This window comes from Hemicordylus capensis, chromosome 12, assembly GCF_027244095.1.
Source record: "Hemicordylus capensis ecotype Gifberg chromosome 12, rHemCap1.1.pri, whole genome shotgun sequence".
Lineage (NCBI taxonomy): Eukaryota > Metazoa > Chordata > Lepidosauria > Squamata > Cordylidae > Hemicordylus > Hemicordylus capensis.
In genome coordinates this window covers 3,222,454-3,466,246 of record NC_069668.1, presented here as the reverse complement: position 1 = coordinate 3,466,246, position 243,793 = coordinate 3,222,454, and the positions used below count along the sequence as shown (strand labels likewise).

Here is a 243,793-nt window from a genome sequence, read left to right as displayed (position 1 = left end):
CTGGGATTTGCAGACTGAGCGCCACCCACTCTGCACGCGCCCAGAGGCAGTCCTCCTTTCCCTTCTAGAAGGAGGTGTCTTGACGGAGTCCGGCCACCGGTCTTCGTGGAGCCATGCACAGTGGCACTATTTCCTTCTCTCTGCGTGTGTCTGGACGGAGCCGGCTCACTCTGCACATGCCCAGAAGCACTCCCCCCGCGGCCGGTCCCTGAAGGGCAGCAGGGCGGCTTCGAGGCGCCCTTCCGCGCTCTGCACATGCCCAGAGTCTCCCCATCGCAGCTCGGGCGGCCTCCTCAGTCCCAGGCTGCGGTGCTGCTCCCCCGCCCGCCGCCGGTCACATGGCCGCCGCCCTGCAGCCGCGCTCGGATGCCCTAATCCGGCGCCAGCCTGGGAGTGAGCCGCGACGGAGCCGGCCGAGGAGGAGCCTCATCACCTGGCGGCCGCGGGGGCTGAGCCGAACCTCCTGCAGCCCCGCCGCCGCCTGCCATGGTAAGCGGCGTGGGTCTTGCTTGCTTGCAAGAAGCGGAGTCACTCCGGAGCCGGGCCGGGCCGGCGTCGCCCCCGCCGCGCCGAGGCGGCCAGCCGGGAGGGAGGCTCTCCTTCTTGCTGGCGTCACGTCCCGGGCCCTTTGCTTTGCGATGCCAGCTCCCTCCGCCTATTCCTGAATCCGAATCCGAATCCGGATTGCTGGCATCGCTTGCCTTCTTGAATGCGGCTACTACGACTTGGTGCTTCTCAGCACCCCGGGGTGGATGTCTCCTCACGGGGCAGGCGCCAGCGCGCGTTGTGCTCCGACCCAGGGGTCAGACAGGCCCCTGCCCCGCTGGCCTGCAGAGCTGAGCTCGGAAATGGGGCCGGGGGTTTCTAGCTCACCTCATCGACGCCTGGTAAACGCTGCAAGGGGCAGATGTAGCTTCGTATCACCCCCGAGATGCCGGGGAAGATGCGGGCCTTATATTATGAGCCCCAAGCAAGCAGGAGGGGACTCTGAGCACACGCAGAGTGCCTTCCTTGCATGCAGAAGGTCCCATGTTCAGTCCCTGGCGGCAGCTCCAGGTAAGGCTGGGAAAGACCCCTGCCTGAAACCTTGGAAAGCTGCTGCCAGTCCATGTAGATGATGCTGAGCGAGAGCTGCTGCCAGTCAGAGTAGACAAAACTGAGCTTGGTGGGCCAAGGGTTTGAGTCAGTGTAAGGTCAGGGCCTATGATCCCACCCAAAAGATGGGTCTGCTATCTCCAGCAGGGTTGTGATGGGTGAGCCCCAAGATCATCCTGCCGAGTGCTGTGCAAGTTCAGTATAAATGCCAGGCCCGCCATGAATAACATGTAACCTTATTTAACAGAAGCAAATCACTTAGAATAAGGATTGCTATTCTTTGTTCATGTACCTGGTTCCCTTTGGGCTCTGTGCCAAAGGCAGGACTTGGTTTTCGAAGCCTAAAACAACCTCTGCTTGATTCTTGGGCCTGGTGAAGGCAAAGTGTGCCGTCGAGTTGGAGTCAACTCGTGGCGCCCACAGAGCCCTGGGGTTGTCTTTGGTAGCATACAGGAGTGGTTGACCATGGCCTCCTCCCGCACAGTACGAGATGATGCCTTTCAGCACCTTCCTAGATCGCTGCTGCCCGATAGAGGTGTTTCCCCTAGTCTGGGAAACATGCCAGTGGGGATACGAACCGGCAACCTCTGGCTTGCTGGTTGTCATTTCCCTAGCCATGCCCTAAAGGAGAAGGTCCCTTGAGAAGAAGCAATTTCAGGATGCAATTAATTAGGAAGGAACAACATCCAGCGAAAGGGAGACCTTTCAAACTTTGTTCACTGCCTGGCTTGGGGGACTTATAGCTGGAGTGAAATTGACCAGCTCACTTTCGGTTTTGCTTTGGGAATTTTGTAGGCAAGGTGAAATTGACCGGATATTTTTTCCCTTTTCAATGCTCGTGTTCTAGCATTATTTTCCTCTCTAAGGCAACAATTATTTTCCTCTATAAGGCTGATTGAGACCAGCGGGGGCTGGTGACTGGGTGGGCAACAAGCTGGGCAGGTGACGGGTGGTGCCAATGACGGTGGGCGGAGCTGCTAGTGGGGCAGTGATGGATTAACCCTAAAGGTAAAGGCTGCCATCAAGTTGATTTCGACTCCTGGTGCCCACAGAGCCCGGTGGTTTCCTTCTGGTAGAATACAGGAGGGGCTGACCATGGCCTCCTCCCGCACAGTCTGAGATGATGCCTTTCAGCATCTTCCTATATTGCTGCTGCCTGATAGAGGTGTTTCCCATAGTCTGGGGGACATACCAGCAGGGATTCGAACCAGCAACCTGGTTCACCTTCCTCCCCCACCCCCAATTCAATTTTTATTAATTTTAACAACCGTAATATTATCATTCATTACAAATACACACAAAAAGGTGGACTTCCCGCTCACATTTCTTCGTGAATCATCAACTATAAAATTTACCCTTGCTATAATAATAATTCAAAACATAAATTCAAACCCTTACAAACATAATTAATCTAACCAACCTGCGCTTTTTACTAAATTTCAAACCCTGCTGTCAAGTCCATAGTAGGAAAGTAATTCTTTAGATACAACAAGAATGGTTTCCAATCTTCTTTAAAACATTCCAAGTTTTGATCTCTTAATAGTGCTGTAAGTTTTGCCATCTCCGCATATTCCAAAATTTTTATCAGCCAGTCTTCTTTTGAAGGCAGTTCACTAGACTTCCATTTCTGTGCATATATAATTCTAGCCGCCGTGGAGGCATACATAAAAAATGTTAAGTTTCCTGGTTCACCTTCCTGATGAGGCTTGGCTGCGGCATCTGGGGCTCTTTAGCTTGGAAAAGAGGTGACTAAGGGAGACATGATCGAGGTGTATAAGATTATGCATGGACTGGAGAGGGTGGACAGAGAGAAATTTCCCTCCCTCTCTCGCAAGATGAGAACCAGAGGCCACCCCATGAAACTGAAGGTTGGGAAATTTAGGACTGACTAGAGGAAATCCTTTTTTGCACAGCGCACAATTAATCTGTGGGATTCTTTGCCATGGGATGTGATCGCCACCAGCTTGGATGGCTTTCAAAGGAGCTTAGATTCATGGTGGACAGGTCTTATGTCAATGGCTACTAGTTTGGTGGCTACAGGCCACCTCCAGCCTCAGAGGCAAGATGCCTCTGAGTCCCAGTTGCAGGGGAGTCACAGCAGGAGAGAGGGCATGCACAGATCTCCTGCCTGTGGGCTCTCCAGAGGCATCTGGTGGGCCACAGTGTGAAACAGGTTGCTGGATTAGATGGGCCCCCTTGGGCCTGATCCAGCTGGTCCGTTCTGATGTTCTTAACCTCTTGCTCCCTAGGCAAGTTACTTCCCTGCTGTGCCATTAGGTGGCTATTCTTGGACCTGGGGTATCCCCAAATTCTAGTCTTGTGGAAAAGAAAAAAAAAAAGGGGGGGGAGAACAACTTTCTGGAGAGGAGAGCTGGTCTTGTGGTAGCCAGCATGACTTGTTCCCTTAGCTAAGCAGGGTCTGCCCTAGTTTGCATCTGAATGGGAGACTTGATGTGTGAGCCCTGGAAGAGATTCCCCTCAGGGGATGAAGCTGCTCTGGGAAGAGCAGAAGGTTCCAAGTTCTCTCCCTGGCAGCATCTCCAAGAGAGGGCTGAGAGAGAAGCTGCTGCCAGTCTGTGAAGACAATACTGAGCCAGAAAGACCAATGGTCTGACTCAGTATATGGCAGCTTCCTAGGTTCCTACTCTCTGCTTTCTCCACACAATGCATAATTTAATATCAGAATTCCCTGGTTGTTTCCCTCTACAAACTAAAAATACCCACCACTCCCCATTTTCCATACTCACAACAACCCTGCGAGGTAGGTGAGAGTGCCTGGCCATGGTCACCCTGTGTGCTTTGTGGGGATTTGAACTTGAGTCTCCCTGGTCCTCCTTGTCCAACACTGTAACCCCGGGTTGCACAGCTTTGGCCCTCCTGCCGATGTTGAACTACAGCCCCCATACTATTGGCCGCTGTGTCTGGGGATGATGGGGGCTGTAGTCTCCAAACAGCGAAAGGGCCACAGTTCTGCAGCCCTGCTCTAACCACTATACCACACTGTGTGGGAGGAGACCCTGTACTCCCAAAGGGCCAGAGATGCTGCCTGGTCACGTTGCTCTTTGACAAACTCGCTTTCCGGTAGCAGGAAACCCTTCAGTCAAGCCAGCTGCTTCCTGTGTTGGGTAGGCCATCTGGACGCCAAATGTGTTTAGCAGGTGGCCAGCAGCTCCCGAAACTCGGGACAACATGCCCACCTGTCCTGGCAGTGCATTTCAACACTCTCCTCCCGACACTCCCAAATTCTGTGCACTGGGCCAAACGGGGTACATGTTGAGTATCCCTGATCCAAACTGCTTGGGACCAGAAGTGTTCCGGATTTGGGACTTTTCCGGGTTTGGGAATATTTGCATACTGTAATGAGATTATCTTGGGCATGGGATCCAAGTCTAAACACGAAAGGTTGCTGTACACTCTGTGTGTGTGTGTGTGTGTGTGTGTGTGTGTGTGTGTGTGTGTGTATATATAAAATTTAGGTTTTATTTAAAGTATAAAAACAAATCAGCATTGAATTTCCGATAACGGCAGGTAGCTGTAAATGTCAAGAAAACTAATTGTGAGAAAGTTTTCAACGCAATAATGTTTCCGGATTTTGGAGCATTCCGGATTTTGGATGTCTGGATTAGGGATACTCAACCTGTACCTTTTGCTCTGTGCAATTCCTCCATCTTCCAGGTTCTTTTGTTTGCCAGACGCTCACTCTGAGCTGTCTAGCAAGGAGGGCTTCGCACTTTAATCAGTAGAGCATCTGCTTTGCGTGCAGAAGGTCCCAGGTTCGCTCCCTGCTATCTCCAGGTAGATCTGAGAAAGACGCCTGCCTGAAACCTTGGAGTGCTGCTGCCAGCCTGTGTCGACAGTACTGAGCTGGAAGGATTGTGGGTCTGACTCAGTATACGGCAGCTTCCATTTAGGGGACGAGGCCATAAACTCAGTGCTGGACCATCTGCTTGGCATGCAAAAGGTCCCAGGTTCCATCCCTGGCAGCATCTCCAGGTAGGGCTGGGAGAGATGCCTGCCTGAAACCTTGGACTGCCGCTGCCAGTCCGTGTAGGCAATATCTAGCTGGATGGACCAAGGGTCTGACTCAGTATAAAGGAGTTCAGTGTAGACGATCCAGAGCTAAAAGACTCCTGCGTGAAACCTCCGAGCTCAGCTGGGGCTTTGCTTACATTCTTAATTAATTATTATTAATGATCAAATGTGTATATCCGAGCCCCTCCTGTGCAACACTGCTTGGGGTGGGGCTCGATACGAGAAAATGAAATCAATACGAGAAAAGGAATACGATACAAGAAAATGAAATCAACCCCGAAAGCAGCCTAACAAAAGCTTGAACAGCGCGCTGATTTATTTAAATGCAACCCGTCAGTGAAATGGCACACCATCCGTGAAAAATGCCAGGACGTTTGCTCCCCGTTGAACGCATTCTGTAATTCTAGAAGCTTCTTGATTACTTGACTTCCTACTGAATAAACGGGCCGGATACCTCTATTAGAGTTGCCTGAGAATAATAATATTTGCATCTGGCGTTCATGGGAGGCAATGAACAGGAAAGCAAATCCGCAACTTTGCTTTTTCAGGCGGAAGTTGGCAGTGTCCAGGGTGGTTGTCAGTAGCTAGTTTTCACCCCCTTTTGCGTTTGTGGCACCGTTCAGCAGCCGGGCTGTTTAGCTTTTGTGCTCTTGACAAGACCTCATTGGAGCATGTGCAAAGTGTGCTCCCCTTTTAATTCCTGGGCCCGCAATGTAGCATTTCGGGAGTGGGTTTGCAGAGGTGAGGGATGTGCCAAACCCCGGCTGGAGTTCTAGTGTTTTAGAAATGTAGTACTATCTTCTGTGAAATATGAGAAGAGACGCATACCTTGCGTCCTGTTTTCTCTGCTGTGAATTGCATGAGTGTTATCTGGTCGATGACCGTGAAAAAGGCACCTCTCTTATCTATCTAGCACTGTCTGGCTGTGGTTAGTCAGCGTTAAGTGCAGTGCACTCTACATCCTCAGAGACACTGTTTTTGCTTTTTTGCAACTGTGAGAGCCTTGCATTCCAAATGGTGTAGGGGAGAGCTCTGACTTGGATGAAGGTTTGCTGAGGAAGCTGCTATATACTGAGTTAGACCCTTGGTCTATCTAGCTCAGTATTGTCTTCACAGGCTGGCAGCAGCTTCTCCAAGGTTGCAGGCAAGAATCTCTCTCAGCCCTCTCTTGGAGATGCTGCCAGGGAGGGAAGTTGAAATCTTCTGCTCTTCCCAAATTGGCCTGATTATCCACTTTGGGGAATATCTTCAAGTGCTCACACTTCTAGTCTCCCATTCATATTACAACCAGGGTAGACCCTGCTTAGCAAAGGGGACAAGTCATGCTGGCTACCACCAGACCAGCTCTCCTCTCTTTCATATGAGGCAGGTCCAATCCCAGGCAGCCTCTCCAAGTTGGGCAGGGAAAGACGCCTGCTTGGAACCTTGGAGAGACGCTGCCAGTCAGGGAAGACAATACTGAGCTGGATGGACTAGTGCTCAGACTCAATAGGAGGCAGCACCCTCCTGTGTCCCTCTGCCTGCTTCCCCCTTGACAGAAACCCTTTGCTGCATGTTCTCTTCCAAAGTGGCTGCCTTAAGGCCGGGTCTGAGCAAGTGCGTGCAGTGCTGGGGTGTGGCCATGCAAATAAAAACCACTGGTTCCCCCCCTCCGCTTACCCCCTCCCTTTAATTCACAAGCCCTGTAGCAAAATATTCCATTTGCAGTCCAAGTCCCACACCAGAGTGGGAAATGGCTTCGTCCGTCTCCGAGCCAGAGGACGAGCAAAAGGTACCGTACAGAACCAGTGGGCGAGGTGGGGAAGAAAGGCTGGATTTCTGGCTCAGAATGGACACCCGTTCCTTTAAGGGCTTTGGGACAGGGAGATGTTCTGCTGGGCCAGGGTGGGGGTGCAGAATTTTCTGTCCAGTTCAGTGACGGCCTCCGAGTTGGATGGTAGCCCCATTATTGTCAGGGGAGACAGCTAGGAGCGGGGTCCCCTAGCAGAGCACTGATTTTATTTATTTTATTTTTGATTGTTAGATATATATACCACCTTTCATTAAAAACAACTCCAAGGCGGTTTATAAAAGTTTAAAAAAATGTACTAAAAATGACAGTTAAAAGTATCAAGCTAAAAATATGACAACAAATTGGATTTAAAATATATAAAATGCAAACATGAAAACTCTTCATTTCTTGGGTTCCTGACAGAGAGAGGAACTTGGTTTCTGAGCCCGTTCTAAGAGCAGTGACTCCTAGTGTGACCAGGTGGAATAAAAGGGACGTTAGCAGGGGCAGAGCTCACCTTCAATGGCGCAGCGGGGACATGCTTGACGAACAAGCAGAAGGATGCCGGTTCAAATCCCCGCTGGTACTATAATGGGGCAGCAGCGATAGAGGAAGATGCTGAAAGGCATCCTCTCATACTGCGCAGGAGATGGCAATGGTCAGCCCCTCCTGTATTCTACCAAAGACAGCCACAGGGCTCCTCTGGGTGCCACGAGTCAACACTGACTTGACCTTTAGCAGGTGCAGACTTTCACATCTGCGCCTGAGATGCGTCCATTTGCAAAATTGCCACTACTGCCTTCTTTCCCCCCATTTGCTTTAAAAAAAACCCTCCCGCCCCCCATCCCGCCAATTTGGGAAATATATCTATGGATGAGTAACAGATTCAGAGACACCTTGGCTCAAATCCATAAAAGCTTCTGCTGTGCAAAAAGTGTTAACCTGGAAAGTGCTCTTTGTTGTTTCTGTGGACGTATGTGCGTACATGACCCCTCTGGAACTGTCTTCTAACACTGCACCTTCAGAAGCCACACCATTGCCTGGGCGAAAGGCCTCCTATGGCCTCAAACCTCTTGGGCTTCTGTTGAATGAATCAATTTGTGCACCATTTCGGAGCCTGCTTTGTGCTGCGCCCAGAGTCAATGTACTCCTTTGCTTGAGGGCACAAAAGCATCTGCATCAGGGAATCACACACACACACACACACACACACACACACACACACACACACACCACCTCTCCCTGATTACACCCCGAGGGACTATCTGCCTTTGGTAATAGCATCCGTAGCACCGCGAATTGCTAAACTGCAGCAAATCCTGTCGATCCCTGACGGATTTCAGGAATGTCTCTGTTCCGGAAACTGGCAGGCCCACAGATTTTAGCCACGGGGACCATCTCGGGGGACGAAGGCTCATCGTGATTTTTGGCAAGGTCTACTCTATTAGAGACAGGAAGGAGAACATCAGAACAGCCTTGCTGGATCAGGTCCAAGGGCTTTTTAGTCCAGCATCCTGTTTCACCCAGTGGCCCACCGGATGCCTTTGAGAAGCCCACGGGCAAGAGGGGAGGGCAGGCCCTCTCTCCTGCTGTGGCTCCCCTGCAACTGGGCTAGACAGCTGAACTAGATGGGCCTCCTTGGGCCTGATCCAGCAGGGCTGCTCTTATGGACTTTGCAGATAGACTGCGTCTGAACCTGGAGGACCTATTCAAAGGGTGAAACTCAGGAGGGCCAAGGAGTGGACCTGTGCGAAGGGAAAGGAGCAGGGCAGGGCCCAAGGGGCACTGAAGGAGAGATTCTCATCAGCGGAGGCTTGGAAGTGAGGACTAGAAACTTCAGAAGCCTTGCAGAGAGGGGGAGCTGTGGAAACTGGGACTGCGACGGGGTTGGTCCAAAGCAGGAAAGACTCAGTGATCTCTTCAAGGGCAGAGCGGCCCAGCCTGGAGGAATGCATGGAGCCGGGGATGTAGCAATTATGCAGACATAATGAGCCATATTGATTAGGACTGACGAGCAAAGCCCTGTTCCAGATGGTGCAGGGCTGCTGGCAGGGCGGTGGGGGGGAGCCACCCTGACCCGATTCTGGCCTTGCTCCACCCTGCAGTTGCTTGGCGGGCAGAGGAAGGTCCCCGGTTCCCTCCCTGGCCACATCTCCAGGTGGGGCTGGGAAAGATCCTTGTCTCAGATCTTGGAGAGATCTTGCCTGCGAGAGGGAATCCCTGATGTTGTGGACTACAGCTCCCAGAATCCCTCGCTGCAGTGGGTTTTGGCTGAGGATGCTGGGAGTTGTAGTCAAAAGCATCTGGGGTTTTCTGTTAGAGGGAACTTGAGTGGGGTCTATTCCATTTTCATTCTGTTGGGAGCAAAAAAACCAAAACAAAGCCCCAAAATGAATATGATGAATATTTATATACCACCATTCAACAAAAGTTGTATTGATTGATTGATGGATTGATTGATTAAGTGCCGTCAAGTCAGTGTCGACTCTTAGCGACCAAACAGACAGATTCTCTCCAGGCTGATCTGTCTTCCACTTGGCCTTTTAGGCTTCTCTCAGTGGTGCCTTCATGGCTGTCGTCATCGAGTCCGTCCACCTTGATGCTGGTCGTCCTCTTCTCTTCCCTTCAACGTTTCCCAGCATTATGGACTTTTTGAGGGAGCTGGGTCTTCATAGGAACATAGGAAGCTGCCATATACTGAGTCAGACTCTTGGTCTATCTAGCTCAGTATTGCCTTCACAGACTGGCAGCGGCTTCTCCAAGGTTGCAGGCCAAAATCTTCTTTGCATAATGTTTCCAAAGTAGGATAGTTTGGGCCTGGTCATTTGTGCCTCGAGTGAGAATTCTGGACTGATTTGTTCTGTGATCCATTGGTTTGTTTTCCTGGCTGTCCACGGTCTCCTCAAAAGTCTTCTCCAGCACCAAAGTTCAAAAGCGTCAATGCTCTTTCTACCTTGTTCTTTACATTTGCAGTTTACATACATAGCTATAAACAAACAAACAAATAAAATAAAAATAATTAAAGTAAAGTAAAGTAAAGTAAAGTAAAGTAAAGTAAAATGGTTGCCTGTCCCCAAAGGGCTCTCAGTCTTAAAAAGAAACATAAGACAGACACCAGCAACAGCCACTGGAGGGATGCTGTGCTGGGGATCGAGAGGGCCAGGTGCTCTCCCCCTGCTAAATGTAAGAGAACTACCACTTTAAAAAGGTGCCTCTTTGCTCAGTTACCAGAGGACAGCAACAGCAACAACAATAATAGAATAAATTGTATTATGCCTCACACTTGTGCATAAGTGAGCGGGGGGATATAGGCGTGCCTAAAAGTATGTAACTCAGCTCCTGCCCCTATATGGCTGTCTCTAGAGTCCTTGCCTGGTGTCAAGACAGTGGTTCGTGGGTCTGTTCATGATGGGCAGACCTCTCCTCTGGACCCAAATGTGTGCGTTTGGGCCCCCGCCAACATTTTCACCCCTGTCACTTGAGGTCTCTTCTCTTTTGTCATTTGCTGTCTCAGGGGCTACTAGTCCGGTGGCTACTACGGGCCGCCTCCAGCCTCCGAGGCAAGATGCCTCTGAATCCCCGTTGCAGGGGAGCCACAGCAGGAGAGAGGACCTGCCTTCACCTCTTGCCTGTGGGCTTCTCAGGGGCATCTGGTGGGCCACTTCAAGAAACAGGATGCTGGACTAGATGGGCCGCCTTGGGCCAGATCCGGCAGGGCTCTTCTCCTCTTCTTTATCTTCTGGTTTCTCTCCCTCTGCTCCCTCTGGCCTCATCCTTCCCACCCCTCTCCTTGCCTCTCATCACACGCCCTGCCCTGCAGGCAGCAGAGGCGGAAGGGACCTTGGCAGCCCACGTGGAGGATGGCAGGCAGACCCAGCCCTGTGCAGCCGAGACGCCCGTGGCTGGTGCCCCGAGAGACGGGGCCGATCCGTGCCTCCTGGGCCGGCCCCCGGAAGAGCCTGCTCGGATTCCCAGGGAGCAGGCCGTAAGGACGTGGTGCATGGCCTTTCCTCTGTGGACGCCACCCCGAGCTCCCCAGGGGTCAGATCTGGGTTCTTCCTCCTGGGGTGTGTCACTCCCTATCAGCTGTCCTTTATCTGGGTTTTGAACAGTCGGCACCCAACGAAGGTTGGTGCAATTGATGTGAATTCAGTTCGTCCCTGGGTCCGCCTTAAGCCAATCAAACAGACACAGTGGGAATCAATTAGAGGCTTGGTTTAATGCTCTGCAGAAGCAGGTAGACAATGGGGCTCACGCTCCACATTGAATACAAATTGGTTATAGGTGCATCTTACATTTATACAGACAATCTGAATGATGCTGACATAGTATACGTGCCAGTAAAATGGTGGACTAAGTATCTAGTACGCATGCGAATGATTCATTGTTCATCTGGTGATCACTCCTTATTTGGTTACATCCTGTTTTATTAACTTGTCAGCAAAGAACGGTGAGAACCAAGTTTCTTTAGATACAATTTAGTGGAGAGAGATAATCATGTGAGGCCGTGTCCTTGAGCTGGCCTGAGCTGGGCTGGGGTTGCTTTAAGTTAGAATTAGGTTTTCTAAGCAAACTTGGAGATGCTTTGGTATTCTAAGTAAAATGTAGTTACTTTGGTTTTAAAACACATCACAAGGATCGACTGTGGTTTGGGTGGACGAGGCGACCCCAAGGTGGCATGACCAGGCCAAGCAAGCTGTTCTTCTATTGTTGAGATAGGTCTTGTGGTCACGAGCAGGGGTGGGTCTCCTTTGCTAAGCAGGGCTGGTCTTGGTTCTCATTTGGATGGGCGGCTCCATGTGGGCGGTGTAAGATATTCCCCTTAGAGGATGGGGCTGTTAGCTAGGGTTGCCAGATTCGAACTTCCCGTATCCGGGCGGCCTAATTTGCATGTTCTACCAATTCTGCGGCAACGGATTTGCATTTTGTTTATTTATTTATTTGGCCGGTGTGTATACTTTCCCCCTCCTTCTCTGCCCTCATAGGAACATACAGACATCGGAAGCTGCCATATACTGAGTCAGAACCTTGGTCTATCTAGCTCAGTATTGTCTTCCCAGGCTGTCAGTGGTTTCTCCAAGGTTGCAGGCAGGAGTCTCTCTCAGCCCTATCTTGGAGATGCTGCCAGGGAGGGAACTGGGAACCTTCAGCTCTTCCCAGAGCGGCTCCATCCCTTAAAGGGAATCTCTTCCAGTGCTCACACTTCTAGTCTCCCATTCATATGCAACCAGGATGGACCCTGCTTAGCTAAGAGGACAAGTAAAATTGTAAAATCTGGGCAATCCGAGCAGTGCATTTGAAATCCGTGTAAATCCGGGTGGAATCTAGCAGCCAAGTGGAGGAGCCAAAATCCAGGAGTTACCCTAAATTCCGAGGGACATGGCAACCCTACCCGTAGCTTAGTGCTAGAGCATCTGTGTTGCATGCTGGCCTCAGGTTCACTCACTGACAGCATCTCCAGGATAAGGCTGGGAGAGACTCCTGCCTGAAACCTTGGAGAGATGCTGCCAGTCAGTGTAGGCAGTGCTGAGCTAGACGGACCAAGGGTCTGACTCAGTATATGGCAGCTTCCTATACATCCCTAAATTGCTGCACAGACTGGACCGAGAGGAGCTGGACCTTGCTCCCGACAACCCCACGCCTTCCACCCGTCTCTCTGCTGATCCGTGTTTACTTCTCTTTGCCGGTTCTCTTCCCCGCAGATCAAGTACTTGCTGAAGGAGGACTCAGAGGAGGCTGAGCTCGTTCAGTTCCTCAAGGAGTGTCCTTCCGAGGAGGGCTTCAGTCTCGTGCGGCCAGTGGAGGCTCAGAAGGTCGAAAGCCTGGGCTGCCAAGAGCCCGAGATGTTCTCCAGCGTGGCCAGGCCTCCTGCTCACAAGGGGTTGGAGGAGAAGGAGCAGAAGACCTTCCACTGTCCCCAACCCCTCCACTTCCAGCCGCAGCACATGGCTGCCCCCACGCCCCCCAGCCCTTCCCGTCCCAGAAGCCCTTGGGGCAGGCTTGATCCGTACGAGTCTGATGAGGTAAGGCCTCCTCGCCCACCTCTCTTTTCTCCCTACTCTGTCTCGATCTCCGTCTCCCACCCCTCTCAGGCTTCTGGACGGTGGGATGGCATGGACCCAATCCCTGAGGTGGGCCTTTCCCAACGTTTGAGCCCCTGTCCAAGGGGGCGGCCGGTGTAGGGTTGTTGGCATCCCACTGCCTGAATAAGGGTCACGAAACAGAGGGAGGATGCAGGAGTGATGGGGAACCTGAGTGCTCTGTGTGTGTCTTAACCACGTTCAGCTTACACTGGTTACATCTCAGATGGCTTCTCCTCTGCTTATTGAGATAACCAGGGTTAGCTCAACTGCGGCGGGGGGTGACGCCATTTTGTTTTCTAGAAAGAGAAGCTTCGTTAGCCAGTCAAAACAGGTTTCACACACGCGCACTATCTAGTCGTCATTCCTTGCCTGATTTTCAGGAGAGCTGGTCTTGTGGTCGCAAGCATGACTTGTCCCCTTAGCTAAGCAAGTTCTGCCCTGGTTGCATCTGAATGGGAGTCTAGAAGTGTGAGCACTATAAGATATTCATCTCAGGGGATGGAGCCACTTTGGGAAGAGCATACAAGTTCCCTGCCTGGCAGCATCTCCACGAGAGGGCTGAGAGAGATTCCTGCCTGCAACCTGGGAGAAGCGGCTGCCAGTCTGTGAAGACAATACTGAGCTAGATAGACCAATGGTCTGACTCAGTATATGGCAGCTTCCTATGTTCCTATGTTCCGTGATCCAGATACCTGGAGAATGCAATTCTGGCCAGATAGATAATATTTAAAATAACCTTCTCCCCATGTAAGAAATGCTTGACTAACAAGCAGAAGGTTGCCGGTTTGAATCCTCGCTGGTACTATATTGGGCAGCAGCAATTTAGGAAGGTGCTGAAAGGCATCATCTCATACTGCGTGGGAGGAAGCAATGGTCAACCCCTCCTGTATTCTACCCAAAGAAAACCACAAGGCTCTGTTGGTGCCAGGAGTCGAAATGGACTTGACGGCACACTTTACTTTTCTCCCCAAGGAAAAGCCTGCTCTTGAGAGATCCTTTCCCCAAGCCCTGTGATTCCCCCCCGCAAACAAGCCCACTTTCTCTCACCTCCTCTTTCTCTCTCCCCCCTGCCCCAAAAACCTCTCTCTCTCTCTCTCTCTCTCTCTCTCTCTCTCTCTCTCTCTCTCTCAGGACGATAAAGAGTACGTGGGTTTTGCTACACTCCCCAATCAAATCCATCGGAAGTCAGTGAAGAAAGGGTTTGACTTTACCCTCATGGTTGCAGGTATCAGGATCAGTGGACCTGGTGGTGTGTGTGTGTGGTGTCTTGTGGTAGCAAGCATGACTTGTCCCCTTTGCTAAGCAGGGTCCATCCTGGTTGCATATGAAAGGGAGACTAGAAGTGTGAGCACTGGAAGAGATTCCCCTCAGAGGATAATGGAGCCACTCTGGGAAGAGCAGAAGGATCCAAGTTCCCTCCCTGGCAGCAGCATCTCCAAGATAGGGCTGGGAGAGAGACTCCTGCCTGCAACCTTGGAGAAGCCGCTGCCAGTCTGTGTAGGCAATCCTGAGCTAGGTGGACCAAGGTTCTGACTCAGTATATGGCAGCTTCCTATGTTGTGTGTGTATGTGTGTGTGTGTGGTATTAGAGGAAGCTTCTCATTCCTTTTCCCTTCATACACATGGACAGGAACATTTCGGCCAGGGAACTGAACCATTACATATTTGCATTCCGTTCTGGTCCAGTTTCATCAATATTTTTTTAACTCTCCAGTTCAGATGCTTTTGAACAGCTTGGAACCAGACACTCTGAACCAGTGGAGATTCATTTCATACAGAATAATAATATCAAACTCTTTGGCTTGCAGTGTAACTTTTTAATGTCACTCCATCAGACAAATACTATAACTATTTAACTTGAGGGCAGGGGCGGTGGGAATCATTTTAAAACAGTTGTTGAACTTTGTGTTCTTCGTAATCTTCCCATATGGACCTATAGCCTAAGCTGGGGTTGGCCGAGAACTAGAAACTTGGAGGCTGCTTTTTAACTACACTTCCATGAATCTTAGTGCCTGTTTAAACTAGAAGATGATTACATTATTTTTGAACCGCAGATATGTGAATATTGGACCCGCGGATAACAAGGTCCACCTGTATACTTTGTCCAAAAATATTATTGGACATGTGTATGCCCTCCATTGCTTCTCTTTTCCATTTTTCCTCCACAAAGTCTGTTTCTTAAGGATCCAGCTTTCCACTGAATTACATTTACCATTTTCCTCTTTATTTTTACAGGAGAGTCTGGACTGGGGAAATCCACTCTGGTGAAGAGCCTCTTTCTCACAGATTTGTACAAGGATCGCAATCTCTTAAATTCAGAAGGTAAGGCTGTTCTTCTGTACCATCAAACAGGACAGACCAAAGGAAGTCCTTTCTTCCTATAAGGTATATTTAACCTGTGGAATTCACTGCCACAAGAATATAAAAACAGCCCTGTTCGATCAGGCCCAAGGCCTATCTAGTCCAGCGTCCTGTTGTTTGTGGTCCATCAAGTGGTCCATCAGGTGCCTCTGGGCAGCCCACAAGCAGGAGGTGTAGGCATGCCCCTTTTCTTGCTACGCTCCCGTGCAACTGGTATCTGGAGGCATCCTGCCTCTGAACCCAGAGGTAGCCCATTGCCATCAAGACTAGTAGCCATTGACAGACCTGTCATCTATGAATTCATTTAATCCCCTTTTAATGCCATCCAAGCCAGTGGCCAGCACGACACCCTGTGGCAGAGAATTCCACAGATTTAATTCTGCGCTGTGTGAAAAAAATACTTCCTTTTGTTGGTTCTACGTTTCCTGGCCGTCAGTTTCATGGGATCACCTCTGGTCCTATAGTAGTGTGCGCAAAAAAGAAATCTCTCTCTCTCTCTCTCTCTCTCTCTCTCTCTCTCTCTCTGTGTCTCTCCACCACGCATAATTTTATTAACCTCCGTCATGTCACTGTTTCCCCCTGAAACTAAAAAGCCCCCGATGTGGTAGCCTTGCCGAGGGAATTGCTCTAGACCCCTGTCCATCTTGGTGGCCCTCTTTTGCACCTTTCCCAAGATGTGGGGTGTGTGGCTGACCCCTGTCAGAAACAGGATACTGGGCTAGATGGACCCCCCCTGGGTCCGATTCAGCAAGGTAGTTCTCAAGCCCAGCTAAGAGGCAGTCTGCGGTGCTTGGCCTCCGATAATGCATACCTTCTTCTCTCCCCTAAATCCCTGTCTCCTTCCCCTCCTGTCTAGAGAGGATCATCCAGACGGTGGAGATCACCAAGCATGTGGTGGACATTGAGGAGAAAGGCGTGAAGCTGCACCTGACCATTGTGGACACGCCGGGCTTTGGGGACGCCGTCAACAATACCGAGTGGTATGCCTCCTTGGAGAGAGCGGAGGGAATTGTGCTCTGGTAGCTTTAAAGGCAGAGCTGCGGGGAAGGAGATCCGTGGGGAGGGAATCCCATTAGGGCCGTGTCTGCTGGGCCGATTTGACCTCTGGATGGAGGCCAAGTGGGGGATAAAAATAATCTGCTGGAGACACAGGCCAGCTGGAGGGAGAGGCAGGTAAATCCTGCTCTGCGAGCAGAGAAGTGAAATGGCCATCTTCTTTTTCTGGGAGGCTCGGACAGGCCCTCTGCTCTTTGGTGGGCAGTCTGCAGGCCACCCAAAGTGCCCCCTCTGCCGAATTCTGCCCATGCAGAGGTTACTTCTCTAAATAGTGCCATATATGTTCCTTGTGCTTTACAAGGCATGAGAGGATAGCGCTCTGCCCTGAGGAACTTACATTCGGGAACTCAGCAAATTAAAGCTTTTATGCTTATTATTATAATAAGATAATAATAAAAAATAATAAGAGAGCTGGTCTGATGGTAGCAAGCATGACTTGTCCCCTTAGCTAAGCAGGGTCTGCTCTGGTTGCATATGAATGGGACGTCACATGTGAGCACTGTAAGATATTCCCCTCAGGGGATAATGGGGCCGCTCTGGGAAGAGCAGAAGGTTCCCAGTCCCCTCCCTGGCAGCATCTCCAAGAGAGGGCTGAGAGAGATTCCTGCCTGCAACCTTGGAGAAGCCTCTGCCAGTCTGTGAAGACAATACTGAGCTAGATAGACCAATGGTCTGACTCAGTATATGGCATGCTCTTCCCAGAGCGGCTCCATCCCCTGAAGGGAATATCTAACAGTGCTCACACTTCTAGTCTCCCATTCAAATTCAAACCAGGGTGGAACCTGCTTAGCTCTGCTCTCTAACCCCTGTTCCATTTCCTCCCCAGCTGGAGGCCTGTGGCCGACTACGTAGACGAGCAGTTTGAACAGTATTTCCGGGATGAAAGCGGACTGAACCGGAAGAACATTCTGGACAACTGGGTCCATTGCTGTCTCTACTTCATCTCGCCCTTTGGACATGGGTACGAGGAGGAGACCCGGCCGCGTCCAGGCCTGTCTTTGCTCCCAGATAGTCAGCTGGGGGGGGATGAATGCTCGTGCTGATTTTTGACAAGGACTACACCCCTAGAGAAGGGAAAGAAGTGATAGCTTTGCAAGACTTTCCGCTTTTGGTGTGTTCACCGTGTTTTGTTGCCCTGTCCATCAGGCCTGCAATAGCCCAAATTTGCCAGTTTTCAAAGCTTTTAGAAATTTTTAAACGGCCAAAACGACTATACAATTTTATTGAGGTCAGAGTAATGGCTGTGAAAATGGGCAGGCAAGTTCTCTAAAGATGATTCCATGGAGAAAATAGAACAGTTGATTCATGGTTACTCCCTTTCTTCTGTGTAAAAAGGACTGCAGTGAACTACAATTCCCAGGCAGAACTACAATTCCCAGGCAGAACTACAATTCCCTGAGTTCTTGTGTTGAGGTGGATCAGAAGTCCAATGAAGGAATGTCATCATAAGTCATTGCAGACCAGTTCAATCCATCCCCCACACGGTGGCCCGAGAGATATTACCATAATTTTGTGAGAATAAAATGTGAGAGAGCCAATGTGGTGTAGGGGTTACAGTGTCGGACTAGCTTAGGGAGTCCTATCTTCAAATCCTGACTCAGCTATAATATTTAATGGGTGATCTTGGACCAGACAGTTGCTCTCCGCATAGCCTGCCTTGCTGGGTTGTTGTGAGGATGTAAAGGGCGGGCTCTTTGGAGCTCTTTGGAGGATGGACATTATAGCTGTGCATATTATATTGCTACTACTGCCATTGTGAACCACTTAATGGCTCAGCGGGGAAATGGCTTGACTAGCAAGCCATAGGTTGCCAGTTTGAATCCCCACTGGTATGTTTCCTAGACTATGTGAGGGCACTATGGGAAACACCTCTATCGGGCAGCAGCAATCTAGAAAGATGCTGGAAGGCATCATTTCATACTGCGCAGGAGGAGGCAATGGTCAACCCTTCCTGTATTCTACCAAAGACAACCACAGGGCTCTGTGGGCGCCAGGAGTCGACACCGACGCGACGGCACAACTTTCCCTTTTACTGCCATTGTATGTACCTGAATCCAAGACTAGTTTCCCCCCCAAGTTCTGTGATATTAGAAATCGAGGGGTTACCTTAAATCCAGATTCCGATTGATTGATTGATTGATTAAGTGCTGTCAAGTCAGTGTCGACTCTTCCTTATAGGTAAATAAAGGTATAACCTCTGTTTAACCTCTGATTTTTTAAGGGGGTCATCTTAAATCCAGAGTCTCCTCTTTGGGTGAATACAGTCCTACTGGTTAAGATAACATAAGAACAGCCGTGCTGGATCAGGCCCAAAGCCTGTATAGTCCTGTTTCGCACAGTGGCCCACCGGATGATGATCATCATCATCATCATCACCATCACATTTTATATCCCGCTCTTCCTCCAAGGAGCCCAGAGTGGTGTACGACATACTTGAGTTCCTCTTTCACAACCACCCTGCAAAGTAGGCTAGGCTGAGAGAGAAGTGACTGGCCCAGAGTCACCCAGCTAGTCTCATGGCTGAATGGGGATTTGAACTCGGGTCTCCCCGGTCCTAGTCCCGCACTCTAACCACTACACCAAGCTGGCTCCACCACGGATGACTCTGGGAAGCCCACAGGCAGGAGATGAAGGCCTGCCCTCTCTCTTGCTGTTGCTCCCCTGCAACGGGGATTCAGAGGCATCTTGCCTCGGAGGCTGGGGGTGGATGAAAGGTAGTAATAAGAAGACACCATTGGGTCTTTTAAATGAAATTGCAATATGTTTGCCTAGCAGTCCAGCACCTCCTACTCACAGGATCTTTACTACTCAGATCCTCACGGCCATGTGGGGAAACAGTCTTGAGATTTGCAGATGTGCCTCTGTTGTGTCTCCGGGCAGGCTGCGACCTCTGGACGTCGAATTCATGAAAGCACTCCATCAGCATGTGAATATCGTCCCTGTCCTGGCCAAAGCTGACACCCTGATGCGCTCTGAGGTGGACCAGATGAAAAACAAGGTGAAGGGCCCGGGGAGAGAGGTGGTTCAGTGCTTCCTGCTTCACCGAGTGATGAGCAGATCAAAAAGCAGCAGTCCTCGAGGGTTGCCTCTCCCGTCCCACCATGGCTAGGTGCAACCCGAGATCTGTTTTCGTCGAATAACCCGATCTGCAAAGTGCCTTCTCTGTTGCACCTTGCAAATGGGATGGACAAGGAAGTGTATTGATTATTTATTATTATTTATTTATTCAATTTCTATTCAATATTACCGATTTATATCCATCCCCCCCCCCACAAATGCTAGGGTCACCACATTCTGGCTCTCCAAATTAGGGCACCCTAATTTGCACATTATGTAAATTGGCTTGCAAATAATTTACATACTCTGCAAATTAACAGCTGAACTTTCCAGTTATTATTATTACATTTATATTTATGTATTTATTTATTTATATTCAATTTCTATACCGCCCTTCCAAAAATGGCTCAGGGCAGTTTACACAGAGAAATAATACATAAATAAGATGGATCTCTGCCCCAAAGGGCTCACAGTCTAAAATGAAACACAAGATAGACACCAGCAACAGCCACTAGAAAGGTACTGTGCTGGGGGTGGACAGGGCCAGTTGCTCTCCCCCTGCTAAATAAAAGATAATCACCACGTTAAAAGGTGCCTCTTTGCCAAGTTAGCACGGGCTAGTCATCTGGCCATATAAAAACCATTTCTAAAAACCCCTGAAAACAAAGTGGTGTGATGTATGTACAAGAAAAAAATCCCAAGCAGAAAACAAAATTCGAACCGTACCATTTTAAACGGCAGAAACACAGCAGTATTTAAACATGCCCATTTAATAGCCTCCTCAGATTTCAGAATCTCCACGACAATTAACTCCAATGGACTCCAAATAGCTTCCTCTTAAACTGAAGGCCTTAACAGCAAAAACGACTAGCCTCTCTGTGAGATGTTGATTTGTTTCTTGCACTAGGAAAGCCAGCTTTTCTTTTACATTTGAATTCCTGCAGACGGGTACTTCCATCATACCTAGCGACATCTCTTTTCTCCCCGCACGGCCCTTTCATTTTATTTTATTTCATTTCATTTTTTGACTTCATGTCCACCTTGAAGAAGAGTTCTGGTGAACACTAAAGCTTGCACATTAAAGGTGCAATTTTTCATCCTCCCAGTTACATTATTTCTTCACTATTCTCATATGGAACGACAGGGTTGAGTTTAGTTTTAAGCACTGTTCTCATTTTGTATGACGCTGCCGAGTGGGTCAGAGGCAGCATGAGAGAATTCTCCATCTGCACGCCCGGCCTCTTCCAGGTTCAGCATTCATTCATTCATTCTTTTTCTGTGTGAACTTCTGTTGTTGTTGAAAAGCAGTATATAAATATTGGTGATAATTATAGTACTTGGCAAACATACTAACATCCAGCAGATGTTAGGTGGCCTTCAGCGTGTAGGAAATGTAGGATGAAGTCATGGCCGAGTTCTGTCAATTACAGGTCGGTATGTTTCTCCCTTTGCCCCAGATCCGTCATGAAATTGAACAATTTGGGATCCGGATCTACCAGTTTCCTGACTGTGATTCAGATGAAGATGAGGATTTTAAGCTGCAAGATCAGGCACTTAAGGTGAGGAGGGACGGAAGGGGGTACTGGTGATGGGATACCCCACGTTGTTCATTACACACTGTCCATGTTCCTACAATCAAAGAAGTTAGTCCCAGGAATGGCCAGATAAGACCCAGAGCCATGCATGCACTGAAAACCACGTGTGTGTCAGTCGGAGAGGAGAGCTGGTCTGGTGGTAGCAAGCACGACGTGTCCCCTTAGCTAGGCAGGGTCCGTCCTGGTTGCATCTGAATGGGAGACTTGATGTGTGAGCACTGTAAGATATTCCCCTTAGGGGATGGATGGGGCCGCTCTGGGAAGAGCAGAAGGTTCCAAGTTCCCTCCCTGGCAGCATCTCCAAGATCGGGCTGAGAGAGATTCCTGCCTGCAACCTCGGAGAAGCCGCTGCCAGTCTGTGAAGACAATACTGAGCTAGATAGACCAAGGGTCTGACTCAGTATATGGCAGCTTCCGATGTTCCTATGAAATTCCATTCAGAGGACTGGGAGTAGTTGGATGTGCTGCACCAAGCCACCGTACATAGATGATGAGCTCTGTAAGAGAAGATGTTCCCAGGGGTAGAGCATCGGCTTGGCACACAGAAAGTCCCAGGTTCAGTCCCTGGCAGCATCTTCAGGTAGGGCTGGGAGAGACTCCTGGCTGAAACTCTGGAGAGCCGCTGCCAGTCCGTGTAGACACAGCTGAGCTAGATGGACCAAGGGTCTGACTCGGTGGAAGGCAGGAGGTTCCTAAGTTGACTTGACACTGCCCAATGCCATTCCCACCCTAGTATTCCATACAGCACCTTGTGCTCTGTCGATACCCAGCCCATGCCAAGCACGGCGGAAGTAGCTGCCCTGTTGCTGATAGCGCCGTTCTCTTGCAGGAGAGCATCCCTTTCGCTGTGATCGGTAGCAACACGGTGGTGGAGGCCAAAGGCAGACGGGTCCGTGGGAGGCTTTATCCTTGGGGCATTGTGGAAGGTAACCTTGGCCTCCATCTGGGGGTCGGTTTGCGTCACTCTGTGTCAATGCCTGCAGAGGGAACGTGGGTAGGGCCCATGGGTCGCCACTAGCTGGTCTGTGCAGCAGACTGCCTAGAGGAATATTCCCCCCTCCCCACACCTCAGTCTATATTCCTGGATTGGATTATATCCTTCAGGGCTTTAAGAAAAGGGGAGAAAAACGCTCGTCTTTTCAGAGCATCTCTTCACTGTTTATCTGTTGTTGATATCTGGAGGGTTTGGACCGTTGACCTTTCTGACGTGTGTGACTATGGGACTTGGAGTTCCTCAGGATCTTGTTTTAGCGAGCGTATATTAAGTCATCACGATTACACTGGATTTATATTTTATAAATATAAACTAACCCTGCTAACTTGGCAAAGAGGCACCTTTTAACGTGGTGATTCTCTTGATTGAGCAGGGGGAGAGTAACTGGCCCTATCCACCCCCAGCACAGAACCTCCAGTGACTGCTGCTGGTGTCTGTCTGATGTTGCTTTTTAGCTTGTGAGCCCTTTGGGGACAGGGAGCCATCTTATTTGTTTGTTATTTCTCTTTGTAAACCGCCCTGAGCCATTTTTGGAAGGGCGGTATAGAAATCGAATTGATGATGATGATGATGATCATAACAGCAACAACATTGACAATAAAATTCTGGCATCCCAGGTCCTTGGGATGGACTCGATGTCTGGATAAAACAAACCAGTCAATAACACCTGTCTGACTGTGTAAACAAGAAATAATAATAATAATCTGTTTTAATTTTGTGAGCCGCCCTCAAGCAGTAGAGTCCTAGAGAGACAGGGCAAAGATATTGTAAGTAAGTAAATAAATAAATAGATACAGGGTGTGAAATACTAGCGGGGTTCGCATGACCACAAACTGGGTAAGACACTGGTCCTAGCCAATTTCGGGAGCTGGGCGTGCTCTTTCTGTGCTTTTCCTGACTACTTTATTTGGAAGCGGGAGACGGAATCTGGGCAGGGTACACTTGTCCTATCCAGCGGGTGCCTGACAGTTTATTTATGTATTTATGTATTTATTTATTTATGTTTACACTTATACCCCGCTCTTCCTCCGAGGAGCTCAGAGTGGTGTACATGGTTATTTTTATCCTCACAACAACCCTGTGAGGTAGGTTAGGTTCAGAAAGACATGACTGACCCAGAGTCACCCAGTGAGTTTTGTGGCTGAATGGGGATTCGAACTCGGGTATTCCCAGTCCTAGCCCACTTCTCTCTCAGCCGAACCTACTTCACAGGGTTGTTGTGAGGAGAAACTTAAGTATGCAGTACACCGCTCTGGGCTCCTTGGAGGAAGAGCGGGATGTAAAATAATAATAATAATAATAATAATAATAATAATAATAATAATAATAATAATAATGATAATAATAATAATAGACCGATAACCTGCCTGCCAACCATGTTCAAATTATTAACTGGAATAATAGCAGATGAAGTGATGCAACACTTATTAACTAACAAACAGCTTCCAGTTGAACAGAAAAGAAATTGCCCGAACACCAGAGGCACAAAAGACCAGCTGCTGATTGACAAAATGATTTTAGAAAATTGCAAGAGAAGAAAAACCAATCTAAGTGTTGCATGGATTGACTACAAGAAAGCCTTCGATTCATTGCCTCACACATGGATACTAAAATGTATAGAAACAACTGGTGTCAGCAAAAACATTCAGATATTTATAAAAAAAAGCAATGAGCATGTGGAGTACACAGTTAACAATCAATGGCAAGACACTTGGACAGGTTAGCATTAGAAGAGGCATTTTCCAAGGGGACTCACTATCCCCTCTGTTGTTTGTAATTGCCATGACCCCACTTTCACAAATACTAAACAAAACAGGCCTGGGATACCAAACATCTAAAACATCCAGTAAAATCAACCATCTGCTGTACATGGACGATCTGAAGTTGTATGGAAAGTCCCAGTCAGAAATCGAATCACTGCTAAACACTGTCCGTATATTCAGTAGCGATGTAGCAATGGAGTTTGGACTAGACAAGTGTGCTGCATTAATAATGAACAGAGGGAAAATAACAAAAACAGAAGGAATAGAACTGCCCAATGGAAGCAAGATCAAGAACCTGGAAGAGAAAGAACATTACAAATACTTGGGCATTCTCCAGGCTGATAACATCGCACACACTGAAGTTAAAAGAAAAATTGGAAGTGAATACATCAGGAGAGTTAGAAAAATCCTCAAGTCCAAACTCAATGGCGGGAACACCATACAAGCCATAAACACCTGGGCTATACCTGTTATCAGCTACACTGCAGGAATAATAGACTGGACCCAGGCAGAGCTAGAGACGCTGGATCGTAAGACCAGGAAAATCATGACCATCAATCATGCTCTGCACCCCCACAGTGATGTAGATAGGCTCTACCTCCCTCGCAGCTCAGGTGGAAGAGGAATGCTGCAAGTCCATCAGTAGAGGAGGAGAAAAGAGGCCTTGAAGAATATATAAAGGACAGTGAAGAAGATGCACTTAAAATGGTCAAGAACGAGAAACTATTCAACACCAATGAAAGAAAGCAGGCCTACAAGAAAGAACCGAGCAGAAAAATGGAGAAATAAGCCCCTGCATGGTCAATATATTTGCACAATATTTGCAACTAGTAATTTTTAGCCCGTTGTAATAACGGGCGCTAGCCTTAAGGGGAGCTACTGCCACCTCTTGCTGAGGCCGCGGCCGCCATCGGGGCTAGTCGCCCCGCCACCGCCTCACCCGCACTCTCGGTGGCGTCGCAGCCGCCGCCAACGGGGCCAGTCGCCCCACCGCGGCCACAACTACCTTTGGCCGAGGCCGCGGCTCCGCCGCCGCCTCGGCCACACTCTCCTCCTGCCGTTGGCGGCGGCCGCTTCTCCTTGGCCCGCCGCTTCTGCTCCTCCCGGCCCTCTCGCCGTAACGGCGGCGGCCGCCATCGGAGCCAGTCGCTCCGCCGCGGCCACCGCCTGGTCCAACATGGCCGCCCGTCTCTGGGCGGCCGTATCTTTTTCGCCCGATCTGGGCATGCGCGGAGCGCATGCCCAGATCGGGCGAAAAAGACACGGGCGGCACGGACGCACGCCCAAGGCTTTTATGGGTAAGGATATTTGCACAATATAAGTGGAAAATCAGACATCACCAAGACCTGGCAATGGCTTAAGAATGGCAACTTGAAGAAAGAAACAGAGGGTTTAATACTGGCTGCACAAGAACAGGCACTAAGAACAAATGCAATAAGAGCAAAAATAGAAAAATCCACAACAAACAGCAAGTGCTGCCTTTGTAAAGAAGCAGATGAAACAGTGGACCACCTGATCAGCTGTTGTAAGAAGATAGCACAGACTGACAACAAACAAAGGCATGACAAGGTAGCAGGAATGATACACTGGAACATCTGCAAAAAATACAAGCTACCTGTAGCCAAGAATTGGTGGGACCATAAAATTGAAAAAGTTGAAGAAAATGAAGATGTAAAAATATTATGGGACTTCCGACTACATACAGACAAACATCTGCCACACAATACACCAGATATAACTGTAGTCGAGAAGAAAGAAAAACAAGTCAAAATAATCGACATAGCAATACCAGGGGATAGCAGAATAGAAGAAAAAGAAATAGAAAAAATCACCAAATACAAAGATCTACAAATTGAAATTGAAAGGCTGTGGCAGAAAAAGACCAAAATCATCCCAGTGGTCATTGGCGCCCTGGGTTCAGTTCCAAAAGACCTTGAAGAGCACCTCAACACCATCGGGGCCACAGAAATCACCATCAGCCAATTTCAAAAAGCAGCTTTACTGGGAACAGCCTATTTTCTGCGACGATATCTATAACAATTGACAATAAAATTCTGGCATCCCAGGTCCTTGGGAAGGACTCGATGTCTGGATAAAACAAACCAGTCAATAACACCTGTCTGACTGTGTAAACAAGAAATAATAATAATGTGTACAGTGGGGAAGCACCATCCTCCTAGTCAGGAGGAGAGTGGGTCTCCTGGTACCAAGCATGAATTGTCCCCTTTCCTAAGCAGGGTCCACCTTGGTTTGCATTTGGATGGAAACTATATGTGAGCACTATAAGAAATTCTCTTGAGGGGAGGGGGCTATAGCTCAATGATAAATCACGTGCTTGCATGTGGAAGGTCCCAGGTTCACTTTTGGCATCTCCAGGTAGGGTTGGGAGAGACTCCTGCCTCCAACCTTGGAGAGCTGCTTCCGGTCAGTGTAGACAGTGCTGAGCTAGATGGACCAGGGGTCTGACTCGGTATGTGGCAGCTTCCTAGGTTCCATTGCGTGGGTGCTTGTATGAGCCGGCTGGGCTGGTCTGATCTCCTTTTTCCTCCCACCAGTGGAGAACCCCTCGCACTGCGACTTTGTCAAGCTGCGCACCATGTTGGTGAGGACCCACATGCAGGACCTGAAGGATGTGACACGGGAGACGCACTACGAGAACTACCGGGCGCAGTGCATCCAGAGCATGACCCGCATGGTCGTGAAGGAGCGGAATTGCAAGTGAGTCAGGTGCAGTGGGGCACGGCGGTGGGACTGGGGTGGGGGCGTGGAGGGAGGGTCCGCTCTCGCGATTGTGGCTGGTGAGGGGTGGAAGATGTAGGGATGGATGAATGGCAAAAGGCAGAATGGCCGCTAGTATACATCGGTTCCTTCCAAACAGCCATAGGAATACATGAGTCATCCCGTGGAACCATGGTTTATTTCAGTGACCCATGGTTTATTTCATCACATAGAACCACAGTATATTTCAATGAACCATGGTTTATTTCACCACACAGAACCATGGTTTATTTCAGTGAACCATGGCTTACTTTACCACACAGAACCATGGTTTATTTCAGTTAATCACGGTGTATTTCATCACCTCAGCCATTTTTTAGAAGGGCGATTTAGAAATCGAATACATAAATCAATTAAATAGAACCATAGCGCATTTCCGTGAACCAGGGTTTATTTCATCGCACAGAACCATGGCTTATTTCAGTGAACCATGGTTTACTTTACCACACAGAACCATGGTTTATTTCACTTAATCACGGTGTATTTCATCGCCTCAGCCATTTTTTAGAAGGGCGATTTAGAAATCGAATACATAAATTAAATAGAACCATAGCTCATTTCCGTGAACCAGGGTTTATTTCATCGCACAGAACCATGGCTTATTTCAGTGAACCATGTTTATTTCAGTGATCTTGGCTGGTTTTCAAGTGGGAGCCATTCTGGCCAATAAACTTCAGGGTGAGAGCCGTTTCCCACCATGCTGACATCCGCACAGGACTGTGCGGTTCTCAGTGCTGGGAGGGCCCTTCAAGAGAGACAGGGCCCTAAAAAAAAGAACCCCTCTCAGAAGCTCACACAGGCCAAATAGACAATGTGTCAGGGGCTGTGGGTGAGGGTTGATGGAGGCCGTCACTGGCCCCAGAGCCTTACAGTGAAGCACACGGGTTTCTTTCCCCTAACTGTGGTTTGTCTGCCTGAACCTGTGCCGGCCAACAAACTGTGGTTTGTTTCGGACACAGCAGCCAAGACGTGTTAATTCCAGGGTGCACAACAACTTTGTCCCACCCCCCCACCAGCTGTTGGACTACAATGCCCATCATCCCCGGCCCCTGTGGCTGGGGACGGTGGGAGCTGGAATCCAACCACAGCTGGCGGGCTGAACGCAGGCACCCCGGGTTAGTTCAAGCCGGGAGTTTCTGGCAGGCTGAGAGGTCAGCAGTGGGAGGAGAACAGTTTGGGGCAGGAAACTGACAGCAGAAAAGGACCACGCTCGAGCTACCAGGGAGAGTTGTGAGGGCTCTGGGAGGAAAGCACATGTCCCTTTGGAAGGAACTTGTGTGCTCTTGATAGCCATTTTCCAGTCCCTTGGGGTCTGCACCAAGGACACCCAGCAAGCTGAAATGCAAGCAGAAAGGTATGCAATCTGGGACTGAATGCCCCCTGCTGCCCGCTGCTGCCCCCCCAATAACAGTGTTATCACCTCCCCTCAAACACAGGCATAAGGACAAGAGGCGGTCACTTAACTATCCCCAGCTGGGGTGAAGGGGCCAAGGTGTGTGTGCGCGTCTGAGAATCGGAGAACGTTCTGCTGGAAGGTTAGCCCTGGCCGGAACGCCCAGATTCTTTTTTTTTTTTTAAAGAAAGAAAGAAAAAAGACTCAACCATTTTAGAGCTGGACCCCGCTGCTGGCTACAGGTGAATGAAGAGAAGTGTTTTATAACAAAGACGGGGCGCCATTTTGCAACCGGAATAAATTATGCGGCTTTGAAACCTACCGGCATGCATTTTTTCCGTGCGCCTTAGGAACGGACCGGGGTCATTGCCTTGCTGGCTTAGTGGAAAGGTGACTCACTGATTTATTTCGGAACAGAAATATCTGCTGGCCAGGGCCATTGCTGGCTACTTAACTGATCTGGAGCCCGGGCCCACAACCTCCACACTTTGATAATTAAACTCAACCATAGCCCCCCCACAGGAATAATCATGTAGGTCACCCCCTAATGATTCCCTTGCGGGAGGCTTTTTGTCCATTATTTAAGACCCCTTGTACTCCAGAGAGGGCTGGCGTTGGTTCATTCAGGGCCATGCCTCCCTCTCCTGCTCGGGGACTCCCACAATCCCTGGCTATTGGCCACTGTGGCTGGGGGTGATGGGATTTGTAGTCCCAAACCAGGGCCACTGTGGGAAACAGGATGCGGGATCAGAGAGACCTTGCTTCAGCAAGGATCTTCGTAGGTTCTTCGGGATATCTAAGCTCATAGGAACATAGGAAGCTGCCATATACTGAGTCAGACCCTTGGTCCATCTAGCTCAGTATTGTCTGCACAGACTGGCAGCAGCTTCTCCAAGGTTGCAGGCAGGAATCTCTCTCAGCCCTATCTTGGAGATGCTGCCAGGGAGGGAACTGGGAACCTAGATGCTCTTCCCAAAGTGGCTCCATCCCCTGAGGAGAATATAATCTTGCAGTGCTCACACATCAAGTCTCCCATTCATATGCAACAAGGGCAGACCCTGCTTAGCTAAGGGGACAAGCCATGCTTGCTACCACCAGACCAGCTCTCCTCTCCCACTTCTAGTCTTCTCACACTTCTAGTCTTTGCTTGTGCCGCAAGCAAAGCAGTGCCCGTTCCTCTCCCTGTCCCAGGCCCCTTTTCATTTTCAGTGGGCTCCTGTGCTCCAGAAAGGGCATTTTTTGAGCAAGGCTTAACAGGAACTTCAGATTTCAGCGCCCAGGAGGGGTGTGGATGCGTAGAGAGGTGTGCACCACATTCTGCAAAGCGTCTTCCGGCCTGGGCCTCCCCTTGGTTTCCCTTCCAACGTCCTCCTGCTTTCCCCAAGCTTCTAGTCCTCTCTGAGCCGAGGGGGGAACCATGCCGTCCCACTTCGCAAAGCCCTTGGCAGCCCTTAATTGCTTCCTAACATCGAGCCCAGGGCTTCAGCGGGGATTTCGGTCCAGCCCCCTGGCTGCTGGTTCTCCTTTGGAGAGGCAGAGATCTGGTCCAAAGTCTGACCCAATCAGTACAGCTGGTCTGAAGACCCTCTAGGATAAGGGAGGGGTGGCAATGAGTGACCTAAGCCGTTTATTTATTTATGTAAAATATTTTTACCTCACCCCTCCAGTGCAATACAGCTCGGAGCAGCTTCCAACACAGACACAGATACAGGTGATAAAATACTTCTTCTTCTTATTTTTTTAAAATCAGATTAAAAACAATGATTAGGTTCAAATTAAAACGGAAAATTATAAAAAGCTAAAGAAGCTAAAGAACCCTACCGGATATAACAGAATAATAATATTAAAAAGCCTCCTTTAAAAGGTGTGTTTTAAGATGTTTTTTAAAAACCCTGAGGATGGGGGGGTGCATGGCGGAGCTCTTCAGGGAGGGCATTCCAAAGCTGAGGGGCCACGACTGAAAAGGCCCCGTCTCTCATCCCCGCCAACCAGATCTCTGTTAGTGGCGGGGCCAGAGGCGATGAACGGAGGACCCTGGCAGGTTCATATGGGCGGATGTGGTCTGACAGGTACCCCAGGCCGAAGCCGTGTAGGAGGGGCATCGCTTCTCCTGCTCCCCCCCCCACAGTGTGAATCTAAGCTTGGTGTCTCCATTCCCTTCTTCTGCTGCACTCTTTCCTGGGGGGAAAGGAGAGACTCCTTGTCCTTGAGACTCTGCTGCAGCGACTGTTCAATGGAGTGAGCCGCCGAGGCCGGCCTCTCGCATCGGCGGAGGATTCGCAGATTTCCCCCCGGGGCACTGCCGAGCTCCTGGCTGCCACAGCTGTTTCCTGTCTGGCTTCCGTGCATCCCCCATAAAGTCTTGGTTTCCAAACTGTCGTCTTGCTCCCTTGTGTCTCGCCTTCGGGGAAAGCGGGATGGGCGGCGGTGGGCTCCCCTTCAGCGCCAGGTTAGGGGGATAGCCCAGGAAGGTGCCGGAAATTGCTGAGCAGACTCTGAAATTGTACCAAAGACCAGAATGTGTGTGCCCGGCTCATAGCCTACTATGAAAAGTCTGGAGGAGGTGGAGGATTCTGGGGTAAAGGCAGATGCAGCAGAGAAAACCCACAAGAGGGCCTCTGCTGTGGGTCAAATCCAGTCTCCTCCCAGCGTCACAACAAAAATGGCAGGTATGTCTACTAACAAATTCAGTGGGTGCACAGCCCTTTCTCCCATCTTTCAGATTGGCAATCTGCCTTTTTAGAAGCCCTAAATGGCCTATCCATTTATTTGTCCCTGTATTGTTATTTTGTAAAGTAACTTTTTTAAAAGGGCAACGTTATTCCGATGATTTGGAAGGACGTTCCTGGGGTGACATTACGGGCGCTAGTCAATCAGCACTGGGCACAGCCAGCTTCTGTTCTGCATTAGGAACATAGGAACATAGGAAGCTGCCATAAATCTCTCTCAGCCCTATCTTGGGAGATGCTGCCAGGGAGGGAACTTGCAACCTAGATGCTCTTCCCAGAGCAGCCCCATTATCCCCTGAGGGGGAATCTCTTCCAGGGCTCACACTTCTAGTCTCCCTTTCATATGCAACCAGGGCGGACCCTGCTCAGCTAAGAGGACCAGTCATGCCTGCTAACACAAGACCTGCTCTCCTCTTCGAGAACGGAAAAGAGAGACACAGTTCTGCAAGTTCCCAGCATTGTCCAAGTGTATGTGTCTGTGTATATTTGTGTGTGTGGAATATCTGGCTATTGGCTAGTACCTGGAGAGTCACCATCAATTCCCAGAACAGCTTTGCAACCATTTTCAAAATATTATGCATATATTCTTAAATGTATATATCATTTTCCAACAACCCTAACCACCTCCCAAAGTGGTTTACACAGCAAAGGCATGAGAAGATGGTTCACTGTCTTGAAAGTGCTCCCAGCCTAAAAAGAAACTATGAAAGAGAAGAACCACCAATTTTTAAAATCTGTCCACACACATATGCCACATGACTTATAGAATTACATGCAATCCTTTTGCCATGTGAAAGACAAGTGGATTTTTGCAGCTTGCCCAGAGCGGTGTACATAGTTATTTTTAGGAATGTGCATGGCTCCGAACCGGTCCGGTTTGGCACGGGGTGGGTGGGTTGTACCTTTAAGGGCGGCGGCGGGGGGGGGGGTAGTACGTGTGACGTATGCGGAGCGTGCGCGCGGTGGGTGTGCACGCGCGCCGGAACGGGCGCATGCGTGTTACTTACTTAGGCTCTGGCAGGCTAATGACGGGGGCAGGGGCAGCAGGAAGGAATGCTGCCGCCCCAGAATCTTTACCGAAAACCACAGCGCCGGAGGGGGAAGAGCGGCGGTGGGGGGAAGTACTACCCACCGCCCTTAAAGGTACAACCCCCCTCCGTGCCGAGCCGCTGGAACGGCTCGGATCCGAACTGGTTCGGAGGCCTCCAGCATGGTCTCCGAACCGGTTCGGGCACATCCCTAGTTATTTTTATCCTTGCAACAATCCTGTGAGGTAGGCTAAGCTGAGAGCTACGTGACTGGCCTGGAGTCACCCAGTGTGTTTCATGGCTGAATGGGGATTCGAACTCGGGTCTTTCCGATCGTAGTCCAGTGCTCTAGCCATTATGCTATACTGGCTCTCTTGGTTGTGGCCACACAGCTCCTAGGATTGGAAGGCCCCAAAGGACATCAAATCTAGACCCCACAACAGAGTGGGCCAACCAGACCATTGTCGGGGCTGGATCAAAGTTTCCCCGGGGATCCAATAACCTCCCTGGATTGGACAAGAGGCTTCCTGCAGTGAGTGTCTCTTACTCTGAGGCTCGTAATGCACCCTCCTCACCAGTGCCCAGAGTACTGAAAGAGCATTGAAAGGGACTCATCCTGGCCCCTCTGCAGATTGGCCCACAGAATCCAGAGGAACTGGCTCCTGGAAGGCTGGGGGAGTCTCCTCTCTACCTGGCTCCCAGGAGGTTGGAGGCGTCTCCTTGTTGCCTGGCTCCCAGGAGGCTGAAGGAGTCTTCCCACTACCCGGCTCCTGGGAGGCTGGAGGTGTCTCCTCCCTTCCTGGCTCCTGGGAGGCTGGGGGAGTCTCCTCCTGGCCTGGCTCCTGGGAGGTGTGGGGAATCTCCTCGTGACCTGGCTCCCAGGAGGTTGGAGGCGTCTCCTTGTTGCCTGGCTCCTAGGAGGCTGGGGAAGTCTTCTCGCTACCTGGCTCCTGGGAGTCTGGAAGCATCTCCTCGTTGCCTGGCTCCTGGGAGGCTGGAGGAGTCTTCTATCTACCTGGCTGCACTGGCCTGCATCTACTTATTTTTCTGGGGCAGAGCAGGGAGTCATTGAGGCTTCTTGAAACAACCAACAGAGGCCTCAGTTTGAGCTATAGGACCATGACTGCATTGCCTGACTGACATTTTGCTGTCAAGTTCCAGTCTGCTGGGTGTGGGGTAATGGGAAGTATATTTGCTGGAGTGTCCACTACCCCTTGCAGTCATCCCTATTACTATCTCCAGGAAAATCTGTCTGCTCTGACAGACTACAGCCTCAACACATCCTGAGGCGTCCTAGTAATAGAATGAATCAATCACCATGGCTTCCGCCCTCCAACTTCCCGGTTTTGTCAGTCAGCTGATCTCCGGCCTTTTAACCGAGCGATTGGCCGAAATTAAAAATGCACGCGCTTGCTGCCACCTTTTTGAGCCACATTTCTGAGATCCGGAAGGGAGTTTGAGGAAACTTCCACTGTAAGAATCCAGCCATCAGCTGAGGTTGGAAGGAAAGTCCACCTTTCAACAGGGGCCACGCTAGGTACTTAAAAGGCCCATGCCCAAAAACCCCCACCCCCTTTGGGGAATTAAACTCAGCCTTGCCCCCCTCAAGAATAATTGCACATATTTTTGAAAGTCTATAGTTCCGCTCCTATGAAGCTGGAAGCAGGTGGAAGGTAGATGTTCTTAGATTTCGGGCTCTGAGCCATTCGTTGGGACCTAATGACACCCCTGTCTTTCTGTATTTCCTTTTTCACTCCCAAGTTGACAGTATCACATCAGAACCAAAATGGATAAAAATACACCGCCTAATAAAGGTGATTCAGATCACACTACCAGCTAAAATTGTATCCCTTTCCCCAAATTTCCCTTGATATTTTCCTAATATCCAATGATGAAATATCCGGGGTTGGTTTCAAGAGTCATCAGGAAATTGACGCTCAGGCCTGGAGATGGTGCTCAGCCTTAGCTGTCAGTCATTATGTTACATACATTTGCCCGAGACTGTTCGGCTTGCGGCAATGACACTGTGACACGGCCGTCTCCAACATGGAGTTGTGGTGATAGCTGTAGACGTCCAGCTTGACCTAGGGATGCTGAGCACCCTGGCTGTGTTTCAAGAGCAGTGTCAGGATGCTCCTTAGCAAGAACACAAGAATGACCTTCATGGATCGGACCGATGCGAGGAGCAAGGCCTTCTGCTTTGCAAGAGCCCCCAGGAAAGTACAGGATGCACTTCGCCACTCCGATCCTCTGTTGAGACACAGGAATCTCTAGAAGCCCTACTTACTTAGGTAAGCTTTGAGGGGAGGGGGTTACACTCTTTAGAAGAGGTGCTTTTCATAGAAGTAGCTGCTGGACATCTTCCGATACGTTATTCATTTGAATGGCCGATTCGTAGTGAATCGTCTCGATGATGGCCTCCAAAGCTGTTGATAGTCTCGGTGACGTAGTGGATCATCTTGATTCGTAGTGGATCGGTCCCTAGATGCTTTTCATAGAAGTAGCAGCTGGTCTTGTCTTCGCATACGTTATTCATTTTCACGTAACGATTCGCGGGGGATCGTCTCGATGACAGCCTTCTAAAAGCTATTTTGAGCAATGTGAAGAACCGGATGAAAAGATTTGAAATAGATACATTTATGGGTTTGGGGTTTTTTTTGGTTGTTTTTAAAATGAAAACCAAAATGCAGTAGTCCAGGTGGGCAGATGGGTATACTTTGTGAGGTGTGGGACATAAGGCATTTTCTGCAAATCTACCTTCTGGTTATGCCTTGATGCTTTTTCTTCCTCTTTCTGTTTTAACTTTGTAAAAAAAAAAAAAAAACATTAGCAAGCTAACGAGGGAAAGTGGAACAGATTTTCCCATCCCTGCCATTCCTCCAGTGCAAGATTCGGAGACGGAGAAGTTGATACGGGAGAAAGATGAGGAGGTGAGTGCTGGGAAACCAAAGTAGGAGAAATTCGGTGGGACCAGCAAGTAGTAAGGCAGTTTCATACATTCAAAGAGTTTCTGGCCCCACCAAATCTCTCCCACCCAAATCTCTCCCACCCAAATCTCTCTTATATTGACCCTTAATGTCAATATATATGCCCCCCTCTCTCTTGCATGTAGTTAAAATAGAATTTTAGAGTTGGAAGGGACCTTGGAGGCCATCTAGTCTATCCCTTGCTAAGTCCAGGAAGCTGCTACTCCAACTCGGGAAGATGGCCATCCAGCCTTAGTCGAAAACGTCCAGCGAAGGAGAGCATGAGGCAGGCTGTTCCACTGTCTCATTGGGGAGGATCATATCAAGATGCACCACAGGGCCCAGATTTCAAAAACCCATTCCAGGTTCCAAGAGCACAATACTCTTGCTTGTATAAACAGAGGCCTGGAACAAGGGAACTCTCACTTCCGGTGTTTTTTTAAATTTTACATTTCTATCCTGCTCTTCCTCTGAGGAGCTCAGAGACATGCTTATTTTTTATCCTCACAACAATCCTGTGAGGTAGGTTAGGCTGAGAGAGACATGACTGGCCCAGAGTCACCCAGTGGGTTTCAGGGTTGAATGGAGATTCAAACTCGGGTCTTCCTGGTCCTAGTCCAACTCTCTAACCACTATGCTATGCTGGCTCTTTTTCCTCTTGTTCCAGTTGCGACGGATGCAGGACATGCTGCAGAAGCTCCAGAAGCAGATGAAGGACTCCCAATAGCCACCCCGCCACGTTCCCCGAGTCCCTCGGAGACACGGAATGTTTACATCTCACCCGGTCCATCTGCCCATGCTCTGACACCAACTCCTCCTTCCACACCCTTCACCTTAAGCCAAGAAGACATCCTTGCAACAATCGCCTTATAACGAAACCTCACCGTGCTTGTTGGCCAGCGTCTCCAAAGACACTAGAAATCCCCAGAGAGTCTGCCTTGCACCCGGCCACAGGTGAGAATCCCACCCTGCCGTAGCCCTGAGCTTCCCGCGGTCATCCCTGTGATGGATTTCCACCACATACAGCTCTTGAGGTGATCGATGCCATGGGGCTGGACTGAGAGGAGGTCTTCAGTTGGCCTCGTCTTAACGTTTGTCCCAGAGATCGTGGCAGATCTCACCATGCCTGCCTGCCCGCCCGCCCAACAAGGTCATAAGAACAGCCGTGCAGAAGGTGCAGAAGAGGGCCACCAAGATGATAAGAACATAACATAAGCACAGCCCTGCCAGATCAGGCCCAGGAAGGTCTATCTAGTCCTGCATCCTGTTTCACACAGTGGCCCACCAGATGCCGCTGGGAGCCTACAGGCAGGAGCTGAAAGGGGCCTGCCCTCTCTCCTGCTGTTACTCCCCTGCAACTGGGACTCAGAGGCATCCTGCCTCTGCGACTGGAGGTGGCCTGTAGTCCTCCGACTCGTAGCCGTTGATAGACCTCTCCTCCATGAAGTGATCCACACCCCTCTTCAAGCCATCCAGGTTGTTGGCTGTCACCACATCTTGTGGCAGAGAGTTCCACAAGTTGATGTGGGACGCTGTGTGAAACAGTACCTCCGTTTGCTGGCTCTAAATTTCCTGGCCATCAATTTCACGGGATGACCCCTGGTTCTCATGTGACGTGAGAGGTCATATACATATATTTTAAGAAGGACTCCGGTGGGAGACGGCACATGGCCAAATTGGGACGCATTGGCGGGCGGGCCAGATCTGGGGCCTGCGACATCTCCCAGAGGTCCAGAAACCTGTGCTATACCCAGTTCTCTTTGGAGGTTGCTTCTGCTACTGCATGGCGCTGCTGCCCTCTCTCAGGGTCATGCTTCTGGGCCCACCGAGGCCTCCATTGCCTGCTTTTCCAGATTTGCATGCTGCAATAAGCCGATTCGCAGAACGATACACATTGTGCAGAAAGGGTAGCTGAGATCTATTCAGGGGAGGCAGAGAAGAGCTGTCACTATCCCATGAACCAGACCCACAAATGTTGGCCCATCTCAGGGGGCAAATGCTCAACCTGATTTCTGGCAACGTCTAACCCTCTAGAGACAGAAAAGAGGTGATAACACTGTTGCTTTCTGGGTGTTACTGCCCCTTCTTTATCCCAGCCGCCAAACCATTAGGGTCAATTTTTTAGTCATTTTTTGCATGGAGGAATGGGTTTAATTCCTGGGCAGTTCACAACAACAGTAAAAAACATTCAATTTAAAAAACACATAACAGGACAAATTACAACACACACACAATACGATACGATACAAAACATTTTAAAAACTTTTTTTTAACATCAATTTTAAAAAGTCTGCTTGAGAGTCAGGGTTCATGTAACAATGGACAAATTGTACTTTCTCCGTAGAGGAATCTTTGGGGACATTCATGCCCTATTATCCCCTTCCTCGGACAACATTGATGATATTTTCTTGTCGTTTTTGTGTGTTTTTAAAAGCTTTTAAAACCCCATCGCAAATGTGGCGGCCGTAGACCCGACGGTCAGGGCAGGCCAAGTGTGGGAACCCACAGAAAGAGGATCTTGTCCAAAATCACCGTGAGTATTTGACCCCCAGATGGTACCCACCACCTGAGCTGGCTTCATGGGCTTGTGGGGAAAGACCAGAGTGGCGGGCTCCAAGCCTTCACGGAATGTGCCTCTTCTCTCAGTGTGGAAGATCCTGGAGAACTTATGGGCACATCCTCATGACCGTTGCCTTTTCTACTGGTTTGGTGATGGTACATACAGCCCAAGTCAGAGCAGACAATACTGAGCTAGATGAACCGATGTTCCAACTCGATGTTCCGACTCGATGTCCCGACTCGTTATAAGGCAGCTCCCTGTGTTTTGGAGTATGCTATATTTTCTCACATGTGTGTCTGGCACAGAAAAGTGGGCGGTTTGTCCTCTGGTCTTCCCTGTCAGCCACGGAGGCAGCGAGAGTGGGTGAAAGCCCCAATCAGGTTTAGATGGCACAGATTTGCCTCCAGAGAGACAGGCAGTCTTTGGTCTAACCACAGAAGAGATATGTTGACATGGATGAGATCAAAGCTCTCTGTTGACAGCGGCCCATTGGAAGCCTCAGGGGAGCTCCCAGGCAGAGCATGTGTTGCTAGTATTGCGTTAGCAGTGTGGTAGCCTGCATCTGCACATGGAGGTTCTATTTCTAGTTATTGTAGCTAATGGTCATGGGTGGATTTTATCGTGTCTAATCCTTTTTTTAAAAGGCTGCTAATGCTGGCGGCTGTTCCTTCTGGTACCAAATTCAGATTCAAGCAAAATTTAGTCTGGGAAGCAGGGCATGATTCAGATCCTTCTCCGAAAGCATCCAGAACCAGAAAAATATGTCCAGCTCCTGAACTAGCATTGTGCTGTTACATGCTGAGACCTTTGCAGACTGAGCATCTACCACCCCCTGAATGCATTAGCCCTTTCGGCATCCCAGTACCTTATGTGCAAAGTAGGGCAGGGTTGCCAACTGACCCCAAGCCCCACTCTGGCCTACTCTTGTGCCTTTTAGTCTTTGGAGATGCAGAAATCTTTAGGTGGAGCTTTTCACAACACAGAGATAACTGTTCCCACCTGCTGATATCTGCAAGTCAAGCGGCTGTTGAAGGCACAGGTGCAGGGACTGGTGGAAAAGTTGGCAACCCCAGCAGAGTTTTGGCTTTTTAAAAAACAACCCCTCCCTCTCTATTCTTGCTTTCTAGGTTGGCTATTGCCTTCATATTCCTTTATTTATCATTTGATATATTTATTATTAATTATTTAGATTATTTTTATTATTACCTTTGGGCACACAGCGGGACATTTGCAGACAACACACCTACTTTCCCCCCCAGATTTGTTCCCACTCTGGTATACAAGCAAAAATGACTGTCTTCGTAATTAATATGTGTATGATCCCTTTGAGTATATTTGAGATCATCTGGATTTCAGATAATCACCATTCTTACCCGTGAACAGGGCTGTATTTGAGAGCCAAGCATGCACAGAATGTGGCATTTGGCCTAGAATCCAGTCACCTGAGAATCTCAACTTGCATTTTTAAAAAATCAGAGTTTCTAGCCCTCATGGTTATAAGATTTCAGGTGCTGTGGGGGTGTGTGGCTTCAGTGCCCTCTCCCTCTTGATGAGAATAATTGATGCAAGATAGCAGAATAATAATAATAATAATAATAATAATAATAATAATAATAATAATAATAATTCAATTTCTATATCGCCCTTCCAAAAATGGCTCAGGGCGGTTTACAAAGAGAAATAACAAATAACATGGCTCCCTGTCCCCAAAGGGCTCACATTCTAAAAAGAAACATAAGACACACACCAGCAACAGTCACTGGAAGTACTGTGCTAGGGGTGGATAGGGCCAGTTACTCTCCCCCTGCTAAATAAAGAGAATGACCACGGTAAAAGGTGCCTCTTTGCCCAGTTAGCAGGGGAAATACATTGTGCCCCAAGGATTCGTTCCACTTTGCTTGATTTTATGGCCCAGAATATTGATTTTTGCTGCAGTATACAGTCCTGCCTCCGTGGGTGGGCTTTATTTTTACCCACACATGACTGAAATCTGTGGGAAGTGATCTTCAGTCTCTCTCTCTCAAAAGCGGAGGCTTTAGCAGGCCTGAGCAGAAACATGGCTTCTCGAAGCACAGACTGAAATCGTATCGGCCTTTCCTGCTGCAGCATCACGCCGCTGCCTCGTTTTCCATTCGCCCCAGCCTGCAGCCAACGAGGGACGTCTTTGTCTAGCCTGGATACTTTTGCCCCCTGCTTTTGACAAATTCTGGGTTCATCATCATTTTGGAAAGGGTTCTCACCTCACGGCAAGCAGCCTGTTTGCCACAAGTGGAAGGAAAGCGTGGCAGAAAGGAGGTGTGCAGAGTGGTTATGGGGACCAGTTCATAGCCTGCTGAAGCATGTAGGCAGGGCTTCCTGCAGAAGCTTGTAGGCAGGGCTTCCTGCAGAAGTGAAATCTGAGACTTTTGAGATGAATGATTGTACATACATGATATTGTAAGGTTTTTTTGGGGGGTGTCTTAGCTCGGGACAATCAGGGCAGAGAAGGGTGACCAGGGTATTAATTGAAAAGTGTGTGTGTAGACAGCAGCTCAGTACCAGCACTGGATAGGGACCACATGGAGAAACTAATGGGTTGGAGTTCTCCACAGATCTGAGCACCTTAGCGAAACTGGCCCCAGAGATACAGGCCGTGCTGGGTATTCTGGGATGCATTTCCAAGAAGGCCCCCCAAGTAGGTGTGTTCCCTCAAACCAGTTTCAAAGATTGGGGGTGGGGAGGGGGGGAGATGGGAGAGGGATCCCAAAGAAGGTTGCCATCTTTATTTTCCTTTCCCCAAAGCTTGCTATTTTTCTTACCAGAAACAAATCCTATCTTTGCACGGTTGTCAAAATAATAATAATAATAATGTATTTATTTAAAGGCTGTACAGATTATAGGTTTCTACATTCAGCTAGTTCCAGTGGGAATATTTTTTTTACCCTGCCAATAAACTTAGCTGATTTCAGTGAGTGTGGCTGGACTCCCGTTTTTTGTCTGTCCGGAACCCAGAAGCGGCAATGCAAAATGCCGGTTTATTTTCATGCCTGTCTGCAGGTCAAGGGTGCAAGAGGATTTGAGCTGTCCCTGTGGGATTAGATCTCGGTGGGTCTATCTAGCCCAGAGTCCTGCTTCCCACAGTGGTCAAGTAGATGCATTCAGAAGCCCACAAGGCAGAAGACAGCAAGAGCCCTCCCCCTGCTGTTGCTCTGCAGTAAAGTGTACTCACAGGTAGACTGCCCTTGAACATGAAGGTTCCATAGAGCCATCATGGCGAATAGCTATTAGCAGACAGGACTGCCGCTCAGCGGCAGAGCTGAGCATCCCAGCCTCACTCCTTGGCAGCATCTCCAGGTGGGGCTGGGAGAGATTCCTGTCTGAAACTTTGGAGAGCCGCTGCCAGTCAGTGTAGGCAGTACTGAACTAGATGGACCAATGGTTTGGCTTGGTATAATGCAGCTTCCTATGTTCCTAGAACACTGCTCCCTACATTGGACTTCTCTTTTAAAGCCATCAAAGCCAGTAAACACCCTCACATCTTGTGGCACTGAGTTCCACGGGTTAATAGTGCTTTACGGTAGGGTGGCTCTTCCACAGTTCACAGCCCTGGCCTGCTTTTACCCTCTGAGCTGGTCATCACCACCGAAGGATGCAAAGCCAGAGGAAAAGGGAGAAAGCCAATAGCTTAACTGTTTTTGCCATTTGTACACTCGGAGATCGGGTCTGAGCCTCTCTCCCCTCAGTCATGTGGCCATCTGTCTCACCCCAATGCAGCCACCTGACCTCTGTGGGGCTGAAGTGCAGACCCCACCGGGCACCCGCCCAGATGAGTAAGAATCCCTTGCCTAAAGGCCCTCTGCACGTGTACAGGGTTATATCATTCTTAGGTCTTTAAAAAAAAACACCTTTGTTCTCCTAGGATAAAGGGACTCCACATATGCTCAGAGACAATCAGCCCAAGGTGCAAGAACTTACGGAAAGGGAAGCTAGCAATCCTAGACCAGGCTCAGAACTTTGGTTCGCAGTTCCAGAGGTGCAGAGAAGGCAGGTCAGAAGCTGATGTAAGTAGAACACAAACCAGACCCATCAGGTCAGGGGGGGGGGATGCTGTTTACGGTCCAAAATCAGATTGAGAGCCAGATTAGGTTACTCAGTAGTACTAAGGAGTTACTCTCAAGCAGATCTGCTCAACTTTGCCCCCACCCCAGCTGTTTTTGGACTACAACTCCCATCATCCTCAGCCACAATGGCCGATAGCCAGGGATTATGGGAGTTGTAGGCCAACATCTGCAGGAGGGCCAAAATTGAGAAGCCCTGCTCTAAAGGATTGTTTAATTTCTATAGGAATACTCTGGAGTAATTTTGTTTATATGGAGTCTAATTTGGCTTAGATTATTTATTTGCTATGTTTTTGCCCTCCTTTCCCTTCAAGGATCCCAGAGCAGAGTACATGGTTATATTTATCCTCACAACAACCCCGGGAGGTCGGTTAGAGAAGCAACTGGCCCAGAACCACCCAGTGAGTTTCATGGCTGAATCGGGATTTGAATCCAGGTCTCCCTGGGAGTTATTCATGCTGTGGGGTAAAAGTTGAGCGAAGCTGCTTTGAATTACACTCGTGGCATTGAGGGAAGCAGCCCCTCCCCTCTGCTCTTGGGGTTTTTTGGGGGTGCAGGTTCACATTGCATGCTTCCATGTTTTCCTTCCAGTCAATGGGAGGAGAGAGAGAGAGCGATTTCTAAAGCCTATATCTGCGTTTCTCAAGAGAGTACCCCTCTTATGTTAATGATTCTACATCAGAGAATCCAGGGCGTTTCCAGAAAAATTCGCTTAAAACCTGCATTTAAAAAACCCAGAAATACCTCGAGATAAGCTAGAATCTGGAAGACCAAGCCCGATTTGTGTGTGGTGTGCTTCCAAGGATCTTGATGGGATCTTCGGGGTACGTTTGGCTGGTGTGTGAACGCACACACTCTCTTCCGGAGCAGATTCGGGGGTAGCAGCCCGGTCTGTGAAGCCTGCTGGCCGTAGTCCAATACTCTAGCTCAGAGTTTCTTCACCTTGGGCCCCCAGATGTTGTTGGACTAAAAGTCCCATCATCCTCAGCCACAAAGGCCATGCCCAGGGATGATGGGAGTTGTAGTCCAACAACATCTGGGGGCCCAAGGTTAAGAAACCCTGCTCTAGCTACTAAGCCATACTGTTCCCATCAGATTTCCCTCCACGTGTGTGAGAAGTTCCGTCTTGAAGAAGACTTCTCTCCAGATCTATGGTAAGGTGACCTGAATAAATATAATGTCTCAAATAAAAAACGCAAGCTAAAAGTGGTCCCATCCCTCACCACAAAGCAGCCGTGGAGTTTTCCAGCTTGGATGTATCTTGGTCGGAGTCAAGCAGTGCTTCGCACAGAGCATGCATGAGATGCTAGAAAGGAAGAACAATGCATTTCCTGCTTGGAGAAGAGGCTCCACGCAAGATGCATTTCAAAGCCATCACGCAGTATCTGCTGAAGAGCAGGGAGGCCAAGTTCAATTCCCCTCCACTGATTGCGTGGCGTTGGGCCAACCTCAAAGGGTTGTCATGACAAGAAAGTGGAAGGGAAGGCAATAGAACTCAAGCCAGAGGAAGGAGGGGACAGGAATAATGGGGTTTTATTCTTCAAGCTGAGAAATTGCCCACTCTTTCTGCTCAAGCCCTCCTTGCCTCTGCATTCCATTTGCTCCGCCCACCTTGTTGTCTGTTAATTGCCCTCTGAGTCCACAAACATTCCGCCCCATTGCCCCTACAAGCACCTTTTAAAGCTGTGCTTGTCTCTTATCCAGCAGCAAGAAAGCAACTGTCCCAATCCAGCCCCAGCACAGCTTCCAGCCTCCCCCTTCCATTTCTTTTTAGATTGTGAGCCCTTTGAGGACAAGTGGCCATTCAAATTAGTTGCCACATAATATGCAAATTAGGCCACCCGGATTTGGGAAGCTTGAATAGTGCAATCGTCCTACAGAGGCCCTTTCCCAAGGAGACCGCCAGCAACCAGAGTGTAGGGTGGAAGGACATTATTTTATTCATGTGGCGTGATTTTGGTTTACATCACCCGTCTCGCAACATCTCCTTCCCACCTCCAGAGACGGCATCGCGTTTCCCGTCTTCCCGGTCAAAGTGCATCGGAGATGCTTCACAGTCATGCCCGCCCCACCCCCAATCGTAATACTTCCCTGTAAGCAGAACTGAGGCCGAGTGAGAACGTGGTAACGCTCGAAAGTGCGGAGGCTGCCTGTATGAAAAAATAATACAAACTCTTCTCTTCAAGTATGTTACGGGGGGGGGGATCAACCGGGACGCGTGGGAGGGCGGCGGGAGGCTCCGCCCGCAGCCGAGGATGTGTGCGGAAGATCCCCGGGCCGTGCCGAGGAATTGCCCAGCTCGGGGAAACTCCTTGAATGCTGGGTATCACCTACAGTGCCCAAGGAGGGACAAAGCACCAAAAGGGACGGAATGGATGGGGGAAAGAAATGTGAGACGGAGGCACGGACCCCCGTTTGGGCCTACCTTCCAAGAAGAGGCTCCCGGAGGAAGGCCCAGAATCCTCAGCACACAACAACAGCAACGACAACAACAGGATGCTACAAATGGCCCAGAGAGGTGACTGCAGGCACAAACTCAGAAGCCAGAACAGCCCAGGACATTGACAGGGTGGGGGGGTGGGGTTGGAAGATACAAGCGACTTTAGGACACACGGAGGAAGGGGATGCTGTGGCGGCATGTGCCTTCTGCAGGAGCCCCGCGGAGGGAAAGGGGAGCTGTGCGTGTCAGTGCTGTGCGGACTGGCCCCTCTGCTAAGCAGGGTTGGCCTTGGTTTGCATTTGGATGGGTGACCACATGTGAGCACTGTAAGAGAGCCCCATTAGGGGATGGGGCCGTAGCTCAGTGGAAAAGCATCTGCTTGGCATGCAAAAGGTCCCAGGATCAGGCCCATCAACAGGACTCCCGCCTCAAACTGTGGAGTGCTGCTGCCAGCCAGTGTCGACAGCCCCGAGCTCGATGCCCCATTGGCGTGACTCAGCGGAAGGCAGCGTCTAATATTCCGACGGGCACTTCAGAGCTGGGGGGCTCACGCCTGTGCTTTGGCGGTGGGCCAGATCAGCCTCCCTCCTGCCTTCCACAGCACTCGGGCATCCACGATCTCTCCACTGGTCCGAAGCACTGCATGCGGAGAGGGGCTTCGTGGAGGGTCCGACTCGCAGATGACGCCGTTCGCATCAGCCACAGAACAGAAGCAACACGGATGCTACACAAACACACACACACACACTTTTTGCCACGTGCCTCAAAAGTGTGATAAAAGACATAGATGCTGTGATGGACTGGTGCTTGCTTATACCGCCCTCTGCAGGCCATCTATGCAATATGCCATCTTTGCTAGACGTGGAACAAGCATTCACGTGTCTGTTCAGGCTTGACAAAGATTCACCTGTTTCTCCATTTCCTTTTCACTTCCCAACATTTTCCTCTTAAAAAAAAAAAAAAGACAGCACGGAATCCGACCCTCATTTATTTCAAGGGGCCCTAATTCTGAGAGGAACAGGAGCAGCATACCCATCAGTACGCAAGCATGATCACATGGACAGAAGATCTATTTAGACTTCCCCAGTCAAGCGTGCCTGGAGGAACGGCAATGAAAAATTGAATAGCCAGTCACTGTCATTCTTCCTCAGCATCTGGTAATTAGAGGTAGGCTGCCTTGGAACATGGAGGCTCATTTCCTAGCTGTCATGGCTAATATCCATGGAGCGTGCTATGGTAGGACGAACCCTGCTGGATCAGACCAAAGTCCAACAATGGGGCTGTAGCTCATCTGCTTGGGATGCAGAAGGTCCCAGGTTCACTCCCTGGCAGCATCTCCAAATATGGCTGGGGAAGTCTCCTGCCTGAAATCTTGGAGAGCTGCTGCCAGTCAGTGTTGACAAGACTGAACTGGACTGACCAGGGATCTGACACAGTATAAGGCAGCTTCCTATGTTCCTAATGTCTTGTCTCCCAGCGTGGCCAATCAGACGCCTTCAGGAAGCCCACAAAGGTTATCTTTCCTTCCAAGTATTTTTAAAAGCTACATGCGACCCAAGTTTCTAGACCTCATGGTTACAGAGCTTCCCAGACCATTCCCCTCCAATCTACGCCCTGCCCCACCAACCTTTTATGAATCCCAACTTTATAATTTCTCAGCTGCTGCTGTTTTGGTGCTACTTATAAACCCATGGTGGGGTTTGCAATCTCCCAAAATTATTCTGCGGTTCAGATTTCTAGAACTCCTGTTCTAACAACTTGGGATTTCCCCTCCACTAAAAACTGATGGTAGCCCAAAGATCTATGCAGATAAATAACTAAGGACAGAGTTCCTGGAATGTACCATTTCAGGCAGCAGGGGACAAATCACATCCTTGAATTCCTTCCAAGTCTCCCTGCCTACAGAAAGCAAACGGGTCGGTCTCTCTAACATACAGGTGTTCATTATGAAGCTGAACAAAAAAAGCTGAGCTTATCAACTGCTCTAAAAGTTTCGAGTTACAAAAGCAAGTCATCCCAGAACACACACCCCCCCCCCCGATCTGAATAGGACAGTCCATAGAACCCTGTACCACACAGTTTATATGCCGAATCAGCTGTGATTCCGCTGTTCTACTGCTAACCTGGGGTCTAAAAAGGGTCTCAAACTCCCTTGGTGGGAAAGGGGAACGGTCCGACCTTTCCTTTGCTCCGCACGGAAAACCATGCCTTGAAACTCTGGCTGGGAAACAAGGAAAGAGGAGATCATGTGCATACGCACGCACAGACAGACAAAGACAAAGGCAGACACGGGCGTGGGGAGGGGGAAACGCAGGCCATGCACGTGTGCACGGACGCCTCTCGCGGTTTCACAAACGTGACCTACATGGAGAACGGACCACAAAAATGGGGACCAGAGAACCTGGGTAAGCAGCATTGCAAGTTCATGGAAACCCAAGGCACCACTTGGAAGGAGGAGGAGGGTCTGGACAGAGCAGGGGACAAAGTGTCTGTGGTGGTGGGGGGACACCCCTGCCATGAACGCCAGTTTGAGAGCTGCGGCTGGCCAGGAACAGAAGCGGATGTGTTCAGCGGAGCGTGCGCAGGCATCAGCAACCGTGGGGTGCCGAACCGGTGCTTTGCAGGCGCCGAATCGGTGCTTCGCAGGCATCGAAGCAGCGTATCGCATTCATTTCCCCAGAGGGGTGCCCCTTTCCGTCTGCCACCGCTGCCGCGGAAGGGCTTGCATGGAGAAGGGTGCCTATTCACATGGAGTATTTACAAGGCCCCCCCAGAGGGCCACGTCCGGATGGCTGTGCATGCCAGGCACAGAACACCGCTCTCCGAACCCAACCACCCCTCCCGAAGGAGGCCGGGAGAACTGGCTCCCAGCCAAGTGGGCCTTCGTGGGGCCTCTTTGGAGCTGACCCAGAGACCAGCTCTCACAGGTGAGCTTCGTGCAGCAAGGCAGGCTTGGGGGCGGCCCGCCAGTCTCATTTGGACACTTCGGGGTGCACGGGGAGCCCACCCTCGGCCTGCCGGTGCGTCTCCCAGAAGGCCCGGTCCAGCTGCTCCAGTTGTGAGCTCAGGGGAAGCTTCAGGACGATGTGCATGTGCAAAACTTCCAGCCAATGTTCCAACCGGCTGAAGGAGGGCCTGGAAAAGAGAGGAGAACATCAGCCTTCCTGGCTCAGTCAAAATATTCATAAGAAGCTAAGAACAGCCCTGCTGGGTCAGGCCCAAGGAGGCCCATCTAGTCCAGCATCCTGTTTCACACCGTGGCCCACCAGATGCCTCCTGGGAAGCCCACAGGCAAGAGGTGTGTGCATGCCCTCTCTGCTGCTGATGCTCCCCTGCAACTGGTATTCAGAGGCATCTTGGCTCTGAGGCTGGAGGTGGCCTATAGCCCTCGGACCAGTAGCCATCGATAGCCCTGTCCTCCATGTTTGTCTAAGCACCTTTTCAAGCCATCCAAACTAGTGGCCATCACCACATCCATGGCAGAGCGTTCCATAGAGTATGCCTGGTGTGAAAAAGTCCTTCCTCTTCTCAGTCCTAAATTTCCCGGCCTTCAGTTTCATGGGGTGACTCCTGGTTCTTGTGTTGTGAGAGAGCGGGAGAAGGGTTTCTCTCTGCCCATTCTCTAGTCTCTACTCCATGCAAAGAGAGAGCGGACAGAGAGAAACCTTTCTCAATTCATTTCCCCAGTACCCAGTTTCCAACAGTGGCCAGTCAGGGGAAAGCGCCACTCCCCAGGGACGGATGGGAAATCCAAGTGGTGGCTGGCGGCTACTCATAAACGCACCACTTTCATCGGTAAAGCCCCACTTTGGGGCCTCTTCAGATTTTCCCAAGTCCGGCCCTCCAAGTTTTGCTTCTGGCAAACGGGGTGGTGCAATCAGGCCTTTTGGGATCATCCCTACATAGCAAGTCAGCTTCTTCGCCGGACTCAAAACAGGGTCTGAGGAACGCCCAGCCAGGGTGCATTCCCAACCGGCAGCCATGTGAATTCAAAATTCTGTCATTCGGTGAACATAGGAAGCTGCCATATACTGAGTCAGACTCTTGGTCCACATCTAGCTCAGTACCGTCTACACAGACTGGCAGCACCTTCTCCTAGGTTGCAGATGCCAGGGAGGGAACTTGGAACCTTCTGCATGAAAGTCTGCAGGTGCCCATTCCAGAGCGGCCCCATCCCCTCAGGGGAATCTCTTCCAGTGCTCACACATCTAGTCTCCCATCCAAATGCAAACCAGGGCAGACCCAGCTTAGCTACAGGTTGGGAAAATTCCATTCCCCAGTGCGCCTGGTGCCATGTTTGCCGCTATAGCAGGGCCTAGGAACTTTGGTGTGGCCCCGACCTCTGCGTACATCTTTCACCCATCCACTCCAGCTAGGCAGACGCCTAGGCAGACCTTTTCCCCTCCTCTTATGGGGATCTGCCCCTCCTTTGTGGGATTCCCCACCCCACCCCCAGGACTCACCGCTTCTCATGGTCCAGGTCGCAACAGCGGACGGCGGTGGGGAAGAAACTCGGGGGGCAGTTGGGAGGGCAGTAACGGTCCAGGAAGCCCCGAATGTTGAGGCCAAAGTCTAGGTTGCGAGGCAAGTAGTCGGGGTCGGCGCTGACCCTCCCGATAATCTGCGAGGAAGAGAGAAGGGAGATGTTAGGGGCCCTTGAGGATTCATCTGCAAACCTGGGACGTAAAAGACAACCGGCATGGCGTTGTGGTTAAGAGGGTTGGACTTGGACTGGAGAGCCTTGAGTTCAAATCCCCATTCAGCCATGAATCTCCTGCCCCCGCTGGGTTACTCTGGGCCAGTCATTTCTCTCTCCGCCTAATCTACTTCACAGGGTGGTTGTGAGGCTAAACTTAACTAGGTACACTGCTCTGGGCTCGCTGCAGGAAGAGCAGTATATAAATGAGAAAATAAGTAAATAAATAAAGCAACATGCCGTATTTACCTGTATCCAACCCTAGGTTTTCCTCAAGTTCTAAATAGATAGTCCTCTTGCTATCCAGTAAATACAGATATAATGTGTGCCATCGAGTTGGTGTCAACTCGTGGCGACCACAGAGCCCTGTGGTTGTCTCTGGTAGAATACAGGAGGGGTTGACCATTGCAGCCTCCCGCGCAGTATGAGACGATGCCTTCCAGCATCTTCCTATATCGCTACTGCCTGATATAGTACCAGCGGGGATTCTAACTGGCAACTTCCTTCCCCGCTGAGCCATAAGGTGGCTACAAATACAGATATAACTGCATAATAATTTTATAATCTTTAAGGGGTGTGTGTGTCATCTTACATTCTGAATCATCTTCTATTTGGGTAAATACGGTAAAAGCCACCCTTTGGATCTGCCCCATGAGCCTACCTGTCCACCTCCCTAACTGGCTAGTTCCAGATGCATCACATTCATGGCGGTCACCACACTTCTCTAGTTGAGCAACATGCTCAAAGCGCTTCTCCTATATTTTCTTGGGAATGTTCACATCAGCCCTGCGAGGTAGGCCCTCCTGTGCTGCAGGGCTGATGCAGCAGAACATGCTGGTACTTGCCTCACACAGGATGATGCCGAAGGAGAAGACGTCCACCTTCTCGTCGTAGCTCCTGCCTGCAAGAAGAGTGAGAGACCATCACCTAAACATCAGGTCTGCAAGAATACACCCAGCAAAACGTCCCCTGTCATTCTTCCCTCTGGTAGGTTCTCGCCAAAGAGGTCTATTAACATTTATTTTTAAACTTGTTGATTTAAAATATTTATACCCCATCCCTTCAGGTCATTATTGCTCGGGTCAAAATCATTAATAGAGATACACTATAAAACAACATCTAGTAACATGAATAGAAATGGACTAAAAACAAGCTTCCATTGAAACCAAATTAAAAATCACAAGTTAACAAGTTCAAACGCACCAGATATATATGCTACAGATAAGATATTAGTATTTCTCGAATAGATATGACCGGAAAAAATAATTGATCTGAATTGACGAGTCTATTCAGCTGTGAGCCATTTTTGGAAGGGCGGTATATCCATCCAATCAATCAGTCAATCAATCAATCAAATAAATATTTAGAGACGCTCTAAAGAGAAAAGTCTTCAACAGTTTCATAAAAGTGCTTACCTTGCTGCTGCTCTGGACATAGAGAGGAAGTGAGGAACCCTTCCTGGGTGGCAGCCCGGGAGCAGTAGGAAATATAAGTTTCCCCAGGGCTCCAGATGTTCTTTGGGAGCCCTGCGAAAATTCCATTTTCCAGGGCTCCTGGTGCCTAGTTGGCTGCTATAGCACTGCCTGGCACCGAGGGAAAGGGGGAAAGAGAACAGGGGAACTGAAAGAAGAACTGGAGTCTTTTGGCTAGATGCCCAAGAAGAACCCAGGGTGGCCACGCTCACCTCACATTGGAGGTGAGCATTACAGGTTGACGGGTTTCGTTCTCTGGGGCAAGGAAGAGGAGAGCTGATTTTGTGGTAGCAAGCATGACTTGTCCCCTTAGCTAAGCAGGGTCTGCCCTGGTTGCAGATGAATGGGAGACTAGAAGTGGGCCACTGTGTGAAACAGGATGCTGGACTAGATGGGCCTGATCCAGCAGGGCTGTTCTTATGTTCTAAGCGTGAGCACTGGAAGATATTCTCTTCAGGGGATGGATGGAGCCGCTCTGGGAAGAGCAGAAGGTTCCAAGTTCCCTCCCTGGCAGCATCTCCAAGAAAGGGCTGAGAGAGACTCCTGCCTGCAACCTTGGAGAATCCGCTGCCAGTCTGGGTAGACAATACTGAGCTAGATGGACCAAGGGTCTGACTCAGTATATGGCAGCTCCCTAGGTTCTAATGAAGATGAACGTCAGTGACTCTAAGAACCCTGGCCTCACCCTAGATGCTGACCCCAACTGATCAATGACCGAATAAACTTATAACTAACTGATAAAATAACCCCAAGTGAGGCAATCCTGGTGGGATCCTGACGTCCCTCCTGCCCGACTCACCATTGATCATCTCGGGAGCCATCCAGTAGGGGTTCCCCACGACGGTGTACCGCTTCCTGCGGTCCGGCTTCTTGAGGCTTGCTAGCTGGTTCTTCTCGTCCACCATCAGTCGGGACAAGCCGAAATCGGCCACTACCACGCTCTTATTCTGCGGAAGGGGTGCAGCATTATAGGGAGGAGAGCTGGGTCCTGTGGTTGCAAGCATGAATTGTCCCCTTTGCTAAGCAGGGTCCTCCTGAGTCGTGCATTTGGATGGGGGACTTGATGTGTGAGCACTGTCAGGTATTCCCTTTAAGGGATGGAGCCACTCTGGGAAGAGCAGAAGGTTCCAAGTTCCCTCCCTGACAGCATCTACATGAGAGGCTGAGAGAGACTCCTGCCTGCAACCTTGGAGAAACCGCTGCCAGTCTGTGAAGACAATGCTGAGCTAGATGGGCCAAGGGTCTGACTCAGTAAACAGCAGCTTCCGATGTAACAACCTACCTCGCGCACGAGACAATTGTGTGTGTTGAGGTCCCTGTGGATGATGTTCATGGAGTGCAGATATGCCTGGTGGGGTGGAGACAAGGTGGTTAGAAATATCCATGTTGGCGCTTTACTTACAAAAAAATAAAGAAAAAAGGGACCCCAATTTGTGTAGTGCTATTGATGGTGTGCTCCAGAAAGTGACCTTTCCCAACTTCATGGGATTAGGGCACAAATGGGATAAAGGATAAGAACTGGATGTCAACCGCCCTGAGATTTTAATGTAAACCGCCTTGAGCCATTTTTGGAAGGGTGGTATAGAAATCAATCAATCAATCAATCAATCAAATCAAATAAAAAAAGATAAGATAAGATAAGATAATAAAATAAGAAGTCCAGCATATCCTGTAAGAATCCCACCGCCTATAGCAGTAATCCTGTGCGGCTTCGTATTGGCCCACGCTTGCTACCTGGTGTACTCACCATCCCCGATGCGATGTCTTTTGCAAAGCTGACCCGCTGACTCCAAGGATACTGACTGTCCTGGAGAAAGAGAGAGAGTCCTTTTGATCCTTTTCCGAGTGGCTGGGTCTGAGGCAGGGATTCGCACTGCCAAGACCTCGGACCCTGGAACCCCCGAGACCTCCTCAGAAGAACCGGATGGTCTCGGGCGGTTCACTCCTAGCTATGCTGATGCCGCTCTGGCTTCCCATTTCCCACTGGATATCTCTGCCGATGGGTCGGGAGAGCTGGTCAGCCTGAGTTGCGCCCTTTGCTAAGCAAGGTTTGCACTGGGCTACGTGTGAGTGCTGTCTGCTTGTTAGATATACCCCTTTGGCGATGGGGCTGTAGCTCAGTGGAAGAGCCTCTGCTTAGCATGCAGCAAGTCCCAGGTTCAATCCCTGGCAGCATCTCCAAGTAGAGATGGGAATGTCTCCTGCCTGAAACCTTGGAGAGCTGCTGCCAGTCAGTGTTGACAGTACTGGGATAGATGGACCAAGCGTCTGACTTGGTCCAGTATTAGAGAGGAGAGCTGGTCTGGTGGTAGCAAGCAGGACTGGTCCCCTTAGCTAAGCAAGGTCCGCCTTGGTTGCATTTGAATGCGAGACTGGATGTGTGAGCACTGGAAGAGATTCCCCTTAGGGGATGGAGCCGCTCTAGGAAAAGCATCTAGGTTCCCAGTTCCCTCCCTGGCAGCAGCTCCAAGAAAGGTCTGAGAGGGACTCCTGCCAGCAACCTTGGAGAAGCCCCTGCCAGTCTGTGAAGACAACAATGAGCTAGATAGACCAATGGTCTGACTCAGTATGTGGCAGCTGTCTATGTTCCCCTGGCTCTATTTTAGCTTACCCTGTGTATGACCTCGGCATCTCTTAGGACTTCCAGAAATAGACAGTCACGCTATTTCCGGATTGAGTAATTGCTTGTCTTGTCTCCGAGCCAATCCCATTCAAGCTGGAGAAGCTTGCCCGGTCCTAGTCCCAACATCTAATCACAATGCCAGCAAGAGTGAGAGGGCAGAATTCCTGCAGCCCTGGAGTAAATTCTGGACTCCAGCTCCACACTCACCATGCTTTTGATAATCCCCCGGAGCGTCCCTCCCTTGATGTACTCTGTGATGAAGTTCAGCCGCTTGTCCTTGTACAGAACCCCGATGAACCGCAGCACGTTGGGGTGCTCCAGGCACCGCATCACTTTCACCTGTCGGGCAAGAGCATCAGGGAGTCAGCTGACCGTGGGGCAGCTCCACCAGCATGACCAAGTTTACTCAAGAGCTATCCATGACCAGTGTTGGTGAGGGTGAGTCAAGTTAATAGACTTTATTGGGTCTATTGGATCTCTTAGAGAGCACCTTTTTCTCCGCAATCCCTTATTGGGTCTCTTAGAGAGCGCCTTCTTCTGCACGATCCCTTATTGGGTCTATTGGGTCTCTTAAAGAGTGCCTTCTTCTCCACGATCCCTTATTGGGTCTCTTAGAGAGTGCCTTCTTCTCCACGATCCCTTAGCACTTAGCACTTACATTTATATACCACTTTATAGCCAGAGCTCTCTAAGCGGTTTACAATGATTTAGCATATTGCCCCCAACATTCTGGGTACTCATTTTACCGACCTCGGAAGGATGGAAGGCTGAGTCAACCTTGAGCCCCTGGTCAGGATCGAACTTGTAACCTTCTGGTTACAGGGCGGCAGTTTTACCACTGCGCCACCAGGGGCTCTTATTGGGTCTATTGGGTCTCTTGGAGAGTGCCTTCTTCTGCACGATCCCTTATTGGGTCTATTGGGTCTCTTATTGGGTCTTATTGGGTCTATTTACCACTGCGCCACCAGGGGCCCTTATCGGGTCTATTGGGTCTCTTAGAGAGTGCCTTCTTCTCCACGATCCCTTACTGGGTCTCTTAGAGAGTGCCTTCTTCTCCACGATCCCTTATTGGGTCTATTGGGTCTCTTGGAGAGTGCTTCTTCTGCACGATCCCTTATTGGGTCTATTGGGTCTCTTAGAGAGTGCCTTCTTCTCCACGATCCCTTATTGGGTCTATTGGGTCTCTTAGAGAGTGCCTTCTTCTCCACAATCCCTTATTGGGTCTATTGGGTCTCTTAGAGAGCGCCTTCTTCTGCACGATCCCTTATTGGGTCTCTTAGAGAGTGCTTCTTCTCCACGATCCCTTATTGGGTCTCTTAGAGAGTGCCTTCTTCTCCACAATCCCTTATTGGGTCTATTGGGTCTCTTGGAGAGTGCCTTCTTCTGCACGATCCCTTATTGGGTCTATTGGGTCTCTTAGAGAGTGCCTTCTTCTCCACGATCCCTTATTGGGTCTCTTGGAGAGTGCCTTCTTCTCCACGATCCCTTATTGGGTCTATTGGGTCTCTTAGAGAGTGCCTTCTTCTCCACGATCCCTTATTGGGTCTCTTGGGTCTCTTGGAGAGTGTCTTCTTCTGCACGATCCCTTATTGGGTCTATTGGGTCTCTTAGAAAGTGCCTTCTTCTGCACAATCCCTTATTGGGTCTATTGGGTCTCTTAGAGAGTGCCTTCTTCTGCATGATCCCTTATTGGGTCTCTTAGAGAGTGCTTCTTCTCCACGATCCCTTATTGGGTCTCTTAGAGAGTGCCTTCTTCTCCACGATCCCTTATTGGGTCTATTGGGTCTCTTAGAGAGTGCCTTCTTCTCCACGATCCCTTATTGGGTCTCTTGGGTCTCTTGGAGAGTGTCTTCTTCTGCACGATCCCTTATTGGGTCTATTGGGTCTCTTAGAAAGTGCCTTCTTCTGCACAATCCCTTATTGGGTCTATTGGGTCTCTTAGAGAGTGCCTTCTTCTGCATGATCCCTTATTGGGTCTCTTAGAGAGTGCTTCTTCTCCACGATCCCTTATTGGGTCTCTTAGAGAGTGCCTTCTTCTCCACGATCCCTTATTGGGTCTCTTGGAGAGTGCCTTCTTCTGCATGATCCCTTATTGGGTCTCTTAGAGAGTGCTTCTTCTCCATGAGCCCTTGTTGGGTCCCAATAGCAAGAACGGCACTAGCAGGGAACTAACAGGTTGGATGGTGTCTGCGTGAGGGGAGTGTCAGCTGAATTGTGTTTGCGGGCAGACGTACCTCCTTCAGGAACGTTCTCTGGGTCTCCTCGTCGAAACGGATAAGCTCTTTCATGACCATGACTTCTCTGGTCTCTCTGTGTGTTACCTGACAAGGAAGCATGCAGAACGGAAGGTCAGGATGAGGGCGGACAAGCAAGAGAAGCAGACCAGTACCTCAGGGGCATGAGAGAGACATAGGAAGCTGCCATATACTGAGTCAGACCCTTGGTCTATCTAGCTCAGTATTGTCTTCACAGACTGGCAGCGGCTTCTCCAAGGTGGTAGGCAGGAGTCTCTCAGCCCTGTCTTGGAGATGCTGCCAGGGAGGGAACTTGGACCCTTCAGCTCTTCCCAGAGCAGCTTCATCCCTGGAGGGGCATCTCTTCCAGTGCTCACACATCAAGTGTCCCATTCCTCTGCAACCAGGGTGGACCCTGCTTGGCTAAGGGGACAAGTCACGCTTGCTACCACCAGACCAGCTCTCCTCTCCTAAATGGCATTCCTGGCTACTTCATGGAACCCTGCTCTGCCTGAGGACAATCCAGGGAAATGGGCTGTGGGGAAAATATCCTCTTTCGTATTTGGCTTGGATTACTCTGTGCAACAGTTGCCCTCTAGTGGGTCATATTCTCAGGTTCACTGGCTGCAAGTACAAAGGTCTGACTTTCCTAGCTGCGAGGGCCTTTTGAAGTATACACACACCAAATGTCAGGTTTCAAACGAGGTACACAGATAACTTTGTGGGTACAGTTCTGGTTGCCCACTTGTATCTTAGGGAGGATACTGTAGAACTGGAGAAGGTGCAGAAGAGGGCAACCCAGATGATCAGGGGCCTGGAGCACCTTCCTCACGAGGCAAGGCTACAACCCCTGGGGCTGTTTAGTTTAGAAAAAAGACGACTGCGGGGAGACATGATAGAGGTCTATAAAATCATGCATGGTGTGGAGAAAGTGGAGATCTCCCCCCCCCCACCTCTCCCTCTCCACTACAACCCATGAAATGGACTGCCAGGAAAGTTAGGACCAAGGAAAATAAGTACTTTTTAACCCAGCTCAGGATTAATCTGTGGAACTCTCTGCCATGGGATGTGGGGGTGGCCAACAGCTTGGAGGACCTGAAGCAGGGCTTAGACAAATTCATGGAGGATAGGTCTATCAAGGGGTACTAGTCGTGATGGCTATAGGCCACCTCCAGTTTTGGAGGCAGGATGCCTCTGAATCCCAGTTGTAGGGAAGCAAGGAGAGAGGCCATGCTTTCATCTCCTCCTTGGGAGCTTCTCAGAGGCATCTAGTGGGCCACTGTGGGAAACAGGATGCTGGACTAGATGGGCTGCCTTGGGCCTTATCCAGCAGGGCTGTTCTGATGTCCTTCCCTATTTCAGTTCCCCTTGTGAGCCAGCCCCTTCTAACCCCCTTGCCTGCTATGCTATCAGTCACTCCAGCTGTCGTGAGGTCACAGCATGCCTGCCAATGAATGAGTCAAGGCGACACGGATGTCAAGAAGGTGGGCCCTGCTGGGATTCCCAAACCGGCATGCAGGTACCTTGATAGCCTGTCCAAAGCATCCTTTGCCCAACACCTCGCCATGGATGAGGTCCGAGGGGCGGAAGATACGGTGGGGGCGGGAGATGACACGGAGCGATTCAGAGCGGCCAATGTCCTTTCTCTGAGAGGCTGGGGAGCCCAGCGAGGTGGAGCAAGGTGATTTGTCGATGCTGCAGCTCCGCCTGTGTGAAGAGGGGCAAGAGGAAAGAGACGTCACCAGACATTGCCCTCAGAGCACTCAGTAAACGGCTGAGTGGTCCTTAACCTGGTGCCAAAACAGCGTGAAGTGAGAGATCCTTGACAGAAAAACAAGCGGGATGCTCCGATCTCAAAAAGCAGACACAGGCACCCCTGATTTTCTACATAAGGCGCTGCCTTATACTGAGTCAGACGCTTGGTCCACCTGGCTCAATATTGTCTGCACTGACTGGCAGCAGCTCTCCAAGGTTGCGAGCACGGGTCTTTCCCAACCCTACCCGGAGATGCTGCCAGGGACAGAATCTGGGACCTTCTGCATCCAGCTCAGATGCCGTTCCACTGAGTTATGGTCCTGTTTCTTTTAGAATGGACTGTGGTGTGTCAGAAGCGGGGTGGGGGGTGGGATAACCTTTTACCCCCACCCCACCTTAAACCCGATCCTTACATGACTGTGCGCTGGCGGATGGCTGCCGGTTCCAGGCAAGGTGTGCGGCTGGGTGAACGGAGGGGACTCCGCAGCTCCGAGAGGGGGCTGCTCTCCAGCATCTCGTGCGGGTCGTGCTCAATGGTGAGCTGGAGCAATCGGCTGGTCTCCTGGATCAGCAGGTCGATCTGCAGGGACAGAGAATTGGCTGGATGGGAGGGGCAACAGGTCCCGAATCGGGCACGAGTCGCAGAATTTAAAAACAACAACGAAGCGTGGAGGGATACAGGGATGGAGAATCAAAGGAAGATCACCTCGTCGAGCGGGACGTGCCGGATCGGGGTGCCGTTGATCTCCAGGATGCGGTCGCCAACATGGATGGAGTTCTTCATGTCAGGGCTGATGCATTCGGGGTTCAACCTACAGAGCAGGAGGCAGGCATGGTTATTCCACCCTGGCAGAGAACGGTTCTCTCGAAGGACATTCTGTTTCTAACATCCCCCAGTGCAAAGCCAAGGAGGAGGACCAGTGTGCCCTCTAACAGGGATTCCCAGATGTTGTAGACTACAACTCCCAGAATCCCCAGCTGGGCCCTACCAATGGTCTTATGATGGACCTTGGGGGTGCCCCACATCTCCAGGATAAGGATGGGACCAGCCTGAAGCTTGGCGGGTGATAACTTACTCTCGGACGCGCACAGTGTGTGGATGATCTGATGTGCCGTGCTGGTCGATGGAGACGGAGAAGCCCCGCTTGCCCTCGGAACAGGCTGGGATGGAGACGAGGGTGACCGTGTGGGGGATCCGGGAACCTGGAGACTCCGGAAGCAGCTGGTCCATCACTGGGGTCACCACCATCTGGTAATAACAGTGGCCGCTGCAGCAGGAAATGGAAAGGAAAGCTAGTGTCAGACCGTACAGGAAGCTGCCTTCTACTGAGTCAGACCCTTGGTCCATCTGGCTCAGTGTTGTCTACACTGACTGGCAGCAGCTCTCAAAATTTTCAGGCAGGAGACTTCCCCAGCCCTACCTGGAGATGCTGCCAGGGAGTGAACCTGAGACTTTCCACATGCTAAGCAGATGCTCTACCAATGAGCTCCGGCCCGATAACCAACGGGGAACATCTTACAGTGCTCACATGGAATTTCCCATCCAAATGCAAACCAAAGCAGACCCTTCTTAGCAAAGGGGACAATCCATGCTTGCTACCACAAGATCATCTCTCTTCCTTAAGATCCTCCAGTCCATAAATGAGCAATCTCCAGTTCAGAATTGACTGCACGGACCGGTGATGGTTCCCCATGGTCAAAGTAGCTCAACACAAGCTTATGAGACCATAAACTGGTCATCCTCAAGGTGTCATGGGACTCTTTGTCAGTGTGACTCCTACAGACTTACCTCACCAGCTACCCTTATGGGATTTCTTCCTTGTGGAGAGGGAGGAGTGTTACAGAAGGTAGCTGAGAGGCCCTCTCTTGAATAAACTGATGCTTTTGGTTCCAGTCCAAAATAAGGAAAACTCATCTCCTGCATGGGGTCAAAAGGACCCCACTGACCCAGCTCAGCCACTCTCTCCACTCACCAGTAAAGCTTCGAGCGTTCCACCAGAGCATAGGCCTCCCCGTCGCCAATGAATGCCCGGCAGTTCAGGCAGGTGAAGCATTCTGGGTGATATTTCTGTTCCCCGGCCGCCTAGAATTATTGGAAAGGGGGTGGTTCAGTTCAGTTTAAGTTATTACTATCATTGATCAAATATACAGATCTCAGTTCCCAGAAAAAAGGACATTAAAGGTAAATATCAATACAGGTGTGTGTGTGTGTGTGTGTGTGTGTGTGTACACACACACACACACACACATTATATATACATAAATTAATATAAAATAAAATAGAGTGAGGCAAACTAAAAGCCTGAATTAACCATGAGTGAATAACACACCATAAGCGAATCTTAAACACAGCCTACAAAACTTGGCTACCAGATGTGAAACATCAGTGTATTTATCAGAGAAACAGGTTAATTTTAATAATTTGTTTTAATGATCGTTTTATGCTACTGTTTTTATTTCTGTGTTTATGCAACTGTTTCAATTGCATTGTATTTCAATCTGTGCTGTTTTTTAAATATTGTTTTAAATTTTGTACACCTCCTAGAGATGTACATATCAGGTATAAAAATATAAGTAAATAATTAAGTACATACATATATTTTTATACCTGATATGTACATCTCTAGGAGGTGTACAAAATTTAAAACAATATTTAAAAAACAGCACAGATTGAAATACAACGCAATTGAAACAGTTGCATAAACACAGAAATAAAAATAGTAGCATAAAACGATCATTAAAACAAATTATTAAAAAAAATATTTTATATATATATATATATATATATATATATATATATATATATGAATGAAACTCATCAGAGTTATTTGGGGTATCTAAAAGCAAGTGGAGCAATATATCTAGAAGTAATAGTAGTAGTAACCTTTATTACGGTCAGAGACCAGCATAAATATATCTGGAACGCAAATCATGATAGAAGGAACAATTCAATGGGATTTAAAATAAGACTGCTATTATTGAAATAGAAAATATTTTGTGTATTTTAATCTGCGCCCATTTTTAAATATTGTTTTAAATTTTGTGCACCACCTAGAGACGTATATATCATGCAGTCTAAAAATATGATAAACAAACAAACAAATATTGTGATGCTTTTATACAAATCTGAGGTGTGGCCACATTTGGAGGACTATGTACAGTTCTGGTCACTGTATCTCAAGAAAGACATTATAGAACTGGAAAAGGTGCAGAAGAGGGCAGCCAAGATGATCAGGGGCCTGGGCTCTGTTGCCAGATTTGGCTTTTTTAAAGCCAAATTTTGAGTTACGGCCCATTTGACTCACGAGTATACCACTTAGGTTCTGGTCTCTCTTAAAGGGCCCTCCTAGCCCTTCAAAAAGCTGCACAGAGGTCAGTACAGTGTGAAAGGGCTCTCACACCAAAGGGTCCCCCTCCCCAAGTGGTCCCCAGCTTGAAAAATAGTATAGCTCGCTGCCTTAGAAGGAGAGCTGGAAAAGATCCATTTGAGAGCTGAAACACACCAGATGATAATCACATAATAGACCAGGACTGGGGAGACGCGAGTTCAAATCCCCACTCAGCCTTGAAACTCACTGGGTGACCTCTCTCAGCCAGTGAGGTGAAGCAGAGACAAGCACACTGCTCTGGGCTCCTTGGAGGAAGATGCCTGCCCCATCTGCTGCCGGTCCACCCTGCTGCCAAGTTCCCCAAAAGCTTTTTTTAAAAAGGCACCCAACTTTTATGGGAGACTCTGTGCCAGACCCACTGAGTGCCGTGCTTCCATCCACACAGAATTTTTTTTGGCTCTTTTAACATCGGCTGGATTGGTCTCGTTCTCCAGGCTGCAGAGCAACCCGGCTTCTGCCCTGGAGACTCTGTTTCTTCCTTCCACTCTCTTACCTTCCTCTGCAGCGGCACTATAGCGCCTCCAGGGCCCCACTCCTGGGATTCCGGCTGGGCTCTGCCGATCAGCGGCTTGCCCTTGGCTCTGGCCTGCCTCGGGGCTCGCTCTCCGTTTGATGCCCTTAGCTGCAAGAGCAAGGCATTCTGGGAAACCAACTCGGCCTCTGCTAGGCCAAGTTCCGACTGGAGAGCGTCCCTTTTCTCCCTTAGCTCAGCGCTCTCCTGACGTTGAGCCTCCAGTTCCTGTTGGAAAGCACACATCTGCCGCATCCGGGAGGTAACTCCAGCCCCATGGACTTGGGAGGGCTGGGGTGCCCTCAGCACCGCCTGGTGGCCCTTCTGGGTTCTCCACAGCCCAACCCTTGGACACTCTTTTTCTGAAGCCACAGTATCACAATTCTCCATTCGGCTTCTTTTGGCGGCATGCCCTCTGATGCGACATCTTCGGCAGCTCCGAATCTCCGAATCGCCAAAAGTATCAGCACAACGACACTCTGGCCCACTCCACTGCAATCCGCACCCAAGTTCTCCAGGTGCGAAAAAACCCAGCTTTGGCTCCAACGTCACCTTCTGGATTTCCTCCTCCAGAATCCTTTTGCTCTCTTTCTCCATCGGCTCGCTGCTCAGAGTCTCTTCTTCTCCGTATGAATCTGTACCTTCCAGTCTCTTCCCCATCTCTGAGAAATGATCACCACCGGACTGGACTGTCACAAGCCACCCACAAGTACCTTCTCTGGTCTGGGGTTTCCCCCAGACGTCTCATGAACTTCAGCTCCCAAGACACTGCTTCCCCATTCCGCTAAAGGCCCAGTTCTAATTTCCTCCTCAAATCTCAAATCTCTCTTTCTCCTTCTCAAATCTTTCAGCAAGCTTCTCCTGAAGAATCTGGTCTCTGTCATGAGCCCCACTGAATTCTAATCGCGCAGATGTTTCAGTCCTAACGCCTCTCAAAGCCCTAACACAGATTCCCATAAACTCTCTGCCGGCCCTGAACACTGCTCTCAAAATCCTGCCCGTATATCAAATATGCTCCTTGGGTTTTCGGTTTCATTACTTCTTTTTTGTTTACAAGCTGCTTCCTCTTTTAGCTGCTCCTTTCACTTGACCAATTCAAATCTGGATTTTCATGCCTTGCAGAAAATGCAAAGAGGGATTGAAACGTTACTCTGAATTCCCCAAATAGCACAAGGTTTCTCCAGATAATTTTAGCAATCCGTGATGACTCAAAAGAAATACGGGAAGGTCAGTGGAGTTTGTCCTCACGGGCCATTGATGGTGCCTCTCCCAAGTTCGGGATATATCTTCTAGTCATGGTGTATTTGGCTAATTTGGCAAAGAGGCACCTTTTAACGTGGTGATTCTCTTGATTGAGCAGGGGGAGAGTAACTGGCCCTATCCACCCCCAGCACAGGACCTCCAGGGACTGTTGCTGGTGTCTATTTATGTTGCTTTTTAGATTGTGAGCCCTTTGGGACAGGGAGCCATCTTATTTATTTATTATTTCTCTGTATAAACCGCCCTGAGCTATTTTTGGAAGGATGGTATAGAAATCAAATTAATAATAATAATAATAATAATAATAATAATAATAATAATAATACCCACAGTGAGGCACTACCTTGGTGTGGTTGTGGGGCTTGCGTGCTCTGAGGAAGGTGAGAGCTATGCCAGAGGTCCAACCATACCGGACAGGTCTCACCAGAGGAGCCAGACAAAGAGTGCCTCTCCCGTCAACAATATGGTGAGATGTAACTTTAATAAATCTATACCGGATCGGTCATTGCCCGGGTCAACAAGGACCGCGCCAGGTGCTGGAGTCCCTGGACATCTGGTGGCAAGTGGGCAACAGGACTCAGGATCTTCAGTTGAGCAACCAGGGCTGGAGACAGCAAAGTTACTGGAAGAAACGTCGCTTAACCGAAAAAAAATATACGAAAAATGCCAACAAGGAAATAATGATCTGCTATTACAAGTCTAGTCCAACTAGAAGAGGTTATTTAAAAAGAATGTACCAAATTTGGAAAGAGAAGCATCCAGATACAGAAATAACAGAACAAAGGCTAGCAGACCAGAGAAGATTCATAATAAGAAATAAAGTATTCACAGGAATTGAGCTGGAAGAACTGCAGAGAGCAACACAGGCTCAAGATATGGAAGAAGAATTACCACCAACTGAAGCAGTTGCTCAGGCGCAGGTGGAGGAGGTGTTGGAAATCGAGGATGCCACTGTTACTGAACTGTTTCAAAATCAAAACCAGGCAACCTCCCCTTTGCCTTCACCTCAAAAGCCCAAATGCCGTTTAACAGAAAAGCAACAAGAACTAAAGCAAAAAATAACTGAGCACATGAACCAAACAACCACCAGGGTTCGACTTCCAGCTCTAAAAACAGTTGCCAAAAAACAACTTGCTCAGGTATTAAAAGATGTCAATGATGCACTTGCAGAAATAACAACCAAGAATTTGCAAGAAACAAACCAACTAATGTACAGTGCAGCAACAATAACAACACAAGAGCTCGGATGTAAGATCAATGGACCTGTAAAAAAAGAAAGTAGTACATCACCTAAATGGAAGATTAGATTAGAAAATAAAATCTCCAGGCTTAGATCAGATGCTAGTAAATTGAAAGATATGAAATACAAGAAGCTGAAGAATGAAAACACCAAACAGTATCTGATCCAAAAATACCACCTAGATTCAAGGAAAATTAGAGAAGTCCTAGAAATAATAAAGCAGCAAATAACAGCAGTGTCAAAGAAGATTAGCAGATATGAAGCCAGAACTACACAACACAGGCAGAATCTCCAATTCCAGTCGAATCAGAGACGTTTCTACCAAAGCATAGAAGGAGAAACTGCAAGAAACCTAGAAACACCAAATAAAGAAGAAACAGTGCAATTCTGGGGGAAATTATGGGACAATCCAATAGATTATAATAAAAAAGCAGGCTGGGTGAAAGAGGTCGAAAAATGTAACCAGCAAATGCAAGATCTAATAATAACACCAGAATTAATAAGTGAAAGAGCAAAGAAAATTAAAAATTGGACTGCGCCAGGCGACGATGAACTGCATGGCTTTTGGCTTAAACACCTAACAAGCCTTCATAAACAACTATCAAAACAGTTCAATCACATTTTGCAAGAAGGTGATATTGAACAATGGCTAACAACTGGGAAAACTCATCTCATCATGAAAGACCCAGCAAAAGGTGCAGTTCCAAGTAATTATAGACCGATAACCTGTCTGCCAACCATGTTCAAATTATTAACTGGAATAATAGCAGATGAAGTGATGCAACACTTATTAACTAACAAACAGCTTCCAGTTGAACAGAAAGGAAATTGCCCGAACACCAGAGGCACAAAAGACCAGCTGCTGATTGACAAAATGATTTTAGAAAATTGCAAGAGAAGAAAAACCAATCTAAGTGTTGCATGGATTGACTACAAGAAAGCCTTCGATTCATTGCCTCACACATGGATACTAAAATGTTTAGAAACAACTGGTGTCAGCAAAAACATTCAGATATTTATAAAAAAAGCAATGAGCATGTGGAGTACACAGTTAACGATCAACGGCGAGACACTTGGACAGGTTAGCATTAGAAGAGGCTTTTTCCAAGGGGGCTCACTATCCCCTCTGTTGTTTGTAATCACCATGACCCCACCTTCACAAATACTAAACAAAACAGGCCTGGGATACCAAACATCTAAAACATCAAGTAAAATCAACCATCTGCTGTACATGGACGATCTGAAGTTGTATGGAAAGTCCCAGTCAGCAATCGAATCACTGCTAAACACTGTCCGTATATTCAGTAGCGATATAGCAATGGAGTTTGGACTAGACAAGTGTGCTGCATTAATAATGAACAGAGGGAAAATAACAAAAACAGAAGGAATAGAACTGCCCAATGGAAGCAAGATCAAGAACCTGGAAGAGAAAGAACGTTACAAATACTTGGGCATTCTCCAGGCTGATAACATCGCACTCACTGAGGTTAAAAGAAAAATTGGAAGTGAATACATCAGGAGAGTTAGAAAAATCCTCAAGTCCAAACTCAATGGCGGGAACACCATACAAGCCATAAACACCTGGGCTGTACCTGTTATCAGATACACTGCAGGAATAAAAGACTGGACCCAGGCAGAGCTAGAGATGCTAGATCGTAAGACCAGGAAAATAATGACCATCAATCATGCTCTGCACCCCCGCAGTGATGTCGATAGGCTCTACCTCCCTCGCAGCTCAGGTGGAAGAGGAATGCTGCAAGTCCATCAAACAGTAGAGGAGGAGAAAAGAGGCCTTGAAGAATATATCTAGGACAGTGAAGAAGCTGCCCCTCAAATGGTCAATAATGCGAAACTATTCAATACCAATGAAAGAAAGCAGGCCTACAAGAAAGAACAAGTCAAGAACCGAGCAGAAAAATGGAAAAATAAGCCACTGCATGGTCAATATTTGCACAATATAAGTGGAAAATCAGACATCACCAAGACCTGGCAATGGTTTAAGAATGGTTACTTGAAGAAAGAAACAGAGGGTTTAATACTGGCTGCACAAGAACAGGCACTAAGAACAAATGCAATAAGAGCAAAAGTCGAAAAATCCACCACAAACAGCAAGTGCCGCCTTTGTAAAGAAGCAGATGAAACAGTGGACCACCTTATCAGCTGTTGTAAAAAGATCGCACAGACTGTCTACAAACAAAGGCATGGCAATGTAGCAAGGATGATGCACTGGAACATCTGCAAAAAATACAAGCTACCTGTAGCCAAACATTGCTGGGGCCATAAAATTGAAAAAGTTGAAGAAAATGATGTAAAAATATTATGGGACTTCCGACTACATACAGACAAACATCTGCCACACAATACACCAGATATAACTGTAGTCGAGAAGAAAGAAAAACAAGTCAAAATAATCGACATAGCAATACCAGGGGATAGCAGAATAGAAGAAAAAGAAATAGAAAAAATCACCAAATACAAAGATCTACAAATTGAAATTGAAAGGCTGTGGCAGAAGACGACCAAAATAATCCCAGTGGTAATTGGCGTCCTGGGTGCAGTTCCCAAAGACCTTTAAGAGCACCTCAACACCATAGGGGCCACAGAAATCACCATCAGCCAATTACAAAAAGCAGCTTTACTGGGAAGAGCCTATATTCTGCGACGATATCTATAACAACTGACAATAAAATTCAGCCATGCCAGGTCCTTGGGAAGGACTCGATGTCTGGATAAAACAAACCAGTCAATAATACCTGTCTGACTGTGTAAACAAGAAATAATAATAATAATAATATTTCTTAACCCACATTTATTATTTATTTATTCAATTTCTACACCACCCTTACAAACAAATGGCTCAGGGTGGTTTACGTTAAAACAAAACATTTAAAAATTAACATTTAAAAATTAACAGTTAAAAACAGAGACTATAAAACACCATAAAACAATTAACAGTTAAAACATGCAAAACAGTTTTAAAACCCTGGAAAACTAGGTGAAAGTAAAAAAGCATTTACAACAATGGAAAAACCCCGGAAGGCCGGGCCAAACAAATAGGTTTCGAGGGCTCTCCTGAATGCCAATAATGAATTCAAATTACAGATTTCCTGTGTAAAGATATACACATGTTATTGAAAGTGTGTCTATTAATAAGTAATAATTCACACAAGACTTTCATCCACATAAATGCTTAAAAATCCCCACAAAAGCTTTTTAGTCCCTAAAACACCAGTAAAGTTCCTAATGGTCTTGGTGGTCTAAAACAGGAGTTCCCACAACTGGTGGTAGTCCAGATGTCCGTGGACAACAACTCCTCGAAGGCATTACCCCCTGTGGGTCACCTCCACAACAAGAAACCACGTGTAGAGGACAGATGTGTCACAGACTGAAAAGACCTTGCTCGCACAAGCGAGCCAGGCCAGATGGCCCCAGTGCATTTTGGGACAAAGGACCTCCTTACCATGACCAGCCCTTTGGTGATCTGCTCCGAGCAGCCATGGCAGAGCTCTCCAAAGTGGGCCCAGTAGTCCTTCTTGCAGTAGAGGTGCCCGTCCTTCTCGTAGTATTGGTGGGAGAGCGAGGCCCCACATTTGCAGCACCTGCGGAAAGAAGAGAGCCAGGCGTCAGATCTCGGGATCCTCGGAAGAAGACCTGCCACTTGCTGGGCAGTCGGCCTTGTCCAGGCTCGAAGAATCTAGGAAGCTGCTTTTTACTGAGTCGGACCCTTGGTCCACCTAACTCAGGATTTTCTACACAAGGGTGGGCTACCTGGGCCCTCCATCGGTTGTTGAACTCCACTCCCATCATCCCCAGCAACAATGGCCAGGGATCTGTAGTCCAGCAACCGCTGGAGAGTCAAGGTTGCCTATCCCTGGTCTACACCAGGGGCTCTCAACCTGTGGTGAAGAAGAGGGCAACCAAAACGATCACGGGCCTGGAGCACCTTCCTTAGGAGGCTAGGCTACAGCATCTGGGGCTCTTTACCTGCGGGGAAACATTATCGAGGTGTATAAAATTATGCATGGAGTGGAGAGGGTGGACAGAGAGGCATTTTCCTCCCTCTCTCACAAGACTAGAACCAGGGGTCACCCCATGAAACTGAATGCTGGGAAATTTAGGACCAACAAGCAGAAGTCCTTTTTCATACAACGCATAATCAACTTGTGGAATACTCTGCCACAAGATGTGGTGACAGCCAACAACCTGGATGGCTTTAATTGGGGTTTGGATAACTTCAGGGAGGAGAGGTCTATTGGTGGCTACTAATCGGAGGGCTATAGGACACCTCCAGCCTCAAAGGCAGGATGCCTCTGAGTACCAGTTGCAGGGGAGTAATGGCAGGAGAGAGGGCACGCCCTCAACTCCAGCCTGTAGGCTTCCAGTGGCGTCTGGTGGGCCACTGTGTGAAGCAGGATGCTGGACTAGATGGGCCTCCTTGGGCCTGATCCAGCAGGGCTGTTCTTATGTTCTACTCCAGAAGATTCTCTCCCCCCACCACATGTTTCCCTCCCTCCCACCCCGCTCCCTACTAACTAGGCAAAGAGGCACCTTCTAAAAGTGGTGATTCTTTTTACTGAGCAGGGAGAGAGCAACTGGCTCTCTCCGTCCCCAACACAGCATCCCTCCAGTGGCTGTGGCTGGTGTCTCTCTTGTGTTCCTTTTAAAAGAGTGAGCCCTTTGGGGGCAGGGGGCCATTTTATTTCTTACTTATTTCAATGTAAACCGCTTTGGGGGCTTTGGCTGGAAAGGAACGGAAAGGTTGTGCCGTCGAGTCGGTGTCGACTCCTGGCGCCCACAGAGCCCTGTGGTTGTTTTTGGCAGAATAGAGGAGGAGTTGACCATTGCCTTCTCCCGCGCAGTAGGAGATGATGCCTTTCAGCACCTTCCTATATCACTGCTGCCCTACATATGTATTTCCCATAGTCTGGGAAACATAATCTGGGGAACACACCAGCAGGGATTCGAACCAATAGCCTCCTGCTCTCTAGGCAGGTTGCTTCCCCACCTAAATACTCGTATCTGTATTCATATTTCCTCCTTCCTCTCTCTGGGGTCTCTCCCCTGTGCTACATTCCAGATTGCAAGCTCCCCTGGGAAGAAGACCTGGCCTCTTGTCTGTCACGCAGCCTCACTCGCATTCAGGGCGACCGAACAATTCTAGAAAACGGGCTTGCCAAGGGAGGTTTCACGGGTGGGCTCCTGTTTGGAAACAAGCGTCTCCAGTCTGTGCGCATTTGCTGCACCAAGCAGAAGTCACAGGTTGTGGTAACCATGTACAGTGGAGGCAAGGGCAGGAATGAAAGTGAAAGGCGGGCGATCCCCCTGAGATTTCCCTCAAGGTTATTTCCTAGCTTGCCAAAGGCAAGAGGGTATATCTGGATGATCTTTCTTGACAACCTGACGCTGGCTGCATGAAACCGGAGAATGCCCCCGAAATAAAATATCTGGTGGTTTTTTTGGGGGGTGGGTGGGTGGGTGATGCGGATTAAAACCTTTGTCTCCGAGCAAGCTCATGTGAGGGAAAGAAATGCTGAGTCCTCCCTTCTGAGCTTGGCTTTTCCTAAAACGATTCTATATTATCGGTAGGTTCAAAAGACTGCCACCAAGCACCCTGAAATGTGCAGAGAACCGGACCAGTGGATTGGGTGCTGCAATCCCAAAGTACTCTCTGTAAAAACTTTCCACATGTAAGCTTACACAGAAGGAGAAAACTGATAGCTGCTCAATATCTGAGGATGTGTTCGCACCAGAGAAAATCCCCCTTTGCCCCTCTTTTCCTGAGTTAAAAAACAATTCAGAGAGGCTTGTAAAAAGAAAAGACTAAAAAAACCAAACATTTTTATTCAGTTACTACAGACTGCTTCCATCTGCGGTTTTCTAGCTTTCTTAGATACAGTTACGAATACTTAGTAGATTACAAAAATAGGTTGCCTTAGGCATGTTTAAATGTTTATAGAGTATTTTTCAACGCCCTAGGTAGGGTGGGCATAGGCTAGTGTTTCTTATTTCAATTATGTTGCAGGTAAACTGTAATAAAACAGTATCAGGAATATGCAAAACACACACACCAAAGAAACAGAAATGCTAACGCAAAGTCTGACTAAACAAACTTTTCCCTAAATCAATCTCCCCAAAGCCAAAGCCCAGGCTCTTTGCCTTGAACTCACCAAACTCTGGATGAGAATTCAAGTTTCCTGCCCTCCTGTCTTTCAAGGATCTGCAGACTCATTCTCCTGCAGCCATCCTCTGTGATCACATGTCCTTCTCTGAGCACCTCCAGCTTAGCTTTTTCTCTAACTAAGAACTCCCCTCCTCCTGGCAACAGCTCTCTAGGTCCCACCCACCTGGTGTGCTGATTGGCTGAGCCCTGGAGTTCACCAGCCTGTCAGTCAGGACAGGATTCACTTCCAGTTAACTCTTTAGGGGGAGGAGTGGCTGATCACTACAAGGAGTGAAGCCCTCCCTGTCATCATAAGTATATTGGTCACAAGGACAGCAGTTTGTCCCGAGGAAAGCTGTTCTTGTGATAGCAAGCATGAATTGTCCCCTTTACTAAGCAGGGTCCATCTCGGACTTTGGGGTAAATCTGCCTAATATGTGACCACACACCCTCCATTCCGTGGAGATGCGAGCTAAAAGCCTTGTGTGGAAAACTTCCAGGTAGGACTGGGAGAGGCTCCTGCCTGAAACCCTGGAGAAGCCACTGCCAGGCAGTGTAGACAATACTGAGCTAGATGGACCAAGGGTCTGACTCGGTATAATTCTAGTCTTACAGGTGAGATAGAAAAAGTTTCTCTCTGGTCATCTGTCTTCTAGCCCAGCACTCTGTTTCCAACAGTGGTCAGCCAGACGCTCCTGGGGGCCCACAATCATATTCTGAGAACTCTGCTATGTTAACTAGATGGATCAATGGAAGCACGTCTTTACACAATGTTTAATTAACCTTTGGAACTCAACAACACAAGATGTGGCAATGGCCATTGGCTGCATTTAAGGCAATCTGACAAATGTATAGAGGTGTGAAAGAGGTCTCTCAAGGAATACTAGTCATGGTGACTAAGTAGAGCCTCCAAGTTCAAAGGCAGTAGAGCTAAGTAGAGCCTCCAAGTTCAAAGGCAGTTCAGACACTGTGTACAGACATCAAACTGTTGACAGCCCTACTTATGTGCATGTTAACTGCAAAGATCCAGAAAGTGCTTGGGTAACAACTGCCCGCGATTTCTCCTAAGGAGAAGTGACAAAAGCATTTCCTGCCTGCATGCTTTTCTGTTGCAAAGTCACTATTTATCTTCCCGCGTCATGGAGCGCAGCGTCAGAGTTTCCCCCTGGAAGTGGGGACCGTGGACAATAGTTCTGGGTTACCACCAGAAAGGCAGAAAAGGTCTTGTGCCTAACGTCAACCATTGTAATTCTGGAGGACAAAAGGCATTGCTTAAATAGGATGCTGCCATACCGGTCCATCTAGCTCAGTATTGTCTACACGGACTGGCAGCGGCTCTCCAGGGGAATGAACCTGAGACCTTCTGCATGCACCGAAGATTGAGCTACTGTCTCCTAGGAAGCTGCCTTATACTGAGTCAGACCATGGGTCTAGCTAGCTCAGTACTGTCTGCTCTGACTGGCAGCAGCTCTCCAAGGTTTCAGGCTGGAGTGTTTCCCAGCCCTACCTGGAGATGCTGACAGGGATTGGGACTTCCTCCATACAAAGCTAATCCACTGTAATTACTCCAGATTAGGGTTGCCATCTCCTGGCTTTCCAAATCCGGGTGCCTAATTTGCATATGATGTAAATTGGCTTGAAAATAATTTCTGAGCAGAAGAGTGACTGCACGTTTTGCTCCATAACTCCGCTTCTACAAAGGCCAGAGAGCTTAGCTTTCCCCCCAAAATGAAATCTGAAATCCGGGCGAATCTGAGTGGGCTAAGCAATCCAGGTGAGATGATTAAAATCCAGGTGAAACCAAAAATTCTGGGGGTTCAGAACTCCAGGTTTTCTGCTTTACCCTGACACAGGCCCTTATGAACTGAGCGTCTTGGAGTGGGCTCTCAGAAAATCCACAAAACTAGGATTCTTTGAAGGAAGCCCCGACAAGTCAAACCAGATTCAAACCTTTTTACATTTCCTCTTTAGAGTTATTCTGAAGTGTGTCCAGGATCCTATTCCTGCCAGAACAGATGAACATAAGAACATAAGAACAGCCCTGCTGGATCAGGCTAAAGGCCCATCTAGTCCAGCATCCTGTTTCGCACAGTGGCCCACCAGATGCCGCTGGAAGCCACAGGCAGGAGTTGAGGGCGTGCCCTCTCTCCTGCCATTACTCCCCTGCAACTGGTACTCAGAGGCACACCCTTGAGGCTGGAGGTGGCCCACAGCCCTCTGACTAGTAGCCATTGATAGACCTCTCCTCCATGAAGTCATCCAAACCCCTCTTAAAGCCATCCAGGTTGTTGGCTGTCACCACATCCTGTGGCAGAGAGTTCCACAAGTGGATCACGCGTTGTATGAAAAAGTACTTCCGCTTGTTGGTCCTAGACCTTCTGGCAATCAATTTCATGGAGTGACCCCTGGTTCTAGTGTTGTGTGAGAGGGAAAAGAATCTCTCTCTCTCCACTTTCTCCACGCCATGCATGATTTTATAGACCTCTATCATGTCTCCCCGCAGTCGTCTTTTTTCTAAACTAAAAAGCCCCAGTTGTTGTAGTCTTGCCTCATAGGAAAGGTGCTCTAGTCCCCTGATCATCTTGGTTGCCCTCTTCTGTACCTTCTCCAGTTCAACAATGTCCTTTTTAAGATGTGGTGACCAGAATTGTACGCAGTACTCCAAGTGTGGTTGCACCATAGTTTTGTATAAGGGCATTATAATGTTAGCCGTTTTATTTTCAATCCCCTTCCTAATGATCCCTAGCATGGAATTTGCCTTTTTCACAACTGCCGCACATTGAATAGACACTTTCAACAAGCTGTCAACCACAACCCCAAGATCCCTCTCCTGGTCCGTCACCGACAGCTCGGATCCCATCAGCATATACTTGAAGTTGGGGTTTTTCGTCCCAATGTGCATCACTTTACACTTGCTAACATTGAACTGCATTTGCCATTTTGTCGCCCACTCCCCCAGTTTGGAGAGATCCTTTTGGAGCTGCTCACAATCTGTTTGGGATTTCACTACCCGGAAGAGTTTGGTATCATCTGAAAATTGGGCCACGTCGCTGCTTACCCCTGCTTCTAGATCATTTATGAATAAATTAAAAAGCACCGGTCCCAGTACAGATCCCTGGGGGACCCCACTTCTTACTTCCCTCCATTGTGAAAACTCTCCATTTATACCTACCCTCTGTTTCCTGTCTTTCAACCAGTTAGCAATCCACACATGTACTTGTCCCTTTATTCCATGACAGCTAAGTTTCCTCAGGAGTCTTTGATGAGGAACTTTGTCAAAAGCTTTTTGGAAGTCTAGGTAGACTATGTCAACTGGATCACCTTGATCCACATACTTGTTGACACTCTCAAAGAACGCCAAAAGGTTGGTGAGGCAAGATTTACCTTTGCGGAAGCCATGCTGGCTCACTCCCAGCAGGGCCTGTTCTTCTAGGTGCTTTACAATTTTATCCTTGATGATGCTTTCCATCAATTTGCCTGGAACGGACGTTAGGCTAACCGGCCTGTAATTTCCCGGATCGCCCCTAGATCCCTTTTTGAAAATCGGTGTTACATTTGCTACTCTCCAGTCCTCTGGTACAGAGCCCAATTTCAGGGATAAGTTAAATATTTTAGCAAGGAGGTCGGCAATTTCACATTTGAGTTCCTTGAGGACTCTTGGATGGATGCCATCCGGCCCTGGTGATTTGTTAGCTTTCAGTTTTTCCAGACAGTTTAGAACATCATCCCTTGTCACTTCTATCAGACTCAGCTCTCTAGCCTCCATCCCTAAAAAGCCTGGTTCAGGAACAGGTATATGCTCAGTATCCTCTGCCGTGAAGACAGACGCAAAGAACTCATTCAGTTTCTCTGCAACCTCCATATCCTCCTTAATAATCCCTTTCACTCCCTCATTGTCTAATGGCCCAACTGCCTCCCTGGCAGGTTTCCTGCTTCTGATGTACTTAAAGAAGTTTTTGTTATTCCCCTTGATACTTTTGGCTAAATGTTCCTCAAACTCTCTTTTTGCCTCCCTTATTGTCACCTTGCATTTCTTTTGCCAGAGTTTGTGTTCCTTTCTGTTCTTTTCGTTTGGACAGGCCGTCCAATTTCGAAAGGAAGTCTTATTCCCTTTTATGGCTTCCTTGATGGTACCCATTAGCCATGCTGGCAACCTCCTGGACTTAGTGGTACCTTTCCTCCTTTTGGGTATACAAACTGGGCTTCTAGTATTGTGGTTTTGAGTAAACGCCATGCACTCTGGAGTGAAGTGACTCTCCTGATTTCCCCCCTCAGCTTTCTTTTCACCATACTCCTCATTTTGGAGAAGTTTCCTCTTTTGAAATTTAAAATGTCTGTGTTTGACATCCTTGGTGATTCTCTCCCCGCATGTATGCTGAATTTGATGGCACTGTGGTCACTGTTCCCTAAAGGGTCGATGACACTGACATCATGCACCAGGTCCTGGGTGTCACTCAGAATTAGGTCCAAGGTCGCCTTCTCTCTGGTCGGTTCCATGACCAACTGTTCTAAGGCACAGTCATTTAGCGTATCTAGAAATTTGACCTCTTTGTCCTGACTTGAATGTGAATTTACCGAGTCTATGTGTGGGTAGTTGAAATCACCCATAATTACAGCCCTGCCTCTCCTTGATGCCTCCCTGATTTCCTCCTGCAACTCCCAGTCACTGTCATCATTTTGATCTGGAGGGCGATAGCACGTCCCCAGTAGCACGTTTCCTTTCTGACCTTGTATAGTCACCCACAGGGTTTCTGTGGAGGACTCCAATCCACTTAGGTTTTCTAGCTTGTTAGATTCTATCCCTTCTTTAACATACAGTGCTACCCCTCCTCCAAGGCGCCCCTCCCTGTCCTTTCTATAGAGTTTATACCCAGGGATAACAGTGTCCCACCGGTTCTCACTGTTCTACCATGTTTCTGTTATGCCCACTATGTCTATTTCTGCATTAGCAACCAAGCACTCCAGCTCACCCATCTTGGCTCAGAGGCTTCTGGCATTGGCATACAAGCACCTATACACTGAATCTTTCCCTTGATGTATGCTATTCCTTTGACTCTTTGACCTGCTGGCACAGCCTCCCGTCTGCTCTTTATGCAGTTCTGCTCTGTCCCCTTCTGTTTTATTTGAATTCTTTGCAGCCTCACACTTTAAAGGATGGCTTTTGCCAAACGGGATACTGCCCAGCTCCCATCGGCTGTTCCCCAGGTGTCATTTTAAAAGCTGCTCTGCAACCTTTTTGATTTTAAGCGCCAGCAGTCTGGTTCCATCTTGGTTCAAGTGCAGCCCGTCCCTTTTGTACAGGCCTTGCTTGCCCCAAAATGTGTCCCAGTGCCTAACAAATCTAAAGCCCTCCTCCCGGCACCAATGTCTCATCCACGCATTGAAACCCCTCAGCTCTGCCTGTCTCACTGTACTTGCGCGTGGAACAGGTAGCATTTCTGAGAATGCTACCTTGGGGGTCCTGGACTTCAAAATGCTACCTATCAGCCTAAATTTGGCTTCCAGGACCTCCCAACTGCATTTCCCCACGTGCACCACGACAGCTGTCTCCTCCCCAGCACTGCCTAGGAGCCTGTCTAGACGCTGCGTGATGTCCGCAACCTTCGCACCAGGCAGGCAAGTCACCGTGCGGTCAACACGCGGGTCACAAACCCATCTCTCTATCCCCCAATGATCGAATCACCCACTAAAAGGAGGCCCCCACCCCCCAGAGGAGTATCCCCTGTGCGAGAGGATATGGGCTCATCATCCACGGAAGGAGTCCCTTCTAAAGGAGCATCTCCCTCTTCCTCAGACTGATGTCCTCCTTGCCCAAGACCTTCATTTTCTCTGACAGCAGAGGAGCTACCGGCCCTGGAGTGGGATGCCTCTATCACATCCCTGAAGGTCTCGTCCACATGCCTCTCTGTCTCCCTGAGCTTCTCCAGATCCGCCACCTTGGTCTCGAGGGAACAGATTTGTTCCCTGAGAGCCAGGAGCTCCTTGCACCGAGCACACACCCACGACTTCTGCCCATGGGGCAAATAGTCGTACATGTGGCACTCTGTGCAATACACTGGGAAGTGCCCCTTCCCCTGCTGACCTTCTATCTTCATACTGTTTTAGTTAGCTCTTTACAGTATTTAGGGAGCTTATTGTCCGTTTATTAGATATTTTGTTAGGATAGGTCTCAGCTGTAATGGTCAGCTATTTAACTGTCCAAACAGCCTTTCCCAAGAATATGAGGGATACGAGGGAGGGATAGGTACTTACGTTCTCTTCTCCACCAGGCTCCTTGTGATCCTTGTGATCGCAGGGGCTTGTTCCAGGCTCCCCCGCACACTTCCCACTAAACTCCTGTAAAACTCCTACGTCCTGTTTGCTATCCCTGTTCGCTACGCTCTCGGGCCTTCACCTCATATGTAGAGTAGCCTTCCAACTGTCACACAGGATGGGAGTCAAAGGAAAGGAATGTGGGGCCTCTCCCAGCCCTAGCTGACTCCACCCCCACCACTGAGTAAACACTGCCTTTAGGTAACCCTAAGAACTCCTAGCCCTGTTATATGTTAACCCTAACAAGTAACCCTTACAAGTAACACACAGAGAGATAGAGAGACTAAGACCTACCCCTTAGAGAGAAACAGCCCCTGCAAAACTCCTCTCTTTGTTTGTTAGAAGTGGAAAAGGATAGATGTTTAGAAGGCCTTGCTCAGCTTCTCAGCTGTGTCTGCTCTTCCCAGAGTTGCCTTCCAACTGGAGAGCTGGACTCTGAAGAAGATGATCTGTTGTGATTTCTTTGTTTTTTCTACTGTCGATTTCAAACATTGATATTGATTGATCATAGTGAGTCTTTTCAAGGTTTACAAACTTCTTTGGAAACGGGTGGAAGTGAGGAAATGTGTATGTAAACAAAGGGAAGTCTAAAAAAACAGCAACATAGAAGCAGATAGAGTTGCCAAGCCCCCCGAAATTCTGGGTTTCACCCGGATTTTAAGCATCTCACCCAGCTTGCTTAGCCCACTCAGATTTGCCGGGATATCAGCTTTCTTTCTTTCTTTCTTTTTTTTAAAGCTAAGCTCCAGTCCTTGTAGAAGCAAAGTTATGGAGCTCAGAAACCATTTCCCAGCCAATTTACATATCATGCAAATCAGGCAACCGGATTTGGAAAGCCAGCACATGGCAAACCTACAAGCAAACGTATCGACCATCAACAATAAAAGATCCAGCAGTCAAGAAATACGCCGCAGACAAGCACTTGGTAGGGTTGCAATGAAGGCCTTGGAAAGGATATTGAGATGCCGTGACGTGTCCACACCCACAAAGATTAGAATCTTTCAGACTGTGGTTTTTCTTGTGGCACTCTATGGATGAGAGAGCTGGACTCTGAAGAAGCAAGACAGGAAAAGTATTGATGCTTTTGAACTTGGGAGCTGGAGAAGACTTTTGAGGAGACCATGGACAGCCAGGAAAACAAAACAATGGATCATCGAACAAATCAATCCAGAATTCTCACTCGAGGCACAAATGACCAGGCCCAAACTATCATACTTTGGACACATTATGCGAAGACCCAGCTCCCTTGATAAGTCCATAATGCTGGGGAAAGTGCGGAAGGGAAGAGAAGAAGAGGACGATCAGCAGCCAGGGGGATGGACTCAATGACAACAGCCATGAAGGCACCACTGAGAGAGGCCTAAAAGGCCAAGTGGAAGAAGATCATCCTGGAAAGAATCTATCTAGATGGTTGCTAAGAGTCAACACCGACTTGACGGTGCTTAATCAATCAATCACAAGCAAACCAACTGAAGACATTTTAGTGGATTCATCATCAGCTTTTCAGTCTGCAATTTCAGTCCACCAGCGAAATGCAATCAATAGAATCAATGTACATCTCACCCACACTGCTATGAACATGGGTGCCTTTTTAGGATACTGATGGCCTCGAGAGATAACAAACGTGGAAACATTGGAAGTTGCCGTATGCAGAGTCAGGCCATTGGTCCATCGAGCTCAGCACTTCCGACACTGACTGGCAGCAGCAGCCTTCTAAGGTTGCAGGCAGGAGTGTTTCCCAGCCTTACTTGAGTGCTTCCCAGATTGCACACTACCACAATGTCACAACGTATCCTTTAAGTGTCCATCACTGTCCTTGGGCTGCCAACAAGGTGCCATTCACATTTCTGCTGCCTTCTTCCATGCTTTATTGCTTCATGGCAGCCCTAAAATGTCACATCTGTGTTGCCAAAAAAAAAAAAAAAGCTGTATTTGCCTATTAGGAAGCAACAGATTTCAACTGCGGTTTTAAATCGGCACCACAAAATGTCGCCATTTACACCAGTTTTTGTGGTGTAGAGCTCACTGTCTAGAAACTACCCTGGCCTGGATGTTTTGTTCTTCCTTGGAAGTAAGCCCCACTGTGTTTAATAGGATTTACTCAAGGGTAGATATGCACAGGACACTTTGGGAGGAAGGCACAGTCGTAGTGGGAAGAGTGGTATATAAAATAATAAAATAAAATAAAAGGTAAAGTGTGCCTTTGGGTCGGTGTCGACTCCTGGCGACCACAGAGCCCTGTGGTTGTCTTTGGTAGCATACAGGAGGGGTTTATCATTGCCTCTTCCCGCACACTATGAGATGATGCCTTTCAGCATCTTCCTATATCGCTGCTGCCCGATAGAGGTGTTTCCCATAGTCTGGGAAACATACCGGCGGAATTTGAACCGGCAACCTCTTGCTCACTAGGCAAGTTACTTCCTCGCTGCGGACTGCAAATAAAAGTGATTGTTCCTTCAGCAAGGAAGCCACAATTCTTTTTCTCAGTCTCTAGGGCAAAAATTCACCAGATCCAACGTAACCACTGGAAAATCCCACTGCTAATTAATCAACTAAAACTTTGTTGATCACCCCGATTAAAGTTTATAGCCTCGCTTGTCTTTTGGTGCAGAGGCTGCCATCAGAGATGCCCCCCCCCCATTTAGCAATTTTGAAATATCGGAACTATCGAGTGTCTCTTCTTCTGCTTCTGACATCATCACCGGCTTTTTGCTCCAGAGCTTCTTTTGTGGGCTCCCTCCTCGCTCACGCTTGGTTTGGAGACACCGTTCCTGGCTCAAATGTCTCTGGCATCCACATCTTATGCGGAAAAAGGGCCCACCTGCAAAGATATCGTTCTGCTGCTCCCGGCAGGATTTCCTTTGTCCTTGAGCATGCTGAGTATCAAATGGCACATCCAACCCTCTCCTGGGCTTCACGGGTCACAGAAGCCAGAGGGATAGATAACCCCAAGGGGTAGCAAATCCTCCCCCCGCAAAATATTTCCTGCTCCCTTTTGCTCCTCCCTCCATAGGAAGATTGGAAGCTGCCGTATACTGAGTCAGACCCTTGGTCTATCTAGCTCACTATTGTCTATCCAGACTGGCAGTGACCTCTCCAAGGTTGCAGGCAGCAGGAATCGCTCTCAGCCCCTTGGAGAAGCCAGGGAGGGAACTTGAAACCTCAGATGCTCTTCCCAGAGCAGTTCATAAGAGCAGCCCTGCATGATCGGGCCCAATCTAGTCCAGTTTCACACAGTGGCCCACCAGATGCCGCTGGAAGCCCACAGACAGGAGTTGAGGGCATGCCCTCTCTCCTGCTGTGACTCCCCTGCAACTGGGACTCAGAGGCATCCTGCCTCTGAGGCTGGAGGTGGCCTGTAGCCCTCCGACTAGTAGCCGTTGATAGACCTCTCCTCCATGAAGTGATCCACACCCCTCTTCAAGCCATCCAGGTGGTTGGCTGTCACCACATCTTGTGGCAGAGAGTTCCACAAGCTGATTATGCGTCGTGTGGAAAAGTACTTCTGTTTGTTGGTCCTAGGTCTCCTGGCAACCAATTTCATAGGATGGCCCCTGGCTCTAGCGTGATGTGAGAGGGAGAAGAATTTCTCTCTCTTCACTTTCTCCTCTCCATACATGATTTTCTAGCCTTGGAGACGACGACGCTGCCGGTCTGTGCAGGTGACCCTGAACTCGCTTGAGCAAAGAGTCTGACTCAGTCTAGGGCAGCTTGCTCTGCTCCTCTGCATCCCCGGCCACCTTCTGCAGAAGAGCCCAGCCCCGCTTGGCAGAGGACCAGGGAGTTCCTGCTGCCCCTTTGCAGAAGCCTGGGCGGGCCGGGGGAGATGGGCGGCCTGGCTGCCTGGGCCCTGCTGTGGCCAGCACTGGCAGGCAGGTACCGCTGTGGGGGCGAGGCCTGTGGCAGCGCCACCTGGCTGGACCCGCTGCCAGAAGGATGGAGGTGGCTCCTGTTGTCTGTCTGTGGCTTCTGCGCTGCTGCTTCTCATGCTGCTGCTTTCATACAGCTGCGGGCCGACCAAGAAGGAACCCTGGAAGCAGCAGCAGTAGCAGTGAGGGCTCTTCTGCGCATTAAAGGGCGACTCAGGCGCCTAGCTGGGGCCCCTCCGTGGCTCCTCTGCTGCAGGGGCGGTGCCTTGCCAGACAGCGGCACGGCGGAGCCCACACAAAGAAGTGCTCCCCTGACACACACACACACACATACAGAGATCCCCTTCTCCCTCATCCCCCACAAACCTCTTACACCCACCCACACCCCTCTTTCTCATTCCCTTGTCTCTCTCTCTCTCTCTCTCTCACACACACACACACACTCATACAACTACACACACACACACACACACACTCCTTACATAAACACACGCACACCTCATTCTCTCTCTCTCTCTCTGTCACACACACACCTTCCTTCTTTCCTTGGTAGCGCTACCTTGTGAAGGGGGGGGCGTGCAAGGCAAAGGGGAGGGAGCCATGCCCAAGGGTGTGTAATTGAATGGGGGGGTGTCCCTGGGCCCCTGAAGGCAGTGGCAGTAGCTGATTAACACAAAACCCAGAGGGGGGCAGAGATGGTTTAAAACACCTTGCTCACTGGGCCAAGAGGCACCTTTTTAATGTGGTTATTCTCTTGTGTTTAGCAGGGGGAGAGCAACTGGCCCTATCCGTCCCCCAGCACAGCAACCCTCCAGTGACTGTTGCTGGTGTCTTTCCTATGTTTCTTTTCAGATTGTGAGCCCTTTGGGGACAGGGATGCATCTTGTTTGTTTATTATGTGCAAACTGTTTTGGAAACTTTTGAAAAGCGGAATATAAATATTTGTTGTTGCTGTTGTTAAAGAACAAAAAACCAAACCAAAAAAAAAGAAAAGAAAAAAGTATTTGAAAATAATTGCAGTGGGGGGGGCACAGAAGTGGCAATGTGATTTTGGGGGGGTGGGTGAGCTGGGTCCCACCACATGTTCGGTTTCTGAAATGGGGGGGCAGCTAAATAAATAAAACGTCCAGCCCCCACTCCCTGAACTGAGTGAGGACACAGCTGTAAGAAAGACTTTCTCTGGTCCCATAGGCACTGCCTGCCCCAGAGACCATGGGGGCCAAGCCATGTCCACAGGTATACCTAGGTAATTTTGGAGCCTGGACCTAAAGGCCTTTGGAACCCACCCCCTCCCCGCAAAAAATTAAGCATCGTCAGTGGGGAAATGCTTGACCAACAAGCAGAAGGTTGACGGATTGAATCCCGTGGGTGTGTTTCCCAGACAATGGGAAACGCCTCTATCGGGCAGCAGCGATATAGGAAGGTGCTGAAAGGCATCATCTCATACTGTGTGGGTGGAAGCAATGGCCAACCCCTCCTGTATTCTACCCAAGACAACCACAGGGCTCTGTGGGCGCCATGAGTCGACACCGACTCGACGGCACACTTTACACCTTTATTTTTGGCTGGGAAACCACAGGACAGACTAAAGAGGATTTGGGGGCAAAAGTGTCTCTGGCTCATGTCACCGTTACTGCTGCACCAGATGGAAAGAGAAGAGGATTGGAACTCAACCTGGGGCAGGAGATTTCCCCTTGCGGGCCCTTAAAAATCTCTCTCTGGCGCACCAGTTTTCCCAGAAGATGCTCCTCCAAGGAGCCTCCGTGTCCAGCTGGCATCTCAGGGACATAGCTCAGCTGCCTACTACGGAGTCTGGCCCTGGGTCCCTCTCGCTCAGTACTGCCTACCCAGACTGGCAGCGGCTTCTCCAAGGTTGCAGGCAGGAGTCTCTCTCAGCCCTATCTCTTTGGAGATACTGGGGGTGGGGGGGTGGCCTCCGCCACTGAGCTGCATCCCCATCTTGAGTACGTGTGGCGCCTGCCGCCTCCTGCTCTTTCCCTCCCCTCCCCTCCCTCCCTGGAGCCAGGAGGGGAATGCCAAGCAGCCATGACGTCACCTGGGGGCCACCCCATTACATCACCCCTGCGGAACTCCCCACTAGCGCTCACAAGCTTAGCAGGAGGGAGGCAGCCAATCAGAGGGCCACCTGGCTTAACCCTTGCATTGCTCCTGCAGCGCCCTGCTTCCGCAGTCTTCTCCTGTTTGTCTATGAATGTCTGGGGCTGCCTGCCTTCTCCGGAATCAGCTCCTTGGGTCCTAGGCTCTGACCGGTAGCAGCTGTGGACCGATTCAGACAGGAGGGGCCTTTCCCAGCCTTACACTGGTGGAGATGCTGGGAGGACTGAGGCTGAGATCTTGGTCATGCTAAGCAGCCACTAAGCAAGCGACCAGCGGCCGTTCCAACATCCTGTTTGCCAACTGGGCCATCAACCACAATTTAGGCCACACAGCCCCCATTTTTGGACTACAACTCCCATAACCCCCAGCCACAGAGGCCCGTAGCCAGGGAATATGGGAGTTGTAGGCCAAGTTAAGCAGGCCTGATTGTGGCCCCTTATTGACAACTCTGACTGGCAGCACACAGCAGCTGTGTGCCAATCCGGACCCAGTCCACACAAGCCCCATGGAGGAACTGGGGCAATCAGCGAGGGAAGGTGAGCCAGGCCCCAGTTTGCCTTGTTGCCTCTCCTCTCAGCAGCATCCTACCTAGTTGACTGCCCTTGAACATGGAGGGTCTATTTAAGAACCACATCTACTGGAAGCTCCCACCTCAGTTCTCCTCACTGCCCCTCCTCTTGGCATCTGGCCCTCGGAGGTACACTGCCCCTGAATATGGAAGTTCTATTGGATTATTACCGCAGTGAATGGGAACAGCATGAAAAGCCCAGCCGGGCCAGGGCAAATAAAAGCCTGTAAATAAACTCCTCGAGGGGAGCTACCAGATGTCAGGAAGGAGCAGAGAGGCCTTTCAGCATCACAGGAAGCTGCCTTCTACTAGGTCAGACCTGCACGGACTGGCAGCAGTTCTTTTGGGCCGGGATCTTTTCAAGCCCTACCTGGAGCTGCTGCCAGGGATTGAATCTGCATGCAAAGCTCTTCTACTGAGCTAAAGTCCTTAGGGGTAAAGAAATCTGCCTTCTACCGAGTCAGACCATTGCTCCATCGAGCTCAGTACTGTCTGCTCTGACCGGCAGCAGCTCTTCAGGGGTCTTTCCCAGCCCTACCTGGAGATGCTGCCAGGGACTTTAGTCTCCCATCCAAATGGAAACCAAAGTGGACCCTGCTTAGCAACAGGGACAATTCACGCTTGCAACCACAAGACCAGCTCTCCTCCTGCACACTGGTGAGGCAATCTATTTTGGCAATCTGGCCGCCAACAGCGGCAAACCACATGCTGGAGGAACAGTCACAAACAGGAAAGACCCAACAGCAACGTATCTGTCACCCGTTAATTTGCCACACCCAGTACTTATAAGTATTTTTCCCTCAGGACATGGAGCCAGAGATTCTGACTCGGAGGCATAGCATGCACCAAGAAATATATTCACCATTTAAAACAAAACCAAACACCCCAACTTTCTAAGCAGCATTCATGCCAGTAGTTGTTGCAACATCATGTGGTGATGAGTTCCCCAGACCAACCAAGCACGTGTGAAGAAGCCAGAATGGGGAGGAGTGTGAGCATTCCAGATGTTACCGGCTAGATACTAAGCAAGTTTCCTGCAAAGCCCGGGGGTGTAACCATTTAATTCGAATCTCCACCCGAAATGAAAAAGATTAAGAACACAAGAAGAACCCTGCAGATCTGGCCCAAAGTTTGATGCCTCTTGGAAGCCCACCAGCAGAGTGTGATGGCAACTGGTCTCCCCCATTGTTTGTCCCGGCATCTGGTACTCAGGGTATACTACCACTGACCACAGAGGTTCTACTGAGCCATCACAACCAGTAAACAATGATGGACCACCTCCTGTGTGAATTTGCCTAATCTCCTTGGTAAAAGCCACTTAAGATGTGGTTCATTACCACATCTTGTGGCAGGGAGTTTCACATGCTAATAGTGATTTTGGCCATCCTGAATTTCCTATTAAGTAGATGAACAGAACCCGAGTTCTAGTATTACGAGAGAAGGAAACTCCCCCCCCCCCCACCCGCTCTATACAACACGTGCTTTAGTAGAACACAATAATCCACACCTAACCTTTGCTACCCTTCATTTCTTCTGTCCCTTCTTTTGGTTGTTTCCCCCATTGTCAAATTTACTTGGCAAGCTCCTCAGGGCAGAGGCCCATTTCACCTATATTTACGGTGCTTTGCAAAGAACCACAGACAGTAATGCTAATCAGAATGCAGGGTGAAAGAGGAACATAAGAAGCCTTCCTGATACCGAGCCAGCTCATAAGTACTTCGAGCTCAGCATTTCCTGCTCGGACTGGCAGCAGCTTCTCCAAGGTTTCAGACAAGAGTCTTTCTCAGCCCTACTTGGAGATGCTGCCCGGATTGAACTTGGGCCCAAAAGGTCAAACAGCCAATCTGGCAATGTAATGCAACTAATAACATGACTGTGAGCTGAAAAAACTCCTCCCCCAATCGGCTAGTGAAGCCAGTTCTCTGAAGAAAAAAAACAGACTCTCATCTCTCTGAGACTAAAGGCAAGCAACAGTTTCCAAGAGAAGTGAAAGTGCCCCTATTATTCATAAAGCACGCGCGCGCGCACACACACACACACACTTTTCTTTTAATCTACATTCACCTCTGTCCAAACAGGTGCTGCAGGTTTCTGAAGCCTGACCATAACCTGCTGCACCTTTTTGAACAGAGGCCCAAGTGGGGATGTGTGAGGACACTGAAACATCTATCGGACCAGCTCTCTGAAAAAAGCCCCACATGGCCTCCAGCCCAAGGTCTATGACAGGCTGCAGAGGAGAAAGGGACGGTGGTGAAAGGAAGTTGATTTTGGGGGACATCTCTTGCACGTCCACAGCCTGGACCCAGAGGCTGACAGGCCCCTCCCACCCGCTGCCCTCCTCCAACTCAGCGGCTGCAAGTCAGGGTAGTGCATTCTGGGCGTTAGCTAGAACCTTTGTGTTCAGGAGCAGTCTACCTTGAGGTGCTGGGGAGGGTGAATAATGGGAAAGAGTGGTTGCCTCCTTATCTGATCTGTGGGCTTCCTGGAATCCTCGTGCTGGAACAAGGGCTTCTGAGCCAGAGAGGAGCCCTGGATCCAACCCAGCAGGGGGATTCTTACTTTACACCCCTGCTGAAGGGTTGAACCCATCCGTCCCTGGACGGCCACAGGCGCGGACTTACTTGGCCCTTGCCACGAGGAACTGGTTCTTCTTGAGCACCGTGACCAGCATCTCGGTAAAGATCCCCTCCTGACCCCCTGCTTGCTGGCAAAAGCAGGGATCCGGGGGCGCCCTCCCCAGAGTCGGAGCCTCGAGAAGCTTGGCCGGATCTTGCAGCTCTCTCAGAGCCCCCGGGGAGGAACTGACAGTAACTTCAGTTTGTGGCTCAGGCTGATGCCGGCCGACCCGGCCCCCAGGCAGGAAGCCACTGCGTCACCTCAAGGGGGAGGCCCTCCCTCTGTGACCGCCTCCCCCGGGAGTCACACGCTCTCTTGGACCTACACCCTGCACGGAGACCAGTGCTGCTGCTGAGACAACAGCCCCGAGGACACTCAGGCAGCATGCTTGACTCCGCCGTCTGGCTTCTCCCAAACATGCACAGAACTGCCTGCACTCTGGATCCACGACCCCGAAGCTTCTGTTGCCAGGATCTTACACTATCACGACCCCCATGACAGCACTGCAGGCTGTGTAGGAAGCCACCATCTACTGAGTCAGACCCTTGGGCCATCCAGCTCAGGACTGCCTGCACAGACTGGCAGCGGCTTCTCCAAGGTTCCAGGCAGGAGTCTCTCCCAGCCCTACCTGGAGAGGCTGCCAGGAACCAAACCTGGCGCCTTCTGCAAGCACACAGGTGCTCCGCTGCTGGGTTCAGGCCCCAAACGGTCATATAGCTCGCCCCTCTCCGCAGACGCTCTGTTGTGTTTCAGACCAAGCTTCTAGTCCTCTGTATGAAAAGCTCTCCACCAGCGTTCCCTCTAACAGGGATATCCCCAGGTGTGGTGGACGACAACTCCCACTATAGAAGCCTCCGCTATAATGACTTTTGCTCGGGGATTCTGGGAGTTGTAGTTCACGTCTGGGAATCTCTGTTAGATGGGGACACTACTCTCCACCTTGTGATTAGATGATATTAGCTCTTTGCCTGGGGATTTCAGAAGCTTCCTTATACCGAGTCAGACCACCAGCCCTGTTAGCTCAGTACGGTCTACTATGACTGGCAGCAGCACTTCAGGGTTTCGGGCCGGAGTTTGTTTGTTTGTTTGTTTATTATTAAATTTATATACCGCCTTTCATTCAAACAATCCCAAGATTGTAAAAAAACCTCCCAATTAAAATATTAAGCTAGAAATATAAAACAAATATGATTAAACATTTAAAACGCAGCATAAAAAAAACCCAGTACAAACTCCAAAAAGCAGCAGCAGAGACAATCATATTGGGTAAAAAGCCAGGATTTAACATGCTTTCTAAAAGCTGTGATGGAGACCGAGGAGCGAATAGCCACCGGGAGAGTATTCCAGAGTCTGGGGGCAGCCACAGAGAAGGCCCTGTCCCGCGTGCACGACAACTGAGCCTCCCTCATTGTCAGCACCCGGAGCAGAATTCCCCGCTTCTTGCTCTCCTGACGGGCTACAACCCCATTCCCGAAGGGGAATATCTTACAGCATTCACAGGTCGTCTCCCGCCAAGACACAAACCAAGGCAGGCCCTGCTTAGCAAAGGGAACAATGCAGGCTCACTACCAGGTGTTCTGCTTATACTCGGCCAGACGAGGCCCTCAATCCACTTAGCATGGGTGTGAGAGAGAGAAAGAGTGGCCACTTTTATTTCCTGCATAAGGAGGTGGCGGGGGAGGTGGCGGGGCCAGGGTCAGGCCCTGGAAGCCAGCTCTGTGCTGGACGTGCAGGCAGCGTCCCACAAGAGGACACAGGAGGCACTCCGGCTAATGGGCAGCAGTGGCACAAAGCCATCATGGGCCTGCCAGCTGCTGCAATTAATGACCACCTTGTCCAAACCACACGCGGGGCGGGCGGGCGCGGGGGGAGATGGTGCAGCCAAGCGGTCAGGAAACAGCTAAGCAAATTAGTGGGGGGGGGCATCTCCTCTGGGCCTGCTCCTTGCCATGCAGGAGGGGACAGAGATGGATTTCTCGCCTGCCAGAGGAACCTAGGAAGCTGCCGTCGACTGTCAGACCCTTGGTCTATCTAGCTCGGGATCGCCTTCCCAGGCTGGCAGCAGCTTCTCCGAGGCCGCCCAGGCTAGCTGGTGGCAGGCGGGCGGGGCTCCAACTCGCCCCGAAGTCCATGGCACAGTCCGCCTGCCGGAGCGAGCCAGCAGTTCGCGAACCCTGCCAGCGGATTCTGCGTCGCCAATGCGTGACGTACCTGATAAGGCAGCCATTGGCAGGCGGTGGGATCACAACTCCCATCATCCCAGACTATGGGAAACACCTCTATCAGGCAGCAGTGATATAGGAAGGTGTGGAAAGGCATCATCTCATACTGCGCGGGAGGAGGCCATGGTCAGCCCTTCCTGTATTCTACCCAAGACAACCACAGGGCTCTGTGTACGCCATGAGTTGACACCGACTCGATGGCACACTGTACTTTACCATTTTGAGGATGGGGTTTAGAGATGTAAGATGTAAAAATGTAAAAAAACTTTATTCTAATGAGTGACCATCATTCATCGGTACAATCACACAGCCAAGATCAGCACCGGTGATGCGGTCCAAAGCCAAGGCTCAGAAAGCCATAACTCAACTTAATTTCCCTGCCTCTGTGTCTCTGGACTGTACGTGCACATTGATATAACCCTGCCTTCTATTCAAGGTGGAAGACAGAAGTAAAAAGAAACAGTCATACAAATACCACTTTATCTGCCCCCTGCCAGCAAAGATGGACTGCCCACCCCAACACACAAAGGGAGGAGCTACTAGAATGGCAGATGTAGCATTCAACTTCCTGGGAAGTCTGTCCACCATAAAAACTGAATATGAAAAAGTAAATAAATAAACATGCTGCTTTCTACTGAGTCAGACTACTGGTCCATCTAGTTCAGTACTGTGAACACTGACTGGCAGCAGCTCTCCAGGGCAGAGGCGTAACTAGGGAAAACGGCGCCCGGGGCAAGCACTGAAATTGCGCCCGCCCCCGCCGTGCGCCCCCCGCCACCCCCAGAAATATGGAAATGTGTCACAGCCATAGTCAAATGTGGGTTGTGGGCTGCATCCGTGCAAGTATACTGGGACAGGAAAAAGGAAACATGAGGCTACAAGGCTCTTTAGAAATATATATTTTAAAGAAATGTCTTGCACACCAACAGCCTAAGTTTGCAGTCCTCATGGCCAGAAAATAAATGCTTTTAAACATAGTAATAGGTTTTGTGTTCCAAAATGGAAAAGACAAGACAGGTATTCAGAGGCGTAACTAGGGAAAATGGCACCTAGGGCAAGCACTGAAATTGCGCCACTGTCCAAGCAGGAATGATGGGACTTGTAGTCAGCAATATCTGGAAATCCCCGTTAAAAGAAACTCTGTACCATCTAGACATGGTTGTTGATCAAAACCTGAAAACATGAGCCATCTCTGTAAAAGACTTACAACAACAGTCAGGAGTTATGCGAGGATTCCAAGTGTCATTTTCTCGGTCTCCTCTCATTCTTTAAAAAACATGACTTTGTCCTAGAGGATCACCTGCCCAAATAGCCACTAGCAAAATAGGGGAAGAAGAAGGTGGTGGGGTGTGTGTATGTCTATAAACCAGTGAATGATTCCTGCCAGCCTTTGTCTTATGATGACTGTTGGCTCATGATGGGGTATATGTGCATTCACCACACTAGTGCTTACTTTGACACCAAGAGGGAGGAGGATACATTAGTTTGCCACACTAGACAGAGGAATTTGCAACAGGAGCAGATAGCCAAGTTCTGCCAGGGCCAAAACCAGCCCCTGCCAAACTAAGAAATCATTGTAATTTGCCCCTTCCTGTCACAAGCAGTGTGCTGTTCTTTTATTATTGACTCTAACTCTCAGATATCCCAGTCATGGATGGAAAATTCAGGGTCAATTTACAAGAGACACATTTTCTACATGGAAGTTTCTTCTGTGCAGGTGCTGTGCAGAAACCCATGTGTAGTGATCAATACATATGTAACTATTCCGCCAGGGGCATAGCAAGGTTGGAATGGGGCCAGAGACAGGATTTCAAAATGGGCCCCCAGACCCTCAAAGTCCAGGGCCTCCACACACCCCAGGCCCCCAAGGATTTAAGTCTGATATTTCAAAATAAGTATGCTGCCTGGAAATACATTTCACTGAATACACGCATGCACACTTCACAGTATATAGTGATATACATTGAGTACTATATATTTGTGCTACTTTTAATGCCTAGAACACACTAGCAATGCTAATTATTAAAATGGACCCCTTGCTGCAGATTAGCAAATGATACTTTCAACCATGCAGGGTGAGCCTATGTTTGTTTTCTCAGAATTCTGAACAAATTCAGTAAAGTTTGATTCCAGGAGGTTTTTCACAGGAGGCTTTTAAAGCCCTTTAACACACCTCTCCTCTGGAATAGAGGTGCTGCATTCACATTTTGGCCAGATTTACCCTGAAGTCCCTGCAAGTTATTGGGGAGCAGTTCACACACAAGAAAAATAAAATAAAATAAAATCACAACACATGCTTCACAGTTCTCACTCAGACCTTCTGGATTGCAAAACAACTTGGACATAAGTGCATTTATGAATGAATGGACGAAAATAAATAAAATATACTTGTTCCAGAAGTGTTTGTAATTTTCTGACATGAAACAAGCCACCTATAGGCCTTTTTAGATAGTTTTTGTTTTTAAAGCCAGCACATTTTCCAGTCTGTTTTAAATTAAATATTCAGAGACTTCTCAGTCTCGCCCCACTCCCCCCATATCAAAGCCCTATGGCAAGCAGACCCCTATATATGGGGGTAACCACAAAAAGGAATTCACAGCCTACCTAGCAATAGCTGTTCTGGATGGTCTGGTCTGGGCAGAGGACCTGCTGCCTGCTTCCTCCTTCCTTCCTTCCTTCCTTCCTTGCTTGGGGCCTACTCGAGTTCAGGCTTCAGGGAGGCCTACTCGGAGGCCTCTCTGGAAGCCCCACTGCCCACCCGCCGATCAGCTGAGAGGCGGGGAGAGAAGAGCTCTGCAGTTTGCAGGCTGCTCCGATCCTAGGCCCGAGCTGGAGGCAAGTGGCTGAGGGGCCCTGGGGCTGGGCAGGTGGGCAATGGGGTGGGGGTGGCAGGGACTGGTATGGCGCCCCCACCTCAATGGCGCCCGGGGCACGTGCCCCCCCTGCCCCCCCCAATTATGCCTATGCTCCAGGGTTTCAGGCAAGGGTCCTTCCCAGGCCTACCTGCAGATGCTGCCAGGGATGGAACTTTGGATCTTCTGCAAGCAAAGCAGATACTCTACCAGTGAGCTGGTCTTGTGATAGCAAGCAAGGACTTGTCCCGTTAGCTAAGCAGGGTCCGCCCTGGTTGCATCTGAATGGGAGACCACATGTGAGCTGTAAGATTATAAGATTATATTCTGTAAGATTATATTCCCCTCAGGGGATGGAGGCCCTCTGGGAAGAGCATCTAGGTTCCTGGTTTCCCTCCCTGGCAGCATCTCCAAGGTAGGGCTGAGAGAGGCTCCTGCCTGCAACCTGGAAGGAGTCGCTGCCAGTCTGGGTAGACAATGTTGAGCTAGATAGACCAAGGGTCTGACTAAGTATATGGCAGCTTCCTAGGTTCCTATCCCCTATGAAAAACCAACTTAGCGACATAAGAAACGGATTCAGACCCTTGACCCATCCAGCACAGGAGTGTCTACCCTGACTGGCAGCAGGTCCAGGCAGGAGTCTTCTCTTTCCCAACCAGGTGACGCCAGGCAGGGAGTGAACCTGGGGCCTTCTGCATGCCATGCAAGATGCTTGACCCCCTGTGCTACGGCTCCAGATTGCTGCATTCCATGCCGCTGAATCCATTCCGTGGGCAAAATGTCGAAGACTGGGAATTTCGGTCTGATGCTTTTGTGCTTCGTGCCCACCCAAAGCAATAGGGTTCGGGCGGGGGGGAACAACCCCTTTCCCAGTGCAATACCCCAGCGCGGCCCCACAGCCCGTCCCCGAGGGCTCCTACCTGAAGCAGTCCACGTGCCAGTCGGCATTGAGGGCCTGCAGGTACTGGCCGTCATAGATACTGTGGCTGCAGCTGGCACATATTGGCAGGTCGTTTCCTGGAGCGGGGCACAGAAGCGGGGGGGTCGGGTCAACACTGCACTCTCCTGATTTAATACCCATCGACCCCACTTATCCAACTTTTAAAAACTTGAGACTTTATATGCTGGGACCGAATGGAAGGCAGAGCGGCTTAAAATCGCTTTTCCAGGAGGGGTTGGACAAATTCCCCGAGGAGGAGAGGCTTCGTGCGTCAAGATCGCTAAATGGAACCCCCAGGTTCAGGAGCAGTCTACCTCGGAATACCAGCTGCTAGGGGCGGGGAGAGCAAGGGAGGACTAACTGCCTTAATTAATGGTTGGCTGCTCTAGAAAGCAGGATGCTGGACTCACTGGCAGCGTCCCCTCTCCCGGGGATTCCCAGATGTGGTTGACGACGACTCCCAGAATCCCCAAGCAACAGCCATTGCAGCTGGGGATTCTGGGCGTTGTTGTCCACCACACCGGGGGATATCCCCATTCGAGGGCACAGGGCTCACCGGCCTCCTGCTCTGAGCTGGGTCCTCCATGTGTGTGTCTCTGAGCATGTGCAGAGTGATTTCTCCACGCCAATCCGAAATCCCAGCCTGTCCGCAAGTATCTGGTGTTATGACGACTGAGATGGGTTTCCAGCTCAAAATCCACGATTACAGGGAAAGCAGGGTTGGGGGTGGAGTGGGGGAAGCAGCTTCCCGGCTCCTGTGGAGTAGAAATTGGAGCGGATGCTTGCCAGGGGGCACAGCGGCCCAGCCGGCTATGGGTGCTCAGACAGCACGGGCACACAAGGAGGCCAGCCAGGCCCCTCTGCCCTCTTCCCCCCCCCCAGGCCTGTGTCTACGGATCAATCTTTCCTTTATATAACAGGGGACTGTCCCTTGCTTCACCCCCTCACCAGCCTGGGTGTGTGTGGGTGCAGGGCTGCAGGGGGTCAGGGTTGGGGAGTTTTATCCTGGCTGCCCTCTGGATGATGGGTGAGCCAGTTTTAATTTGGACTCAAACTCCTCTCCCCCTCCCGGCTCAGGCCTGCCTTCCATTCTAGGTTTCGGCTCAGGATCCTTGAAAGCATCCCAAAGGGGTAGGGGGCATGCACCCTCCTCTGCCCCCTCTGTCCGTTGAGGACCCCCCTTGACCAGGCAAGAGGGTGCCTCTGAGCCCACACAGACCAGAGAGTGCCTCTGTGCTCGACACTTCCTTGGTGCAGCGAGGACCATGCATGCCGGCGAAAGAGGGCCTCTGAGCATGCACAGAGGGCTGTTCTGACGGCACATGGGAATCACGGTGCCTCCTCACGTGGCTCATCCCCCCCCCCCGGTTTGGCCCTGAGGACTAGAAGGATGATGGTCAGAAAAGCTGGCCCTCCGGCCTGCAGCAGATCAGATCCGAGAAGTGGCTGATTTCTACGTGCCTGGCAAACAGATCAAAAGCAGCCCTGCCGTGGAGGACACCACCACCACCCCGAAACCCAAGCCTCCCCCACAACCCGAACCCAGATCCCAGCCCAGCGAGGGGTCGCCTCCTCCAGCTGTGGCGGGGAAGACGAGGAAGAGGCCAGCACCCTGGACAGCACCCACACCACCCATCTGCCTCCCCAGAGAGTGTGAGAGGGAGCTCCCAACTTGCCGCCCGCGCAAACCGGGAGATGTCCCCTCCCTGGGTGTCCGAAAAGGGGCAAGGGGGCTGGCGCTCTGCACATGCCCAGAGGCACCCCCACTCCTCCGCACAGGCATTAAAAAAACCAACGGGGGCAGTTGATGGGGAGAGGGGAGGAGAGACGGGTTGGCGGGGCCTTCGACTGAGTCCGACCACGGAGCCCTCCCCCCCAGCTCAGCCCTGTCAACACTGAAGGGCAGCGGCTCCAGTCTCTGGGGCTTTCAAGAAGGAGTCTTTGCAGGAGATGCTGCTGGAGGTGTGTGTGTGGGGGGATGAACCTGCGCCCTTCTGCTTGCAAAGCAGTGGCTGTTGGGGGCGCGCGCTATGGATGCTGCTGATGAAGCCACGCGGCTGCCTCCTCCCCGAGTCAGACCCGGGGTCCATCTGGCCAAGGAGGGCTACCTGCCCCGCCCGGCCGGCACCCTGCAAAACGGGCGCGCCCACCCCAGCAAAGGGGAAAGAAGGAGCCCGCAGCAGCGCCGCGCCCCCTCCCCACGGGAGGGCGGAGAGGAGCGCAAGGGCCCCCCCGCTCCAGCCCGGCCACGTGTGCGATGCAGAGGTGGAGGGCGGGGGGACGCTCAAGGTCACGCCAGCCCGGCGAGGAGGCGGCGCAGGCCAGAGCCGGGCGGGGGTCGGAGGTGGGGGGTGCTCACCTTCGTCCTCTCCCATGGGCTCGTCCTTCCAGCTGCAGCAGAGCAGCATCAACCTCATGCAGCCGCCCCGCCTGACCCCCTCGGGGGGCAGAAGCAGAAGCAGCAGTGGGGAAGGAGGCGGCGGCAGCAGTGGCTCCCTCTTGCTGCTGCTGCTGCTGCCCGGGCCCGGCACTGGAGGGGGCAGGGCGCGCGGGCGGGATGCTGCCTCTGCCGGCGGCAGCTGATGCGGCGGACTCGCCTGGGCCGACTGCGCGGCTGCCCTGGGAAGCGGGGGGGGGGGAGGAGAGGAGGAGGGGGCGGGCCTAGAGAACGAGACCCCCGCCCCTCTCTCGCCGGCGCGGCGCTGGAGAGCCGGGGGAGGGGGCGGGGTGGTGCGCAGGCAGGCGCTCCTCAGTGCTGCTGCAGGCGCGGTGGCTCCGTGATGATGCTGCAGGCTAGGGAGCTCCAGATCCTGAGCACATGTAGAGCGGCACAGCTCCCTCCCTAAGGCTGTGAGAGAGAACCCGATGGGTGGGTGGAAGGGCTGGGGTTGGAATATATCGGCATATCTCTGCATAGCTTTCTATTTCCTTCCTTCTCCCCATCCATCCATCCATCTAGCTATGCATGCACGCATGCCTTAATTATCATCGATCACCTGTCTAGCTCTCTCTTTTCCTTCCTTTCTTCCCTATCGGTCTGTCTGTCCTCTTTTCTCTGAATATCCTCCCCCTCTCTTTCATCTGTCCATCCATCTCTCTCCCTCTCTCTCTCTTCCCAATCCATCATCCTTCCCTTCGGTGTAACCTGAAAGCCCTGTCTGCTTCAGAGGGGCCAGATGCACTCTGCACATGTTCAGTGGCACGTGCATTCCGCTCATTCTTTTCAGAATTCTGTGCACAGAGGCGCTAGCTAATGTCAAATGACCAGGGGAGCAGATTGTGCATTAATCACATTCCATGGAACTGTCAGTTTCGTTGAATGTTTTGGCAACTTGAAGGGCTGTTGGCTGTTCACAAAAAAATGCATCTATACACAAGTATATGTTTACACACAGAAGAAGAAGCAAAGATGAAACTTAAAACAAAACAAAGCAATTAACCCCAATGCACACGCACACACACAGGCTTTTCCATTTTAAAACACAAAACTTTGACACAGCCAAAGTCAAACAGAGGGAGAATTAAAATCAGCGGATAAATTGGAGAGTGTGCCTTGGCATAAGCATGCAGAGTAACGGAATCAGGCACGTTACCACTTTTTCAATGATTGTAGCCATATGCAAATTTTCAAGTAAATCGTATATCTCCCCAGCGGCAAGAAAACGTCTCCTACTACAGTACGAGGCCATCTTGTTACAAAACCCTTCACTATTTTAGTGTCTGAAATGTGCAAAATAGGTTGGTAACGGAATCAGAAATGATGCCTAAAAGCTCTGATTCAATTGCCAACGTATTATACATGTTCCATACACTACAATATTTAAGGATTTTGTACAAAATATGCCCTTATTGCAGGAGATGTTCTCTTGCCAGTGGGTATATATAATAGCAGCCTGAAATTTTGCTGAATTTTGCAGTCATTGACAGTGATATACCCATGCAAACCATCCACATTGGGAGGGCAGTCTAACCTAAAACTAAGGCCTAGGGAACCACAGTACAGCTATCTAAATATGAAGTCCCATAACTCTCTATGCCTCTTCCACACTGGAAACTAAGGGGTTAATTCCCCCAGCCCTCTCTGCCCAGGGAGGTAGCCTTTACCTCTTAAGGAGTAAATCTGCTACAGCTGTTGAGAGAAACATAGACAAAGGGCCCATATAACTCGCTGACACCTCTAGGAAGATAAGTGAAGGGTCAACAAAATGGAATAGGCTATAAAGGGTGGATGTTGGGAAACTGATACAAGTTAAGGGATGGTCAATTGTTTCGTTGTGATGTAAACAAAGGTGGATCTGCACTGATGATAGGCTTTGCATTCCTTCTAAGGCTTTGATGATAGGCTTTGCATTCCTTTTGTTACACCATGGTAGATGACTAAGCTACCCTCTGTGTATAAATACTTAGCTTATGTAACTGGGGGTCTTCGCTCTCGATTTGGGTGCGCCCCGAAAGCCTTACTTGCTAGCAGTAAACATCCCATAAGCTTTTCCCTGCATTATTTGGTGTCGTGCACCACCCAGACAAGAACCGGTTTTCACGGTTATATCAAGTCATGATGCCAAGTAACCCTTCTCCCCTGTGTGTGGATCAGGCCTGGATTTGAGCCTCCTGCAAAGGATATATGATATGAAGTATCAAATTGATCAGGGCTCTATTCCTGTTGGTGCCCATTTGGGCAACCAAGTGCTGAGTTTCGACCCTGCCAGATACCTAAACCAGATAACCGTCCCAAAACATCACAGAGCCCTGACACAGGCATGATGCAATGCTTTTCAATAAGTCCTGGTGTGGAATGAGGGGGAAATGCCTTTTCTGAAAGCTGCTTTGTAATTACTTTGTTCTCATGGAATGGGAAAGTGTCTTTGCAAAAAGAGTGAGACAGAACTCAGGTTTGCACTGGTCAAGAAATGGTTAATAGAGTTTGCAAGTGTTGAATGGAAAATTCCTTGCTGAGTTACTTATCTGCCAAGGACAGACAGGGTGGGGGAAGAGGGTAGGGTGTTGCAAACTTCATTAGCATAGGCATCGAATGATCGGCTTATTCCAAACTGCCCTGCTTCTTAGAATGTGAAAGAATCTTCTCTTAATTTGCTTATCTGTCTGCTGAAGAACCAAAACTTAGGGCAAAGTCCAGCCTCAAGGCAAACACATGTGTAAATGTAATGAATTAATTGGTCCCTCGGGCTGAATGGGGGACGCCCAGCTGTGTAACAATGCCAAGGTATAAAACCCCAAGGCACTGGGTATTTGGCGCGTCTTTCCTGGTAGGCCGCGAGGCACAGGAAAGAGCCACCAGCGCTGGTTTTGGTTCAATAAATGGTGACTATTGCTTCCTTCAATCATCCTTGTCTGTCTGGTTTGTGGTAACTGGGGTCTCCCAGGTAACACTGGAAAGGAGATATCGAAAAATCCCTTACAAAGAACGCACTTATCTCTGCAAATTGGGAGATATTGAAACTATGGCTCGTGCTAACTTGGCAAAGAGGCACCTTTTAATGTGGTGATTCTCTTGATTTTGCAGGGGGAGAGTAACTGGCCCTCTCCACCCCCAGCACAGTTCCCCTCCAGTGACTGTTGCTGGTGTCTATCTGATGTTTCTTTTAGATTGTGAGCCCTTTGGGGACAGGGAGCCATCTTATTTATTTATTATTTCTCTGTGTAAACCGCCCTGAGCCATTTTTGGAAGGGCAGTATAGACATTGAATAAATAGATAAATAAATAAATAAATAAATAAATAAATAAAGTGCTCCTTTATTGTCAATTTTACCAAGATATACGGCGTAGACATTTAACCCCTTTTATTAGCTGCCATCCAGGTTGCACGGATTCTTTTTTAACTTGATGATCTTTTAACTGACCAGAATGAGCTGAGATCTTCTAATGGGGCTAAGTTCGGTTTAATAGCCAGCAAAATCCACCAGGAGTTCATTAAGAATAATTGTTAATGGATCTTTATGCTTAACTATGTGCTTAATTAACTACTGTATCACAAACCTATAGGTTATGCAGGGTTTTGGTTTTTTGTTTTTGGTTGGGCTTCTGTTTATAAATTGTGCTGGTCTGTGATCGTAATACAGGAATGGAATGGAATTGAACCTCCTGAGGCTGAGCAGAGTATGTTGGTCACAAATAAATATTCACAGCCCTATATACTGTAGATACAAGAGGCAGACATTCTTGGGCCCTGGCATCTCCTGGGCTAGGATTTAAGCAGAAAATAAGGCCCGCCCCACCTGTATTGGAGTATGCTTCAACTTTAGATCTTCGAGATCATGTTTTCAATTGACCTGGGTCAGTACATTCACACGTGATTGCAGGTCTTCTGTGAATAGAAAGCTCTCACTCTTCCTGGTTGTGGAAGGTAAGAGACAATCCGGCGTGCAGTCACTCCTCTCTCAGGCAAGTAGATTTGATCTGAGTTCATGATTAGCCAGCTTCCAGTGAGGTTTCCGGTAGCTGGCCCCTCGCTATTTAGTCTCCAGATGGCCATGTTAATTTTCAGCCCTTTGCTTCTAAGCCTGTGAAGCTAGGCAGTCCTTGCCCCTTTCATTCACTGGATGTGTTGGTTGTTAGCTATGCAAATAGATATGAAGAGTGGTCTTTCTTTCAGGGGAAGGTTGCAGATTTCCCCAAACATGCTTTATAATTATTATATGCTCCCTTCGATTCCAGCTTTTAAGATGAGTTTGCTTCCACACAAACTCTATCAACAGGCCTGCATCCCCCACGTCTACTCAAGTTCAATGATGCTGTGTGAGATTTCCACTCCAGGCTAGTTTCCTGTTCCTGTCCAAGTCCTCGGGGCAGGAAAGACTGCGGTTGGTGAGGAGGGAGTTCAGGACCAAGCCAGCTGAGATCAGCAGGGCCGATGAAATGGCACTCCACCCGCCTCATGGTCTCACCCAGCCAGGAAGAAAAGCGAAGGGCTTGGCCTGTCTCCTGGGAGGTTGGGGGCATCTCCTCACTACCTGGTTCCTGGGAGGCTGGAGGAATCTCCTCGCTACCTGGCTGCACTGCCTTCGGCTGCTTGTTTTGGGGTAGAGGAGGAAGTGAACAAGGCATCTTTAAGCAACAAAAGCCTTTTAAAAATAATTAATTCAAGTACACGTTCCCATCTGGTGGATGGGGGAGCAGGAACTATTTTTTTTGGGGGGGGAATCACCTGCCATCCCATGCTATCCCTTGGAATCACCCCTGCCAGTCACTCCCAAATCTTGGCCTCTCCCACCCTTGCTGACCCTTCTGCCTGGAACCTTGCAGATCGTGTGTGGCTCCTTAAATGACTTTGCCCCTTCTCCCGTCCTGCTCCTGTGCCTGGGACTTCCCTCCCCGAACTCTTTCTTGGGGTCCACCACCTCCTCTGCCTTCAGCTCTCTCCTAAAACCCTCCTTTTCTGTGAGTCTTTTGGCTAATCCCCTTTGACTCAACCAAATAATTTACACCTTCCTGGGCATAACCACCTTGGTTCACATGCAGTACTCCTGCAAAGCCCCGGATCATGGAGGAAGTGCTCCCCCTGCAGCTTTTCTCCAGCAACTGTTCCCTGGGATATACTGCCTCTGGACATAGAGGCTGAATTCCAGGCTTTCATGAGCCACACTGCGACTGCCAGCCAGATGCCTTTGGGACAAACACAAGTCACGACTCGCGGATGAAGGGAATTTACCCCCTTTGCTGCTTGCCTCCCAACAGCTGGTATTCAGAGGTAGACTGCCTCTGAATATAGCAGCTTTATCTAGTCACCACAACTAAGACCCACTGATGGACATTTCCTCCTCCTCTATGCATTTGTTGAATCCTCTTTTAAAGGCAGCTGTGCCAGAGACTATTGCCACATTTGGGGCCATTTCTGGGTCCCCACTAGGGTTGGAAGAGTCACAAGAAGTGTGTGTTATACCTGATTCCATCTCTGCTTTGTAGCTTGCATTACCGAAGGACATTCCAGCAAATCTGGAATTTTTTTACCCTTTAGGTAGCTCAGCAGCAGAGCCCCGCGTTGCATGCCGAAGATCCCAGGTTTTAATCCCTAGCAGCATTTCCAGTTCAGGCTGGGAAGGAAAGACCCTGGTCTGAAATCCGGGAGAGCTGCTGCTGCTGCCAGCCAGAGCAGACACAACTGAGGTAGGTGGACCAAGAGTCTGACTCAGTATACAGCAGCTTCCAATGCAACCGGCTGTTCAGGTTCTCATGGGAGTTGTAGTTCAGCAGCGTCTGGACACAGGTTGGGGACCCTTGCCTTGGGGGTGGGGGCTGTAGCTCATGGAAGAGCATCTGCTTTGCCTGCAGAAGACCCCCAGGTTCAGTCTCTGGAAGCATCTACAAGTAGGGCTGGGAAAGACCCCTGCCTGATACCTTGGAGAAGCCGCTGCCGGTCAGTGCGGACAATGCTGAGCTAGCTGGACCAAGGGGCTGAATCAGTATATGGCAGCCTCCCAACGTTCTGATTCAGTAGGAAGCCGCTCCATAGAATAAGAAGAACAAGGAGAAGGAGAAGGAGAAGGAGGTCAATGTTTCCTTTAAAAAGTTATTAGTCAGGTTTTATTTCATTTTATTTATTCTGGAAAGCAGTTACTGTTCTTCTTTATAAAAAGTGTCCCATCCCAGTTACATCGCTGTGATTAAACATGAAGACGTGGAGCAGGTTGGCCGGTCATGTACGGGAAGCCGGGGCCACAGCGGGGCGGCCCACCCGCTCGGATCGGGATGATGGCAACGTGGCCACAGCCCACAGTAGGTAGGCCGGAGAGGCAGGCGGGATGTCCTAATCCGCCTAGGCTCTGGCCGTCAGCAGCCATTGCCGGATTAAGGCTAATCCCATTGGCGTCCAGGGCCAGGTCTGGTCTGCTCCCCACAGGACCCAGGCGGTGTGCGAGGGAGGGGGAGATCCTCCGGCGAAGAGCTCACAGACACCCCCCCTCCCCTTCGATCCCAAAGAGAGCCTGCAGAGAGAAGACCAGGAGAGAGAGGAGCAGAGCCCAACTGGCCACTGGCTACTGAGCTGCGCGTGTGGCCATGGAGCTCAGGAGCGGGTTAAAGTGCGCAGGCCGCCCCCTCCCAAAGCAGGCCTCGTCGGCTGCAGCACCATGGTTGTAGCACCAGTGGGAAAGGGGGAGGCAGGCCAGGGTGGGGGGTGGCCCAGGACGGTGGCAGGGTCTCTGCTTTTCTCGGGGCGGGGGGGGGGGGTACATTCGCGACCAGGCAGTAGCACCAGAGTTCATGAGGTGAAGGTCATGCAGTGCATCGGGTCTATTTCTTCTTCCGGCCGACCCCTGCGGAAGAGAGACACAGAGTCAGGAGCTGAGAGGGTCAGGAGGATGCCCAAAGGCCACTTGAGAGGTACCCCCTTCCTCAAGGGGAACATGGGAGTGGAAAACTAAAATTGAAAAAGCACCACCCCCTTCCATTGGTGGCTGGCTTTTTCTTTTCTAAGTCCATCTGAAATTTCAAATTGGGACTGCACCCGTCTCCCAAAACATCCAGTGCAAATTTGGTGGGTTTATTTTATTTTTTTGCTTTTTCGTAGGTGGGGCGGAATTTTTAAATCACATTGCAGGAAAGATTATTATAACAATTTTTTAAAAAAAGTATTTAAACAGAGTACTTTGTTTTGCAAAACAGAGTTGTGTTAGAACAATTCCAGGGTGGGAGCAGATGAGGAAGACAGTATGGGAGTACCAGTAATCATAGTAATAGTAACAACAACAACAACAACAACAACAACAACAAACTGAATATTAATAAAACAACAACAACATCAACAACAATATTGATAATAAAATTCAGACATCCCAGGTCTGAATCCTTGGGGAGTCCTTGGGAAGGACTCGATGTCTGGATAAAACAAACCAGTCAATAACACCTGTCTGACTGTGCAAACAAGAAATAATCCCAAAATAATCCCAGTAGTAATTGGCACCTGAGGTACAATTCCAAAACACCTTGAAGAGCATCTCAACACCATAGGGGTCATGGAAATTACCATCAGTCAATTACAGAAAGCAACTTTACTGGGAACAGACTATATTTTGCGACAATATCTATAATACTAACAACAATATTGATAATAAAATTCTGCCATCCCAGGTCCTTGGGAAGGACTCAATGTCTGGATAAGACAAACCAGTTAATAACACCTGTCTGACTGTGTAAACAAGAAATAATAATAATATAATATATTCCATGAGCCAGGCCCACAGGTTTTGACCACTGGTACCATCTCAAGGGATGATTCGTGATTTTGCTCCTCGTGTCGTTTGGCAACGTCTAACCCTCCCCCACCAGAGATGGCCAAGAGGTGATGGCACTTTTGCACTGACAGCCTTCTGTGTCTGATCTCCCCCTCTTTATCCCAATGCCCAAACGACTGGGGTCAAATTGCTGTCATTTTTGCCCAGAGGAAAGGGTCGGGGTCAGGGCTGGGTGAAAATCAACCAATGGTTCTGCTCTCTCTCTCTCACTCCATGGAGAGGACTGGCCTGCCAATCCTCCTTCCCACTCCTCCGAGGACACGCACCAAATTTTATAGCTGTGTTTGTGTTTTTAAAACTCTGAAAAGCTTTTAGAATCTCGTTGGACGTTTGCCTGCAGCAGGGCCAATGGCCAGGACAAGAAAAGCACGAGGACCCATGGGAAGCAGAAAGGCTTCCATCTCTCGGGCTGCAGACCTTGTCAAAAACCACAGGGAGCATTCGTCCCCCACCCGATGGTACCAACGACCACCCTGGCCGGCCTAAAACAAGCTCTCCACCTGGAGAGTGTAAGCATACCTCTCCAGCTCTTTGCTCCAAGAACTCCATAAGGCTTGCCTGTGAGGAGGACAGAGAGAGAGAGAGAGAAATCAGCACTCCATAGTTCTTCAGCCAAGCAGCTCCTTCCAGAGACCCATCACCCCCTTAGCAAGGCCTGGCACTTTGCACCATCGTACCCTCTCCCCCTGGGTTGTGGGCTCCAACTGCAAACTACGGACAGCCATGAGGAACTGTCAACACAGCAATAACTCCATTCCTCCCCCGCTGCTGCAAATGAACGGTTCGGAGGTGCGTGTTATGGTACTTGGACTTTCCTGCGGCAGGCGGAATCGCTGTCCGACCCAGCCCCTCTTTACCTGACGGTAACTCCCCTCTGCCACCAGGCCATTTCCCTGACGCCTGCTCACAAAATGGGAGAGTGCACAGCTTCCACACCAGGGAAGGATACTTGTCCCACCCTCAGAGGTGCTCTTACCCCTGGACTTCCGAGCCAAAGTCCAGAGCTTCCACAACCCCGGAGGCCCCCCCCCAATCCTCTTTAGTCTGCCCCAGATGGTGTGGTCGCCTGGCCGAGCATGACGAGGCTTAATTTGGGGATCTTCCAACGGCCTTGAGGTCCAGGTTCCAAAATTTCTTCGGTGCACCTCTGCCCACCCTCGTTATCATTGTGTGAACGGCCCTAATATCTTTGGTGTCCCTGTGAAAGGGCACACTTGGATCTCTCATTGCCTAAAGGTAATAGAGAGGGGGGGTTGGCAGACGGGGCGGCAGGATGAGCCAAAATTTACCGCCAACTCTGGCTCCGGCTGCTGGTAAGCCCCCGGCGCCAGGCACGACTCCGGCCCCAGGCACGACTCCGGCCCCAGGCACGACTCCAGCTCCTGCAAGAGAGGTTGAACATCCCACCATTCAAACTTGGAAAAGAGGAGAATGTTGGAGAGCCAGGTGGATCTATTACGTAGTCAGATCCTTTCTAGATCCCAAGGATGGGACGGAAACTGCCTTGGTGGCCCTGGGGGATGGCCGACGCTCGGAGACAGGCGGGGAAATGTGGACTCTGTTGATTCTCCTGGACCTCTTGGCAGCTTTCAGCACTTTCAGCCGTGGTTTTGTTCTGGGTTGGGACGCGGAGGAGGACCCAGTCCTACAGTATCTCGTCTGGGGCTGAGGGGTGGGTGAGGTCACAGATGGCACCCAGCTCTACCTGTCACTGACAGCTGCCGGCCGTGCGTGCAAGCCTCAGGGGCTTGACTGGACCCAACGCTGTCCTTGGGCACTCCAGGGGTGGCGGGGTCAAGGAGTGCCTCTTCCTAACTAGGCCTGGTGCACCAGTGGGAGCCCTACTAGACTGACATGGACGCAGCACCAACTGTATACTAGAGATATAAAGAATACGGAAGTGATCACAGAGTCTCTGCCCCAGGAAGCTTCCAATCAGCATGGTGAGAACGATGGATATTTCAGATGCATGCAGACAGACATGTTAGGAAGGTGCCTTCTACTGAGTCCAACCCTTGGCCCATCTAGATCAGTATTGCCAACACCGACTGGCAGCTGTTTCTCCGAGGTTTCAGGCAGGGGTCTTTCCTGGCCCTACCTGGAGATGCTGCCAGGGATTGAACCTGTGACCTTCTGCATGCAAAGCAGATGCTCTGCCACTGAGCTATGGCGCCATCCCTAAAGGTGGCATACATGGGTCTCCCATCCAGGCACTGACCACACCAAGACCTGCTTAGCTTCGGCAAGGGGGCTGTCTCTTGTGCCCAGAGACCATGCTTGGGGCCAAGGATGGGAAGAAACGGCACACTCTTTGGACAAACTGGGCCAGACTCACCATACTTAGCCGCTTTCGCTGCTGCCGCTGCTCCCAAACCCCCAGCTCCTAATGAAAGGACAGAAGAATTCACCATGAGGACATCAAGAAAAGCCTTCCTTTTGGGGGCGGGGAGGAAGCTAGGAAAAGCCACTCCCAAGCCCCTTTCTGGATGCATGTCCTTATATTTGGGTCCCCACCACGATTTAGGATCAACCCCTAATCTCTCCCTCGCTGCTCCTGGTTTGGATTGTAAGGCCTCTGGGGCAGAGACCACATTGCTCCCCTGGTCTGCCCAGGGCATGGCACTCCGCTGTTCCTAAAAGGTAAAGGATGTGGAGAAGCCACCTGAGAAAAAAAATGATCCAAAGCACCTTCTTGGGACAAACCTGAAATTCTCTTTTGGATTTGATGTTGGGTCCCAATTCTGTTATAAACCCTTGGGTGTCGAGTTGCCACGCCCCCTGGAAATTCTGGGTTGCACTCGGATTTTAAGCATTTCACCCACAATGCTTAGCCCACCCAGATTCACCCAGATTTCAGATTTCATTTTTTTTAAAACAGGCTAAGCTCCAGCCCTTGTAGAAGTGGAGTTATGGAGCAAAACGGGCAGTCACTCTTCTAGTCAGAAATTATTTTCCAGCCAATGTGCATCATATGAAAATCAGGCACCCGGATTTGGAAAGGCAGTGACATCGGGCGGTGACCTTGCCCTTGGTGCACAAACAGCCAGCCCTGGGGTTTTATTGTTTTATCATTTTATTATTTTGTTTTATTGCTGCTTCTGTGTTTTTTTAAAATCTGCGTACAGTTTTTATGTTTGTATTTTATAGATTTTAAATCAGATCTCTTTTCCTATTTTTTGCTTAATACTTTTGACTGTCATTTTTATTATGTTTTTTTTAAATTTTTGTAAACCGCCTTGGGATTGTTTTTAATGAAAGGCGGTATATAAATTTAACAATGAATGAATGAATGAATAAGGCCACTGCCCCTGTTCACCCCCCTCATCGGTCCCAGCTCCTTATAGGGAAGTTGATCAACACCCACATCCAAACAGAGCCACCACCAAATTACCTGGGTAGATAGGAGATAATCCGTAGCCAGGAGCAATCCCTGAAATGCAGGAACAGAGTGGGGTCAAAGGAACTTCGAGGTGGTGTGTAGGTCCCGCACCCGGATCACACATGCCTGCTTATCTCTGATGATTTAAGCATCATCCACCGAGGCGGATGTGTAAACGGAGACAGTTCAGGCATCCAGTTCCCCACCATGGAGGGTCCAGTAATGAAAAGGATGCCTATGGCATGGATCAGCTCACAGAATCAGGGTAACCAAAGAGGTGGAACTGTAGGTTCTGATCTCACTCCTGACGCCACACTGTGTTCGGTTCACACGACCAGAACCATTGCAATTAAAAAGCTAATGGTGAAAGGCGTCTCGCAGAGTGTGTTGCAAGGACCTGAGTTTTCCGGGCAATCTTGGTTAACTGATTGAACAGAGATGGCCTAGGAAATGCCGCATTCTCGTGACACGTTCCACGGGAGTGTGTAGGACCCACTGATCATAATTCACTCTTGAACGGTGATCGTTCTGGTTGTGTGAAGGCACACAACCACTGAACGACTGAATTCAGCTGACTATAGGGAAGGGCCTCATAATCCCGTAGATTAGCATGGGTAACAAAACTATGGATAATGAGGCATTGAGTTTATGGGAACATGGAGGTTAGGTTCCCAGACTAAAACATAAACCCCCAAAGCGCCCCCCCCAGGCACGAAAATGGGCCCTATAAAGTGCCCAATCATGCTCTGTGGGCCTTCAGGAGTTAAAGGATGCCCCCCACAAGTCCAAAAGTCCCCAGATTTTGGCAAAAAATCACAATTAAACTCTCCTCCACAAAATGGCCAGAAATGACAGAAGTAATTTCTGGCCACCTGTGAATATGTGGAATTAACCCCTTTTGGGAGGGGCATTTTTTCCTCCGCGTATGCCGAGGTCAAGTGTCCATTACCTGACCATGGATATGCGGAACCACAGATGGTGAGTCCACAGAAAGTGAGGTAAGCTGGTACAGAATGGTTCTGTAAATAGAACGGTTCTATTTCTAAAGTTCCCTGCCGGTACTGGCAACTGAACTGAATTACAAGGTCCCATACAGGTGATGGTAACTTAACAGATCTATTTGCAAGTTAGGGGCCTCTGAACTTGTGCAGAGTGCTCCTCCCTCCCCAGTGAGTCGCTCCAACCAGCAACTGAGATTCAGGGTTGGAAGGGGGCTCAACTCTTCTGGGCATCAGCTCCTAGGATGGAAGAGTCGATTTGATAAACTCCGAAGCTGTGGCTGTCGACTCACCTGTTTGTGGGATGCCAAGACCATAACCTTTAGGGGCAAAGAAGAAGATACTTCATCAGTGGGGGTGGGTGTTCACCAGCTTGCAGGAGCCTCGCTTCTTCCACTGTTTTGGGAGACTCTCTGGTATCTGGGTTGCCTGGTACCCCCCCAGGACCCCTCCACTGAAAAAGCACAATCAAGGGAGGGGTGGAGAGCAGAACTGGGGAAGGAGGAAAACAGGTGGGGGTGCCTGGAATGCTCTGGGGCAGCCGCCGCAGATGAAAACGGATGCCATTCCTCGTTTGGTTCACAGGAAGCTGTCGCCTACTGAGTCAGACCCTTGCTCCAACTAGCTCAGTACTGCCTGCTCTGACTGCCAGCAGCTCTCCAGGAACTCTCTCTTCAGGCAGGGGACTTGGGACCTTCTGCATGGCTTTTAATTAGATACTGTTTTAATTGTGTTTTAATAGTTTAAACTTTTTAATTTTAATTGTTGAAATTTTTTAATCTTTTATTGGCTGTTTTTATCATTTTGTAAACCGCCCAGAGAACTTGCGTTTCGGGCAGTATAGAAATGTATAAATAAACAATAAATGCAAAGATGAGCTACAGCCCCATTTTCCATTCAATCTAAAAACAAAAAAGATGTTGGAGATCTTCTTACCTGGTTTGGGGGGCTTGCCCCCAGCCCCTGGATACTGAAGCCCTGCGGGAAAGAATAGAGGAAGTCAAAATGCTGCCGTGAAAATGGCATTTGCACGGGAACGTGGGGAGCTGCCTTAAACCGAGTCTGACTATTGATCTATCTAGGTCAGTATTGTCTACACTGACTGGTAGCAGCTGTCCAAGGTTTCAGGCAGGCGTCTTTCCCAGCCTTACCTGGTGATGCTGCCAGAGATTGAACCTGGGACCTTCTATGTAGCTCTGTGTCTGAGCTACAACCCTTTCCTTGAACTGACTGGCTAGAATCAGTTAATTTTTTCTTTATTATGATCATAAGCCAACTTGGGCCCACAGTAGGAAACTAATCCGAGCTACACTATACTTGGAGAAAGAGAGCATTCCGAGGCCATCATGGATAACTTGCAAAAACCTGAAAGAACAAATATTCCCCTCGTTCCGTTTAAAAAAATGTGGAAAGCAACTCAAGATGCAAAGCAGCATCGCCAAAACTTCCCACACAATCCCAGTGGAGGAGGCTGTCAGGATGGAACAAGATCCTTCAGAACGGAGAGCTTCCTCCCTGAATTGGATAGGTTTGCATTTAAATGTTCTGTCTGAAGATGGATCGACGGGGCTCGAAGGGGAGTTCTGTTGAAAGCGTCCCCAGAAAAATTAAAAATGGGAAAGTGGGATGGATAACAGTTCAGAATGTCAGTGTTCAAAATGGACGTGCAAAAGGATGGGGCTGCTTTCAGGTCTGAGCGCCAGCTACTCTCTGGGCGAAGTTGGTTTTTGCTCCGGAGGCACATCTACACACCGGGGGTCAGCCCTCCAGTTCCCAAGCCACCATAACCGGGGACTCCATATCCTCCTCGACCACCGAGGCCTGTTGAAAAATGGGTACAGTCAGAATCCTGCCCTGCGCCAAAGGAGATCCTAAACCATGTGGCTGACTCAAAGTAGGCGAGTTTGATCTCCTGACCCTCCGGCAAGTTACTGCAAAATGTGCTTAAACCCAGCAAGGTAGATCCCTGCTGTGATTAACAAACATACCGAGTGCTGATCTGACGTGGCATTCAAAACGACAAGCACACCAGCAAGGGCCGGTGAACAGTTCATCCGGATTAATTAATCCAGAATAAGATATAAACGCCACCACCGGCATCGTACAGTGACAAAGAGAGGGAACGGCAAAGCAACTTGTCCACAGTGGTTGCCTGGCTTCTGCCATATTTCCCACAATGCCCCAGGGGCAGTCATGGTGGGGAAACATGGCTGCTGCCAGAGTGGGCTGCCATGTACATGTGGTGGCCTCCATTTTCTCCTTGGAATGATACACTGCTTGGGGCACTATGGGAAACTGTTGTGGGGAAACCAACCCATGAGTGCCCAAACTCGTTAATGTTGGGTTTTTTGGAGGGCGGGCCATGGAAACATCCCAAGGGTGCCATTTGTTGGGCCTGATTCGGATTTGCTTCCCCCCATCTCCCACCCCCTCGGTATTTTCCCTCGTACCTGGCACGGCAATGCCGCCCAATCCAGCTCCTGGTACACCTTTCATGGAGAGGACACCATGGTGTCAATGGCCGAGCAGCAACATTTATTTATTTCTTGGCTGACTTATTGAATGCCTATACCACCCCAAATAAAACCGTTGGGCGGTTCGCAGTCAAAACCCAACCACGACATCATATAAAACAAATTCAAATAATCACCAGGAAAACCTGAACACCTTACAGACAAGAAGCCTGATAAAATAAGGGTTGCTTTCAAAAGTCACTTAAAAACAGCCAGAGATGGGAGACTCTGATTCCATTCGGGAGGGGGGTTTCCAGAGCCCTGGGGCCACCCTAGAGAAGGCCTCATTTTGGATTGCTATCACCCAACCTGGAGATACCGAAGACTGAACCGGGGACCTTCTGTATGCAAGGCAAATGCTCTGCCACTGAGATACTGCCCCATCCCTTCAGGGGAATTTCTTACGGCCAACAGGGCTGACAGGTAGTCGCCCATCCAAATGCAAACCAGGCCAGACCCTGCTTAGCCAAGGGGCCATTTGGGCTCACTACCGCAAGGCCAGTGTTTGATGCACTGCAACCAGCATGCTGAGGTCTTGGGCTGTCCCTGAGTGGCACTACTCGCTTCTGGGAGAGACTGGAGTGTGGGGGGGCCCTCAAACCCTTTGATAACTTCCTTCGGCACCACTGGACCACTCTGGGAGGGGTGCTTTGAAAGCCGGAGACGTACCGTATTTGGGGGGTTTGGCTCCTGGCTGTATTCCAGTTTGAGGGATCCCTGAAAGAGAAGGAGGAATAACCCATAGCAGCAACCTACCACCCCAAGATCCCCTTTGACACCCAGACTGGGACAGGTGGCCCTGACCAGTGTGACGAGGTGCCAGTCCCACAGGAAAGGCTCTCCAAAGAGCCACAAATGTCATATGATGGGCAACATGACCAGAAGAAGCTGCCATATACTGAGTCAGACCGTTGGTCCAGCTCTCTCAGTATCGTCTACCCAGACTGGCAGCAGCTTCTCCAAAGTTGCAGGCAGGAGTCTCTCATCAGCCCTCTCTTGGAGATGCTGCCAGGGAGGGAACTTGGAACCTCGATGCTCTTCCCAGAGCAGCTCCATCTACTGATGGGAATATCTGACAGTGCTCAAACTCCTAGTCTCTCATTCATATGCAACCAGGGTAGACCCTGCTTAGCTACGGGGACAAGTCATGCTGGCTACCACGAGACCAGCCCTCCACATGTAGGTGGGTCCTGTATCATTTTTTAATGTTAAAAAGTAACCCCCGAGGGGACCCCGCATTGGTCCGCCCCGAGGGTCCACATCAGAATTGGGACTAGAGAGCATGAGAAGGGGATGTTAAAGCCTTCTCTGGTACGACTGTCCCAGAGGTTGCCATAGGTAGCTTCACTCCTGGGAAGAGCTTGGAGGTTCATGGTCTATCTACTTGGCACTTTACTGAGGTAGGAGGAATTGCTGTTCAACCCAGCTCCTCCCTGCTGGACAATAACGTCCTCCCTCTCCGGGAGAGGGCACAGCTCCCACACCAGGGAAGGATACTTCTCCCACCCTCATTATCATCGCGTGAATGGCTGTAATATCTTGGGTGTCCTTGCGGAAGGGCACACTTGGATCTCTCATCACCTAAAGGGAATAGAAAGGGGGCTGACGGATGGGGCGGAAAGAAGAGCCAAAGGAGCAGTTACCTCCAGGCAGGACCCCGGCTCTGGGCACAACTCCGGCTCTAGGAACGACCCCGGCTCCAGGAATGACTCCAGCTCCGGGCATGACCCCGGCTCCTGCAGAGAAGTTGTACATTCCACAGTTTAAACATGGAAAACAGGAGATGTTGGAGATCCAAACGAACCGATTACTTCATTTGATCCTTTCCAGTCGGGCTTCCGTCCTGAAGATGGGACGAAAATTGCCTTGGTCGCCCTAGTGGAGGACCAGTGCAAGGAGACAGATGGAGGAGCGTGACTCTTTTGTGTGACTCCTAGACCTCCCGGCATCCATGGTTTGGTTCTGGGTTGGGGCTTTAGTGGCTCCAGTCCTACTGGATCTGGTCTATATCCAGAAGGTGGTGCCAAGGGAGGCCACTCCTTGGCTTGGTCTGTGTGGTGTCCCACAGGGCTCTATTCTGCCCCCACCCCCGGTAGCTCAACATCTACCTGAAACCGCAGGTAGGGGTCACAGGGTCATCAGGAGGCAGACGGCACCCAGATCTACCTGTCATTGACAGCTGCCGGTTGTGAGTGAAAGCCTAAGGTTTCGCAGCTGTGGGGCTCGACTGGACCCAACACTATCCTTGGGGACTCCGGGGGTGGTGAGGTCAAGGAGGGCCTCTTCCCAACTAGGGCTGGTGTGCCAGTAGGAACCCAACTTGGAGGAGTCTGTAGACTGACATGGGTACAGCACCAAATGTATGCTAGTCATGTAGCAAATATGGAAGTATATAGACACATGGGAAGCTGCCATATGCTGAGTCAGATCATTGGTCCATGTAGCTCAGCATTGTCTGCACTGACTGGCAGCAGCTTCTTCAGGGTTTCAGACAGACGTCTCTCCCAGGACTACCTGGAGGTGCTGCCAGGGACCGAACGTGGGACCATCTGCATGCAAGTCAGATGCTCTAGCACTGAGCGAGGGCCCCATCCCCAAAGGTGACATATACGGGTGCCCCATCCAGGCACTGACCACACCAAGACCTGCTTAGCTTCAGCAAGGTGGCTCTCTGGTGTCCCCCGAGACCATGCTTGGGGCCAAGGGTGTGAAGAAGTGGCACAGGAAGAACTGGGTCTGACTCACCATATTTTGCTGCTTTTGCTGCTGCTTTTGCTGCTGCCGCTGCCGCTGCTGTTCCAACACCCCCAGGCACTAATGGGGAAAAGAGGCGGATTCACCTCAAAGATGCTGACCAAAGCTCCACTGAGCCCTGTAGGCAGCCTCTGAGAGTGGCCAGCCACATGCTTCTGCACCCTCACAAGCAGGGTGTGAAGCTGATCACTCCTGATTTACCAGTTCAGCCTCTGAATCTGGTGGTGAAATAAAAAAGAGGACTCTTTTGACGTCCCTGGAATTCCCAGCCCAAAGAAGGGGGTTGCTGTCAACTCATATTGGATTGTAGGAGGAACCTTTTTGGTTCCCGAAAGTTCTGAGCGGAATTCGGTCGCTACGACGGCCTTGCCGTTATTTATTTTTGCACCTCTCCACGGGGTTCTCTCATGCCAACCCTGAATTGTGCACGCCTCCGAGAGCTCTCCGATATGGAGGGCGACCTGAGCATCGATCACCCCTTTTTTATCCCTACCCCTGAATGATTAGGGTCAAACTGCAGTCATTCTTGCCAGGAGGAAAGGGTTAGGGTAGAATTCGGCTCGATGGTTCAATATCAGACCAACCAAGGGCATGCATGGCGGACTCCAAAATGGCAGCAGCAATGTAGGGCAGGCCTGGAACGGGCTGAAGACAACCCGAAGTGGGTGATTCAGGCATATATGGAGGCCGGCTGGAGGAAGGGTACCTCTGGAGACCCCTCCCATGGCTATGGCAGCACCCCCTGGAGGTGGTGAGTAACCAAACCAGGGGGAGAATTCGGGGGGTGTCAAACTGAACATGTCCAATCTGGTTTGAGTCCGGTTCGGACTCAAATTGAACTGGGCAACCCAGTTTTGTGCACACCCCTAGGTTAGGGTCACCATGAACAAATGGTTGTCCTCTCTCCATGGAGTCATCTTTGGAGGACACGCCTGCCAATTTTCATTTCCATCCCTCGGACAATATTGATACAACTTCATAGCAGTTTTTGCGGGTTGTTTTCTAAACATTCGAAAGCCTTTAAAACCCCCACTGCAATTGTGGCTGCTAGATCCTGAGGATCAGGACGAGAAAAGCAGGGCCACATGCCAAAAGCCTTGTAATTCGATTGCCCCTCCTCCATTACTGGGGGAGGGGCAAGACCTTGCCGAAAGCCAGAAAGATCATTCCCCCCCACAGATGGGACTGACCACTCCAGCTGGTTCCTGTATTATTGCCTAGAAAAGTGAAGCCAGAGCAGTTCAGTGGTTAGAGTGTTGGACGAGGACCGGGGAGATCTGAGTTCGAATCCCCATTCAGCCATGATACTAGCTGGGTGACTCTGGGCCAGTCATGTCTCTCACAGCCTAACCTACCTCACAGGGTTGTTGTGAGGATAAACATAACCATGGGCTCCTCAGAGGAAGAGCGGGATTGAAATGTAAGCATTAGATTAAATTAAACTAGGGCACTGCTATATCCTGCTCCCTGCTGAGATCAGAGGTCCTGCTTTGAGGTAGGCAAGAAGGCTCCCCACAAACCCAAAGGGCATTTTGCTTGTTTTCCCAAATGCTCAAAATGGCCACTACCTCCCCCAGACAAAACAACACCAACGCACACCCTGTGTTAGGCAAGAAGGCGTGGAAAGGGGCTTCCAACTGGGAACTGGGGGCTCAAATCAGCCTCCTCCTCCTCCACTTTCCCCCAGTGATGACTCCTTCGATCCTTTGAACCTTGAACCTTTGAACTCTTGAACCTTCAGACCTTCAGTCTTTTGAACTTTTGAACCTTTGAACTTTTGATCTTCCGATCTTTTGAACCTTTGAACCTTCAAAACTTTCGATCCTTTGAACCTTCAATCTTTTGAACCTTTGAACATTCAATCCTTCAAGCCTTTTGAAGGTTCAAGAGTTTGAATGTTCAAAGGCTCAGAGTTCGAAGGTTCAAAAGTTCAAAAGTTAGAAGTTTCAAGGGTTTGAAAGTCTGAGAGTTCAAAAGTCAAAGGTTCGAAGGTTCAAAAGTTTGAAGGTTCAAAAGTTTGAAGTTTCAAAAATTTGAAGGATACACCAGACTTGGAAGGGTGATATAGAAATTGAATTAATAATAATAATAATAATAATAATAATAATAATAATAATAATAGTAGTAGTAGTAGTAGTAGTAGTAGTAGTAGCCTTTGATAGACCTATCCCCCATGAATTTGCCCCTATTAAAGACCCAAACTTCATTAATAAGATAAACTCACACAAAGTTCCTTACATCTCTTAACTTTTTAATTTATAGCAAAATCCTAACTCCCCCAATAATATTCTTTGCCACCCCCTTGCTCTCACAAACCAATTGTATTGGGACTACCCCGCCTTCCCCTTTCCTAAAGTAAAGTCATCCTCCCCCCGTTGGGGAAGCAGAGCAGGTGTTCTGCAGAACAATGCCAATCTCGTTCGTGCTATAGGATAAAAATCTCTTTCCCCAAGAAAGCCTTTGGAGATCCAGCTGATTGGTGGGTCTCCTTGCAACTTGACTTTGTTGTCATAGGGCCATTGTGTTGTGTGGAAGGCTGTGATGCAAGAAAAATGGGTCATGGTTTTTGTCACCATTTTCGCTACCCTTGCTGCCGACTGGATGTTGCGTCTGATCACAAAGATCCCGCCTTACCGTATTTCGCTGCTTTTGCTGCTGCTTTTGCTGCTGCAGGACTTCCCGGTACTGAGAAAGAGAGAGAGAGATTGCTTGAGAGCTACTAACATCCACTGTGGCCCCTGGGAAAACTATATTTCCCAGAGAGATTGTCTGAGAGCTACTAACACCCTCTGTAAAGGTAAAGTGTGCCGTTGAATCAGTGTCTACTCCTGGCACCCACAAAGCCCTGTGGTTGTCTTTGGTAGAATACAGGAGGGGTTGACCAATGCCTCCTCCCACACAGTATGAGATGATGTCTTTCAGCACCTTCCTATATCGCTGCTGCGGTATATAGGTGTTCCCCATAGTCTGGGAAGAATACCAGCGGGGATTCAAATCGGCAACCTCATGCTTGCTAGGCAAGTCATTTCCCTGCTGCACCATTAGTAGCCCCTGGGAAAACTAGATTTCCCAGAGAGAATGTCTGAGAGCTACTAACATCCACTGTAGCCCCTGGGAAAACTAGATTTCCCAGATGTACTTCCACTAGCTGTGCTGTGGTGGAAGGGACTTGGGACCACCAGAAGAAAAAGCCCTGCTGGATCAGACCAAAGGCCCCTCCGGTCCAGCATCCTGTTTTATGCCCTAACCAACCAGTGGCATCTGGGAAGCCCACAAACGGGGGAAAGGGGGCAACTGCCCCCTCCCATTGGGGTTCCCGACACCGGGTGTTCAGGGGCATGCCCCCTCTGATTCTGAGGTACTGACTCCTCAAAGTCCCAGTGGGGTGGGGGGTGGGGGTGGGTCTCAGTGGGGTGGTGGGTGGTGGGTGGTGGGTGGCAGTCCCCTTCATCTTATGCTGCGGGAGCCGGCAGGTCCCACCATCAACCCTGGTGGTGGCCCCTGGGGATCGAAAGCGAGGTTTCCCCCCTCCTTTTCGATCATGGCAGAAAATCAGAACAAAATACCTGTTCTCTTGGCAACACGTTCACCTCCTACAGAGGTAGGAACTTACCTAGCCCGCCGGGCACCACTCTGCCAGGCACCACACCACCGGGCGCCACTCCAGGAATAGCTCCATAACCAGGTGCAACCCCAGTCCCTGAAGAAAATATCAAAGGGGTTAGGATTAGGGAGCCCCTTAACAATATCTGGTGACGTCTGCAGGAAGCCCCTGCCTCTGACCCACCCTCGTCAGCTTAGTCTGCAAGGAAAGAGAGGCATGCTAAGGCGCAGCATCACACTTGCACTGTTCCAAGGTGCCTGCAGACCCGTATTCCCTGTAACAAGGATTCCCAGATGTTGATGACTACAACTCCCATCATCCATGGCTGCAATGGTCTTTGGCTGGGGATGAAGGGAGTTGTAGTCAATATGACTACAATTGGAGGAGAGCAGGTCTTGTGGTAGCAAGCATGACTTGTCCCCTTAGCTAAGCAGGGTCCACCCTGGTTGCATATGGATGGGAGACTACATGTGTGAGCACTGTTAAGATTTTTCCCCTCAGGAGATGGAGCCGCTCTGGGAAGAGCTGAAGGTTCCAAGTTCCCTCCCTGGCAGCATCTCCAAGATAGGGCTGAGAGAGATTCCTGCCTGCAACCTTGGAGAAGCCGCTGCCAGTCTGGGTTGACAATCCTGAGCTAGATGGACCAAGGGTCTGACTCAGGATATGGCAGCTTCCTACATTCCTAATATCTGGGAAATCCCTGTTACCAGGAACACTGCTTCTAGCCATTTAGACTGAGTGACGAGGGGGAAAGCCCATTCACATCTTATGTTCAACATTTGTACGACGACTGTACAGTGCACACAGGCACACATCTGTACATTAGTAGGGTAATTCACATGTTATGCTGAACGCAGGTAGAGCAGTACACTGCCCATCTGTGCCATGCATTCAAAGGGCCTGTATACAGGTTCACTTTTAAATTGAACCCAGGTACAGCCATTCACACAAACACATGCATAAGTGTACAGACATCTGTACACTCATACAGCATAATGTCTGGATTGGGCTAAAGTAGGGATTCTCAACATTGGCTCCCCAGATGTTACTGGACTCAGGGTGTAACTACCATTAGGCAAGGGGAGGTGGCTCAAGGGCCCCCCCCCAGAGGCAAGTCACATGTGAAGTGAGTGTGTGTGTATCAGCGAAGGGCCCATTTTAAAATTTTGTCTCTGGGCCCACTCCAGCCTCCTTACGCCCCTGACTGGACTTCAACTCCCATAATCCCCCGATCCAGTGGCCTTTGGTTGGGGATTATGGGAATTGAAGTTCAATAACATCTGGGGACCCAACGTTAAGAATCCCTGGGCTCAAGACCAATATGGGATCCGAAAGATGAATCCTAAAGAGACAAGATGTAGGAAATGGGCTTGTTGGGTTTTTGGGGAAAGGAGGCTGAGCAGTGGGGTGATGAATCCGAATTCTTTTAAGCAGAGTCAGAGACAGACCGTTGGTCTATCTGGCACAGAACTGTCTACACTAGGGCCGCTAAATCTAGCCCTTGCCCCCCAGCTGTTTCTGGACTACAACTCCCACAATCCGCAACCACAGTGACCAATATGGGAGTTGTAGAGCAATATCTGCAAGAGGGGCAAAGTTGAGTAGGCCTGGTCTGGCCGTGGTAATCTAAGACTTCAGGCAGGAGTCTCTCCCAGCCCTACTTGGAGATGACACCAGGGATTGAACTGGAGATCTTCTACACATAAAGAGATACAGCCCCGTCCCCTAAAGGGAGTATCTTCCAGTGCTCACACGTGGTCTCCCATGCAAATGCACACCAGGGCAGACCCTGCTTAGCAAAGGGGACAATTCATGTCCCATACCACTCATGGCCAGAAGATCAGCTTCCCTCTGCTTTCTGGAAGCACAATCTAATCCTATTTATGGATTCTCTTCAGCTTTACCTCTTTTGCAAGGCATATAACTATTTTACACGAGGCTGATGATCTAGTGAGGAAAGGTAATGGAGTGCTTTTCCTTGGCTTAAATGCTGGCATTTTTTCTGACCAGCCTTCCTAAACTGATCTCTCTTTTGTTTAAGCATCTTGTGGCTCTGCTCTGACCTTTCCAGGGCCCCCGATGCCATCAGCTTACCGTACGTTGCTTTTGCCGCCACCTTAGCTGCCGCCGCCGCCGCCGCTCCTGCCGAAACACCTACCAGCACATATAGAAACAGAGTCAAGGTACCGGGTGGGATCGCTATATCTGTGGGAGCTCATCTTCTCATCCAAACTCACCTGGGACAGCTGGATAACCAGGGATTCCTCCTATACCTGGAGTCACAGGACCGCCTAAACCAGGTACGCCAGCACCTGGGATGCCACCACCACCGACGCCCACACCTGGAACCCGACCTGGGATGAAAGATGTGAAATTGAAGGGAAGTGAGTCCCTCCCTGGAGCAAAAAAAGTCTGGACCCAAACTCTGCTTATCGCTGCCCCCTTGTGGCAGGTTGCCAGTGGTGGATTAATGGAGAGGCAGAGTAGGCATTTGCCTACAGCAGCAAAATTTGAGGGGTGGCAAAATTGGCTGCAACAAGGGTGGAGTGGGCGAGGAGAAATTCCTACCCTTGTACCTTAGGAAAAAAGGCAACCCTTTTTTGTTTAAGGTAAAAGGGCGGCAAAAAACTTAATCCACCTCTGCAGGTTGCTGCTGCATGGCAGTTTGCTCTCGTGGCTCCAGGGCAGGCCCCACCCATGACGGCTCTCATTGGCTCTTTGCAGAGCAGGAAGGCTATAAGCAGCTTCCGGTCGGAGGCAGGCCTTGCCTCAGTTTCTCCTCAGTCCTGCAGTGTTGCGTCTGCTTCTCGTGGTCTGATTATTTGGCTTCCGACTGTTGCTCGACCCCTGACTCATTTGCATGCTCTGACCCTGAGCTCCCTTCTCGACTTCTGGCTTGCCACTTGACGGTCTGTGGGCTCATTTCTGAGGACTGCCTTACCCCTGGCTGCCCACCTATATTTTCATGAGATGTTTCAGAAAGCTGAATACTGTGACCTAGAGCCTGCAGAATTTTACCTCATGCAGAATTTTACCCAGGCCAGGAGGTTTTACCCATGCCTTCTGCAGAATTTTACCCAGTCCACTGCTCCCTGAATCAGATTCCAGGGCAATTTCCAGATTACCCACTACCACAGTGTCACTATGTGTCTGTTAAGTGTACTCCCCTACTGCCTGTGTTTTGACATTGCAGTCCCTGCACTGTCGGCAAGGTGCCGTTCACATTTCTGTTGCCTCCTTTCGGGTTTTAGCTTTGCGTTACAGTACAACATCGCAAAAAGAAAAAAGAAAAAAAAAGCTGTATTTTCCCATTGTAGGGTGGTTCGTGCAAGCTAGGAAAGACTGCTCCCCCTGCTGGAGGCTTTGCGCAACAATCTTTATTTACGGTTTCAATACGATCCTGCCAAGTAAACTACCACTGAATGGTGGGCAATCTGGAAAGCAGAAAGTGGAAAGCAAGCCCCTCAGTATCTTACCGTATTTGGCCGCTTTGGCAGCTGCCGCCGCTGGTGCCGCTGGACTGACTCCTGGGGAAGAGAAGGAACAGGAGACTGGTCTCGGAAACGGGTCGGAGAGAAAACACAGATACCTTAAAGTTCACCACCACATTGTGTGATGGGTTTTAGATGCAAACAGTCGCCTGTTGTATGGTCCTGATGCTACACTGAGAAAATCTACTTTTTTTTTTTAAAGGCCACAAAGGATATGCAAGCGGAGATGTGGCCAGGGTGGAGGAAATATGAAGACCTTGTTGGAAGCATGTTCTGAAATCTGCTTTTGCCAAGTTACCAGGGCTCACTACTGGGGACTACTGACTCACCCCCCACCCCAGCAAGAGCTGCTAGGTGTACTCATTCAGGAGTTTTCCCAGACGGGCAGCTTTTCTGCAGCAGGAAGTGCCTAAAGTCAAGCCATTCTGAGCCCTGCACCAAAGTTACTTTTTGGGGACGCATAAAATGCGCAGTGACTGCGAATCATCAGGAGCAAAGCTGAATAGTGCCATTAGTGAAGTGGGCAGAGGCACCTTCTGTTGCTGTTCTGACCTTGCCATCAATGGTTCCCTCATATAAATGCCCTCCCCTGCCTAAGTGTAGCAAAGCTGCATTCAACAGCCATTTGGAAAAGCTCCAGGAGTGGATAATACGACACAAATGCAAAGGTCGCAGGTAATACGAGGGATGTCTTTACATAACCGACAATCCTCTGCAGATTATACTCGTATATGGGTTATATTCACAAAACTACTATACTTGCCGAGCAACTGTTTTGCCCCTGAGCCATGGGTCCAATCCATCCCTCTTCCTCCTCCCCCCACAAACCAACCAAAGACCTGTACCTCCCACTCCAGTACCAGGTACAACACCGGGAAGTCCACCGACACCGGGCACTCCTGGAGCTAGCCCTGGGATACCACCACCAGGGACCACTCCACCACCTGCAGATTGAGAGAGACGGGAGTCAAAGACCTTGGAAAACAGCTGGGAGAAGGTTTATCTAACTGAATCATCAGTGTAGTGAATGACGGAAGTATAATTGTCTTAATGGTAATGTTTAATCAACATGCTATGTAGCCACTTTAGAACTCAGGGTGAGTGGGAAGGAGCCAAAGGCAGAGGAGCCTTGCTGGGGGGGGGATCGTGGTATGTTTCATGTTGAAATCCAAGTGTGATTCCTGCAGTCATGTTCAAGGAGGCAGTGAAGAATGGGATACACACTGGCTAGAGCCTGCTCTAAAAGACCACCTCTGAGCATATTTAGAGAGCCTTCGGGAGAATTAAAGTGCTCACAGAGAAGAAACACACACTCTGAATATGCTCAGGGGCAGTCTTTGCTGTGCTCCAGAATTGCCCTGTCTCCCACTCCGACTGGGTGATTTGATTTCCAGGCAGCCTTGAACCCATTTGGTATTAAGTGCTGGCACTTTTGCTGTGGTTTCCAGTGCTGGCCGCATCAGCTGCTCAGAGGTGCATGAAAGGGAGAAAACATCGGCTAGGCTGCCCGCACTCAAATCTAATGCAGGGAGGAGGCTGGCTCAAAACTTCAAGAATGGCAGAAAACAAACTGTACATTCTCTCCATCTCACTCTCTTCCTGGCTTGGAAACACATGCACACCATGGTGAAACCCAAGTCAACTGTGGCTCTCTGAAATCCCTCAGTTGCATGGTTCCCTGCTGCCAATCTGCTTCCAATCAAAAACAGATGTGGTGCTGGGACAATCCCTGAAAAAAACAACAAACCCCACGGTTCTCGCAGAAATACACCACTGCTCTCAGGAGCTCCTGATGCAGCAGCTCATTCAAGGTCAGGGAGAGGATGAGCATGAATTGCCCCCTTTGCTTAAGCAGCATCTGCCTTGGTTTGCATTTGGATGGGAGACTTATGTGAGCACTGTAAGATATTCCCCTTGGGGAATAGGGCTGTAACTCAGTGGGAGAGCATCCACTTTGCATGCAGAAGGTCCCAGGTTCGGTCCCAGCAGCATTTCCAGGTAGGGCTGGGAAAGTCCTGTCTGAAACCCTGGAGAACTGCTGCCGGTCAGTGTAGACAATTCTGAGAGAAATGGACCAACAGTCTGACTCAGTGGACAGCAGCTTCTTGTGTTGCTTTCACATGCAAAAGGTACTTCTGAATCCTCCAGGAATCCAGCATTGATAGCAGTGCCCTCACCCAAGGGTGGGGGGCAGAATGCCACATTTCCCACCTGAAATCCAACACGGTCTATGCACCAAAAGATTTGGGAGGAATTTTGGCTAGTTTATATGGTGGCCAGCATCCAAAAAGTCGTGAAGAGAGAGTGTGGTTGGCCAAGGCGAAGTGTATGTGGATACATAACCTTTCCACCCTGCTGGTTCCCTCCATGTTCTCTGGGATAATGGCGACTTGGAAACTGAGGGAAGGGTGGTGGGAAAGTGGCAGGTGGGGAAAGGGTTAAGCATGCTCCCTCATCTCCCCCCTCCAACCCCCACCTGCCGCCTCATAAGTCAATAACCAACACAGCATAGGGGTTAGAGTGTTGGACTAGGACCAGGAAGACCTGAGTTTGAATCCCCATTCCACCATGAAGCTCACTGGGTGACTCTGGGCCAGTCATGAATCTCTCAGCCTAACCTACCTCACAGGGTTGTTGTGAGGATAAAAATAAGCATGCACACTGCTCTGAGCTCCTCAGAGAAAGGGCAGAATATAAATGTTTAAAAAAAAGAAAAGGGGGGAAAAAATCTTTACTTCAGTCTTTGACCATTATAATGAACAGGATTATAGTGATGAATATTTATATACCGTTTTTCATCAGAAAGTTTCCAAAGTGGTTTACATAGATATAAATAAATGAATAAATTAATAAATGAATGAATAAATAAATAGAATGGCTCCCTGTCCCCAAAGGGCTCACCATCTAAAAAAGAAACATAAGATAGACCCCAGCAACAGACACTGGAGGGATGCTGTGCTGGGGATTGATAAGGCCGGTTACTCCTCCCCTGCTCAATAAAGAGAATCGCCACTTTTAAAAGGTGCCTCTTTGCTCAGTTAGCATAAGGAGACATACAAGCTGTGAAATTAGCAGCTATTAGCATTAAAAGCAGTAGAATCTTTTCCTAGAAACTGTGAGCCGTAGAGTTCATACTGACACAAAAGCTGTAAAACTAGAATCTCTAAGTCTATAAAATCTATACATCTAGAAAAAGCCACCGAAGTGATGAGACGAAAACAATGAGCCCCGTATAAGATGCACTGGGAAGACTGAGGTTCTCCCCTGCACATCTAGGTTGACTCCCAAACCCGGCGCTCGAGAGGTGCCCCTGCTCCCGTTTCATCCCATATGCAGACAATGTAACAACTCACCGTAGGCCCCAGCTTTGGCTGCTGCTTTGGCTGCAGCAGCGGCCGCGGCGGCTGCTGCCGGCCCACCCACACCTGCAGCACAAAATGGCAAGAGAAGCAGAGAATTGTTTCGTTGGAGCCTTCTGGAAGCCACGAGGAAACACAGATGGAATTTTCGGATGTTTGGCATGCATAGTTAGTCTTTGGCAGGCAGTGATCACAGCAGCTAAAGAGAGAACCTCTGCGTGGAAGGAGATGATCCGTACATAGCTTTGCAGCCAGGCATCTGTTTTGCACGCAGAAGGGTTTTTGCACCCGGCAGCAACTCCACGTAGGGCTAGGAGAGACTCTTCCCTGAAAACTTGGAGAGCTGCTGCCAGTCAGTGCAGACAATACTAAGCTAGACGGACCAGCAACCTGACTCAAGGTAAGGCAGCTACCTATGTTCACCCTCAGAGGATGGCTAATTGCGTTCTTGCCCTGTCTGCAAATGGCCAAAGACATCTGGAATCTTGGTCTGATTCTACTGTAGGATAGGACTGGATGTCATAGATAGATAAATTTTATTTCAGTCATTGATCAGTAAAAGACTGGATATCACATCACAGCTTAAAATGGAGCCTCCATTTCAGCTGCTACTCTACCAGAGTACCGCAGGTGGCCCTTGCTTTCAGTCCCAGTTTGCGGACTTCTGGGTGGCATCTGGTGAGCATCATCGGAGACAGGATGCTGGGGCAGATCAGGGGCGGTCCTTCCATGAGGCAAAGTGAGGCAGTCACCTCAGGGGGCAGGTTACTAAGATGCCAGCAGGGTGGCAACCAGCTCTTTGGGGCCAATCTGACAGTGTTTCCTGTTACAAATTCCCAGATGATGTTGAACACAACTTCCATATAATCTAACCGGAGACATCGATAATCTAACCATATAATCTAACCACAACTTCCATATAATATAACCTGGCAGGAACCATATAATCTATAACCGGAGCTGACAGAGATATCTGGCTGGCTTCTGGTGGAAACCAAATAATGTTTGACTAGAGGGCCCATTTTGGTCAAGTCCAGCCAGGCCAATACGATGCTCATCGTATCGTTCATACGATACTCATGTCTGCGTAAAGCTCTTGTGGTGTAGTGGCTAGAGCCAGTGCGGTGTAGTGGCTAGAGTGTTGGACTAGGATCGGGAAGACCTGAGTATGAATCCCCATTCGACCATGAAACTTCACTGGGTGACTCTGGGCCAGTCATGTATCTCTCAGTCTAACCTACCTCACAGGGTTGTTGTAAGGATAAACATAACCAAGTACACCACCCTGGGCTCTTCAGAGGAAGAGCAGGATATAAATGTTAAAAACAACAAACGAACAAATACATACCAATGCCTCCTGGAAGGCCTGAGGCACCAGGCAGCTGACCTGTTCCGGGCACAGCCCCAGTACCTTCGGAGAGAGAGAGGCCGGACTGAATAGCAGACCGGCACCTGGTGCATACCACTGCACAGCTTTGGGATGAGAATTTCTAGCGTACCGCCCCTGAGTATCAGGACTTTCCTTTTGACCTTTTGTTCCTCCCAGATGATTCCCCCGTCCCCCCAGCTCGCTGAATAATTTCAGGACAGGCCTTGTGCCTGTCACGGAGGGCGTGCCAAGAGTTACTCAGAGCAGGGACTTGTTTGTGGTAACTCCATGGAACATTCACAGAACTTCTCTGCACTCCCTTTTGGCACCCAAGAGAAACCTGGCTTTTGAGCTCCACCAGGGTTTCAAAAGAGATAGTCAAGGCGAGGTGGGTTTGACGTAGAGGAAATCAATACAAAACAAATCTCCAGGTTTCGCTCCGGAACACCACGGATCGTGCAGAGTGGCTCGCTCGGTGTGAGACTCACCGTACTTTGCTGTGGCTTTCGCAGCTGCCGCCTGTGCTCCTACACCTGCGAAAGAAACGAGAGGGGCCTCAGAGGTAGGCCACGTTCATTAGAAGGCCTGCGTCCCAGACTGACCTTTGGCTGTAGAATCCTGTAATGTTAGAAGGGACCCTGGAGGTCTTCTAGTCCCACCCCTGCTGCATGAGGCAGCCTGTTCCACTGTCTAACAGCCCTCACAGTTAAAAAATCCCTCCTAATGTCTAGCCTAAATCTGCTTCCTTTCCATTCCAGCCCATTCTATTCTAGTCCTTCCCCCAGGAACAACAGAACAGATAGCAATCCTGCTCCTTCTTCTATGCAACAGCCTACCTGATCCAAAGGGGTCTTTCTGATAAAAAAACAACAACAGTTCTTCGGCATTGCGTTTTGACGGAAGCCTCTTACCTGTGCCTGTGGGGTAGCCGGTCTTCCCAACACCTGCGCCGATTGGCCCTATGAGCCCGTTGACTGGAACCATAAAGAAAAATCAGGTTTGCACTGAGCTTTGGCACAATCTCTGAGGGACGCTGAAGGCTGGCCAAACTTCTTACAAGTCTCCTGGGGCCCATCCTGGTGTGCTTTAGTTTGGCGCCAGCTAGCCCCACCTCCCCACAATTGGGGGATCAGAGGAATCAGCTAAATTGGAATGGGCCTCCAGCCTGCCTTTCTGTCCCGGCTCTCAACTGCAGAGCCCAGCTGGGGCTCTTCTAGGCAGGGGGCTTGAGTCCCTAAGGGAGGATTCTCAGCCTCAACCCAAACCTGCCTGTGGCCACTCCCTGTTTCCTGTCTTGTCTGCCTAATGCAGACTGTAGGCTCTTTGGGGCACGGACTGCGTCGTTTCCATGTATTGGACCACTGGCGTCGCAGAATGGCCCCCTCCCAGCAAGAGTTGGTGGTCCCTTTAAGGCAGGCCTGCTTTTGTGCCATGGGCGGGGGGCTGCTGGGGTGTGTGTGTGCCACGGCCTGGAAAAAGCAAGCAGGTCGGCCGGGGTGGAGAGGTGGGCTGCAAAGGCTGATGCGGGACACCAGCCTCGAATCGCATTCCAGGGCCATCATTGGCTCTGCCACGTCTCTGTACTGCACTAACAACCTGGCACTCTGTGGGGCGAGGATCTCAAACACCTAGAGCTCTTCCACGGCTGAGCAACTGCGGGAAGCTGTGACTGGACTGTGCCACTTTGTGGGGTCGTATTAAAAGGTCCCATGATGACAGGGAGGAATAGGTTGTTACTGTTATTATTCTTGATTATTATTATTATTAATTATTAATCATCATCATTAATAATAATAATAAGTAAGGCCCATAGGAACTACCTGGAAAGAGAAGGCCTGAGTGGTCAGAAGATGAACAGAGGATGCTGCCTGCTGGGTCTGACCTTCATCCTTATAGCCCACAACTGCCTGCTCTGACAGGCAACAGCGAAATAAATTTAAAAATGAAATAAATTCAGTATCGAAATTCAATACTTGTATGGTTTTAACTGTGTAAAATATTTGTAGTGTTTTAACAAGACTGTAAACAGCCTTTGGATTGTTAAAATAATAATTATTATCAATAATAATAATAATATTAATAATGAACTTTATTTGTTAGGTGCCCCATCACAAATTGTTCTCTGGGTGGCTCACAACACAACAATAAAAAGATCCAATTAAGACACACAACACAAAACAAATTACAAAATGAAACAGAAAATACAATAAAAAGCATTTAAATTTTTTTTAATAAATCAAATCTTAAAAACTGTTACCCTTGCTTTCCCCTTAATGGGTTAGTTTTCCACATGTAGGGGAGATTCAGAGCCTTTGGGTGGCTAGGGCAGTATAGAAATGTAATAAACAAACAAATAAAATCCAGTCTTCCACTGCGGAAGTGGTACGGTCCAAGCACAGTTTCGCCTGGCAGGCCACAGTTGTCTAGGAATGACCCAGTGAGGGACTCAGCTCTTTGGTCCAAGATCTGCAGGTACTCCAATGTGTGGGCATCACCAGCCCCACACTATCCAGCTCCCAACCCACACAGCAACCCGCTCCTGGGCACACGGCGCTGCGGTGCCTGAAAATCTAGGTGGAAATCCAGAGGTGAGCAGCTCAGCCTTTCTTAAACCCTGCCTCCCTCTTAGGGCCCCTGCTGGCACTTGGCTACCGGGGCAAGGGGAAGAAAAGTGGGGAGGACTCACCGAAAGGCCCAGGACCGTAAGGCCCATAGTAACTACCTGGAAAGAGAAGGCCGGAGTGGTTAGAAGATGAACCGAGGAGGACGCAGCCCGCTGGGTCTGACCTTGGTCCCTCTAGCCCAGAACTGCCTGCTTTGACAGGCAACAGCGAAATAAATTTAAACGTGAAATAAATTCAGTATCGAAATTCAATACTTGTGTGGCTTTAAGTGTGCAATATATTTGTATTGTTTGGACGAGACTGTAAACAGCCCTCGGGTTTATTTATTATTTTTAATGATAAGCAGTATACAAATCCAACAATAAAAAACAAACACACCCACACACACCAATGGTCTACGGTCTTCTCAAGACTGTCTAAGCTCTTGAGCAGAGAGAGTCCACCCCATTCCGCCCGCAGGGCGACCCAGGCAGAGCAGCAAATGCAGACAGCCCAAAGGGGTCCAGGCAATATATGTCCTGATTGCCTGGTTCTGGGAAAGGGCTCACCTGGGAGTTTGGGTGCCTTGATGGGGTAGCCCAGAGGTAGTCCCGGCTGCTGGCCTCCAAAGCCGCCAAAGCCTGCAGTGACCAAGGGAAATATGGTTAGGGCCGTTGCTCAGTGGGAGAGCGTCTGCTTGGCATGCAGGAGGTCCCAGGTTCAATCCCTGGCAGCATCTCCAGGTAGGGCTGGGAGAGACTCCTGCCTGAAACCTGGGAGAGCTGCTGTCAGTCTGTGTAGACAAAGCTGAGCTAGATGGACCAAGGGTCTGACTCGGCATAAAGCAGCTTCCGATTAGGAGATGGGGCTAGGGTGGTCGAACATCTGTTTCGCATTCAGAAGGTCCATGGTTGGATATCTGGCAACATCTCCAGGATAGGGCTGGGAGAGACTCCTGCTGCTGCCAGTCAGTGTAGACAATACTGAGCTTGCTGGACCAAGGGCTTGACTCAGTATTTGGCAGCTTCCTATGTAACTTATGATTCCTTATAAGGTTGCATTTGGGGTGGGGCCACAGCTCAGTGGTAGAGCCCCCTGATTCATAGGCAGAAGGTCCCAGAATCAATCCCTGGCAGTGTTTCCAAGTAGGCCTGGGAAAGATCCCTGCCTGTAATGGAGAAAGCTGCTGCCAGTCAGTGTAGACAATCCTGAGTGAAGATGTACCAAGGGCCTGACTCAGTATGAGGCAGCGCCTTATGTTCGCTCTTTTACCTTTTGCACCATATAAGATTATATACTTTTTAAAGGGTCAACATTCTCTAGTTGGATTATATTTTGGGTTGGGTTCTTTTTGCATCTGTTGTCTGCTTGGTTTTACCCTGTTTGGTCATCATTGTTGTTCACTGATATAAAACAGGTGAGAAAGGCGTGTCCCGACTGTCCATTATTCAAATGGAGACTGCCACTGTAGGTTGAAAGTCTATTTAGTGACCATGTGTCAATCAAACATGAGACAAACCTTGCTCCATCCTGGCTACGCTGGTGACTTTTTTTGTGTGTGTGTGTGCATGTGCACACAAATACACGTTTGTGCGCATATGTGTGCCAACTTACCAGGGATTCCTGCAAAGGCCCCTCCTCCGGCTCCTGAAAAGAGATTTTATTTTATTTTTAAAATAATAAAATAAAATAAAATTAGCAGTGACAGCCTTTAGTGGTAACCCAAGACTCCCTTCTGCCTGAAGCAGGGTGCCAACCCCGCTTTAGTCAATGTCTTCCCTTTCCCCCCCAAGTAATCTATGCTGGTATGTCTCCCAGACTATGGGAAACGCCTCTATCGGGCAGCAGCGATATAGGAAGATGCCGAAAGGCATCAGCTCATACTGTGAGGGAGGAGGCAATGGCAAACCCCTCCTGTATTCTACCCAAGACAACCACAGGGCTCTGTGGGCATCAGGAGTCGATACACTGACTCGACGACTCGGCGATACGGCGATACACCGACTTGATGACTCGGCGTTGCACCGATTCGACGACTCGGCAATACACCGACTCAGTGACTCGGTGATACATCGACTCGACGGCACACCTTTACCTTTAATGGCAGCAATAGTTACTGCTGGATTTCATAAGTGCGCCTGCACCGGAGCAAGGGTGCAGAGGTGGGGAAGGGTTACTCCACACCCTCACTGCATGGGCCTGATCCACAATGCATCCCCCATGGCTATTTTTAGAAAAATAAAAATAAAATCCAAAAAATCTAGCCACAGACCGCCCATGTCGTGTCTGGGCTGCCCCACAGAGAACAAGGACTCAACGAGGGTGGCGGGCCCTACCTGGGACTTTTGGCTTGACTCCGGTTCCAGTCGGCACCCCCGGCAGGACCCCTACGCCGGGGTAACGGATCCCTGGAATGCAGAGAGGCCGCAGGTTAAAGGGTGGGGTGCAGTATTCCCTCTGACAGGGATCCCCAGATGTTGTTGACAACAACTCCCAGAATCCCCAAGCAAAAGCCATTGCAGCTGGGGATTCTGGAAGCTGTAGTCCACAACATCTGGGAATCCCTGTTAGAGGGAAGAATGGTGCGGTGGACTTAAATTGTTGTCGTTCTGTGATACTGTTTTTTAATGGTTGCTTTATGTTATGGGCGGGGGGAACTGATCACGGGGCATCAACGTGAGCACAGTCTTGGAGAAAGGAGGTATTATTATCTGGGATATCATCACCTGGGATCGGGTCTTCTCTGTTGACACCCCTAGGTTGTGGAACTCACTTCCCATGGATATAAGACGATGGTCTTCCTTGGAAGCCTTTAGGAGAGCCTTAAAGCCTGGCCTTTTACGACATCTTGCTTTAATGTTATCTAGTTGTCTAGTTTTAATTGTAATTTTAACCTGCTTTTGATGGGTTTTTGAGTTTAATTGTTATGTATTCTTGATTTTAATGTAAACTGCCCTGAGCCACCTTTGGAAGTGTGGTATATAAATCCAATCAATCAATCAATCAATCAATCAATCAATCAATCAATGTGATCAAGAGATAGTTTCATCCACAAGAAGCCCATGTCCTTCCAAATCTGATAGCCTTTTCTTTGTGGTCAAGGAAGCAGCTGGTCGAGAAGATCTCCCGGGCCTGGCCTGCTGGAAATCTGCTGGGCGTTGGATGTGGGTGTTGGATGAAGGGTTGTGGGTGTCGGATGTGGGAGTTGGATGAGGGGTTGGCCAGGGCCGCTCACCTGTGCCGGGAAGGACACCTCCTGGGTAGACCCCAGGGATCCCAACTCCTGCAAGGAAAGAAGAGAAGCCGTGACCCCCTGCTTTCCTCTCCCTCCCCACTCCACCTTACCTCCCACAGGACCTCATCTCCGGCTTTTAAGCACAGTGACATTGCTGCCTTTATTGGTACAGTGGACCTACCAGGGATTTTCCCAGGCTTAGCACCCACGCCGGCTCCAGGGACACCAGCTTTAGGAGAGAGAGAAAGAGAGAGAGAGAGAGAGAGAGAGAGAGAGAGAGAGAGAGAGAGAGAATAAATGGTCACAGCATGAGAGTACTTTGGGGTCGCCGTCCACGTTGTTTACAGGGCTTTCTCCAAGGAAGGGCAGGACAATCTTCTCTACTGGGTTGGTTCTAGGGACCACTGGGAATCAACCCAAAGTTTCTCGGGAATACCCCAAGAATCAACCGGGAATCAACTCTGGGAATCAACCCCTGAGAATCAACCCCGAGTTGATTCTCAGTTCTGGTCCCCGAGAATGATTCCCGAGGCTTCCCAAGTTGATTCTTCCTGGGTTGATTCTTCCCGATTTGATTCTTGGTTCTGGACCCCAAGAATCAATCGGAAATCAACCCCCGAGAATCAACCCTGAGTTTCTCGGGAATCAACCCCGAGTTTCTGCTAGAGTGGAGTGGCAGAATGCCGGCCCTCTTGCAGATGTTGAACTACAACTCCCATCATCCCCGACCACCGTGGCCAGCAGTCAGGCATGATGGGAGTCGTAGTCCTGCATCTGCAGGAGGGCTGACATTCCGCAGCCCTGTGCGAGAGCATCATCCCTCTTGCCTGGCTCCTCGTGGGAACTGCTGGAGGCCCGTGTCTCTCCCGGGACCCCAAATCCAGATCCCTGTGACAGGAGCTTCCCACCCGGCCTCGTCCCTTGGATTTGGGCTCGTGGCTAGGACTGGTCTCTATGGATTAGACCTGCACAACCTGGGCCCTCCAGCTACCCCCATCATCACCCCTGCCACATGGTCAATAGTCAGGGACGATGGGGCCAACATCACCAAGAGGGCATGGAGTTCCACAGCCCTGATATGGACCAATGCTCTGACTAAAAGAGCCTACCTCCAGGGATGCCGTCGCCGCCTCCAGGGACGCCAACACCACCAACGCCAGCTCCAGGGACACCGCCGCCGCCGCCTCCAGGGATGCCAAGTCCAGCAGCTGGTTGAGGAAAGGCACAGACAAGGCATGGGGCTCAGACCCACAGCGGAGGTGGGAAGGAGGGGCTTCTTCTTTCAATCTCCTGGTTGCTGATGTACCCAGAATGCAAAGCACTACCCAGGTATCCTCTGGCTACTATTTCTAATACGACTATGGACATTTTGATACTGATCGGAATGCTTCCCGTCCCCAAAGGGCTTGCGGAGGTCATCCTGGCAATGACCCTGTAAGGGAAGCACCCTATCTACCCCAAGGCAAGGCTGGTTCCCCCCGCCCTCCCCTTAAGTGGCGCAGCGGGGAAATGCTTGACTAACAAGCAGAAGGTTGCCGGTTCGAATCCCTGCTGGTACTATATTGGGCAGCAGCGATATAGGAAGGTGCTGAAAGGCATCATCTCATACTGCGCGGGAGGAGGCAATGGTCAACCCCTCCTGTATTCTACCAAAGACAACCACGGGGCTCTATGGGTGCCATGAGTCAAAATCAACTCAACGGCACACTTTACCTTTACCCCGCCCCAAGTTGCTTGATGTTGAAAATGGGAGAGTCGTCTGAAATTCAGAGTTGTCCTCCTTTCCGGATCAATACAGGGATAACCTTGTTCCCTAAGAAAGTCGTCTGAAATTCAGAGACGTCTGCTGTACCAGGAAATGCGGTAAGTCTTGTGATCCTCTGACTAAAGCTGGGAGGGCGTGGTCTAGCCTAAGGCCATCTAGTGAGATCCCAGCAGAGGTGAGATTCGAACTGGGGGCTTCCTGACACAGCTCAGACTCCCAGCCCGCGAGGTCCAGAGGGACTCCTTATGACCCCAACTCACCAGCTTTGGCTGCAGCTTTAAGGGCTGCCGCCTGTCCAGCCACTCCTGCTCCAGGGTAGACACCTCCTGGGTAGACACCTCCCGGGTAGACCCCTCCTGGGGCAGATAAGGGAAGAAGTGCTGAGCACCCCTGGCTGTTTATGGGCCCACCCCTGTCCCCCCAAAGCCCTTTCCCGCCCATTTCAGAATGAGTCACGTGACAACAGAGGGCTGGAGCTAAACTGACAGTCCTTTCAACATTGGCCATGAGCTGGACGAAGAACGAGCATGATTTAACCTTGGGACGGCAAAACAATTAACATGATTTCACCACGGATCCCCTCCAGGGTTCCTAGTCACAGGGATTCCCGAGTGTTGTTGACAACGCCCATCATTCCAGCCAAAGGCCACTGCAGTTGACAATGATGGGAGCTGTAGTCAACAACACCTGGAAATCCCTGTGACAGGGAGAACTGGTTGTCTTCGTTTCCCCCGCTTTGTTTGGACAAGGCTTTGACCCTTCTGCTCCTAACTCTCTTAAGTTGCATCAGCGAGGGTGGCAGGCGTGCAGTGCACGTCAGCATTTATTTATTCATTCATTCATTTATTTAATCATTCATTCATTTATTTTTGCAGCCTGGTGACTACAAAATCCATGATGCAGCATGAATGCCCAGGGGACTGCTTCGGTGCGGAACTGTCTGAAAGCAAACGGAGATATCAAAGGAGTGGGAGCTCAAAAGGAGCTTGGTCCGTGCTATCTGCTCTCTCTGTGGAAGGGGATCTCCCTGAAATGGTGTCCCATAAGAAAATAAGAGCCTTGCTGGATCAGGCCCAAGGCCCATCTAGTCCAGCATCCTGTTGCCCACAGTGGCCCACCAGATGCCTCCTGAGAAGCCCCCAAGCAGAAATTGAAGGCTTGCTTGCTCTTGCTCCCCTGCAACTGGTATTCGGAGGCTTTCTGCTGGAGCCTGAAGGTAGCCTAGTAGCCACTGATAGCCCTGTCCCAAATATACCCTGGGCTTGGGCAGATCCTTCCACAGGACATCTTCTGGAGCAGATGAGAAACTTACCAAGTCCTCCGAGTCCTCCGACACCTGCAGAGAAAAGGGAAAGAGTTGAAACAGAAGCCAAAAGAAAAAGGGACAAGGCGAATCAGATCGGACATATCCTCTGTTGGGCTCCATCGCGATGAGTTCAGATGTGACGGGGTGGGCCCCAACAACCAAAACCTCTGACTGAGTTCCCTGATGTTGTATCTGAACTGACATCCCTGTAGAACCCTGTATCTGACATCCCTGTAGAACCAAGTTAAGTGGCCAGCCAGTCGCCTCTCAGCTGAGAGGATACTTGGGCCATTTAACTTTTAACTGCACCCTCAAAATCAGGGCGGGGGAAAGGCAACCCCCATGTAGACCCACAGGGCCAGAGGGTGGGGATGTGCAAAAGAAATCCAACCGAACTGATTTGAATTCAATTCAAATCTGAATCGATTCGACTCGAAACTGCTCACACAGAATGGGATTCATTCGAATCGATTCAAATTTGGGTGAATTCAAATCTAATTCAAGTCGAGTTCAAGTGATTTTGAATTGAGTTCAGGAGAATTCAAATCTATTCGAATGAATCCCTTCTATGCAAGCAGTTTTGAGTCGAATCGATTCGGTCGAATTTTTTGCACATCCCTACCAGGGGGGATGTCTCCCCCCTCCAATTTCAGGGGCGCAGTCCTCAAAAAGCAGCCCTGGTGCTGGCTTAGAGAAACTTTCTAGCCATTCACAGGCCTGCCCTCCATGAATTTACTAGGAGCCGCTTAAAGACTCCCCCAAGACAAAGCTGGACATCTTGAGCAGATGACAAACTTACCGAGACCCCCAACTCCTCCAACCCCTCCGACACCTGCAGAGAAAAGGGGGAAAGTTGGAATGAGAGGCAAGTGGAAAAGGGAGCAGGAGGCTTTTCACACAGGGCTTTCATTGTGAATCCACTCCTGATTAGAGTGTGTCAGTTCACATATTTGCTGGATTTACCCTGACCTCCCTACGGGCTATCAGGGACCACGACAGACAGGACTTTGATTTTCCCCGAATGGAGGCTGCGAATTCTTAGCCCGAAGTATGTCCGCGTTTTAAAAATCCTCTAGTTTCAGAGGCTTTTGAAAAATAACCCGGGTCTTGTGTTATGCCCCGCAGTTTTCTCTGTTATGTTTGGGATGGTCATGCCAGTAAATCGGGGTGTTGGGTTTTTTTTTTACAAAATTCAATGAAGGAGAGTTTGACAGCTGTTTTGGGTATGGTCTGCGCTAAGCGATTTGCAATTGCAAGTGCCGGTGGTGTGTGTGTGTGGGGGCTGTTATTGTAGATTGGTGATACTCTATTGAGGGAGGGAGAAATTCCTGAGTTAAACACAATCACAGACTGCAAAATGTGTGTCTTGCTATGTTTTACATAGGCTTTAGATATGCAGAATGGATGTAACCTGAACCCTTTATTGTCTAGGCTGATTCCATTAGGGGTGTGTGTGTGTGTGTGTGTGTGTGTGTGTGTGTGTGTGTGTATGTTTGGGGGGGATGTTATGTGATGAAGGCAGTAACTCACAAAGGCAAGGGTTAAGCATCCTGCTGTTTGATCCAGCTGTTTGACAACTTGTTCTTGCTCTTAACTATTTAAAAAAGCAGCTCTCTTGCCGCTTCCTCTGTGATGGAGGGAAAACCCAGACCAGTTAGATGCGAATGCACAGGAAAAAGATCTGCCAGGGAGTGCGTGGAGAGGCCAACAGCTATGTGAACTGTCAAACAAATCCCCCGAAGTAAACAGCTTGCGAATCTGCTGCAAAGCAGATTCGCTCCTCAGATATGCCGAGGCATAAAGCCACGTGTGAAAAACCTCCAGGAGAATCTTACCACTGGAAGGGACCCCGAAGGTCTAATCTAGCCATGTGCTGAAAGGGGGAACCCCTTCCCCAACTTGTAGCCCATAGTCTAACCCACAGCATAGGGCTAAGAACAGCCGGGGTGTGTGTGTGATAACAGATTACTGCCACGACTACTTTGATATTTATATACCGCCTTTCAACAGAAGTTGTCAAAGTGGCCCACGTAGGAAAGCAAAGAGCAAATCAATAAGAGGGAGGTTCCCTGTCCCCAAAGGGCACAAAATCTAAAAAAGAAACATAAGGTAGACACCAGCAACAGCCGCTGGAAGGGTTGGGTAGGGCCAACCGCTGGAAGGGTTGGGTAGTTGCTCTCCCCCTGCTAAACTGAAGAGAACCGCCACTTTAAAAGGTGCCTCTTTGCCCAGTTATCAGGTCACTCACCTGGTTTGGGAGGCTTCACTCCGGCACCAAGCCCTGGAAAGACAGGAACATGCCCGGTCCAGTTAGAGGAGCTCGGAGAATAAACTGATATTTCTTCTCTGACATTTCAACTATGAGCAGTTTTAACATTAAAAAAAACCCTTTGATGTTCCACAAAACCACGTCTCGGGAGCTTTTTACCAGGAGAAAATCCATAACAGACATGAAAACAGGCTGCAATTCACTATTGAATATGCAATTCACCAGGGCACTATTCAATGGGCTGGTTCTCACAACTGACTGCTGGGCAGGAAGCATGGCCAACTGGGATCCAAGCCCTGTGTGAATTCCCGGGAAATGGCCACGTGCTGGCAAAAACTGAGGGAGGAAGAGGGGAAAGGGACTGTTTGACAGCCACGATTTGGGCGGGACGGGGTGGCATGTGATTTTCCTCAATGCAGTGTGGGATACACAATGCGGATTGGCTGCTGCTGTCCTACCCACAGTGTGGTCAGCTCTTTTTAGAGAGACATGTCTTTTTAAAGGCCACGTCCTCCACACATTCTACACCCCGCCTCCCAGGTTCCTTGGCCACGCCCTCCATTCATTCATTCATTCATTCAATTTCTATACCGCCCTTCCAAAAATGGCTCAGGACAATTTTCACAGAGAAATAACAAACAAATAAGATGGCTTCCTGTCTCCAAAGGGCTCACAATCTAAAAAGAGACATAAGATAGACAGCAGCTACAGCTACTGGAGGGGATTCACAAGCATGTCCCTGTTTTCTTCAGCGAAACGTTGAAGGGTCTGTGATGGAGTAATGTTCACAATAAAAGCAAGGCGTACAATTTTTTTCAGCAAAAGAAAAAATCCATCTCTAATTGAAAAAGACTGCAAAGCACGAATACAATCCCTTGGACACCAAGAGTCTCATATGACTCAGCAAGGAAATGACTCCGCAGTAAAAGACGCCCGGGGCCTGAGCAGCCTGCAAGGGATGAGGAACGCTCAGGGAGAGACTGACCAGCTAAGGGCTCACCTGCTCCTCCGAGTCCCGTCCCGAGGCCTCCTGTTCCCAAACCGCCAAGGCCAGCTCCTGGGGAAGAAAAAAAGACCCCAGTTCACGGTCTGCTTAGCTAAGCAGGGTCCACCCTGGTTGCATTTGAATGGGAGACCACATGTGAGCACTGTAAGGTATTCCCCTCAGGGGGTAATGGGGCCACTCTGGGGAGAGCAGAAGGTCCCAAGTTCCCTCCCTGGCAGCATCTCCAAGAGAGGGCGGAGAGAGAGATTCCTGCCTGCCACCTTGGAGAAGCTGCTGCCAGTCTGTGAAGGCAATCCTGAGCTAGATAGATTAATGGTCTGACTTCGTATATGGCGGCTTCCTATGTTCCTAACAGCGCCATAATCTCATTTCCATCTCTGAGATGGGGTAGGGGAGACGTTGCCAAAAATAGCTATGAGCCTTTGTCCCCCGAGATGGTCCCGATGGCCAAGATTTATGAGCCTGACTCATGCACTAAGATTTCTTACAAGGTGGACAGCTCTCAGCTAGTGGATGTAACTGGTAAACATGGGGTAGTTGGACACCACTTGGGAGACAAAATCCCTTCTCGTCTAATCTTGATCCACTGGGGTCCAGCACAGAAGGGACCTTTTATTCAAGCTTTCTGTAGCAGTGGGTTCCACCGAACCCCCCTGCATCCGATGAAGAAGGCATTTCTGTCCGGCCTGAAGCTTCTACCCACGAGTTTCTTTGGGTGACCCCACGTTCTGGCATTATGAGGAGAGGAAGGGGGGACGGGGAAGAAATCCCCTCCACCCACTTTCTGCAAGGCATGCACTCTTCTTTCAGCCAGACATGCAGGGGGCGGTTTCTATGTGGGGGGAACTGTCCCACTGGGGACTGTCTAACCTCCTAGTCCTGCTCTGGGTCCCCCTAGGCCTCCAACACCAGGAGCTCCTACAGAGAGGAGCAAATTCTCAAGACCCCCTTCTCAAGATCCCCCAGGATGGTGCCCCGGGGCCAGCTGCCCGTCATTCCAAATCGGGTTATGTATAAATCCCCAGCCTAAACATTTCATTTCCTGCCCGGACCCTCACACAGGAGCCATTAAGGAGTCATTAATGCACAGAGCATTCCCGTTCCAACGAGGGTTTTTTCCCTGGAGGATAACTGTGACAGGAATGGGGCCATATCTCAGTGGTAGAGCGTCTGTTGGACTTGTCCCCTTAGCTAAGCAGGGTCTGCCCTGGATTGCATATGAATGGGAGACTAGAAGTGTGAGCACTGGAAGAGATTCCCCTCAGGGGATGGAACCGCTCTGGGAAGAGCATCTGAGGTTCCAAGTTCCTTCCCTGGCAGCTTCTCCAAGATAAGGCAAAGAGAGAGACTCCCGCCTGCAACCTGGGAGAAGCCGCTGCCAGTCTGTGCAGACAATAATGAGCAAGAGAGTCCACTGGTCTGACTCAGTAGTCTCCCATCCAGGTGCAAACCAGGGTGGACCCTGCTTAGCAAAGGGGTCCAGTCAATCTGGCTACCACCAGACCAGCTCTCCTCTCCACCTCGCCAATGAGTAGGAAGACTGGCGGAGGTATAGAAGGACGCACCAGCTATCTGGAGTGGAATTTCACACACACACGCTGCTTCTCCTCCCTCCCTCTCTCTTACCTGGATAGTAGCCTCTTCCCGGTATCCCCACTCCAGCACCGGGGACTCCTGAAAGCAAAACAAGGGTCAGAATCGTTTGGTTTGGAAAAGGAGTTTGCAGGCACTGTCCCTTCATGAGGCGCGGCCAGGCAGGTCGGGTGGCCTCAGGCGGCGGACTCTTCAGTCACCAGCAGGGTGGCAGGGGTGCTCCTTTCTGTCCCCTCACCACACTGGCCTCTGATGGAAATCTCAAAAGAGGTTAGGATTAGGGAGCGATTTGGGGGTGTTTGCTGGGGACCCTATACCCTCTGCCCTCGTCCGCTTAATCTGCAAGGGAAGAGAGGCCCGCTCAAGATCATCCCAGCACCCTTCCAAGGGGCCTGTGGACCAGCTGGATTTAGTGACAAGAGAGAGAGAAACAAAAACTACAGATGCCAGAGAGAGCAAATCCTAAAGGGACAAGACCGAGGAGAGTAGGGTTCCTCTTGGGTTCTCAGATCCTGTTGGACTCCAGCTCCCATCATCCCCAGCCAAAAGCCACTGCTGTGGGGGATGATGGGAGTTGTAGTCAACAAGATCTGGGAACCCCTGTTACAGGGGACACTGATTCGGAGGGCCCACACGCTGGATCCTAAGCGGCCCTGCTCGATGCTTTTCAATTCAGGCTCTTGAATTTCTACCTGGTTATCTGCTCAGACGTGTCTGCAGTTTCTTTCTACTGACTCTCACATGCCTCCAGGGGAGGGGAGAAAAGGGATTATTATTATTTTACATTTATATCCCGCTAGTCCAGCACTCTAACCACTACACCATGCTGGCTCTCCTGATGAGGTAATCTCACACCTTCCCAGGAGCCATGAAGTGGGAGGAACCCCACACTTGCAAGGTTCCCTACGGAGCCATTTAGGGACATGAGCCATCGGGCAGTGATGGCTGACAACAGAACTGGCCGGCATCTCCAGGTAGGGCGGAGAAAGACTCCGGTCTGAAACCCTGGAGGGCTGCTGCCAGTCAGAGTGGTCAGTACCGAGCTAGATGACGGAGCAAGGGTCTGACTCAGTAGACAGCCGCTCCCTATGTCCCATTGCGGGAGAGATTATTCCTTCCACGTCAGAGATGAAAGAGCTGAAGAACAATCACTTGCTGGATGCAATAACAGCAAGAATACACCCATCGCAGACATGAAGTCAGAACGGGTGGCTTTCTGGCCCAATGTCATGGCCGCCGCATTACACCAGCAGAGCAGCCTAAAGCACCACAACTGCCTTGTCATTTGAACGCACGCCCCACAACACCTTCCTCCGGCCCCTGTCAACAGCTTGCTCCCTCTTCACCTCCGCCGACAAGCCGTCGGACCCGTATCGGACCCTCTCCACCGACCGTACCATGATGCAATCGTCACCTCGTTTCTGCACGTTCCCTCCACTCCCACCTTGAGAGCTCTTTTCATTTTAAACAAACACTTGGGGTTAAGTTGAGCTTGTTTGGCCAAGGGTTCCAACAATAATATTAACCTCTCTCAACTCGGTGGCCCCACGCCCCACAAGAAAGGGCAGTTTTTCGCCGAGTCAGGGAGGACTCTAATTTGAAAAGGAAAGCCTTGGCAAGGACGGAGTTGTCTGAAGGTTGACCTAAGCCCTGCCTGGAGGCGCCTTTTCCATGAGACCGGCTTATCAGCTCTCAACCCCAGAATCTGTTTCCAATCAGCCCTGTTGGGTGTGAAGTCCTAAGAACAAGGAAACACCGGTGGTGCAGCAAGATTATTATTATTTAATATTATTATTATTATCATCATTTAATATTATTATTTAATTATTTAATTATTTTTAAATAATAAGAGAAGCAGACGAACAGAACTTTGGGGCAATTTTTGATGGCCTTCCTCGTGTCGTGCAGCCCTCGGGGACATATTTCCACATGGCACAGAGGGCTTCCTGGGAAAGGAAGGGCATCAAAAGTTGCAGTTAGTTGGAAAGTACCGCTTTTTGCACTGGTGTATCCTGGTACTTTCACTCCTAAGATCTGCATTTCCCCTCCAAGATAAGAGAAGGCAGAAGCAGGGTCTCTTTTGGTAGCCATCAGCTCTAGCATCTAAGCAGAGCAGCTTAGTCAACGGAACTTAACAGCTTCCGCACATTTAAAAGACTTTCAGAATGTTTTTTTAAAGGAACACTCACACGTGGGTCAGGTGACCTTAATCAAAGAGCTGCGATTGGGCACCAGATTTGCAATTTAGATTGTGCAGGGGGTGAAAAGGAAGCAGACCTCCCCGCAGCCTTTGGCGCATGGATACATGTGCACATGTTAGAGGTGACCGTCCATCAGATATTTGGGATCCATCCCCAAGAGATGACTGAAAGCAATCTTGGGAATTTTAATGGCTTGACATTATGGAAAAATTCTGGGGTGAAACTGTCTCCAGGAACAGTTTCAATCAAAGCTGGCAAACTGATCAGAGATTTTAAAACACTTAGAGAGTCAAGAAAGGGGGTCAGGTAGGGTTGCCATGTCTCACGAAATTTAGGGTAGCCCCTGGATTTTGGCTCCTCCAGCCGGCTGCTAAATTCCACCTGGATTTACACGGATTTCAAAAGCGCGGCCCAGATTTTACTCTAGATCCGGTCATGGTGGACAGCTTGTTGAAAGTGTCGACTCAATGTGCGGTAGCTGTGAAAAAGACCAATTCCATGCTAGGGATCATTAGGAAGGGGATTGAAAATAAAACAGCTAATATTATAATGGCCTTATACAAAACGATGGTGCAGCCACATCTGGAGTACTGCATACAATTCTTTTCACCCCATCTAAAGCACTGGAAAAGGTGTCACTGTGTGAAACAGGATGCTGGACTAGATGGGCCTGGAGCCTGATCCAGCAGGGCTATTCTTATGTTATGACCTGCCCTGGTTGCATATGAATGGGAGACTAGAAGAGTGAGCACTGGAAGATAGTTCCCTCAGGGGATAATGGAGCCGTTCTGGGAAGAGCATCTAGGCTCCAAGTTCCCTCCCTGGCAGCATCTCCAAGGTAAGGCTGAGAGAGACTCCTGCCTGCAACCTGGGAGAAGCCGCTGCCAGTCTGTGTAGGTAGTACTGAGCTAGATGGACCAAGGGTCTGACTCAGTGTATGGCAGCTTCTTATGTTCCTATGTAACCATAAGAGTTAGAAAATGGAATGATCTGCCACATGCAGTAGTAGGCTCTCCTATCCTTCCCTGGGAGTTTTCAAATAGAGACTGGACAAGCACTTTACAGGGATGCGAGAGCAGTTTCTGGCAGTGAGCATCGGGGCTGGACTCGATGACCTCCAAGGCCCCTTCCAACTCACTGATGCTATGAGACTACCAACTCCCTCAGTGCATAAATAGGGATAAAGAGGCATGGATACGAGGAAATGGAGACTGTCCCTGATCCCTAATATATAGGAAGCTGCTGCCTACTGAGTCAGGCCCTTGGTCCATCTAGCTCAGGATTGTCTGCACAGACTGGCAGCATCTTCTCCATGGTTTCGACAGGAATCTCTCCCAGCCCTACCTGGGGAGAGATCGAACCTGGGACCTCTGGCATGCAATGCCTGAGCTGTGGGACCCTATCCCCAACTAATAGGGATAATCGGAGTGCAGGTCTGCCTTTCAGGCCTCAATCCCTACCACCCATCTTTCTCTGAGGTCCTTGCTTCTCAGCTTCTGGTAGGCTGCATTACCTGTCAGTCTCCAGGCCTTTTCCTTTTCTTCCCTTCTCATGCCCGGCAGTTGCCATGACTCACTTCCGTCCCTTCGTCCCTCTGTGAAGCTTGATGTCCTTCCACCGGCCGTTCTGTTACTGACACTCCCCACTCAAGCAGTCAGCATGGGTGCATGGACATTTTGTGACATCACAGCAGCCCAGCCAATGGCTGGCGGGGAGGATTTGAGAGCAGGGAGAGCTAGGCAACGTCTCTCCTGGCTAGAGCTTTGGCCAGAGGGGGGGAATGCCCACACACAGAACGCAAGGCAGCGCATGTTGGCTCCCCAGCTGTTCCTCTCCCCCCGAAGCTCTCCAAGAGCGCGTGTGGTGCGGGAGCAAGGGTAGATTAAGTGTTACCACCTGAAAATCGGCGACGGTTGGAATCAAATAAGCTGCGAAAATAACCCGTCTCCAAAACACAGCCCTCACCAGCTGGGAACCAGCCCGAGAGGAACAGACTGCAAAGCAGGGAAGCTGGACAGCCGGCCCTCCCTGCAGCTTTCTCCCAAGTGGTGACTCGGACAGCTTTCAGCCTCAGGATTCCAGCTAAATTGGTTGGTGGGCGGCTGCCAGCATTAAATTAACACGAGCCAGGACCAAGACACGTGCGCCTGAGCGGGTTGAGAAAGCATCTGGACAGTTAGCCGGAGCAGGTTGAGAAACACAAGGAAGAGAATTATGAAACACACACACACACACTCACAAATAGAGTATAGGGCAGGGGGCATACATAGAAGCCACCAGTAACACCCCTTGACTCCAGGTACCGCTGAAGACAACTGAAGCAGAAGGACGAGGAGTTCTGTGTCACCCTAAAACTAGCTAGCTTGCTGGGGCAAGGACCACCTGATGGTGGCAGATGTGTGAATGGAATGGAAGGGGCTTCCATTCGTGGAGGGCAGGTCTTCATGGAGGACAGGTCTATCAATGGTCACTGGTACTGATGGCCCCAGGGGGGAGATGTCTCTCAATACCCATTGCAGGGGAGCAACAGCAGGAGAGAGGGCATGCCCTCAGTTTTTGCCTGTGGGCTTCTCAGAGGCATTGGGTGGGCCACTGTGAGAAACAGAGCAGGGGCATATATATGCTGGGGCAGGCAGGGCACGTGCCCTGGGCACCACTTGAAGGGGGGCACCATTAAAAAAATTTTTTTTAAATGGCCGCTGAAAACAAAATGGCTACTGTGCATGCTCAAATGGCCTCTGTGAGGCCTTAGGCCATGCCAGGCCTCGCAGAGGCCCTTTGAGCATGCGTGGCAGCTATATATATATATCCCACTGCACATGCTCAAATGGTCCCTGCAAGGCCCTAGAGGTGAGGGGGGAGGGGGAACCTTTTCAGACCCCCCCCGGCCTTTAGGAAGCCCCCCAAAGGGGCTACAGGTAACTTTTTAAAAAAAAATTGGTCTGGCTACATCCACTGCTAAATAGTTCTTGAAATATTAAAAGATTAACGAGCTTGACTTGTATTTTTGAGTTGATATTATGGTAAGGTTATCTGAAAGATGGGTGTCAGATGTTTGGACAGGGGGCACAATTTCAGTGCTTGCCCTAGGTGCTATTTTCTCTAGATTTGCCTCTGGAGTAGAGAGGCCTTGGGCCTGATCCAGCAGGGCTTATGAGAAGAGGGAGGAAATACCTCCTGACCCTAAGCACACCTGTGAAGTGAGTAGACCACTGACACAGAATGTCAAGGAGTCCTGTGGCATGCTAAATTTCTGGGAAGAGGAGAGAGCTATCAAGCTGGTCTTCTGACAGCTTACGCATTGTGTGGAATTTAGTATATTTTGCCCATTCTGAATCCCACTGGATGATCCTGGGTTTGAGTATTTTGAGAGAGAGAGAGAGAGAGAGAGAGAGAGAGAGAGAGAGAGAGAGAGAGAGAGAGAGAGAATATTTCTCTCTCTTCATAGGAACATAGGAAGCTCCCATATACTGAGTTAGAATCTTGGTCCATCAAGCTCAGGATTGTCTTCACAGACTGGCAGTGGCTTCTCCAAGGCTGCAGGCAGGAGTCTCTCTCAGCTCTCTCTTGGAGATTTTGCCAGGGAGGGAACTTGGAACCTTCTGCTCTTCCCAGAGCGGCTCCATCCCCTGTAAGGGGAATATCTTGCAGTGCTCACACTTCTAGTCTCCCATTCCTCTGCAACCAGGGTGGACCCTGCTTAGCTAAGGAGACAAGTCATGCTTGCGACCACAAGACCAGAGCAATTTTCTCCACATCACACAGAATTCTGTAGTCTTCTGCCCTCTCTCCCCATTATTATTATTTCTCTAAGCGAAAAGACCCCCACCCAAAACATCTTGCCTTGTAGCCAAATGTGCTTCAACCCCTTGGCCTTTGGGGCTGTCTTTTCTGCACTGTCCCTGCTTCTATGATAGCCGGAATCAGCGTTTTGCTGTTTGTCTACAGCAGCAGCTGCAGGGTGTACAAGTTATGATCGGATGACCCCCCCTGTAGTCGCTCAATCAAACCTGCCTCCTCTCGTCCAACAGTTTCCTATCGGTCCTGCTGCTGAATCGGTCCTCCTGCCGGGCCAGAAACCTCCTCTTCTGCACCGCTCAGGAAACCAGCCGTACCACATCCAGTTTGTCCAGCAGATGGTGCTGAGGCTCTGAATTGGCCACGTCTGGCTGGAACTGCAATTCCTTCTCCCTTGCCGCTGGGTTCCTTGCCTCTATTTGTATTTTGTGTATATGCTTAAACAAAAATAAATCATTGTTTTCTTCCCAACTGCAATGGTGGCCAGAAGCCAGTGCTCTCCCTTGGATCAGAATGAGTTTGCTTGGTTTTATTTCTCCACAGAAGAGGCCAGCATTAAAAGGGGCCTGTGATCCGAACTCAAACGGTGTTTGCGTCTGCCTGGAGTTATGATGTGTGAATACTATGCAGTATCTTACATGAGTCACCACTGGGCACTGATCCCGCCCACATCTCTCCCCACACCCCGACCTTCTGCATTGTGAAAATGAGCAGAGAGAAATCTAGAAGCAAGGATGTTCCATTCGGGAGTTTGGGCAAGAAAAGAGCCCGGGGTGGCCTCCATCCTGGACCAACTTAGAGATTGATATGCACTGATGGTTAAAATCCCGAATTCCGCCTCTCGGCTGACACACAAAAGCTTTCAACAGCCTAGAACCAGTCCATGACATCCACCTGGCCTGGCAGGAGAGGCACAGGTGCATTGTGGGAGAATCCTGGGATGAGGAGAAGGAGGAGCAGCTCAGTGGCACAGCCCCTGCTTTGCAAGAACAAGGTCTCAGGTTCAATTATGGGCACGTCCAGTGAAAAAAAGACCTTTCAACAAACCCCTTTCTTTTGCACTAGGGGGACGAGTGGCCAGAGCCTTGTAAGTTCACATATGCCAACGATGATGCCTGTTTTCTGGTCGCAGTTCTGATTTGGTCCTTAGGAGGCCTATCCTATGAAACTGCCAAGAAGACCCCGAGTTGTTCACCATCCGTATCCCTTTTCGGGGCTCCGAATCCCTGGGAATTCCACATGCAGGGTGTATTTCAGAGTTTCTCCCAAAGAGAAATGTTGGAGAAGTTCATCAGTAGGTGCCCCTACAATGCTAAAGGGCCGCACCTCACCTCTAGCCCACGTTCACACCAAAGGATGCGCAGTAGAGCACTGCCTGTTTCACACACGGCAGAAGTTTTGAAGCTCCGAGAGCTTGGCGGAGGACAACTTTTGACCCACTGGCAGCCAGGAAGGGGGGATTCAATTCTTCCCAACGTGGAAGCTAACATTCTGTCATCCCAGGTTACGCACTGGCAAAAGGAAACACAAGCACTCTGCGCATGCCCAGAGGCACCTCCAGCACAGACACACAAATTATATGTTTTGAGGTCTGGGTTATAGCCTGAAACCAGGATGCGAATTTGGAGGCAATCCAAATTTTCAGCCCCACCCCCTACCCCAGCAAGCAAGTGGGTGGGGAGCACTAAACAGCTTGCCTGCATCAATGATGTCCATGCCCAGAATGTGAATCAACTGCTGGGAAATGATTTTCTTCCCTCCCTGCTTCCGTTTTTTCATGGCTTGGTTGGGAAAGCAAGAACGGGTGATGTGGGGATGGTGGGAAAGGAACTCTTTCCTGAAGAGACGAACGAAATCCTGCAGCTGCTTTGCTAGGAACGTGAGTGTTTAAAGGGTAAAGCCCACCGCAAGCCCCGTTTTCGACGCCAGGAATCCTTCCGGAGGTTGCAAATGCTTAACTCTGCCCTCCAGAGGCAGAGATAAGCAAACACAAAGCGAGGTTGCACGTTTTTCTGTCTTAACAACTGGGAGGCTTTTCCTGTTTCCGGGGAGGAAAAAGATGGGGTTGGAGCTAGTTATTTGGGGGGATTAGGGAAATCCACTCTATGCATGACCAGGGACACTCTTGCTTTATTTTTGTCACTAGCTCCAGTATTGAGCCTGGTGTTGAAAACGCCTTTAAACTCAGGCTCAAACGACACCTATTGGAACATATAAAGCTGCCAGACTGAGTCACACCATTAATCCACTTAGTGCAGTACTGTCTACACTGACTGGCAACAGCTCTCCAGGGTTCCAGGTAGGAGTCTTTTCCATCCCTACCTGGAGGTGCTGCTAGTGACTGAATCTGGGACCTTCTGTGTGCAAAGCAGAGGCTCTACCACTGAGCTGTGGCCTCCCTTGTAAGGGAGACCTTACAGCACAGTATTCACATGTGGTCATCCATCCAAATGCAAACCACTCTGAGGCAAACTGTTCCTGAACATGGAGGTTCCATTACCCACCATGGGTGATAAAAACAGCTCTCTTCTATACAACTACGAGAGCAAGGCAAAGGGGCATCTACATCCTGCTTCCTACAGTGGGCAATCAGATCCTTCCAGGAAACTCTCTGAGTGGAGCTGAAAGACAACAATCCCACCAACAGCTGCCAGTAAGAGCTATTTTACCTCTGAGCTTGGAGTTTCTGATCAGCCATCATGACAAACAGCCACAGACAGATCTACCTGTTGTGAATGTGGCTAATCTCGTTTTCTAATCATAGGTGCTGTACAGGGATAGAGTTGTACAGGTTCTACAGTCATAGGAACACAGGAAGCTGCCTTCTATGGAGACAGACCGTTGGTCCATCTCGTTCAGGATTGTCCACACTGACTGGCAGCATCTCCTCCCAGGATTCAGACAGGGGTCTCTCCCAGCCCTACTTGGAGATGCTGCCAGAGATGGAACCTGGGACCTTCTAAGCTACAGCCTCACTCCCTAAGGTGAATATCTTCCAGAGCTCACATGTGGTCACCCATCCAAATGCAAACCAGGGCAGACCCTGCTCAGCAAAGGGGACCATTCATGCTTGCTACCACAAGATTGGCTCTCCTCCCCAAGGAGCACAGAAAGCGGCCTTGTATCAAGTCAGTTCATTGGTCCATCCAGGTCAGAGTGGTCCGACACGGACATTTCTTTTTCAGATTGTGAGCCTTTGCTTTGGGGACAGGGAGCCATCTTATTTATTTATTTACACCCAGGGAAACCACTTTGGGGACTCTTGTTGGGAAGCAGTTTATCAATCGCCATCATATTCCCAGACTCTGACTGGCAGCAGCCTCCCCCAGAGTTTCAGGCAGGAGTCTCTCCCAGGCCTCCCTGGAGATGCTGCCAGGGATTGAACCGGGGACCTTCTGCAGGCCAAGAAGGGTGATGCCTTCATCCCTACGGGGACATCTCACATGTAGCCACCCATCCACATACAAACCGAGTCAGACCCTGCTGAGCAAAGGGGACAATTTGCACTCGCTGCCTCAAAACCAGCTCTGCGTCCCGGACGCACAGACAGAGTCACACGGATCCTGCAGTCCCGCATGCAACCAGGGTGCCCTCGGCCAAACTGATCCACGCCCCCCCCCCAGGACTGGTCCACCCTGCTTGCATCCTGACACCCCCCGGCCTCCGTTTCTCAGGGCTTATGAGGGGTCAAGGCGGGGTGGACTGTTTGCATTTGGCACTCAGGGCCGCCTTGCAGCCTCCTTGGGTCTCCTCGGGGAGTTGATGGTGCCGGGCACTCGTGAGAGAGGCTGGCTGTGGTTGTGAACACCATGTGGGTGTGTGGGGGCCCATCTCAGCAGATTCCAGGCAAAGAAAAGTCAGGCTGGAAGGGAAGGGAAAGGCTGACTTCTCCTGCGGGGATGATGCCCTATGCTCTTAACAAAAACCAAAAAAATGACAACAACTGGTACCAGGACTAAAGGAGAGCCCGCCCCGGGGTAGGAAGCAGGAATGGATGCTGGCATCCTCTCGGACTTAGTGGTGCTTGTTAAACTTTGTGATATATACTCTGAGTTTCTATGGGTGTGCTTTTCAGTAACCTCAGGTATTCTGGGGAAATTGACCCTTCTTGAGTTTCACTTTCGGTTTCACTTTTATGAGTCCCCCTCACTTTGAGGTTTCAGGTTTCGAAGTCTAATGTGTCCCAGAATGGTCCCCTGGACTAAGCAAGGACAGCCCCAGTTTGCATTTGGATGAGTGAAAAACATCCCGGGGAAAGGCACATCAATGTAGACACATTAGAGGTCTACAAAATTCTGCATGGGGCAGTGGATCAAGGGATGTTTCTCTCCTTCTCTCGCAAGGCTAGGAACAGGGGTCATCCCATGAGGCTGACTGCCCGGAAAATGTACGGGCTGGCAAGAGGAAGGCCTTATCCACACCGCGAGGAATGACTCTGTGGCATTCTCTGCCCAGGGAGGTGGGAGACGGAGGCGGCCACCTGCTTGGGATGGCTTTAAGCAGGGCTTAGGCCAGGGCTGCTACACTTCGGCCCTCCTTCAGCTGTTGACCGACAACTCCCATAATCCCTGGCTATTAGCCATTGTGGTTGGGGATGATGGGAGTTGTAGTCCAAACACAGCAGGTGGGGGCCAAAATGTGCCTAGGCCTGGCTTAGACAAATTGGTGGAGTTTTATCAGTCACATTAAGTGGTGCAGCGGGGAAATGCTTGACTAACGAGCAGAAGGTTGCCGGTTCAAATCCCCGCTGGTACGATATCGGGCAGCAGCGATATAGAAAGATGCTGAAAGGCATCAGCTCATACTGCATGTGAGGAGGCAATGGTCAACCCCTCCTGTATTCTACCAAAAGAAAACCACAGGGCTGTATGGGCGCCAAGAGTCAAAATCAACTTGATGGCACACTTTACCTTTACCTTACTAATATGGTAGCTACAGGCCACCTCCAGTCTCAGAGGCAAGATGCCTCTGAGTACCAGTTGCAGGAGAGCAACAGCAGAAGGGAGGGCGTGCCCTCAACTCCTGCCTGTAGGCTGACTCCCAGAGGGATCTGGTGGGCCACTGTGAGATACAGGATACTGGACTAGATGGGCCGCCTTGGGCCTGATCCAGCAGGGCTGTTCTCCAGTTCAGATTTCAGCCCCCCACCGTTAGAAAAGAGTTCCTTAGAGCACATACAAAGCGCCCTTCTCACTGTTTGGAACACAGCTAGTGGGGCAGGCCCTGGCATGCAGAGAAGACACCATCAGAGCATGCCAGAGCTTAGAGCATGTTGCATGCATGGGTCAGAGCCTTCAAGAGAGCCAAGCAGAGTCCACCAAGAGGGATACCATGCCTGTTGCTGTTTGACAGTGTTGCAATGTTTTACGCTTCCATTGATAAACAACAGATGGATATCTGGGGTAAGAATCTAGTAAATCCAAATGATTTGGAAACTGTGGGGTTTCCATGTCCTTCCGAGAGGCAGCAATGAGCTGTTAGATAAGAATTTTAAAATGTCAATCCAAACTCGAATTTCAGAGCGATTTATCATCAAGATGTCCGCCACTGGACTTGGCTGTTGTTTGGAAGAGTATGAGTCATGAAAAGACCAAACCACATCACTACAGATAGACTGCTTCCAAAGCTGGACGCTCTTTTCAGGTACACCTAGCCTGTCCTTGCCCCTGTGCCAGCCATCTGAAGGTGGGTATGTGTTGTGCACAGGACAAGTCCAGTATTGCTGACTGCCACAAAGGAGAAAATGACAACCAACCAATGGCCCAAAGAAATATTGCACAAAGCAATGAAAGGGGTGGCTCAAAATGAGTGACACCCGCACACAAACCCCAAAACCCAATCCATAATAATCCTAATCTGAGCAGAGATTTTGGAATGTCCAGAGAGCCTCGTATATTTTATAATTCATATAATTATAATTACTATAATTACCTGTAAGGGAGGCTAGTTCCCCTCATACAAAAGATTTAGGAATATAGAATGCTGCCTCATACTGAGTCAGACCATTGGTACATCTAGGTCAGTATTGTCTACACTGACTGGCAGCGGCTTCTCCAAGGTTTCAGGCAGGAGTCCTTCCCAGGCCTGTCAGGAGACACTGTCAGGGATTGAACCCGGAACCTTCTGCTCTCGCATGGTTACAATCAGACCCACGAGACCATAGGAAGCTGCCTTATACTGAGTCAGGCCACTGGTCTATCTAGCTCAGGAACATCTACACTGACCGGCAGCAATTCTCCAAGGTCACAGGCAGGAAGCTCTCGGAGGGACCTTGGAGTTCCTGCAAGGAGAAACTGAAAGTTGTGCATGAGTGCAAAGTGTCTCACACCTCGCATGCTGGCTGAACAGGAAATAAGAGGCTCAGTATGCAAGTCTGTACTTATTTTCTGCCCAGCTCTTGTCTGAGAGCACAGGGCGGAAGACGGCTACCCAGCTTTCTCCTGGGATGGCCCAACTCAGCCCTGTCCTGAATGTGAGATTGCAGGGGGCACCCAGAGTTTGCATTGTGGAGCTTTTTATCCTTCCCTGGAAAATGCGTGGCACAGTGCCGGAACGCAAGAAGATGCTGTGCAAAAATTCAAGGGTCACTTTCTCGTGTCTTCCCCATTTTCTTTCTTTATGTTCCCTTCCAGATTTTGGAACCCCAAGCGAAACCCTGGCCCCCGTCCACCAGGCAGGAGCAAGCTATTGTTTTAAATGCAGGGGGCAATGCACACATTTTCTCTGATTGTTTCCCTCTGGATCCAGCATTCAGTCTCCAATCCGGGGGTTTCAAGTGGTGCCAGATCTAAAGTGTGGTCCAAGTAAAAACCGGGGAGGAAGGAGGCGAGGGAGGAGCAGAAGGAGAGGGAAAGAGGTTATTTGGGTGTGTGTGTGAGGGTTTGCTTTTGGATTCTAGTGAATAGCTGTCAGCTCAGATTCCACAGATGGGAAAAGCAGAGGCTGTATCATCTGTCCCCCAAACCCCTCTTTCCCCCCTTCACCTTCCAACCCCCCTGCTACCTGACTCGATATAATACCCTTCTGTATATTCTGCGAAGTTTTGCCGGATTAGCGGTGTGCAGTTCTCATCCTGAAAGCTCAAAATCCTCTATTATTCTTTTATTGTTTAAAAGCCCAGAATGAGGGAGATGCTTCCGCGTTTCCCCTTGCCTGAATTCCTTTCCAGATTTTGGAGGTCAAAATCACCCGGCCCGATCATGGCCGAAGCAGGGACCTGAATCACCCAAATCGTGGCCGAAGCGGGGACCTGAACCGTGGCCGAAGCGGGGACCCGAATCACCTGAGCCGTGCCGAAGCAGGACGTCACCTTCAGAATCTTCCATCATTCAGTCCCATTTCTGAAGTTTGTATTAAGCATTTCTGCAGGTTTCAGTTCCTTCATATCTGGTTCCCCACTTTTCACGCCCCCACGCACAGCTGCAAATGGCATCGTATCGCTGTGACTGTGTACACAGAACTGTATCAAGATCTGTACTGTGCAGGGCCTCATGGATACTCAGGGGCACGTGGGTGCAATGCACCCGAGAAAAAGGAATTTGCAGTTGCATGTACAATCACCTCTGGATCGTGCTTTATCCGTGGGCATGGGTAATGGTGAGAAACCAAAAGCTATGTCCAACTCAACTGCGCATGTGCCAATTCCAGAGTGCATTTTAGAAACTCACCTTGTGGAACTAGATTTCTAGAAAAGGGCCAACCAGATGAACCACAGAATGGGGGAAATCCTTGCTGAACTCACAGACTAGAGAAATACTGGGGGGCAATTCTATACTCCCCACTTTTGCTCCCTGCAGCCTCTTATGGAAGGGGCCATAACTCAGTGGCAAAGTGTTCGGCATGCAGAAAGTCCCAAGTTCAATCCTTGGCAGCATCTCCAGGTAGGACTGGGAGAGACTCCTGCCTGAAGCCCTGAAATTCCTGCTCAACGTACATGCAAGATATGAGGCATTTTACATTCAGGCATGACTTTCGATTTCTCCTTGCAGGAACTTGGTTATTATTATTATTGTTGTTGTTGTTGTTTCTTGTTTACACAGTCAGACAGGTGTTATTGACTGGTTTGTTTTATCCAGACATTGAGTCCTTCCCAAGGACCTGGGATGCCAGAATTTTATCATCAATACTGTTGGTTGTTATAGATATCGTCGCAGAATATAGGCTGTTCCCAGTAAAGCTGCTTTTTGAAATTGGCTGATGGTGATTTCTGTGGCCCCGATGGTGTTGAGGTGCTCTTCAAGGTCTTTTGGAACTGAACCCAGGGCGCCAATTACCACGGGGATTATTTGGGTCTTTTTCTGCCACAGCCTTTCAATTTCAATTTGTAGATCTTTGTATTTGGTGATTTTGTCTATTTCTTTTTCTTTTTTCCTGCTATCCCCTGGTATTGCTATGTCGATTATTTTGACTTTTTCTTTCTTTCTTCTCGACTACAGTTATATCTGGTGTATTGTGTGGCAGATGTTTGTCTGTTTGTAGTTGGAAGTCCCATAATATTTTTACATCTTCATTTTCTACCACTTTTTCAATTTTATGGTCCCACCAATTTTTGGCTACAGGTAGCTTGTATTTTTTGCAGATGTTCCAGGTTATCATCCCTGCTCCTTTGTCATGCCTTTGTTTGTAGTCAGTCTGTGCGATCTTTTTACAACAGCTGATTAGGTGGTCCACGGTTTCATCTGCTTCTTTACAAAGGCGGCACTTGCTGTTTGTGGTGGATTTTTCGACTTTTGCTCTTATTGCATTTGTTCTTAGTGCCTGTTCTTGTGCAGCCAGTATTAAACCCTCTGTTTCGTTCTTCAAGTAACCATTCTTAAGCCATTGCCAGGTCTTGGTGATGTCTGATTTTCCACTTATATTGTGCAAATATTGACCATGCAGGGGCTTATTTTTCCATTTTTCTGCTCGGTTCTTGACTTGTTCTTTCTTGTAGGCCTGCTTTGTTTCATTGGTGTTGAATAATTTTGCATTATTGACCATCTGAAGTGCACCTTCTTCACTGTCCTTGATATATTCTTCAAGGCCTCTTTTCTCCTCCTCTACTGTTTGATGGACTTGCAGCATTCCTCTTCCACCTGAGCTGCGAGGGAGGTATAGCCTATCGACAACACTGCGGGGGTGCAGAGCATGATTGATGGTCATTATTTTCCTGGTCTTATGATCTAGCTTCTCTAGCTCTGCCTGGGTCCAGTCTATTGTTCCTGCAGTGTATCTATAGCACCTGGCGCGGTCCTTGTTGACCCGGGTGATGACCGATCCGGTATAGATTTATTAAAGTTACATCTCACCATATTGTTGATGGGAGAGGCACTCTTTGTCTGGCTCCTCTGGTGAGACCTGTCCAGTATGGTTGGACCTCTGGCATAGCTCTCACCTTCCTCAGAGCATGCAAGCCCCACAACCACACCAAGGTAGTGCCTCACTGTGGGTTGTTGTTGTTGTTGTTGTTGTTGTTGTTGTTGTTGTTGTTGTTGTTGTTGTTATTATTATTATTATTATTATTTCGATTTCTATACCACCCTTCCAAAAATGGCTCAGGGCGGTTTACATAGAGAAATAATAAATAAATAAGATGGCTCCCTGTCCCCGAAGGGCTCACATTCTAAAACCAAATGTAAGATAGACACCAGCAACAGCCACTGGAGGTCCTGTGCTGGGGGTGGATAGGGCCAGTTACTCTCCCCCTGCTAAATAAAGAGAATCACCATGGTAAAAGGTGCCTCTTTGCCCAGTTAGCTGGGGTTATCTTCTTTCAAGTTTTGCTTTGGAGAGATTTTGGTCACAACACTAAAAATAGGAAGGGTCATTGAATTTTGATCTGAATCTCTAGGTCATTGAAATGGATTTCCAAAGCACTAGCCAACCAACGAGGACCAAGTTGAAAATACAAAGATGCCATCTTTTAAATCTATTGCATTACTTTGTTCTGGGTGTAAATCCTGTCCCAAACCCCAAACATATTAATTATTTAAATTAATAATTCTAGTGCTGCCCTATTACCTTTTAGTCATAATGGTGGGTTAGACCGTTGACTCGTTATCTTTATAATTGTTATTTATATTTTTATTTTAATTGTATTTCTCCCCCTTGTTGTGCTGGTCATAGAGTGTAATAAACTTTGAACTGAACTAATAAACATTGTAGAGATGTGCATGAAATGAATTTTTCAATTCGTTTCTAATTTGAATCAAATTCTGAAAATTTGTTTCAAATTTGAATTGAAGTCAAATCTGGTTCGAAAATTCAATTCAAAGTTGAATCGATTTGAACCGGTTTGGGCACCTTTTAAAACAAATCAGGGGACTGAATGGTTTTTAAAAGGTGCCCCACGGCTCTCGAATCGAATCACCCTTTTAAGGGGTGATTTGATTTGAATTCGAATAACCCGAATCACCCAGATTTGCATCAAATCGATTCGCATTCGAATCGATTTACACATCCTTAAAACATTGCTAGAATATTGCAATGCACCCATGAAAAACCCACTCTCCTGCTCATAATTTTTAATCGTGATGCCTGATTTTTAGAGAGCTGTTTCTTGGCCTTTGTCACTAGATGTCTTGTTGGGACGGGGGGACTCAACCCTGGCAGTGCCCCACCCCTTGGAGTTCAATATGGCTTGAGCCATCCCAGCTTGCAAGAATGCAGTCAGTGACAAGAAATGGCCTGGGTTCGCGGGCCAACATTTCCATTGCATGATTACAACAATCGCACGTCTTCCAAGATTCTTTTTTTCAAAAAAGGAAACACACACATCCCAACACACCAGATCCCTCCGAAGGACACAAAATCACTGCAATGCCAGGGGCCATGCCAGAGAACATGCAAATTGTGTGCTCGAATGCTGGAGATATACTCCCTGCTCCAGGCAGTCTCCACCCGTCCCGTTTTTGCTCAACACCAAGAAAACGGAAACACCAAACAGAAAGCAACATTTTGGAAAGGGGATTTGCCGGAGAGGTTGAGGGCGCCTCCACTGGCCTTCCACTCCCCACCAATCGGGGTGAGCCAGGAAAAGGCATTTCGCACATGCTCAGGGGCCACACAACACCCCGCACACGTACCCAAAGCAGCCCTGCCCTGATGCCCCTGGTGGGGGCCAGGCCCCTTTCAAAACTGGCTCTTGCAAGCTTTGGAAGTGGTGGTGAGGAGGGGACATCACCTGCAGACCCCTCCTCTCTCCTGGTGCTTTTTGCAAGCTTTGCCAGGAGTGTGAGGAGAGGAGCCAGCGAGGGCCAGGTTAGTCCCAAACAGCAGTTCTGGTGCCAGTGGTGGCAGCATCGGCCCACCCTGCTGGTGGCCCCAGAACCTGCCACCTGAGGCGGGTGCCTCACCTCGCCTCATCAAAGGGCCACCCCTGCCTACGTGGCCCTGAATAGGACAGTGTCCCGGATTTTGGTTCCTGCGTGAATCAAGCCCAGGCGGTCATCTACCCTCCTTAAGGGAGGAGATCCGGTCTAGTGGTGGTGAGCATGAACCGTCCCCATTGTTAAGCAGGGTCTGCTCTGCTTTGCATGTGGGTGGGAGACCACATGTGAGCGTAGCAAGATATTCGCCTTCAGGGATGTGGTCTGAGCTCAGTGGAAGAGGGTCTAGGTTCCCAGTCCCCTCCCTGGCAGCATCTCCAAGATAGGGTTGAGAGAGATTTCTGCCTGCAACCTTGGAGAAGCCGCTGCCAGTCTGTGAAGACGATACTGAGCTAGATGGACCAAGGCTCTGACTCAGTATATGGCAGTTTCCTACGTCCCCTTCTGGCAGAACTGTTGCAATGCTGGGATAGACAGGATTCTGCTCAGTGGGTGATCCGGCTGGAGCAGAAGGTGTCCTTCTGGCAGCTCCATCCGGGAGAGAAAGTTACGGCCAGGCAGGTCAGAAGCGGAAAGCTGGCGGCCAGCAGCCCCCCTCCCTCGACTTACACCCAGCGGATCTCTTGCCTGCCCTCTCTCTGCACACAACAGTGCCCGGAGCAGCCGAGTTAATCGCCTTAGTGCCAAGAAACGACAGGCACGGGTCTTAAAATGCCACTGGATCCTTGGACAGCACGGGGCTGACTTTTGGACGCCGGAGTGCCGATCCTGCCAGCTGCGTGCTGGATAGAAAACAAAGACACAAAGGACCTGGAAAGTGATGGGGCAGATTCTAGGGCTGTTCAGACATTATGCCATGTGCGTGGCGATACGAACGCTTGCCCGTGTTGTTGTGCCCATGAATGTAAGTGACGTGTACTCATTTTATCTGTCTGTCTATCCAGATTTCTATATTGTCTGATATGTGCATGCCTGGTGGTGCACAGAAGTTAAAATACAACAAATATAAAAACAGGAACCCACAGTCTGGGGTCCTCAAATATAGGGTACATGGTTTTGTGCATGGTTTTGACCATTAAATTCCTTTATTTAGGAACAGAGGGTACAGATGCTCTTCCCAAGTAGCCCCAGAAGGGAAGTATCTTCCAGTGCTTACATGTGTAGTCTCCCATTCAAATGCAAACCAGGGAGGACCCTGCTTAGCAAAGGGGGCAAGTCATGTTTGCTACCACAAGACCAGCTCTCCTCCCATAGACCATTTCTTTAGTATTTTGTATATTGCCCCCAAGTCATATCTCTGGGCCGTTTACCTCAAACATGGCACAAATTAAAGCCAGAATCAAAACATTCTGGTTTTGAGAGATGTAGTAATACCAGTATGAACGATCCCATTAGACAGAGATTGCAAGCTACACTTTATTCTTTGTTTTCCAATTCATCTTTTTTCTTTAAAATATGGAGAAACCTGTTAGGGACTATTAATTAATCATTATCATCATCATCTAGAGGAGAGCGGGTCTTGTGGTGGCAGGCATGACTTGTCTCCTTAGCTAAGCAGGGTCTGCCCTGGTTGCATATGAATGGGAGACTAGAAGTGTGAGCACTGGAAGAGATTCCCCTCAGGGGATGGAGCCGCTCTGGGAAGAGCAGATGGAACCAAGTTCCCTCCCTGGCAGCATCTCCAACGAGACAGGGCTGGGAGGAAGACTCCTGCCTGCAACCTTGGAGAAGCCGCTGCCAGTCTGTGAAGACAATCCTGAGCTAGATAGACCAACAGTCTGAATCAGTAAAAAGAGGCTTCCTATGTTCCTGTGTACCTGACGGACTGCCTACTCCTATGTAGCTCTGCCTAGCCCATGCGAGCACACAGAGTGTTCTCCTGCACTTCCCACCAGCTTCTAAAGCATGGCTGTTGATGCATGGGAGAGCCTTCTCAGTGGACCCAGCTGTGTTTTATTGTGCTCCAGAGAATTCGGGTGGATTTTTATGGAACTCTCTGCCCTTTGATCTTAGGTGCACTCAATTCCCTGCAACTGCCATAGCCTGCATTTCTGTGGTTTTAGAGGCTGTGTTTTATTGTGCTGAAGTGAACCTTGGTGTAAGCCACCATGAATTCCTTGAGGGAGAATGGCAGCATAGAGCTCTTTTAGGCCAGCGGGCAGGTAGACGTCCAGACAGACAGATGCTGCCTGATGTGTTGACCAAAATGTATGGAGGAACTGCATGGGGTCGAAGTGTCCCTGACGGACCAGGGAGAGCCCTTATTTTCCGGAATCCGTCCCAGGCAAACCACGGTCCCTATTTTGTCCTTATTTCTGCTTCCTGGGGATGAGGCTGTGCCATTTCGTTCATGCCCGTGGCTAGAGTTTGCATGTTTCAGGATTCTGGTCCCTCTCCAGAGTCTCTAGAAATTAACTCCCCTGGTAGGTGCAGCTGTGTGTGTGTGGGGGGGGGGTGCACTCTGGCGCACCTATGTGCTGAAGGAGTCACCACACAAAGGTGCTCATGTCTCCACACAAGCCTCCCCAGTTACTTGGCCACACCCCCGCAACAGATTCTACACCCGCCTCCAGGTTGTTTGGCCACGCCCCCAGACATTCTACACCCGCCTCCCCAGGTTCCTTGGCCACGCCCCTACACCTTCCACAGGCATGCCTCTATTTTCACTGGTGACGTGTTGGAGAGTGTGTAACTATTGAGATCATCAGGAGAGGTCCGTCTGCATTTGCCACCGGCTCGTCTGGCAGCTGCTCAGGGACAGGCCTTCTCCGTTGCTGCCCCGAGGCTTTGGAATGAGCTCCCTAGTGAAATAAGAGCCTCCCCATCTCTGACAACTTTTCAAAAGTCTTTAAAGACGCTTCTGTTCACCCAGGCTTTTAACTGATACTGTTTTGATTGTTTTTAATGTTGTTTTAGAATGTTGTTTAAACAATTTTTAAATGGTTGTTTTAAATTTCTTGTTTTGTTTTTGTTTTTAACTAATGTTTTACTTTTGTTTTTATCTTGTTGTAAACTGCCCAGAGAAGTAAGTTTTGGGCGGTATACAAATATGTTAAATAAATAATAAATAATAAAATAAAACTATCCACCTGTACTGGAGACCTTTGTTTCCCGCGGGTTCTCCATTCGCAGGTTTAAGCTATTTGTGGCGAGGCTACATATACACCAAGTGTCCATTATCACCATTAGGGGGTGCGAATGCCGAAACCATGATAATTGAAACCGTGTGCCTATGATGATGATGGGGTCCAGTTCTTCAATACTCAGTCAGTCCTCAAGGTTTCAGTGATCGTGGTTTTCCGCATTGGTGGTGGCAGCCCAGAGTGTCCCTGCCTGAAACCTTGGAGAAGCCGCTGCCAGTCAGAGCAGACAATGCTGAACTAGAAGGACTAAAGGTCTGACTCTGTACGGCAGTGTCCTACATAGATTCATTCCACAGGGCATCTGAGGGCAATTCCCTTCGTTGGATTTTAATGTGAACGCATGCTCACTGACAGAAGACGGGTATGCACAAATGCACACATACTACGCATGTACAGCCTAGTGTGTGAACAGCTTAGCAGTAAGGGGGGGGGGAAGTGTGCACACCATATGACAGTTTTATCAGACCATCAGCTCTGGAAAAGCTCCTGTGATGATCCCTCTCTAGCCTATGGGATAAACTGTATATTTCGTGGGAGATCTGACCATACTTGGATCTCCTGCTGCGTCTTCTCCCATGCCAGCAGGGAAGATTTGGATCAGAACTGCAGCAAGGGGGAATGAGGACTTAAGTTTTCTCCCCTACACTGAACATACAGATACCACCCCAGTTCAAGTCCCCTCTTGATGCTTCTATTTATTAGCTATGGAGCAGAAAACATCGAGGTACCTGTAGATGCCCCCAGATTAATGACAGGAGGAGAATCCATAAGAACAGCCCTGCTGGATTGGGCCCAAGGAGGCCCATCTAGTCCAGGATCCTGATTTGCACAGTGGCCCACCAGATGCCCCCTCTGGGGAACCCACAGGCAGGAGTTGAAAGGGGCATGCCCTCCCTCCTGCTGTGACTCCCCTGCAACTGGTACTCAGAGGCATCCTGCCTTGGAGGCAAGAGGTGGCCTGTAGCCCTCCGACTAGTAGCCATTGATAGACCTCTCCTCCATGAAGTTATCCCAACCCCTCTTAAAGCCATCCCTGCTCTTTGCCCCGCCACTAACAGAGATCCGGTTGGCGGGGACCAGAGACAGGGCCCTTTCGGTTGTGGCCCCTCGGCTTTCGAATGCCCTCCCTGAAGAGCTTCGCCATGCTTCCTCCCTCAATGTTTTTTTTTTTTTAAATCATCTCACAGGACAAAAATTTAAAAACCCTGATTCTACGGCCGCTGTCCATAACACGCGACTCATCGGACAAAAAAAAGGCCAGTTCAGCGGACACTTTTGGAGAACCCAAAGTCTGTAAAATCAGGGCTACAGTTGGTTCCTCTGTGTGCTGTTCTGAGCTCTTTGGGGAAAGGGTGGGCAGGCAGGACTGGCCGAGGATTCTGGGCTCCCGATTCGAATTGTGACTTTGGCATCTTCCCAGCCAGGAAGTGTGAAGCCACACCTTTAACTTTAGCCACGGAGGCTGGCTTGCTCCTGAGGTCGAATGGCCGGCTAGCGCCGATGACCAGCAAATGACTAGCCCGCGCTGGCTGGAGGATCCAGTGGGAGAGAGTTCCCAGGTCTATTATGGAGGGCAAAACCCGACACTTGATAGGAGAAAAGATGCTGCTGTTAATTGGGACATCCAGCCTGAGACTAATTCAGCTTCCAGAGACTGGGTGCGGCTGACAAGACTCTGTTTCCAGGGTGGGGGGATGAGCAAAGACGGCTGTATTTGGGGGTGCAAAGCATGCAGGTAATTTGGGGAGCAGGGGGCAGGATGGCATATCCCCTTCTTCCACCATGTTGTATGACTTCATGGGGGAGAGAGAGAGAATGATAGGCAGGGCTTGCTTCTGGCACTGTTTATGCGCCCCCTAAGGGCTGGCGCCCTAGGCAACTGCCTAGCTCTGCCCAGCGAAGGAGCAGTGAGCCTCAGATTTTAAAAACAAACTGGAATGGAATCCCAGTCCATTATTCACACGGTCTATAATTGGCTGATCCGTCAACAGGCTCAGTTCTGCTCCTCCTGGTACCCAGAGAGAAAGGAAGGGGGTGCACCTATGGAGAAATGACTTAACAGCGTAAGTGAACGTTTGCCAAGTTGCAAATGGCTTCTCAGAAAACACACACGCCAAGCTCATCCGCGGCGAGGCAGGGAGCAAATCAATATCGCCATGGCATCAGGGAAGACGAGACTGTCCGTTTCTCGCATGCAAGCTGTTTTTTGGGTGAAGGAACAAGAATCGGCCCTCGCCGGGCCCGCTTAATCTAATCTTTCAGGACTCGGTTGACAAAAGAGCTTTCACAAGGACCCGGCAGAGAACTGAAGAAAGGATCAAGTCCAAAGCTAAACACGCTGCCTCTGGGTTGCCCTGGCTCTGTGCTATAGGGCAGCTGTTCAGTGTCTGAGTAGGCTACCCTTTGGAAGCAGGTAGATTACAATGGGACCCGGAAACGGGAGAGCTGGTCTGGTGGTAGCCAGCATGACTTGCCCCCTTAGCTAAGCAGGGTCTACCCTGGTTGCAGATGAATGGGAGACTAGAAGTGTGAGCACAGGAAGAAATTCCCCTCAGGGGATAAAGGGGCGCTCTGGGAAGAGCAGAAAGTTCCAAGTTCCCTCCCTGGCAGCATCTCCAAGATGGGGCTGGGAGAGACTCCTGCCTGCAACCTTGGAGAAGCCGCTGCCAGTCTGTGAAGACAATACTGAGCTAGATAGACCAATGGTCTGACTCAGTAAAAGGCAGCTTCCTATGTAAGTGTGACTGGGAGATTTATCCTCATGTTGATTTCCCCTTTCGGCACCTTTTCTGCTCTACCATTTCCTCTTTGAGACGAGGTGACCGAAACTATACACAATACTCCTCAGCTAACTGGGCAAGGAGCCACCTTTCAGAGTGGTGACTCTTATACTTAGCAGGGGGAGAGCAACTGGCCCTATCCAGCCCAGGACAGCGTCCCTCCAGTGGCTGTTGCTGGTGTCTGCTGTTGTGTTACTTTTAATTTTTTTTTAACCCTTTGGGGACAGGGAGCCATCTTCTTCAAGGTCAAGCGCTTTGAAAGCTTTGATTGAAAAGCGGGATATCAACAGTAGCACTAATCCTCCAAATGTGGCCGCACCACAGATTTCTATAAGGGCATCCCAACACAAGAAGTTTCATTTTCAATCCTTTCCCCCTTCGTTTCTTCCCGGCACTGATTTCTTCCCCTCTTTCATGACCACTACAGGCCCGGTTATGAGCTTTGGTTGGCAGTCACTTGGAAACCCAAGCCATTGGTTTTATAATAAAAATGCATGCCGTTAAGATTCAACGACTGAAATCTGGGCATCTGACAGAGAAGGGGACGGTTTTCAAGAAGGACATTCTGGGATGAGAAAAATACGACTTGCTCCCAGGAATAATCTCTTTGGCACTTCTGCTGGGTTTGCAAGCCTCGTCTTTGATTCAAAATAGTCAAATTTAGTTCTTCTCCCTCTTCCCTCTGTAGGCCAGATTCTGCCCTCTCCTTGAAAAATGGTCACAAGATAACAATCATGTTAACTTTTGTTCTGGGATGCATAATGTTCCATCTGAGGCAGGGCTGAACAGACACAATTCATCCACTAGAACACACAGCTGTTGCCCGAGGGACCTCTCGATCCAGAACTGTGCAATGTCGGCCCTGCAGCTGCCATTGGACTACAACTCCCATCATCCCTGGCAACTCTGGCTGGGGATGATGGGAGTTGTAGTCCGACGACAGCTGGCGGGGCAGAGTTGTGCAGTCTGGATCAAGGGGTCACTCCGGCATGTTCTAGTGGATGAATTAGGTCTGAGAAAGAAAGTAAGGGCTTCTAATCGCTACTCCTTACTATTTCAGGGGCTGCAATCAGATGCATAGTCAGTCATCTTTATTCGGTCAGTTGACCGATTGGATCCACATAGATCGGATGCTCACACGGAGTAAACCCCTTTGAAGCCAGTGATGTTTGCTTCCAAGTAAACATGCCTAGGATTAATCATACATGCTTCCCCAGTTTACCCCCAGTCCAATTTTCATTTTACATTTATATCCCGCTCTTCCTCCAAGGAGCCCAGAATGGCGTACCTGGTTGTCAATACTCACAACAACCCTGTGAAGTAGGTTAGTCTGAGAGTCATCCAGCAAGTTTTGTGTCTGAACGGGGATTTGAAATCGCCGCCCCCAGTCCTAGGCCAACACACTAACCATTACATCACGCTGGCTCCATCCCTTCCAATCGTCTCCCTTCTGTCAATTTCTGGATTGTAAGCCCCTCGGGGCAAGGACCTGTGCTCTCCCTTAATATCGGGGCCAATATACTCTGTTCTCTGCCTGGCACATCGCAACAGATAGAAATGGGCCAGTCTACAGTTCTATGCACATAGTATAGCTAGAGTAAACACACACAAGAGCAGGCCTCCCTTTTCCCCAGCACTGTCAGGCCCTCAGTCACCCGAATTATTATAAGGTTGTCCTGCCCTGAACGTCTTACTCTCGCATTTCCGCCTTTCACGCCGATGGAAGTTCAGCAGCCAATCTCTGAGCCAATCTGAAATGTGCTCTGTAACACCCAAGAGGTCAGATCTGGATTGTCAAAAGGCTGACTTCTCCTGCAGTTGGGGCTTTGACATTTGGAACCGAGTGCGAGCCGAGGGGTCATCTGGACCCTAGCGGCTAGGAGAGGGCACAATCTGAAACATTCAAGGGAGGGAGAGAGGGGATTAACCCTCTTCCCCCACAACTGTGGTTGCTTTCACTCTGCAATATCTTTGCCACAAACACTTTTCAATGCACCCTTAGAAGGAGCCGCTGGCGGGGAGGGCTACAGGGGAAACCAGCATGGAGGGGAGGGGGTCAAGCCCCCCCTCCCTTGAAAAAAGCAGTGTGGCGGGGGAGGGGGTCAAGCCCCCCTCCCCTGAAAAAATGGAGGGGAGGGGTCAAGCCCCCCTCCCCTGGAATTTCACCCTGCTTCACCCTTTGCAGCTGTTCACTGAACTTTAAGCCTGCCATATTTTCTAATTTCTGGAAAGCACCTAGGTTTGAGATGCCTTGTTAAGAACAAGAACCATTAGGTGAAATCCCAAGTTCCTAGAAGCCAATTTCTACATTTGCCTCCAAGACAGACTGTGGAAAGCAACCAAAACTTTGAATCCCGAGAATTGTTGACCAGTTTCAAGGCACAGACAGGTTGCCAAAGGCAGTTCCTGACATCCTGTTTCCCCCCCAAACCCTTTTCTGCAACGCTCTGCATGCTTACTTGGGAGTAAGCCCCAGCTCAACTGAGTGGGAGTTCTTCCCCAGTCCACATCCATGCCTCCTTCTGTGCTGATATGGACGTATAGCTAGACATATTACTTGATCCGTGCCAGTGTGTTTCCCAACTCCATGCATTCCTCTTTTCTCACACACAGGCCCTAATCCAGGTTCAACTGTCACTCCCTGCAGCAGGGAAGAAAATGCATGCAGTGGCACAGGATCATCAAGACTGCCTGCGTGGAGGAAAATGAGCCACCGTTCTTGACACACTAGCTTCCTCCATGCAGGAAGTGGTGATGGTTTGTACATTGCGAGGAGGAGTATTCAAAATAAACAATTCCCTCTCCAAACACACACCCCTACCACCTAAACATGGTATACTGCAGGGCAAGCATGGATAAAGTGGTTTGTCTTCAGATGAAGTTACTGTATTCTCCTGAATCCAAGACTAGGTCCCCCCCACCCAGGTTTTTAAATAAAATAATAATGATCAACTTTATTTGTTAGCCGACCCAGAACAATTTGATGTTAGAAACTGAACGGGGTTGGGGGTTGTCTTGAATCCAGAGTTGTTTTCCTTTCGGGGATAAATACAGGCATGGTCTGTATTTAACCTCTATTTTTTAAGGAGGTTGCATTAAATTGAGAGTCGTCTTCTTTTCCGGTATATACAGCCACAGCCCATTGAAAGAGTTACTAGCTGGCATTTGGCCAGCTGCGAACAAAACATACTAGCCACTAAGAGCGATTCGTGGTACTAAAGATAGCTCAAAAGAAGGAAATGCTGCTTCCAAAAGTTTCCAAGCACTTACCTAGCTGATCGCCTGCAGGCATTTTGGGACTCGCCCTAGGAGACTAGATCACTTGGCTTCCTACCTCCAGGATTTATTTATTTATTATTTTTAAACCTCATGCTCCCAGCCCTGCCTGACAAGCGATCTCTTCCCTACATAGAGGGTCTCTCTTACGAAGGGGGAAAGTGCGTACAGGTTGTGCATGTTCATCCACAAAAGGTGTGCAAGTATATTTGGGTGTCGTTCTAATCCTGTGCAAACCAGGCAAGAGTGAGACCCCTTCTCTTGGACAAATATGCTACCTGCAAATTGCCCTCTGGTGTGGGGAGAGGGAATAGGGTCCGCACACTTTCTCGGGCACACACAACTTGCCAGCCTCCAAAAATACAATGCATTGGGTACAATCCCCCAGTAAGTAAGTTCTCTTGCCAAAGTCCCGCTGGAATGAATGGGATTTCAGCCCCTGACTTCAGCAGCTTTTCCTCTTGATCGCAGATGTGTCGAGGTCACCGTGAGGAGGGTCAGACACTCTGAACATGCTCAGGGGCCTTATCACGACTTTCTAGCTAACAGCTCCATCATTATCCACAGGTTCACATTGAAAGCAGACTCTGGAGGGCTAAGCATAGGGGGCAGGTCTGAAATCCAGGGGGCTGGCACTCACTTTACAGGCCTACAGATCCGTCCTCGAAAAACCAACTTTCCCTCAAAGCCTTATGGAGGCACACGCTGCAACCTTAGAGGTGCACCCGAGTCACACGCAATGTTGCAGAGTGCAGGATGCAAGGCCACAATCCTACACCCAGCACCTTACAGTGCATTCCTGCAAGGGTTCTTCAATGTACCTTTCCAGCAGAGCAAGGTCTTTTTGAGCCGTAACCCCTGCCTCCCTGGGTTGAAGACAGATGCTCTGCAGGGCGAATTTCTCCATCAGCTCGCTTGACCAAGCAAGCTAAGCCAAATGCTGCCCTCCTATAAAAGGTCTCAATCCTATTTGACCTGGTGTGGAACACAGGAAGCTGCCATATACTGAGTCAGACCCTCGGTCCATCTAGCTTTGTATTGCCTACCCAGACTGGCAGCGGCTTCTCCAAGGTTGCAGGCAGGAGTCTCTCTCAGCCCTATCTCATTGGAGATGCTGCCCGGGAGGGAACTAGGAACCTTCCGCATGCAAGCAGGCGGCAGCTCTTCCCAGAGCAGCTCCATCCCCTAAGGGAAACATCTTCCAGTGCTCACATGTGGTCTCCCATTCAAATGCAAAACAGGACAGACCCTGCTTAGCAAAGAAGACCCTTCTTTCACGAACTGTCCCTTTTGCTAAGCAGGGCCTATCTGGGTTCATATTTGGATTAAAGACTACATGTAAGTGCTGGAAGATATTCATCTGCTTTGCCTGCAGAAGGTCCCCAGTTCAATCCCTGGCAGCATCTCCAGGTAGGGCTGGTAGAGACTCCTGCCTGGAACCTTGGAGAAGCCGCTGCCAGTCAGTGAAGACAATACTAATTTAGATGGACCAAGGGTCTGACTCAGTAGGAGGCAACTTCCTACGGTGCCTTTCTCCAAACCCACAATCCACCAGTCCTTGATCAAGACCGATCCACTCGTTCTCCTCAGCAAGAACTTCTGAGAGGGCTCTCTCATGACCAGCCTCCGGTTTCAAGTGACACATACTCTAGAGGACGGGAAGGTGGGGAATAAGATGTCACAGGGACCGTTAAAAATCAGAATATTCTGCATCAACATACCCAGCTCTGTCCTCCTAAGGAGTCAGTTTATTCTCATGCACCCCCATGAGGTTCCACAGGGCACCAGATCCAGAATTACAGGATTCGAATTCGGGGCATCGCTGAAAAAATGAGGGTGTCTAGCAGAGCTGCTTGATACCCAGCCCGGGGCAGGCACCCAACCATCACAACCTACTTCGCCTGCATTTCCCTTTACGATCTGGTGGCTCACACATGGAGTCCGTCCTCTCATCTTTCCTCCGCCTGAAAAGTTAGGCAACATTTCTGCAGCCACGTGTGGAAAGCCATGCCTATGTGACTGTCTAATGCGCAGAGGCCGAGTATAGATGGGCAAACACCCTTCAGGTGTACGCTACCTAGAAGATGGATCCCTGGAGTGAAGAGGGTCGAGGGACATTCGTGGGCTCAGGATGGCCCTCTGGGCTCAGAAAAGCCAGCTCCCTGCCAGAGAACCATGCTTGCTCAGTGTTGTGGGGGAAATGCACTTTGCACATGCCCGGGGGCCCACTCATATACGTACTCCAGGTTGAATGCTAGTGGTGGGGTCACAGTCGCATTTGGGAACAAGCAATTACACCTCCCTTGTCCCCTTTTGGAGCTCAATGAGTCCACTTCCCAGGATCTGCTTCTTTCCCAACGACCCCACAAGGTAGCCTTCTAGTTTCGGGAGACCCAAGATGAGCAGCCCAGCCTGCAGACAACATATCCTCCACCTCAGCTGTGCACCCAGCAGGTTCCAGAGACTGGAAGACAAACAGAGCGTGGATTGTGAAAAGGGTTTTTTGTTTTTTTGTTTTTTGTTTTTTGCTCCAAGAAGCAAAAACTGGTTCCCTGCAGAGCACTCGGGCGGGTGAGGGGGGACGACGACAACTCTGCGAAACAGATGACCTGCTGCACCCTGGTCTCTGCACATGTACAGCCAAGAGCCATGGGCCCAAAAGAAAATTAAAAAGCGAAAAGCTTCCCCAGAGCAGGAGACGGATGGATGGACGGACGGATGAGAGACAGAAGTTGCTGGCAACCGATTCCAGAGCCGAGCTTGCTGCTCTGTTTTTTTGGGGGCCCCCTCTTTTCCAGGGAGAGGGGGGGAAGCCTGCAGTCCAAACTGCCTGCCTGCCTGCCTGTTTCTTACCTCCTTGCCACGAAGCTGGGAGGCTGGCGAGCAGGAGGACGAAGAGTCCTGGGAGGAGGGAAGACGTCCGCAGCCTGGCCATCTCTCGCAGCAATGCCCTAGTCTGCTGGAAGCTGGAGTGTTTTATCCCAGTGGTGGTGGTGCTTAATTGCTGCTGCTTCCAGGGATGTAAGGGAAAAGCGGGGGGGGGGAGAGGCTGGAGGGAGGGGAACAGCTCAGGACACTACGTCATTGAGAAAGGGCAAACATATGAGTCTCTCCAACAGCCTGGCCTGGCTCGCCTTTTCCATTTTCTCTCTCTCCCCCCAGCTTGGGTGGGTCTCCTGCCAAAAGCGAACGCAGCTGCCAAGAGAGACTTCAGCACAGGGGAAGAGAGCTTGACAAGGCTCCCTCCCAGCTCCGTGGTCGCCCGCCGCAGACACCCCCAAGAAAAAGCCACCTGCGGGACGGGCCAAGTTGGATGCCCAGAGGGGTTGGGTGTGTGGGCCAGGGGCCAGGAAGCAGGCCCTGCGGCCAGGAGCCGGGTGGTACAGCCAGGTTTGGGGAGGGGGCCGGAGTGGAATGTGAGGGGCCTGGGAACAGGAGGCCGGCAGGTCCCCACTGAGCAGACGTGTGGGGGGAGAGGCACCGGGACGGGGGGGGGAGTGGCGGAAATTCAACATGAGAGTCTGGAGATAAGTTATCAACAAAGGGTCTGCGCTCCAAGCCGTTGAGGCCGTGGGCCAAGGCCAACCGGCCCCTGCTGGTTTGTGCTCAGACATCCTACACCTGGCCCGGTGCTCTGCCCTGCAGGGAACGTGGCCGGGTGGTGGCATCGGGCCGGGGCCGGGGGGCTGTGGGGTCAAGCACGCTGCGGCCTGGGTTGAAGCGGAGACGGAGAGGCCTGTCTGGACGCCGGGCGGGAAAGGCAGGAGGACCAGGACTGTCCAGAGGACTTGGGAGCAGAGGAGGCTGCCTCCTACTGAGTCAGACCTGTGGGCCGCCTAGAAAAGGGCTGCCTGCACGGACTGGCAGCGGCAAGCCTGGGTTTTAGGCAGGAGTTCTTTCCAGCCCTACCTGGAGATGCTGCCAAGGACTGAGCTGCGGATGGCCCTGATGAACAGACGAAGCTGCCACCTACTGAGACAGGCCCTTGGGCCCATGGAGCTCAGGATTGTCAGCACAGGCCGGCAGCAGCTCTCTCGGGATTCTGGCAGGAGTCTCTCCCAGCCCTACCAGGAGAGGCCCACAGGGATCGAAGCCAGGAGATGCCTCTACCACCAAAGGAGGACAGTAGCTCAGCGTTAGAGCGACCACTTTGGATACCGAAGGTGCGGGATTCAATTCAAACGCCTGCCTGAAACCTGTACAGCTGTTCACACATGATGTTCACAAGGCACTTCCTAGTCTTCTGAATTGGAGGAGAAAGTCTATCCAGCTTCACTTTGACCGTGAACGCATGTGCAGGCATTCCCACAAACCCACGCCCATGCGCACACGGACACCTTTATGCATGCACAACATGATGTCTGAACAGTGCGAACATGCAGGCCGCTTTATGGAAACAACTCGGTGAGTTTTTCTCTCTAGGAGAGAAAAGAGGCAATCACGCCAGTTTAGGGTCTGTTGTGATGGGGGCGGAGAAGGAAGGAGGCTACAGGGGAAAAGGGAAGCCCCTTTCTTAATGCTCAGTTTCTTTATAGAAAGGAACATAGCAGCAAGTGCTAGGTGAAATAACTTTGCTAAATCCAGTATAAGCCGGGCCATTACAATCCAGTAAGTCTGGTTTGGATATCTGAAGGACCAACTCTTCCTGAGCGTTCTGCCCTCCCAACAAGGTCATCGGAGGGGGCTCTGCTCTGGGTGCCGACACTGAGGGAGGCTCGATTGTCGTGCACGTGGGACGGGGCCTTCTCTGTTGTTGCCCCTAGGCTCTGGAATGCTCTCCCAGTGGGTGTCCATTCTCTGGCATCTGTGGATGCAACTGAAAACACCTTTATTTTTTCACGCTTTTAGCCCTAAGTGGTTGCCTCCATTCGGACTGCTCTGTTTTGTTTGTAGGGCTGTTGCTTTTTGACGTGTTGTGCTTTTGTGGTCTTAATTGATTTTAACACTTCAATGCGGTTTTTATTGTATTCACTTTTCTAAACCGCCTTGGGCTACGTCTTATGAGAGACAGCATATAAATTGAAACACAAACCAACCAACCAACCAACCGCAAAACGCCAACCCTGCTTGATAATGCCAAGGAAGATGACTGAATACAAAACGCAACGTCGTCGTCTGCGTCATTTTTACAGCCTCCTCACTCTGAAACGCTCACTCAGATTTTCTCCCGGCTACAGAAAAATGCCACTCTCCGCACATGGTTTAGAAATCTCCACCTGCTAAGAAGCTAAAGTCATAGGCCAGCCTATGAGGAATGGTTGAGGAGCTGGATAAGTTTAGCCGGGAGAAGGCAAGACTAAGAAGGAGAGATGAGATGAGAGATGTCTTCAAATATCAGGAAGGCTGTGACATAGGAGTAGCAAACCAACATAATTAGGCTTTGGAATAAAGTCTTAACTCTAGGAGCTGCTAAGCCAGGTGTTCCCAACCAGGGTTCTTCCAGATGCGGCTGAAATACAACTCCCATCATCCACAGCTGCAATTTTTTGGAGGGACCCAGGTTGGGAACCCCTGCGCTCGAACCCTTCAAAGATGAAAGGATGCGACTGTGAATTTGGGGATCCGGTCCGAGAGCGTTACTTTCTGGAAATGAATGCTGAGACAGGCGAATCGTATTCAAGGGAATCTGAATCCGAATCAAGAGAATACGAATCGTGCCGCTTAGGAGACGAGCTGTAGTGACCCTTGCTAACTGGGCACAGAGGCACCTTTTTGAAGTGGTGATTCTCTTTATTGAGCAGGGGGGAGACCAACCATCCCTCTCCGTCCCCAGCACATCATCCCTCCAGTGGCCGTTGCTGGGGTCGCTCTTAGGTTTCTCTTTTAGATTGTGAGCCCTTTTGAGGCAGACTCAGGTTTGTGGTGGTCAAGAAATGGTTAAAAGGGTCTGAAAACTGCTCTAATTGCAACTTGCTAAAAGCACAATAATTCTTGCTGACCTGCTGGAATGCAGGCAAAGGGGCCACCTTGGTATCTATCGATAACAAAGGCTGGCCAGTACTTTCAAGGCCACGTCTGGAAGGGAGTGAAATAGTTTGGCAATCAATATGCAGAAGAAAAGAAGGTGGAGTAATGCTTAATTATAGTTAGCAGAAAATGTCTGATTGGTATAATTATAAGATGACAGTGCTGATTAATGAGAATTGTATCTACAATATGTAAATTGTTATGTATACAAAAGGCGAAGCCACAGTGTAAACGGGGCTCAGCCTTTGGGAAATTATTCCGCTGAGTCTAATTGCTGGCAATAAATCTGCTTTCTCTCAAACTGTTGGTGCCAGTCTCTGTCTATGAGAACCCGGGGGGATTTCTGCTACACTTTGGGGACAGGCAGGGAGCCATTTGCTTCATCATCTCTCTTTGGAAACTGCTTTGGAAACTTTTGTTGAAAAGCGGTTTGTTTTGGAAGTTAAAGGACTTTGCGCTGTCTCTTTGCCTCAGACAGTGGAGCACAGACTAGTAAGTCAGAGGGCTAGAGGGTCAAGACATTGGTCATCCCTTCTCCACTGCTCTGATGCTATCCCTTTGAAATGTAGATTGCTAATCTTAGGGGATTCAACTTCCTTCCTCCTTCTCTCTCTTCCTACCTGCCCACCTACCTTGCAACATGGCAAGCTTCTCTCCCTGCACCATATGTGCAGAGAAGATGCAGAATCCATCTGCATCCAGCTAGCTAGATAGATTAGAGATCCTAACTCCTCACTTTCCTATCTAGAATGGAGTTCCTTAATAAATGCCTTATATATTGATTTGAAACTATGAATTGGCTCCAAGTTACTTTACTCTCAGCACACACACGCATGCCTAACTAAACCGCTGTGTTGTGCCTCTGTGCACTCTGCTATAATGAGAAAGGGATTCTCTCACCACAGATAATTTCCAACAGGTTATGGGAGCCCAGTATTTTGAGCTGCGTGTACTGCAACTAGAGAGTTAGGTTTGTCCCAGGAGATCCATTGAGATCTAGCGTGGACACCTTGAATTGCTAATCTACAGCAACTGCCTTTTGGAGCCAGTGAGGATGGCTACATACCTAGAGGGAAAACTCAGGCTGACTATCCTGAATGCAGACAACTATTTGGAATGGAAGACTCGACTGAGGATTGCACTGAAAGCAGAAGGACTCCAAAACGTTACTGAGGAGGACCCCCCCCCCCGCAGATGATCCGCAAATGCTGAGAAAACTTTCAGAGAGAAATGGTTGTGCCAAGATGCGAAAGCTGGAGCGATGATAGCAGCTTCTGTGAGTAAAAATATACTTTTTGCTATATGTAATCTTGGAACCTCAAAGGAAATGCTAAGCAAGCTAGATTCCTTGCATATGAAGAAAGGGTGGGCATACACCTTTAATTTAAGAAAGAAAATGCAAGATATCCAATATAAAGATGGGGACTGTTTTTCTACTTTTGTGGGAATTTTGGAAGATTTCTTTTTTCAATTTAGAGAGGCAGGGGAGCAATTTACAGAAAGTCAGAAGCTGGAAGCTCTGTTCTTAAGCATACCCCCCAGCTATAGCAGTATAATCGGCCAATTGGAAACCCACACCAATCTAAGCTTTGAAAAGGCTGTGGAAACATTATCCTCAGAAGCAAACAGAAGGAGAATTTTGAATTCATGCTGTGAGAGTGAACTGGCAAGTAACTTTGCTCTTAAAGCAACAGTTGATCATTCCAGCCGAAACCCAAGGTGGGGAGGGAATGCTGCAAGAGGAAACCACATGGGGCCCTCACATTTACATACAAAGAGATCTGGCTTTGCCGCCAAAGAAACTTAGCCCAGAGAGAGAGGTCACATGACCGCCAGCAGGGAAACTGCTCCTGAAATGAGGCGAACTGGGAATAATGCCTTTAGATGTTTTCTATGTAACGAATTTGGCCACAAGGTGGCAAACTGTCCCAAGAATCAGACAAAGGCTTTTAATCAGACAAAGGATTTTTATCAGACAAGGGGGACCGATTTTACTAAGGAGAATTTAAACATAAATTATAATGTTAATCTAATGCAAAGCAATGAAAAGTTCATTTTGGATTCTGGGTCGTCTGTGCATATTTCAAATAATCTGGGTTTCTATACTGAACTGTTTGATATTCCTGAAGAGACTGTTTATCTGGGCAATAATACTACAATTAAAGCCAAGAAGAAAGGCGAAGGAATTCTGTATTGCAAATTGCTGGATGGATCTGTTAAACCATTTTTTCTTAAAGATGTTTTGTATATCCCTGACTTCTCAAGCTCCTTGATTTCAATATCCAAGCTAGAGCAACAAGGCTGTGAACCGTATATTAAAGGTGAACAATGTGTTGTTACCCATAATGGAGAAGTTTGCCTTGTAGGCTCTGAATCCAAAGGTCTTTATTGTGTGGAAGAGCACTCTACAGACAGAGAAAGACCTGAGGCATACCAGCCTAATGAAGTGAACCTTGCTAAGTCATGCCTGCATGAAAACTGCTCGCAACTCTGGCATAGACGGCTAGGACACAGGAGTTTTGAGTCAATCCAGAACATGAAGGAAAAGGGATTAGTTAGTGGCATTGATTTTGTACCATGTGACATTGTAACTAACTGTGTTTGTTGTCTTGAATTCAAAGCAGTAAACAAGCCATATCTAAAGCAGAGTGAAAGGAAAACCGAAAACCCCCTGGAATTAATCCACAGCGATATATCTGGACCACTACCAGCAACCATAGGTAATCAAAAGTATTTTCTAACAATAACAGATGATTTATCACAATACACGTGTGTTTTTCTACTAAAGGAAAAATCAGAAATGCTTGAGACATTAAAAGGGTATGTGGCGATGGCAAGCAACAAATTTGGCTGGAAGCCAAAGTTCCTACGCACAGACAATGGAGGAGAATATATGTCCAACGCCACACAGCAGTTCCTGAGAGAACATGGAATCATGCATCAAACCATGGTACCTTACTGCCCATCCCAAAATGGAATCTCAGAAAGAAAGAACAGAACTCTACTGGACATGGTAAGATGCATGCTTGCTGACGCAAACCTCCCACAGAAATTCTGGGGAGAAGGCATCATGACTGCTACATACATACAAAACAGAATGCACACAAAGCCTATAGGAACAACACCATATGAACTTTGGCATGGTCATAAACGCCGTCAATGACGCACCTGCATGTCTTTGGAAGCATGGCTTACTCATACATCCCAAAGGAAAAAGGGACTAAATTAGGGGCTAGGACCACAAAAGGGATTTTTGTAGGCTACTCAGCACAGTCCAAAGGCTACAGAATTCTGGATCCTGACACCAACAGGATAACCATAAACAGAGCGGTGTATTTTGATGAGAATGAAAGAGCTACACCTTCAGAGGGGGCCTACACTGAAGCAAGCAACCAGACCAAGCACCCTGATGACTGGATTATGCTTCCTGATCTCAGAGGAATTGAGGAGGAGGAGACAGCAGATCCAGATCCAACCACAGTCGACACAGAGACACCCAGAGATCCACCAGATGCACCTGAGGTAATGGAAGGGACCACAGAGGGTGAGGTGAGGCGATCAAAGCGCTCAAACAGAGGTGTTCCAGCTCCGAGACAGTCCTACCTTGCAAGAACGGTGGAACAACCAGAACCTTCATCATGGGAGGAAATATCCCAGCTACCACAACCAGAAGCTCAGAAGAGGAAACAAGCTGCAATTGAAGAGATTGAGGCTCTACAGAAAAATAAAACCTGGACTCTTACTAAGCTACCACAAGGAAGGAAAGTTATAGGCTGCAAATGGGTTTTCAAACTCAAACACAATGCTAATGGTGAGATTCAGTGCTACAAAGCCAGATTAGTAGCAAAAGGATATTCACAGAAATATGGAGAAGATTATGATGAAACCTTTGCACCAGTGGTTAAGCACACCACAGTAAGGACTCTGTTAAGTATTGCTGCTAGCAAAGGAATGTATGTTGAACACCTAGACATGAAAACTGCATTCTTACATGGTGAACTGGAAGAAGACATTTACATGCAACAGCCACCAGGTTTCTTAGAGAAAGACAAAGAGGACTATGTATGCAAACTGCAAAAGAGCATTTACGGTTTAAAACAGGCTGCCAGAGCATGGAACATAAAACTGAATGATATGCTGCTTCAAGCAAACTTCAAAAGAAGCAACGCGGATCCCTGTCTATACACAAGATGCATAGATGGCAAGTGGACTTACATTTTGGCATATGTTAATGATTTGATTCTTGCCTATGAAAATCCAGATTACAGCAAGGAAATAATGCATCATCTGAACAGAGATGTGGAAGTCAAGCGACTTGGCAACATTGCACACTACTTGGGCATTCAAGTACAAAGAGAGAAAGATGGAAGTTTCCTCATCAACCAAGAACAGAAAATTAAAGACTTGATAAACCTGCTCAGACTGGAAAATGCGAATCCTACACCAACTCCAATGGAAGTGAACTACATAAAGCAAGAAGATCAAACTGAGCCACTATCTGACAACCATAGATATCGTGAAGCATTGGGTAAGCTTTTATACATTAGTACACTCACTAAGCCAGATATTAGCACATCAGTTGGCTTACTTTGCAGAAAGACTGCATCACCAACAGTCAAGGACTGGAATGCAATTAAGAGACTTGTTAGGTACCTAAAGGGTACTGCACACTTTAAGCTCAAGCTACCAGCTAACAGTCAACCAAAACTAGAAGCATACGTAGATGCAGACTGGGGTGGAGATCTAACAGAAAGGAAGTCCACCAGTGGTCACATAATTTTCTATGGAGATGGAGCCATAAGCTGGTCAAGCACAAAGCAAGACATAGTAGCATCATCAACCACTGAAGCGGAATATGTATCAGCTGCACAGGGCAGTCACGAGATACAATGGCTGTATCAACTACTGAAGGACCTAGGTACAGATGTACCACAGCCCATACCAGTGTATGAAGACAACCAAAGCTGCATTCAACTCTCCAAACAAGAAGATGTAAAGAGGAGTACCAGACATATTGATGTGAAGTACCATGTAGTGAGAAGTCTGCAGAAAGATGGACTAATCAAGCCGATCTACTGCCCGACAAATGAAATGCTTGCAGACATACTCACTAAGCCACTACCAAGACCCCGCTTTGAAAAGCTGAGAGAGAAAATGAATCTTGTGAGCTGAGTCACGAGACATCGAGGGGGGTGTTGGAAGTTAAAGGACTTTGCGCTGTCTCTTTGCCTCAGACAGTGGAGCACAGACTAGTAAGTCAGAGGGCTAGAGGGTCAAGACATTGGTCATCCCTTCTCCACTGCTCTGATGCTATCCCTTTGAAATGTAGATTGCTAATCTTAGGGGATTCAACTTCCTTCCTCCTTCTCTCTCTTCCCTACCTGCCCACCTACCTTGCAACATGGCAAGCTTCTCTCCCTGCACCATATGTGCAGAGAAGATGCAGAATCCATCTGCATCCAGCTAGCTAGCTAGATTAGATTAGAGATCCTAACTCCTCACTTTCCTATCTAGAATGGAGTTCCTTAATAAATGCCTTATATATTGATTTTAAACTATGAATTGGCTCCAAGTTACTTTACTCTCAGCACACACACGCATGCCTAACTAAACTACCGCTGTGTTGTGCCTCTGTGCACTCTGCTATAATGAGAAAGGGATTCTCTCACCACAGAGAATTTCCAACAGTTTGAAGGTGAAAAGTGGGGGCTGCTGCACTGTAGGAGAGCTGGTCTGGGGGCGGCAAGCATGAATTGTCCCCTTGGCTAGCAGGGTCTGCTCTGGTTTGCATTTGAATGGGAGACATGTGTGAGCACTGGAAGATATTCCCCTCAGGGGATGGAGCTGCTCTGGGAAGAGCATCTAAGTTCCACGTTCCCTCCCTGGCAGCATCTCCAAAATAGGGCGGAGAAAGACTCCTGCCTGCAACCTTGGAGAAGCCTCTGCCAGTCTTTGAAGACAAGACTGAGCGACATAGACCAATGGTCTGACTCAGTATATGGCAGCTTCCTATGTTCCTATGAAAAAGGATATCGATATTTCAGTTGCTGTTCTATGGCAAAGCGTGAATCTAGAGCCCACCGGGGTATTAGCTGAGCACCTACCAGACTATCCTGTTCCCATGGACAAGCAGCAAGCCTTGTGACTACTCAGCAACGGGTTTGCTCCAGGACGGCCAGAGGAGGTTGGGCATGAAGACGGGAGAAGTTGCTGTCGAAGTCCTGCCGGTTAAGTGGAAGTGAGCCGCTGAAGCTGGAGAGGAAGCCGTTTTAGGCAGGAGGGCAAGTAGCTAGAAAGCAGGCTGCCTGGAATATAGTGTCTGGACAGAGCTTCTTGGAGCTTAGCAAGATCGGAAGCTGCCATACAGAGTCAGATCCTTACTCCATCCAGCTCTGGATTGTCTGCACAGACTGGCAGCAGCTCTCCAAGGTTTCATGCAAGAGTCTCTCCCAGCCCTACCTGGAGAGGCCACCAGGGATCTCTACAAGTACACATTTATAGGCAGGAGGAGGGAGAATTCCACCCTAAAGCTGACAAAGCTACCTTCCAGTTCCACATCTCCCGCCTACTAGAATTCAGCTGGTACACTCCTTCGGAACATGGAGGCTTCACAGAGCCTTCATGACTAATGCCCATCAAGAGACCTCTCAATTTATTCGAGCCAGGGTCAATTCACTTTTTTAAAAAAAGTATATAAATTAAATAACAAAAAATTGAAGGGTGGGGCTCTAGTTCAGTGGAAGAGCATCCGCACTGCATACAGAAGATACCAAGCTAGATGGACCTGCAGATGGAAGAGACCTCTCCCCTTTCAAAGCCCTTGCCGCATCTTGTAGCAGGGAGTTCCATATGCCAGTTGGACAAAGAAGTCCTCCTCTTTCGTCTGAACAGAACCTGTTGCCAGTCCGTTGAGTAGTGATGAGCTCTGGCATTCTGGGACGAATGGGGAAATATTCCTTTCCTTGTTCCATGTGTGATGAAGGAGGCCTGGTACCCATTTCCTGTCTCTTCCAGACACAGGAAAAAGGGGTGTGGCTGGCTGGGGCAACCACGTGGCTCCTGCCCAGCTGCCTGGGCACCGGTGCGTGTGGCCGTGGAGCCAAATTGCTTGGAAAGACTGATTCTGCCTAGCGGAAGGCAAGGATCGAAGGATCAGATGTGTTTTTCCAGCTCTGAAAATAGCACAGTGAATAAACTCTTGCTACATCTTGTGGGTATATAAATACAAGATCAGAGATTCCCAGACTTAGAAATACAGGAAGCTGCCATATACTGAGTCAGACCCTTGGCCCATCTAGCTCAGGATTGTCTACCCAGACTGGCAGCGGCTTCTCCAAGGTGGCAGGCAGGAGTCTCTCTCAGCCCTGTCTTAGAGATGCTGCCAGGGAGGGAACTTGGAACCTTCTGCTCTTCCCAGAGCAGCCCCATTATCCCCTGAGGGGAATCTCTCACAGTGCTCACACTTCTAGTCTCCCATCCAAATGCAAACCAGGGTGGACCCTGCATAGCAAAAGAATCAAGTCATGCTTGCTACCTACCACCAGACCAGCTCCCCTCCAGCACACCTGCATTTAAATGGGTGCCTATCACTTTGCAGTATGTTTCATTTAGCAGGTGAATCCAGTATTTGGCAATCTGCAATAGTGGGGTTTTTTGGGGGGGGCGGTTTTGGCCTCGGCCCATCAGTGAAATGTGGAAGGGGTTCCACAGTAACCATGCAGAGTGGGAACCAAGGAATAGAAGACATTCCTGTTGCTTATTTGCAGAGAAAGGGGAACTGCTGCCCAACATTTGTCTCTTGTTCTGCCTTTGATGGAACCTCCATGTTCAAGAGCAATCCACCTCCAAGGATGGAAGGAAGGCTGGCACAAAGAGGCTTGCCAAGCAGAGTCCGCTTGCCACTGGGTAGCCACTGTTGGAGGAAGAGTAGTGGACTGGCGAGGTTTTTGGGACAGCTACAGGAGTTTCACAGAGCTTCCATGTCTGGAGGCAGTATACCCCTGAAGACAGATACTGGGGGGTGGACCAGGAAAGGGCTGTTGACTACAGAGACCATGCTTGTGGGCGTCCTAGAGGCATCTGGCTTGCAGCTGTTGGAAGCAGGATGGTGGCTTTTGATGGACCGTGGCCGATCCAAGACAGCAAGCCAACTCTTGTGGGGAAAGGCTTGTTTGGGCTTTCGTGCTTGCAAAAGAACCCCAAACATTTCACTTCCAGGCTTGAGAGAAGGGCTTAAGAGTGAAAGGAACACTTCATGGAGAGACTCGGAAGCTTGCACTGCGAGAAAGGCCACAGTAGCCCGCATAACACTTTGCCAGGGGTTCAAATCCACAATCTCCAAAGCCAAGATGAGGATTAGCCTAGTGACCTAGCCAATGCTGCATGCCCAGGGGATACTTACCCCTTGGATGGGGCTGTAACCGACTGGACATAGGAAGTTGCCTTATACTGAGTCAGATCCTGGGTCCATCTAGCTCAGTATTGTCTGCACTGACTGGCAGCAGCTTCTCCAAGGCTGCAGGCAGGAGTCAGGGATTGAACCTGCCAGGGATCGAACCCGGGGCCTTCTGACTGCAAGCGTGAAGATGCTCTTCCAATGAGCAACAGCCCCATACCCTAAGGCAGGGGTTCTCAACGTTGGGTCCCCAGATGTTAGTGGACTTCAACTCCCATAATCCCCTGCCCCAGTGGCCTTTGGTTGGGAATTATGGGAGTTGAAGTCCCATAACATCTGGGGACCCAACGTTGAGAATCCCTGCCCTAAAGGATGTATCTTACAATACTCACATGTAATCACCCATCCAAATGCCAGGATAGAAATGTGAAAGAAATCAAAGTACATGAGCGTTCAGACAACAGTGCCATCTTCAGGCCCAGAGGGGAACTGCAGCACACAACAGCCGCCTCTGATTGGAAAGCCGCAGGAAGGCCTCCGATTGGCCAGGCTCTGCATAAATATGCCCACCCTTTTGCCCTTGCTTCATAGAGGAGGGAAACTAGGTAAGAAGAAGAAGAAAAGGAATTCTGTGTTTAGCCTTGAGTCCTTTTCCGCTGAAGTAGTGAGCATGAATAGTCCCCTTTGCAAAGGAGGGTCCACCCTAATTTGCATTTGGATGGGCAAATATATATGCAAATATATATGCAAATGTTTTCTGCAGAAAAATGCTTCCCTTAGGGGATGGAACTAAAGCTCAGTGGCAGAGCATCTGCTTTGCATGCCGAAGGTCCCAGGTTCAAACCCTGGCAGCATCTCCAGGTAGGCATGGGAAAGACCCCTGCCTGAAACCTTGGAGGGGCTGAGCTGCTGCCAGACAGTGTAGTCCATGCTGAGCTAGAAAGACCATCAGTCTGACTCAGTAGACAGCAGCGGCCTAGCTTTTCTACTTTAGGGGGTGGCATTGCAGCTCAGAGCATCTGCTTTGTGTGCAGAGGGTCTCAACTGAGCTGGATGGAACCATGGTCTGGCTCAGTCTAGGGCAACTTCCAATGCACAGCACTGATTCAATTAAGATCTCCCCCGCCCCACTAAGCTTAGAAATGCTATTACATGTAAGCTTGCATACAAGGCCCCTCTGTGCCTAATAGACGTTTTAGGACAGGTAAATAAAGTTGGGGATACTGGCATCGGGGGTCCAGATTAATAGGCTTTGCTCCCCCTCACCTCAACCCTGCACTGAAGCTTTGAGAAGAACTTCTAGGAGGAGCTCTAAATAGCATTTAGCTTGGCTCTTTTTTTGACCACTGATTTGCCAGGAGGCTTTACAGACAGGGCTGTTACCCCGAATCTCCTTCAGAAGAGAGTCTGTGTGTTCACACACCAGCCAAACTTACCCCGAAGTCCCTTTGAGATCCTTGGACCCATTCCACGCACAAATCAGGCTTTGTCTTGTAAATTCTAGCTATCTCGAGTTATTTCCAGGTTTAAAAAATGCTGGTTTTGAGCTACTTTCTCTGAAGACGCCTCAGAGCAAATAGGGAAAGGCATTGACTTAGAATCATTAACATGATAAGAGGGATACTCTCTTTAGAAATGCAGATATAGCTCTTTAGTAATCTCTCCCCCCTCCATTGGCTAGAAGGAAAACATGGAGGCATGCCACGTGAATTTGCATCAAAACAAAACGCGAGAGCAGAGAGGAGGGGCTGGTTCCCTCAATGCCGTGAGTGTGATTTGAAGTGTCTTCGCTCAACATTTACCCCGCAGCATGAAGCCATGTGCGGATAACCCCCAGGAGCTTTCTCAGACAACAGGCTTTACTGTGTGGGTTACTGCAAGTTTGAAGTTGCAAAAAAAGACGGGAAAAAACACCGATGCAAAAAGTGGATTTTTTTTTTAACCCTGGATATAAATCGGGCTTAACTCTAATGCACAATGAAAAACCTGAATTGTGTGTGAAGTGTGCCCTGATAACTCAGAGGGCAAATTTGGCCAATATGCGAATGCACCCCCTCCATTCCAGAGGAGGTGCGTGCTAAAAACGGAGTGTGAAAAACCTTCCTGTGTATGCTTTTATGCATGCCACTTTTGCCAAGGTTTTTAACATGGGGGCATGCATGCTTTCATGCCGAAGTGGCTTCCGCAATTATTAAAGAACAAGGCCAGTTACAAAGAAACCCACTGCAGGTATACAGTTGAGTAGAACACAAGTGGAAGAACCCAACAGGATTTAAACCAACAAACAAACACCAGATACTAGCAATATAATAAGCCTTTCAAAAAAGGATTTCAGCCCTCCAAAAACGAGAAGCAAGGAAACCAGATTGATCTCTCTAGGAAGTGATTATTTATATATTGTTTTTCAACTAAGAAGTCCTTAAAGCAGTTTACAAAGTAGAAAGAACACAAATAAATATTAGTCAATTCCACAAACAGGGGAAAGGAAACTTATGCAGCTTTTGTTATGCCTAAGAGCTAAATAGCCTATATTGAGAGCTGGTCTTGTGGTAAGCAAATTTGCACTTTTGAGTTGTTGCTGACTCCTGGCGCCCACAGAGCCCTGTGGTTGTCTTTGGTAGAATACAGGAGGGGTTGACCATTGCCAAATCCCACGCAGTATGAGATGATGCCTTTCAGCATCTTCCTACATTGCCGCTGCTCAATTTATAGGTGTTCCCCATAGTCCGGGAAACTGACCAGCGGGGATTCGAACAAGCAACCTCTGGCTTGCTAGGCAAGTTATTTCTCCACTGCGCCATTAGGTGGCCCAGTCTTGTGGTAGCAAGCATGAATTGTCCTCTTTGCTAAGCAGAATCTGCCCTCTTGCAGTTGAATGGGAGACATGTATGAGCCCTGTAAGATATCCCCTCAGGGGATGGAGCTGCTCTGGGAAGAGCATCTGCATGCTTGCATGCAGTTGCAGAAGGTTCCAAGTTCCCTCTCTAAGCATCTTCAAGATAGGGCTGAGAGAGACTCCTGCCTATAATCTTAGAGAAGCCGCTGCCAGTCTGTGTCTGAGAGGAGAGCTGGTCTTGTGGCATGGTGACCACACTGCCCAGGGCAGACTAAAATGTATTTGGAGGGGGACGGGGTGGGTGGGAGGTGAGGTTATGGACAGTAAAGTGTGCTATCAAGTCAGTGTTGACTCCTGGTGACCACAGAGCCCTGTGGTTTTCTTTGGTGGAATACAGGAGGGGTTGACCATGGCCTCCTCCTGCTCAGTATGAGATGATGATGCCTTTCAGCACCTTCCTATATCACTGCTGCTCAATATAGGTGTTTCTCATAATCTGGGAAACAGACCAGCTGGGATTCGAACCTGCAATCTCTGGCTTGTTAGTCAAGTCATTTTCCCGCTGTGCCATTAGGGGGCCAGTCGTGGGGGTATTTTGCTAATCTGCCTCCTGAGGTGACGGCTTCGCCTTGCCGCATGGAAGCAGGGAATCACTCCAAGGGTAGCAGGTGCTTCCTCACAAATATTTACAGCCATTGTGTATTTTTGGTCCTATAGCTTGACGTTTTAATTTTAAAAGACCTTTGCTGTCTGAAGACATCTCCTTTCTTGATTCCTTGGCTACAGAACAAGCAGCAGAAGCCGGTGCAGCCAGGTAGGAAAGGGATTCCTCCAGCCTCCCAGGAGGCAGGCCAAGCCCTTCGTTTCCTGTCTGGCCAGGAACTGGGCTGTGTATGGGGTTGGGTACAGGGGCAGGGCCATCTCCCCTGCAGACTTCAGTTGGTCTCTCCGTCCACCTCATTGCTTCCGCCAGATGGCCTTGGACAGGAAGCAAAGACAGCGACTATAACAGATATTTATTGACCGCTTTTCAACCGTAGTCCTCAAAATGGTTTACATGGAAAAATAAATACGAAAGAAATCGGGTCCCTTGTCCCGAAGACGTCCACGACTTAAAAACTAGCCTGGCAGACAGATGGGAGATTTGGCCTAATCCCAAAGGCCGGTGTTTTCTAAGAGGAATCTGGTCCATGTTCTGAATAAGTGTGAAAATGCCCAGCGAGCTTCATTCATACGGCAAAGAGACATACAGCTGGAATGTCCTCACTTCTATCAATAACGCAGAGCAAAACCAATCCCCGCAGAATGCTCCTTGCCACGCCTTGATTTCCCCCAAGCGAGTTGTTCTAGAGTCGTCTTGGCCTAGGAGGACTACCCCGGCCTGCTTCTGCCTGCCTCCTCCAGAAGACGCATCTTTTCCCGGTTTAAGTTCTTGGCAGGAGCTGTGCTATTGTTCAATTAGTTGGGTTACATCTTTATTTGAACACGACAACAACCAGCGCTTGCGTTGAGACTCTGGGAGGGCGTCTTGCACCATCTTGTCAAGGGAAGAAGAAAACAAGGGAATGTTCCCCCCAGGAAAAGCTGGGGTTAGGGCCATGGAGCCAGACAGGTGGAGGTCCACAGCAGCGGCAGCAGAACCCACTATGGGTCCCCTCTTCCACACAGCCCAAAGCTCCACAAAAGTGTGTCAAGGGAGGGAACTGGGGACCCTTCGGCATGCACAGCAGACTAGGACCCCTTCTTGGAAAATTTCTGCCCTTGATAATTAGGTACATCAGAAGTTGCCTCATCCAGTTGGTCCATCTAGCCCAGTCTTGTCGACACTGACTGGCAGCAGCTCTTCGAGGTTTCAGGAAAGATGTCGCATGCAAAGCAGATAGTCCACCACTGGGTTCTGACCCCATCACCTAGGAAGCTGATGTCTCCTGAGTCAGCCCTTTGATCCCTCTAGCTCGGGACTGTCTACACTGACCGGCAGCAGCTTTTCCAAGGTTTCAGGCAGAAGTCCTTCACAGTCCAACCTGGAGATGCTGCCAGGGATTGAACCTGGGACCTTCTGCATTCAAAGCAGATGCTCTTCCCCTGAACTGCAGCTGCATTCCCCAAAGGCAAATATCTTACAGTGCTTACAAGTAGTCTCCCATCCAAATGCAAGCCAAGGCAAACCCAACTGAGCAACGTGGACCATTCTTGCTTGCTACCACAGGACCCGCTGTCCTGTGCCTTGATGCGTGACCATCTGAGAACCCTACCTTGTATGTTGCCTTGAGTTCCTTGAATGCAGGAATTCAGGATTGACGTGTACAATAAGTTTGCTTCACAAAGGAAAGGCACTCTGCACATGCTCAAGGCCACCTGGCACTTCAGCCAGTGTTTATCATGCAAAGAAAAATCTTGTTAGAAGGTAGAGGGAAGTTTCTTAGCAGAGAATAAGACAGTCCTAGCTTAAATTTATTAGCCCCAAGATAGGAAGGCGGGCCAGCTCTCTCTCTCTCTCTCTCTTGCACACCCATGTATCAGGACTTGCACATATCAGACAGATATTTTCACACAGATGTATTTTAATCTCGGTGAAAGACCTCTCTGGTCAATTGCAGAAAAAATTGGGATGTGCTGGGCAGCTAAATATGCACAAATTTTTTTCCCTGATAACCATAAAGTAAGTCCAGAGATTACATCTGTTCCCTGGAAAATCAGATGGCAAAGAGGCTCCTTTTAAAGAGTTTGTTTGTTTGTTTATTACATTTGTACACCGCCCCAAACTTCCGTCTCTGGGCGGTTAACAATAGTATAAAACAAGTTAAAATATATACAAAAACTTAAAAACAATTTAACAATTTAAAACCAACCATGAATTAAAACCTTAAACTGGTAAAGAACAGAAAAAGCTTGGGTGAAGAGGTGGGTTTTCAAATGCTTTCTAAAAATTGTCAGAGAGTTGGCACTTTTCTATTCAGCAACTGCCCATGTTCAGCCCAGCATAGAATCCCTCCCTGTGGCTGTTGCTGGGGTCTCACTTCTGTTTCCTTTAGATTGGGATCCTCTTTGGGGCAGGGAACCATCTTCTCTTTGCATTCAAAAGGGAAAGCACCCTGGGGACGTTTTCGGCTGAAAAATATAACAGACCTCTGCTAACTGAGCCAGGAAGCACCTTTTAAAGTGGTGCAAATCTCTTCTGTTTAGCAGGGGGAGAGCAACTGTGTTCATCCCCACCCTCTCCATCCTCACCCCAGCATCTCTCAATGGCTGTGGCTGGTTCGCCTGTCTCCCTTGTGTTTCTCTTTCAAATTTGTGCTCCTTGGGGGCAGAGAACCATTTCCTCATCCTTTTTGCAAAGTAAATATTTGTTGTCATCGCCGCTAAAAGACCTGTCTGGAAATGCTCCAGGTAAGCTTTAAGAAAAAACCCTGCCTGAGGCCTCAGAGAAGCCGCTGCCAGTCAGTGTAGACAATACTGAGCTAGAAGGACCAAAGGTCTGACTCGGTAGGCAGCAGTTTCCTGTGTTGCTCTGCTCTTGTCCCACAGTTTATTTTATTTATTTATTTATTTTTACATTTCTATACCGCCTTTCGTTAAAAGAAAACCCCAAGGCGGTTTACAAAAAAATAAAACATACAATAAAAAGCAATAAAAACATCAAGCAATAAAAACATATAAAAACAGGCATAAAAACAATACAACAGATAAAAACACACAGAAACAGCAGTAAAAACGATTATGTAAAAGCCTGGGTAAAAAGCCAAGTCTTTACAAGCTTTCTAAAAGCCGTGATGGAGTCCGAGGAACGAATGGCCACTGGGGGAGCATTCCAAAGTCTGGGGGCAGCAACAGAGAAGGCCCTGTCCCAAGTGCATGACAGCCGGACCTCCCTCATTGTCGGCACCCGGAGCAGGGCCCCCTCAGATGTCCTCGTCAAACGGGCAGCAACCCTTGGGAGCAGGCGGTCCCTCAAATACCCCAGCCCAAACCGTTTAGGGCTTTAAAGGTCAAAACCAGCACCTTGAATTGGACCCGGAAACGAACCGGCAGCCAGTGCAGCTCTTTCAAAATGGGGGTGATGTGTTCCCAACAGGCAGCTCCGGATAAAACCGCGTTTTGCACTAGCTGCAGTTTCCGGATATTCTTCAAGGGCAGCCCCACGTAGAGCGCGTTACAGTAATCCAGCCGCGATGTGACTAAGGCGTGGGTAACCGTGGCCAGATCTGCCTTCTCGAGAAAGGGACGCAGCTGGCGCACCAGCCGAAGCCGTGCAAAGGCACCCCTGGCCACCGCCTCCACCTGAGCTTCCAAAAGCAGAGCCGGGTCCAGTAGTACCCCCAAGCTGCGTACTTGTTCCTTCAAGTGGAGTGCAACCCCATCCAGAACCGGTAAAATCTCCTCATCCCGACTGGCTCTCCTACTGACCAACAGTACCTCCGTCTTATCCGGATTCAATTTCAGTTTGTTAGCCCACATCCAGCCCATCACGGCCTCCAGCCCCCGATTCAGGACATCCACTGCCTCTCTAGGATCAGATGACAAGGAGAGATAGAGCTGAGTGTCATCCGCATATTGCTGACAGCTCAGTCCAAGTCCCCGGATGACCTCTCCCAGCGGCTTCATGTAGATGTTAAATAGCATGGGGGACAAGACCGATCCCTGCGGGACCCCACAGGCCAACGGCCACGGGGCCAAGCAGTAGTCCCCCAGCACCACCTTCTGGACCCTCCCCCCAAGAAAGGACCGGAACCACCACAACGCAGTGCCTCCGATTCCCATACTTGAGAGGCGGCCCAGAAGGATACCATGGTCAATGGTATCGAAGGCCACTGAGAGGTCCAGCAGAACCAACAGGGACACACTCCCCCTGTCTAGTTCCCGGCGTAGGTCATCCACTAGAGCGACCAAGGCAGTCTCAGTCCCATACCCGGGGCAGAAGCCAGATTGAAAAGGGTCCAGATAATCCGTATCATCCAAGACCCTCTGCAGCTGGGACGCCACCACACGCTCCATCACCTTGCCCAAAAAGGGAAGGTTAGACACAGGTCTATAGTTATCCAGGTTGGAGGGATCAAGGGAGGGCTTTTTTAATAGTGGTCTTACCACTGCCTCCTTGAGGCACAATGGCATCCTGCCCTCCCTTAATGAAGTTGAATGGCGAGAGTCCCTTACCTGCTTCAACACGCTAAAGCTGTGTTCACCTGGAACCCCAATGCAGGCAGACGGCCAAAAAGAAACAATGCAATGATATTGGGAAACAGGCATTAAAACACACACACATGTTACGAAACTTACCGGACGCCAAAAAGCTTAAGATGTGTCTAAACCTGAGGCCACTTTTGACCTTCAGGACCCAGCCAAGTGGCCCTCCAGGTCTGCCCCGTGGCCCTGAGTAGACAAGAGGTTGTCTGGGGGTGAGGACTGCTCCTCCCTACTCCCCCCTCCTGCCCCCAAAGCCTGATCCCAGTCTGGTTGCACGGGCATACAGAGATGGAGAGAAGAGCTGGTCATGTGGTGATAGCGAGCAGGAAGTGTTCCCTTACCTAAGCAGGGTCGGTCTTGGTTTGCATTTGGATGGGAGACCACATGTGAGCAGCACTGCCTGCTGTGACATATATCCCCTTTAGGAGTTGTGGCTGTAGCGCAGTGCTAGAGCATTTGCTTTGCATGCAGGAAGTCCCAGGTTCAGTATCCCGGGAAGCACTGTAGGGCTGGAAAAGACCCCTGCCTGACACCTTGCAGAACTGCTGCCAGTCCGTGTAGGCAGCCCTGGGCAAGATGGAGCCAGGGCCAGGCTCAACATAACACAGCTCCCTACGCTCCACCGAGCATGTACGAAACATTAGCATCCAGTTCGCGCATAACTTCTTTGCGCACATGCACTCAGCATGTGTGCCTGTGCACCTGCAGCGAGCTGACTCGGCCTGAAATATCCCAGCCCCACCTCCTCCGGTCCCGCAGAGAGACCCTCTCCCTCTTTCTCGAAAACCGAGCCCTGCCTACGCCCCAGTGCGTGACCTGCTGGGCGCTTCGAAGTGGCGAAGCAGACAGACCTTGCAAGGGGACGATGGGGAAAAAGAACAACAGCCGTCTGGGCGCTCCCTGTCTCTTCAGGGGCCGGCCTGTGAGGGACCCCGACCAGATGTTTGCACAGCCAGCTGTTGTGTGCTTGGCAGGCCTCCCCGGGTCACTGACCAAGCAGTAATTGGTGTGCCCTCAATTAGGGCCATTGCTCTTTTGTCTCTCAAGTGGGTTTCTATCTTCCCCACTTGGCTCAGGACAACTCCAGATGGCCTGTCTGGGCGGATGTGGATTCTGCTTCTGAATTAACACAGGCTCTTTTTTCTTCCTCTCCCCACACCCTTCTTCTCTTCTCTTTTAATGCAGCTGTGGTGCAGCATTACAAAACATGGCGAAACAAGCCTGTCAGGAGACACGAGGCAGGGTGGCCGTGGTGTGCTTGGGGCTGCGCGGAAGAACACACAAGTTGGATAACGTTGGGTGGCAGCCGGGGAAGGGGGTTGGCTGTGCGCAGCCAGGTGGGGCGGCAGGGGTAAGAGGGGGCGGGAGGCGGTCCCGGAAGGCAGCAGGGAGACGGGGCGAGGTGACGGAATCTGAGGCGGCTGGTGGTCTGTGAGCTCAGAGGGGGCAAACAGTGGTAGTAGTAGTGGTAATACTGACAATAAAGTGCATTATTATTATGCTGTTTACACACAGTCTACGAGATGTTGTGGACTGGATTTGGTACTTTAATTATCGGGCCCTTCCCAAGGGTCTAGGATAATTAAAGAAAAATTAAAGATAGAGTTGTATGTCCTCCAGAGTTTTGCAGAGGAAAAGGCATTTCTTACTGCCAACAACTATGACAACCTGCGGCTATTTATATGCTTCTTTTCAACTGTTCTCAAAGTGGTTAACACTGAAGAATAAATAAGATGGTTCCCAGTCCCTGAAGGGCTCATAGTCTACAAAAGAAACATAAAGTAGACACCAGTAACAGCCCCTGGAGGGGTGCTGTGCTGTGGATGAAGAGGGCCAGTTGCTCTCCCCCTGCTAAACAGGATGGCATCTCCAAATGTGCCCCTTGACTCTGTTAGCAAGAGCCCAAGAGCTGTGCTGTGCTGATGAGCCCGCTGGAAAGCTGTGCTGTGCTGTGCTGATGAGCCCGCTGGAAAGCAGTCCCATGTTCATGAGGACCAGCAGCATTTGCCATCCAAGCTTCTTTAAAAATGATGTTGATGATGGTAATAATAATAAATGTAATGATGATGATGATGATGATGATGATGATGATGATGATGATGGACCCATAGTTCTGTGTTATGTGTAAATGCTGCCTTTCTCAGTCCTACCTGGAGATGCTGCCAGGGACTGAATGTGGGACCTCCTGCATGCAAAGCTCTGGATTGACTAAAAATACTATTGATTGATTGATAGATTAAGTGCTGTCAAGTTGGTGTCGAGTCTTAGCGACCACATAGATAGATTCTCTCCAGGATGATCTTTTCCAACTTGGCCTTTAAGGTCTTTCCATGGTGCATTCATTGCTGTCGTAATCGAGTCCATCCACCTTGCTGCTGGCCGTCCTCTTCTTCTCTTGCCTTCCACTTTCCCCAGCATGATGGACTTCTCAAGGGAGCTGGGTCTTCGCATCATGTGTCCGAAATATGAGAGTTTGAGCCTGGTCTTTTTGTGCCTCGAGTGAAAGTTCTGGATTGATTTGTTCTAGGATCCATTGGTTTGTTTTCTGGGCTGTCCATGGTCTCCTCAAAAGTCTTCTCCAGCACCAATCCAATTCAAATGCATCAATGCTTTTCCTATCTTGCTTCTTCAAAGTCCAGCTTTCTCATCCATAGAGTGCCACAAGAAAAACCACAGTCTGGACGATTCTAATCTTTGTAGGTGTGGACACGTCACGGCATCTCAATATCCTTTCCAAGGCCTTCATTGCAACCTACCGAGTGCTTGTCTGCGGCGTATTTCTTGACAGCTGGATCCTTGACTGTTGATGGTTGAACCTAAAATGCTATCCTAAATACGAAATCCTAATGCAGCTGCTAAAACGGATACCCAGATCAATCAGGAAATGTCTTTTTTTTTAAAAAAACAACCACCTAGAAGTCTTGCCAAGTCACAAGTGTGTTTAAATGCCGGCAGAACATGCTGATGGGGAGAGCCCATCTGATCTCTTGTGGCAGGGAGTTCCACATGCCAGGTGCCCCCGATGGAAAAAGCCCTCTTGGGTGCCGCTGCCAAATGGGTCACACCAGCAGAACGCACAAGAGTTATGTTGTGTTCTGGCTCGACTCCGTTTTGTGCCCGGCCCCATGGACGGCTGAGGATGCATCCCGACGCCTCCAAAGGGCCATTTCTTCATGGTCTGAGCTGCCGAGTGCCTGCACTGTGAATCACCCTCTGCTATGTTTAGAAGCGTTGCAGGACGCATTTCGCTCGGGTTCCAAAAACATCTTTCCTTGCCCGAGTCAGGGCTCCAATAAAAAGGGCGAAGATGAAAGGCCTCCAAATTCCAAACGCTGCTCACACTGGGACTGGCAGGCGACCGGAGCGTTGTTGTGCTTGGCTCCCCACCTTCGCTTGGCATGCTCTCGCTCGCTCAGCACCGCTTCGCCGAGCAGAACTCGCTCTCCCACGCCAGCCCCAGACTGCCTTGCCCCCCGAAAGAGGTGAGGCACAGGACAGTGACACAGCTCTGCCTCGGGAAATGGGCATTAGGGACTGTGGAAGCGGCCGTATACTGAGTCAGGCCCTTGGTCCATCTTGCTCAGGATTGTCTACACAGACTGGCAGCAGCCTCTCCGAGGTTGCAGGCAGGAGTCTCTCCCAGCCCTATGTCGTTGGAGATGCTGCCAGGGAGGGAAAGCAGGAACCTAGATGCTCTTTCCAGAGCGGCTCCATCCCTTAAGGGGAATATCTTAGAGTGCTCACACTTCCAGTCTCCCTTTCATATGCAACCAGGGTGGACCCTGCTTAGCTTAAGGGGACAAGTCATGCTTGCTGCCACAAGACCAGCTCTCCTCTCTTCATATTCGTCACGTGAACGACGAATATTTATATACTGCTTTTCCACAAAGCACCCATCCAAATGCAAACCAGGGTAGCCTCTGCTTATCAGAGGGGCCAATTCCTGTTTGCTACCACAAGACCAGCTCTCCTCCCCAGAGGTTGGGCTCTGTGATAAACACCACGTGGAACTAGATGCAATATTCGATCCAGAGGGGACCCTTCTTAGGACAGGGCACACGATTTTAATCCACGCACAAGCCCATCAGACAAATGGCTCCTTTTCCTCCAAAGGGCTTGGACAGCTCCTTTATAGGTCTGCCCCCCCACCCTCTGCAAAGGTGGCTCAGCACCCCACCCTCCCTGCTTGGCCCGTGCCAGGATCCTGTCACACTGGACGGGCCCTTGGCGTGCACCAGGGCTGATGTCAGTCTCTGTGTTGAATGGCCCCTGTGTATCTGCAGGTACTGGATCGCCCCCACGGCTCTCCGGGGCAGGAAAGAGAGAGAGAGAGTTAGAACATGGTTGGCAAAAGGGAGCAGCCCTTTCTCCAGAAACCGCAGCGAGCTAGGAGCGGCCGGGTCGGGCTCTCACGTCGGGCGGGTTTGCAAAGGGGGAGACGAGGTTACTCCCACGAAACCCCTGGTGTCCACTGTGCGTTCCAGAGAGAGGATGCGCACAAGCTAAGCGAGAGAGGGATGGGAGAGCTATGGGGCGCGGGGAGAAGGCACCCGTGGGGTGGGCGGGGAGGTAAGAGAGGTGGTTGGAAGAGGAGGAGGAGGAGGAGGAGGAGAAGGTGGTGGTGGTGGTGGTCTTGGAACACCACCTGATGCCAGTTGTCCCAGGTTCCCTCCAGCGAACCCTCTTGAACAGACCCTTTAAGAAACAGCAAGCTGCCAGGGCTCAGTGTTTTTTTTTGTCTTATACTTTTTATTCAATTTTCACAACACAAAAGGACAAACACAAATGATACAAACACTCACAAACACGCACAATAAAGACTTCCATCTCATCATTGGAACAAGTGTTGTTGACAATAACTGGATCTTGCCTATAGATTAAACATTCTCTCCCCAGTAATTAACATAAAAAACAACTTTAGGGTGTTTTTAAGACATTTGTTATTAGCCCTCAAAGGCCTGACAAAAATCCATTTTGTGATGTATTTTTAAATAGACAAGAAGAGGGTCCCATTCTTTTTTAAATTCTTCAAATTTATTTCTTAGTAGTGATGTTAATTTCACCATTTTTGCCAATTCTAGTACTTTAAGAATCCAATCCTCTTTAGACGGGCATTGACTGTCCTTCCATTTGCGCACAAATGTCAGTCTTGCTGCCGCAGTTAAGTACATGAAGAGGGTCCAATATTTCGCTGCCAGGGCTCAATTTGAGCCATCGCCGAAGTGGTGAGCTCAGCCCCGGGGCTTGTTTTTTGGGCCATTCCTGGCGAGTGAGATCACGGGTAGTCGGGGAGGTGGCATCTGAGCATGCGCAGAATGTATTTCCCGGGGCCCCCCATTTTGGGACTTTTTGCCTAAGGAAGCCCCCCCCCCAGTGGCTCTAAAGGGGGGTTTGAGGACAGGTTAAAGTTTTTCAGGGACAGCACCAGGCAGCTGTCTCATTCCCAACAAACTGGGGGTTGGTGGGGTGGTGGGAGTGTTGGACTTTGTTCTCCCACGTGGCTGATTTATGCTGCTATAATTTTCAACAGAGATGGACCCTGGCTGGGAACTGAACCATGGCTGGGAACAGAACACACTGTTGGCCTCACTCTGCTGCTCCCAACTGAGTCAGACCATTGGTCTTTCCGTCTTGTTGCGGTCTACTCTGACTGGCAACAGCTCTCCGAGGATCCACACAGCTCTCCGAGGATCCACCTTTCAAACCTGCTAGCTGAGATCCTTCTGGGTAGAGTTTTGGGAAAGTAGGGGTTCCCAACCTTTAAAAATAACGGTACCCCTTCTATTGAAAACCTTCTGCTCAGGCACACCATAGATTGTGTCTGTGTCTCTGTGTGTGTGTGTGTGTGTGTGTGTGTGTGTGCAACAATTTTAATGTTGCCGTTATGAGACAGGCTGCTCCAGATCAGGGACTTACATCCAGACGAAGGACACTTGTCCGATTGATTTCAGTAAGGGTGCTTATGAGTAATTTAGTCTATGAGTCATTTAAGTCGGTGTAATTTATGGATAGTTGAGGCTACGAGTCAGTGACTAGTTGCCTGTCTCATAATGGTAACATTTAAATGTGTGCATGTTTGTGTACACACACACACACACACACACACACACGTGTTACAGTGAGGGAGACGGGCTACGCCAGTCACTGACTCACACGTACACCTTAAGTTCCTCATAAGCAGTCCAATTGAAATTAAACTTATTAATGTCAATGGGAGGCCTCTGTGCTAATTTCCTGACACCTGTCAGTAAGGCGGAGGGGAGGGATCTGCTGAGCTTCAGCACTTAGCCAGCCAATCAGGAGCGGAGGAGGAGGGGCTCCACCTTCCTCCCTCCGCTCCTGCAGCACACACATCGGCTTCAAGACAGCGATCCTCAGATGGGGACCAAATAGCCTGGGTGCGATGTGGGGAGGCAGGAAGGTGCTTGGTTCCCCCCAGGAACCCTAGGCAGCCTACTGTTTGGGAACCCCCTAACCCCTAGGCAGCCTACTGTTTGGGAAGCCCCAGAACTGCCTGCTCTGACTGGCAGCAACTCCTATGAACAAATAAGCCTGCGCCCTGCCACTGTGCCACAACTCCTCCTCCTACTTAGAAAGGGTTAGACATCCCCCCTGGAGGAGACTACATCCATCTACTGCTGGTAGCCATGAGAGTTAAAAGGAAGCCTCCATGTTCAGAAGCAGTTTATCTTTGAGTAGTGGGGTGGGGTGGGGTGGGGAGGGGCGGACCAGGACATGCCCCTCACCCCTCACCTTTGTGCTTATGAACTTCCCAAAGCTGCGCTGCTGACTACTGTTGGAGGCAGTTAAGCTAGGCTAGATGGACCTTTGGCTTGATCCAACTGGACCGATGCTCAAGAACAGATGTAATGCTGAAATGAGCCAGAGGAAAACAAGGGGATGTTCGTGGTTGTGTTGTTTTTTTAAAAGCCCAGTTTAAATGTTATTTTTTTTAAAGGCAAAAGGCATGAGAAATCCACCCTGGTTTTTTTTGCAGTGAGCAGTTGCTCTTGTTGTGATGAGAGAGAGAGAGAAGAGAGAGAGAGAGATCCCTAATTTGTACCACATGGTCTCCGAAGGAGATATTTCACAATGAGACACAACATACCCATTAATATAAGAAAATCGCCTTGTAGCATTGGGAAGATGTCAGAGAAATCCATCACGACCATGGATAAAATCCAGCCTGCCTTGAAAACTGGGCCAGGAGAATAATCTGCAATTCTTTTCCTTAAAAAAAAGAGAAAGAGAGAGATCAGAATTCTATGGGTGGAAGAAAACCAAACCTTACCGGAAGGAGGGGGAAAAAAAAATCTCCCTCCCACTTCTGTGCTTAGAAAAAGTTGTGCAATGCATGTACAACAAGGACACAGAATTGACCTTCTTTGCATAATGGGACCCGGAAGTTGGGATATTGGCGGTGGCATCGGATTTGGGTCTTGATGGAAGCTGGGACAAAGAGAGAGAAACTGCAGGGTGCAAAGACCCCCCTCACTGTGACTAAATTAAAGGTCTTTGCACAGGTGTGCAGTTGCTGAATTTGTGGTGGTGCAGTAAACATCCTTTGACTTTCCTCTGTGCCAGGTTTCTGCATGTGAATGGTTTGCCATGGGCCAACAGTCACTAAGGGGCATCATTTAGAATTACTTTCGCCTGGGAGTGGTTTATAGTAGAGTTCACAGCGGAATTCTGAAAAAGTGAAAATTCAATGCAAACGTTATGGTTTCCTCTCCAGGACAAACATCAAAGAATTTTGATGGGAAACCGAAAAGGTTTCTGTACAGGTGAAAGGTCATATGCAGGGTTTCTGAATGCCCGTATTGCATAGTTTCTGAACGCGCCATATCCTTTCTCATCCCCACAAAAAGCTCGTAAGGTAAGATAGGCTGAGAGAGATGAACTGGCAACGTGGGAGTTTCATGGCAACATGGGGATTTGAACCCAGGACTCCCAAGTCCTAGACTAAGCCCTCCCCCACACCGACACTCTTATATGTATCCAACCACTGTGTTTCTTGTTCCAACCCATATTAAGTGGAGAGGCATCAGGGAGAGGTTTTGTACCTCCTATCTAAACACCTTGCCCTGCACTTCTGAGAATTTTGGGTGCAGAGTGTCAAAACATCAGTTTTACCACCATGGCCCTCTTTTGTTGGCTTTGGAAGACTTCAGGAAGGTGGGCATGTTTGCAAAGGTTCCCCGTCATCATGAGGACTACCGACCCGACTGTAAAACAAATTTAAAATCAAAGTAGGTTGATTACTTAGATGTTATAGAGGGCAAAGGGGGCTACATATTTGGGTTGCCTCCCACCCCTATTCTCCAGCATGTCATAGACAGGGAAATAGGGACAAATGTAATATCCCAATCACTGAATGTGAGAATTGGAAGGGGGCGTGGAGGTCTTCTAAACCCACCTGCCCACCCCGCTCATTGCAGGAAACTGGTATAGCTTTCCTGACAAATACAGCACATCCCAAGGATCATTGACCAAGCCCTTCCCACTTTAAATTGCAATATGCTCTGCTAGTTTTCTCTGCAGTACCCAGTGTTCTGTGGGTTAAAGAGCAAAGAGGGTGATTAACCAAACCAACATGCCTGAAAAAACACTATTTCCCTAGAACAATTTATCAACAGCCTGAAATCCCAACAGCTGCAATGTGTGTGTGGGAGGAGAGCTGGTCTTGCGGTAGCAAGCATGACTTGCCCCCTTTGCTAAGCAGGGTCTGATTTGGCTTGCATTTGAATGGGCGACTACATGTGAGCTCTGGAAGATATTCCCCATAGGGAGTGGGGCTGTAGCTCAGTTCAGGAGCATCTGCTTTTTCTGCAAAAGGTCCCAGGTTCAATCCCTGGCAGTATTTCGAAGATAGGACTGGGAGAGACTCCTGCCTGAAACCTTGGAGAGTTGCTGCCAGTCAGTGTAGACAAGACTGAGCTATATCAATCTATGGTCTGCCTCAGTATATGGCAGCTTCCTATGTTCCTATGCCTCAGTGCTCATGTGCATGCATTGATACGGACATGTGCTAGCCACAAGACCAACAGGGAGTGCTCAATCAAAGCTGTCGATATGGAAATATCACCTCGTGCTGTTCCGGGCCTAGAAGGCCTCAGGATGAGTGAGGCCATGTGAGAGATATGGGAGGACCTCTTTGCTTTGCACCGAAGCCTGTGTGAGTGGTTGGGTCCTCAGGGGCCTGAACTATCCTAGGACCTGATGAAATAGAAACCAGAGACAATCCAAGATAATATGGATTTATTTCACCCGTCTTAATATTTTCCAGTGAGTTGTTTGCAAGAAATAGTTGAGTGACTGGGAGTGTGCTTTCGTTCTCAGATTCAGTACCTTGAACGCTGAAAGCTTGCAAGCCCTGCCTGCGATGGTGACGGAGATACAAGTGCCTTCAGAACGCCTTCGAAAACCTCTCTGGAGCAATTAGTGTCACTAGCCTTGTCAGGCTTAATTCAGGCTGAAGCATCACTTCCTTTCGAAAGCCCGTGTTCCTCTCCTCTAATTCAAACCAACTCCACACGGGCTGTGTGTTCTCTCATCTTGGTTGTGAGCCCGCGGTAACTTTTTTAAAGGAAAACTGGAGTGATATAATGGGCATTGTTGTTTCAGAGACGTAAGCGCGCATATGCACAGGTGGAAAGATGTACAGTTCTGCCATCTGTTTGGTGGAGCAACACTGTGTGCCTAGATCCAACTGTCTCCTAAGACTGTTTCTCCGCCTTTCTGAATGGATCTTCATTTCCCAGAGGGGCTGAAAACGGATACGACACCCCTGCATGAAAATTAATTTTTTAAAAGCAAAATTATTGAATTGCTTATTCCAAATCTCAATGAAATTATTGTTGTTGTCAATGTATTGCTTGTCAAGGGGAAAGCTCTCAAAGCAGTTTCGATGGAAAATAAAAATAAGATGGTTTCCTGTCCTCAACGGGCTCACAGGCTAAAAAGACATACAAGGGAGACCCCCAGCAACAGATACTACAGAGATGCTAGGCTGGGCAGAAAAGGGACAAATTATTTCCCCTTGCTAAATATGAGAGAGAGAGCACATTTTGAAAAGGTGCCCCTTGGCCCAGTCAGCTAAACCTGAGAGGACGGCCATTTTGAAAAGGTGACTCAGTCAGCTAAACGTGAGAGGGCAGCCATTTTGAAAAGGTGCCCCTTGACCTAGTCAGCTAAACGTGAGAGAACGGCCATTTTGAAAAGGTTACTCAGTCAGCTAAACATGAGAGGGCAGCCATTTTCAAAAGGTGCCCCTTCACCCAGTCAGCTAAACCTGAGAGGGCAGCCATTTTGAAAAGGTGACACAGTCAGCTAAACCTGAGAGGGCAGCCATTTTGAAAAGGTGGCCCTTGACCCAGTCAGCTAAACCTGAGAGGGCAGCCATTTTGAAAAGGTGACACAGTCAGCTAAACCTGAGAGGGCAGCCATTTTGAAAAGGTGGCCCTTGACCCAGTCAGCTAAACGTGAGAGAACGGCCATTTCGAAAAGGTGACTCAGTCAGCAAAACCTGAGAGGGCAGCCATTTTCAAAAGGTGCCCCTTGACCCAGTCAGCTAAACCTAAGAGGACAGCCACTTTGAAAAGGTGGCCCAGTCAGCTTAATATGAGTGAGCCGCCATTTTAAAAAGATACCCCCTGGCCTAGTGAGCAGGGGTCGTTCCAAAACTGTGTGTCGCCATAGGGCCTGAAAATCATATGGTTCCCTGACCCAAAGGGGCTCACAATCCTATAAAAAGACCCCAAGAAGACACCAGCAACATCTACTGAGAGGGAAGTTGTGCTGAATAGGGTTGAATGTTCTCCCCTTGCTAAATGTGAGAGTGCCACCATTTTAAAAAGGCCATTCAGAGGCCTCTTAGCAAGGCTGACCTTTGCCTGAGGGGGGAACCCAATCATAATGTATTGAGTACATGTCCACTCTGCTTTTCAAGCCCCCCACAAAATCCCCAATGCGGTTTCAATAAAAGAATGAGAAAATAGCTCCCTGTTCCCAAAGGGTTCACAATCTAAAATGAGGCACGAAGGAAACACCAGCAACAGCCACTTATAGAGACAGTTGTTCTCCCCCTTGCTAAATATGAGAGAGTGGACATTTTGAAAAGGTGCCCCATGGCTCAGTCACCTAAACATGAGGGCCGCCATTTTGAAAAGGAGCCCTTCCTTCGCCCAGTCAGTTATACATGTGAGCGCCGCCATTTTGAAAAGGTGCCCCTTGGCCTTTAGTGAGGCTGACCTTTGCCTGAGGTGCGGTGGGGTGGGTTCATTTCTTATTTATTGAGTACATGTCCACTCTGCTTTTCAAGCCCCACAAAATGTTCCCACAGCCATTTGAATAAGGGAACGAGAAAATGGCCCCCTGCCCCATAGAGGCTCCCAATCTAAAAAGAAACACACGGAAGACCCCAGCAACAGCTCTTGGATGCTTGGCTGGGCTGAATAGGGACAGTTGCTCTCCCCCTGCTGAATACGAGAGCATCGCCATTTTGAAAAGGTGCCTCCTGGCCTTTAGTGAGGCTGACCTTTGCCTGAGGGGACCTCTCATTTATTATTTATGGAACACCTGTCCGCCCTACTTCTCAGCCAGAAAAGTTCCCAGAGTGGTTTCCATAGCAGAAGTATGTAGAAGAGGGCTCCCTGCCCCAAAGAGGTTCCCAGTCTAAAACGAGTCACAAGGGAGACCCCGGGGAGCGATGCAATGCTGGCCAGAAAAGGGGCAGTTGCTCTTCCGCTGCTGAATAGAAGTAAGCCCTCATTTGAAAAGGTGCCTCTTTGCCCTGTCAGCTGGAGACCCTAGAGAGGGAGTGGAATTCCCCCCGCAAAAGAACCATGCTTGGCAATTTACACCTAATATAATTTCAATAAGGCATCCCTCAGAGGGATTTCCATGGGAAAGGGACCCCCAAATAGGGACTGACATAGGAACACAGGGAAACTCCTTTATGTGGAGTCAGATCATTGGTACATCTCACTCAGTCTTGTCTACTCTGACTGGCAGCAGCTTCTCCCAGGTTGCAGGCAGGAGTCTCTCTCAGTCTTATCTTGGAGATGCTGCCAGGGAGTGAACCTGGAACCTTCTGCACGCACACATGCAGATGCTGTTCCACGGAGCTACAGCCCCATCCTCTAAGGGGAATTTATTTATTTATTTATTTATTTATATCTGCCGGGAGTGCATTCCATAGACCAGCAGCTACAGAAAAGGCCTGGTTCCAAGTTGCCACCAGACATACCAGTGGTAACTGGAGATGGACCTCTCCAAATGACCTCAATGGGCGATGGGGATCATACCAAAGAAGGCAATCCTAAAGTAGCTCTGTGGATGCTGGCCACTGGCTCTGAATGTCTTACAGTGCCCACATGTAGCCACCCATCCGAATGCAAACCAGGGCAGACCCTGCTTAGCAAAGGGGGCAATTCGTACTCGCTACCCCAAGACCAACTCTCACTCCCCCTGATCAATAGGGACATTGGAAGTGTCGGGGAAATATTGGGCGCTCCTGGACACAGCCGGTGGCCCCACCATCACCAAACATCAGGCTGTGTCCACAACAGTTTCTCTCTGCCAGCGCCCTGCAGGATAGCGCTGTCTCGGAAGTCCTGCGTTGGTGCCAGCCAGTCCTAGGACCTTATCCAGAGGAAGCCGCGTTTCCTTTGACTGGCCGACTCCATTTCCTCCCATGGCTTGCCTTGCTCACTTTCCCCTCCATGCCCCACTGGCACCTTCTAGGTTTCCTCTTCTCCACCTATTTCCCTCCCTTGGCACAGAAGGGTGTGAAATGCCCGGCTTATCGTATTCCTCCAGGCAGCCCCAACTTTCTCGGGTGGCTACCCTGGCCCCTCAGTTTGCCGCTGACCCTAATGTGCTCTGAGCAGACAGGAGGGTGTGAACAGGAAACCCTGGGGTCAGAAACGGGCTAAATTTCCCCCAGACTGATCAGAGGTTCCTAGGGGAGTATGGCCTACTGGGCAGAGGTCTGTTTTCCCACTGTGTTCATTTTTTGGAGAAAAGTCATGGTGCCTCTTTTTTGAAGGGTAGCTTGCAGACGAAAAATATCTCTCCCTTTGAATGCATCACAAATCCAGAGTTCACATGCTAATAACCATCTTATGTTAGGTTTGAAATGTGTGTTCTGCTTTCAAGGTTTTTGTTTTGTTTTGTTTTTCAGCTCTCATGGCCGTCACTAAAGCAACCTAAACAATAAAACATTGCAAGGTTTCAACATCAGGGAAGGCATAACGTATAGGAGCATGACAGGTAAAAAAACAGCTGGTGTTTTTTAAAGGCAGGGGAAGTCCACCTCCAGGTAGACTGCCTATGTACATGGAGTTTCTATTTAGCCATCCACCCAATGGAAGAATGCAGCTCTGTGGTCTGGAATGACAACTAGGGTTCGAGATGAAATGACCAGGAACATTTTAAGAACACGTTGCCTGAACAACAACAAAAGGAGGAGCAGGGATATATCCATAACCTTAACCAGAAGGGAGAGAGGAGAGCTGGTCTTCTGGTAGCCAGCATGACTTCTCCCCTTAGCTAAGCAGGGTCTGCCCTGGTTGCATATGAAAGGGAGACTAGAAGTGTGAGCACTGGAAGAGATTCCCCTCAGGGGATGGACCTGCTCTGGGAAGAGCATCTAGGCTCCAAGTTCCCTCCCTGGCAGCATCTCCGAGAGAGGGCTGAGAGAGATTCCTGCCTGCAGCCTTGGAGAAGCCGCTGCCAGTCTGTGAAGACAATACTGAGCTAGCTAGAGCAATGGTCTGACTCAGTATGTGGCAGCTTCCTATGTTCCTAAATGCATGGACCCCAAGTGCCTTCATGTGCTTTCCTTCCGTTACCCCACCATCGGCTATCTAGAGAGAAAATGTGCAGCGTGTCTGGGGTGCAGCTCCCCCGCCTCCCAGGCAGTCAACGAGGTGGTGTAGTGGTTAGAGTCTTGGACTAGGGAGACCTGAGTTCAAACCCCACTTCAGCCATGAACTTGCTGGGTGACTCTAGGCCAGCTGCTTATCCCTCCGCCTAACCCATCTCCTCCCTTCCAGCAAGACCAGTTCCGAGGGGAAAGGAACATTTGGTGGCGTAAACACTTTCAGGGTTCCAAACACAGCCAATCAACTGGCTCTCCCTCTTGGTTTTCGAATCATACCTCTCCTGCATGCTCAGAAGAAAGTGGTCAAAACAGATTCACAGAGACGTGGGGCATTATGATGTCAGATGTGTCCAGATGATGGTTCATGTGCCAGGACATCTGGGTATGTTAGCCAGCCCAGTATGAGTATGTTATACTCTTGCGTTGCACAACCTCAGTGCCGAATCGGGTTCAGGAATCCAGCATTCCTCTCCACAGATGCTCCGAACCGAACTGGAGGAATTCTACAGAAGTGCTGTGAGTGGGTGATGTCCTCAGCTGGGGGCAATCTCAGAGGAACATTTGTTGGTTGCCGCAAAAGGCAGGGGGTCTAGAGTCAAGAAAACGTTTGCCGTTGGCCTGCACAAACCGCTCCTCGTTAATTCCAGAGCTGGATCCCAAGGGATAGTAATGGGAATCCTTTTATTTGAGTCACCAAAATCTGGTCCGGCCAGAACCCATGGAATAGAGATCCAGGGGACATAGACGCTGGGAGTTGGGAAGAAGAAAAGGGATGATCTCAGAGCTAATTCAGAGCTCCCCCTCCTTCCCTCCTGGGCACGGGTCCCAGGCATGGGATGGGGGGAGGCCAGTCAAAGGAGGTGGGTGGGACCACTGCCCCCATCTTTTTCACAAGCCCTTGGCCTGGAGCTGCAAAGCTCCACATCCAGGCCAAAGTGGAGAAAAGGCAGCTACGTACAGGCATGGCTTTGAAAGCTGCAATTTATGAATGGAAGAGATAAGGCATGACAGCCGTTTAACTGCCCTGCTGTTAAGCCGTTTAACCTCGGCCATAAAAAGCCGCCACCACCCTTAGAAAATTCCTTCCAGGCTGAGCCTCAAGGGACTCAGTGTGGGGTCCCCCATTCCTAAACCATCTTATGGAATTTTTGCTGGAGCTGTTTCTTGGGCCCAGACTTGGTTGAGCCTCTGCTCATAATTTTCTCTCTCCTCCCAAATGGTTAAAAAAATAAAAATACCCACAACAAAACCTTTGCCAGATTCAATGGATAAAAACGATACTGAGGTCAGCCTAAAAAGTGAAAATGTTTCAGAATCAAATATATGAACATCAGAAGAGCCTTGGTGGATCAGGCCCAAGGACTATATAGCCCAGCATCCTGTTTCTCACAGTAACTGGCCAGATGCTTCTCGGAAGCCCACAAGCAGGAGATGAAGATATCAGAAGCTGCCATATACGGAGTCAGACCATTGGTCCATCTCAGCCAGTATTGACTACTCTGACTGGCAGCAGCTCTCCAGTTTGACAGGTACTCAACCTGAGAGCTTCTGCATGCAAAGCAGGTGCTATGCCACTCAGCCAAGGGTATTCCCCCTCTCCTGCTGTTGCTCCCCTGCAACTGGGATTCGGAGGCAACTTGCCTCTGAGACTGCTGGTAGCCTATATAGCCCATCCAGACTCATAGCCCTTGACAGATTTATCCGCCACGAATGTGTCTAAGCCCTGCTTAAAGCCATCCAAGCTGGTGGTGGTTGCCACATCCCATGGCAAAGAATTCCACAGATTTATTTAGACGTTTTATTCAGATGAAGCAATGAGAACATGCATATAAATCAAGCGGACAGATGCAAGATGTGAAAGATGTTGAAATTCTTGGTTGGAGAGCAAAATGTTTCAATCAAGTCGGGGCGGTCCTTTCATGAGGCAAGGCGAGATCCTTGTCTCAAGCAGTTGATAGTTTAGGGGCCAGGAGGCTGACAAGATCCCTTTCTGACAATCTTTCAGTCCTAAATAAAATAAGGTTTCCAGCCCTAAATAAAATAAAATAAACCTTTTTAAAACTTATTTTGTTTGGTATCCTGTCCGATATCATGGGCTGAATGAGACGTTTGACTCCCGGAACGAAAGTTTACCATCCCCTGGTCATCTGCTGTTTCTGCTCTTTCTTTTTTTATCCCCCCCCCCGATCTTTTTGTATTTTTAGGCTGTGCTGTTTTTAATAACATCTTAAACGATGTTGCAAGGTCGCCTGGAACGTGTTTCATGTGGAAATGGACAAATAAATTGCAAGTTCATTCCTTGTTGGGTTTGTCTGTGGATGGACATGGAATGAGGAAAGTCAGCAACTTGGAAGAAAGACCTTCCAAAGTGCTGCTGCTCTTATATTTAGCAAGGAGAGAGCAATTGGCCTTATTCAGCCTGAGCACAGTATCCCATCCCTGCATGGATTGCTCCGGGGAGTAGTGGGTGTCTGCCTCCTCAAAATTATTTCCCACTCCCCTTTTCACTCCCCCATCCACCAGACTGGAACTTGACAGCAAAGTGTCAGGCAATGCAGCCTATAGCTCGAATGAATTACTTTAAGAGGCCTCTGTTGTTTAAAGAAGTCTTGTTTACTCCCTCCCCTCCCCCAGAAACAAGCAGCAGAAGCCAGTTCAGCCAAGGTAGGGAGGAGACACCTACAGCCTCACCAGAGCCAGATGGGGAGGAGCCTCTTCCAGCATCACAGGAACCAGGCACATAGGAGATGCATCCAGCCTCCCAGAAGCCAGATGGGGAGGAGACTCCTCCAGTCTCCCAGGAACCAGGTAGCAAAGATACTCTTCCAGCATACCCAGGACACAGGCAGGGGGAAGACTCCTCCAGACTCCCAGGAGCAAAGTAGCAAGGAGACTCCTCCAGCCTCCCTGGAGCCAGATTGAGAGGAGCCTCCTCCAGTCTCCCAGGAGCCAGGTAGTGAGGATATGCCTCCAGCCTCCCAGGAGCCAGGCACAGAGGAGATGCATCCAGCCTCCCAGAAGCCAGATGGGGAGGAGACTCCTCCAGTCTCCCAGGAACCAGGTAGCAAAGATACTCTTCCAGCATACCCAGGACACAGGCAGGGGGAAGACTCCTCCAGACTCCCAGGAGCCAAGTAGCAAGGAGACTCCTCCAGCCTCCCTGGAGCCAGATTGAGAGGAGCCTCCTCCAGTCTCCCAGGAGCCAGGTAGTGAGGATATGCCTCCAGCCTCCCAGGAGCCAGGCACAGAGGAGATGCATCCAGCCTCCCAGAAGCCAGATGGGGAGGAGACTCCTCCAGTCTCCCAGGAACCAGGTAGCAAAGATACTCTTCCAGCATACCCAGGACACAGGCAGGGGGAAGACTCCTCCAGACTCCCAGGAGCCAAGTAGCAAGGAGACTCCTCCAGCCTCCCTGGAGCCAGATTGAGAGGAGCCTCCTCCAGTCTCCCAGGAGCCAGGTAGTGAGGATATGCCTCCAGCCTCCCAGGAGCCAGGCACAGAGGAGATGCATCCAGCCTCCCAGAAGCCAGATGGGGAGGAGACTACTCCAGTCTCCCAGGAACCAGGTAGCAAAGATACTCTTCCAGCATATCCAGGAGACAGGCAGGGGGAAGACTCCTCCAGTCTCCCAGGAGCCAGGTAGCAAGGAGATGCCTCCAGTCTCCTAGGAGCCAGGCCAATTCACCCACTTCCCTTCTGGCCAGGATTAGGCTGGGTGAGGCCATGTGTGTGGGTTGGGGGCAGGGGGGCAGGGTCATCTTCCCTGCAGCTGACTTGGTGCTGACCTCTCTCGCCACCATCCCAGTCTTTTCAGTCACACGGTCCTGGACACAAAGAGACTGGAATGTTTGGCCAAGTCCTGAAAGCCAGGCTTTTCTTTAAGAGGGAATCTGGTCAATTTTCTGAATAAGTTTGGAAATGTCAAGCAAGTTTAATCAGAAGTCTAAGAATGTTGCATGTTTCAGACACTATCTCTAACATTTTGTAAAAAATATGGCCTTGTATAGATATTGTGTTGCCAGTGGGTATATATAATGTCAACTTCAGAATCTGTTTATGGCTAGAGTCATTGGGATATTGGTAACATGCCTAATTCCTTTATCCCTGGAATTGCCCATTTAGCCATCCACAGAACTTCCATCGACAGAACTCTCTTCCACCGCCATGACATTCCCTGACCATCTTTTAAAGCCATCGAAGCAAGCATACATAATTGCATCCTGTGGCAGAGAGTTCCCTCACCTCGTTAGGCATTGTGTGAAGCAGTACTTGGTTTGCCTGCTGTCAGTCGGGGGCCCCCAAGTTCCAGTGAGAAGGTGGAAAGCCATCTCTCTCTCCTGTTTTCTCCAGACGATGCATCCATTTGGAAAACCCCAGTCATTCTCCTCCTCCTCCCACTCAAGTTGGCTTTTTCTAAACTAAAAATCCCTGGACACTTTTTTTGTGTTTCCCCATGGACAAGAGACTTCAATTCATGATAGATTGGCGTCGCTATGTGAGAGGTCAAAGAGCTCGGCTCCAGTTTAATTCCTGGAAGGGGAGATATCCGCAAGACACCCCCCCCCGACCAGGAAGATGAGTGAGACTAGCTGTGATGACTTAGGAAACGGTGCACTCTGCACATGCTCGACCCCTCTCCTTTCTTGGTTATCATGGCGTACTGCCCAGGCGTTTGGAAAGTAAATCCTTTAGCTGTGCCTTCCCCCAAATGAAGCCCTGGATCCGACGAGAGCCAGGGAGTAGATGTCCGTAGAAGGAAAGCTTGAGAAATTGCATTCCAAAAAACCACGGGGAGCTCTTTAGGTTTCTTGGAGGGAAGAGCGACGGGGCAAGCCAAGACTTCTGCCTCATGGAGGTGGAGGCAGTCTCGTGCAATGTTCTTTGCTTTCTAAGTACACCCTTGCAAGCACTTGTCAATGGAAGAGTCGAGCACGATGCATCCCCAGTTAACCCTCCCTGCAGAGGTGCCGGGGTTCAAGGCCGGCTTTCCCAGGAAGGCTGGTTAGCTGGGCTTCACTCCACACTGAGGAAACAACATTGCTAAATGTTCCTCTGTTTCAGCTCAGCTCTCACACACATGTTTGCCCTCCGCAAAAAAAAGATCGCCCCTTTCAGAGATGTTTCGTTGGGAAGGGGCTGCCAATGTGTCCGCCCACTCAGAGCGAGGGTATGAAGCACTGCTCTCGCTCTGAATTGGCTTGGTGATGGGGCCAGTCTGGCTAGGTGATCTCTGATTGGCTCGGATCATATTGGGATCTCTGGCTGGCATTTCAAGAAGATGCTGCAAAAAGGATTTGTAATGTGTGACCCACAAATGAAAAAAACTTCATTGCCTTTGGAAACTAGGGTTAAAGGCCACAGCCCTTGGGGTGGGGGAAGCCTACTGGTTGATCGTGCACAAGCCTTAGGGCACAGAATCTGAAAAGCCCATTGTGGCCATGGTCAAAATGCGGAATTCCGCCCCAAGTGAAATTTGAAAATTGATCATGGAAATGGTTCTTCCCAGAGAGATCGATTGGCAGCATGGGAAGCCAAAACAGTTTTGGTGAGACAAGAGGAGACAACTCTCCCCAGAAATGGCTGCCTCCCTAATTTAAAGTGTTTTCTTCCTTTGGGGGTTTGCAGCGAGGGCCCATCGCGGGAACAAGTGCACAGCCGATGCCAAAGGGGTCAGGAAACAGGGGGCGGAGCTGGGCAGCCAGGGTGGGGTCCTGTTTTTGCTGTTTTTGTCTGTGTCTCTCGCGTTCCAAGTGTGTGTTTTGCTTTTGTCCACCTTCCAGGCCCTCTTGTTCTATCTTTCCCCACTTCTCCCCCCCCCGAACACTGCCCCCCCCCCGCTGTCGCAGAGCGAGCTGTTCTCTCTCCTTGGCAAGAATTGCCTGTCTTATGGTGTTGACCTTGGCGAGAGCGCGCTTGTACCATAAATTCCTGTCTTCTAGGAATCTAGCCTGGGAAAGCAGAGAGGAGAATATTTGATTAAAATGCTTCACATCTTACCACATAACAGAGCCATTTGGCAGAGGGGCCTGAGCCTTGGGAAGGGGGTCGTTTAGTGAGCCAAGGTAGACAGGGGGAGAGGAGGGAGGGGGCAGGGAAGTGTGCGGTTGACCCACACGCATTTGGGCAACCTGTCCTTAAGAGGCAGGAGAGACCTTCAGAGACAGGGGAGCAGAGGACATGAATGTTGCTAATTCCAGCCCGATCCGTCTGAAGTGGGGTGGGTGTTAGGGGGCTGAGGAGGCGGTCATCCAAGGACCCACATATAAGGGGCCTTCACACTGCAATGCACACCCGTTGGATCTCCTGCTGGGCTTTTCTGGGACGCCGGTGTTAATGAAGGTGCTCATTCTTGATCCAAGCCAAGGGTTCTCACACTTGGAGCATAAGAACATCAGAACAGCCCTGCTGGATCAGGCCCAAGGAGGCCTATCGAGGCCAATAGAGTCCTGCATCCTGTTTCACACAGTGGCCCACCAGATGCCCCAGTGGGAAGCCCACAGGCAAGAGATGAAGGCATGCCCTCTCTCCTGCTGTGACTCTCCTGCAACTGGTACTCAGAGGCATCCTGCCTTTGAGGCTGGAGGTGGCCCACAGCCCTCCAACTTATACTTATGTTCCTTATACTGAGTCTGGCCCTTGGTCCATCTAGTTCAGGATTGACAACACTGACTGGCAGCAGTTTCTCCCAAGGTGACAGGCCTTAGAGTGTGAGGCGGATAGTCTTTTAAATGGTTTTTATTTTATGTTCTGATTGGTTGATTAAGGGCCGTCGAGTCGGTGTTGACTCATAGCAACCACCTAGATCGATTCTCTCCAGGAGGGTCTGACTTTCAGTTGACCTTGAAAGTCTCTCGGTGGTGCCTTCATGGCTGTCGTCATCGAGTCCATCCACCTGGCTGCTGCTGGTCGTCCTCTTCTTCTCTTCTCTTCCACTTTCCCCAGCATTTTATGTTTTACATTAATGCTATAAATGGCTTTATTTCGGGCCCTGGGCGATTGATGTATGGGAGGTACAGAAATGAAATGGAATGAAATGAAATGAATGAATGAATGAATAAATGAATAAATAAGCAAGCCAGCCAGCCTGGGATTGCCAAACGAAATGCAATTGGGAGCAGATTCGCAAGAGATACAAGAAAGTTCTTCGTACAGGGCCACCATTGCACGGGCTGCTTCCTGTCTCCATACGCCTGGACAAGATGCTATTGGTAGTATGGATAATATGCCTCCTAAACTGTGGGATCGGCAAAGCCCATCAAACCGGCAACCGAGGGAGGAGAGCTGGCCTTGTGGAAGTGAGCATGAATTGCCCCCATTGGTTAAGCAGGGTACACCTTGGTTTGCATTTGGGGGAGAGACTGACTGTGAGTGTTCCCTGCTGTGAGATATTTGCTTCTTAAGGGGATGGGGCGGTAGCTCAGTGGAAGAGGATCTGATCTGCATGCAGAAGGTCCCAGGTTCAATCCCTAGCAGCATCTCCAAGCAGAGCTGGAATCCTGGATAATGCTGCCAGTCCGTGCTGACAGTACTAAGCTCCATGGAACAAGGCTCGGACTCCGCAGAAGGCATCGCCCTACATTCCTATGCTCCGCGGCTGTTTGGGGTACTTGCACACACGTCTGGGATTAAGGAAGGAGAGATGGTTAGGCCCTGTAGCTTGCAAGGACTAGCATCTCTCGGTAAAGAAACCAAGTGTTGTTGCTATCGCTTGATGTGATCCCTGCCATCCGGAACATGCTCTAAAGCTGAGCTCACGGCTTCTGGGACCGGGGCCCTGGCCGGTTTGAATTAAGCTCCAGAATCAGAGGGGGCTAACGCTCCAGGGGGAGGAAAGTGAAAGCAGCGAAGGAATCGGTTTGCAACGGAGAACTGCTCTTGACTGACCTCTTCCCCCCCCTCTCTCCGTGCCCAAGGGCCAAAGACGGAGAGCCGTTGCCAGTCAGGGCAGGCAATTCTGACCTGGAGGATGGCTCAGTGGGGTTACCCTAAGGAGGAGAGCTGGTCTTGTGGTAGCAAGCATGGATGGTCCCCTTTGCTAAGCAGGGTTTGCCTTGGTTTGCATTTGGGAGGGATGCGGCATGTGGCTGAGCACTGTGAGATATTCCCCTTCAGGGAAGGGGCCGAAACTCAGAGGAAGAGCTTCTGCATGTGTGCATGCAGAAGGTCCCAGGTTCCTTCTCTGGCGGCAGCATCTCCAGGTAGGGCTGGGAGATTCTTCTGCCTGAAACCCTGGAGAACTGCAGCCAGTCAGTGTAGACAGTACTGAACTTAGACGGACCAAGGGTCTGACTAGGTATGAGGCAGCTTATATGGACATATAGGAGCCCCTGGTGGCGCAGTGGTAAAACTGCCGCCCTGTAACCAGAAGGTTGCAAGTTCGATCCTGACCAGGGGCTCAAGGTTGACTCAGCCTTCCATCCTTCCGAGGTCAGTAAAATGAGTACCCAGAATGTTGGGGGCAATATGCTAAATCATTGTAAACCACTTAGAGAGCTCCGGCTATAGAGCGGTATATAAATGTAAGTGCTATTGCTATTGCTATTGCTATATAGGAACATGGGAAGCTGCCATCTACTGAGTCAGACCACTGGTCTATCTAGCTCAGTATTGTCTACCCAGACTGGCAGCAGCTTCTCTGAGGCTGCAGGCAAGAGTCTCTCTCAGCCCTATCTTGGAGCTGCTGCCAGGGAGGGACCTTGGAACCTAGATGCTCTTCCCAGAGTGGCTCCACTACCCCCTGAGGGGAATCTCTTCCAGTGCTCACACTTCTAGTCTCCCATTCCTATGCAACCAGGGCAGACCCTGCTTAGCTAAGGGGACAAGTCATGCTGGCGACCACCAGACCAGCTCTGCTCCTCATGCCAATGGTGCCATGGCCGTGGGAATATTCGGGGCTGCAAAGAACCACAGTGGCCCAAATCGGGGGTGCTGAAAGCGGCAATAGATGTAGTGGAGGAAGAGGGCAGAGCTGACCCGTGATGGATCGGGGGTGGGGGGAGACGGAGGTTTGGAGCAACCAGTCAGGAAAGGGGAGGAAGCCCAGCAAGGCCTGTCAGCGGTCTGAAAAGGACCAGCTGCAGAAAGAAGATCCCCCCAGAGGGAAAGGGACGGTGCGACGCCTCGGAGGAGCGACGGAGAGGTGTCGACTTCTTGGGCTGACCAGCAAACGCAGGTCCCACCGAAGAGCTGGTGTGGACGGACGGACGCTAATTGAAGCCAGGAGAACTCGTTCCGGGCAGACAAAACACGGGGGTGACTCAGAGCGGGCCCTCGGCCAGGTCTCAGTTGACAAATCCGGGTGGGCCAAGTGGGATCTGGGCCCGGTGAAGCACATGGGAAGGGGCTTGCCTTTCCTTTAGGCCGAGGTCTACGGCTTCTGCTTCTTCGACAGTGCGTTATGGTGCTCTGGGGATTGTGAGGACGAAGGCAGAGCCAAGGATGCACTGTGAAGAACACAGGAAGCTGCCTTATACTGAGCCAGAGAATTGCTCCATCCAGCTCAGTGCTGTCTGCTCTGACTGGCAGCAGTGCTTGCTCAGGATTGTCAACACTGACTGGCAGCAGCTTCCCCAGGTTCCGAGCAGGAGCCTCTTCCAGCCCGACCGGGAGATGCTGACAGGCATTGAACCTGGGACCTTCTGGGTGCAAAGCTACCACTGAGTTACGCCCCTCCCTGGAAAGGTTCTGCCCTGAATACATGGGAAGTTGCCTTCTGCTGAGTCAGGCCCTGTGTACGTCTCACTCAGTATTGTCTGCATGGACTGGCAGCAGCTCCAAGGTTTCAGGTGGGGTTTTTCCCCCAGCCCTACCTGGATATGCTTCCAGGGATTGAACCTGGGACCTTCTGCGTGCAAAGCAGATGCTCTTCCACTGAGTGATGGTCCTCCCGAAAGGGACAGAGGAAAGCCAGACTGCAGAGACTTGAATCTATGAAGCTGTCTTAAATAGAGTCAGACTAATGGTCCACCTCGTCCAGTATTATCTTCCCGGACTGGCAGCATCTCTCTAGGTTTTCAGACAGAGGTCTCTCCCAGCCCTACCTGGAGGTGCTGCCAGGAAGTGAACCTGGGGACCTTGTGCAGGCAAAGCCGAGGTATGGATGCTTCTGATGCATTTCCGCCGCTGCATTATACAGAGTCAGACGAATAGTCCAGTATTGCCTACCCGGACTGGTAGCTTCCCTCTCAGGCTCCAGGCAGGAGTCTTGCCCAGGCTGGCCTGGAGATGCTGCCAGGGATGGAACCTGGGCCCTCCTGAGTGCAAAGCAGATGCTTTGCCCCTGAGCTGAGGCCCTCCCGGACAGACCAGAGTTGCTTCACTCCTTCCTGCCTGCCTTCCTTTTAATTCTTTCCCCTGTTCCAACCCTGCTTTGCAGACTCCTTTCTGGGGGGTGCCAGGCGGGCAGCCCGTGGCTGGCAGGTGCGCCCACCTGCTTGTCCTCTCTGGCCGGCCCCATTGAAAGAGCTCATTCCTGGGGGCGGGGGGGGGGAGCGGCTCCCTGCCACTTGGCGGCTGTCTCCTCCGCTCGCTGTGCTGGAGGAACTTGTCTCCGGGCTAGAGCCTTCCCGAGAAATAAACAGACCTCTAAAAGGAGGCAAGAATAAATGAGGTCACTGGGGAGGTATGACGCTGCCCCGCCCAGGCTGGCTCCACCCCTCTGCCCCCTCCCCAATCAGAAAACTCCATCTAGAATCCAGGGGCATGCGGACCCACCCACCCCTCTTATGTAGGGGGCACTGCAGGTTAGGAGGGCCATCCCAGCTTCCCAGATGCACTTTGCACATTCTGTGTCAATGCGGTGAGACGGAGCTGGGTTCGGGTCCGTGTGGGAGAGCAGCCCTGCCTGCACGGACTGGCAGCGTCTCTCCAGGGTTTCGGACAGAGGTCTCTCCCTGTCTAGGCTGGAGATGCTGCCAGATATTGAGCTCGGGGTTGTATGCACCACATACAAAGCCGGTGTTTTACCACTGAGCTATGGCCCCATCTCTAAAGCAGGAAACACAGGAAGCTGCCTTAGAATGAGTCCAACATTTGGGCCATCTAGCTCAATACTGTCTGCACTGACTGGCAGCAGCTTCTACAGGGTTTCAGGAAAGGAGTCTTTCTGCAGCCCTGCCTGGAGAGGCTGCCAGCGATTGAACCGGGGACTGCATGGAGTCACCCATCCAAATGCAAACCAGGGTGGCTCCTCCTTAGCAAAGTGGACAGTGCATACTCGCTACTGCAAGGCCCTGCTAGGCTAGATGACCCCTTCTTGGTCTGACCCAGAGAAGTTCTGCTTTCTATCCCTGTAAGCCGTGGTAGGAATGGAACCTCCACTTTCAGGGGCTGTCCACCCCCGAGTGGTGGGGCTCAGCCACAAGGGAGGACTGTGCTGTGCTTGTGAGCTCCCCCTGGAAGGCTTCCGCCGTCTGCTTTTGGAAAGGCGGTGCTGGACTTGTGATGGGCCTGATCCGGCAGGGGTGGCCGTATATTCTCCTCTTGAGATGCCCTTCCAGGGAGGAACGGAGAGCAGCTCGCTGGCAGGGAAAGCAGGTTTTCCCGAGGGCCCGGGGGGGGGGGGCTCTCGTGCCGCAGAGCGGGATGAAAAACCGCCATGAGCCCCAGAAACGCCAGCACAGATCTGGCGCAACACTGGAGAATATTTTGGAATTTGCCCCAGGGCAGTGAAGTCACAAAGCCTAGGCTGCTTCCCAAATCCATCTCTGAGCACAGACATTCCTACACCTCACTCTCCAGCTCTACCCAAGGCGTGCGGGTGGGGGGTGCACCCAGCCATCCCTCCCCGCCCCGCCCCTCCGGGATTTGGTCCACATTCTTCTCCGCTGAAGTCCACCTCCCTGCAGGCAGGGCTCTCCTAGTCTCCTCTTTCCGTCCTCACACAAGGCAAGAGGGGACGCGGCATATTTCACAACCACGTCATCCATTTACGGCCAAATCCTGCCTGTGCTGCAGCCTAGGCCAAGAGAACATCCCAGACTGGCTACCCCAGATATGGCACATGGAGAGAGAACAGTTGCTACCTCTCAGATGCTCACAGCCAGAATGTCCTCCTCGGGCTTGCTGATCTCCTTGCTCAATGCACCTTAGAAGTGAAAACACACTCTCTCTCTCTCTCTCTCTCTCTCACACACACACACACACACACAATTTGGAAGGCAGAATGCTTGCGGGAATTTCCACGCCAGCCTTAATTTCTCAGACTCTGAGATGTTGAGCCTGATTGTTAGACAGGCGGTTCAGCCTGGAAAATTGCCTTCCCCGCTAATCTAGACATGTGTCACAGATGCTCCCACAGTCCCTGTTTACCAAAAGGAGTCCTTTCTTTCTTTCTGGTTCTTCCCAGTTCACAGTTCCTTTCTGGTCCCTTTTGTCTACTCCCTCTTTCAGAGGCGAGCCCAGAAGACTTCAGCATGAGACCGCCATGTGAGAGAACTGGGGGGACAGTTTCAGTTTCACTTTCGATGTAGCAGGCTGTGTGAGTGTTTGGGGCTGTATGATCTTGTCCGAGAGAAGTAGGGGAACAAGAACAGTTCATTTTATTTATTTGTTTGTTTATTTGCTTGCTTGCTTGCTTGCTTGCTTGCTTATTCATTCATTCATTCATTCATTCATTCTATTTCTATTTCTATTTCTATTCCGCCCTTCCAAAAATGGCTCAGTTTCAGTTTTGAAGTAGCAGCTGTACAATCTGCAAAAGAACTGGGGAAAAGTTTCAGTTTCAGTTCTGAAGCAGCAGGCTGTGTGGATGGTTTGGACTGTACAAACTGCAAGATAACTGGGGGAACAGTTTTAGTGTCAGTGTTGAAGCAGCAGGCTGTGTGAGTGGTTGGGGCTGGACATCTCCTCCAAGAAAACTGGGAGAACAGTTTCAGTTTCAGTTTTGAAGCTGCAGCCTGTAGGAGTGGTTGGGGGCTGTACTCTGAGAGAACCAGGGGAATAGTTTCAGTTTCAGTTTTGAAGCAGCAGGCTGTGTGAGTTGTTGGGGCTGGACATCTCCTCCAAGGAAACTGGGGAAACAGTTTCAGTTTCAGTTTTGAAGCAGCAGCCTGTGTGAGTGGTTCGGTCTGTATGATCTCCTCTGCGAGAACTAGGGGAACAAGAACAGGATCCATTTCCGTTTTAAAGCAGCAGCCTGTGTGAGTGTTTGGGGCTGTACGATCTCCTCCAAGAGAGTAGGGGAACAAGAACAGTTTCAGTTTCAATTTTGAAGTAGCAGCCTGTGTGAGTGGTTGGGGCTGGACATCTCCAAGGAAACTGGGGAAACAGTTTCAGTTTCAGTTTTGAAGCAGCAGGCTGTATGAGTGGTTGGGGCTGTACAATCGCCTCCAAGAGAACTGGGGGAAACAGTTTCAGTTTCGGTTTTGAAGCAGCAGCCTATGTGAGTGGTTGGGGCTGTATGATCTCCTCTGCAAGAACTAGGGGAACGAGAACACGATCCATTTCAGTTTTGAAGCAGCAACCTGTGTGAGTGGTTGGGGCTGGACATCTCCTCCAAGAGAACTGGGGGAACAGTTTCAGTTTCAGTTTTCAAGCAGCAGCTTGTGGGAGCGGTTGAGGCTGGATGATCTCCTCTAGGATAACCTGGGGAACTGTTTCAGTTTTGCAACAGAATCCTGTGCCAGTGATTGGCGCTGTGTGTTCTCCCCTAAGAGATCTAGGGGAACAGCTTCAATTTAGCAGCAACAGCAGAGGGAACTGCTTCCCTTTTGTCTCTATGTATCTATCTAGTATCTCATTTCCTTCCTTCCTTGAAGAACATTCTGCTCCAATTATAAGGGGTAGGGGTGTGCATAGAACCAGCTGGTCCAGTTCAGACCAGGCCAGTTTGGCCGATACCCTCTCGACACACACACCCAGTTCAGTTTGATCCGGGGGGGGGGGGGCGTGTTTCACGAACATTTTTTTAAACTTACCCCGTTCGGGGGAGTTGTTGGAGGAGACGGGGGGTCCATATGTTGCAGGGAAAAGATCCCTCTAGAATCCAGCCTTCCTGTTTGATTCAGCCACTTTGCTTTCATCCGTCTATCACTTGGATAGAGAATGGGGCGTCTTGCCAGAACCAAAGAGGATTAGACTCAATTCTCGCCAATATACTTGTTGTCTTAACCGAATGAAGTCAAACAACAAGGGTACGTGCTCAAAGAAAGCGCTTTATTTCATGTCATGAAAGGCACGAGTATCATCAGAGCGCATCTGGATGATACTGCGCCCCGAGTTATACAGCAGGTAAGTTTTTATAGGTTTCACACATACATGCATATCAATAAAGCGATTAATACACGTCATTAGTTATCAAACTTACATATTCCAGAGGTGTCATCTAGAGCCTGAGAAGATGATTAACTACCTGGCTTCTGACAACTTTTAATCCCTATGGTATCTTTTCATACCAGCCAGACCCTCTTTCAGCTGGCGAAGGAATTCAACTAATGGCCTGTGCTTGACCACTCCTGGTACCTGTTGCCTCGGTGGGCCCCTCAACCCACATTCTTGGGAGGGGGGCTTCTTGCTCTTAACTCTGGCCTCCTGTTAGTTTCATATTCCATTAGGGAATATTACACTTTATACATACTTTAAGTTACACTTTAATACATACTTTTATATATTTTTATATACTTATTTGTAGGCCTGGATTAAACATTTCATTATCACATGGAGGTTCCCCCCACTGGCCTCCCTTCATGCCCATAATGGCCGGCTCTTCAGCCCATTTGGGCCTTCCCCCTCCAGCACGGTGGCCATTTTGGAGGCCACTGCACCTGTGAAATTGGCCTCTGCATGACCCAGGCCACAAAGAGGCCAATTGCACAGGTGTGTCGGGCTCCAAAATGGCCACCGTGCCAGAGGGGGGAGAGCCAGCCAAATGGCCAGTATGGGCATGAAAGGAAGCTGGCAGGGGGAGGGGGAACCTCTGCGGACCCCTCCCCACCTCCAACAACTCCCCTGAAGGGGAAAGTGTGTGTGTGTGTGTGTGTGTGTGTGTGTGTGTGTGTGTGTGTGTATTTTTAAAAAAAGTCTGTAAACCCCGCAAACAGTCGGGGGATGTTCGGTCCAGGGTCAGACCAAACAGGGATGGTTCAGTTTGACCCCGAATGGTCGAACCGAATCAGTTCGACATCGAACACGTTCAAAGTCAAACCTTTTTGCACATCCCTAGTAAGGGGCCCAGAGCCTTCAAGAAATCTCTCAATGAAAAGGCACAATATAGTCTCCGAATACACCGAATACATTGTGCTCATGTTCTTCCTAATGAAATAGATATTATGTCCAGGGAGGCAAAACTCTTGGCTGTCAGGAAGGGACAGCTCAGAAGACTTGGTTGAAGCATCTGGATCCCCTGATGTCTCCAGATGGGGTACGTGCTGGCACTGCACCTTCTCCCTCTGGGCCAGTTTCCACTTTGTGGTTTTGCTACGTTCCTAATCAACACTCAGGCATGAGCGCGTGCATTCGACCACTTTCATTTTCTCTAAGCAATGGAACATTCTCAGCAGCGGTATAGGGCCAGCATCCTTGTGGGGAAAGCATTACCAGATATACAGATTTTTCAGACGTGGTCCATTAGCAAACAGATGAAGGGAAAGCAGGTAGGTAACAAACTGTTCTCCTGCACTGATTCCAAATTACGGCCATTGGCAATTAAAACTGTGGTTCCATGGAGTCCTTAATAAAGCACTAAGTAATGCCCATTATGGTGGTGTAACGATTCGAGTGTAGGGCTAGGACTGGGGAGACCCGAGTTCAAATCCACCTTCTTCTTTTTTGAAGGGTTGTTTGGCCTGCAGCTGAATCCGGCGGGAGCGAACTGATTTCTCCTAAGCCATTATCACAATTACAATATATTTCTCTTTCTCAGAGAATGAGAGACATCCCTACTAGTTGGTCGTCATCGAATACTACTACAACAAATATTTATATACCGCTTTCTCGAGAGAGGGCATGCCCTCAGCTCTTGCCTGTGGTTTTCCCAGAGGCACCTGGTGGGCCATTGTGTGAAACAGGATGCTGGACTAGATAGGACTTCGGCCTGATCCAGCAGGGCTGTTCTCGTGTTCTGATGTTAGCTGTCTCTTACAATGGAACATAGGAAGCTGCCATATACTGAGTCAGACCCTTGGTCTATCTAGCTCAGGATTGTCTACCCAGACTGGCAGTGGCTTCTCCAAGGTGGCAGGCAGGACTCTCTCTCTCAGCCCTGTCTTGGAGATGCTGCCAGGGAGGGAACTTGGAACCTTCTGCTCTTCCCAGAGCGGCTCCATCCCCTAAGTGGAATCTCTTACAGTGCTCACACTTCTTGTCTCCCTTTCATATGCAACCAGGGCAGACCCTGCTTAGCTAAGGGGACATGTCATGCTGGCTACCATGGGACCAGCTCTCTCTCTTGCCATCAGGATCAGAGGGGGCATGCCCCTGAATCCAGGTGCTAGGGAACACGGAGGAAAGGGACCTAGTTTCCCTCTTTTCCCCACTTGCAGGCTTCCCGAGTGCACCTGACTGGCAGCTGCGTTCAGCGGGATGCTGGACCAGTTCCACTGTGGAGTGACCCCACAGGGCTTTTCTTACATCCCATGCAGGGTAGTGTTGCAATTGTGTGATACATGTTTAGAAATAGGTCACAAACGAGAGCTGAAAAACAGACGGGAAGGCAAGGTACATTACACTGGAATGCAATGCTTTGGCAGCAGCCACGTCTGGATTCTCCCCAAAAAGTGAGTGGACAATGGATAGCAATTACTGTCAAAATGGCAGGAGTGAATGGCTTAGGAGAGACCCTGGGCAAGGCAGACACGGAATCTGTTCAGTCTCCTCAGCAGCAAAAGCATGCTTTGAAGGTCCCTCATCAGCCCCCCCCATTTTTCCTCTCTGGGTGGGTCAAGATGAATGTGGGACCGAAAGAGAACACAGCTGAACCCAAATCACAGCAATCCCATCGAAGCAAGATGGTTCAACTCAGCCATATAGGGACTTGACACTCTAGCAGTCCCCAGATTTCCCTGGAGGCCAGAAACAACCCTCAGCAAAACTGATTAAGTGGGGAGGAAAGAATGTAATTGCAAGAATGTGTTGGAGAATTAGGAACGTGAGTGCATTTTTCTGAAGCCGTCTCTCTCTCTCTCTTCTTCCAAAAACAAGGGGGGGGGGAAAGAAAAAGGAACGCAATTCAGAAATAAACATCTGGGGCGCTGAGAGAGACCATCAAGGGCTCCAGAGAGATAAAGAGTTGTGGGCTGACATGGAGAGCGTGTTCTCGGATTCCCTGGGTCTGAGATGGCATGCTGGAGGTGCCAAGGTTCAATTAGCCGGCCTCCCAGGATCATGGGTGGTACAAATATCTTCCATCTGTAATGCTGATGCCATGCCCCCTCCGTCTGTATTGCGATCATGATGCAGGCTAGATAATTAGGAGGCTGAGAAGCAGGCCATACGCGTCCTGCCAGGATTCCCTTCACCAAGGGAGAAGAGCTAAGCTTGTAGCAGGAGAGCGAGAATTGTCCCCTTTGCTAAGCAAAGTCTGCATTGGTTTGCATTGAGATGGGAGACTACATGTGAGCACTCTAAGATATTCTCCTCTGGGGATGGGGTCTTTGGAAGCACATCTGCATGTAGAAAGACACCAATTCAATTCCTGGCAGCATCCCCAGGTAGGGCTGAAAGATGCCTGCCTGGAAACTTTATGAGCTGCTGCCTGTCAGTGCTGACAGGACTGAGCGAGATGGACCAAGGGTCTGACTCAATTGGCAGCAGATGGAACAAACGACCCGACTTGGTATAAGGCAGCTTCTGATGTTCCCATGGAAGCAGGACATGGAGAATGACCTTCAGCTGCATCCAACAGAGCTCTGCTTATCTTCCTATGCGGCGTTCTGTTGATGCTGGATTTTGATTTTTCTGTATCTCCCCCTACCCCACCTCACCCCGGTTTACACCTCCAGGAGGCTGAGCTAGACAAAATAACAACAACAAGAAGAAGACAGCCCAGCAGAAGCAAGGAGGCCTAACTTCCCTGACCACAGATGTTGTTTCATGCCATTTCTCCACCTGCAAGAAATCCGCAGAGACTTATGCAGAGCAGGGGTGTCCAGCTTTGAAATATCAAGCAGAGCGAGGCAGGAAAAGACTAACAAACGCGAGAGCAAACAAAAAGGAAAATAAGCCGCTGTGATCAAAACCGGCCCTCTCTCTGTCCCTCTGCAAAACAGACTAGGCTTGGTCTGATTCTGAGATTCAAAAGGGAAGAAACCACCTGAGTTTCCCTATAGTGGAAAAGTTCCAAAGTCTCACCACCAGGAATGAGAAGCAGTCACTCCCCATGCTGGAGATGGGAATGTCGCTTAGACAGCATCTGCTGATAGGAACATAGGAAGCTGCCATATACTGAGTCAGACTATTGGTCCATCTCACTCAGTATTGTCTACCCAGACTGGCAGCAGCTTCTCCAAGGCTGCAGGCAGGAGGAGTTTCTTTCAGCCCTATCTTGGAGATGCTGCCAGGGAGGGAACTTGAAACCTCCTGCTCTTCCCAGAGTGGCTCCATCCCCTGAAGGGAATCTCTTCCAGTGCTCACACATCAAGTCTCCCATTCATATGCAACCAGGGCAGACCCTGCTTAGCTAAGGGGACAAGTCATGCTTGCGACCACCAGACCCGCTCACTTCCTTGACACTCACCTAGATAGTCCAATGGTCTGACTCAATAGGCAGCAGTTTCCTAGGGGATGGGATCTCAGTTAAGTGGCAGAGCATCTGCCTTGCATGCAGAAGGTCCTGAGTTCAATTCCTGGGTCTAGCAATGGCTACTAGTTGGAGGGCTATAGGCCACCTCTAGCCTCAAAGGCAGGCTACCTCTGAGTAACAGCAGGAGAGAGGGCATGCCCCCAACTCCTACCTGTGGGCTTCCAGCAGCACCTGGTGGGCCACTGTGGGAAACAGGATGTTGGACTAGATGGGCCTCCTTGGGCCTTATCCAGCAGGGCTGTTCTTGTGTTCTTAGGGTTGGGAAATACTCCTACCTCAAACCTTGGAAAGCCGCCACCAGTCAGAGTAGGCGATACGGCGATACGTCAGAGCAGATGATATGGACCAATGGCCTGACTCGTTGTAACACAGCTTCCTATGTCCCCATGTTGCTCAGCTGGAAATTCTGTTTTACAATGGAAATTGTGTTCTCTGCGGCATTTCCAAGTGATCTTCTAAGAAGATCATTTTAGCCTTATTTTGACTGGACCGGAGTCTGCTATTTCGTCATCCTTTTGTTATCCACTTTGGATTAGAATTTTTATAGAAACTACAGACACAATAAATAAAAGTCGCGGATGTCAGAGATCTGGTGAATGACTAGTTAGTAACACAATTGACGCTGTGTTGTGTGGATGCAACTGTTAAGCTAAAGGGTTTGTTTATTTTTATGGGGTGGCGGGGAAAAGATGATTTCAGCCACTGGCTACAACAGAAGAGGAAAAATTGACAGATGGACACCTCAAATGAGAAACCGTTCCCTCCATCTAGAATAGATCAGTTAATTCGGTAGAGTACAATTAACATAAAAATGCAAAGGAACAGACAATTTTGCCAAGGAATTGATTTGCCAAGGAATTTAATACTGGAATACAGGAAGAGCATTCGTGCATAGACATCTGGACTACTCAGGAGTTACTATGAAAGATGGCTTAGTTTCAATAGGACTATTCAGGAGTAGTTTAGTCTGGACACCAGCCATTGTTTTCAGTGATCTGATGGACGGTGCTGATCTTGACAGCTTTTTAAACATCTCTTAAACATCTTCATTGGCAGAATATTTATATGTTTGTATATTTCTTCTTGAAGAGGAAGGAAGAAGAAGCCATAGCTTCATCATGTCTCCAACACCTTTCTGAGATCCCGCCAAGAGAAGAAAAGATGTATTTTGCCATGGTACTCAGGAAGGATGCATAGCAATTGGAGTCTTCAGCTGAGTTTGGGTCACTACAGGAGTAAGAGTGTTAGATTAGGAGCAGAGAGACCTGAGTTCAAATCCCTGTTCAGCCACGAAATTCATTGGATGACGCTGGGCCAGTCACTTCTCTCGCAGCCTCGCAGAGTGGTCGTGAGGATAAACAGAACCACCACCACCACTCTGAGCTCCTTGGAGGAAGAGTAAGGTGGCAGTGTATAAATAATATATACTGTTCTGGTAGCTGTCCCTGGTCCTGTCAGCTACTTGGAACTAGAGAAGGCGCCGGAAATGTGGAATTCGGAGCAAAATTTGAAGCACCGTGAAAGATCTGAGAATGTTTGAGGGCTCTGCTGTCGACCTGGGCCCAGTGGTGTACCTAAGGCAAATCCTGATGATTAAACCTAGGCATCATTTTCTACTTCTTTGGAAAGGTGGGCTTAATGTGTTCCCAGTTCCATCTGGTTTGTCGGGGGTAGGGGTGTGCACAAAACCAGAAAACTTGGTTCAGTTCTAACTGGACTCGAACCGAACCAGATCTGGTCCGGTTTTGTGAACAATAGAGCCAGGCCTTGTCTGGCTTGAGTCCGGATGAATTGGGGCCCAGCTTGGGGGCATTTTTTTAAAATGGTAGTCTTATCACCATTGCAAGGCCTTGGGGGTTGCTGCCACAACCACAGAGGAATCTCCAGCAGTTACTCCTCCTCCTACTGGCCTCCCCCCATCACTTGAATGGGATATTTTGGCTCATATTCAGACCGTTTGGGGCCTCTCTGCGCTGGCAGCAGCCATTTTGGAGGCCACCGCGCATGAGACCTGGCCATTTCCATGGACTGGTCATGACGCAGCCACGCAGATAGCCACTGCACATACACAGTGGCCTCTAAAATGGCCACCGCCAGTGCAGAGAGGCCTGAAATTGGCCCCAAATGGCCCATTCGAGACTGGGGGCAGGCTGGCGGGAGGAGGGGAAACCACCGGAGGTTCTTCCACAGCTGCAGCAGAACCCCGCAAGGCCCAGCAATGACAGTAAGTCCACTTTTTAAATTTTAATTGTTTTAAAAACCAAACCTGCACCAGCCCAGCCCAGCAGGTTTGGCTTGACCTTGAGCCGAACCAGGCCAGGTCCGGTTCAAGGGACCAACTTTGAGCCAGCTCGCACGTCCCTAGCCCGGGGTTTCAATTTCTCATGTCTCTTGAATGCTTTGGCCATGCTTATCTCATGTGACTTCCTACAAACTCCCTCAAGCAAATCAGGTTTCTTTTAAATCATCACCAGGGGCCCACTCGTTTGGCAGAGACGGCAGGGGGGAGAACATCCATAGGGGAGGGAGGATTTTGTGATACATTAAATACACACAGAGCTAAGGGAATCCATGTTGTTAGTTGATTTCCCTTATTTGTCAAGCTGGCTTGACATTTCTAAGCTTATTCAGAATATGGGTCAGATTCCTTTTAGAAAACACAATCATTTTGGATTGTGCCAAATCTTCCATTCCGCTTTCTAGGCTAGTTTCATCTTCCTGTCCAAGACTGTGTGGCAGGAAAGACTGGCTGGTGGGGAGCGAGGTCAGGACTGGAGATGCAAAGTCTTGGGGGAAAACTGGGGGAGGGGGAACATCCCCTCCCCCTAGAAAGAACCAGGTTTTTCCTATCCCCCCAGACATTCACATTTCTAGGCAGCTGAGATAAGCGGGTGAATTATCCTTCACCCCTCTGCCCACACACATCGTCTCATCCTGGCCAGGAAGGAATGAAGGGATTGGCCTGGCTCCTGGGAGCCTGGAGGAGTCTCCTTGCTACCTGGCTCCTGGGAGGCTGGAGGAATCACCTTGCTACCTGGCTCCTGGGAGGCTGGATGAGCCTCCTCCCTAACTGGATCCTGGGAGGCTGGAGGAGTCTCCTTGCTACCTGGCTCCTGGGAGGCTGGAGGAATCACCTTGCTACCTGGCTCCTGGGAGGCTGGAGGAATCACCTTGCTACCTGGCTCCTGGGAGGCTGGAGGAATCACCTTGCTACCTGGCTCCTGGGAGGCTGGAGGAGTCTCCTTGCTACCTGGCTTCTGGGAGGCTGGATGAGCCTCCTCCCTAACTGGATCCTGGGAGGCTGGAGGAGTCTCCTCGCTACCTGGCTCCTGGGAGGCTGGAGGAATCACCTTGCTACCTGGCTCCTGGGAGGCTGGAGGAATCACCTTGCTACCTGGCTCCTGGGAGGCTGGAGGAGTCTCCTTGCTACCTGGCTCCTGGGAGGCTGGAGGAGTCTCCTTGCTACCTTGCTCCTGGGAGACTGGAGGCATCTCCTCCCTGCCTGGCTCCTGGGACGCTGGAGGGGTCTCCAAGCTACCTGGCTCCTGGGAGGTTGGATGCGTCTCCTCCCTGCCTGGCTGGCTCCTGGGTGGCTGGAGGTGTCTCCTCGCTACCTGGCTCCTGGGAGGCTGGAGGTTTCTCCTCCCTTCCTGGCTGTACTGTCTCCTGCTGCTTGCTTTGGGATAAAGCACGGAGTGAAAGAGGCTTCTTTAAACAACCAAGTCCTTTTAAAATAACGAATTCAACCTGTATGGCCATCATATGATCGGCCTCTATTGTCTGACACTTTGCTGTCACGTTCCAGGCTGGAGGATGGGGGAGCATCTGCTACCGCTTGCCCCCTGTCAGATGAGCTGCAAGTGTCATTCCAGGCCTCCCGCGACATTTGTCACACATCAGCAGTCCATCACAACTTGGATTAAAATATGGATTTAGGGCTGAAAACATCTGTAGGCTTGTCCTCTCTGTGCTTCGCTGGCCATGTGATGATGGAGAACAGCCCCGGTTTCCATACAAGTTGCAGGGAACGAATGCTGTTTGTTTTTCACATTGCAACATTGTGGTTTAAACCTTCGCCTTTGCAGGAGCTGGTATTTCCCCAGAAGTTATAGGAACATAGGAAGCTGCCATATATTAATTCAGACCATTGGTCTATCTAGCTCAGTATTGTCTTCACAGACTGGCAGCGGCTTCTCCGAGGTGGCAGGCAGGGATCTCTCTCAGCCCTGTCTTGGAGATGCTGCCCAGGAGGGAACTTGGAGCCTTCTGCTCTTCCCAGTGTGGCTCCATCCCCTCAGGGGAATATCTTAGAGTGCTTACACTTTTAGTCTCCCATTCATCTGCAACCAGGGCAGACCCTGCTTAGCTAAAGGGACAAGTCATGCTTGCTACCACAAGACCAGCTCTCCTCTCCTTAAAAAGGTGCACTCTAGATCAAAAAGCAGTTTGGGGGAAGGGGCTTCTGAACCTCTTTCCTCAACTTTTGGGGGAGAAGAGCTGATTTTGTGGTAGCGAGCATGAATTCTCCCCATTGCTAAACAGGGTCTGCCTTGGTTTGCATTTGGATGGGTGACTACATGTGAGCCTCCGGCAGATGCCAGTTCCTGACACTAGCCTACTAGTCTTGGGGGTCCAAGATGGCGCCAGCTCATTCAGCCCCCTGATGCGTTCGGCGCTCTCACAGATCCACTTCGGACCTCAATGGTCCTCCCGCTCCAGAAGAAGCCCAGTTGGCAACAACATTTCTGAATTTTTTGGAGAGGGCTGTGGAGAAGTGTTTCCTGGGGAATGTCCATGCAAGAGCACTCAGACATAACCGTTTCCATGTGGGGGAAAATATCCCCGGAAGCCATTCTTCGGAACTGGCCCAAGGAAGCCACGAGGAAAGGAACTTTCCGATTCTTGGCACGGCTCTCCAGCCCTCTGCCTGCCTAGCAAGCGCTCCATGGGGAGTGATAAGTGGACACAGGTTCTTCGACATATGGCCGTTACTGCTGTGTGCATCTCTGCCCAACATCGCAACTTTCCGTCACACCCTAGCATGACCAACAACAAGCATAAACCCAGAATCGGGCTGTGCAGGCAGGGGCGGCTTAATTCTCAGTGGCAGGGGTCATCCAAAACTGGGGTAGCCTATTTCCATGAGTTACTGAGTGCAAGGACTTAAGAAGCAGATTCAGCACCCTCCACAGCAGAGGTGTGCACAAAACTGGTGGGACCAGTTCGGTTCAAGTCTGAACCAGAATTGACCTGGATTGGGCATGTTCGGTTTTGGCACCCTGGACTAGAACCCTGGCTCGGCTCGGATTTGAATTTGAGCCTCGGGGGGTGCTGCTGCAATGTCAGGGGAGGTCCTCTGTTGGTTCACCCTCCCCGTGGCCTCCCCCCAGTCTTCTGTGGGCCAGTTCGGCCAGTTTTGGGGCTGTTTTGGCCCTCTCTGTGGTCGTGGTGGCCATTTTGGAGGCCGCCAAGCATGGCTGTTTGTATGGTAAGTTTAATTTGTTTTACTCTTTAGAACCCCAAACCTGCCCTGAGCTAGCTCGTGGGGGGGGGGGGGTTGGCTCAACCTCAAGCCAGATCAGGCCTGGTCTGGCTTGAAGGCAAGCCCTCAAGCCGGCCCAGTTCTATGGCGGATTGGCTCGACCTCGAGCTGGTTCGGACATCCCTACCCACAGGTGTTGGTCACTTGTATAATGCCCTGACAACATTATATTTATTTATTAAAACCTCTATATACTGCTTTTTCTGCAAGTTCCAATGTACTGTATGTGTCAGCAGCAAAAAATAATATAAAGTGAACTTGAAATAAAATTGAAGGAGTCATTACTCAGTGGCAGAGCATCTGCTCTGCATGCAGAAGGTCCCAGGTTTAATCCATGGCAGCATCTCCAGGTACAGCGGGGAAATCCTCCTGCCTGAAACCTTGGAGAAGCTGCTGCCAGTCAGTGCAGACAATCCTGAGCTAGCTGGACGAATAGTCTGACTCAGTGGGTGGCAGTTTCTTATGTTGTTCTTTTTGGGGATGGGGCTGTTGCTCAGTGCTAGAGCATCTGCTTTGCTTGCAGAAGACCCAAGGTTCAATCCAGAGAAGTTCCTAGTAGGTCTTGGAAAGACTCTCGCTTGAAACCTTGGAGAGCCGCTGCCAGTCAGTGTAGACATTGACAAGGAAGGAGAGCTGGTCTTGTGGTAGCAAGCAGGACTTGTCCCCTTAGCTAAGCAGGGTCCACCCTGGCTGCATATGAATGGGAGACTAGAAGTGTGAGCACTGTAAGATGCTCAGGGGATGGAGCTGCTCTGGGAAGAACAGAAGGTTTCAAGTTCCCTCCCTGGCTTCTCCAGGATAGGGCTGAGAGGTATTCCTGCCTGCAACCTTGGAGAAGCCACTGCCAGTCTGGGTAGACAATCCTGAGCTAGATGGACCAAGGGTCTGACTCAGTATATGGCAGTTTCCTATGTTCCTATTTTTAAAGAGAGGAGAGCTGTTCTGGTGGTAGCCAGCATGACTTGTCCCCTTTGCTAAGCAGGGTTCACCCTGGTTCCATTTGAATGGGAGACTAGATGTGTGAGCACTGTAAGATATTCCCCTCAGGGGATGGAGCTACTCTGGGAAGAGCAGAAGGTTCCAACTTCCCTCCCTGGAGGCATCTCCAAGATAGGTCTGAGAGAGACTCCTGCCTGCAACCTTGGAGAAGCTGCTGCCAGTCTGTGCAGACAATCCTGAACTAGATAGAATGGTCTGACTCAATAGGTGGCAGCTTCCTGTGTTCCTAAAAACCACAGGATAGTAACATAACACCAGCAACAACCTAAATACAAACCACAGAAAGCAACTGATTGACTAGGAAAAGAATACCCGCCAATGCATTTAACAGAATCGATAGAATAATTCTTCAAAATATTCTCTCCCATCTTCTATTATATTAATTCTCCTGGGTGTGCCTTGGAATGTGCGTCCCAGAGCCCAGCTGATTGGCTGGGTGGCAGACAGGCCTGATTGGATGAGGCGCACCCAGGAAGATTGGTTGCCACGGCAGCGGCCCAGCCATGGAGGCCAGAGGTGGTGGGCCCAGCCACGGAGGCAAGGCCCAGGAGGGAGGGAAGAAAGGGGGGCAGAAGTGGCAGTGGGGAGGAAATGTGGCTGGGCCCAGAAGCAGAGACAGGGGCAGAAGTGGAGGGGGGGGAGAGGTAACTGCCAGCCCCAAAGAGCGCACAGATGAGGTCGGCTAGATGCTCTGCATCCAGCCCAGCTAGTTCTAATGGATGCGTTGGCAACTATTCTTGTGTTTTTGCTTACATGGAAAGTGAGGGAGAGCAAAACACCTCAATCAAGTCCACCCTACTTCTCCATACGACAACCCTACAAGGTAGGCCAAGTAGAGAGAACGTGACCCATCCAGACTCAGCCGGTTTCCTATCTGGGGGATTGGACCGGCGCTGAGCCCATTCGCACATGCAAGGCATCAAATGACAACCCCCAGATGTGTGTACTGCCTCTGTATTTCTGGGATTCCGTGGACATTTTGTGCGCATGTGCAGAGCATGTGCAGCATATGCGCAGCGTATTTTCCAGCCTCTCCCAGATATTTGCATATCCCTTCGTCCGATTAAATGCAAGGAGTCCGCAGGCACCCAGCATCTCCCTGGACACACTTGGTGATGCATGCTGGGAATCATTCATCAACGTGCACATTTGGAAATCGTGAGGGAACGCAACGCTAACGAAGGAGCCGCTCGTCAGCAGCCCCACTTGGGCTCACCTGAACCAACCCTCGGACTGTTCAAAGAGCCGTGGAAGCACTGATCCCGTCACTCCCGGGGGCGCGAAGGGACGTTCTTATTATGTATATAGCGCCAGAGGAGGAAGTGACATCGCCTCTGACAGGAAGTCGCCCTGCTCTGCTGTGCGCAGGGAGATGGGCCTTATCCTTGGAGGCTGTATGTGAGCACGGATTGTTCCAGGCCATTTTGAGGGTTTGGCTTCCCAGCGAGACGCAGGCACGTACATCTCTGCTCTCCCCCCCCCCCCAATAAAAGAGGCAACGAAGATGGTCGTGATTATAGGAGTGAGCGTGAAATTAGCTCTAAACGGTTCAGTCTGTTGGAGCGGACAGGACATTGGCGAGGCGGACACCCCCCCCCAACCCTTCCTTACACGTGACTCTTCCAGCGAATACCTCGGAGGCGTTTCTTGAGGCCAGCGCAGAGAGCCTCCACCTCTGGTTGCCTCTTGAGCTGCAGTCAATTAGCGGCATCTCCGCAGCAGGAAAACCCCGCCGGCAGCATCAAAGGCTGCATTGTGCCTGTCGTCTGGTTGTCAGGCAGGAGACGCCGATCTCGTTCCTGCCACTTAGCTTCTCCGCGAGTGGCGATTAAGCCTCCGTCGTGGCTGATTAAGGGCCACACAGGTCTCTTGCCACACACACACGGGAGTCGGGAAGGAGATGGAAAACCTCCCCCCCCCCGCCACAAACGCACCATCGCACCCATGCTGGAAGGAGAAGAGGGTGATTGTGGGACTTGATTCGTTCTAGTCCTGGGGCCACAACTTAGCCCCAGAACTTCTTGGAGATGCTACGTCACAATTCCAGAACAGATGTAGAAGGATAGAGAAGGTGAGGTTCCATTGCTGGATTTGGGGGTGTTGGGGTCCATTTTATTTTGCACACGTTAAAACATAGGGACATAGGAAGCTGCCATATACTGAGTCAGACCCTGGGTCCATCTCGCTCAGTATTGTCTTCACAGACTGGCAGCGGCTTCTCCAAGGTTGCAGGCAGGAATCTCTCTCAGCCCTCTCCCAGCCCTCCCTGGAGATGCTGCCAGGGAGGGAACTTGGAACCTAGATGCTCTTCCCAGAGCGGCTTCATCCCCTGAGGGGAATCTCTTGCAGTGCTTACACTTCTAGTCTCCCATTCAAATGCAAACCAGGGCAGACTGCTTAGCTAAGGGGACCATTCATGCTCGCTACCACTAGACCAGCTCAGATGCCTCTAAAGATCAGATGCATTGGAGCAACAGCAGGAGTGAGGGCATGCCCTCACCTCTTGCCTGACGGCTTCCCGGAGACATCTGGTGGATCACTGTGGGAAACAGGATGCTGGACTGGATAGGCCTTGATTTTAATCCAGCAGATCTGTTCTTAAGAGGCTCACACCTTCCCAAGGTTTTGCATGCCTGATGACATCACTGAGAGACAATGTGATGTAGTGGTTAGAGAACTACCATCACTATGACTGTTCATAGACTGCTTTTCAACAAAAGTTCTCAAGCGGTTTACACAGAATAATAATAACGTTATTAATAATAATAGGAGATACTCATTATTAGCGAGTTCTCTATCCATGGTTCTGCATCTCCGTGGTTGGGTAATAGGGACCCTGTTTCTTTAATCGCACATAGAAAATAGGGCTATTTTCACCTATCTATTGGTTCCTGAGTGGCCAGAAATGACTTCTGACATCATTTCCGGCCGCCATTTTGTAGCGTGGAGCCATTCCACACCCACCACACACACACACTTTTTCTTGTGGTTTTCAGCACCCTTCCGTGTGCTTGGGAACCTAACCCCCAATCCCCATAGGGCTAAGTTCTCTATACAGATGGCCCTGTATACAGTTACCCACAGTCCTGGAACCTGCAGTTGCATGTATCCGCAGTCAGACAATGGGAACTTGACCTCATTATTTGCAGATACAAAATTTTTTTAAACTAGCTGGGCTGGGCGCAAAGCATCTGCGCCTCTAATTCTCTCCTACTCGTCTGCCACCACTGTTTTCTTCCCCGCCCACCCACCTGCTTGCCACCACCACCATTTTCTTCACCCACCCACTATCACTGCCGTTTTCTCTTCCCACCTCGCCCGCAAGCCTGTCCGCCGCCGCTTTCCTCCCCCCCCGCTAGCAGCTTGCTCCCGAACTCTCGCGAGAGCTGCCACACATGGGCTTAGTGACAGGTACACCATATATACATACATACAGATTTACCTATCTGCAGTTCCTGGGTGGCCAGAAATGACCTCCGAGGTCTTGTTATGCATGGTTTTGTTATCTGAGGTTGTAGCTGAAAACGGAACCCCACGGATAACACGGTTCACCTGTATTTGTGGTTTTGTTATCCGCAGGAATAGGCAGGAATGGAACCCCCACAAATAAAGATGGCCTCCTATAAATAAAGATGACTCCTTGTCCCAAAAGGGTTCACAGACTACAAAGAAATATAGACGCCAGCAACAATCACTGCAGGGATGCTGTGCTGGGGTTGGAGAGGGTTGGGTGCTCCCTCGCAGTTAATAGTAGATAATTACCACTTTACAGGATGCTGGCATGAGCACTTAGTTGGAAAATTGGTAGCAATGGAAAGATCCTGTTCTTTCTTTGAGCAGCAGTGGAACTGGAAATGGCGAAGATTCCCTGCAGGGTATGCCACCTGAGCTGTCTGCAGCAGACAGAAACAGCACTCCACATGAGAAACCCCGCACGAGGGAGACGGGCACAGCCTTAGATGCCCCTTGTGGGGAGCCCTGGACCAATAAGGCGAGGGCCACGGTGGGATGCCAAAATAAGACACCGTAGTGATAAGAGGCAGGGAAAGGGCTTGCTCATCTGGAAAGTCCATCCTGGCAAGGAGAGGACTCGAAAGCCAAGTTGGATCTCGCTCAGCAAATTATCATGAACAGCAGACACGTTGGAGTTGTATAAATAGAAAACCAGGCCAACCACCAAATGGGAATGATAGAGAAGTCCGTTGGGCCAGGCCCAAAGACATAAGTAACTCCCCCCCCCCCGCCCGCTGTCTTAGGATGAAGATGTGGAAGAAAGCCACGGTCCATGACATGCATAAGCACAGAGAAAAGGAATGTGAGTGTTTTGTTTTGTTGAATGCACAGCTTGTCCTGTACTAAAGTGTTGGGACAGGTAACAATAGATATACATATATTGTTTTTAAACACAATATATTCCATAAAAATGCAATTATAATTAATGGGAGTCTGATTAATCATAGACGAGGAATGAGCACAAATGGCTTGGTTTTATGTTCATACTTGGACGAGTTGAAAAGCACTTCTCCTCTGCCCTCTTTTCCCATTCTTTCGCCTTCACTGTCCACAACCTAATTTGCGCTCTCTGCCCTTTAACGGGCTGTGGCAACCCACCAGAATCTATTGATAATGTCACACTCCTGTGTCAGATGCCGTGTCTACACAGATGTGCTCAAGCAAAATGGTGGCTAAATGGACTCTGCAGCAGTGAGGGCAAATGAGGACAGAGACAGTGAGGGCAAAGTTGGGGGAAAATAAGACTGAGAAACAGCAGCCACCAGGGGCTGGATTATACAGCAGTGGGGGCAAGTGAGGGTGGGGAGAGTGAGGGCAAAGTTGGAGGAAAATAAAGCTGAGAAACAGCAGCCACCAGGGATCGGATTATACAGCAGTGGGGGCAAGTGAGGGCATGGACAGTGAAGGCAAAAGAAAGTCACTATCAGCACCTCCTCTGGCAGTGGTCACATAAGTTAAGTATGTGCCATGTGAAGAAGCCCTTCCTTGCCAACACTGACAGACGGCAGATATCCTGCATTTCAGGGGTCTCCCCCCATCACCACATGTGCTACTTTCAAAAACAAACCTCCAAAGGAGTGGACAATTTGGCCCACCCCAAGTAGGCTTTCGACTCGGAAGGGTGGAGGAGTCAGCTCCGCCCACCTGGCTGTTCCAGGGAACTGTAGGGTTGGCAGGAGTTTACTACAGCTCTGAGCCAACATCTCCCCCATAGACATTGACTTCTATGGGGCAGCCCCACCTCCTGTGCAACCTCAGGGCATGGCCACCCTGCCCCAGAGAACTTGGGGGCAGGGATCCAAAGGTCGATGGACGCCTGCCTTGGCTGGAAAGAATGAAGAGCCCACAGCTGTTGACTTGCTCACTTGAAGCAGCGACATGAAGGAATAAGTCCTTAACACGCTGCAGATTTCTAGCGAGCAAACAGAAATAGATCTTTCTCTCTCTTCCCACAATTGGCTTGGAGAACTATTATTTTTCTCCTTCAGGCAATGACCTGGAGAGAATGCTGAACCTCAAGCCAGAGAGAGATCAGCCATGTTTCTCTGGGTCTTGGGAGCTGGTGTAGGCCGCAGGGCCCCAGGTGCAAATCCTCACCACGCTAGTGGGCCCTTGGCCACGTCAGTACCTCTTGTGGGCTTCCCGTAGGCATCTGCTGGGCCCCTATGGGCAACAGGAAGCTGATTATTCTATCTATCTATCTATCTATCTATCTATCTATCTATCTATCTATCTATCTATTTTTAAATTATATTTGTAAAATTAAAGGTAAAGTGTGCTGTCAATGTCAATTTCAACTCCTGGCGCCCACAGAGCCCTGTGGTTGTCTTTGGTAGAATACAGGAGGGGTTGACCATTGCCTCCTCCTCCCGCGCAGTGTGAGATGATGCCTTTCAGCATTTTCTGATATCGCTGCTGCTCGATATAGGTACCAGCGGGGGTTCGAACTGGCAACCTTCTGTTCGTTAGTCAAGCATTTCCCCGCTGTGCTGCTTAAGGTGGCTATATTTCCACACCGCCCCAAACTTCCATCTCTGGGGCGATTTTACAGCAACACAAATTAAAACAAAAATTAATACCTTAAATCAATTTAAATCCACACGTCTCGTTAAAGAGCTTCAGTGAATAACAGCGTAAGAGATGGGGAGGCTCTTATTTCAGCAGGGAGAGCATTCCAGGGGGAGCAAAAGGGAAGGATTAGGAGGAGGGCCTTTCGTCTGACTGACCCCTCAGGGCTCCTCTGACAATGTGGTCATGGGAGAAACAGAGCCTCCATATCCAGGGGCAGTCAACCTCCGAGAAGGGCTGGCCAGATGTTCTAGCCTGATCAAGCCACCTTCTCCGTGCTGGGCTAAGGCAGACCCAAGCTGACCGAGACTCTTGCCCATGAAGGCATGCCCCGTATATGTGAAATTTACTCTTTTTCAAGGGATGATAATAATAATAATAATAATAATAATAATAATAATAATAATAATAATTTGCCATGTGAGAGCCATTTCACACTGTGCTGACCTCTGCATAGTGCTGCAGTTCCCTCCAGAGAGAAACAAAGCCCTGTTGAGCCTTGGTCATAGAGTTCGAGCACTGGGAAGGTCTACTGACCTTGGTCTATCTCGTTCAGCACTGCCAGCACTGACTGGCAGCCGCTCTCCAAGGTTTCAGGCAGGGGACTTTCTTAGCCCTACTTGGAGATGCTGCCTGGGACAGAACCTGGGGCCTTCTGCGTGCCAGACAGGGGCTCTCCCACTCAGCTACCGCCCCATTCTTTATAAGGAAGCTGCTTCATTCCGAGGCAAACCCTCAGTCCATCTAGCTCAGTGTTGTCTGCTCTGACTGGCAGCAGCTCTCCAAGGTCTCAGGCAGGAGTCTCTCCCAGCCCTAGCTGGAGATGCTGCCAAGGATTGAACCTGGGACCTTCTGCAAGCAAAGCAGACACTCCACCATCCCCGAAGAGGAATATCTTACATTGCCCATCCAAATGCAAACCAAGGCCCAGCTTGGCATAGGGGACAAATCATGCTTGCTGCCACAAAACCAGCTCTCCTCCTCAGCTCCCCGCCTTTTTCTCCTCTTTGCCTGGCCAAGGCTAATCCACAATGTCTCACATACTTTGGAAAGCCTGCAGAAATGAAGCTCATAAATCACATCTCCCCTGGCCAGAATTTATTTATTTATTGCTCTATTTACGATACTTGCATCCCGCCCCTCCAGGAGGACACGGCTCGGAGTCGCTCACAAAGACAACAAAACCGAAAACAACAAAACAAAATTTAAATTCAATTTTTTAAAAAAACCAGGCCCAGTGAAAAATCAGAGTTAGAAATTAAAAACTTCCTAGCGCAGACGAAGATTTTTTTTTTTTTAAAAAGAAAGTCTAAAAAGAGGTAAGCAGGGGTAAGCAGCGATGTGGCCAAATTTGCAGATGATACCAAACTCTTCCGGTTAGTGAAATCCAAAATGGATTGTGAGCAGCTCCAAAAGGATCTCTCCAAACTGGGGGAGTGGGTGACAAAATGGCAAATGCGGTTCAATGTTAGCAAGTGTAAAGTGATGCACATTGGGACAAAAAACCCCAACTTCAAGTATACGCTGATGGGATCCAAGCTGTCAGTGACGGACCAGGAGAGGGAAATTTTAAAAACAAACAAACAACAAATTCAATTTTTATTGATTTTAACAATAGCAATATTATCATTCATTAAAAATACACACACAAAAAAGGGGGCTGGACTTCACGTTCACATTTCTTCGTGAATCAACAACTATAAAATTTACCCTTGCTATAATAATAGTTCAAAAACATAAGTTCAAACCCTTACAAACATAATTAATCTAACCAACCTGCGATTTATACTAAATTTCAAACCCTGCTGTCAAGTCCATAGTAGGAAAGTAATTCTTTAGATACAACAAAAATGGTTTCCAATCTTCTTTAAAACATTCCAAGTTTTGATCTCTTAATAGTGCTGTAAGTTTTGCCATCTCCGCATATTCCAAAATTTTTATCAGCCAGTCTTCTTTTGAAGGCAGTTCACTAGACTTCCATTTCTGTGCATATATAATTCTAGCTGCCGTGGAGGCATACATAAAAAATGTTAAATTGGTTGTAGAAATTGCACCTTGTGTTATTCCCAGCAGGAAGAATTCTGGCTTCTTAGGAAATGTCATTTTAAATATTTTCTTTAATTCATTATATATCATATCCCAATAGGCTTTAGCCTTCCCACAGGTCCACCACATATGAAAAAATGTGCCTTCAAAATGTCCACACTTCCAACATTTGTTTGAAACATTTTTATACATTAATGCCATTTTTTTTGGTGTCAGATACCATCTATACATCATTTTATAATGATTTTCTTTGATAGCATAACATGCAGTAAATTTTAAATCATTTTTCCATAACTTTTCCCAGGCTGCCATTTCTATATTACGCCCCGCATCTTGAGCCCATTTTATCATAGTCGTTTTAACCACTTCCTCTCTTGTCTCCTCCAAAAGCAACAGTTTATACATTTTAGAAACTAATTTTTCATCATTTGGGCATAATTCCTTCTCAAAATTTGAAGTCTGGTCCTCAAATCCAACTTTAAGGTCCTTCTTATACATCTCATTTAACTGATGATACTGAAACCAATCTCTAACCAAATCTTGTATTTCAGTTAAGCTTTTTAACTTACAATCCTTTTCCTGAAAATGTAACAAATCCCTATAGGTACCCCAACCCATTTGCATATTTACTTCTTTACGTGATAAGGCTTCAATCGGAGATACCCATAACGGAGTTTTAGGTTCAAACCAGTTTTTGTATTTTAACCACACCCTCATTAAACTCCTTCTCACATAGTGGTTCAAAAAATCTTTATGTATTTTACTTTTTTCATACCACAAATACACATGCCATCCAAACCTTCTGTCAAATCCTTCTAGATCGAGAATTCTAGGGTTTCTTAGCGTTATCCATTCTTTTAACCATGTCAAACAAACAGCATCAAAATACAACCTTAAGTCTGGCAAGGTAAGACCACCTCTTTCCTTTGCATCTGTTAGATTCATAAAATTAATGGTCTTTTCCCCTGCCAAACAAACTTAGTTATGTCCTTCTGCCATTGCTTAAAACAAGTTAAAGTGTTAATTATGGGAATAGTCTGAAAGAGAAACAACATTTTAGGCAAGACATTCATTTTCACCACTGAAATTCTTCCCATTAAAGACAGATTCATTTTAGACCAACCAGGAGAGGGATCTTGGGGTTGTGGTGGACAGCTCGTTGAAAGTGTTGACTCAATGTGCGGCAGCTGTGAAAAAGGCCAATTCCATGCTAGGGATCATTAGAAAGGGGATTGAAAATAAGACGGCTAACATTATAATGCCCTTATACAAAACTATGGTGAGACCACACTTGGAGTACTGCGTACAGTTCTGGTCACCACATCTTAAAAAGGACATTGTTGAACTGGAGAAGGTACAGAAGAGGGCAACCAAGATGATCAGGGGCCTAGAGCACCTTTCTTATGAGGCAAGACTACAACACCTGGGGCTTTTTAGTTTAGAAAAAAGACGTCTGTGGGGAGACATGATAGAGGTCTATAAAATCATGCATGGCGTGGAGAAAGTGGAGAGAGAGAGATTCTTTTCCCTCTCACACAACACTAGAACCAGGGGTCACTCCATGAAATTGATTGCCAGGAGGTCTAGGACCAACAAACGGAAGTCCTTTTTTACACAACGCGTGAGATCCACTTGTGAAACTTGCTGCCACAGGATGTGGTGACAGCCAACAACCTGGATGGCTTGAAGAGGGGTTTGGATAACTTCATGGAGAAGAGGTCTATCAAGGGCTACTAGTCGGAGGGCTACAGGCCACCTCCGGCCTCAAGGGTGTGCCTCTGAGTACCAGTTGCAGGGGAGTAACAGCAGGAGGGAGGGCACGCCCTCAACTCTTGTCTGTGGCTTCCAGCGGCATCTGGTGGGCCACTGTGCGAAACAGGATGCTGGACTAGATGGGCCTTTAGCCTGATCCAGCAGGGCTGTTCTTATGTTCTTATTAGGAGTTTTTTCAACGGATCCTAGAAACCCAGAAAGCACCTCCATTCATTGAGGAGCGGGAACTCTGTGAGTTCCATAACTGAACGGGGATTTGAACTCAGATCTCCCTGGTCCTAGTCAAGCGCCCTAACATCCCGCTGCCTCCTGAACAGGATTTAAGCTTGTCTCATTGATCCCAGTAGTGCTTAGCTGTGACTAACCAGTAGGAATATTGTTTATTATTGTTTATTGTTTATTATTTTTAAGAGAGAAAGAAATTATAATTGTGATAACTAATTTGGAGAAATTGGCTCAGATCTGCTTCAGCTCCAGGCTGGACGACTGCGAAATCAAGTCTATGGAAACGGCGTGCAAAGTTTGGGGGTGGGAAGAGCTGAATTGAATGGCTGGCTCTGGATCCGTCCTTTGGTGGAAGAGGAAACAGAAGGTATCCATTCCGATGGTCAGCAAAATCGCTGATGGAGACGTCATTCACAGCAGAAGGTCCCCGGGGGTCTGTGCCATGACCCACGCTTTTTGGATGTGATCGGGGAAGGGTGTGGCCCTGAAAGACACACATTTTGCCAACAGGTTTCGGGAGCCCTGGGCAAAGTGTTTAGTGCTCCACCCCCAGTCAAGAAGGGCAGAAGCCTGGCTTCAATTTGAGCGGCACAAGCAGCTGATTCGTAGGTGGAAAAGCCAGTAAATGACTAGCCCATGGTGCTTTGAGGATCCAGTGGGAGAGAGTTCCTAAGTCTATGATGCGGGGGCAAAACTCTTCACATTCCAGAGATGAAAAAGAGGCGGCTGTTAATTTGAAGATCCATCTGGAGACAGTTGCTTTTTGGAAATGAATGCAGAGGCAGGCAATTTGTCTTCCAGAGAGGCAATATGGCTGCCTTAGGAAGCTGCCATATACTGAGTCAGACCATTGGTCTGTCTAGCGCAGTATTGTCTTCACAGACTGGCAGCAGCTTCTCCAAGGCTGCAGCTTCTCCAAGGTTCTTCTCCAAGTTTCTCCAAGGTTGCACAAGACTAGCTGTTTATGGGGGGATGACGTGCCATGAGCAAAGAGGGCTGTATATTTTGGCGTGCAGAATGTGGGAGCAGGATTACGTCTGCCATTCTTCTACCATTCTGCAGCACTTTGGGGTGCAGCGGAAGAAGGAGAGAGTGAAACACTGGAGAGCAGTGCCCTATTTTGACCCTGTTCATGGCCTCATTGGCCGGCTCGCTTTGCCAGGTGGACCGACCAGCCCTGAACACCAACGGTCCTTCGGGACCGATGCAATGGGTCGATCTCTCGGGCAAGGATCCCATGATCTATTTATTGGCAGAGTCCCAGCCTCTTGGGATAAATCCACTAAGGGACCTAGATTCATTTCAGGAAGCCGCCCACGGAAGCACCGAGCGCTGATTTGCAGGAAGAAAGTGGTCCGGGGGTGGCCGGCTAGTGAACGAAGCGTAAATTGGTGGGTGCCGGGTTTAATCTCCCCCCTACACTCTGTGAGTTCAACAGCTGCTCTCTCTGTGAGTTCAACAGCTGCCCTTGGGGACCCTCCTAATTTGTGCTAATTGTCCCAAATTTCATCGCCTCCAAGGGGTCCTGCAGATGGGGTCAACTCCCCGCTGCCTGCAGCCACCCACGGGGGGATCCGTTCCACTCCTCCGCCACCTGCCCTGTCATCTCTGCGAGCTCCTCTTACGCCTTCATGGTCTGTAACACTTTCTTGGCAAGGCCTCCGTCCTCTCCGCTTCAAACATTATTTGTTTTCGGTCTTGAGCTATTTGTTCCTCAAATTCCATCCCTGGGGCCGAGCTGGGGACCTTCTGCACAAGCTACGCCTGTGCTCTGACTGGAAGAGGCTTTTTCAGGGCTGTCTGCTCTGACTGGCAGCAGCCTTTTCAGGGCTGTCTGCTCTGACTGGCAGCAGCTTTTTCAGGGCTGTCAACTCTTACTGGCAGAGGCTTTTTAAGGCCTTCATGCTCTGACTAGCAGAGGCTTTTCCAGGGCTCTCCTAACTGCTTTTAACTAGAGAGAGGGGGCACCTGGGACCAAGGGTTTACTAAGGTTGGAGTAGGCCCTGGACACAAACTGTAGATGGGAACAAGGCGGAGAGCAAAACGCAAGCTGTACCCCAGCCTTAAAGATGCTGCTGTAACTCAGTGGCAGAGCATCTGATTTGCATGCAGAGTGTCCCAGGTTCAATCCCTGGTGCCTCCCTGTAGGGCTGGGAGAGACTCTTGCCTAGGAGAAGCCGCTGCCAGTCAGTGCAGGAAATCCTGAGCTAGAGCTGCTGCCAGTCAGAGTGGACGATACTAAGCTGGCTGGACCAGTGGTCTGACTCGGGATAAGGCAGCTTCCAATGATCCCATGATATCGAGGTTCTCTGCACATCTACAAAGTGCCCATCTTAGTGACGTCCTGCTTCCACAGCAAGAAGAAGCAGCCATTTATACATCTGTGTGGAGTGTGGTTTGTTTTAAATTTTTTTTTAAAAAAACCCAACACAATATCCCTACCCTCGCTTCCAGCTTTGGACTGTAAACAGGACACAGCAATCAAAGCTCACGGAGCCGGCTGCACGGAGACAGCAGAAGGACAGAACATTAAGAAACAAAACATGTTTGGGTTTTCCTTTCGCAGAGGTGTCCCAGGGCAGACACAGCCAAGGGCCAATTGGCGCTGGGCATTTTGGACTCAAGGACATGGAGTCCAGGAGCTCGGCTGGCCAAACCCACGCACGGGGCCGGAGGCCACGAATGGCGCAGTTGTGTTCTGGCGGCTGGGGTTTCATCTGCCAGGGACTCCCAAACTAGAATCCAGGCAGTGTGGTATAGTGATTAGAATCCTTGGACTGGGGAGAACTGAGTTCAAATCCCCATTCAGCACCCTGGGTGACTCTGGGCCAGTCACGTCTCTCGGCCTAACCGACCTCGCAGGGTTGTTGTGAGGAGAGCCAACCAGCTTCTTGGTGGACGAGTGGGATATAAATTTACAAATAAGTAACGATCGGACTGGAAGTGGACTAGGGGTGTGCAGAGCATGGGGTGCTCTTAAGGTACAGGAAGGAAATGCTGTATGGGATGTGGGTCATAGAAGTGTAGGGCTGGGAGGGACCTTGGAGATCATCTAGTACAACCCCATCTGTTACAGCATCCCTGACTGATGGCCACCCAGCCTATGTTTTAAAAACCCTCAAGAAAGAAAGCCTACCACTCCATGAGGCAGGCTGTTCCACTGGCCAACAGCTCTTACAATCCAGATGTTTCAGATGCTTCTGGCACCCGGAGCAGTGCCTCTGATGAAGAACGGAGGGTGTGGGGAGGAACGTATAAGCCATGGATGCCCAACCCGAGGTTCTCTAGCCATTGGACTACAACACCCATCACCCCACTGCAATTGCAGCAGGGGATGATGGGCATTGTAGTCCACCAGCAGCTAGAGAGCCTCGGGCTGGCCACCCCAATATAGTGAAGAGAAAAAGAGTGTGCCCGCCATGCTAACGGAGCAAGAGGAACCTTTTAAAGTGGTGATTCGCTTTATTTAGCAGCTTGAGAGCAACTCAAGCAGGGAGAGCAACTGACCCTATCCAGCCTCAGCACAGTATCCCTCAAGTAGCTGTTGCTGGTGTCTGTCTTATGTTTCTTTTTTAAGATTCTGAGCCCTTTGAGGACAGGGAGCCATTTTATCTCTACCCACCTACCCCCCACCGCTGGCTTTGGGAACTTTTGTTGAAAAGTGCTATATAAATATTTGTTGTATTTGTATTCTCCCACTTCTGCATGTGCTGAGAGAAAATACAGATGTGCCACTCAGAAGCTTCCTTGCAAAAAACTGGCTGTTCAAACCCCAGTCCTTCTCATGCCCCAGCTGGAGATGTAAAGGGTGGCCTGGCCCTCGTTCCAGAGCAATCAACAGGCTTGTTTCTGGGCAGATGGCATGTGATCCCGTGTCGGATGGCAATCAAAATCCAGCCACCACGGAGTGAGCCGGGAAGGAATTCGGGGGATTTAGGGATTTAGTCAGGAAATCTTGGCCATCTTGCTTTCATAACAAGCTGGCCTTCTCATTCTTCACAAGCGTTCTCTCTCTCTCTCTCTCTCTGTTTCACCTGCTCTCAATTTTCTTCTTGGTTACCAACGTTTTTGTTTGTTGATCAAGCTGCAACCTGAGTGTGGCTGGGTAATTCTCAGAGGATCCAACAGTTCCTCACATGGGCAATTTGGGGCAGGCGATGAGGTGCGAAAGGGAGGCACCTGGGATGAAAAAACACCTTGTAACTCAAAGCAGGCTGAAATGAGGACATGCTTCTCCCAGCAACTTCTAATTGCTCGTAAAAGCCTGTTTGAAAAATCCTGCCTGCCAGGGATGACTGCCTTCACACACACACACACACACACACACACTTACTTACTTACTTTGGGACTGATTCAACCAAGGGGCCATGCAAAAATAGTTAAGCCATTTAACCAAAAATGGCTTCTCAAGCTTGGATTCCCAGATCTTGTTGGAACACAATGCTCATCATCCAGTGCAGCAGGGGGTGATGGGATCATCCCAGCATCCACAGCATCCAGGGGCCCATGCTTGAGAACCCCTTGGTCTAGGGCAGGCCTGCTCAACTTCTAGGCCCTCCTGCAGATGTTGGCCTACAACTCCCAAAATTTCTGGCTATTGGCCACTGAAAAGGCTGAGGAACATCATTGATGATGCATGCTGGATAACTGAGAAAGCCAAAGAATACCAGAAAGAAGTCCATTTGTGCTTTATTGACTACAGAAGACCCTTCGATTGCGTTGGCCATGTCCAGCTGTCGAATATCCTTAGGAAAATGGGCGTCCCAGAACATCTCCTTGTTCTCATGAGAAACCTAGACACAGAGCAGGAAGCCACAGTCCAGATGGAACACAGTGAAACAGACTGGTTCCAGATCGGCAAAGGAGTAAGACAAGGCTGTCTACTTTCTCCTCATTTATTCATCTTATATGCTGAATATATACTGAGAAAAGCTGGATTGGAAGAAGATGAGCATGGTTTTAAACTCGGAGGAAGAAACATCAATAACCTGCGCTACGCTGATGACACCACTCTGAGAGCTGAGAATGCAGATGATCTGCAAGCTCTAGTGATGAAAGTCAAAGAGCCCAGTGAAAAAATGGGACTATGACTAAATGTCAAGAAGACTAAACTAATGACAATGGGTACAGCAACCAGCCTCAGAACTGACAATGAAGACATTGAAGTGGTGGATAGCTTTTTCCATTTAGGATTGACTGTTAACAGTCAAGGATCTAGCAGTCAAGAAATACGCCGCAGACAAGCACTTGGTAGGGTTGCAACAAAGGCTTCGGAAAGGAGATTGAGATGCCGTGACGTGTCAATACCTACAAAGATTATAATTGTTCGGACTGTGGTTTTCCCTGTGACACTCTATGGATGCAAAAGCTGGACTTTGAAGAAGCAATATAGGAAAAGTATTGATGCTTTTGAACTTTGGTAATGGAGAAGACTGTTGATGATACTATGGACAGCCAGGAAAACAAACAAATGGATAATAGAACAAATCAATCCAGAATGTTCACTTGAGGCACAAAAAGACCAGGCTCAAACTATCCTGCTTGGGACACATTCTGCGAAGACCCAGCTCCCTTGAGAAGTCCATAATGCTGGGGAAAGTGGAAGGAAAGAGAAGAAGAGGATGGCCAGCAGCCAGGTGGATGGACTCGATAACGACAGCCATGAAGGCACCACGGAGAGACCTGAAAGGCCAAGCTGAAGACAGATCAGCCTGGAGAGAATCGATCGATGTGTTCGCTAAGGGTCTACACCGACTTGACGGCACTTAATCAATCCATCAATAGCATTTTTAGTCAATCCAGAGCTTTGCATGCAGGAGGTCCCACATTCAGTCCACTGTGGCTGGGGATTGTGGGAGCTGTAGTCCAAAAACAGCTGGGGTGTGTGTGCAAAGTTGAGCAGGCCTGGTCTAGGGTATTTTCCCCCAACATGGAAATCTGCAGTTCTGGTGCCCTTGTAGTGCTGGAGGCAAACAATACACCTTATTTGTGCTGATGAGATGATTAGGAGGAAGAGGATTTTTATCTACAGACTGCTTTTCCACCAAAAATGTTCACAGAGCAGTTTACAGAGCAGAGAAATGAGGGCAGGGTGGTGGTGCTTGAATTGGGTCCCTGTCCCAAAGGAGCTCACAACCAGGAAGGGAAGGAAGGAAGGAAGGGAAGGAAAGAAGGAAAGAAACCAGCAACTGCCCTTGGAAAAGATGTTATGCCTGGATAAACAGAGAGAGTTCATTGCACCCCTGCCATTCATCTCACCAGAGAGAGTTCCTCTCCCCTCTGTGGCCGAAGCTCTCTTTGTATGCTCAGAGGCACTCTGCTTAGCACCAAGAGTGGAGTACCTCAGCACGTCCAACCTCTCTGCATGCTATAGACTGGGCACTGGCATATCAGGAAACAGGGAAGGCGTCCATCAGCAGGTTGGACTACATGACCTCTGGGTGACTCCAGGCTCTGTTTTTCCTATTCTCTCTCTTAAGAGCTACAAATGGACAATTCAAGAACCGGAAGGTCGAGCTGAAAGCAGGAGATTTGCAGGCAGCCTAGTCAGCTTATATAGAAGAAAGATGAGAAGGGCTACGACTGGGACCTCGGAGTCCCTTCCCGGGGAGGTGAGCGCTGATGGCAAACAGATACAAAGCAGAACCAGATCCAGCTATCTGAAATCTGAAGCCGGGAGATTTCAGACCAGAAACGAGGTTTCAGTACCAGCATGCCTTCCCTCCTGCATAGTGGGAAGGAAGCCTGTGTGTTCTGCTTAGCGGCCGAGACCTGGTTTTGAATCCTGATCAACCATGACGCTGGTTAGATTATGTTATACTTGCGATTTATTTATTTATTACCCCATACCTCCAGCCCACTACTGTTCGGGGCGGCTCACAGAATTGGTAAAACAGATACACTCGAAAAAAACAAAATAAAACTGATCGGAGCTGAAAATTTCGTCACAGTGTACGCCTTGCAGCTGGACAGCCCAGCGTGGAAAGGTCTGCTTGTGCAGAGGGGTCTACTCTAGAGGAGGAAGTAGACCTGGAGCCAGGTGATAAGGTTGTCTTCTCACGACCAGAGATTCCTGGGTAGGAAATAGTGAACCCAAGAATCTCTGGGCATCTGGGGCATTTGGAATCCTCCGAGACCTGGTAGCCCAGATCCGCCAACCAGGCTAAAAAAAACCTCCGTTCCACCTCTTGTTCTGGTTTACACGACTCCCAGGTGGCCAGCAGCCATGTTTACCATAAAGTTCTGAGGCTTGTGAGCCCAAGGAGAGGACCCCTTTTGCTGTACTGGGGTCTGCCTCTCCACAGCTCATGTGGTGCATTGTGGGATACTGGAGGACCCAGTTTGCTTTCCCCCATCCTGATCTCAGCTATGGAGATCACCTGCACCGTTTGTGAGGGCGCCTGAGCCACTCATATGGTAACCCACATTAAACCTAGATTTGAATGGTTGTGTGAACAAGGCCGCTATCTATTTTTTAAAAAATAGTGGAAAGGATGACCTTACTTTTCAGGCTGAAAATATGGTAGCCCTTAGGGAGGTACACAGAACTCGATTCGGAAACCGAATTGCAGAATATCCCTTTAAAATGGAGGGATTTCACATCCCCTTTAACATGGAGGAGAGCAGGTCCATACTTGCTCCTCCTCTGCTCACCGCCACTTCTGTAATCACGCCGCTCCCCCCAGCTATACTCACGTGCTGGTGGGGTATCTCCCAGCTTCCCTGTGCCACATTGGCACGGACATGTCCACCGCATCTTTTAAAGGGCTATATGCTGCGATTCGGTTTCAAAATCGTGTTTTGTGCATATCAGTTTCCGAATCATGTATTGTGCATATGTCCAGAGTTGGTTTGAGTTAGTTCTCTCTCTCTCTCTCTCTCTCTCTCTCTCTCTCTCTCTCTCTCTCTCTCTCTCTCACACACACACACACACACACACCCTTACCTACCTACACTCGACTGAAAGTTTTTCTTGCCCTGTGGTGTGTCAGCTTCGTGTTGTTTGAAATATCTTCCACTCCTGCTTTAGAAGCCAAGAAGAGGATTAATGTTCTTTCAGTTAAGGAGATAAATTTGAAAAACAGAGAATCACTTAGCAGCAGCAGCAAGAGTAAAATTAGCCAGGAGATGGAAAGAGAATGACAGACCGTAGTCAGAACAACCGGTGTGGTGAAATATCAGATGCCTTGGACAGAAGGTTGCCAACTAGCCAAGACTGACCACGGATTCTCCAGGAATTGGCCTCTGTCCCCAGGTGAGGCCCCAAAGCAGAAGTTTTCCATGGCTTTATCTGGTGCACAATTTGGGGGGGAATATACACATGCACACACCCAGGAATAGCTTCAGGCAGAACTGGCAGCTCTATTTTGTACTTGGTTAAGTGAGTTCCTTCGATAGTTCTGAGAAGGTAGAAAAAGTATTAATGGGATCAATGGCTGACACTGGGACTACATTGACTCAAGGAAGTAATGACTCAAATTTGAGAAATTCACCCAAATGATTGTATGTTTTGTGTTATGTTGTGTTATGTTATGTTTTTCCAATAAAATTAAAACTCAAGGACGTCCCATTGAAATTAAAAGGACACGTGAGCGAACGGAAGCCAATATCCACAGAATCTCAAGCTGACGTATAAGGAAAAGAAAAGAGGACACAAGATGCTAGTCCTCATGGTTGTCGAGTGGATGAGCCAGACTCACTCAGATCTCCAGAGGATTCTGTAGGCATTCCAGTCTCTGGAGGTACACCTTCCATGCCTCGCATAACTGCTTGCAGCTTAACCAAATCATTTATGTTAACGAAGGAGATGCAAACCATCCCAGAGAGAATGACGAAAAGACAGCCAATTGTAAAACACGTTGACTAGAATCAATACTTGCACTTTGGTGTCCTGTGCATGATGCATGAAGGTTGGTGTTTGGATGAGTGACTACATGTGAGCACTGTAAGATATTCCCCTTCGAAGATGGGGCTGTAGTTCAGTGGAAGAGAATCTGCTTTGCATACAGAAGGTCCCAGGTTCCCTCCTTGGCAGCATCTCCAGGGAGGGCTGGGAAAGACTCCTGCCTGAAACCTTGGAGAAGCTGCTGCCAGTCAGTGTAGACAATACTGAGCCAGATGGAGCGATGGTCTGACTCAGTATAAGGCCGCTTCCCCTGCTCCTCATCTTGAAAAATAGTACAACGTAAACACAACCCTGTCACTATCACAACAACTGTGATGCATGTGGCTGGCTGAAAAGAAGCCAGGATTTGGGGTTGGGAGCCAGGGGGTGGAATTGCGTTTGGGGAAATCAGGGAAGGAATTTGGAAATTTTTAGAAAACGCAAACCGAGTCGCTCGCCTCGGAGAGGCAGATGGAAGTGATTAGGCCGCCTTGCCTCTCCTCTGGCTCCAAACCTTCCCAAACAATTCCAGTCCAACGCCAACTGATCACATTTTCTCAGCCTTTGGGGAAGGCGGCTCCAATGGCCTTCTCCTGCGCAAGATA

General features: G+C 49.6%; 3 protein-coding genes and 1 non-coding gene across 12 annotated transcripts; 2 read left to right on the top strand and 2 right to left on the bottom strand.

The window, feature by feature from the left end:
* Positions 1 to 215: 215 nt before the first annotated feature.
* LOC128336040 (septin-4-like) lies at positions 216 to 49,454 on the top strand. Of its 6 annotated transcripts, XR_008311818.1 has the most exons (14): positions 216 to 489; positions 12,601 to 12,921; positions 14,113 to 14,206; positions 15,217 to 15,303; positions 16,199 to 16,322; positions 17,225 to 17,359; positions 19,279 to 19,396; positions 20,913 to 21,014; positions 21,880 to 21,976; positions 26,363 to 26,525; positions 34,566 to 34,665; positions 35,369 to 35,655; positions 41,160 to 41,301; positions 49,349 to 49,454. XR_008311818.1 is itself a non-coding variant. In XM_053275148.1 (12 exons), exons 1-12 carry the CDS (start codon positions 487 to 489, stop codon positions 35,426 to 35,428), a joined length of 1,404 nt encoding a protein of 467 aa, XP_053131123.1. In that variant the 5' UTR covers positions 216 to 486; the 3' UTR covers positions 35,429 to 40,213. The 6 variants fall into 6 exon arrangements, 4 of the variants coding, with proteins under 4 accessions (XP_053131123.1, XP_053131125.1, XP_053131124.1 ...); XR_008311819.1 differs by lacking the exons at positions 35,369 to 35,655; positions 41,160 to 41,301; positions 49,349 to 49,454 and adding exons at positions 28,022 to 28,220; positions 29,646 to 29,689 and having other exon boundaries at positions 34,566 to 34,600; XM_053275148.1 differs by lacking the exons at positions 41,160 to 41,301; positions 49,349 to 49,454 and having other exon boundaries at positions 35,369 to 40,213.
* LIMK1 (LIM domain kinase 1) lies at positions 43,276 to 93,219 on the bottom strand. The gene is made up of 16 exons (XM_053275147.1): positions 92,995 to 93,219; positions 90,616 to 90,712; positions 66,439 to 66,577; positions 58,552 to 58,661; positions 57,655 to 57,846; positions 57,285 to 57,390; positions 56,992 to 57,158; positions 56,347 to 56,530; positions 54,824 to 54,910; positions 52,797 to 52,928; positions 51,714 to 51,773; positions 51,249 to 51,314; positions 50,766 to 50,913; positions 49,340 to 49,395; positions 48,262 to 48,419; positions 43,276 to 46,933 (listed from the first exon to the last, which is right to left on the bottom strand). Exons 1-16 carry the CDS (start codon positions 93,050 to 93,052, stop codon positions 46,771 to 46,773), a joined length of 1,923 nt encoding a protein of 640 aa, XP_053131122.1. The 5' UTR covers positions 93,053 to 93,219; the 3' UTR covers positions 43,276 to 46,770.
* On the top strand, positions 52,073 to 52,144 carry TRNAA-AGC (transfer RNA alanine (anticodon AGC)). Its single transcript has one exon. It is a non-coding gene; the product is annotated as a tRNA-Ala (tRNA).
* Positions 93,220 to 99,449: 6,230 nt separating the features above from the next.
* ELN (elastin) lies at positions 99,450 to 165,648 on the bottom strand. 4 transcript variants are annotated; one of them, XM_053274552.1, is made up of 37 exons: positions 138,122 to 138,244; positions 136,164 to 136,211; positions 134,532 to 134,588; positions 133,511 to 133,543; positions 132,062 to 132,094; positions 131,269 to 131,292; positions 130,217 to 130,312; positions 129,301 to 129,399; positions 128,373 to 128,420; positions 128,192 to 128,239; positions 127,293 to 127,364; positions 126,571 to 126,603; positions 125,526 to 125,597; positions 125,040 to 125,075; positions 123,265 to 123,327; positions 122,842 to 122,886; positions 122,333 to 122,395; positions 120,979 to 121,050; positions 118,471 to 118,569; positions 117,611 to 117,661; positions 116,372 to 116,488; positions 116,229 to 116,288; positions 114,144 to 114,230; positions 113,165 to 113,215; positions 110,522 to 110,590; positions 109,420 to 109,512; positions 108,446 to 108,493; positions 107,714 to 107,752; positions 107,016 to 107,084; positions 106,200 to 106,241; positions 105,557 to 105,583; positions 104,278 to 104,316; positions 103,222 to 103,269; positions 102,176 to 102,268; positions 101,406 to 101,444; positions 99,848 to 99,908; positions 99,450 to 99,578 (listed from the first exon to the last, which is right to left on the bottom strand). In XM_053274552.1, the coding sequence occupies exons 1-36, from the start codon at positions 138,231 to 138,233 to the stop codon at positions 99,886 to 99,888; spliced, it is 2,148 nt and encodes a 715-aa protein (XP_053130527.1). In that variant the 5' UTR covers positions 138,234 to 138,244; the 3' UTR covers positions 99,450 to 99,578; positions 99,848 to 99,885. The 4 variants fall into 4 exon arrangements, with proteins under 4 accessions (XP_053130527.1, XP_053130529.1, XP_053130526.1 ...); XM_053274554.1 differs by lacking the exons at positions 99,450 to 99,578; positions 138,122 to 138,244 and adding an exon at positions 165,488 to 165,648 and having other exon boundaries at positions 99,744 to 99,908; XM_053274551.1 differs by lacking the exon at positions 99,450 to 99,578 and having other exon boundaries at positions 99,744 to 99,908.
* Positions 165,649 to 243,793: the final 78,145 nt, after the last annotated feature.

What these genes read in the sequence shown, in the direction of transcription:
- LOC128336040 (XM_053275148.1), top strand. An exon ending in ATCCGTACGAGTCTGATGAG is followed by an intron (nt 12,922 to 14,112) that starts GTAAGGCCTCCT and finishes TCTCTCTCTCAG; the next exon opens with GACGATAAAGAGTACGTGGG. An exon ending in TGGACCAGATGAAAAACAAG is followed by an intron (nt 19,397 to 20,912) that starts GTGAAGGGCCCG and finishes CCTTTGCCCCAG; the next exon opens with ATCCGTCATGAAATTGAACA.
- LIMK1 (XM_053275147.1), bottom strand. Translation starts at nt 93,052, where the DNA reads ATGAGGTTGATGCTGCTCTGCTGCAGCTGGAAGGACGAGCCCATGGGA. An exon ending in GCCCATGGGAGAGGACGAAG is followed by an intron (nt 90,713 to 92,994) that starts GTGAGCACCCCC and finishes GCCCCGCTCCAG; the next exon opens with GAAACGACCTGCCAATATGT. An exon ending in GGCTCCCGAGATGATCAATG is followed by an intron (nt 49,396 to 50,765) that starts GTGAGTCGGGCA and finishes CTCTTCTTGCAG; the next exon opens with GCAGGAGCTACGACGAGAAG.
- ELN (XM_053274552.1), bottom strand. Translation starts at nt 138,233, where the DNA reads ATGCTAGAGCTGATGGCTACCAAAAGAGACCCTGCTTCTGCCTTCTCT. An exon ending in TGGAGGAGTTGGGGGTCTCG is followed by an intron (nt 131,293 to 132,061) that starts GTAAGTTTGTCA and finishes TTTTCTCTGCAG; the next exon opens with GTGTCGGAGGACTCGGAGGA. An exon ending in GGCCTTTGCAGGAATCCCTG is followed by an intron (nt 125,598 to 126,570) that starts GTAAGTTGGCAC and finishes TGGTCACTGCAG; the next exon opens with GCTTTGGCGGCTTTGGAGGC.